At 39.9% G+C, this 288,358-nt stretch overlaps 3 protein-coding genes, 3 long non-coding RNA genes and 3 pseudogenes across 13 annotated transcripts; 4 read left to right on the forward strand and 5 right to left on the reverse strand.

The window, feature by feature from the left end:
* Positions 1-88,939: 88,939 nt before the first annotated feature.
* LOC130679011 (uncharacterized) lies at positions 88,940-96,295 on the reverse strand. The gene is made up of 4 exons (XR_008992010.1): positions 94,847-96,295; positions 94,652-94,739; positions 94,470-94,550; positions 88,940-91,062 (listed from the first exon to the last, which is right to left on the reverse strand). It is a non-coding gene; the product is annotated as an uncharacterized LOC130679011 (long non-coding RNA).
* Positions 96,296-98,901: 2,606 nt separating this feature from the next.
* Positions 98,902-115,794, reverse strand: LOC130678997 (uncharacterized). Of its 4 annotated transcripts, XR_008991978.1 has the most exons (6): positions 115,570-115,794; positions 114,877-115,006; positions 114,621-114,698; positions 113,536-113,613; positions 113,183-113,229; positions 98,902-101,759 (listed from the first exon to the last, which is right to left on the reverse strand). It is a non-coding gene; the product is annotated as an uncharacterized LOC130678997 (long non-coding RNA). The 4 variants fall into 4 exon arrangements; XR_008991979.1 differs by lacking the exon at positions 114,621-114,698 and having other exon boundaries at positions 115,570-115,790; XR_008991980.1 differs by lacking the exon at positions 113,536-113,613 and having other exon boundaries at positions 115,570-115,790.
* A 189-nt stretch (positions 115,795-115,983) lies between these two features.
* Positions 115,984-180,927, forward strand: LOC130678994 (metallothionein-1A-like). 3 transcript variants are annotated; one of them, XM_057486596.1, is made up of 4 exons: positions 115,984-116,155; positions 132,835-132,954; positions 158,161-158,260; positions 178,937-180,927. In XM_057486596.1, exon 4 carries the CDS (start codon positions 179,106-179,108, stop codon positions 179,289-179,291), a length of 186 nt encoding a protein of 61 aa, XP_057342579.1. In that variant the 5' UTR covers positions 115,984-116,155; positions 132,835-132,954; positions 158,161-158,260; positions 178,937-179,105; the 3' UTR covers positions 179,292-180,927. The 3 variants fall into 3 exon arrangements, with proteins under 3 accessions (XP_057342579.1, XP_057342580.1, XP_057342578.1); XM_057486597.1 differs by lacking the exon at positions 132,835-132,954; XM_057486595.1 differs by lacking the exons at positions 132,835-132,954; positions 158,161-158,260.
* On the reverse strand, positions 149,833-160,654 carry LOC130679253 (uncharacterized protein C12orf50 homolog; annotated as a pseudogene).
* On the reverse strand, positions 158,889-194,165 carry LOC130679254 (centrosomal protein of 290 kDa-like; annotated as a pseudogene).
* LOC130678986 (non-histone chromosomal protein HMG-14-like) lies at positions 168,404-169,203 on the forward strand (annotated as a pseudogene).
* A 388-nt stretch (positions 194,166-194,553) lies between the features above and the next one.
* On the forward strand, positions 194,554-204,727 carry LOC130678991 (dual specificity tyrosine-phosphorylation-regulated kinase 2-like). 3 transcript variants are annotated; one of them, XM_057486584.1, is made up of 3 exons: positions 194,554-194,999; positions 195,490-195,638; positions 202,050-204,727. In XM_057486584.1, exons 1-3 carry the CDS (start codon positions 194,951-194,953, stop codon positions 202,221-202,223), a joined length of 372 nt encoding a protein of 123 aa, XP_057342567.1. In that variant the 5' UTR covers positions 194,554-194,950; the 3' UTR covers positions 202,224-204,727. The 3 variants fall into 3 exon arrangements, with proteins under 3 accessions (XP_057342567.1, XP_057342570.1, XP_057342568.1); XM_057486587.1 differs by lacking the exon at positions 202,050-204,727 and adding an exon at positions 196,849-199,241; XM_057486585.1 differs by having other exon boundaries at positions 194,556-194,999; positions 202,119-204,727.
* A 168-nt stretch (positions 204,728-204,895) lies between these two features.
* On the forward strand, positions 204,896-206,369 carry LOC130679015 (uncharacterized). Its single transcript, XR_008992014.1, has 2 exons — positions 204,896-205,371; positions 205,428-206,369. It is a non-coding gene; the product is annotated as an uncharacterized LOC130679015 (long non-coding RNA).
* A 43,318-nt stretch (positions 206,370-249,687) lies between these two features.
* On the reverse strand, positions 249,688-257,461 carry LOC130678978 (putative nuclear envelope pore membrane protein POM 121B). Its single transcript, XM_057486570.1, has 3 exons — positions 256,992-257,461; positions 252,051-252,377; positions 249,688-250,295 (listed from the first exon to the last, which is right to left on the reverse strand). Exons 1-3 carry the CDS (start codon positions 257,344-257,346, stop codon positions 250,078-250,080), a joined length of 900 nt encoding a protein of 299 aa, XP_057342553.1. The 5' UTR covers positions 257,347-257,461; the 3' UTR covers positions 249,688-250,077.
* Between the last annotated feature and the right edge of the window lie 30,897 nt (positions 257,462-288,358).

Genomic DNA, 288,358 nt, shown 5'->3' on the forward strand with positions numbered 1-288,358 from the left:
TGTCTAAGTGTGTAAATGAAAATTATTTTTTACCTCCAGATGATATTAATAACAATTGATTTAAAGACAAGCGCTTGTAAAAATTGGGCATTCTTAAACTTCCAGAAAATTCTAATAAAAGATATTAAACATTAATGCTAAACTGAATGCCTTAAACTGAAACAGACATGTCCTTATGGTTATCAGCTACCTAAGTTTACCTAAAGACATTTAGGTTGATGTTATCTGTTAAATCTTTAAAAAAAAATTGTAGAAACTTTGTGGAAGAATTAATATGGTCATGCTATGTAAAATTAAAGCAAATGAGTCTCGATATCAGGTACACAGCAAATTAGAATTTTGTTTTCAGGTAAAAGGACAAAGTTTTCTTAAACTGTTAGTCTGCTCCTAATGTTGGAAAATTGCAAAAAGTTTTCTAATTGTTTTATCAAAGTAGTTTCTCATGCTTAAAGTCTCAATGAATTGTCTGAGTAAGAAAACTAGATCTTAATATTAAAAGAACTAAAAGCTAAACTTTGCTAACACCTGTGTAACCTTCTGCATTTTACCTTTGAAGTATTTTGTTGTCATTCTGGTTAAATGGATAGGTATTGCTTCATGGCAACCTATAATCTTATTTAAGCAAGTGCCAAAGAAACTTTCTTCTGACAACTTCCCAAAATCAAATTCAAAAAGGTTGTTTTTACCTCTAGTTTACTCTGATATTTTCCAGAGGGGCCCTGGAATATGTCAGAGAAATTTTTTCTCCTCATCGGGGAAAATATTTCACTAGTTTCCCTGATTTATCTGATGTATATTTACCTGGAAAGCACTGTCAAAGGGAACGATGCTAAACTTTGTCACTGAATGTTTTGTGTTACAGAAATATCCAAATTTCCTTATATCAACTGTTTGACAGTAAGCTCTCATCAGATCTTTAAACATTGTCATTTGTAAGTCTGTTGTCATTTGTAGTCACTATTTGATTATTCCTAAATTAGTAAAGAACTAGATTTCAGCAGAACAAGTATTGGTTACATAAGATTAAGTAAACTAAAGAAAATGATTTTGTGGCTTTTTGTCTTCAACTAATTCCAAACCTCTAGTAAAATGGAACGACCTCCTTACAGGGCAATGGAAAGGGCCCGATGTTTTAAAAACCTGTGGGAGAGGATATTGTATTTTTCCACAGGACTCAGATAGGCCCGTGTGGGTACCAGACAGACTGATCAGACAAGTCTCAACCACCACCTCCTCCCCCACACAACTTCCCGAGACGAAGTGAAAGTCCCCGCCCAAGAAAAAGCCTTGAAGAACTTCTAGTAACAGCGTTTACGGAACCTCACTCTGCAAGATTCCTGAGAAGCTGGCCGGTCATGACCAATTCTTCCCCCTCAGCGGCGATTAGCAAGATAAACTCGAAAGAATGACCCTCCGACATGGGACCAGATAAAGAAGCTGACGGAGGAAGCCGAAGCTGTAGTTCGCCTTCAGGGTTTGCCTATTACGAGTAAAACTCTTTTTATCGCTATGCTTGGGTCCCTCCCATTTTGACCACATTCCTGAATGGTAAAAGTTTCTTTCAGTCAGAACTGTGGCGAGCTATTGCAGTATCAGTTCAGCCAGCCTGCATAGACCTTCTAGTACAACTACTTTTCAGATACAAGTCTGTTTACATACACCTTATGCCTTTCTTTTATCTCAAAATTATGTCTCTGAATATTACACAACATGTTGATAAAATTGTGATTAATTGTACTCATTGTACCCTTTCTAATTGCATTTCTGCTAAGAATAATGCTAAGACTATATCGATAGTTCGCCATTCTTCCTATTTAATGGTTCCTGTAACTTTAAATTCTTCGTGGTTTGATGATTATGGCTTAAAAGCCCTGAGAGATACTAGTGCCCTTCGGCTCCACGGTCGGCGTTTTGTGGTTTGTCTAGTTCTTGGAATTGTTACCTTCATAACTCTACTTCCCTTTCCCTTTCGACTGTAGCACTCGTACAAGAAACATACTGCCACATTTACTGATCAGCTTTCCAAGAATGTATCCTTGGCTTTAGCCACCCAAGAAATTACTGACCAAAAATTAGAATCCAAAGTTAATGCTTTAGAGGAAGCTATACTAACTATTAGAAGAGAGTGAATGACATTAAAAGTACGATTAGCTCTTTGATGTCATGCTGATTATCATTGGATATGTGTCACACCTCTACAAGTAAATAAATCTATTCACTCTTGGGAAAAAGTCAGAAATCATACTATGGGAATTTAGAACCACTCAGATTTAAGTTTTGACCTCTCCAAATTACATCAAGAAATTCATGATATTAGTCCAGCAGAAAAAGACTTTCCCTCCTCCAGTGTTCCCAGTACTTTTTTTTTTTTCCTACAGTGGTGATTTATTCCAGTTTGATTACAAAATACTACTATCATCTGCTATAGCATTCTAATCAGGAATTTCTTACATAAGTTTTTTTTTGTTTTTTTGAGAGGGCATCTCTCATATTTATTGATCATATGGTTGTTAACAGTTAACAACAATAAAATTCTGTACAGGGGACTCGATGCACAATCATTAATCCACCCCAAGCCTAATTCTCATCAGTCTCTGATCTTCTGAAGCACAATGTACAAGTTCTTACATGGTGAACAAGTTCTTACATAGTGAATAAGTTCTTACATGGTGAACAGTACAAGGGCAGTCATCACAGAAACTTTTGGTTTTGATCACGCATTATGAACTATAAACAATCAGGTCAAATATGAATATTCGTTTGATTTTTATACTTGATTTGTATGTGAATCCCACATTTCTCCCTTATTATTATTATTATTATTATTATTATTATTATTTTTAATAAAATCCTGAAGTGGTAGGTAGATGCAAGATAAAGGTAGAAAACATAGTTTAGTGCTGTAAGAAAGCAAATTTAGATGATCAGGTGTGTGACTATAGACTAAGTATTAATCCAAGCTAGACAAGGGCAACAAAACATCCACGGATGCAGAAGATTTCTCTCAAAACGGGGGTTGAGGTTCTAAGCCTCACCTCTGTTGATCCCCAATTTCTCACCTGATGGCCCCCCTGCGACTGTGCCTGTCTTAGGTTGTTCCTCCCTTGAGGAATCTTACCCGTCTCTGGCTAACCAGTCATCTTCCGGGGCCATACAGGGAAATGTAAAGTTGGTAAGTGAGAGAGAAGCAATATTGTTTGAAAAGGTTGGCTTTTTACTTCTTTGCAGATTTATGCCCTGTGGGTTTTATGCCCAGCATTTGTCTTGAGGTATCTTTACCACTTGGAAGAATTATGATACTCGGTAAATTCGATATGAGGCACGAATTCTATTTAAGGGTTGTAATTAAGAAGGAAGAAGAAGAGCTATAGAAGTAGCAGGTGGAAGAAAACATGGGAAGATTGGTTATTTCTTTGACATATCTTCTTGTAGAGTAACTTCAGCATGTATAGGTTTTAAACTACTAATTAAATTGCGCACCCACATGAACATAAGGAATACAGTTACATAACCATAGCAGACCTACAATTACCAGCCATCTCCAGTGAAACCAAGAAAACCAGTTAGGCACCCTAAGCATTTGTGAAAACTTATCTATGATATGATGGATATTGTCTAACTGAATTTGAATAGTATGAGAAAAATCAGACAATTTAAAACAACACATTCCTGGGAACTGTTCACATCCCATATGTTCTTTTAACGGTAGATAGTCTGTAGTCTCAAGATTTTGGAGCACTGCAACTTGCACTTCTCCTAATTCTTGGTTGAGTTCCAACAGTATAGATCCAGTCAAATTTGTTATTTTACTGTGTGCACAGGCCAGCTTAGATATCTCCTTCTTCATTCCAATGGCAATTCCAGGAACCAGTGGGATGAATGCAGCTACAACTGCAACAGCACCAAGATATTTGTTGATGTTTTTTGATGATCATCTTCTGGAATGACTCTTCCAGAGTATGTTGATGTTGGAACTTCTTCTTCATATCATATCTTAGTTCATTTTATGAGTAGCCAAATTAGACTTTGATCCTCTGTATAAACACAAACAGACCCTTTGCCCACACTTTGATATGCCCTTTATACCATTGTGAAGAACTTATTGGAGGTCACCACACAGGAACTGCTTTTTTTTTTTATCATTAATCTACAATTACATGAAGAATATTATGTTTACTAGGCTCTCGCCTATACCAGGTCCCCCCTATAAACCCCTTTACAGTCACTGTCCATCAGCATAGCAGAATGCTGTAGAATCACTACTTGTCTTCTCTGTGCTGTACAGCCCTCCCCTTTCTCCCCCCCCACCATGCATGCTAATCTTAATACCCCCCTTCTTCTTCTTCCACCCCCCTTATCCCTCCCTACCCACCCATCCTCCCCAGTCCCTTTCCCTTTGGTACCTGTTAGTCCATTCTTGGGTTCTGTGATTCTGCTGCTGTTTTGTTCCTTCAGTTTTTCCTTTGTTCTTATACTCCACAGATGAGTGAAATCATTTGGTATTTCTCTTTCTCTGCTTGGCTTATTTCACTGAGCATGATACCCTCTAGCTCCATCCATGTTGTTACAAATGGTAGGATTTATTTTCTTCTTATGGCTGAGTAATATTCCATTGTGTATATGTACCACATCTTCTTTATCCAATCATCTACTGATGGACACTTAGGTTGCTTCCAATTCTTGGCTATTGTAAATAGTGCTGCGATAAACATAGGGGTGCATTTGTCTTTTTCAAACTTGAGTGCTGCATCCCCCAGTACTTTTTTCAATAATCTTCCTTCCTACTTTCATAAAACGAGTTTTACATCTTAATTAATATTGGAATTTGTGGAATGATAATATTCGCACTTCTTATTTCCCTTCCAGTCCTGGTCTCGCTCTTAAAAAGCAGCATCCATCAGGTGGCGATAGAGCTTCAAACTTTTAAATTAAAAAATAAAAAAGGGGGAGATGTTGGGAGCCAGTCCGAACTGCCAGTCTGATGGCACAGCCCAGACGCCACCCGGAAAGAAGGAACCACAAAGCAGACTTCTGAGAGGAACAACCCCGCTCTCTCTCCTTATTAATATGGTGGTTGGAAATGTTATTGTTCACTTACACACCTAAATTGGAAAACCAAATTTAAAATACCCTGGGAGAAATGCCAGGGGCAAGACCCCCCTTTCTCCCAGAAAGGGAGGACAGGGTGATAAGAGGGGTATGTATGCGGAGAGGACATTGGGAACAAGTATTAGGATATAATAAACAGGGATTGTTTGAGTGGGTTCCAGTTCCCTCTCCCATCCCAACTCGGCCCCGTGAGGAATTTCTGAATGACTCCTAGACCTATTGGATCCCGGGGAAAAAATAGAATAAAGGAGAGCGAGCATGTATAATAGATGGGATATTGTGTGTGAAAGAGCCTGGCATGATTGTAGAAACTCTCCCAATAGAAAAGATTATTATTGCAGATATTATTGTAAATGGTTTAAAGAAACTCTAAAAAGGACATGCCCCTGCCCTCCCCGGGAAGAGAAGTGGCCCGACTGGGCCCCTACGCCTTCTGACTCATTGGTCATTTTCCCCTCACCTCATCCCCCAGGTGCAACGCTTTCCTCCCTAGGAAACTGGGCACCTACCCAAGAGTACAGAGTTTTCAGTTCCCCCAATTACAATCAGCTTAGTCCTGCGACACTGCTTTGATGTTACACTGTTTTGATGTTTCTCTCAATATCTGCAGGTAATACTCTAGACCTAGAAAAGCAGACTTAGCTATATTTGTTAATCAGATGAATATTAACCATGGCTATTTTAGAATCAATAATAAAGAAACTGCAAGTAGGGCCTAGGCCAACCAGGTGTGAGGGAACATTTTGAGAATTAAATCATGTTTGTTCCAAAACAACCAGGGAAGCCATGCAAGCATAAATGCAAAAAAGTAATGATTATTAAGGCAGCAGTAATCTAACCTGTAAAGATTTACCTTTATGTGAACACTTTTTTTTTTTTTATTGAAGGGTAGTTGACACACAGCATTACATTAGTTTCAGGTGTACAACACAGTGATTCAACATTTATATACATGATAATTCTAGGTACCAGCTATCACCATACCAAGTTGTTACAATATTTTGACTATATTCCTTATGTTATACATTACATCCTGGTTACTTATTTATTTTACAATTGGAAGTGTGTTTATATATATATATATATATTTTTTTTCTTTGTGAGGGCATCTCTCATATTTATTGATCAAATGGTTGTTAACAACAATAAAATTCTGTATAGGGGGGTCAATACTCAATGCACAATCATTAATCCACCCCAAGCCTAATTTTCGTCAGTCTCCAATCTTCTGATGCATAACGAACAAGTTCTTACATGGAGAACAAATTCTTACATAGTGAATAAGTTACATAGTGAACATTACAAGGGCAGCCATCACAGAAGCTTTCGGTTTTGTTCATGCATTATGAACTATAAACAGTCAGTTCTAATATGAATATTCATTTGATTTTTAAACTTGATTTATATGTGGATACCACATTTCTCTCTTTATTATTATTATTTTTAATAAAATGCTGAAGTGGTAGGTAGATACAAGATAAAGGTAGAAAACAGAGTTTAGTGTTGTAAGAGAGCAAATGTAGATGATCAGGTGTGTGAACACTTTTTTTGAGAAAAATCAAATGATCTAATCTTTATGAAACTGCATGCCCAAAACATATATAACCTTAATAAACTTCAGCAATAAAGGCTCAGCTTAGCAACTCTGCTGGTGTCTGTGACCTCATCATTCAGTCGCCGACGCTGTTCCTCCTTCTGGGACTCCGGGACTCACTGGAGCTGGACTCCGGCACTTATTGACTATCTCCTTCCTTCCTTTTTCTTTGTTTTCTCTTTCTGGTATTTCTCAACCGGTCCTCTGATATAGTCTGATATAGTCATGCACTGAACTGTGTCCCTCCAAAATTCACATGTGGAAGCACTAACCCCCAATTGACTATATTTGAATATAGGGACTTTAAAGAGGTGATTAAAATTAAATGAGGTCATAAGTGTGGGGTCCTAATCCAATAGGACTAGTGTCCTTATAAGAAGAGGAAGAGACAAGAGGGATGTGTGTCCACAGTGAAAGGGTCATGTGAGGACACAGCAAGGTCAACATCTGCAAGCCAAGGAGAGAGGCCTCAGGAGAAACCAAACCCCCACCTCCTTGAGCTTGGACTTCTAGCCTCTCCAGCTGTGAGAAAATCAATTTCTGTTGTTTAAGCGCCCCAGCCTATGGCACTTGGTGAGGGCAGCCCTAGCAAACTAGTAGAGATGTTCTTATCTTTTCTGTCCAGTTTTCCATCTGTCTTTTGCTCTACTTTCTGTGTGATTTCTTTGATGTTATCTTCCAACCATTTATTGAGTTTTTCTTTTCTGCTATCATTTTAAATTTTCAAAAGTTATTTTTTGTTCTCTGCATATTTTTTGCCTTTTTGTGTGTCATATTTACTACTTTTTAATTTCATCTGAATATAATAATAAGTTTGGTTCTCCTTTGTTTTTAGTTTACTTCCCTGTGTTTAGTCTGCTATTTTGTTTGTTTATTTGGGGTTATATCTTTCATGTTAGAGGCATTTCTCACTTATTTGATGACCCTTGGTTATCTATTTAAATTTGGGAGTGGGAAACTAAGAAACGAATTTGAAGTTCCAAGGGCTTATGGGTATTTGACCATGTGTACTTTGTTGAAAGATGATCAGGTCAGTTTTATTAGGGATCCTTAGCTCTTTCTTCTTAGGCTGGTCAGATTATCTGGAGAATCCTGTCCTTATTCCCTGCTAGAAAGCAAAGGCCAGCATTGTAAGAGTTAAGGGGGGGATCCAGTCTTAGCCCCTGGCAGGCATGTCTGACTGACCTGCCGATCTTCTGTATGGTGTTCCTCCCTCAACACTGGAGTTCTTCAGTGCAGAGATTCTGCTTTACCTCTGTTTTATCCCATGGGGATAAATAAAGGGCCACTGCTCAGCTGTACGGACCTTAATATTTCTCAAACTCAACCAGCTTTTTTTTGCTAGCTTTTCTTCTCCCTTCCCTTACTTCCAGAGATCCCTACAAACTCAAATTCTTGAGACATGGGGTGTTTCTGAATCCTAAATTGTGTGGCTTATTGTCTCTGACTGCTCAAGTTCTCTCAGGACTGCCCTAAACCACTTGCCATTTGTATTCCAGATATAAGATTGTTTCTGCCTTACTTGCTGCACTGATGGACAGTGACTGCATTGGGGTGTGGGTGGGGACTTGATAATATGGGTAAATGTAGTAACCACATTGTTTTTTCATGTGAAACCTTCATAAGAGTGTATATCAATCAACCTTTAATAAAAATAAAAATAAAAATAATAGAATAAAATAAATAGATTGTTTCTGCCTTCTCTCCCATCCTCCCCATCCTTATAGGTTTATGCCTTTTAGAAAATCCCTTGTTTTAAAGGAGTTTTGGGGAGGAAGCAAAAAGTGTGTGTTTAATCCATTATCTTTCCCAAAAAGTTCCCAGTGTTACGCATTGGCTTAACTGCATTTTATTAGATGTTACTTTAGTTTAAAAATACTTAGGGTAACATATTAAGGTAAGAATTAAAGAAATCCTCTAAAAAACAGGGGAGAAGCAGAAATAGCAAGGCTGGAGAAATAATTATACAGAGCAAATTTGGGGTCCAGAGATCACATACTGAAAGCCATGTTGAGAAAGGTGAAATCAGAAGACACAGGGGGCAAAAAACCCCGTATTGTGGTGTGAAGACTGTTGTAGGACAGCACGCTGTCATAGATCTCACTGATCTCACCTACCTTTGGAAAACAGCCTTACATCTTCTTGACTTCTCCATTTTTCACTTATTCACTATTCAACCATTATTAGCCACCAGAAATATCCACTAGGGCCTAAGAATACTAAGGGTTAGTATTATGCCTGCATGGAGTATATGTATAATTAATGTTACATGATAAGTGTTACAAGTCCTTAGGCACTATGGGGCCATAGAGGAGAGATGATTATTGCCTGAAAATCAGGTGCCAGAGAAATAGGAGAAAAACCAAGAGAATGGGCATCATAAACGGAGGTAGTGGATAACACTTGACTGCCAAGAAGTGAAGTGAGTTAAGGCAAAGAGGCCAATGGCTGATAAAGAGTGTATATCAATCAACCCTGATAAAGAAGTCGGTAACTCTAGTCAGGTTCCAGTGAGGGTGAAATTCATAAGGTGATGGGTTGAGGAGCATAAGGAAACAGGAAATATTGAAAGCCTTTTCAAGTCTGACTTTGAAGGACAATACAGAGATAGAGATATGCAGGATTAAAGTTGTATTTGGTTGTTAATAAGAAAAGATGTGTTTAACTCTTCTTATGAGAAAAAGTCAAAGCAGAGGAAAGGTTGAACATACAGGGAAGTGGGGATGATTGAAGGGGCAAAATCTTGAGGAAGCAAAAAAGAATGAGATCAAGACTAAAGAACTGAATTTAAACTGAAATATTTCCTCTGGAACAAAAGAGAAGAAAGGAGGGGAGGGTGAATATTGCACAAACCACTAATTTACATCTGGTGGTGTGAAGGTCTGTTTTCTCTGTGAAGTAAGATGCAAAGTCATCCATAAGAATGAGAGGGTTGGTGCCAGTGTTTGAGGTTTGAGGAGACTAGGAGTAAGTTTAAAATATCAGAGGAAAAGGAGGACAGTGGTACAAAATGGACGAATCTTGAAAACAAGAGGAGGAGAGGAGCTACACACAAAATCTACATATTGTGTATGAATGTATTTATAGGAAATGTCTAGAATAGGTAAATCCATGGATACAGAAGTAGATCAGTGTCTTCCAGGGGTTGCAGGGAGAGAACAGGAAGTGACTACTAATGGGTATTGGATTTCTTTTAGATGGGATGAAAATGTTCTAGAATTAGTGATGGTTGTACAACTTGATTATACTAAAAATCACGGAATTGTACAGTTTGTGGATTTTATGGCATCTGCATTACATCTCAACAAAAAAACTTATCCATGACTATTGTAAAACTATTAAAATTTTCACAGCTGTTTGAGGTTGGTGTTTTATGATATATACCAAAGTGTATTTAATGCAAAGAATTCACAAGTGTTTGAAGGACAACAGTACAATGAGAGTAGATAATTTCATATTTAATGCCATTAGAAATTTATTTATACTTGTACTGTTTGCTAGGGTGCTGTTATGAAACTCTGAATGTGAACTTTCATTTGGTATGTACTCTGAATATCTTTCTCAGAGTACAATATTAACATATTTTGCATAGACAACAGTAATGAAAAATATATAAGGTAGTAATTTGTATTAACAGACTCCAGAAAACTTTAAAAGACCTAAGGTTCTAATTTGAGATACCCTTTGCTTGATCTTTGAGGTACAACCAACCTTCTCCAACCCCTTTGTTCCAGAACATACTGAAGGGTAATGGTGAGGAAGTTACACTGAAGTCTGGTCATGCATTTCTGTTCTCACCAGTTAAGTTATATACTAACCAAAAATCACCTGTGTTTATTCCTAATCTGTTTAGGCCAAGAGTGGTAGTAATCATAATTATGTATTTTAACTAAATTTTATGTAAACTGTTGAACTATGAGTGCAAAAAAAGCTAAATGTTTGGAAACACAGAGGCATGTTACTTACAATAGTACTGAATTGGCTGTGGGTGAAGCCAAAAAAATTGAGTTAAAAATTGTAAAACTTTAGACATTCTGTGCTCTAAAATCCTTTAACTTTTTTTCTACTTTAAAGAAACAGAAACTAGAAATCACAGGCAGTGGTTGTGACACCAGAGAACTGACACATCTGCAGAGAGAAGGCGTTGACTCTGTATTGGAAGACTGGCAAACATGTATGCACTCTAATTCAAAAGAAATGATTTAAGGTTCACGTGTATCATTTTTAATGACTTACCTTTTAAATGAGTTTTTCAGTTTACCAACTAGCTGCCTGGCATGGTTGTCTTAGACAAGAGGGTTTCTCCCCTGGTCATGAAGTACCAGAGAATTGGGTAAGTCAGGGACTCCTGGGCCCAGCAGCTACTTAACTAGTCCTGGTTATCTCGGACAACTAAATTAAACTTTGGGTTTTTTTCCATGTATTTTGCAATACTTTTGAGTTTAGCAAAATTGCTTTAAATTCTACTGGCTCTTGATATCAGTAAGAGTGAAGAGCTGGAAAACAAAAAGAAGGTACTTCTCCGGTCGTGTCCCTTCCCCTCCACTTTCTTTCTTTTTCTCTCTTTTCCTCTTCCCTTCCTCCTTTTCTCTTCCTCCTTCCCTCCCTGCCTCAGAGAACTTAGAAATAGGAGTACAATATACTTTTTATCTGTTAAATGAAACATTTGCTTAACCTATTTACAAATGTTTACTTCTTAGCACTTAAATAAGTGCTAATTATGATTCACAAAAAAAAGAGTTTGTTTTTAACCTGGTATTTGCTAAATATGGAAACTATCTCAGCTTAAAATTAACTCTCCAGTCAAACCTCATTCTCTTTGAATCATTTATTTTGAATAATCTTGGAAAATGCAATTGTTCAAACTAAAAAGATGAGTTTTGGCCAATTTACTTGGAGAACAAAAAGATCTTCTAGTTTTTTATGTCCTTTTTGTGTAGTGATTTAGAAGCCACATGTGTTTTCAACTATTGCTGATTCAAGTTTTTATTCATAGATTGAATATTTCAGAAACACTGTTTACTTAACTATTAGTTACAGTACTTAAGAATGCATCCTTTTGCAGGGTGTTAAGTACGTAATTTGCTCCATGTTCTGTTCATTTGATACAAATCTACAGTAAAGAAGTTAAAAAATAAATCATGACATTGGCATTTTTAGAATTATAACAGCCACTTCAAGCATAGAAGAAGAGTTATATAACTTTTTCTATACAGTGTATTTGTGTTGTCAGTATTTGGTATATTTATAGTATATTTTTGCAATGTATTTAATGGCCACACATAAAAACCCAGCTGCTACAAATAAAAGCCCTGCTTAGAAGGTGTTTATTTGAAAGAATTGTAACCTGATGTCAAAAACATGTCCTGTTTATGTGCAGTATGTCTACCATTGTGGATGTAGATTTCATTTTCTTCTAGTCTGGAGTTTAATTCTGGTTACATTCTTAGTGTTCAGTAAAGTGGAACAGTAAGAGGACAGTGTTTCCTCCCTCTGACGCACAGAGGTGTGTTCTACTAGCTCCTATTAATTACCAGCATCACGTTGTAATTGCCCAATGGACAAGGTCTTTACCTCCAGGAGATGCAGGACTTATGCCTGAGTGACCATTGGAGCCCAGTGGCCCAGGTGGTGCCTTCTCAGCCTTCAGCATGTTCGTTAAAGGGCTGGACACATGGGCCCTTGCACAGCTTCACTTCCTTCCTCACCGACTCCTCAGGCCCCCAAAATCATCTCTCTCTCTCAATTACTTGCTCCAACTCAGATTCCATTTTGGCACATAAATATCATGTTATTGTGGAAGAAGGAACACGGGCCCTGAAGTTGGAATCCTGGCTTCTATGCTAATTTCTTGAAGTTGTTTAAACTTTTCAAGCCTTGGTTTTCTCATCTAAAATGAGAATAATACCTATCCACAGGGAAGGCACTGGGCAAAAGTAAGGAAAGCATAGACTAGACTTTGGGCCAAGCTGAGTAGAAAAGGAGTAAGTATTCTTCTCTTCTTTTTATTTTTCATTCCAGTTTTTAATATTAGGAAACTGGGCCCCTGAGAGGTTTAGTGATTTGCCTGAAATCAAAAGCTGTCTTTCCAGCCATCCTTTTTTTAGAGCCGCCTCCTAGGGGGCCTGTAGCTTCCCAAAGTGAACACTCATCTTCCCCTCTACTCGCCCTGCCTTGTTGTAATGATACCACCAGCTTTTCCAGTGGCCCGAATCTAGAAACATCAGCCCCTTCAATTCTTTTCTCCTTCATCTTTCAAATGAGCCAGTCATCAAGTCTTGACATTTTGCCTCTTATATATTATTTGAATTGATTCCCTTTCTGCATCTCTACTATTTTAACAGCCCTTCAGCCTTTCAGCATTAGATTTTATCAGTAAGCCTGTCTCTTCCAGAATTATCTTTGTAAAATACAAATCTGATCATATCACTGTTTTTTTAGAGTCCACATTTCTTCACAGTTGTACTTTATCTTTCCACATCAGCCTTATCTTCTGCCACTCCATCCTTTGTACACTAGCCCCATCAAACTTTTTGCTGTCAGGTGTCAACTGCTCATGCTGCCGTACTTTTACTGAAGAGAAAAACTTCTGTGTCCACAAACTCCTGTTCATCCTTGTAGACTTAACTAACTTATGCAAAGACAATTAGACATTTAATTCTTCAGGTTCCCACAGCATTTTGTAACTACTTAAATTCTGTCATTTTTTCATACATGCTGTAGTAATTTACTCCTGACCTCTCTTCCTGTTCATTGAGCAAATGATTTATCCTCTCTATAAACCAAGGTGGTTTCACTACTTAGTGATTCTCAGCACTGGCTATACATTAGAATCACTCTGCCCAAGACCAGTTGAATCAAAATCCCTGGAGATCTTCCTTCTGTACCCAACCCCTCCTCATCAGAGATTTTTTTAAATTCCTCAAATGATCATTACATTGTGAGGAGAGTTGAGAAGGACGTATACCAAACATTGGTTCTAAGACAACTTTCAGCTGAAATACTGTTAGTCTGTGAACTTATACAGTCTTTTAAGTATGAGAGCATTCAAGTCAGTTGTTGCATATTTAAAAATCAAACCAGGAACTAAATTAGGAAAATCAAACCAGGAATTAAATGAGAAAAAAATTAGGGGAACAGAAACACTTCTCACAATAAGAGAAAAAGTAGTATAAAGTGAAGTAATATTTGTCTAAACACCTGTAACTTTAGAACTCTGATTTTCTGGTTCATCTTAATTGTTAAGACTGAATATGGACAATTTGGATAAAGTGTTCCTTTCTGTGATTTTTTTTCCTCAACTGTAAAACTGGGAGGTGAATGCTATTTATATAAAAACGTAAACAGATTTGATCCTGAATAATTGATATACTTAACAAATTTCATTTAGAAGACAATATAGAAATAGTAATATATTATTAGAAAATGTTTTTATATATACAGTTGACAAAAATTTATTATATTAGTACATACATTTTGAACCCTATCATTAGGTATTTAACATTATCACCCTGAGCTTTGGGAAAAGAACAGATAACCCAGAATTGACATCAATAATTTACCTGACACAATGACAAAATTTTGTTTCTCAAAAGTGCATTTGGTAAGAATGCAACTTGTCTGATTACAGGATTTAGTAGTAGTCTTCTAATGTAGGAAATTACGTTGTGTATATAGTTAATTTCTTGATGCAAGTTGTACCTTATTTGAACTTAAAAATTAATTTTTACAGGCTATTAGTCAGGTGTTTTACTGATGTTCATAATTCAGGGGAGCTTTAATGGGCAGGGACAAATAGTTCTGTTGTTTCTAAAACGTTACTTTTTAGTATATTTGGATATTCTACCTGTTTACATTTGGATGATTATATATTAAACTTCTGAAGCTTGGTATTAATATTCTTTGAACTCCTTTATTATTTAGTATTTCTTCTACATAGCAATGATTATATACCACTTTATTTACTAATATTTCATGGGAATTAGTCATTACAAGCAATAAGGTACAGTGCAGAGATTCGGGTTTGGACTTTACTCTGTTCAAAACAAGTGTTAGCACTGATTTTGGGAGTATCTTAGCCCAGTAGCTAAGCACCTTTTTAAATGAAGGCCATTATTGGTGTTATCCTGAGTTCATTCAGAAGATGTGAGTGAATCAATAGATGAACAAATGAGAGTGCAAAGGTCTCTTGTTTTTTCTGTGTTACTTTTTCTGTCTCTGGCATAGTATCTCACAATGAAATGGTTTGGTTTTTGAGAGTAGAAGTCGTATCCCACGTTGATGTTACTAGTGTTGTGCTGTGCTTTGACCTGGTGCTTGATCAATGCTATTTAGTTTCATTTTGGAATGAAGTTATATTATTGGAGTGTGTAAGATAGTAACTCCATTCATTTTGTTGATTCTAGATGAATTAATATTTTATCACAGTTTGTCTAGTTAAAGCTAAATGATTGCTTCACTTTAGTAATTAAATTGTGACCCAATGAAAGAATCCACTCTAATGCCATTTCTTTAACATGTCAATTAGAGACTACTGGACAAAAAGTGTTCCCTTATGTTTGATGTTGGACTTTCATTTCAAAAGACAGTTATCAAGTAGTTAAGTAGATAATAGGTGACTGCTTGCAAATTTGTTAGTAGAATTTCGAATAGGTAAAGTCTATACTCAGTCAAAAATGTTCATGAATATTAAGTTAAAAATTTTGGAACACCTTTTCTTTTCCTTTTGCTACTTTTGTAAAGATTTTCTTAGCTTATAATTTTCATAATTTGAAAGGATATGTGGGAGTTTAAGGTGAGCATAATGTCAAGGAATAATAGGTTGAAAAACATTCTTCAATATAAAGAACAGGTAATATTGCATGAAAATATTTTAAAATCTTATGCCTAAAGGATCTTCCAAGTCATTAGCACTTGTGTTTAAAGTTTGTACATCTTGCTGTTATAAGGGCATTATGGTACTTGTATCATAAGAACTCATTTGCAATGAACAGATTTTATTTACATGCATAATTTGAAATGAAAAATCATAGTTTAGAAAAAAAGTCTAGGAGTCATAGTTTAATATTCCATAGCAAAATAAGTCATTGTACATGCAAATTTACCAACCTAACACATCCTTTTGAGGTCTACTTTATTTGATATTAATTTCATTCCAGCCTTCCTGTGCTTCTTGTTTATGTGACCTATCTTTCTCCTTTTACTCTATTTTATTTATATTTTAATATTGAAAGTATGTCACCTCTGAACATACATTTTTAAACTTTTAGAAATCCATTCTATCAGTCTTTGTTTTTTAATCATAGTGTTTTGTCCTTTCACACTTAATATCATTATTGGTAATGATTTTTATGATTTTTTGTCCTCTTTATTTCTGCTTTCTGTTTAGGTTGAATATTTTTAGAATTCCTTTTTAATTTCCCTATTGGCTTTTTAGCTAAAACTTTTTTTAAGGATTTCTATAAGAATTACAATATACAGCCTTAACTCCTCAATCTACTTTAAGTTAAAATTATATGACTTCTTTATAATGTATAGTAGCTATTTAAGCATGTTGGGATATGGATATCGGTCTACCATCTTTTATGCTATAATTGTCATATGTATTACATCTACCTAGGTAACAGTGTTGCAATTTTTACTTTGAGTGATAATATTAAATCAAGAGGAAAAACTAATCTTTCATATTTATGTACATGTTTACCATTTCTAATGCTTTTCATTCCTGAGATCCACGCTTCTATCTGGTATCACTTCCCCTCAGCCTGAAGAAATTCTTGTAGCATTTCTTGTTGTGCATTTTGCTTGTGACAGTTTTGTCTTCATTATGAAAGGGTATTTTTGTTGGATATGGAATTCTGGATGGACAGTTGTAGAGACTCTGTATTCTATAAAGTTCTTTCCTAAGAGTATTGTTTTATATTAGCAGTCAGTTAAAGTTATTGAACTCACTTGTGCAAACTCTTTGTTTCCTATGGTGAACAAGAGCTGAAATCTCAGTTCTGTTTTTTTTTGCTTTGGGAAGCTGCCCTGTGTGTACGTAGTTTAGGGATCAGGAGAGACTTGAGCAGAGTTTACACACAGAATTTAGGGGCACCTCTTTTACAGCTCACTTCTTTTGGGGAACCTAAGTATAGAGTCAAGAAACAGATCCCCATATACATGGACAGTTGGCTTGCAGCAAAGGTGCAAAGGCAGTTCAGTGGAGAAAAGATAACATTTTCATCAAACGGTGCTGGAACAATCAAATACCTTTATGCCAAAACAAAAACAAAATAAACTTTGATTCATATCTCACAGCACATACAAAAATCAACTCAAAGTGGATCATAGACTAAGTGTAAAACATAAAACTATAAAATATCTAGAAGAGAACATAGGAGATAATCTTTGTGACCTTGGGTTAATTAAAGATTGCCTAGCTACAACACTAAAACATGATCTATAAAAAGAAAAAATTGACAAATTGGACTTCAACAAATTAAAAATACCTGCTTTTTACAAAAACACTGTTTGAAAGCATAAAAAGATAAGCCACACATTGGGAGAAAATATTTGCAAATCACATATCTGCTAAGGACTTTTATCCAGAGTATATAAACCCTCAGAACAGTAATAAGAGTGAACAAAATATTAAAATGAACAAAAGATTTGATTAGATACTTAACCAAAGAAGCTACACAGTTGGCAAATAAGCACATTAAAAGATGCTCAACATCATTAGGGAACTGGAAATTAAACCACAGTGAGAGACCATTACACATACATTAAAATAACTAAAATTCAAGAGATTGACCATAATCAAGTGATGGCAAGGATGTGGAACTCTCATTCACTGCTGGTAAGAATGCAAAATGGCACAAGCACTTTGGAAAATAGTTTGTTAGTTTCTTCAAAATTTAAACATTCAAATGCCATATGACCCACCCATTTCATTTCTAGGTACTTAACCAAGAGAAGTGAAAAGCATATATCCACATAAATGCTTGTACAAGTGTATGCGTAGCATCTTTCTACATAATAGTCAAAAACCTGAAATAAATGTCCCTCAGTAGGGGAATGGATAAGCAAACTGTGGTATGGGGTGATAATAAGCAGGCAACAGTCTCATCAAATGTTTTGCCATTGCGTAATGTGGACTGTCGTCCTTTTAGCTTTCACCTTTCAGTAACAGTTTTCTTGCTGCCTATTACTCAGCCACTAAGTCCATATCACATGTTTAGCACTTTTGGTACTTCCTTTACCAAAGTCTCTATCAGTCACAAAGGGCCAGGTTATGCTGTGATAATAACCCCAAATCTCAGTGGCTTAAAATAGTTTTGTCATGAGTGATATGTCCATTGTGGGTTAGCTGAGAGTTCTGTTCCCTGTTGTCACTCTGAATCCCAGAGTGACAGGCTGATGGAGAGGTCAGGATCTGAAATATTGCTGGTTGCTGTGAATGTTGACATAAAGTTGTTTGATTTATAGGAGTTAAGGTAGATTTTCAAGATGGACTGCCTTTTTATTTTCATCGGCATTCACTGACTTTTATCTCATTTTAGGCTGCATTAAAATCTTCAGTGACACCAATAACTGTAACTTTCTTTAAGCCTTAGTACAAAAAATTACACAAAATACCTCTCAATGTTTACCAAAGGTAAATCTCAAAGGTGCTTTTTGAGATGGGAAGTATGTTTCCCTGTGTGTTGGACAAGGAAACTGAGGTTCAAAAAGAGTAAGTGAATTGGCAGTTCTCACACAGCAGTGAAACTGAACCTGAACCCAGAGTTCCCATTTTAATATTTTTGTGCAAATCGGAGAAAAAATGAATATGCTGTTAATTACACATTCTTTATTTTGCCAGTCTCGTCAGCAGGCCACATTTAAGCAGTGTCTCATAGCTCCTGTTACCTGTGGCTGGAACACAATGGATCACACAGGGGCACTAGACACCGAGGATGAACTGGGACCTTTAGCCTGTCTTGCCCCAAGTCCTCAGAGTGAAGCTGTTGCCCATGAGTTCCAGGAACTCTCGCTGCAGCCCAGCCAGCACTTACCCCCTCTGAATGAAAGGAAGAAAGGTGAGTTCTTCGGCATGCGCAGTGGGAGCTTTGACTTAAAATTACTCTCTGTGAGCCCACTTATTCCTCTTTGGTAATATTTTTTCCTGTCAGTTGTATTCAGCAGTTAGTCACAGAAAGAACCTCATAGGGTCCTGACTGCTTTTTAGTAACAGGCAGAATTTCATTTTCTGTACAATTCTTTCATTATTTCCCTGGTTAAGTGCCTTTGGTAGCAACATTATATTTGGAAATGAGCTTTAGATTCAACTGTTTTAGCACAAGCAGAGGATCTCATGCTTGGATGGCATTGGAAAGTAGCTTCCTATGCCGATTTCAAGGAAAATAGATGGATTTGACTAGATTTTCCTCTCCTTTCTCATCTCCACTGTGATGCTCCTTAATGTCATAATTGGCAGAATTTGAGCTATCTTAATGATCAGTAAGAAAGCAAGAATTTATTTGAGGTTTTTTTTTAATTAATGGGTATAGGCTATGACTGTTTTCAGTCCTGGTGTACAAAATGAACGCTTTCTGTTCATTTGTTATCTATCTGTTCAGGAACTTTTCATTGAGTACAGGGGCATCTTCCAGTCTCCAGAAAACACAGTCATGTCCATGTTTAACGTAAACGAATAGACATAGATGATACACACTTATTTTTAATACTTAAAACATAAAAACTAAAACAAAAAGTTAAAATTTCACAAACACACTAAGCATACATATTAAAAGGGCAGACTTAAGAATTTCAGCTGGATTCAATATACTTTCCACAGTTGTGATGAGTCTTAAATTCACAATAATATTTTTTTAAATTTCAGCTTTAAAAGCCAAAAGAAATAAAATTTCCCTATAGAGCACTTCCTTATGCACCTTGTAACTTATTTGTCTGGGTTCTGAGTGTTTCCCAGTCCTTCTGTTATGACCTTATCTTATTCAGGAAAATGGATAGATGTACGCTACTATTCTGAGTTCTTTAATACATGTCTGTGGTGAATATTTGTTCTCCCATCAAATAAGATGTCTGATACTTGTATCTGATACTTCTTGTTAGGCATAACCCTTGTCCAGGTTGGCATAAAGTAGCATTTTGGCTAAGGCACTGTCAAAGCCTTTAGGAGGCTATGGTTGACTGGTGATGGCTTTAGAACCTTCCATCAGTTAGGACCCTAGCTTTATCTTAGACAATGGTTGAAAGACTAACAACCACATTTACTGACACTTGGCTAAATGTGATCAAATTTACACAGTGTATTTGGAGGACCAGCAATAATGGTTAAAAATTGGAAAAGGTAATTGGAATACTATACAGTTGCTCAAGAAAATGGTCATAGGTAGCAGAGGAGAGAAGTATGTAAGGGAAGTTTATATTTCATGGTGATTTACTTGATATAGCTTGCCACATTCTCTTCAAGAAATGTTCTCTTGAATAGAATGCATATGCCTGAATATAAGGTAAGCTCAAATATAAGATGTCTCCCCTTATGAACTTTAAGGGAGGAAAATGAAATGCTAAAATTTTTAATTTATTAATTTAGTTGCATGTACATAATTCAAATTTTATGAAGCAGTGTGGTAATATAGAATTGGTTTACCCACACTCAATATTTCATAAACCCATTTTGCTCAAATTCTACCCATGAATCTTTGTGGTGTTTTATTATCAGTGGAGCCCCTTTTCATCCATCTAGCACTAAAATCCTGCATGCATCTTCTTTTCTATCTCTTTATGTTTGAGTTACAGCAATTTTTGAATACCTGTGGGATCTGATACTGAAGATTTTATTTCTAAACCATAAGTTCCATTTGCAAAACAGTGGGCCTAGGGTATGTGTGTGTGTGTCTTATAGTTTACATTGATAATCTCTGTAACATAATCACTCTTATTTGATTTGTGATTAGTTATAACATTTGATGGGGCTACATTTTCTGTTGTAGAATTTAATCATATTTTACTTATTTTATCTTTGAGTAGGTAATACGTTCACATGGCTTAAAATGTAAATTGCACAGATGGGTACACTGTAAAAAGCATGTCACCCTCCTAGTCTTGTCCCTTAGCTACCTGGTTACTTCCACAGAATTAATTACTGTTGCTTGTGTCCTTTCTGAGAGAGTAATGGTATTTGACTACTTATTTATAAGCAGTTTTTGAAAGTTTTCTTTGTAACAACATGCAACACTTTTAATTTTAAGATTATAACCTGAGAATAATTACTGTGTTGATTTTTCGCTCACCTTTTTTTCCCTGATCTTATTAAGGTATTTCTGTAAACATCCTAAAATTAGCTCCAATGAAGTTGATTTTTAAACTAATGCATTTTCCTCAAGCATTAAGTTAATGAAAAAGCATCTTATAATATGAAACACTGTGTAAGGACTCAACAAGACAGTCTCCTCTTTTCTAATAAGAGAATTCAGGAAGTTAAAAACCTTACCTTATATTCAGGCATACTCTCTAATTTCAGGTTTATGATGTATTAGCCTAATTTGCATATACATTTCAAGGCATAAGTGGAATCTTTGTACAGCTAAGAAATCTCGGTTTTTGATGCAATTATGTGCGTGGAGTAGAATCCCATCAAGTGATATATAGATGGAAGAAACTCATTTTCTCACCTTAATGATTTTTTTATGTTGATTCTTCATTTTTGTAGGTCTTCTGAATACCACACTTATTACACAAAATGTAGATGATAGCCTCAAAATTAATCAATACAAAGTATTTGGATATTATGAAATAATAGGATTTAGCTATTTTCTTGATGGTTGTATCTTATTGTTACTCTTGAGCATTTGAATTTCACTTGTGAGAATTATTTTCTTTTCTGTTGAGGGAAAAATGAAGATATTTCAACTTGGGATTGGCATGTAGAACAATTGTGTCACTGAAATAGTTCATAAATAAGCTTTACAAGGAAAATGAGGTTGACATTTAAGTAATGATTCCAGGATCTTCCCTTATTTTTTATTACTATTTGTGCAATGGTAGGAGTGGCAAAATATTCCCACTACTGAAGTAAATGCAGAAAATGTTTAGTAAAGATAAGTTAGGGTTTTCCTTTACCCTCAAATGTGGCCAAAACAATTCTGTGGTTAATGGCTCCTCAAAAGTAAGGTAACCATTTAGGCAATTAACCCTTCCCAACAAGTGAGTCCTTCATAAAGGGAAGTGGATATACAGAGACACATAAATAACATAGCTTTACTAAAATGATACACACAAGGAAAACTGAGCTTTGTTTTGACATTTTATACACAAAATAGATCCATTTTCAAGTTTCAGTACAACATTCCTTCATATAGCTAACACTGGGAATAAAAGGGAAATCAGTCAAAGAGACAGTTCTTTCATTGTTTAATTAGCAAAACTCAGCTGCTCAAAGCTGAATACAGCTTTACAAAGGCCAGGAAAGGCTAAATAGGTGGAAACAACATACCTGAGAGCTGTAGCTCTTCGCCTGCACTAACACCTAGAAGGGACCGGGAGGAAGCAGCTTTTCATTCCCGGGGTCGTTTGCAGGACTGTTAGGTGTGCTGTTCGGCAAATCGAAGCTTTCAGCCGTCGCCAGCATAGCCGCAGAGAAAGCGGGTAAGCCGAGCTGGATGCCCCTTGTGTAAAAGCGGTTGGCATTTCGATGCTCTCTGGTACATCTCGGAGCATGAGTTCAGTCATGTCGAGATGGCCACAGACCCGCCGCAGGCCGGCTGCTGCAGTAGGTGGACAATGAGTATCTGCCGCCTTTCTTTTTCCATATTAAAAGGCTTTTTGAAACTGTATTTACTAAGAAATAGTGTGTTTTAGGTCTCAGCAGGAGGACAGAGTTATTTTTTATTCTTATTTTATTTAAACTTTGGTATTACTAGTTACTGCTGCTGTTCTATTTTTTGAGCTTATAGTCCCATCTTGAAAGACTTTTTTCTAAGATTATTTTTCCATCCATTAAACTTACCACAGTGAACAATTTTAGACTATCTTTTATTCTGTTCCACAACGATTACTTGCTAGAAAGAAAATTATTACTCAGAAGTGTGTTACACACAGGAGACTTCAAGGTGACTCTTTGCATTGGACTCAGTACAGGTATTAATGCATTTGTAGTCAGATGAACTTTGCCTGGCCATGGAACCGAGCCAAAGAAAACTGCTTGTCTTGTACCATAGTAAATGATGGCCTAAGTGCACAGCTGCACTTTCTTTGGGTTCTACTTTGAAAACATTTCCCCACTGCTCCTTAGCCCACCTGTTAGGCTTATTGTCAGTCTTTGGAAATGCACAACAGTGATGAGCATTTGTCTTGACAAAACCGTGTTCCCTAAAATGTGCACTAAGTGGGATGGCCTAATGGGGAGTGATAAGGGAAGGAGAGGATATTTCTGCTTTTCTCTGGATCAGACATAAAACCGTTATAGTGTCATACATGGGAAGGAAATAAGTAGTTGCTAAATAGCCAAGATATGGCTATTTACTATGGATTCTTGCTTTCCCTTCTATAACTGGAGATAAAAGAAATGAATAATTTTCTGTAAAATTATCATCAGTGGCTTTACTGTTAACATATTTAGGATTTTGGATATTTAAAGTAATTTTCAAGGATATTGATAAACATGCAGATACATTTAGATACTTTCTTTTTCTGCTCTCAGGAGTTAAGAATACTTGGATTGAGAAGAAAGGTACATACTCAAATTTAATTTTCCTTGGTCAGTTTCTAATATTTTTTTAAATTAGGCTTTAGGACTTAGACTAAACACAATTATAAAGTTGAAAAGCCAGCTTATGACACTCCTGACAACTGCAAATTAAAGTCTTGATTGATTGTGGCAGCTCTCAAACTCTCTTTGTTTGTGACAGTCCCTTCAACCCTTCAAAATGAAAAAGGAGCCATTTAAGTAGCTTAAAGTTGAGGTGCTCTCTTTCACAATGGTCTTTATAAAGTCTCCATTAAATAGCATGTTTTGTTTCACAATGTACGTAAGCACCTGTGACCCTGTCCACCTTCTTTTTTCAACTCCAGGTTTCTTACTTAGAAAGCTTTGCTGTTACTGAGGATTTGTTGTTTCAGTGCACTGCTGAACACACCCAAGCAGTGTGTGTGTGTGAGAACAGAGGAGGTGCTGGGCACTGATTCACAGTCTCCCATTTGTAGCTGGCAGTGTCAGAGCACTATCATGAGCGTGCTTGAGTTATTGCTGAGAGGGTAGATGCAGCTCACAGCTTCAAAAGTGCATCAGCAAGAGCATAGGCCCCAGATACAGCACCCCTGAAGCCACATTTTGAGTTATTTATCCTGTCTTTAAGTTGTATCCTCTTACAGAAATGCTCTTGGGAGTATCAATAATTAACATATTTATTAAAAGTGAAATTTTCTAGAATAGCAATTAGCCTTTAACGCAGCATGAGACCACATTATCTTGAACTTATAAAAATGTTTGCCCAAATATGCAAAGAAGTAAAAAGCTAACCTTTTCAAACAATAAGGCTTCTCTCTCACTTACCAACTTCACATTTCCCTGTATGGCCCCCGGAAGATGACTGGTTAGCCAGAGACGGGTAAGATTCCTCAAGGGAGGAACAACCTAAGACAGGCACAGTTACAGGGGGGCCATCAGGTAAGAAATTGGGGATCAACAGAGGTGAGGCTTAGAACCTCACCCCCCCTGTTCTGAGAGAAATCTTCTGCCCTGGTCTAGCTTGGATTAACACATAGTCTACAGGCACACACCTGATCATCTACATTTGCTCTCTTACAACACTAAACTATGTTTTCTACCTTTATCTTGTATCTACTTACCACTTCAGCATTTTATTAAAAATAATAATAATAGAGAAATGTGGTATCCACATATAAATCAAGTATAAAAACCAAATGAGTATTCATATTTGAACTGACGGTTTAGAGTTCATAATGCATGAGCAAAACCGAAAGTTTCTGTGATGACTGCCCTTGTACTGTTCACCATGTAACTTATTCATTATGTAAGAATTTGTTCTACATGTAAGAACTTGTTTGTTATGCCTCAGAAGATTGGAGACTGACGAAAATTAGGCTTGGGGTGGATTAATGATTGTGCATTGATCATTGACTCCCCTATACAGAATTTTATTGTCGTTAACAACCATTTGATCAATAAATATGAGAGATGCCCTCACAAAAAAAAAAAAGGACAGACTTCCAATGGTAAAATAAATAAGTAACCGGGATGTAATGTATAGCGTAAGGAATATAGTCAAGATATTGTAACAGCTTGGTAGGGTGATAGCTGGAACCTAGAATTATGTATATAAATGTTCTACCACTGTATTGTACACTTGAAACTAATGTAATGTAATACTGTGCGTCAACTACCCTTCAATAAAAAATAATTATTAAAAAAAAGTTTGCCTAAAATGTGTACAATATCTTTCCAGAGTTTAGTAGAGTCATAGAAGTACATTATTTCTTAAATAGGTTATTTGAGATAATTTTCATAAAACTAGAGTCCACCACATAATTTATATTAGGCACTGGACCAGTGAATGAACTGAAACTAGTTTATTAAGAAATAGTATTTCCTGTTCCTCAGAAAGCAATTAAAAATATATAATATAAATGTTTAGTTAATAAATATTACTCAACTACAACCCTCTGGCTACTTACACCTTTCAAGTGGAAAGAATAATTAGTTTGTAATTGGAATTGAATAATTAATTTATAATCAGACCCTGTCCTGGGCCAAGAGACTTCATTGAAATTAAGGGGGGGGCTCTTTTTACTTAAATCTGCTCCCTAACATCCAGAGTGACCTCTTGTAGCTAAAAAGGGGGAGAATGGAAAGATACTGGATACCTGCTGTCTAAAACAGCTTGATAAATGTACGGAATATACCAGAAAAAAATGATGCATGACTATTTTTCTTTCTTTGTATTTCAAGACATCAATAGTAAAGTACTATTGTGACAAAAACAACAAGACAAATATGTTGGAATAACAGATGTATTGTAATTTTCTCTGGTTTGTAGTTAATAGCCACCCAGACCAAATAGCGAACATGCCCTATGTTTTTCTGACTCCTTTAAATTGATCCATACTGTTAGCTACCCTCACCTGCTGCCCTCACTATTATTAACAGGAATTTAGTCTTTTGGGAGTCAGGACTCCAGTCTCCTCTGCTGACTCAGTCTGTGAGCACGGGTAAGTCTCAGAAGCTCTCTGTGTTGCGGTGCGCCCATTGCAATATCTGTATGGTAGCTTCCAGCCCATGTGTCTTTCTGGCCGCCCTCAGCATTGCGTCCTGTGTTCTTGTATCTCAGTCTCACTTTTGCCTTGTGCTGTTCATTGGGCAGCAGAAGCAGGAAGAATGGAAGATAATTCCGTCTCAGTTAACCGATGGAATTTTCCTGAGGTACGAATTAGTAATGTTGCTGTTTAAGACTTTCCTCACAGAGTATTATTAAACATATGTGCCAGCTCACTCAATTAGTAAAACTTTCCCTCTTAAAATGAAAGAGGAATTGACTCAATTTGTGCTGGCCTCAACAACAACAATAACAAAAAATATATATATATATACACCTATTTAGAATATGCGGTATCTTCCTATTCATGGCTCAAGGGTTGGCACATATGTGTTAACAGTTTTACAATAGCGTCAGACTATCAGTTAAAAGACAATATTTTACTTTTTTTAAAGCCCAAATTATTCGTATCCTTTTTTGGTTGTTGTTTATGCTGTTTTCGTTAAGATAGTGCTAATAGTTAGGTGTCTGTTTCACTGACTGGGAATTTTTATATATGACTTCTGTGTTTGCTAAAGAACTAACAAGGAAGCATAAGTCTGATCCACAGCTTGTCTTTGGTTCTTGCAGGTTAAGTTTAAAAACTGACAAATGTTAGAATTTGTCAGCAGTCTCTGCAGATTTGGGATTCAGAGCCTTGATCTTGACATAGCAGTTAAGAAGTATATTGACTGGACTTTTTGATCAAACAACCATCATGTATTATATGAAAGGAAAGTTTGCCATATCAGATACTCTCAGTCTCCTAAAGTACTGGAAATGGGAATACTTTTTATCATCAGAAAAAAATACATATTGAATGATCATTGTGTCTCTTACTATAAAATAATTCTTAGATTTTCAGCCTCTAGTACAATGTTAGCAGCTCAAAATGTAGTATATACTCATAACATTGTTGGACACATAGATCTTTGAAAGCAATTCCCTCAACTGTATACAGAAAATTAATTTAGAGATGATTCTTGCAGCTGAGAGGAAGAAGAACCTTGTCTTAAAGAAAGAGGGCTTTAGAACCTGTTCCTCTTCACAAGGTGTGTGGTGTCAGGCCACACACAAGCCCATGTGTTTCATATGTGAATAAAAATCATGTTAGTGTACCTCATAGGTTACTGGGGGGCTTAAATGAAATAAAGCATAGTACTAGCATACCCACGGCACACTGTAAGCAGGCAGTTCGTGTTAAAGGTACCCAGCATTGCATGCTGACATGGAAATGCCAGGGAGAGGCAGAATGCACAGTGCTTACAGCCCCAGCTCTGGAGCCAACCTGATCCTAGATTCAGGGTACACCATTACGAGCTATGTGAATTTAGACAAATTAGTTATGTGCCCATCTGCAAAATGGGGATCATACGAGGACCTGCTCACAGGGTTGCTATGAAGATTCATGAGTTCATATCAATCAAGTAGAGCAGTGCAGGCCAGTAATTAGCACTTCATAACTGTGTGTTGTTATAATCTATAATTTGAGAGTGCAGTGTTTCAGTTCATACTAAGTGAAAACAGGTTTTCAGGGTTACACCATGGTGTTTTATAACAGTGTTTCTTTCAGTAGTCCCAGGACTTTTTGCCTCCATTTTCCATGAGTATTTTTTTTTTTTGAGAGGGCATCTCTCATATTTATTGATCAAATGGTTGTTAACAGTTAACAACAATAAAATTCTGTACAGGGGACTCGATGCACAATCATTAATCCACCCCAAGCCTAATTCTCATCAGTCTCTGATCTTCTGAAGCACAATGAACAAGTTCTTACATGGTGAACAAGTTCTTACATAGTGAATAAGTTCTCACATGGTGAACAGTGCAAGGGCAGTCATCACAGAAACTTTCGGTTTTGATCACGCATTATGAACTACAAACAATCAGGTCAAATATGAATATTCGTTTGATTTTTATACTTGATTTATATGTGAATCCCACATTTCTCCCTTATTATTATTATTATTATTTTTGATAAAATGCTGAAGTGGTAGGTAGATGCAAGATAAAGGTAGAAAACATAGTTTAGTGCTATAAGAAAGCAAATGTAGATGATCAGGTGTGTGCCTGTAGACTATGTGTTAATCCAAGCTAGACAAGGGCAATAAAACATCCACGGATGCAGAAGATTTCTCTCAAAACAGGGGGGGTGAGGTTCTAAGCCTCACCTCTGTTGATCCCCAATTTCTCACCTGATGGCCCCCCGTGACTGTGCCTGTCTTAGGTTGTTCCTCCCTTGAGGAATCTTACCCGTCTCTGGCTAACCAGTCATCTTCCGGGGCCATACAGGGAACTGTAAAGTTGGTAAGTGAGAGAGAAGCCATATTGTTTGAAAAGGTTAGCTTTTTACTTCTTTGCAGATTTATGCCCTGTGGGTTTTATGCCCAGCATTTGTCTTGAGGTATCTTTACTACTTGGAAGAATTATGATACTTGGTAAATTCGATATGAGGCACGAATTCTATTTAAGGGTTGTAATTAGGAAGGAAGAGTATTTCTTTTTAAAGATGTAAAAATGACATGCAGTTTCTTAAAGCCTCACCCTGTACCTTCATAACATTTGAAGAGCAGCGTATCTGATGAGAGCGGAGGGGGCAAATGTAGTAGGCACTGATTTCCCATGAAGTTTGTCTCTTGTTGGTACTGCCAGTTCCCACAATCCTAGCATTCCCTGGGCATCGGTGTCTACGAGGAATGCTTTTCAAATATTAAAGCATGTGAAAAGACAAACAGGCCGAAACTCAGAGCTCCCTAGGGACTATGACCTCCAAAACAGACTCCCTTCTGACATTTTCACAGGCAGCTTGAAGAAATTCCAGCAGGGCCATTCCACTTGGTAAACTCCTAACAAACCTCTGTCATCAAGGACTGATTTATAGATTTTTCTCCTTCTTATGTACTTGTTCTAAAGAGATTAAGATAGTAGATCTGGTTGCAGAGACTCTTTTAAAGCATTTGATGTATATGGTAACTACTATACAGAAGACATTTGGTATTTTGAAGTAATAAAACAGTTATTCATTACGCGTAAGGAGATTTCTTGTTCTGAGTCTTTTAAATTCTTTTTCTTTGTCGTTTCGGTTCCAGGAAATCTGTGTCACAATCACATCTCTAAATTAATTTTTTTTCATTTTGTACCCAATTACTTTACTGAAGAAATTGATTAAATTTAGAAATGATCTTTTAAGAAATATATATTAAAATATACATATATAAATACATACGATCTATTTCACAATGACTTCTAGAATACATGAAAACAAAAATAGTTCTTGTTTTGTAGAATACTCCTCTATGAAATTTTGGTATGACGTTTAGATGGTACTTTAAGGTTACTGGGTTGGTAGAAGATCTGTAAGTTGTTTTTCAACTATCTGAATCCTCTTAAAATATTTTATTGTATATTATTATATTATCTCTTTAAAAAAAGAATGTAGTGCTAAAAATAAGTGAAGGGCAGAACCCAAGAGGTTCGGAGCCTAGACAACTTAAGGAAATGGGTAATTAGGATGTATTTGGTCTATAGTTGGCCTTAAATGCTACAACCTCACGTTTGTCACATTCTGGTTTGAGTGGCATGTATGAAATTCCAGGGGTTAACAGCATTCCACATTTGAAGGCTCAGGTTTGTCGGGAGATTTCGTGTGGTGTTTCCTTCTGTATTTCTTTTCAGTGAGTTAATCCTTTGGATGAATGTACAGAGTTTTAACTATTGAAACAATCCCACGCAATCAAAAATTTCTTATGATTTGGTATCTCATTCTCTTGTAGGATTATTTATCTTGAACACATTTAAAAATGGGACACAAGAAGTAAATTGACACATGGTCTCAACCAAGTCTCTTAAAATTAGTAGTAAAAATATAACTCATTTTATCATATTCTAGTAGCCTGTCAGAAACTGAGGATACTTTATAGGTCTCCTTAGTAAAATAAAATGGAAACGAAAGTGAAACACAGTTGGCCTTTGAGCGACACTGGTTTGAACTTCATGGGTCCACAAACACACAGATTGCTGGTCAATAAATAGATGGAAAAAAATTTGGGAGATTTGCGACATTTTGAAAAAACATTTTCTTTAGCTTACTTCATTGTAAGAATACGGTATGTAATATATATACCTACAAGATATGTGTTAATCAACTGTTTATGTTATTGGTAAGGCTTCCAGTCAAGAGTAGGCTATCAGTAGTTAAGTTTTGGGCACCAAATGTTACATGTGGATTTTTTGACAGCGGTGGGGTGGGGGGTGTCAGCGGCGCTTACCAGCCCCCCGACCCCCACCATTGTTCACGGGTCAGCTGTAATAAGTTGCTCAGTAATTGGTGACAGATAATTACTGAATGTACTAAAGAATTGTGTAGCTTTTGATTAATGTATAAAACATATATGATGAAAAAGAAATGTATAAATATGTTACTGTTTTTCTCAAGAATAACAAAGTGATATTTAACCAGACATGCTCTTAGTAAGAGAAAGTACTACATTTCTAGTGTGTTTTTCTAACATAGATTTTTCTGTCTCTCACTATTTCTGTTAGTCCCTTCATTTTTCAAAGAAATGGGTTTTGTTTAAATAACTTGCTGATAAACTAGTGAAATCTGTGGTTGCATAACTGTGTGAGTGTTTGCTTATTTGCACATAGAAGTAGAGTAGCTATTTGATTGTTGAATGCTTTCTGAACCCTCCACAGAAGCAAAGTGTTTACATCTTTAAAAATCTGAAGCTTTTATTTGGACACCCAAATACAATTTGGAGGACTTTTCAGAAAAAGGAATTTAAACTTACACCAATCAGGTCAAGTTAGGTTTGAAAAATGAAACTTAAAAAAATCCAGGAATTAGTCCTAAGCTGTGAATTTCAGAGTCCAGTGGTCTTAGTACTTTGGTTTTTTGTTTTCTTCATCTGTTACACTGAAGCTATTTAAAAATATACTCTCTCTCTCTCATTAAAATAAATGTATTCATTTCTTAAATGACCATGAGTGTCTCATGTACCCTTGAGGGTGGAATGTTACATCAACGTCAGTTGGGTCCAGTAGTTTTATAAAGTTGTTGAGGTCTTAGATATTCTTACTGGCTTTCTTTTTACTCATTCCAGCAGTTGCTCAGAGGTATGTTGAGAACCCCAACTACTATGGTGGATTTGTTTATTTCCCCTCTCAGCACTATTTTTTCTTCATGTATTTTGAGGCTCTGTTCTGTGTTCTTGGTGGATTAATCCCTTTACATTATGAAATGTCCCTCCTTTCTTGGTAATAATCCTTCTCCTAAGGTCTACATTGTATGATATTAAACAGTCCCTCCAAGATTCTTGTGTTTAGCATTGCATAATATAACTTCTCCCAACTTCTACCTTTAACCCATCTGTACCTTTATATTTAAAGTATATTTCTTGTAGATAGCATAGAGTGGATCTTTCTTTTTAATCTAATCTGACAGTCTTTCAATTGCCATGTGTAGATGTCTTTTGGTAATTATTGGTATGTCTGGTGTATTAGTTATCTGTTGGCTGTGTAAAAAACAACTTCAGACCTTAGCACCTTAACACAAGACATATTTATCATCTCACAATTTCTGCAGGCCAGGAATTCAGGCACAGCTTAGCTAGTTACCCCTGCCTCAGAGTATCTCACAAGCCTGCAACTGGGTGTCAGCCAAGGCTGATATTTCATCTGAAGGTTCAGTTGGGGAAAGATCTGCCTCTAACTTTAGTTACATTGTTCTTGGCAAAATTCAGTTCCTTGGGGGCTGGTGGACTGAGAGTCTCAGTTCCTTGCTGGCTATTGGCTGGAGGTCACCTTCTCAGTTCCTTACCACATGGGCCTTTCCAACATTGCAGCTGACTTTACCAAAGCCACTCAGAGAACAATCTGCTAGCAAGACAGAGTGATAATTTTTTGCAGCATTTCCTCATCATTGTCCTATTCTGTTGGTTTGGAAGCAAATTACTCAAGGGAAGTGGATTATACAAGGCCATAAACACCAGAAGTCAGGGATCACTGGGGGCTGTCTTAGAGGCTCCCTACCACAAATGAGTTTAAAGCCATCATTTTGTATGTTATGTTTGTTCAATCTGTGCTCTGTTCCTTTATTCTTCTTTTCTTACCTTTAGAAAAATTATTTTTCAGTATTTCATTTCATTATTTTTACAGTGTCTTATTAGCTATACTTTTTTTTCAAGTGTTCACTGATCTTTTCTAATGCAGGTTTAATATGCTACTACATATTATATATAATTATATTTTATATTTTTATCTCAGTTCCATTTTGTTTTTTTTGTATTGATCATTAATACATTATATCATATATATTTCTCATTTTTGTGTGTAGTTACAATAGTTGTACATATTTACAATAGCTGTTAATAGTTCTATTTTGTTTTCTTGTCATTTCTCGGTCTGTTTTCAATGACAAATTTTTCTCCGTTTAAAGAGACCTTTTCCTTCCTATAGCAAATAGTCTAGTAATTTTTTATTGGATGTAATATGGTGAGTGTTCCCTTGCTGAGTGACTGGGTTTTATTTTTGTTGTCTTCAAAGCGTGTTGGCTTTGGTTTGGTAAGTGTGTTGGACTTCAGTATCACCTCAAGGCCTTTTTAAAGTTTTGTTGAGAAAGATCTAGGGTAGTATTCACACCAGGGATGGTTCCTTAACCAAAAGGTTTGACTCCTTCTGGAATCTGACAAATGCCCCAGTAAATGCCCTGGGAAGGGCTTTTCATCAGGTTGCTTGGAGCTTGAACATTCTCCAACTTTGTGTGTACTTTGGGAATCATTAGCTTACACTCCTGGTCATTTCTTGCCCAGCCTTGTGAAATTTCACTCTGTGCACATGTAGCTTAGTATTCAGCAGAAGCTCAGAAAAACCCTTATGCAGATTTCTGGAGCTCTTTTTCAGTATAGGTCCCTCCTTTTCAGAAATTTGCACAACTCCCTGCTGCCTTAGCCTCCCCAGGACCTCATGCCTGAGTAGATCTGTTTGAGTTATCCCTCCTTGTACTCCCAGACTGGGAATTGCCCCCAAGCCAAACACTAGAGTAGTTGCAAGGTTCATCTCATTTGTTTCCCTCCTTTTAGGAGTCACACCATGCAGTGCCTGTTTCCCAATTGCTTTGTGTGTTTTCTCCAGTTTTCTAGTTTCTTATGTACAGCGGTTAAGTGCAGTTTCTTATGCCATCACAACTGAAAAGCAGAGTCTGGATTTGGGATTGTAACGCAAAGCCTGTGCTTTTCTACCAAAACAAGTTTCCTCTCCAAATACATGTAACTTCGCTTTCCAACTAGAGTACAGCAGCAGTGCCATTTTATGCACTCAGATCTTACTGAGCACAGCAGGTTGCTCCCAGCTTTCTGATCAGTGAATGAATGAAACCAGATTGTTGAAAGCAAAAACTGAGGCTGGTGGTTACGGTTGGTTCCTGGGGCAGGTAGCTTTCCAGCTTTTTCTGTTGCCACAGAACAGTAGGCAAGATTGTCATAAAAGATTCCATGTTAGGACCTTTTGGATCCTTTGGAGCCAGTGGCATCATTATTTAGTTGGTTCAGGAAGTCATCATTTTGGGGTGGGAGACACTCAAGGAGGAAAGGTTTTGCTGGTTGGCAGAATCCATTATTCATTAATAAAGAAATGATTGTGTATTATTTTCTGTGTGGAAATACTAAGATTAAGAAAAATTCTCCTTGCCTCTGCATTTGAATTTGATTCATCTCGGTAAGATTCAGCCTGTAAAAGAGATAACTAAAGATTATATGTTTCTTCTCACACTTGAATTAATGGGAATTTTCTTGTCAAGCATTTCTAGGTTATATTAAGTGGAAAAACATGGAATAAATTGTGGATTCATAATGAATCATAACCATCCTTTTTTTTTTTCCTAGATAATGATTTTTTATTGAAGGGTAGTTGACACACAGTATTACATTAGTTTCAGGTGTACAACACAGTGATTCAACATTTATATACATGATAATTCTAGGTACCAGCTATCACCATACCAAGTTGTTACAATATTTTGACTATATTCCTTATGCTATACATTACAGCCCAGTTACTTATTTATTTTACAATTGGAAGTGTGTTTATATATATATATATATCTATATATACACATTCTATATAGGGGGGTCAATGCTCAATGCACAATCATTAATTCACCCCAAGCCTAATTTTCATCAGTCTCCAATCTTCTGATGCATAACGAACAAGTTCTTACATGGAGAACAAATTCTTACATAGTGAATAAGTTACATGGTGAACATTACAAGGGCAGCCATCACAGAAGCTTTCGGTTTTGCTCATGCATTATGAACTATAAACAGTCAGTTCAAATATGAATATTCATTTGATTTTTAAACTTGATTTATATGTGGATACCACATTTCTCTCTTTATTATTATTATTTTTAATAAAATGCTGAAGTGGTAGGTAGATACGAGATAAAGGTAGAAAACATAGTTAAGTGTTGTAAGAGAACAAATGTAGATGATCAGGTGTGTGCCTGTAGACTATGTGTTAATCCAAGCTAGACAAGGGCAATAAAACATCCACGTATGCAGAAGATTTCTCTTAGAACAGGAGGGGGCAGGTTCTAAGCCTCACCTCTGCTGATCCCCATTTTCTCACCTGATGGCCCCCCTGCGACTGTGCCTGTCTTAGGTTGTTCCTCCCTTGAGGAATCTTACCCGTCTCTGGCTAACCAGTCATCTTCCGGGGCCATACAGGGAAATGTTAAGTTGGTAAGTGAGAGAGAAGCCTTATTGTTTGAAAAGGTTAGCTTTTTACTTCTTTGCATCTTTATGCCCTGTGGCTTCTATGCCCAGCATTTGTCTTGAGGTGTCTTTACCACTTGGAAGAATTATGATACTCGGTAAATTCGACATGTGGCACGAATTCTATTTAAGGGTTGTAATTAGGTTGGAAGAAGAAAAGCTATAGAAGTAGCAGGCGGAAGAAAACCTGGGAAGATTGATTATTTCTTTGACATATCTTCTTGTAGAGTAACTTCAGCATGGATAGTTTTTAAACTACTAATTAAATTGTGCTCACACATTGACATAATAGGAGTACAGTTATGTAACCAAAGCATACCTGTAATTACCAGCCATCTCCAGTGAAACCAAGAAAGGGGTGACTGCATTTGTTAAAGGTTAGATCTCCTTGACAAGCTTTTTGAGTGCCTGGTAATAGTGACATTTCTAAGTAAATTTGAGAATGTTTAATCCCTAAAATGCTGTCACTGGGATGAGGTACCAAGACTTCAAAGCAGACCCCAGTGATGATGATGGGCATGAGCATGGGATAATGACTCTTCATTACTTAGGGACAAAGTAGAGGGTCTTGAAAGCTATTACTGGGGACAGAAATACAATCCACAAGATACATGAGAACTTTTGAGTAACCAAGGCTTCCGGAACTATTGGGAGCGAGTGAGCACCACCCTGTAATGGCAGGCATCTTATTCATTTCCCAACCACTGCTTCTGGGTTATTTCTGTAGACAGGCAACCACTGTGGTTGGAGGAGGATTCGGAGTGAGAAAAGGGTACTTTGGAGTCTTTGAAGTCAATACTTAAAAACAAAGAAAGGTTCCTAAGAGGGAGGCCATTGTTTATTTTGCTTGGCTTATGCTTTCTGTTCAGCAAAACTTGCCAAGAGAATCTGCTATGCAGTTTCTTCAAGTCACTTGGGATTAAAGGACAGACTGGAGATAAAAACAGATCTAAATTCAGAGGCTTATCGACTTCCACTGCCTGCTATGCTACCAGTGGGCCTGGGGTGGACCTGATCTGAATATGCCAGTCAGAGGGCAGCCCTTTTGTATTTAGAGCATGCGCAGTCCCTTGTGGCCCCAGCTGTGACATGAGTAGACCTTGGAAGCAATGACATCAATGCTTAAAGTTCCATGGACTTTACAGGGCCCTAGTGTTCCAACAACACTTCTGAGGCTGTTTGGGGCCAGAGGGTCTAGTTTTCTGCCTTCTGCATCTGCATCCACACTTCTTTCCCAATCCTGGAGTACTCTAAAGAAGAACACAACTTGATGTACATTCTCACTCTAGACTTACCTTCATTTCAGACACAAAAGAGAATTTTTATACTCCACCCCACAGCTTAGCCTGGCATTTAGCTTCATTACACAACTCCACTTAATGCATTCTTCATACCCATCTTTGGCTCTAGTGGGAATCGCTTGTATCGTCCCCATGAAATACCTTCCTGTCTTTATTGCTGAATCCAGGGCTTGTCCCATTCTCTGGCTTTGATGGTTTTTCTGCTATTATTTGTTGAAATTAAGAAACAGTTAAGTCCTCTGGAAATTAAAAATTGTATCATGGCAATTCTTTTAAAGCTTTTGCTAGGAGTAACTGGTAAGCCAGTGAAGACATCCCAGTCATCATCCTCATCAAAAACAAACACCTCTAGCTTGTACACGGTGAATGATATTTTGCCTGCAGGGAGTTTACAATCCAGCATACAACTACTGACAACTATTGATTTAGCTTAAGCTTTAAATAGCAACAAATTAGTGCCAATGAGAAGTATTAAATGCTCTCACTGAGATCTTGGATATAGGAATAATGGGACGGGATTCTATCTCTGCACATAGTGTGAATGTCAACTTCAGAGTTTCTTAGGCTAAGATTGCAGCACAGACTAAATTGCCATTAGACTAAATGGCAGCAGTTAAAAACTTAATCCCTAAAAAGGAAAAATAATGTTCACTGCCAATTTAGAGAAAGGGCAAAGCCCCCTTTATTAAAATTCAAGTTCCAGGGTGTGGACTGTGGTCTAACAGTTGTAGCTCTTGTGGATCCCACTCTCCCCTTCAAGTCGGATTGAAGCCCATTAAAACCAGGTTATGATGAGCTGGTGTTTTTATTTTATTCTTTCCCATATGAACAATGTGTCCAAGCAGCCATCAGCATAATTTAAGGCAAGTTGTCTTTCCAACAAGTCCACAGCCACCTCCTCTGAGGGGGCAGGAGCTACGTGAACCCATCTCTTAGAGGTGTGGTAAGCATTACATATTTATTTGTGTTTGAATAAGATATAGGATTGAGCCGCAACTAAACACACTGTAAATGAATTGAAATCGACTCGTTGTTAGAATAGGATTTTCTCAAGATTATCAGATTTATGTTTGCTGCCTGCTGGTGCCTGAAATTACTGACTGGCTCTGAGGATCTCGCACAGGCATTTACCCCAGGGCTTCTGATCTCATTAATGAACTTTACACAGTCCTGCCTCCTTCCTCCTCCTGCAGACTTTTCGTCACTTGGCATAGAAATCAAGTGAAAGAGAAACTAACTCACAGACCAAAAAAGCATAGCAGAGACTTTTTCTTTTTTTTAAATATCAGTAAGGAGAGGGGAAATTCCTGAATCTAAATGCCAGGGTCTAAAAGAGTAGATTTTCTGAGGTCTATTTATAGTGGTTTAATCCAATCATGGGAATTTGAGACTGTACTTGTCGTAAGAGGCTGAAAAATGATAGAAAAGCAAAATACTATTTTTCCCACATGAAGACTGGAAGGCAAATCCATTTAATGTAAGAAATACATCTTCCTTTTTCCCTGAGCCAGATTAGTCACCCATCTCTCTCTTCAGTTCTTATAATGGTTTATCAATCTGAATTTTATGTGAGTAACTAGGAGCTCCCCTCCCTGACAGCTTCCAAGTGTACTCTTAAGTTTTTACCTGATAATCTATTCTGTGTTCATGAATTTCCACAAATCATTTATTTATTTTGGTGGCAGTGATGGGACCATCATACGTTTGCTGTCAGTTTTTATAAGTAAAACAAGACATGCAGAAAGTGTGAAGGGATGTATTTAAGCAGCCAGACCTATAATTGGAACAGGTCATTGTCACAAAATGACTTTACTTTTACTTGTCCCCCTTCAAGCTAACAAGCTCCCCGCCGTGAAGAAGGGTTTGTGCTGCTTCTGGGCCTCCTGTGCCCGAGGGGCAGCCTGGGGTTGGCCCCTGACAGCGTGGACAGGCACAGCTGATGGGGAGAGGGCACAGTTTGGGCACTAGGGGAAGTATTTCCATCGCTGTCAGATCCCTCGTTCGTTTCCTCTTTGCCTCCTCACAGGTGATTGAAGCTGCTTTCTGCTCTCTGCCCAGAGGGAGACAAAGGACTTGAAGTCTCAAAGGGGCTTTTCTGCAGAGGTAGCAGTTATAATCAGGAAGGAAGAGGTTTGTGAAGTGGGTCAGTTTCTTAAGGACTTATTGGTTGTCCGCCTAGCCGCTAGTCTTTCGGGGCGTTCACGGGGAAGCCCTGCTGGGAGGCTCCACAGGAGCGATGACGCACAGAGAGGTCCTGAGGGTAGAGGGGCGGCCGTGCTTACAGCGTCTGGGCCAACGCTCTCTGAACGGTGAGGTCTTTGACCAAGCCGTTGTTTGTGCAGCTCGTGGTCTTAAGGACCGAAAGACTGTAGACGTACTTCAAGGGAGCAAGTGCTGAGGAAAAATTACTACCTTGAGAAATGGATGCAAAAAGGAGCACAGGTAGGGACTTGCATTAGCAGACCTCACTGGGTGAGGGTTGAGCAAGTAAGTCGAGCCACGTGAACCTAAATGAAAGATATTAAGCACAAAGTGTGAGATACTAAAACAGAGTTGCTAATTTTCCTAACCAGCCAAAGATATTTCTCCAGCCCAGCAGTATAATTCAGGCAAGTTTATGCAAATACAAATACTCAGAGAAAGATGGAAAATTATAGCAGCAACGGCTACACCACCCAAGCCAGTACGTGCAGACACTCAAACTCATGCAGAAGCATGAGAAAGTCCTACAGGCAATATCTTTTTGGAGGCAGGGCAAGGACATGTTTCAAGGAGCAGCTGATACACAAAGACCAACGTGGTGCAGGTGTTACTGGTTCTTAGGTGACAGTACTTGTGTTACACATTTGTGATTGTTTTGTGTGTCTATTTAATAGGACTGTGGCTCAAGGATGGCAAATACATGATCTGTCTCCCTGCTCCCACTTTCAGAACCCGCTGTGAGCATCCCTTATGTGATGTGATCTCACACCACTTTCAGACTTGCACGTGGTCTCCAAGCTATTCTGTACACAGGATTCAGAGCAACCCGGGTTGGCGTGGGAGGGGAGATCTGTTTGCATCTCTCAGTGTTTCTGGTCTTCTCCATGTGCTTGCTTGCAGAGTGACAAGTAAGAAAGCTCTGTTCAGGACTGTTAAAGTAGAAACCCCTGAACTGGCCGTTAGATCCCCTGGGTTCCTGGACAAAGCTTTGCAGCACCCCAACCCTAGACAAATTACAGCTGATGACCAACTGATCAGTACGTTTTGTCCCTCAGTGTCATGCTACCTGTGCTCACAAAAATGTCACGCAAGTAGGACTGTCCTGGCAAGAGTGAGTGGATGTCACCTTGTGGTGGGTATGAGAGAAAAAGAGACTCTGTCCATAGGGAATGGGTAAGACACACAGAGATTTTTTTTAGTCTATTGCAACTCTAACTCCTGCCTCCTGGGTTTCTGCTATTCCACCTCAAAACCGGCCCTTTTTCCCTCTGGAGGATATAACTGAATCCAGTGCCAGCCCAGCCGCGACCGACTCTCCTTTCAGGACCCATGAGTTTCTTTTGGGCACTTGGTGACAGAAAAAATGGACATCACTCTTTTTATCGAGGTACCTGTGTGGGTGCTCCGTCTCAGGTTCCTTCTGTGAGGAGAGTGACAAGAGAAGGTACCCTCACATGAGCTTATGGTTGCGAATGTATGACATGCCTGTCTTCCCCAGGTGTTCAGGTGGAATTTTTACCTTATGGAAGCCTATTCCCCTTTATCTTGGGCACTTCTTTCTGATTTTTTTTTTCTTTTGCTCTCTCAACAGACCATACCATGTCTCTGAAAGCTATCTTATTTATTGACAGGCTTTAGAATATTTTTTTCCTGTATCAGATTTCAAGGTTGAAAGTTACAGTTTATTATTTGGTAGGCCTAAGATATAATGTTTTCCATTCTCCTATCAGTTCAATAAAGACCCCAACCTCTGGCTAAATTGATAGAAAACTTGGCAAACTGTGTGCCAAGAAGCTTAATTAGTTATTTTGGCTTGCTTTCTTTGTTTTTTAAGTTTCTTTGTGCCTTTGCTTTTTCAGTGTAGGAAGGGATACTAACCCTTCGATAAATTAAGCAAAGTGTTCTAAGCACAGTCCATGAAATATTTATTTGCACTCCCCTGACATCGGTCTCATTAGCCGCACCCCTGCACACTCACAACTGTAACTGAGGTCAGGATTCAATTCTGAAGTGGGAAAGAGCACTTTAGCCAGGGAACAAAGAACTGTTTCATTTGTCTAAATGTCTTCCAGGCTAACACAACAGCCATAACTACTATTTTAAAGGCACACACTATGTATCAGGCACCGTGCTTAGTGTAAGAGTATGTTTTTAATTCTTGCAACAGCTTCATGAGAATAGATATTGTTTGCCTCATCTAATAGGTAAGAAAATTAAGGCTCTAAGAAGTTAACTTGCTAAAGTTCACACAGTGAGAAAATGGCTAAGAATGCATGATCCTAGAATCCCATTTTTATAGCTATATGAATAAATTTAGCCAGCAATGGATCTTATTAATGGCTGTTCCTTTTTTCTGTCTACTTTACATAGCACTATCATATCCTCTCTTTCAAGCCTAATAATTCTGTGAGTAGATCATTGTAATCCCACTCTACAGATGAAAAAATTGAGGCCAAAATCAGCGAAAATATGAAAGTCAATCCTAGAGACATTGATGAATACACTTTAGCTAAACACTAATCTCCTAGTTCAGAAGGGGATGCTAACTGAGCAGGCTCCTCTCCATAGCTGATAAATCAAAATACTCTGAACAAAATCAAAATAAACTTAATAAGCTCCTCATCTGTGGACCCAGTGAGAAGGAAGGGAAGGTCCCGGGCTAGAGGAGAGCAAGTATTGCTGTTCTTACCAGGGCGGCGCACTCGGAAGGCTGGTGTGTGCATGCACATGTGCGCATAGATGCTCTTCTGCCAGCCCCTGGGCGCCTGAGGAGGGCTGAGGTCTTCCTTATCCCATTATGCAGGGCAAGGAAAGGCAATTTTGTTAGTGGGTTGTAGCCTGGACCAGAGAGTATGTCTTGTCATTGCAGACTCTGTTGGACAGAGGCCCATAATCCTTTTATGTGGCCAGCATGGACCTTGCCAAGAATGGACAAGCATTTAAGATACAGCCTTCACCGGTATACATGACCCTTCCCACTGCATCCTCCAAAGCCTTCTCTCACTTCACACATGGCATCATGCCTACCTTCAAACCCTGTATTGTGATAAAATTAAAGCCTCTTTTTATAACTCAGAGCCTGCAGGCTTCAGCTACTTTAGAGAATTGCCTGGTAGCCAAAGAGACATATTTGTTATGAGGTGGCCTTTGCCAGGAGTTATCCTCTGGGGACCATTACCAATCTATCAAAGAAAGAGGCCACATGAGCCCCTGGCACACATGCCCACTGTCCTCTTCCCTTTTGGGTGTTGCTGATTCAAGGCAATGTCTGCCAATCTCTAGGCCATACTTCTTCCTATGTATAACATCACAAGAACTCACTGATATAACAGGAAATATCCACACATTTGCATTTATGTCGAGGGCCAAAGGAGTCAAAGTATTGTTGGTTTGGGGCTGTGCTTAAATAATTATCCAAGTTTAATATGTCTTTCCCAGCATCTGACCCTTCCCTGTTACATGATACACTTATTTAAGAAATTGGCTGTTTGCAATGATTCTTGAAGCCAGAGGTATTGTCTGCCTCTTAAAATAATTTTTCCACTTGTTGCTGCCTGGGCTTGGGAGGAGGACCAGGCCTGGGTGTATCTGTTCACGTGTTACTGTCAGTACAGGCTGCATCAGCTTGTCCCGGGTCACAGGCCTCACTGGGGCAACCCCAGGGTAAGAGTCCTAATCCAGCCCCACAGAGAGAAAGCTGGAATTCTCAGGGAGCTGACCTCCTCCTCTTTATCCTATTGCTTGAAATGCAGCAACCAGACATTTATATCCCAGAGACAGCCTTTAACTATCACCCTCTATTTAAGAAAAACAGGTTAGGCACCCCTGAAGGGTTGACACAAATGAACAGTTGGAAAGCTAACATAGATTTTTTTCCCCTTAACACATTTTAGAGTTTAGGAAAAAACAGAAATGAAATGCCTAAAAAAAGGAGATTTCTCTCTATATTTCTAAATCATTTTTGTATCTTTAAAAAAATGTGTTTATAATCTTCAGGAGAGGAAGGAAAAGAATATACATGTCACTGCTGACTTCCTGTTTCCAAAGATAGGATCCTAATAGCTATTAATCAAACTCACTGCTTTGATATTATATAGCAAAAGACAGAGTTTTGAAAGAATGCAATTCTGAGCCCCTCCATAGCCCCCTTTTCTCATCCATTTTTATCTTTCATAGAATGTGGGGGTCTTCAGAATCCTGAACAGGAGCTTATATTTTTCTGGAGGCCAGAATAAAATTGACTTTTGCCCTATCTGTATGTAGCAAGTAAAATTTACTAAACAAAGGGATAATATACACCCTGAAGGCTGATTGCTTCATTTACTAAAGAAAGGGTTTTCATCACATTTTAAACAACTTTAACATCATTTCTGTGAAGGCAAACAATTAGTGAGCAAATTCCAAGGCAGGGGTTCAGGTACAGCAGATACTTTTTAGGGGCTGCTTGAAAGTACCAAAACTTCCTTTAAAATTCTTTGATTTCTCAATAACTTATTCTAAGCTTCCCTCCATTTATTTTAAATGGGCGAGATTTCACTGACCATCGAAAATGGGACAATCCTGGAGAAATCCCATTTAGGGTACTGCCTTGGCTAACTATGTGGGTTGGCCAGATGGCAGAGCAGAGGTGGACCAGCATTCAGTGTCTCAGTTATCTAGTCCATAAATGTTTTTTCAGCACCTCGAGGCACTCTGCCCTGTGCTGAATGAAAAATAAAAGTACATACACTGCTGGGGTTGACCTCACAGAATTTAGTCACATAGGGAATAGAGAAGTTATCAACCAGTAAGTGCTCTGATGAACGCTATGGACGGAATGGTCATGTAAATAAACTTTTTCTCCCTAAATCTGTCTTTTGTCAGTATAATTATAGGACTCAGTTACCCAGTCCAAGAGGGTAGAGGAAATGCTTTTTCCTCTGATAAACTACCATGGCTATAAGCTACCCAGGTCAAGAATCACACTCTAAGATGTTCATATTGAAGCCCTCACCCACAGTGTGACAGGGCATTCAAAAAAGGACATTTAAAAAGGTGATTAACGTTAAAGAAGGTCATTTAGGGTTGGGCCATAATCCCATAGGACAGGTGTCCTTATAAGAAGGGACACCAGAACACTCTCTCTGCACACATACACAGAGAGGAGGCAGGGGAAGATGCAGTGAGAAGGCAGCCGACTGTAAGGTAAGGGGAGAATCCTCACCGGAAACCAGCTGTGGTAGCACTTTGATGTCGGGCTTCTATCCTCTGGAACTGTGAGACAATAAATGTGTTTAAGCTCGTCAGTCTATAGTATTCTGTTACGGCAGCCCAAACAGACAGATACAATGGGAGAAGTGCAGAGTTCTTTGAATAATGTGGGAAGGTCCCCTCAGCCAGATCTGGAGAAGCCATGTCTTAGCTGAGACCAGGATGAGCAGCAGGAAACAGAGAGGGGAGATGGAGGGAGGCCGGAGGGTGCCATGTAGGCGAAGCCACAGAGCAAGGAGAGCATGGCCTGGAGATGTAGCACAGGAAAAGAAAGTTCAAGAAACTTGGAGCATAGAGGGCAAGGGTGCTGGTTCTGGAACAGATGAAGCTCCTCAGGGGAAAGAGCTTTAGAGCGGAACTTCTAGAAGTATCCGAGAGAATCTACTCTTCTTTCTCTTGACATCCTTTCTTTCCCCTTTGGGCTTCTATAATATCACATACTCTTATTTTCCTCCTACTTTACTGGTTACTTTGAATCTCCTTTGATGTCTTCTTTTCCCTTGCTCAGCCTCTAAATATTAAAACTGCACCCAGGGAACCTCTTCTCTGCTCCTATTGCATTCCTTCCAATGTGACTTCATCCAGACAGGCAGTTTTAAATAACATCTATATACCAATGATCTCCAAATCTCTATCTCCTGCCCTGACCTCTTCCCCCAAATGTACATTTTGTCTTATTTCTTTGATATCTCTTTATTTTTTCAATAGGCAACTCAGATGGATGCTATTGGCTGTAAGGAACAAGACTCCAACTCAAACGGCTTATATAGTAAGGGTATTCTTAGAGCATGACTCCTGACCTGGGTAGTTCCTAGAGATGGTTCCTGTATGGTAGGAGGAAGCATTTCTTCTACTCTCTTATATTGACTGAGTTCTGAAAATTATATGGACAAAAGACAGATTAACAGGAGAAAAAGTTTATTTACACATACAGGGCAGACGTGCTCAGGAGTGCTCATTGGTGTGTTAAAGGAGTTTAGGATTTGGGGCTTATTTATCTAACAGTAAGGGAAGAGAGAGGGAAGAAAAGACTCCTTTGGGAAGGTTGAACAGGTTTTGTTTGTGTTTTTGTTTTTTTAAAGGAAAGACAAATGAGTTTTAAGAAAACAAGTAAGTGGGACTCTCTTGTCCCCTCCTGGTGTGAGCTGGGAGCTCTGTCCTTTTACTGTATCTCTAAATAAAAGCCTGTACCTTGCTCCTAAAAAAAAAAAAAAAAAAGAAAGAAAACAAGTAAGATCAGAAAGTTTGTGATGTTTGCTTTGCTTTTACAGGTATGAGTGGCCTTTCCGTCTCCTTCAGGGCCATAAAACTGCCCTAGAGAGGGGATTTATGGTAGGCTTGCTCTTGTTTTCTCTTCTGGAAACAGACTCACTCCAAAAAGGGAATTTATGGTAGCCTGGTTTCCCAGAAATGTCTGCTTTTAGCCATATTAAGGAAAGCTCCAAGAAGCCTTCTTTCTGCATCTATTGAATTTTAAATGTGTTCAGCTTAAAATAATTCTTATGCCAAAGTGGTATATTTTGGGAGAGGCATATCCTGGTCTCTTTCAGTACTGCATTCTTTTAGTTGATGAAATTTGTACAAAGGGCTTCCAACATTCTGAACTGGGTTTTGGGTGAGATCTGGAATTGGGAGTCACTGAAGAGCCTGGTTTAGTATGGTTCTTTTTAGCTCTAACCTAGCCTGTATTAAATTCTATTCACCATATGATTCAAATTCAAGTCAAGGGATGTTTTTGATGCTTGAGAGTACCTACATAATCTTTCCCCCATAATTGTGCTGTTCCCTCCAATTCTAACCCTGAGTTTCTCATGAAATTTACCTTAGTCAATGGAATGGTAGCAAATGTGCCACAGCCAGAGACTTCTAAAGTGCTTACATGGTGGGGGTCGCTTTCTTTCCTCTCTTCAACCCCTGCAATTACCATGAGAACAAACCCAGAGCAGCCTGCTGGAGGATGAGAGGCCACGTGGCGCAGAGGCGAGCCGTCCAGCTCAGGCCATCCTAGACCAGCCGGCCTCCTGACGACTGCAGACGCCGGCACTGGCCCAGCTCAAATCAGTGGAGCCCAAAGCAGAGCTCCCCAGCCAACCTGGAGACTCCTAACATATAACAAGTGGTTATTTTGAGCCTTGCATTGGGGGTGGTTTTTATGTAAAATAGCTAACTCATAGGTGTGGAAAAGTCCTAACCTTTTTGCATGGAGAGGATGAAGGGACACCTTAAGAGAGGAGGTAACAGGAGTAGGGTTCCCCCAACTACATCTTCTAGGTCTGGCGATTTTCATTCTGGGATTTCTTGAGATGGGAAATTTTTGAACTGGGCATGCTTCCCATAAAACACGCTGTCATGCTTCTCGCTGAGTAAGATGGTCACTCTAGGTTAGTTCTGCTATTTGCCCATCCTCCTTTGATATGCAAAATCATATTGTAAACTTCTCATCTTTATGTATAGAAGGCTGTATAGAACTGTTCAGGTGGATGGCTGGGTACTAGACTGAGAAATGTGGAAGCTATAGAGGCAGCACAAGGCTGCGTACACAAGATGGGATCCTGAAATGGGAGCAAATGCAGCAATACACTCGGTATAGTCCCTGGCAATGAAGACAATGCACACCTCCTAGAGATGTTGCAGGGACTGAGATACAGCATGTAAAATCCTCAACACTGTACTCAGTGCCTAGAAAGGACTCAGTAAGTGTAGGTGATAATGACGGATTACTTCAGATAATGGTCCACAAAATACATTCTACTCAACAACAGTGTAACTCGTAACTGTTAATATGGATATTGTGAAAAAAAGTTTGAGGTCACGAAGGACATCAATATACCAAAGGCTCTGTGGGATTGTAAAGAAATCCTTTGAATTTTATTTAACCAAGCCTTTCCCAGATTCATTTGAAAAACTTGTTTTTTTTTCCCCTCCTCTTGAAACATTTATTGACATCTGTGGATCACTAGCATACCCAGAACTCCGAATGATGCTGGCTTATGAAAATAATTTTCAGTTGTGTAACTAATTAAAAAATCCCATCACCAGAAAGCATGATGAAAGTTAAATGTGGCTTCGGTGAGTATTGGACCAATGTTGCACTTGGCTCTCAGCCTCCCTTGATTCTGGGGACCGCCCAGATCATCGGCCATCTGCTGCAGAGGGGCAGCACGCAGGGTGGTAGGGCAGGATTTCAAGCTCTGCTTCAGAGCTTACTGCCCTCAGTGCTGGCCTCTTTCCTAAGGAGAAGCCACTCAGAGCTCAAAGTGGCAGCTCAGGCCCTGGAAGCAAAGCTGTGAGCTCTGCCCTGTCTTCACTAAGACCCCCCAGGCCAAACCTTGACATTTTTTCTTCAGCCAGGAGTGGCCACACATATTTTGCACTTTTGTTTGAGTTTGTTTTGTAGGAAACCACATGCAAGTATAAACCAAATTGGCCTTGGCTGGCCTCCCTATGGAAGAAGCCCCAGACAATGATGCTTTTAAAGAGGAAAGCTAGGGTTTCTCAAGAATATAGGGTTGATTCCTGAAGCAGGATGACTCAGAGACCTGGGTTTAGACAATGGCCCCTCTTAACAGTTGGCAATTTCTACTAAGGAAAAATAAAAAAATGAAGGCAGAGGTTTACAGAGCCTTAGAGAAAGTAGTTAGGAGGCTCAAAAGTCAGAGTAAACAGAAAGACCACTTCTGTGAGGGAAATGTATGTATTTTTTGTGGCATAATATTGAATTGATATAGTGTTAACATTGAGCTGATGGAAGGAAATTTAAGGGAAGGACTCACCAGTTACTTCTGTGATGAGACAGTTTGTATATCTTGCCAATAAGAACATGTTTAGTCTCATGCTTCAAGAATTGCTACATGGTACAAACACAGAATATTTACTAATTCACTCTTATGAATAAGCAATACTAAAACTCTAAAACCAAATTTAAGCATCACAAAACCAGACCCGATTCCCCAATTACAAATGACACCCTTCAGACACAGCTGACACTGACTTAGGAATACCAATTAAAATTGAACTGAAATACAAAGAAATTAAATTCAGCAGCATTTGAAAAGATGACGATAATCTGACCAAGTTTGCAAGGAATGCAAGGAATTGTTTTCTAATAGGAAGTCTATAAATAAAACATCTCAATAAGTCAAAAGAGAAAAATATCTTAGCAGATGGCACCCATTTATGTCTAAAAATATACCAAAGTGGGGCTAGAGAATAATTCTTTGATAGTCCTTAATAGAGATACTTAAGACCGAGCATTCCCTTTGGAACTGGAAATAGAGTAAGGCTGTCCAGCTGAAGCTGGGCCTTACAGGGTAATAGTCACAGGCAGTTGTTATTTTCCAGAGAACAGCAAGGTGCTTCCAAGCCTCCCTCAGACCTTCCACAGAAATCCACTAGGTACTGGTGAAACTGGTGGAGCCATCTAGAGCATGCTCAGGATAGATTCATTTGCCCAATCATTGACCTTTTAGATGTTCTAGAAAAAAATTCTCCAGACAATGGAACTAAAAATGTCCCCTCAGGGACTTGGGGACAGAGGTCTTGGGAGTGGAGGGTGCCATTAGTTGTTGCAGCCCAGACATAAAAGGGAACTGGCCATCAACAACAGAAAACATGTCCCAAATCAGCATGTAACTGATTATCAGAGGATGTGACCATCACTGTGGGATGGAGAAACCTGAGTAGGAATTTCCCAGCCCTCATCCAATCCCACACCCTCATGCTCCTTAAAAAGCCTCTCTTGCTACTGAGCAGGAAGATTTGAGCTAGCCTCCCATCTCCTTGCTTGGCTGTCTTGCAATAAAGCTCTTTCCTTTACCAAAGGTAGGGGGAGGAAGTCCTGTGTTCACATCAGGCTTTTTAGTTGCACACTGTTACTATTTTATGTTTTCTTGGAAGTTTTAGCCAGTACAATATAGGAAATAACAGTGAGACAGTTACTTTGGTGTATCACCTTGGCTAGGCTACAGTTCTGAGATGTTTGGTCCAACACTAGTTTAGATGCTTGTGGGTAAAACTGTAATATTTCCAGAATCTCTCACCTGGCCTTAGTGCATCTCTGTATCAATAGGTCTTTCCAAGGGCTTGTGAGAAGTAGTCCAACTCCATAACAATAGGCAATTACAAGGAGAAGCCAGGGCATATCTGGACTGGAGATGTTGGCTGGGGTCCCTTTTTCTACAGCCGGATCATGAGAGACACAAGTGAGCAGAAGTGGATGACTGTTGGTAAGCAATAAACAGGTTTCTCCCACTTTATTTCTCTCTTTGAGTTTGGTTTCAAAGGTATTTTGCCCCAGGATTTCCCCCCACCAGGGTTAAAATGCTGCTATGAAGATACTTTACAGATATGATTAACACTTAAGTCATCCGACTTTGAGTAAAGCAGGTCACTCCCCATAATGTAGGTGGGCCTCATACAATCACTGAAAGGCCTTAAGAGGAAAAGACAGATGACCCTCAGGGAGAAGTTCTGCCTTTGAACGCAAGACTGCAAGTTCAGTTCTTCCTTGGGTCTCCAGCCTGTTGGCCTCCCTGAAGATTTCAGATTTGCTAGCCCTACAATGGTGTCAGCCCATCCCTTAAAATAAATCTCTCTATATACAATACACACCCATGCCCTACTGATTCTATTTCTCTGGAGAACACTGATACAAATAACAGCTAATGTCTACTGAAGGCTTTTACGTGTGAGGCAATGCCTCAGGGCCACACATGTATGTAAAGTCATTGAATCCTCACAATATGCCTAAAAGTTAGTGTGATTTTTGTCCCTATTAGAAACTAATCAGATGAGAAACTCTGATGACTCAATAGGAATGTTCTAGGCTAATCAAGGGAGAAGAACCAAAATCCTCAAGTTCCCACATTTTTACTTTTAGGCAAGTCACTCCAACCAGCTCTTTCTGGGTTCGACCTCTGTGGTCTGAGACCATGCCCTGATGGTGACCCTATGCCCTGGCAGTAGCCAGTGGGATTGGACACAGGCTGGGAATCAATAGTCAGGAACTGCTGCAGGGGCTCAGCTTGTACTTGATTTGTATTCTGACAAACCTGTATTGGTTTCCTACTGTGGCTGTAACAAATTAGTACAGGCTCAGTGGGTTAAACAACACAGATTTTATCTTACAGCTCTGGAGGCCAGAGTCCTAGTATCAAGGTGTCAGCAGGGCTGCATTCCTTCGGGGGCTCCAGGGAGGACTCATTTCCTAGACTTCTCCAGCTCCCGCAGGCCACCTGTGTTCCTTGGCTTATGACCCCCTCCTCTGTCTTGAAAGTCAGCAGCATGGTGTTTTCAAATTTCTCTTTCTCTGACCTGTGTTTACATGGTTCATTGCCTTCTCTGATTCTGGCCCTTCTGTCTCCCTCTTAGAAAGACCTGTGTGAATATTTTGAGTCCACTAGGATAATCTCCCTCTGTCAAGATCTTTAATCACATCTGCAAAGTCCCTTTGCCATGGAAGTCCCTGTAACATTTACAATTTCAGGGATTAAGATGTGGACATCTTTGGGTGTATTGTTCTGATCTACATACCAAGACCCATCAAATCCTTCCTGAGTCGTAGTGTGCATGCTAACGGCACAAAGGGAGCTGACCTCTCAACTCATATTACTATCCTGGAAGATGTTAGCCTTCAGTGCTTCCGTCCCCAGTTTCCTGGTGAGGAGCCTACTGCACCATAGAAGAGGGAAATATCCTTACAACACTGCCTTCTAACCTTCCCACATACATATAAGATGTTTTACAAAACTAGAAACATACCCATATTTTTCTCATCTTTTGTGGGCAAGGCTATTTGAAATATAAAAACAAAAAATTCACAATGGACAAGATTAATAGCTTTGACTTACTTGTGCCCCAAGATTCAAGAAACAAGACAGACTAACTCAGGGAGTCACGACTTACCGAGCAAAGAACCATGAGCAGAAGCGCCATGGAAACTAGTGCTGAAGTAAGAACTTCTACACTGCAGCTGATGAATTGCCGGCAGCTCAGCATGGACAACCCTGACAGTTAAAAACTCCAGGAGGACCCCACAGTTTTGTGAGATTAACCTCCAGAAACTTGGCCAGGCTCTCACAGTAAACACGGGAGAAAAACCTCACTTGCCTCCAGCAGAGCGAGAGGAAGGGGAGGCACTTGCCTAGATGCACAGAGCCATTTTGAAACAAGTCAGCATGCTCTGTTCTTCTTCACAAGGCCTGCCCTCAGGGGAGACTCATCAACCAGAGCCTAACCTGCTGAGTGTATTTCTGGAGCTACCTGACATGGGGGGAGGGAAATACCAGCTCCAGCCCAATCTAACCATCCTGCCCACCTGAGGGGCAAAAAAGCTGAGAGGCGCTTTGGAAGGTCACAGTCCAGAGGCACAGGCTCGCTGAGAGACCGAGACCTAATCCTAGGACTCCAGAATGCTTCCCCGCCCCACCCCACCTCACAGCCACATGACCAAAGGCTTATTTACAGCAGCTCAATGTACCCAGTCTATCACGTCCAGCTACCAGGGGAAATATTACACGGCATACCACTGGCAAAAAAACACCATTGGAAGAGACAGAGCAAGCCTCAGAACCAGACATGGCAGGGATGTGGGAATTATCAGACAGGGAACTTTAAACAGCTCTGATTAATATGCTAGGAGCTCTAACGCAGACAGCATGCAAGCACAGATGGGCGAGGTAAGCAGAGAGATGGAGCTCCTGAGAAAGAACTGAGAAGAAATGCTAGAGATGGAAAACACTGTGACCGAAATGAAGGTGCCTTTGACGGGCTTGTTACTAGCCTGGATGTATTTGTGGAATCGCTGCTTGAGTTTGTCAACAGACACCTTCAAAACTGAAAAGCAAGGAGAATAAAGATGGAGAAAAACCACAACAGAATGTCCAAGGACTGTGGGACAACAACAAAAGGTGTAACACATGCATAATGGAAATACCTCAACGAGGAGAGAGGAGCAGAAACATTCAGAATAACACTGACTGACAATCACTCTGAATTAAGGGCAGACACCAAACCACACCCAAAAAGCCCACAGAACACCAAACAATATGTCCAAAACAACACCACCCAGCCCCTAGGCATATCCTTTTCCAACTACAGAAAATCAAACATGAAGAAAACACCTTGAAGGAAGCCAGAGAAAAGCACCACCTTACGTGTGAGAGGAACAAAGGTAAGAATTATATCTGTCATCTGCTCAGAAACCATTCAGGCAAGCAGAGAGTGGAGGGAAATGTTTAGTTTTAAGAGAAAGAATGTCACTTAGAATTCTGTATCCTGTGCAATTATCCTTCAAAAATAAAGGAGAAATACTTTCCCAAACAAAAATTGAGGGAATTTCTCACAAGTAGACCTGCTTTGCAATAAATGTTAAAAGTTGTCCAGAGAAGGGAAATAATAAAGGTCAGAAACTCAGATCCACCTAAAGACAGGAAGAACATCAAAGGAGGACTAAGTGAAGGTAAAACAAAAACAGTTGTTTCTCTTATTCTTAACTGATCTAACATAACTGTTCCAAATAATAATAGCAACAGTGTGTCTGATTATATATATATATACTTCTGCATACTTATATTTATAAGTGAAGCAAATGGCCACAAAGATATGCAGGACAGGAGCGAGGAATTAGGATTGTTTTGTTATTACAAGTACAATACCAGAATTGCTTTGTTATGACAGTACACTACCGGTATTACAAGTAACACTATAAAGTAATATAGTGTTACTTGAAAGTGGATTGGGATTAGTTGTAAGTATATATTACAAATTCTAAGACAACCACTGAAAAAGGTAGAAATGTAAGAACAATTGATATCCTAAGAAAGGAGAAAAAATGGAATCAAATAAAATAATTAAAACCACAAAAGGCAGAAAAAGAGTAAAAACAAAAATAGGAACAAAGAACAGGGACCAAGTAGAAAATTGTAACAAATATGGCAGATACTAGTCCAACTGTATCAATAATCACTTTGAACATCACCAATTAAATGCACCAATTAAAAGACAGAGATTGTCAGGGTGGAACAAAAAACAAGTCAGCTAAATGTTTCTATCAGAGATATAAAGACTTTAAATATAAAGTCACGTATATATTAAAAGTATGTGGATGGAGGAAAACATACCATGCGGACACTAATCAAAGGAAAGCAGGAGTAGCTGTGTTGATTTCCAAGAGCAGATTTCAAAGCAAGGAAAGTTATCAGTAATCAAGAAGGACATTACACAGTGATAAAGGAGTCAATTCTTCAAGAAACAATCATCGTTAATATGTATGTGCCTTTTAACACAAGTGTCAAACTATGTGAAGCAAATCCTGATGGAACTGCCAGGAGAGACCGATGAAGCCCCTATCACAGTTGAAGACTTCAACACCCCTCTATCAGAAATGGACAGAAAATCAGTAGGGACTTAATGGAACTCAACACCACCATCAATCGGCAGGACAGAAAGGACATCTACAGACTGCTTCATCCAACGTCTGCTGGATGCGCATTCCTCTCAAGCTCATATGGAACATTCAGGACAGATGACATTCTGGGCCATAAAATACACCCTAACAAATGTAAAAGAACACAAATCATGCAATGCCTGCTCTCAGACTACAGTGAAATTGAACTAGAAATCAGTAGCTGGAAGATCCTCTAACAACTGGAGATTAAACAATATACTTCTCAGTAACACAGGGCTTAAAAAACAGAAACAAAATGAAAAGACAAACAAGAAACCAGAAAAGTACTTGCAAAATGTATAGCAAAGGGTTAATATCTTCAATATATAGAGAGCAGTTACTCTAAGGGGAAAAAGACAAAACTTCAAAGGCAAAATGGGCAAAGGAAATAGACGCTTCACAAAATAATAGATCAAATGGCTTATATACATGTGAAAATGCTTAACCTCATAAATATAAAGGGAAGTTATGCAAAAATATCTTGAAAAATATAAACACAACTAATACTGGAAAAGATGTGGTGCAGCATTTGAGACACCCTCTGAATTGCTGGTAGGAGTGTGTATTGTACAACATTGCTGGGGTTCCACTTGGCAACATGTATCAAAAGCTTAAAAAATTGTACACATTCAATGACTCAGAAATTCCACTTACAGGAATTTATCTGAAGGAAATGACGAGTATGTGTGAAAATTGAGCCACGAAGATTTCCACATAGTCCACACATTATATATAACAAAATATTATACACATATATTATTATACATATGTGTAAAAAATAGCAAAAGAAAGGAAATAACCTAGATATCTTAAGGAAAGATTGGGTAACAATATTAAGATCAGCTATACAACGGAATGTAATGCAGTCATTTAAAAATGAGAGTTTTATCTATTCAATCTTATTTATTATCAGATTGTATACCAGATTGTTTTCTCTCACTAATAAACAAGGGCAGAGACTCTTCAACTGCTGTACCCTTAGTGAAATGTTCACTGATTGGCTTCCTGATATAAAATATGTTTTCAAATAACATAGTATGTGAAATGTCCATAATTTAAAAAGACAAAAAACATCAAGATAAAAATATTTATGGTATGATGTAAAAACAAGAAAAGATTAGAAGGAATCCATAAAAAAAATGAGACTACATAAAACCAAATAGGTTTTGCACAGTGAAGAAAATCATCAACAACATAAAAAAGCAACCTACTGAATGGGAGAAGATATTCACAGATGATTTATCTGATAAGGGGTTAACATCAAAAAGAACTCACATATATTTGGACCTGGACAGACATTTTTCCAAAGACGTACAAATGGCCAACGGACACATGAAAGGATGCTCCGCATCACTGATCATCAGGGAAATAAATGCCCAAATCAAAGCCACAGTGAGATAGCACCTCACACCTGTTAGAATGGCTGTCATCACTAAGACAAGAAATAACAAGTGTTGGTGAGGATGTGGAGAAAAGGGAACCCTCATGCACTGTTAATAGGGATGTAAAATGTTGCAGCCGCTATGGAAACAGTATGGAAATTCCTCCAAAAATTAAAAATAGGATGCCATATGATCCAGCAATCCCATTTATAGGTATTTATCCAAAGAAAATGAAAGCTTGAATTAAAAAAGACATGTGCTCCCCTATGTTAATAGTAGCATTTTTTGCAATAGCCAAGATATGGAAGCAACTGGAGTGTCCATCAATAGACAAATGGATAAAGAAGAGGTGGTACATACATATATACAATGAACTATTACTCAGCCATAAAAAAGAATGAAATCTTGCCATTTGTGACAACATGGATGGACCTAAAGGGTATTATACTAAGTGAAATAAACCAGACAAAGACAAATGGCATTTGACTTCATTTCTTTGCAGAATCTAAAAAACAAAGCAAATGAACAAATAAAACAAAACAGAAACAGACTCAGAGATACAGAGAACAAACTGATGGTTACCAGAGGGAAGATGGGGTGGGGTGGATGGGTGAAATATGTGACACTGACTAAGAGGTATGGTCTTCCAGTTATAAAATAAATAAGACATGGGGATGTAATGTACAGCATAGGGAATATGGTCAATAATATTGTAACAACTTCATATGGTGGCAGATGACAATGACTTATTGTGGTGATTATTTCATGATGTATTATACAAATGCAGAGTCACTATATTGTACATCTGAAACAAATACAGTGTATGTATGTGAACTATTCTTTGATAAAAAAATATCCTGTTTATGCAGGTTATCTCTGGATGATGAGATTGAAGGTGATTTATTTTTTCAATATACATTTTATAGTTTCCAAACCCACCATAATGACTGTCTATTCATTCTATAATTAGAAACATTTCAGTAAGGATTAAAAATGCAAAAAGAAGAATAGAAGTATGTTTTGTCAAAATTACAACTTACTCTTTCTGATCTTTTAGAACTGGCTACTCAAAGTGAGGCCTGTGGACCAATAGAACCTGAAAACTTATTTGAAGTACAGAATCTCTGCCTCACCCCACTACTCTGTCAAAATCTGAGTTTTAACAAGATACTCCGGTAACGAACACACATTCACATCTGAGAAGCCCTGTTTTAGGGCATTCTCAAGTGATCATTTTATTATTGTAGTAGGTTGGCTAATTACTATCAAGATGTAGCATTTTGAGTTCTGTACAAAGAGGTTAATAAGATTTAAAATGTCTTTCTGGCATGTCTGGCATAACTTCCATACATTTCTAGTAGATCAGATGTCAAGGATCCAGGAATACTTGGGTGAAATTTGCCTTTAGGCTGGTGTCCATCCTAGCTGGCTTACCCTCTGATTTAGCAGCTGCTCACCACTTTCTTTCACTCACCTCATTGCCTCCACTCACTGGCCCCTGCATGAGCTGCCTCATTCAGCTTCTGCTTGGCCGTGCTCATTTGCATGCTTCCATTCCAAATAACAAACTATGCTGTCACTTTTGAGATTGCCCAGAGATTTTAAAAGGTTCATTGATCATACTTGGGGTCAGGTAGACAACAGTTGCTTTCATGGAGATTTATTTATTTCAATCACTGAGCATTTCCCAGGTAACTGATTAATAGACAATCCATGAACTTAAAGACCTCTTACTGAAATGGCAGGGATGGTGGCGTTGGGGGGAGGCATCATGGAGAAATACCGTGCAGGGAGCTGATGGGGTATGTGCCCTCGAGAAGACTTGAGAGTGCAGCAGTAAAGGAGCCTGGGGAAAGCCAGAAAGAATTTGGGGAAGAGGTGACCTCCTTTTGTGACCCCACACCCCCGCCCAAATGAAGTTCCTCTTGTAGCAGTCACATCCTCCAGCTGTACACACATCACTCCTGTAATTGTCATCTTCCCTAGGAAACTGGTAGTTCAGTAACAGCATACAAAGTGGGTGCTTAAGCCACATATATTAAGTGAAGGGATATGATCTCAGTCTTATGGGGAGAGTTGGACTTGGCTGTGAGGATGGGGGATGTTCTCCCAGGCAGAGGAAGTAGAAGGCAAGAGGAATAGAACAATACAGCTTCCCCAAACCATCACTGGCGTACCTTCTCCAGCTGCTTATCAGAGGGGCAGGGAGTCCTTTCCATTTTGAAACAGGCTCATTTGGCTCTGCCATAGTTGGGGGTTATGCAGAATAAAACCTTTTGGCCAGGTAGCTGACAGATTCAAAGTCAAACCGCCAGCCACAAGCACGTCTCAGAATATGGTTCCCTCCTTGAGAGACAGCGCTGTGATCATGATGGCACCTGCCCTGGACTCCCCACGAGTGCTTTGTTTATGGCTGTCCCCTTCAAAGCAGAGTGCAAACGTGCTCTGAATGAGCAGGCAGCGTAGAGTCTGTGTACCTACAGCCCTCAACAAAGGCAGCAGAGCTGGAGAGCTGCCAAGACAGTAAGCTGCCTGCTGCACAACCAGGAAAAGGAACCGCTAGGCTTCTGTCTCTGGCACCTCCCCACCAATTTCTCGATATCCTTAGGCATCTGAACAGGCTGCTGTTGCTCTGGGGCAGAGTGACGCGCACAGTGACATTGATATTAACATCTTCCTGATGACTTCCTTCTGTTTACCACACCGTAACATGAAGGTGGAATTAATCCAGAAAATGTAAAGTATGTGTTACCAAGACAACGGACTCACCAGGTTTGGGAGATGTGTCCTATAGCTGCTGTCCTATCACACAGCCCAGCCCTTGATGCCATCCCCTCTGTTTGGGGCACTGGGTAGGTTTGGCAGGACTGTCCAGGCAGGAGAGGCCCTCCCTGTTAGTGCATACTGTGCCACCAGGGACCACACTGCAGGTGTGCAGGCCAGAGGGAAGTCTGCAGGATCTGGAATTGCTGGTTTCTGAAAGCTGCTCCCTGGTGAAGGCAGCCACTCCCCAGGGCTGCAGCGCCCTGCTTTGAGGCTCAAGGGGCTTTGCCAGGCATGAACTCTGGGTCACCCAAGAGAAATCACACCTTCAGGTTCAGTAGGGGTCATACACTCCAGCAGGAGATGTAAGAAGGACATTTGAGACATAGGGATCTGTGCTGAACCCGTGGACATTGCATGTTTGCCTCAGGCCCACAGCAACTTCATGCAAACCTCTCATGCAGGTGCATGTGTTCAGGCAAACCTGCCAGCAAAGTGTGACACGGCCAGGATGTAAAGGAGCCAAGGTAGGGAGTGTGGATAAAATGAGAGTTCCTGTGGCCAGGATTCTCACCTGGCCCTGGTTGACTAGCTCACTGCACACCTGTACTACATGGCTGTTGACTCTATAAAAAGAGCTCCACCCAGTGCTCTGGGTGAGACATGGCGGCAAGGCTGCAAGGCTGCAGGAGAGCAGAGGAGAGGCTGGAGGGGTGGCAGTGCCTAGGACAGAGGCCCAGAGGATGGCTGTGCTGGAGGACTGTGCAGAGAGGCCTGGAGGATGGCTGCGCAGGACCACTGTGCAGGCAGAGTGGCCCAGAGGACGGCTGTGAGGACAGAGGGGCCCAGAGGCAGAGACCGACTTGCTGCATGCAGACTCACTCTGAGTGAATGGGATTCTAGGGACTGACCTGCCACCTGGAAATAAAGTTGGGTATAACCCTTTCACCCCAAGAATGTTTTGCTGTCATTTTCTTTGGTCACACTGAATCCATAGCGAACTTGCCTGGGGCTGAAACCCATTGGCAAGACAGGGAGGAAGAACTTTCTCCCTTATTCTTCACCAGGGGCAGGAACAACTGAAGAGTCAGTACACAGGAATGGCCCTACTGTTGGAGCATTTGGGGAGCATGGCTCTAAAATCTCGGTCCTGACTGCAGGAGCTGATTGTAAAAGCTCTCTTTTTATAGAACTGTTTTATGTGCTCCTGAACTTCTCATGCATTTTCAGTCTCCTTTGAAGGACACAACCCATCTTGTGGGGTGCCTGGGGTCCCTCCTCTGCCCCTGTGATGCATATGGAAATGAAAGGCATGAGCCAGGGCCTCAGCTGTGATGGACCCAAACTCCCAATCTCTGCCTCCCACAGCACCGTGGGAACACATCTTCGTCCCTCACCAGAGGCCCAGAATGGGGCTGCCTCTGAAAAAGGTGTAGATGTTTGGTTTGGCAAACTCACTTTCTTCTACATCTGGGACTCACATCTCAAGTTTTTTGTGGGAACTTGGATGTAATATTTTTCTTGGCTTGGTCTAAATATAATCTTCAGAAGGCAGAAGAGGAATGCTTAGAAAGTACACACCTTGCTGGTGTCAAGGGGAAAGAGTTCTAGTTCCTATTATACATACAATTCGGCTTCTATACCACTCAGATTTCTTTATTCGGCTGCCATTGTTCTAATTCTCATCTGTGAACTACCTAAAATAATAACTCTCAGGGTCTACAGTAGTTTCCCCTTTGGCAATCCTGCCAACATATTCCTAGAAGAATCTTGTTTCCTCAGCCTTCAATGGAGGATGGTAAAGCTCTGAACAGAGCTTGATACAAAAATGACTGCAATTTTTGGAGAGGGTATCCTTTTCCTAATTTGCATAAAAGCTCCCCATGATTAATGATGTATCTGGAAGAAAGAGAACTCTGGCCCATGCTTTATATGTATTATTCCTTGTCTCTGAGCTTGTGGTTTGAGGAAGGGAGGGCCACTTTTTTCACTCACCCCCAGCCTTAATTGTTAAAATATTGTAACAAACATACTAAATGGTTTTGAAAAAAGAAAGTAAATTAGTAATGCCACAGTTATTCTTGCAAATTCTGTCATTCCTGTCCACATGTAACGTACAGATTATATCAGAATGTATTCATAATTTTCTCTGCTACCATTTTTGACTGAACATTATATTATAAGCACTCCACATTTCTATGGGTTTCTGTTTTTCATAATTATAATTTTACTAGTATATAATTTTCACTGAAGAAAAGAATGACAACAACTTTAACTTTTTCCTGTTGTTGGATTTTGACACTGCTCATAGTGTTTTGCCTTCATAGATCACACCTCTGCAAGTAGTGGTGGGTCTTCAGCTTGTTGTGTTTTTAATAAATTCCCAGGAGTGGGATAAAGTATTACCAGTTTAAGGGCCTTTGATATGTGTTGCCATACTGATTTCTTATGTAAACGTTTACATCCTGTGGATTCTTTGTGGCTGAATAATGCACAAGCCAAGTCAGGAATGATTTTCAAAGTTTATCAACTAATTGGAGCATTGGTAGTGACTGATCTAAACTGACGTCAGCTGGTAAACCTGCCTGGGCACATTGCCTGGAAACGTATTAGCCCAATTAATTCTTGCAACAACACTATCAGTTGGTTTAGTACCATGGTACAGACATGAACACTGAGGCTTAGAAGGTTAAGTTACTTGCCTAGACACACAAAGATGAAACATGACAGAGGTGAGATTCTAACCCAGTCTGGCTGGCACCCTAATTCTTAGCCAGGAGGTTGCCCAGCCCACAGGGTGTTAGGCTACAACATGAGCAGGAGGGCAAAAGGAGAGAACTTGAAATCCTGTGGGGACTGAAAATGGGTTGTTTCAGTTTCCTTTTTGCTCTTTTGTTTCCTACATTATTAAACTTTTTCATTAGCTTCTCCTGGTGTCATATTTATTTGCAACTGTTAAACATTAGAAGATTTCAGAGGGGGAATTTATTTAAAGCATAGTTATTAAAATGGCTATTTTGATTTAAGGATTTCTTCTGCTTTGCATTACTCACTTGTCTCATATCTCTTTAATCTATAGTCATTTCTAATAAAGAACATTCAGAACCTACCAGCCAAAGCACTTTAAGTGATTCTTGCCAAGTCTCATTTAAGCATATTATCTCTCTGTCAAATTATTACTCAGCCATATCCTTGTCCTTTTATCATTTATAAACTTGGCAATGTGTCCATTCAGGAACATTACAAAGTCACTTATGTATATGAGACTGTGTCTTCTTTATAGTATCCCGTATTCTCTTAACTGGAAAAGTCCCTGATTGTTTTTCCCTATAATGTGCAGTTTTTTTCAGTTGAATTTCTATGAGCTGGACTGTAGATGTTGACCTTTGAATGGGGATGGATGACAGATGTTTTGGAGAAGTTGAGAAAAAGCTGTTTCTGGTTGTAAACATCAGAGACCCTAAGGAAGAAGATTAGAAACCAGCCTACAAGATTGAATATCCTGGATGTTTCCCTCAAGAGCCTAGGGCCTGGAGAGAAAACTAGGACTGCTGAGCACCAGGGCTTAGTAGCAGGTGAGTGATGGTTGGAGTGGGCAAGTTCCCTATATTAGTGTGAGTTTCCCCAAAGCAGAGACTGAAGCAAGAAACTGAGTCAAAGTAACTTATTTGGGAGGTGATCCTAGGATGCAGGAGTGAGAGAGCAGGAAAAGCGAGGAATAGAGAACAATTTAATGTGGAGGGACATGTTCAATGTCACTAATGCAGGCTTGACTTCTGAGAAGTATATGGAATGTGTTCTACAATCTTCCACTTGAAAGACAAGTGGCTGGGGCATTTATATGACTCCAGTCCCCTGTTAGTTGAGGTTGCTCTGGTGTAATAATGCCCCCAGGCTGCACTCCGTGTGGGCCGCTTCCAGGCCAAAAGGGCTCCTCTGGTCCTGGAGAAGTAGCCGCAGGTGAGAGGGAGCTCCTGGGAACTATCGCAGCCATGGCTGAAGGCAGAGGTGAGCCAAGGCAAATAACACAGCCACCAGAGGTTTCCACTGCACAACCACAGAATGAGATTTGAGGCTCTAACTCAAAATGTATCTCCAACTTGACTTCTCCCCACCTCTACCATCATCACCCTGGCCGAGGCCACCTTCATCTCTCACCTGGACCTCCGCAGAGCCTCCCAACTGGTCTTCCTGCCTCCTCACTTGCCTTCCTACATTCTTTGCACCTCAAGCACCCCTGGAAGCACATCATACCACCCTTGTAGGCAAAATCCTCAAGGGCTTCCTATCACCCTGAGAATACACGACCAAGTTCTCACGTACCCCTGGCTCCCTCTGTAGCTTTATCCCCAGTGACTGCTTGGTCACCGGGCTCCGGCTGCAGGCGTCTGCTTCACCGGGAAAACGGTTCTGCCTCTCCCTTTGCTTCAGCCTGCTATGATCTTCCCTCTGACTTTCACTTGGCCCCCAGTCACGTTTTTTGACCCCTTATCAGTGTGGGCTTCCCTGACAACTCTTCCTAAATTATAAGTCTAAACTCTCTAACTACCTGTATCCAGACTTTTTTTCTTCATAGCACCTTTTGCCATCTAACACTAGCTTGTATATTCGTGGCTTAGTTTGTCGCTTGTCTTCCCCGCCAGAATAAAATTGCACGAAGACAGTGGTTCACCATCTATCCCCAGCATCAAGAAAAGCCCCTAGTGTATTATAGGTTCTGAATAAATGTTTGTTTAACAAGTGAATAAATGGATGATGCCAGAAGCTTGCTGCCTCCTCCTTTGAATTCTACCCCCAGTGCTCCCTTCAATGCCATCACCCCGGTGACCCAGAAGGGCATGCCTTCCATGGGTGCCCCATCACATAGATCAAGGCAGTGAGAGCACCTGGTAACCTGAGGTGGGAGGGAAGGTGGGCAGGCATGGGGGCACCGGCATGGGGCTGAGTCTCAACCAATCACCAACCTGTGGTCTCTTTGAGACCAGCCCTGCTTGACGTGTTGTGTGAGGACCAGGGCTGGGATTGGCAAATTCTGTGCTTCTTGCCTCTTTTCTAACTCTTTCCTCTCTTCCACCCCCTTAGGAAATGACAAGGGAGGAAGAACTAGACCGTCTGGGGCCGTGGGAAGGTCTGGCAGAGAGAAATACTTGACAGTGGCAGTACTTGGGAGGCATAGCTTCATCTCCTTGTAGCCAGGGACGGATTGAAATAATGCAGGCCAGGGCCAGTTACGGATGTGAGCCTGGCTTTGCAGGAATGTGCTTTGGGGAATTTTCACAGAAATCAGCATTTTTAGCGAGAGGATTTTTGTGAGGAGGCAAAGACTTTCTGCATGGCCCCTCTTTCTTCACCTGCACACCAGAAGACCTTCTGCTAACACCAGAGAAACTTGACATTTCCTCAGGTAGTGCCCCAATATCTGAACTCATCCACACATTTTGTTCTTCAAAACTTACCCGTGCCCTTTAAGACTCTGTTGATGTTTTAATGGGAAAAGGCCAGCATCCTGTTCTCCTACTCAAGTAACAGTTTGATGGCATTCTAGAAACAACACCTGCAGCTTCCTTTTCTAGGTCAAAGAAGTAATTCTAAATATGGACCTTGAGGCTAGCAGGAGGAGAGGACAGGCCACTAGAGAGGAGAATTTGTGGCAGGCGAGACTTCATGGTGTGGGCAGTTTTCTTCTTTGAGGACAGGCTCTAGAACCTGACTTCCAAAGTCCAAATCCTAGTTTTGCCGTGTGGTTAGTTTTGGATCAGTGGGGATTTGTTAACCTCCTCATGCCTCAATTTTATATTCCGCAGAGTGGCGATAATAGCCAGACCATCCTCGTAGAGTTGGTGTCATGTTAAATCATAATAACTGGACCTTTCTCATAGGGTTGGCATGAGTATCAAGTGAGGTAATGCATACGCAGGTGCTTACAAAAATGCTTAGGAAACTAGGTTTCGGAGAAGGTGGCAATGATGATTCTGTAGGACTTACAAAGAGAATTCAGAAAAGCCAACGATTCTTACTCCTGGCTTTCTGCCTTTGTAAAAGTGGCTTACCTAGTTTCCCTGTCTACAACACTTCCTCAAAACACTGTTTTGGGTATGGAATTGCAAAAATCCTTCACTTTCTGAAACATCCTGTGACATATTGTTGACCAGAGAATGAAGTCAAGGACACTCAAAGATCTCTCTGATCTGTCCTCAGCTATGCACTATGATTCTTGTGGTTACAGGTGAAAAACCATGTAAACTGGGTAAACGAATAGGGAATGTGCTGTCTTCTCTATCTGAAAAGTCAAATGAGAGATTTCTTTAGACATGACAGGATCCACCGTGTGTAAATGAGGTGACCTTTCTCTAGGGCAGGCACTCTCCTCAGAGGGACCATTAGAAAGTTCAAGTTTTCATCCTCCTTTACAGCTACCACTCTCATGGAAAGAGACTCTTAAAATTCCAAGAAATTCTTAGAATTTAGTCTTGGGACATTGGATAACTTATGTCATGTACCTATTTTGAAGCAATTACTACATCCAGGGAAATGGAAGGTAATGATGGGTCAAGTGATGATCACAGACTCTGCAGAGCGGGTTGGTCTGCAGATTTTAAGAGTACATGGGTTTCCCCAAAAGGAAGAGTTTCCATAATGCAGAGAAGGGATTGAGTAAGAAAAAGTAACAGATGTCTGCCACAACCTACTCTTCCTGAATTCCCTACCGTTCTTCGAACACATGCTGCAAATTTCCACTTCCTGCCCTTATACATGATGTTTTCTTTGTGCCTGTCTCACACCTCCACCTATCAAAAGTTCAAAGTGTATTTTAAATTATACTTCCTTTATGCAGCCTACTCCCTGACAATCATAATTTATTACCTTTCTTATAGTTCTTACCATCATCCAACGTGTATTATATAATGTATTGTGTACATGCCTTTCTTTTGTTACTGGAATGTAAGCTCCTTAAAGGAGAAAATTGTGCCATGTACCATGTTGCACACATGTAACATGAGTGTCCTCTGTCATATGAGAGCCTTGTGTCAGCTGTAAAGATTAGCTGTTGTTTTCATCATTATTTTCTTGTACTATATTGTCTACTTTGTAATTTCCTAATAAATGTTTGATTTACTAAAGTACCTAAGTGTAATAAGAAGTGATTTTCAGCAGTCTCAGAATTGTCTATATTCACTCTCTTTTCAAACCCAAGATTAACATTATTCAGGTGCAGAATTATGCCGCCTTTCAAGATGCTTCAGGCATCGGGGCCAAGCAGAGTTATGATTTTATTTTGTGTCTGCTTTTAGATTAAATTCTTTGGCATTGCTTCAGTTTTATCCCTTAGCAGCCTTCTACACGTTAATACTCCCTCTTTATCTGATGGTTCTTAATCAAATGCAAAGCTTTGAGTTTTTAAAGAGCCTTCCCTAGGGCCAGTGAGCATACCTCACTTGCCTTTGGATGGTCAGATAGCCTGTAATAACAATGCATGTCACTAGCAGGCACTGGCCCATGCTACCAAGGCCTGCGACCTTGATCTGACCCTGTGACATTGGCTTTCCTCAGAACCTGCAGCCCATTCACCAACCTAGCAAATGAGTGTTGCTGGGCACAGGAAGGTTGATGCCTGGCAAAACCTGAAGTGATTACCATTCTTCCTCTGTCTTCCCTTCCCCCATTTGTACATACCCTTCCTTTCCTGAGAGATGCCCATAGTCTACACCCTCTTGCTGTTCAGGACTACATTTAGGGAAGGCCGTCCACATCTATTTTCTCCCCTGTGCTTCCTCCTCCTCTGTTCATAACAGTTCTACTTGGTGAGGACTCTTTCTTTGGGGCCAATAATGTTTTATTAGATTAGTTGAAGTTATTGGTCATGATCAATGAGTTATGGTTGTTGGTGACTTGATACGTCAATCCTTCCAGATGGCACATTGAATTCACACCCCGAAAGGGACTGTGCAGAAAAAACCTTCAGCTCAAAGAAAAGACAAAAAAAATGAGATGGATCTCAGGCAACAAAGCAGCTGTGTTAAAGGCCTGGGGATGGACCAGAGTTGGAGCAGGGCCAGATAAGCATGCAGTTAGCAGCCTTAGTTAAATGAGCATCCCCTAAGAGGGAGCAAGAAACAAGAGTGAGTGTGAGACCAGAGCAGAATATACCCACTGATACTAATGCCAGAAACTCACTGAAAACACTCGTTACTCAGTCCTCCTGGTAAGCTAATGGTGCTGCTTCTATTTATATTTTAAGAGGTGGGAGTCTGGGGTCCAGTGACAAAATCCACTGGCGGGAGCAATACTTTGGGCCAATTTTTTTGCTACACTTAAACCATGTGCTTATGTGCTTTATATCTATTAACCCATTTAATCCACCTCTTAATCCTTCAGGAAAGTTGCTGACAGAAATCATCCTATTTTGCAGGTGAGGAGACTGAGACTCAGAGGTTGGCTTACATTTCCCAAGTTTCCCAGTTAGCATACTGTATTAATATTCAAATCAAGGTCTATTCCAAAGTCCTTGTTCTTCACCACCACTGTCCTCCTATCCAATCCTGTCAAAATTGGCAACTTAAGCCTTTTCTTTAACTTCTCATACACAGATCCATCCACAACTGACTTCTCATCTACAATGTGCAATCCCTGTTTTGAAGCATTTTTGAGCATCTACAAGGTACAATCACTATGAATTACCAAGAATACCAAGATATGTAGCAAGTGCTCTGGGAGCAGTAAAGATGGAGCAATGAGCTATGCCTAGAGTTTGATGAATTTGAGTTGGTTGTTGAAAGATGAGTAGAACTTTGGCAAAGAACAGGAGGAAAAATGCTTTAGAAGGAATCATATTGTTTCCCTTTTGGGCTCCGAGTACATGCCCAGTCCTAGAAAGCGAGCACAGAGTTTGCCAGATGACCCTGATCTTGTTTGTGTTCCTCCTGTTCTATGTCCCTGGAAGAGGATGTGAGCTCCTTGAAGAGGGTGGGAGAAGGATGAGCAGGTCTGGGGTGACATGACACAGCAAGGAACAGTACAGGAAGCCTAGAAACTGCAGAGGAAGAATAAGAAACAGGAATGCTGGTTTGGCTTTTTCATAACCAGAGCTTAGGGAACAGAGAGGCAGAGGCATAGATTGTGAGGATGGTAATTTAAGTCAAAACGATATGGATGGTTAAACTGAAGCAAAGACCTTTAGGCTGAGGTTTCAGGGAGACTGTCCTGGTTAATTTGTCCTAATGAGAAAAAATTCATTGGTTTGCATAAAGTGATATTAGTCAGTGGTACCTAAAATAACAAAACAAAAACTCTAAATATTAAACCATAGGAGAACTATTAGGTAATATTTGGTGTATCAATGCAATTGAGTCTCGTAAAGCCATTTAGAGCAACTGTGTAAGAACACAGAAACTGCTTACGTTAATATAGAACAATACAAGATTATATTCACACTCCCAGTGTCTAGGAACTGTAAGTTAATATACCAAAATGAAAGTGGTTGTGTTGGTTGGTATTATTTTTACTTTTCACATTTTAAAAGGGAAAGGTTATCTCAAGGGGATTTTTCTAAGGTTATGTGATAACATTGAGAGTAATGGCCACTAACATTTATTGAACACAGTCTATGTTCCAGACCCTGTTCTATTTCATGGATCATCTCATTTAATCCTCATACCAGCCCTGTCAGGTGAGTGTGGTTATTTGCTTATTTGATGAAGGACGTTGAAGGCTCTTGCCCAAGATCTTACAGTCAGATCTGAGACAGAAACCCAGATAGTTAGACTTCAGAATTCATGCTATTTGCCATCATGCTGTGCTGCCTCAGTTTAACAAGGTCATTTTGACTTGAACAGCCTTTCTAGCTTCAAGGAGACCAATGTCATTCTGAATCTTCTTGGGGAAAAATATTTTGAGCAGTCCATTAAGAAGGCACATGTATTTAGGGCCAGTGGGCATAATGCAATCCTGCACATAAGAAAAGCTGGATTCTCTGTTCAGTTTAACCATGGAACAGCCCAGCTAATGTGGGAAATTTCCTCAAGTCCCTGACTCCAAGAATTATTTAATTTCTCTGTATAGTGCTATAGCTCCTGTTATACACAAACCCTACGTATCTAATAACTCTTAACAGAATCTTCTCTGTCAGCAGAGGTAAAGCAATCAATTACTGGGCATAGATTTATAAGTGAACAGGGCATTCACTTTAAAGAGTCCCTGGAGGAGCTCTGTTAACATAGTCCCCCAAAACTGTCTAAGCTATGCCATGCCAAGTTCTGGCTGTGTGTGCAGTGAAGTAGGTTACTAGGTGCTGTACAATGTAGAATTTGTGATAAACACAGAATTGTACATTTTGTAACAAGAATGCAGCACACTTTCATAGAAGTTTTTAATTGGTCTTTGTTGGGGGTTGAATTGTGTCCCCCGAAAAATTCATATGTCGAATTCCTAACCTCCACTGTCTCTGAATGTAACCACATTTGGAAAAAGGATCCTTGCAAATGGCATTAGTTAAGATGAAGTCAGCCTGGAGCAGGGTGGGCCCCTGATCCCCTATGACTGGTGTCCTTCTCAAAGGGGGAAATACAGAGACATGCCCAGGTGGAGAACACCATATGAGGATGAAGACGGGGTCAGGGTGATGCAGCAGATCCAAAGAGTGCCAAGACAGTGCCCAGAAACTAGGAGGGAGGCTCCAAAACTGGGAGACAATAGTTTTTTGTTGTTTAAGCTACTCAGTTTGCGATGCTGTTATGGCAGCCCTAGTAACTAACATCGTCTCTACCCAAGTAGTCTCTTAAGAGACTAAATGATTATTCTCCCCCATAATACAAATAACAGTCAACACTTAACAAGTTCGAAAAAAGATCAAGCATCTTATATGCATGAACTCAATTCTCACAGCTCTTAAGGGTAGGGATTTTATTATTCCCTCTGTTTTGTAGATAGAAACTAAGGCACAGAAACCAGGGTACCCCAGCTAAAAAGCGCTGGGGCCAGGATTTCAAATTGAGTGTTGTTTCCACAATGCCATGAAAGGGAGACAAAGGCATGGGAGAGCTGCAGAGCAGCAGAAATGAAATGACAAGGACACAATTATTGAAAAGGAACTGGAATTTCTGGGCAGACTGAGACATGGGGATAGAAGCAGAGGGCAGGAAAATGAAACTTTCGGGGGTACATTTCCAAAAATGTATTTCATGGAAACCTGTCAGCCTGACATGCTGCATGAAGAAATGGTTCCAGGGTTACCCAACTGGGAGAAAGGCTGCTTACTCTATTTCCTACTCAGAGATTCATGGCATCCCTCAGCATTTTAAATACTCTGACAAATTTTGCAGAAAAGAACTCTATTTCACTTGGTTTAACCCAGCACTATTCAAACTTATTTAATTATGGAATCTTTTTGCTGCTGTTTATCTCTAATGTTACAGAACAAGTTCTGTGGGCCAGAGAGAGCAGCTGGAGCAAAGAGGCCTATAGATGAGTCTACATAGCAGTTAACATCCTTATGTTAGTTAAGTTCTTTGTCCAATCCCATCACCTCTTTTTCTCTTTCATAGCAAGACTCTCAAATATTACTAATTTTTTAAGTTAAATACTGGGCATACAAATAGTATATGGAGAATAATATAAAAAACACTCATGTTAACATCACCCAGCTTAAGAAATGTAGCAGTATGCATACAGTTGGGACCTCCTGTGTAACTTTCCCATGAAATTCTCTTCTTTATAACCTCACCTGCTCTCTAGAGGTAGCTACCACTACTATCCTGAATTTCTTAAATATTATTCACATGCACAGCTTTATGCTTTTATTACATATGTATGCATTCTTAAACAGTATGACGTGGTTTAACATGTCTTTAAACTTGGTATCATTGTATATACCTTCCTGCAACTTGCGTTTTTCTTCAGCATTATGTGTGTGAACTTTTTCCATGTTAATATATTACCTCTAGTTCATTCACTTTTACTATAACATGGTGTTCCATTGTAAGAATATGCCGATATATATTTGTGCATCCTCTTATTTTTTTCCCATTTTACTATTACAAATAATCCTGCAATAAATAGTCTCATGCCTGAAGTGAGAAAAGTATGAGAAGCTTTCTTTAGCACATATGTAGAAGAGTTGGGTTGTTGTGTATATGCATGTTTGGTTTTACAAAATATGTATTGCTAAGTTGGTATCTAGAGTAGTTATGCTGAGTTCAATTCCTACTCACTGTGTATGAGAGTTCCAGTGGCTCCACATTAACTCTTGTTTTCAGACTACATCATCCATGCCAAATTAATGGTTAGAAATATTTAATTATAGTTTTAATTTGCACTTGGCCATTTACTAATGCGATCACTGGTTTTATTACACGCTGATTGGCCATTCAGGTTACCTCCTCGGTGAATTGCCTCTTCCTTTGCATATTAATTTTCATTTATTTTTTTCTACTGATTTGTTTATCTTTTTCTCAGACTTTGTAAGTTCTTTATTAGTTCTCAATACTAATCTTTACTCAACTTTTTGCTTTGTAAATATCTTCCCGAAGACTAGGGATTTACTTTTCACTTTTTGGAGGTTTCTTTGCATATTAGTTATAAATTATAATATAAGCAAAGTTATCTACATTTTCATTATGATTTGAACTTTCTGTGTTTGTTTAATAAATCTTTCTCAACACTCAAGTTGCAGAGATACTCTCCTCTTTTCTTCTAAAAGTTCTAAAGTTTTGCTTCTTATATTTATATCTTTAATAAACTTGGAGTCGATTTTTGTATATGATGTGAGGTAACGATCCATTTTACCCCATTAGATAGCATATGGTCATAGCACCATTTGTTGAATAGTCTATCATTTCCCCCATAGATAATCTTTGCTGCTACCTCTGTCATGATATGTTAGTATTATACAAGTCCCTTTTGGATCATAATACTTTATCATTATTCTGTTTATATCTACACCAAGAGCATACTGAATTAGTTACTATCTGTAGCTTTATAATAAGTTGACTTCTGGTATGGTAGGCTAGTTGCACTGATGGGTATAATTAATGGGCTCCTTGAATCCATGCCATTTGCAATACAACTTTACAGCTCATTGGATCAAGAAGTTAAGTCTATTTCTCCACCCTTGGATCCCGACTGGCCTGCTACTTGTTTTGGCCAATAAAATGTGGTAAATGTAACAGTGTGCCAGTTCCAAACCTAGGCTTCCAGAGACCCTCCATGCTTTCACTCCCTCTTTTGGAATTCTGCCTTATGATGATAATAAGCTCACTCAGGTGCTGAAGGATGAGAGGACACATGATGCAGGGTAGAGTCAATCTAAGCTGAGACCATCTTAGACCAATCAGTGCCAGCAGCTCGCCAGCTGCCCTTGTGAGAGAACCCAGCCAAAATAGCCTCACGTGGCTTAGAGCACCAAAACTGCCTGGCCATCTCATGAACTAATGGGCCAAAATAAATGTTTACTGTTTTATAATAAACTAAATCACTGAGGTTTTGTAGTCATAGTTTCCACAACATAATTGTGCTAAAAGGTAACTGACATACAGGGCAAGTATTATATCTTGTTCTGTTATTTAAAACCATCTTAGTTTGATCATAGCCTTATGTGCTTCCTCATATAGATTTTAAAATTGGTTTGTTAAATTCTATGACTTGTTCCTCTATACATAACTCAAGCTTTGGACAGCGTCCTTTGCAGCATGGAGCCCCTTCCAGGACTTCACTTCATATTATCCCCAAAGGTGAAGCTAACTAGACCATTTGCTGCTCCTTTTCTGGTAAGTTGTTAATTTATTTGTATTTGCTTTCATATTATAATATCATTATCATAAGATGCTCGTTCTGTTGCCAGGGCAACCAAATGTTGTACGTGAACTTTTAGCTTTAACTAAAACCTTAACTCCTTTGGCGACAATCCTTATGTTTTCTTGGCTCCCTTCACTCCTGAGGTTGAAAGAATGGAAAATATTCTGCAATTCTACTTTATGTTTTACATCTGTTTCTACCTCTACACTTGTTAGCATGTACATCATGCTCTAAATTTAATACCTTAGCTGATTTCTTCCATTTGTTCTTGATAGCTCCTCTCAGTCTGTTTAATGACGACCTACCATGTGCCTGGCTCTGGGTTTCTAGAAGTGAATGAGACAGATTTGGCCTGTACCCTTCCAGAGTTTATCAGGCTTGGGAGACAGGGATATACTAGGTCAGCACACAGATAATTTACCAGTATGGTAAGTGCCATGAAAAACAAGTATGGGCTGACAGGTAAGGGCCTGATCTAATTTGGAACAGTGATGATTCCTGTGGGGAATACAGTTCAGGCTGGAACTGAGAAATAAGTTGAAATTAGCCAGAGCTGGGGAGGGGCACATCAGCCGGGCGTATAATGTATGATGAAGCCTTGAGGTCTGAGGAAGGATGAGAGTTGGAAAGGAGGCCAGTGTAGCTAAAGATTAGAATTAAGAGCAAGAGGAGCTTGAGATGCATCTGGGGAAGTGGGCAGGGGCAAAACTCACAGGGGGCCTTAGAGGGTATCTGCACCCAATTGAGAAATTGTGTTAAAAGGGTCTGAAATGGTGAAGTCATCCAACAGAAGCTCATTTCTCCCCAAAGCTTGTAGCCATGTACAAAATAAGAAGTTTTAGAGATACTCTGTGTGTGCACTGGTACTCAGGGTAGGGATCCCAGGCCATTTCAGGCCTCGGTCCAGACCACATCCTGCTGAGATGGGGGAGATGCTCGCGCTCTGTCACGGGTCTCTCTGGTGCTGTACCCGCCTCAGGGAGATCAGAAGTCAAGCCAAGAGGCGTGGTTCTACACTCTCACTACCCGACGGCTTCAGTCTGTATATAACAGGTCTGTCTGGATCATCCTCCCTGGGACTTCAGTTGCTGTAATGTCACTGGACCCCACGCATGTCAGGTGGATCACCTGGTGGAAGAGTAGATACGTCTTTACATGGAGATGACATAATCGAGGATAAGGCCTGGGAAAAGTTGAACTGTTCCCAGCTCCTTTATTTGCTTCTTGACACTTTTTGGTATCTTCATTCTTATTTTTTTCTATCAGGTTCTCCAATTTTTCCTTAATTCTAGGTCCTCGAACAGCAAGCATACTTTCAGGAAATAGAGTATGTTTAGGAAGGCATTTCAATATTGCCTTCCTACAATTGTCCACAGAGTGGACAGACTCAGGGGTTTTTAGAACCCAGTTTTTAAAGCTGAGATCCATGATAAGGTTCCATGACTTCCCCACTCACATGATATACAGACTTCCACGAGTGGGTGTGTTTAGTGGACATTTGTGGTTTTAGCTTGCCGGCATCATTCCCTCCTCTCTCGGTAATATCAGGACTCCCTTGAGGGCCTTGATCACCCCTGAATAGTGCTCTGTTTTGGTGGCACTACCAGTCAATAAGCTTCATTTCCTGTAGCCATTGAGGGGCTAATCTAGGCCAAAGAATTCCTCAGAAAATCTTGCTTATGGCAGGGGGAAAATCACTGAGAGCCACGAGAAATCATGCTCACTAGGAATTAGTTCCTGCTCTCTGGATCCCAGAGTAACTCTGTTTCCTCTTCCATTCCATTTCCTGCCACTAAATCCCTCTTTTCCTTAAATGGGCCAAAGTCGGCTTCTGTTGTGCAATGGGAGACCACAGGGATGTGGTCTGGACCGAGGCCTGAAGCGGCCTGGGATCCCTACCCTGAGGACCAGTGCACACACAGAGTATCTCTAAAACTGCTTATTTTGTACATGGCTACAGACTTTGGGGAGAAATGAGCTTCTGTTGGATGACTTCACCATTTCAGACCCTTTTGACTTCAATTCCTCAACTGGGTGCAGATACCCAATCTTTATTATATGTCAACTGTTCAGTACAAATTGTATGATTCCTTATTACCATTTTTAAATGAAAGGCTTTGAAAAAGGAAAGACATAGACAAGTGGAGCCACTTTGGGATCCAAAACACTAAAAGCAGAGACAGTTCCAAACTACACCCAACTTTTATACCTATCCCATCCCTTTTTACCAGCAGAAAACTATTTTGGCTATATGCAAGGAACATCTAGGTTGACTGTTTTGATTACCACTATTTAATCACACACATGTGCACACACATACTCTACTGAGCTCCGCTTCCATCTGTGCTTCCTCATCATTTCACATGGAGTGAGTTCAGGAAACTGTCTAGTTTGCTTCCCACAGGAACTGAACCGTCAGCAACAGTGGTGCCATCATCGCTTGGTGTTGGTCCCTTGAAGAAAGTGCTTCTGGAAAGTCATAGTAGGCACAGTAGAAATCCAGTTTTCATCAGTGAGAGCTGTGTTCGAATAAGGACTTAGAACCAGGGTAAAGCAAATGCCCACTTTTAACAGAACTCACACTGGCCTCCAGTGGGAAGGGGTCATGGCAGAGCCGTGTTCAACCACTATCATTTTACATTGGTGGGAGCCGAGGCCCACTGACGTTCACACGAGCACCATGGCAGCAGTCATTCAGGTTCCCTTGCTGTTCTCTTACAAGTTACCTGATTCTGCTTCTAAGGGGGGACTCTGAGCCTTTCACGGCTTTTAATGCTACTCTGTGGGTTACAGATAACTGATAGCAGTGCATAGATTCTGGTCTATGGATACCCAAATATATTCTGACTGGATGGAATTAAAGTGGCTTCTCCTCTCACTCACTGCCCCATTAGAAAAAGTCAGTTTCTATTTGTAAACTCATTTCCACATTCCTGTATGTCATATAAATTTGTGCTTCCTTTATTTCTCCTGTGAAACAATTTAACATTAATCTGTTAGATAAAATCTTTAGAATGTGTTCATTTTATATCTGTATGAGAGTCATGATTTTATCTTTTTTTAAAAAATATTTTAACAATGTTATTAGCTCCATTTTACAGATGGAGAAATTGAGGCTCAGAGTGAAACGACTTGCCCAGGACCACTAATGATCAAGTGACCTAGCCAGGGTTAAATCCCTGCACTTTCTGATTCCATAGCTTATGTGCTTTCTTCTAATTATGCACCTGTTCTGTGCCAGGCATGTGCAACTGCATGAGGGGATATTGTTTTAAGTCATTCAGCTATTAATAGCCTCTTCTATGCTGGCACTATGGGGTCATAAAATGTTCATGATATAATCTCTGCTTGCCAGATGATAATCAAGGTACACAAAAAAAGAAGAAAAATGCATGATGCAGGAAGGAGAGTAAGGGAGTGGTAAGAGTACAATGGAATTAATCTTGAAAGCTTTTAGGATATGACATTTTCTCAATCTGCACTAAATGGAAGGTCCACAGAGGAGGCTGAAAATCAAAGCAACAACTTGTAAATTTATGTCCTGAAACTTAAGTACTGTCGCTTAAGAAGTAAGCAAGAGAACAGGATTATACAACTGCTTGCAGATTTCTTACCTAACAAGGTAAAAAAAAAAGAAGGTGGCAAATAAAACAAAGCACCTATTCTAATCTCTAGCCATTTGTATAACTAACTATTTTGCATGAACTTTCCAGTGGCCCAGATCTGACTGGGTTGTGCTTACAGGTCATTGTCGTTGGCTCCTCTGTTTGTAGGGAGCTCTAAACTCCTTTAGATCATACATCTTGGGTGTGGCCCCTACTCCCTTTTCACCTCTTCTGGTATCCAACAGCATTCCTCTCTCCTGGCCTCTCTCTCGTACACACACACCTCTCACAACCTAGGTTTCTGGTGCCCGGAAGTGTCTGCCATTCCTCACCCACCAGGCTCTGCAGCTTAGCCTTTGTCGAAACTTTGTACATCACCCTTTCCACCCCACCCAGCCACATCACCCTTTCCACCCCACCCAGCCTTGGCAAGCACCTAGTCATCACTCAACATTCAATTTCAGAGTCACCTTCTTTACAAAATACTACTGGTCCTCATTTGTGAAAATCAGTTTTCCCCTAGACGCGTGTCATCGCCAGCATGTATTTACTAAACCTCTGGTTGTACCTATTTGTTCACACATTTGCACCCAGGGACAGTGCCTGGCCTGCTTCCGTCTCTCTTCTCCCGTTTCCCACAGTACCCGATGCATAGTTGGTGCTTCGTAATTGGCTACGTATGCATCAATCCAGTGATTCACCAACATGATAGGCAAGGCGAGGGCGTATGGAAGGGATCACAGACAGCAGTGCATTGCGGCGGGGGCGGAGTGCAGGTAGTGCGGGAAGCGCCAGTGGAAACCGTACTCACCGCGAGTTGAGTACCTGTTCCAACAGGCCCCACTGCTTTCTGGGGATCGAGGCGGGGAAGGAAAACTTCCGCAAGACAGAGGGATGGTTTCTACTTTGTTTTGTTTTTGCGGTGCTTTCATAATTTTGGTAAAGATATTTTTAAGCCACAGAGCGGGGCGGTTCAGTTTTCATTACCCGACTTGGCATTTTCCTTCTGTCCGCAAAGCTGCTCAGAGGCCCTTATCGCAGCGCCGTAACCACAACCCCTGCTGGGCCTGATGCTAAATCAACACTGTCACATCAAAACAAAGACACGCAGGTGTGCTGCACATGCAGGCGGGAGGGCTTTTGTTCAAAGGCAAGAGTTAGCAAACCAGAGGGGGGATGAACCCTATCCTGACAGGCCACACACCCCGGTTCCCACAAGCCTGGGGCTGGGGGAGGGGGGGGGTCGTCGAAGGCCTCTGGGGGCTGCAGGTTCTTTGGAAATCAGGTCCACCTGTGAGAAGGCTGCAGAAATGGGGTTTTGTGCTTACATGAAAAGCTCCTCCTGTCAGGCACTGCTTAAAGCTCCATGGGGCTGCTTAGGAGAGGTCCACACAAGTGTGGCTGATGTACACGACTTCCCAAGTGTCCTTAGCTGCAGTGCCTGGTGGGGACTGGAGACCAGCAAAGGTCTGTTCAGGACAGGAACTTCCATAAAATCTTGTTTCAGAGGAAAAGGAGGACCTTACAACCTCTGTCTACAGCCTTCCATCCAACAGAGCAGATTCAACTCTTCCCCAAGACCAAAACTCCTGTTCCTTCATTCCTGGAGCTGCCACCTGGGTGCCCCTGAGCCAGGTGCCTATAAGATGATGAGTGATAATAATCATCAGTAAGAGGAACCAGCCTGAATGCATGCTGGCCTGCCCTAAGTCCTTCATAGGTGTGCTAGTATTTAATCCCCACCTCAGCCCTAGGAGGTAGATATCACCAGCAGTGTCCTCTCCGCCTTGAGAGTAAGGGAACGGAGGGTCAAAGGGATCAATTAAATTGCTGGAGGTTATGCAGCTAGCAGGTCCATGGCGGAGCCAGGTTTCAGTTTCAGGCAGTTGGTTCCGAGTGTGTGTTCTCAGACTTTGACGGTATTGCCTCAGGTCTGGGCCACGGATTTGATGGCTCCCAACCTCAGCTGGACATTAGAATCACCAATGCCAGCACTCAACTCCAAATACACTGATGTGTGTGCTTTGGGGCAGCCTGAGTATTTTAACAGTGTTCGTGTGTGTGCCCACTGTAACTAGCGTTAGGCACTTAGAGTACAGCTGGCGTTAAGTAGGAATTCCCACCACGCTCTCCAAAGTATCAGGGAGGAACGGAACTGGGAAGTGCAGCCACCAACCGTCTGGCTGGGCGTGGTGCAATGACTACCGCTTGGGGAAGAACACCAGAAAGAAGGCAGAGGTGAGAAAAAGCGGGGCTAGAAAGACAAGGAAACCAGTAGACACCTATCTCCCCATAGTGGGAAAAGGAGTGGGCAGAGAGGACGTGCCAAGGCAGAAGCCTCGGGGGAGACCACCTTCACGCCTGCACAGACTGTTCCTGGAACTTAGCAGTACTACAAAGAATTGGAGTTCCGGGAAACGTGTTTTAAGAGAGAAACTTGCCCTGTAAATCACACCTGTTGGAGCTACCAAGGAGGTATTTAGTGAGCAGTACAATAATCTGTTGGAGCCAGGGGCTGGGGCTTGGGGTGGAAATGCTGGGAAGCGCCGGTCTCCCTGCCTGCCCTTCAGTGGCCGGTCTGGAATCAGCCTGTGTTAGTTTCAGGTACAGGCGCTCCTCCCATTGAAGGCGTGTTTCAGAATTATGAAAATCATTTCTATGAAAGACAAAATGTTTTAAAGTAGAGAAAATACATTGCTCATTATTTTATCACCTAACAATTATTATTTAGAATATCCTGTTATGTTGTTGTTTTTCCTGGACATAATTTTTTCCACACAATATTATTCATAATATCTATGTAATATATAGAGTCTGTTTTTGCACTTAAAATAACATAAGGCTGTTTATTTCTTACATCAGTTTCTTTATTTCCTTCATAATTATTTTAACAGTGACTAATTATTGCTGGGTTTCTGAAGATTGAAGAATCTTTGAAACCATTCTATGGGGGAAAAAAGTTTGAATGAACATCCACTGTTGATAACAATTGTTTCTATTTTTACTTAAATATGTAAAGCCTAAAACCAGGTGTGAACTTCTTTATTAGTGCAAACTACCAGGACATTAAAACAATTTTACATGTTAGAAACAAAATTATAAAACCAATAATATTCAAAATAATAGTATTAATTAAAACAAATAATATTCAAAATAATGGTATTAATTAAACGTGACAAACACTGTTCTGTGAGTTTAATTGTGGCTCACAGCTATGGTGCAAGCATGTGGCCTTCCTGGTGCCTGTAGGGCAGGTACCGTGCATGCCCTTAGTTCTCCCACTTCTCTCTCTTCTGAACTCTTAGGACCACATGCACACAACCTGCAGACACCATGGACCTTCACTTGGCATGTTTGCTTCCTTTATATCAGCTCTATTTTTCTCCTGTTCTCTCTAGCTCATGACCATTCAAGCAGTATCATTTGGGCCAATGTACACATAAACTCAGATTCCAAATTGAGCCCTAAAATTTAATCCAAATGGATCTTTCAAACTACCTAGAATATGGCTATATTGATTTTAAGATTATGATTGAAAGGTAAACATAAATGTAAAACTGCTTCATAGAGAATTTCCAAATCTAGAGGATTCCTCATGAGACTCCTGCCAGTCTGAGAAACATTGGTTTATTGACTGCCTCTCTTGTACAGCAGGTGACTCACTCACTGTAAAAACGTACAATTCCCATTGCACAGATGAGTAACTGAGGTTTGTAGAGGTTATGAAACTTGCTGGAGGACATGAAGCTGTCAGATGGAGGAGCTATAATTCTAATCTCCGCCTCTGCCATCCACAGTCCATTTCGGGGGCAGAGTCTCACACTGCCTTCCACAATCTTTACAAAGTATTCTTTTCCGATCTGGGGTTTAGCATGTTTACAGTGACATGGGCCAGGGCTAGAGATAAATGAATGTTTCTTTCCTTTAGAGAAAATGTAGCATCTGTCATTTGTAGTATGTTTATTTAGGTATAAAACTAACCTGACAAGGATGGATCCTTTAAGATATTTCTGTAGATTTGACAGCAGCTTTGGTGGCTGGCAGTAGTTTGCCAGTTATTAAATGGCTCTGAATATATGAAGATTTGTAATTTCCTTTTGAAAGGGCTTTGCCAAAGACACTGAGCCACGTGGCATAATCTTCAAACACACATTGGCATATACAGGAGCTCTGTTTGTGCAGATGGATTCTTGGAACCAATCAGACTAGCTTGGTATTTCATCTTTTGGCCCAATACTAGAAACTGGCACAAATAACACTACCCTTGCCATGCACCCAAGTTCAGAATGGTAAGTCAGTCACCCTGTAATTATGGTGGGGGAGCCAGCTTTGCTCCCTCAGTGAGCAGACTGACAGATCTGCTTGGACTGGAGGCCTTTGGGCTCTCTGGGAACCTGGCTGACTTCCTTGTGCCCAGGCAGGCACTGCCCTGGATCGCAGGGTAGAGGTGAGTTCCCGCTGTGCAGGTCCGCTGGGACCAAACTGGTCACTAAACCTGTTTGTCTTCTCCGCAAGGTCCATAGCTGTCAAAAGTGCAACAAAGCAAAGGGCTGCGGACAGCAGAAAGGCGAAGCTCTGCCATCAGGCTGTGCAGGCCAAAAGGCCGCGGGGGCTGAGGCAGAAAGCCTGATCCCAGGTGGCTATCAACTTAAAATTTGAGGATAATCTCAGACAGAAGAGATTGGGCCAGGTTATTCTAGCAGCAGAGTTGGGTGGGCAAAATAAGACATCCAGAAAGGCCATTTTATACTAGGGGAAAGTTACCTTGTCCCTTGTCCAGCCTTGGTTCAAAGAACACAGAAAAAGATTGTATTTACATGTTAATAAGGGGATGGACGGGTGGGTGAAGGAGGAGGCAAAGTCCTCAGTCCTGCTGTGAAAATGTGCCTGTCAGTCACATTAGAATTTAAACGTCCTTACCTTGTAGCATTAAGCTTGATCCATGCTTCATCAATACATTCTCAGAGTTGTGACCAGAGGTGTGAAAGGCTCCCCCATGGATATGTTCCCACCCGATTTCTGAATGACTTAATTGGGCCCTGCATGTCTCACTCATATGCCTTTCCCACATTTAATGAGATGGTTCATTTTCTGAGCTCAGGTTGGTATTTTGCCTTCCTGGCTGCCTCACCTTTGCTGCTGTGGTCTTCTCTGCTGGGAACCCTCTGCCTCTGGCTCCTCACATGCCTGGTGCCTCTGCAGTGCCCAGGCCTTGGTTCAGACTCCCCCTTCACAGAGGCCTTCCTCACTGCCCTCCACTCCTAGCCACTCTCTGTCCCATATCTCTGTTGACTGCTTCACACACACTAGAATTATTCCATGTGTTTGTTTCCTCGTTTGCTCTCCAGACCCCCACCACCCTGTACGGGTTTGTCCTGTTCTCTGTTGTATCTCCCATGCTTAGGCCAACATCGTGCACACTGTGGGTGCGTGTGGAGTATTTCCTCTTATGGAATGGGCCCTTGTGTAGCACTCATCAAGTGCCAGACACCATCCTAAGAGCTTTACAAATATTAACTCACTGAATCCTCACAAGCCTAGCAGGGAGGTCCCAGGCTTATTTCTATTTTATAGGTGCCCACTTAGGATCTGAACTTGACAGTCTGATTCCAAGTTCTCTGTGCACTAGACAACTGCCTTATGGGGCATTTCTAGCATTTTTGCTTCTGTCATTACCATTACCTGAAGACTCAGACTCATTATAAGCTCTAAGTTCAATAAACACAAATATTACAATCCTAAAAACAGGTCTGGAATGTATATAGATGCCATACAAGGTTAAGAGTCATTAGGGTTAGGATGTCACTATCTTTAGGACATATTTGGACACAGCCTTATTTCTTGGGATCTAACCGTCCAGAGACAGCTGTGTAGCCTCTGGTAGAGGGATGGGAAGTTAAATCCCGAAGTGGTACTGGTACCATAAAAGGCAAATATTTTTCTCTTCAAGCTGCCACAGCCACTGAAAGATGGATCAAATGGCTGGAGGATGCAGGGAGCCTCAGCAATGTTTAAGAACCTTGGTGGGTTTTATAATTTTCTGTGTTTTTAAATGTATTATTACTCCTAGAGGTCTACCTCATAATTTTGGTTGATTGATTTATTTAAATTAATATATCTTAAATCAATATAATAAATGTGTGTACACTTATTTTTAAAAGTCAATACGCTTCATTTCATGCACCCTTGGGAAGTCCTTGAGAATTTTAGAAACATAGAAGGCTGCATCATTTTTATAAAGAATTTCATATTTATCGTCTCATTTTATTTCAAAACACCATGGAAGTAGGCAAAGCTGGAATAATGCTATTTTCTCCAGCCTAGCAGACCCCCAGATCAAAGGTCTGGACTCCAGTTTTCTTCCTGCTTCTGTGGCTGCTCTCAGACCCCCTTTGTTGGTTCTTCATCATCTTCAACCTTGGAAGGTTGGCGCAGCCCAGAACTCAGCCTTTGGGCATCTGCTTCCCTCACAGCCATCTCCCTGGTGGCCTCCCTCATTCGCTGACTGTAAATTCTGTGCTTATGATAATGTTGCTCCAAAGTATGTTGCCAGATCTGTTCATCTCTTTAGCTCAGGACTGTTAGCCTCTTTGACATCTCCACTTGGTCACCTGAGTATTTCAGACTTAAATGTCTCAAACTGGGCTTCCGAAGTTGCCCCAGTTGTCCCCTCCTTAGTAAAGGACGACCCGCTCTGTGCCTCTGGAGCCTGGCCACAGACCTGCAGAGCCCAACGCCACTCCCCCTCCCCCTCCCCATCGGAGCTGTCACAGATCCTCTTGTTCTACCATTAAAATACAGTATATCCAGAATCTGGCCTTATCTTTACATTCCGCTGTTGAGGCCCGGGGCCAGACCATGTCACCTTCTTCCCCACGGACTGCCTCATCCTAACCAGGATCCCAACTATTCTCAACACAGCAGCTAGAGTGGTTCTATTGCTGTCACATTATCACCCTCCTCTGCTCATACAGCTTCAAGGACTGTCCCTGTCACTTAAAGTCCACAGTCCCTCAGTGACCTACCCGGGTCCCCGTGCTCTGGCCCCCTGCCTCTCGGATGGACCCCCTGCTCCTTCCATCTCTCTCCTAGCCACACAGCCTTCCTGCCAGCCCTTCCACATCCTTCCACCTCAAGTCCTCTGCATATGCTCCTCTCTCTGCTTAGAGTGCCCTCCCTAGAGGGTTCCATGGCTTTCTTCCTCCTTTCTAGTGACATTTCCTAGCCACCCTCTTTACTGCAGTAATGCAGCCCCAGCTCTTCCTACCCTCCTTCCGTTGCCTTATTTTCCTTCTTAACACTTAAATCATGATCCAGCATTCTGTATGTGTTACATAAGCTTATTTCCTACCTGGTCTAAGCATAGCAGTAACAGCCCTGATCCCACAGAGTGGGTGTGAGATTCAATGAGGTGGTGCCCAACACAATGAATGCCCAGCAAGTGTTAATGAGCTTATGCTTTGTGCCCAGAGCACCAAGGGCAGCATCTTAACACAGTGGATGCCCAGTACATTGCTTTTTAACAAATCAGTGACTTGATTCGAAGAGTTAGCATCTCCATTCTTGTCTTTGTTCTGGAGCATAAGCTCCAGTGAGGAGTAGCCGGGCACTAACATGACACCCGGGTCCAGCTCCCAACGGTTAGAGCTCCTCACCTCAGTCTTCTTTTATAACAGCGATCTGAGTGAATCTGACTTCAATAAAGGGTTTTATTGAATAGGATGGGTTTCCCCCCAAGAGGAAGCCATTACATAGGAGCACAACCTTTAAAGTTTACTCCGTAATAATGCCCTCTGAAGCATTTGTGCAATTAGATGTGTTTCATTAATTGTGTTTTCTCAGCAGAGCAATTTGAAAGAACATGCTCCCTTCTCTCTCACTGTCGTGTTCTCATCGGCCTTTTCACAAATTGATCTGAATAAAAGCAGCTTCCCCTAAGCAGTGAGTTAAAATAAACCACTGTTCACATGATTACTACTTCATTGTGCTTTTGTGCACATTCCTCGGTGCTTTTTAATTATATATAACTACCAGGAAACAGGGAGTAAAATCTATTTAATCTAATGTGAAGCCTGCTAAATAGGTAACATTTCCAGTTTCTGTTTTTTCATTCAAGGTATGACTCTAACTCAGGGAGCCCAGGATCAAGAATGTAGACCCAAATCTTGCAGAAAATGCAGACTACATGATTCAATGTTATTTGTTTCACATAACTTTGTTAAAATTGTCATGCAACTTGGCAACTCAAGTAGTGACAATCTGGGATGCAATTATTTCAAATGCCAATTTTTTTCTCCTTATAAAATAATTGCCATGAAATGCAAACAAGAGTTAAATTTAATGGTGGCATATGGTTAAGATTAGAGTTACATGTAGGGTTTCATGATAGAGTTAGAGTAAGGCTTAGGTTAAGGGTTACAGTTAGGAGTGGGTGAAGGTGAGTGTGAGTTAGTGGCCAGGGTTATGGTTAGAGTTAGGGTTAGGGTTTAATATTAGGGTTAGGGCTAGATTTAGGTTTAGGGTTACAGTTAGTTGTGGGTGAAGATGAGAGTGAGGGTGAGAATGTAGGGGTATGGGTAGAATTAGGGCTAGCGTTAGGTGTAGGATTCACTTTTGCTTTTGACTAACAGTGAGGTATGGGTAAGAGAAGGGTTAGGGGCTAGGATTAGTTAGGGTTAGGTGTATGGTGAGGATATGGCTAAGTTTAGATTTAGGATTCATTTAATGTAAGGGTTATGGCTAGATTTAGGTTTAGGGATGGTTGAAGGTGAGAGTGATGTGGTGGGGGTTGGGGAAAGGTTACAGGTATGGTCAGTGTAGAGTTAGGTTTAGGTTAAAGCTACTGTTGGGGTGACAGACAGCTTTAAGGTCATGGTGAGGGTTAGGGATAGAGTAAAGTTTAGGGTTCCGGTTCTCTGTGACTAAGGGAGAGAGTGAAGGTTAGGAGGAAAAGGGTTAGCGTTACTGTTAGGATAAACATTAGCTGGAGGGTGAGATTATGGTTACTCTTAGAGCTAGGTTTAGTGTTCAGTGTTAGGGTTAGGGTATGGATTAGGCTTAGGGTTGAAGTTAGGTATGGGTAAAGGTGAGGGTAAGGGGTTAGGGTAGGTGGCAAGGGTTAGGGTTAGGGTTAGAAGAAGAAGCACTGTCAGAAAACAAAAGCAATGCAATTCACCATGCTTCTAGCCCAGTCCTGCAGGAACAGAGATTCATTCCACAGGAATCATTTCCTCGATACCAGTGACTCTCAAGGAAATCATGTGCATAAAGGTCAGACTAACAAGAAAGCTATGCACCTAAAGAGCAGATCTTTGGAAATAAATGTTGATTCTGCTGCAGTCCTTTAGCATATGCAACTGGGGCTTGAACAAGACATGGTTGTTTCTTTGGATTCCTACAGTTCTGGGTCAGGGGTTCGGGTGAGAGTCCACAGTTATTGTTCAGGGTTAGGGTTCAGATTCACATTCAGGGGTTAAGGTTAGGGTTCAGGTGGTCAGTTCAGGGTAAGAGGTCAGTGTTACTGTTGGGGATTGTGTTGAAGTGTACGTGTTTCAGTTTGGGTTCAGGGCTTCAGGATCCATTTCAGGGGCTCAGTTCTGGGTTAGGGTTTGGGTTTGGGTTCAGGGCTTTGGTTTATCAGTTTCTAGGTCTCAGGTTTGGGGCACAGATTAGGATTCAATTCAGGATTTGGTTTAGGGTAAGGCTTAGGGTGAAGTTATAGTTTCGCTTTGAGTTAGGGTGAGGGGTTAGGATTAATTGTAGGGTTAAATTTATCTATAGCCTAAGAGTGAGGTGTGGGTGAGGGAAGGGTTAGTTTTTTAGGGTTAGAGTTAGGCTTTGGTGGAGGGTTAGGTATAGTTTGAGAATACTGTTACATTTAAAGTTAGGGTTAGTTTGTATTGTTAGAGTTAGGGCTCTGTTGAGGGTTAGGGTTACATTTTGTGTGGGGGATGATGTGGTTAGTGTTAGGGTTAGTTTTAGGATGATGTTATGATTAGGGAAAGACTTAGGGATTGGGTTTAGGGTTTGGGTTAGCAATAGAGTTAGGTTAAGTGTTATAGTTCCGTGTGAGTGAGTGTGAGGGTTTAGTGCTGGGACTAGGTTTAGTTTTAGAGTTAGAGTTAGGTGTAGGCTGTGGATATGCTTATGGTTAGACTTAGGTTTAGGGTCAGTATTAAGTTTGGGGTTAGGTTAAGGTTTAGGATTACAGTTAGGCATGGGTGAATGTGAGGCTGAATATGAGTGTTTAGTATTAGTGGCCAGAGTTAGGATTAGGATTAGGTTTAGGGTTAACTGTAGGGTGAGGATATGGTTATGGTTAGTTATGTTTCAGGTTCAGTGTTACGCTAAGGGTTAGGTTTAGGTTTCAGGTCACAGTAAGGTTGCAGGTGAGGTGAGGGTGAGTGTCCAGGGTTTTAATGTTATAGTTAGGTTTAGGATTAAGTGTAGGATGGGTTTATGGCTACAGTTAGACTTAGAGTAAGGGCTTAGTGTTAGGGTTAGAGCTCAGTTCAGGTTTAGGATGATGGTTAGCTGTGGATGAAGGTTAGGGTGAGGTTGAGAGGTTAGGGGTAAGGGTAGGGTTAGGGATAGGTTTAGGATGAGCTATGGTTAGCGTTAGAGTTAGGATTAGGCTTTATACTAAGGGTTAGCATTGGACATAGGTTTCAGTTTCTAGATCCAACTGAGTGTGGGTGGGGGTGAGGGGTTAGCCTTAGGGTCAGCATTAGGGTTAAGGTTAGCTTTAGGTGTAGGGTGAGGATATGGTTGCAGTTAGCATGCAGCTTAGGATTCAGAATTAGGTTAGGGTCAGCTTTAGGATTTGGCTTACAGTTAGGTGTGTGTGAAAGTGACGGTGAGGGTGAAGGGTGAGTGTTAGTGGCTAAAGTTAGGGTTTGGGTTAGGTTTAGGTGTAGTGTAAGGTGAGGATATCTTGATGGTAAAAGGGTTAGGGTTTAATGTTAGCATTAAGACTACAGATACGTTTACTATTATGGTTAGGTGTGGGTGAAGATATGGGTGAGCGTGAGGGTTTAGGGGTATGTGTAGTGTTAGGGTTAATGTTAGGTGAAGAGTTAGGGTAAGGATGAAGGTTTGATTTGGGTTAGAGTTAGGATTTGAATTAAGGGTGAGGGTCAGCATTAGTGCTGGTTTAGAATTATGGTTAAGTGTGGGTGAAGGTGAGGGTGAGGATGAGGATTTAGATTTAGTGGCCAGGGTTAGGTTTAGGATTAAGTTTTGGGTGAGGATATGGTTATGGATAGAGTTATGCTTTGCATTCAGTGTTTGGGTTTGGGTTAGATTTAGATTTAGGGTTATGATAAGCTGTGGGTTTATGTTTGGTGGCCATGGTTAGGATTAGGTTTAGATGTAGGGTTAAGTGTAGGGTTACAATATAATTATGGATATAGTTAGGCTTTGGGTTAAGTGTTAGGGTTTGAGTTAGGTTTAGGTTTAGGGTTACAGTAAGGTATGGGTGAATGTTAGGGTGAGCTTGAGCTGCAAAGGTGAGTGTACAGGGTTAGGGATAGGGTTAGGTGTAGGGTGAGGATTAGTTATTACAGGTTATAGTAGGACTTAAGGTATTGTTTAATGTTAGGGTCAAGGCCGTATTTAGGATTAGGGTTATGGTTATGGGGAGTGGTGAAGATGAGAGTGATGGTGAGGGTGGGGGATTACAGGTATGGTTAGTGTCTGTTAAGTGTAGGGTGAGAACATGGTTGTGGTTAGAGTTAGGTTTGGGGCTTAATGTTAGGTTAAGGGTTCAGTTTAGGTTTCGGATTATGGTTACGTGTAGGTGAAGGTGAGGGAAGGGTAAGGAATTGGCAGTAGGGCTAGGGGTAATGTTAGGTTTCCTCTTGGGTGTAGTGGAATGATATGGTTACCATTAGAGTTAAGGTTCGGGTTTAGGATTCGGGTTATGGTGAAAGTTAGGTTTATGATTAGGTTTAGGGTTAAGTGTAGGGTGCGTTTATGATTACAGTCAGAAAACAAAAACAGTGCAATTCAACATGCTTCTAGCCCAGTCCTTCAGGAGCAGAGCTTCATTCTACAGGAATCATTTCCTCAGTGTCCCTCAAGGAAATCATGTGCATAACGGTCAGACTAACAAGAAAGCCACATGCCTAAAGTGCAGATCGTTGGAAATAAATGTTGATTGTGCTGCAGTCCTTTAGCATATGCAACTGGGGCTTGAACAAAACAGGGTTATTTCTTTGGATTCCTATAGGACCGGTCAGGGATTCGGGTGGGAGTCAGTAGTTAATATTCAGGGTTCAGGGTTTGGGTTCAGATTCACATTCAGGGGTTCTGGTTTGGGTTCAGGGTAATGGGTCAGAGTTAGGTTTTGGGTTCATGTTCAAATGTAAGGGTTTAGGTTCAGGTTCAGGGTTTCAGGATCCACTTCAGGGGCTTGGTTCAGGGTAAAGAGTCAGGATTAGGGTTTGTGTTTGGCTTCAGGGCTTTGGGTTTTCAGTTTCAGGGTGTCTGGTTTGGGGCCTGGATTAGGATTACATTCACGATTAGGTTTAGGGTAAGGTTTAGGATGAAGTTATAGTTTTGGTTTGAGTTAGGGTGAGGGGTTAGGGTTATGTGTAGGGTTAAGTTTGTCGTCAGCCTAAGAGTGAGGTGTGGATGAGAGAAGGGTTAGGATTTAGGGTTAGAATTAGGTGTACATTGAGGGTTAGGTGTAGTTTGAGGATATGTTTACATTGAAGGTTAGTGTTAGTGTTTATTGTTACGGTTAGGGCTAGAGTTAGGTTTAGGATTACGGTTGTGTGTGGGTAATTATGAGGGTGAGGATGAGGAGGTAAGGGTATGTGTCGTTAGGGTTAGGGTTCGGTGTAGGGTTTGGTGTAGGATGAAGTTATGGTTAGGCATAGAGTTAGGATTTGGGTATAAGGTAAGGGTTAGCAATAGAGTTAGGTTAATGGTTATGGTTCTGTGTGAGTGAGGGTGAGGGTTTAGTCTTAGAGCTAGAGTTGGGGTAGGATTAGGTTTAGGATTAAGTGTAGCATGAGGATATGGCTATGGTTACAGTTAGGTTTCAGGTTCAGTTTTAGGGTTGGGGTTAGGTTTAGGTTTCAGGTTATGGTAAGGTGTGGGTGAAGGTGAGGGTGAGGGGTGAGGGTGAATGACTATTTTTAGGGTTATGGTTAGGTTTAGGGTAGGTTTATGGTTACAGTCATATTTAGGGTAAGTATAGGTGAAGATGAGAGTAATGGTGAAGGTGGAGGGTACGGGTAGGTTTAGGATTTGTTTTGAGGTATAGTTTGAGAACATGGTTATGATAAGAGTTAGGTTTTGGGTTTAAGGTTAGGATAAGTTTTTTATTTAGATTTAGGGTTATGGTTATATGTGGGTGAAGGTGGGGGTAAGGTTGAGGAATTAGGAGTAGGGGTAGTGGTAGGTTTAGTTTTTGTTCTGAGTGTAAGGCAAGGATATGGTTACCGTTAGAGTTCGGGCTAGGTTTTAGGTTTAGGGTTATGGTGAGTGTTAGGGTTAGGGTTGGGGTTAAAAGAAGAACCACAATCACAAGTTGTCTTGCCAATGGGTTTCAGCCCCGGGCATGTTTGCTATGGATTCAATGTGACCAAAGAAATTGACAGCAAAACGCTCTTTGGGTTGAAAGGGTTATACCCAACTTTGTTTCCAGGTGGCAGGTCAGTCACTAAAATCCTGTTCACGCAGAGCGAGTCTGCATGCAGCAAGCCGGTCTCTGGGCACCTCTGTCTACACAGCTGTCCCGCACAGCCATCCTCCAGGCCTCTCTGCACAGTCATCCTGCACAGCCATCCTCTGGGCCTCTGTCCTCAGTGCTGCCACCACTCCAGCCTCTGCTCTGCTCCCCTGCAGCCTTGCAGCCCTGCCACTGTGTCATGCCCAGAGCACTGGGCAGAGCTCTTTTCATAGAGTCAACAGCCATGTATTGCCCACATGTGTGCAGTGAGCCAGTCAGCCACGGCCAGGTGAGAATCCTGGCCACAGGAAGTCTCATTTTATCCACACAAGTGAAAAAAGAGCTCAATTTACCAGGTTTCTAGCCCAATCCTGTAGGAATAGAGATTCGTTGACAAGAACCATTTCCTTTCTGTGGATACCAGTGTCCCTCAAGGAAATCATGAGCATAAAGGTCAGGCTAACAAGAAAGCCATGCACCAAAAGAGCAGATCTAAGGAATGAAATGATGATTCTGCTTCATTGCTTTATCATAGTCAACCGGGCTTGAACAGGACATGGTTGTTCCTTTGGATTCCTAAACGTCTGGGTCAGGGGTCCAGGTGAGATTCAACAGTTTAGGTTCAGGGTTCAGGGTTAGGGCTTGGATTAGTGTTCAGTGGTTCAGGATCGGGTTCAGGGGCTCAATTCAGGGTAAGGGGTCATGGTTAGGGTTGTGGTTCAGGTTCAGATGACTTTGGGTTCGGTTTTAGGATTTTGGGGCTTCAGGATCAGGATTTCTGGTTTGGGCCCCAGGTTATGGGTGACCTTTAAGGTTAGAGTTATGGTTAAGGTTAGCATTATGTTTAGGGTAACAATATTTAGCTATTGAATGTCAGTTACAATTAGAGTCAGGTTTAGGGTTCAGTGTTACAGTTAGGATTAGAGTTAGGGTTCTGGTTACAGTTAGGTGTGGGTAAGCACTTAATGTGATTTAATTATGGTTACCTATCAGGAAAAGTGAGCTCATACTGCAAAAATAACTGTAAGAGTAAGAAATAACTACAAAATCCCAGCAGTGTGAAATAATTAAAAGCTATTTATTGCTCAAGGTGCATGTCTCTCATGGAGTAATCACTGACTCAAACTTGCCACTTGCTCTGACAGAGGAACGAGAAGTCTGGAGAGTCCTGCCCCAGCAGTTAAATGCTCCAGACTGAAGGCAGCACTATCACCTGTGCGCCTACCTCACTGGCCAGAATGAGTTACACAGCCACACTTAGCCACCCAGGGGCCAGGAAGTGCCACCCATCACACGCCTGGAAGGCAGGAACAAGCATTTTTGGCAAACAGCACTTAGGACACCCACTGTTTCTGTTGCTGTTATGCTTCCGAAGTGAAAGCATTTGGTGCTTGCAGTTTGAGGGGCCTTAACCTCTTTGGTTTCTGACTGTCACTGCTGGTTAAGGAGAACTGCAGGCTTCTGAGAAGGGCTTCAAGTGGGGGTGTCTTGGAGTACAGCTGGCTAAGCAGAAGGCTCTATTTAGCTATTGAATGTCAGTCTGAGCCACTGAACCATTTGCAATAGAAATGACTTATAAATGTCCTCCATTAAAAATAAAAAGACCAGTTCTAACACTTTAAACATGTTAGCTCAAAGACAACACTGGAAATACTGTCCATACCTGCAGTTGATGTCCACCTCCTCTATTCAAAACTCTGCATGGTTTCTCAACACCTAGTAGTTCTTGGAAATAAATGTATTTAGACATACCCAGGCGTATATGTATTTATTTGCTTTGACTTCCTCCTGGACCATCTGGATGCAAAAAAAAGGAAGACTTACAGTTACCTCTTGATTATCAATGCTAGCAGTTGGTAATCTTGAACAATGGTTATTTATTTGCCTTTGACTGGGCTTCTTCTTCTGTTCTGTGGCCCAAATTTCTGCCTCTCAGCCTGTGATCCTTCTGGGGTTCCTTCTCCAAAGGAAGGGTCATCCATTTAATTGCCCTATGCTCTCTATTTAGTGGTCCCTCAGATTGTCTGGGCTCCTGTTTGGGAGTGGGCATGCTGGTTGGTGAGGGCTAGGTTTTTGGCTCCTTTTTCAGCTCTAAATACCTAGATAATTTATTCTGGGTTCTCCCATTGCCATAGCATTGATGGAAAAAAGAGCAGTTCAGATTTCAGAAGTCAAGACTGGCTTGAAGAACAGGAGAGCAAAGGGAACTCTTTTTCTATAAGAATATTACTGGAAAGGACAAGTCCTACAGCTATTGTCACACCCAGCCCCAACCTGCCCCATAACACACACCTACATGCCTTTCCTTTACACTAGCCCCCACCAGCATACACCGACTTCATAGGCAGAGGTAGATGTGTTCAGATTATGGGCCTACCATCCATTGTAGCTGTATACATGGCTGTTCTAAACTTAATTCACGGGCAAAGTTAAGGTTCAATAACACATAATGTAAAGGGCTATTGTGACAATTAGATAGTACATGTTGTTTCTTGGCACAGTTCCTGGCACATTAAATCTCTAAATTATTTGCAATTGTTACTAATTAACACCCAGATTAGGTTTTATCGCATCTAGGAACTCTAATACAATTCAAATTCTTCTATACAATATATTGGTTTTCAACTATGTATTAATTAGATTAAGCTAAAACCCTATAAGAAATGGACCCAAAATACTTTAGCTTAAATGTAGTCAAGGTTTATTTCTCCTACTGCCGTCCAGGGAATAAGTTCCAGGCTGGGGACTGGGGGAGGCGGCAGAGAGTTGTCTTTGTTCTGTACAGTCACATAGAAACTCAGGATGATGTCACTCTCTTGTCCTCAACATGTGTCTTTCCAACATTACTCTGGTCTTTGTCTCTGCCATTTTCTCTATGGCAAGGGAGAAACATGGAGGAGCATGTGTGGGATGTTGTGTGACACAGGCACCCCATGCCTCTCAGAGTCCACTGGAGAGAAATTAACCACAGGGCCACAGGTTGCTGCAAGGGGGACTGGGAGATGTGCCATAGCTGGGCCCAAATGCCCCCTGCCACGAGGTGATCAGCCATCTGTCTCAGACTCTGACCCTTTGAGATGTGCTAGGAACATACTTTCAATTAAACTATTGGCTCCTTGAATTAGATACTTTGTTTTAGCCTTAACTCACAAAGTTATGTTCAGTGGTAGACATAAAATAGCTCTCCTAACGTGCTTTTTAAATTGACAGCACTCCGATTCATTTAGGAGTACTATACTTTGGCTAAATTTCCCAGATTCTGTCTCCATTGAATCTGAATGTAACTTCGTAGTTACTTCCGAGGAAAACAAAATCAAGTTTTAATAGGTTTGCTTAGGGATTTCATGTCTTGGACAATTCATTCTTTGTAACAATTCAAATGAAGACATTGATGACAAAAACACTAAGAATTTTCTAGTGATGTGTGGATTCCATTAGCACCTCCCATTACTAAAGTGGTTCATTATAATTATTTACTGATACATTATGGAGTCCATTAGGTTCTCAGTGTTACATTTCAATCTTTTTAAACTACAGATTAATAAATGTTTTTTTCTTGAAGATAAACAGCATTTATGAAAAAAGTAGAGTGGATAAATCATAATTTTGTAGGACTTTCAGGTTAAAACTCTGGTGTCACCCTTTTTTAAGAAACCTCTGATTTTAATCTAAAAGTCTAATAAAAACACACGTTTGGATTGGTAGGACAGTTTTCTTACCTCAGTTATGATTTTTAAAAAAGCATGCAAAAAGGAACCAAGAAAAGGGTAAGAGATACATTACTAGATAGGGTATAAATAACGATAAGAGCACAGCAAAATATTTTAAATTTCCCCTCCTCCAGGCACTCGTGCCAGTTATTGTCCTTTAGCCCCCAATCTACCTTTTCCTCTGATATTTGGTGATGTCAACCAAACTTGGCTCTTCAAAGGCCTTTGTTGCTTTGCCAGCTGCTTCTGGTCCTCCTCTGCTAATTGCATGTGCTAGACACAGACTAGAAGGTGGGAGGAGGGAGAAGCGACTTCCTTCTCTGCATTTGTTTCCCGCTCTTGTCGGGTCAGCCTTGCAAAGTGTCTTGTTCCCAGAGTCACCTTTCATTCCAGTAGCAGCAGCTGAAGCCGGGCTGCTGCTGTTCTAAGGCTCAGAGTCAGCTTGTCACACCCTGCAGGGGGTCAGCAGCAGCCAGCTGATACCCTTTCCTCAGCGATCTGTGTCCCAGGGTCAGGCAGCCCCTTCTCCAGGCTCAGAGAGACCAGCCTCAGCCAAACAGCTGCCCCTACTAAGATGCCTGATTTGGGCCCCATGGGCCCCACCTCTGAGCTTCTGATTCTAAACTGTAGTAATTCCAGCACCTTCCCTCTGTTCCTCCAGGCCTGGGAGAGGTAGGTGCTTCCTACTGCTGCAACTCCTATGATAGTCTTCTCTTTTTGCCTTTTTGCTTTTTCAATATCCAGCTAACAAGTTTTTATACTTTCTCTGTGAAAATGTCTCATGCAGTTTCCGTCTCCTGACTGAATCAATGTCTGAATGATACAATGCTTGAAGCTCCTTCTCTCAACAAGCAAGACCACCAGAATGCTGAATATTTGAATCACATCATCTTAACTGTCTGTAGATTTGGATTTTTTAAGGTTCAGTTTCATGATCTACTCTTTTACTAAAAGTAACACTTAAAAGAAACAGCTAAATGCGATTTGCTTCTGCAGTTGGTGTTTGGATGTGGGCTAGCGAATGGCTAGATTTTTGAGATAAGCTATGCCTCTACTTCTATTAGCTTGAGAATGAATAAACTTTTCAGATGAGCTATGCCACTGATTCTATTAGCTTGGAGCCAAATGTTTCTCTGCCTCTTTTTGCCCTAGCTGTATGGAGGGAAAATAGAACTTGCCATCAAATGTCCCTTACCACACCTTCAGATGGGTGCTCCAAAGATTGTAGTAACAGAATGGTTCCTTAGATGCAAACTTTTCTGAAGTGCTGACATTTTAAAGTGTTTGTTTAGTGGACATGTTTCTAAAACACCAAACTTAGTTCCTGTGCTGCATTAGAAGACGCTTTTTTCCTTTGGGATCATTAGTAGGTGGAGAGATGTTTCCCTATAAGCAAAAGAGCCCATGCTAATTATAATGAGGGAGCTGATGAGGTGATAGCAACAGCTAAGGTTAACAGTTACTGAGCCTCACTACATGCCAGGTTGTCTTCTAGGCCCTTTTACAATTATCTCATTTAATCCTACAACAGCCCTATAAGAGAGGTACCGTGATTATCTCCTCTTTATTGATGAGGAGATGTGGGAACAGAAAGAATTACTGTCCAAGATTCCACAGCAAATAGTGACAGAGCCAGAATTAAAGGCTGTCTGATTCCAGCACCCACCCTCTACTTCACTGTTTTTGTAGGTTTTGTGTTTTTACTTCTATTCTTATTTATGAAACAAATTCAGGACCAGCCATGTGAAGGCCACTGTGCTCAGAACTGTGGGTGTTATCAAAATGAGCCAGACATGGCTTTGCCTTCAAGAAATCTACAATCCAGTAAGACGAGGAGATTAAAAGAAGTATGCAGTACAAAGCAGTATGCAAACGCAAGTTGTGTCCTCAGGAGCACCCCAGAGAGGGAATACCACCTAAGGTCAAGGAGTCTCCACGGGGAAGTCTATGGTGACCAGGACACTGAAAGAGTGGGGGCCTGGGGAGAAGGTGGTCAGGAGGACAGGGGTAGACAGAGCACCCTGGGGAGAGCAGAAGGTAGAGCCGTGCAGGGGGGCGGGCTGGGTGGCTAGGAAACCAAGCTGACTCTCCCGAGAGTTTGCTGTTCGCTTTCATATTCTCTGCCACGTGCGAGAGCACTGAAGTTGTTAAGGCGACGTTAAATGGGTGAGACATTAAAACCTAAAGCATCTGAGATCATTAAGAACCCCTGTTAGGTCTAAGTACTTCAATCTTCACAACCCTAGGAAGCAGGTTTTTACAAGGGGAAAAATGAGGCACAGAGAGGTTCAGTTAGTTGCCCAGTGTCACTCGGTTAGCAAGTGGCTAAACTGGGATTTGAACCCAGACTGTCTGGCTCTAACTCTGATGGTCTTGATCAGAGCTTTTTTTTAAAAAAAGTAAGTTAATTCTCTCTGAAGTTTTCACTGAATGGAAATAACACTCAGGAGGCCTCTCTTTGGGTCCTTTGCCCCATGGGGCTTCTAGTTACATGGGACTGATGCTTCCCAGGGCGGGCTTGTCTGTATCCCCAGAGACTGTACGGCTTTGAACATGGGAAAGCGTCTCACCCATCAGCACGTACTCAGTGTCTGCTGAGCGCTTAGCCTGTGGTACGCTCTGAGTGTCTTTACTGGATAGCTGTGTAATCTCTAGAATGAGATAAATATCTTAAATGTTGCACTTAGCTCTCTATTGTAATAACAAAACAAGTTTCTTCTAATACCATTTTGGACTTCAGGAAACTTTTCACCTAAGTTGGGTCAGTCCTTCAAGATCCCAAGAAATAAAGCTGTCAGTGACTCTTTTCTTCTTGTTCCTGGCCTGACAATATTCTGATTCTGGTAAAACAAACAAACAAACAAATACATGCAAAGTATGTATTTTCTGGATGCCAAGAATAACTGATGGGAACAAGGCAAGTGCAAACAAAAGGAGATTTACTTACTATCAGAAAAAAAAATCAATGCCAGCCACAACCTCTCTGTTGAGGGTGACAGAATCTGGTGGAATAATGGAGGCTGTTTAATCTTTTCTGACCTGCTCTGATTTGTTTCTCATTCCTGAGAATTTCCCTGGAAGAGAATTAGAACACTCTTTATAAAACCAAACTGAACAGCAATTAATCTTTTCTTTATGATTCTGAAGCTAATTTAGTACATTGTACAACATAGCAACCATTATTGTGAACATTATCTGGTTTCACAAAAACTGTTCTGATTATTTGAACTTCCAAGGTATTTAGATTTTAGATAAATAAGAGTTTATTATGTTTGGATTCTGTGCAGAGTTTTGTGAGATAAATTTTTCCCTAAATTTTAGGGTAATAAGAAATAATACAGAAAATGGTCATTTATAAGCATGATTTAGACTTGGAAGGAGATTTAGACATGATCTAGGCTCAAGATCCTTTATTTTTTAGGCTCACCCATGAGAAAGGGCTTATCAAAGTCTCAGGCCTCCCTGCTCAGTGATCTTTCTCTCTCTTCATGTATTTGACTGAAAAAGCAAGACCTTGATCTGCTTGGCTCTGACACTGGCCCATCCTAAATGAGATGCATTCCCACCTGAGGGGACTAACGACCTAGAGGAGGCCAATTCTGACTCTAATTTCCTTACCTCTCCCATCTGTCTCCTCAACTTCGAACTGAAAAAGTGGAAAAGTATGTTGGTGTCAGACACAATAGTACTTATATTCAAATCAAGAACTGCAAAGTCATTTGCATTTTTGCTTTGCCCATATGCTGTGGTAAAAATGTGAGATTTTACAGCTAATTTTGCATCTGTACAGAGATTCTAAATCTAAATCCAATTTTCCTTCATTGAATGAAGTAAGCAATATTTTTAAGTAAAGTTAATTTAATGCCTCTGAATAGAAAACTAATTAAGAGCACCTTTAGCCACACTGAAGTAGACACTGGAGGCTCATAAAATACCCTCTTGGTTACCCATGCTTGGCACTACCTAGAGATGAGAAGGCCTCCTTGCAAAGTCCTCTGGGCACTTGTGCAAATCTCTCCCCTTTACTGGTGTCCAGGCCGAGCTGCCTTGCACATAGTCCTGTGCAGTGGTCAATAAAGCCCCAGGAAGGCCCCAGGGGGCTGCAAATGCTACCTAGCAGCAATATTTGTTATTTTCTAATTTACAGCCCTGCACTCAGCCATATCAAATGCAAGAGCAGCTAAAAGTTCATCCTTGTCTCCTTAATTCCAGCAAAGGTGGGGATTAAAGTTTAAACAGATGACTTTTTTTTTTTTATAACTGCACTTGCAAGCTTGGAGCTCATAATACTCTTCCTCTGAGCGTTATTTTACCTACAGCCTGCTGATCTGCTATTATATGAACTGTAAACTCTACTCAAAAGAGAGGCGATTTAAGGATACTGACCCCACCTAACCTGCCAGGTGAGTCAACCAGCTGTTTCTGATGCGCTGGAGACAAACTGTTCATACCTTCTTAGTGTGCAGAGGAACTGAGGCAGTTTGACAGGGAGTTTCTTAATTTAACAGGGATTGCACAATCCCACTGGCTTTCTGCCAGTCCACTCATCCCTCTTAAGGACCTTAGTGTGGTTTTCCTCTCCAGCCTCTAATTTTTCTCCATGGTCATCTGAGAGGGTCAATAGTTGGTGAGTACAGGGAAAATGTGGCCAAAACAGGAAGTACCCCAACTTTGCTATTGTTAGAGACATGCAGAGAAAATGATCAATGAAGAGGAAACTGCATTTGGATAAAGCAAGAGATGTTATGTGGAAAGACAGGTTTAAGGCCCAGAAGGGAAACACTGGTAAAATCATGTTCTATTAATTACGGTTCTTTGGCTGCAAGTTGCAGAAAGTGTTCAACAAGGCAAAATTAAAAGAAAAGAAAATTCTATTTTTTAACAAGTTGAATGGATACTGAAGTATATGATCCACGTCCAAAAAGAATTGCTTGAGAGGGTTACCCCTAACAGAATCAAGTGCTCCCTTGGTCTGGATTTCTCATGGTTTTGTTTGTTTGTTGCAATATGTTGTAAAGGTCCTACACTGGATAGAGCATTGCCCTGGACCCACAGGCCAGGGCCAGAGTGCTGTAAGCATTCATGTTTTATAAATGGCTGCTGACAGCCATCTCTGGCCCTAGGGTAGACCCCAAAGAAGCTGGGAAGCCATACTAAAAAGTATCTAAGACATGTCTTCCTTTGTTGTTTGAACAATGAATATTCACAGTATTTTTCTGGAAGAGTTTGCAAATTGGGCAGCAGGGATAAAAGAAAGGGCCCAAGAGTCCATTTCAGGGATAAAGCATTGCTCTTTCCCAACCTGGACCCTGGCCTTTACTGTGCCTCAGTTTCCTTCTCTGTAAAATATGTACCCTACTTGCCTTATGAGAGCATTGTGAGGATGAAAGGGCCTGATGGATATGAAGTGCAACTTCTAGTGCACCCAGAGGGGGCCAAGCCTTGTTACAGCACATTCTGCAAGGCATGCTGGTGAACCCGGCTGTCCAGTCTGCATGCTGGAATTTTGACTTCACTTGGCAGCAGGGTAAACCTATCTAGGAAAGGCCTGAAGGGATTATCTACCTTGGGAGTTTATAAAGAAAATACATTTTTATTAATTCAGAACAGCTGGAAGTAAGCTGTGAAGTGAGGACCACAGCTTACTGAAGAGCTCCTTCAGGATGCCCACAGGGGTAACCACTGACCTGTGCAGTGTGTTCCTTTGGATTCCTTCTCACTGAGGCAGTGACAAGAATGTCTTTGATTTCATCCAGTGGGTGTAGTTTTCATCATCATCTAATTCCCTGATGTGCTCTTCCTGTCCCCACAGCAGTTTTTCAGTGCCCTCTTCTCATGGTAAGGCTTCCTATAACAGCTGCAGAGAATTCTCCATTTCTTCATTCGAGTGTTCAGAGTTGTTTTAGTCTGTTCAGGCTGTTATAACAAAAATACCATATACTGGGTGGCTTATAAACATTTATCTCTCTCGGATTTGGGTCTGGAAAGTCTAGATGTGGCTACTGGTAGATTTGGTGTCTGGAGAAGGCTGATTCCTGTCCCAGACAGCTGTCTCTTTGCCGTGCCCTCACATGGTTAAAGGGGCCAGGGGGTGTCTCAGGTCTCTTTGGTAAGGGCTCTAATCCCATTCCCGAGGGACCTGCCCTCATAACCCGAGCATATTCTAAAGGCCCCACCTAAATACCATCACATTAGGGATTAAGTTTTCAACATAGGAATTTGGAGGAAATGCAAATATTCAGTATAGCAAAAATGTAGCCTTATGTTAGAATCTTTACCAATTTTTTTGTTCTTCCAGCTGCTTCTGTTCTTAATTGCATCAGACTTAGGAGGTTCCTGTTTCTGTGTTGCTTGGAATGTTTGTTGCTGGTAACTGGTTGTTCTCGGTATGAATTCTCTGTCTGGGTGCTCTCCAGCTCTCTGTCTTCCTCTAAACTCAGCCAGCTCTGATTTATATGTCTGGGAATCCCTGCTGAGCTGTGGAGGTGACTGGGGTTGGGGCAGGGCTGGAGTAGTTTGCTTTTGGAAAGAGTGCAGTTTGCCCTGACCTCAAGCTCAAAAGAGAGTCAAATTCTGGCTGCCATTCAATGTCAAGATTTGGGCAGAGGAGCAGGGTTAGGATTCTTATCACACATGAGTATGATTCTGACTAGAATTCATCAGTTACTGGCTGACTCTGAGGCTAGGAAGAGGGTTTTGAAGCTCAGAAATGCAAACCTGAACTTTTGCCAGGGCCTCAGTGGCATCTCCCAGGTGCAAGGATTCACACTCTGCCCTTTTGGGCATAGGCAGAGTCACTTCGAGACAGAGCAGAACAGTAAAGAAAGCCTTTCCCTGACAATCCCTCCTGGCTTTGGTGTCCGATTATTCCAGACCCAGTGGTGTTTAAACACACCACCGCCTTTGAAAAAGTTCAGTGCCTTATAGAATAACTGACATAGCAGTTCCTCTGGACATGGTGGCACTCATGAGGAAGAAACAGCATCCATGGGCTGGAAGAAATAGAATTTTGGCAAAATTTTAATGGCTTCCTGCTTTATGACCTTTCAGCACTTCCCAAGGTAAATTCCATTCTTTACTTCCCCACACCACTCCTGCAAACCCAATATTACCATTTGACGTGGAGCTTTGAGTCAGGCCAAAAGGAGCAATGGACAGAGAGAGATGCTCACAGGGGAAATGGTGACACAGGCAACCCCATGAGGACCCACTCTGTTGTCAGGGCTCTTATATTAGTGTGGGGAAGATAACACTACACCCTAAAGGACAAGCATTAATGCAACTCTTCTGCTTTTCACCAAGTATTTATCCTTCCTTTTCAATCCCCACAGCTTGCCACTCTGCATTCGGGAATGCTGAATGTCGGAAGAAAATAACCAAAATGTAAAACTTTTGAGGGAGCAGTTTGGGTGCATTGTTTTCTTGATTTGTTTCCCAGGACTTTCAGGTGAGAGTTGATGCTTCTTTTTAGTCTTAGTTGGATGAGGTCTAGCTAATTAAGAACTGACACAAGAGTGGGCATAGGAGAGAGGCCAGAAACACATCTTAGTCAGGATAGACTGGGTTTTGCTATGGTAACACATCTCAGGAGTTTACTATGATAAAGGTATATTTTTTGCCTTTATGTGTCCATATGGGTCATAAGCTATATATCCATATGGTTCAGCTGAGCTCTTGTCCATGTGGCTTTCATCCTGGGACCTGGGAACGTGGAGGAGGATCTATCTAGAAACATTGATGGTGTTGTTACAAACCTGGAAAAGTATGATGAGCCACCACTCACTGGCTCTTAACCCACCTGCTCGTAAGTGATACATGTCTTACCTGCTTGCATTTCATTGACCAACATAAGTTACAAGGCTACATCTGAGTTCACAGGATATGTTCTGTTCTCCTGCAGAGGGGTTCCATAAGAGGGGCTCTTAAATATTTGTCAGGATTGGGATTCTACAATCTACCACACCCAAGTATATAAAATATTTAGTGTATGATTAAGATGCATTTCAAGTATTTGAAGGAATGGATAAAACCACAGGTCATCCTGGCAAAATCAGTTAATTATGTGGAAAAACAAAATAAAACTAGATTGTTATGTCATACCCCAAAAGAAGAATGGATTAGTGCTAAAGAATTAGAAGAAATATAGATTTATAATATTGGATATTGAAGGCTTCTTTATGTACAACCCAAAGGTAGAAACTATAGAGGCCAAGGCTGGTAGAGCTGGCTATTTGAAAATCCGTTGGTAAGTAAAAACGGTCATAAGCAGAACTAGAAGCTAGTAGCAAATGGGATAAAAGTATTTGCAATTTCAGTAGCAAAGAATCAATATTATTACTGGGAGAAAAGTTTTGATTCATCAGAAAGATAGAGGTGTGCTCTGGTTATTCCAAATGGCTGGAACCATGAGGGGGCACTCCACCACGTCTGGCCCTCCCTTTCCTATCACCCCAGATGCACCGGTCTTTCCAGAGTGTCACGGAAATAATAATCTTTGCCAATGAGACGGCAAAAGGGCTCCTGGAGCCTCCAATTCTCTGTCACAGAAAATATTTTAACACAGCCCGTTGGAAACATTGTCCCCACTTCTATAATACGATCTAGAGAAGAAATTCTAACTCAGAAAGAAGAGTGGGGCCTTTACCAGAATGCTTCCCTCTTTTTCTCTCCTCCCTTCAGAAGTGACTCTTTCACCATTGAAGACCAGAGGCCTTTTGTAGGTCTGGGAAAGCAGGGTGGATGAAAGGGAAGGGTAATTAGGGCCCTGGGGTTCTCAGATTCTTCCTAGTTTACCTCCTTCTGCCAAAGAAGTTTTGTACTTCTCCCAACACACCAATTATTGATAAATGATCCCTAAGCAACTCTTGCCTACTATCTCATGAAGAGCTCTTAAGAGCAGTCAGACTTCAGCCTGGGAGATTTCCAAGAACATATCTTACTCCATTCCAGGTGCTATTAGATTTGTGGGTAAATCCATCCCTCCTGGGCAGAAGTCATAATAAGCAAATGGCTCCTGTATTAGCATTAGTATCATCCAGCAGATGGCAAGGCCTTTCAGCCTCACAGGAGGACAATGGCCTCTGGCAGTAATATAGCCAGATGCTACCTTTTCCAGTGAAATGTCTGGAATCTTTAAAAGGACTCAAAATTCCTCCTAGTGGCCTCAATAATTTCTCCCATTCATCTCCTAAATTCTTCTCTCCCTGACTGCCCTAGCCCACATGGATTCTAGATCCTAATTTCTCTTCAGCTAACACATTTCTCTTCTATGTTCTGCAATTTTCTGGTTAAATGTCTGCATACATATTTTGAGTTAATTCTCTTGTTTTGTGAACTTTAGCCAGTCTACCTGTTGTTATTCCTTCTGACTTGTACAAATCTTGAAACGGGAGGTGGCTTTGTTTCCTATCCTTTTCTGTGTCTAGTACAGTGCTAGCACCTAATAAGACAATAAATAATTGCTGGATGAATTTGTTGCTAAGTGTTTCCCATTAGAATAAACATTTCTTTGGTTCAAGCTGGACTGTAGCACTAATGAACCAGTGATTTCTGATTGTTGAGGCCTAGGTACCCTCTTCTAGGGTATTCTGTTGGGTCCTTCTGATAGGATTTATTGTCAATGTCCACAGTGAGAGAGTTCACTTCCATGTTGGCTGCACCAGCACATGGCTGTATGTCTTAGAAGAGCATTCTCAGAATGGCCTTGGTGCCCTTAAACGCAGGAGAGCCGTGAGTTGCTGGGCAAGGGTCTGATGTCCTTGGAGTCTTTGAAACAGCACTCATATTGAGCAGAAGAGAGCCATCAGAATAAAAGTAATCAGGTTCAGTGCTTTAGGCTTTCTGTGCCTCCGTTTCCTCATCTATAAAATAGGGAAAATAATCTGTCATCATAGGGTTGTTATGAGAGCTACATGAGAGGTAAAGTACTTAGCACCTGCTACATAGTCAGCACTGGGTAATCTTTAGCTATTCTTGGCATTATATGGCATCCTGACCTCACCAGTGTGTCCTGCTGTGTCCCCAGGGGTGTACAGCCATAGCCCAAGTCCAAAAAGTGGAGTTTAATAGGTGGCTGTTTTTTGAATCAGATCTCCCTTCAACTGTGCAGTCAAAGGGGGACCATATTTTGGGCTTCTTTCTCTCTTTTTGATTAAGATCCTTTGTCCCATGCCAGGTCCAGACTGTATCCTACTGATATCCCAAGGGACATTCCATGTAGTCAGGGTGGTGACACCATTATTTCAGCCTCCACCCTGCAGAGATGGGGTTGGTGTCTACAAGTTTCTTTCAGAGTAGGCCAAAGACTTTTAGAATCTGCTCACATCTCACCTCCCTCTCCATTGCTGCCATCATCTCCCTCTAGACCATGGCAATCTCTGCCAAACAGCCCCTCTGTTTCTATTGTTGCTTCGCACAGTGCATTCCCCCCAATAGCAGTAAATCAACTCCTACCCCTACTCCCTGGTTAAAACTCTCTAGAGATTTCCAGTTGCACCCAGAATAAAATCCAGTCTTTACTTTGGTTTCCAAAGTCCTATGTGCATAGGCCCCACCTGAGCCTCTGACCCATGACACCCTCTGTCCAGGCTCCAGGCTCACAGACCTTCAATCCATTGCTTCAAATGCAAAGCACATTTTCCTGCCTTTGAGCGCTTCTTTACCAAGTTCCCCTCTGCCTGGAATGTTCTCTCTGCATCCTCACATGGCTGCCTCCATTCTTATATTTCCATACTGTCAAGCCTTCCCTGACCATGTTAGTTCAGCACCACTACCCTCCTCCACACTCTAGAGACCCTTGTAATGTTTTATAGTCTTCATAGTAATTAATGCTATCAGTATTATTTGTTTGTGGCTTATTGTCTTTCTTCTTCCTTAGAGGGAAAACTTCACGGCAATCGGGCTTTGTCTGTCCCTGTGCTCAACACTGTATATCCACTTCCAGGGACATAGTAGGTGCTCATCCATTGTAGAATGGATGGATTCCCCAGAGGATGGCATCTGTTTAACAAACCTTTCTTATGCTATCATTGACAGCACAAATTCGATGGCTTATCATGCTACAAAACTTCCTCCTTAGCAGGGAAGAAAAAGGAGGTGAATGTGGCAGAAAAGCCTATCTTTACCACAGCTAGAAGCTGATATTTCTCTTTATTGTCTTATGGCATCAGCCTGCAGAAAAGATGTTTCATAGAGCAGGATGCTGTCTGATCTATCTGAGAGATGGAACGTGTGATCTATCTGAGAGATGCCTGAGGTACGAAGATGGCTGGTTCCTTTTCCAATGTGTCACGTTTTCTTTCGGCTCATGCTCCTACCCAGACACCTGGATAAGTTCTACACAGGACAGCCTGGTCCTTGGCAAAACTCCCCAACTTGTAAGTGAGCTGACTGCAACACTTTAAACAGAGATTTTCTTTTTTAATAAAATATTTCACAGATAAATTTGTATCACCTAAAATTCCATAATTCCACACCACCCCAAATAAGGGATCTGATTGGTACAGTGAGAAACATATGGAAAATGGATCCAAAGAGCCTGAATATGAATGAGGTCACCCCCAAACAAGCTGGGTGAGCAGGAAAATTCATTTTAATTCTCAAATGCCTCAGTGTGGCAACCATGGAAACACACTGCTCAGATATCCTGTTGCAGGACCATGATTGACATATGTGCTGCCCCCCCTCCCATCCCCAGGTGCAGGGTCCACCCCAGCCAAGCTTCCTGCAGGTTCTTCCCAGCCAGTAACCTAGGGCCGAGAGAGGTCAAGGCAGACCCACTGGGGGCACAAGACTCCTTCTGCAGGCATCTTTGGTTTGAGGGCCCCTCCCCACCAAGTCTGACTCTGCTTTCCTTGGAACAGTGCTGCCTCCTTAGATGCTTCTTACTTGATCCCCTGCCCTCCCTTCTCCTTTTCTCTCACAGGCCTCAGACCTGCAACAAGTCGGGAGGCTGTCCCTGCCTATGCCTGTTATTCCCTCAGTAAGTCACTTGCATGTCTAACCTGTCTTGGAATCTGGCAGAACCATCCAATACTCTCAGTTTTCTTGTTTGTAAGACATGGTCCACAGTCTAGGAGAGTATTGCCAAACTCTCTGATTTACTCCCATTTAGATGGAATGGATGACATCTGACCCCAAATCTCCATAAAACTGCCCTGTTTTTAGGATTAAAAATGAGGTGTGCAAAACTGCTAAGCATGGTATCTGGTCTATAGCTGGGACTCAGTGAGAGATAGATGAGTCTGAATAGATGTCTTCTACTTTCAGGCCAGTTTCTATATGAGAAGAAACTTCTCTGCCTTGAACTGCTCCATTACTCCAGACAGACCAAATGTGTGTGTGCTCAGAGCACAGGCAGCAGAGGCACTGTATTTTTTCCTTTCAAATTATTTGATATCATAGGAGAAAAAATGGACTCTTTTTTAACTTATTTTATGGCTTAGCATTATTTATTAAAAATTACCTAAGCAGGGGCAGAGCCAAGATGGCGGTGTGAGTACAGCAGTGGAAATCTCCTCCCAAAACCACATATATTTTTGAAAATACAACAAATACAACTATTCCTAAAAGAGAGACCAGAAGACACAGGACAGCAGCCAGACTACATCCATACCTGCGAAAACCCAGGGCCTCGCGAAGGAAGTAAGATACAAGCCACGGCCTGGCAGGACCCGAGCGCCCCTCACCCAGCTCCCAGTGGGAGGAGAGGAGTCAGAGAAGGGAGGGAGAGGGAACCCAGGACTGCTAAATAGACAGCCCCAGCCATCTGCACCAGAGCACAGACACAGTGCATGCGTGGGGTGCTGGAAACTAGGGAAACAGGACAGTAAGACCTGTGAGCAGGACCCGCAGCTGGCACCCTGGGACAAAGAAAAGTGAGTGCTTTTTGAAAGTCTTAAAGGGAAAGGGACCCCACAGCTGGACGGAAGTGTCCCGGGACACTTAGCCCAGCAGCTGAGAATCCCGGGGAACTCCGGGTGCCCTAACCTCCTAGGCAGCAGCACACCTCGGAGGCCCCTCACAAAACAGCCTCCTGCCATTTCCCCTCCAACGCGCCTCTGCCATATTGGAGCAGCAGCCTGAGGCAGGCCATGCCCACAGCAACTGCAGAGCTAAATGCCATAGTGGCCGGGCAAGAAGCAGAAGCCCCATCTGCGTGCAGCTGCCCAGCACAAGCTGCTAGAGGTCACTGTTCTCCCAGGAGAGAAAGGCCACAAACCAACAAGAAGGGAAATTCTCCAGCCGACACTTGCGACAGCTCCACAAACTATCTCTATCACCATAAAAAGGCAGAATTTGAGGCAGACAAAAATCACAGTCAACCCCTGAGAAGGAGATAGACCTAAGCAGTCTTCCTGAAAAATAATTCAAAATAAAGATCATAACCATGCTGATAGAGCTTCAGAGAAATGTATAAGAGCTAAGGGATGACGTCCAGAGGGAGATTACAGAACTGAAACAATCTCTGGAAGGATTTATAAGTAGAATGGATAAGATGCAAGAGGCCATTGACGGAATAGAAAACAGAGAACAGGAACGCTTAGAAGCTGACGCAGAGAGAGATAAAAGGATCTCCAGGAATGAAACAATATTAAGAGAACTGTGTGACCAATCCAAAAGGAACAATATCTGCATTACAGGGGTACCAGAAGAAGAGAGAGAAAACGGGATAGAAAGTGTCTTTGAAGAAATAATTGCAGAAAACTTCCCCAAACTAGGGGAGGAAATAGTCGCTCAGACCACGGAAGTACACAGAACTCCCAACAGAAGGAAAACAAGGAGGACAATACCAAGACACATAATAATTAAAATGGCAAAGCTCAAGGACAAGGACAGAGGTTTAAAGGCAGCTAGAGAGAGGAAAAAGGTCACCTACAAAGGAAAACCCATTGGGCTATCATCAGACTTCTCAACAGAAACATTACAGGCCACAAGAGAATGCCATGATATATTTAATGCAATGAAACAGAAGGGCCTTGAACCAAGAATACTGTATCCAGCACGATTATCATTTAAATATGAAGGAGGGATTACACAATTCTCAGACAAGCAAAAGTTGAGGGAATATGTCTCCCTTAAACCACCTCTACAGGGTATTTTAGAGGGAGTTCTACATGGAGCACTCCTAAGACTAAACAGATGTCACCAGAGAAAATAAAATCACAGCAAAGAAAGCAGACCAACCAAATACCAACTAAAGGCAAAAAATAAAATCAACTACCCACAAAAGCAGTTAAAGGAAACACAAAAGAGCACAGAATAAAACAACCAACATATAAAGAATGGAGGAGGGGGAATAAGAAGGGAGAGAAATAAAGAATCACCAGACAGTGTTTATAACAGCTCAATAAGTGAGTTACGTTAGACAGTAAGATACCAAAGAAGCTAACCTTGACCTTTGGTAACCATGAATCTAAAGCCTGCAATGGCAGTAAGTACATATCTTTCAATAGTCACCATAAATATAAATGGACTGAATGCACCAATCAAAAGACACTTAGAAATAGAATGGATAAAAAAGCAAGGACCATCTATATGCTGCTTACAAGAAACTCACCTCAAACCCAAAGATATGCACAGACTAAAACTCAAGGGATGGGAAAAGATATTTCATGCAAACAACAGGGTGAAGAAAGCAGGTGTTGCAGTACTAGTATCAGACAAAATAGACTTCAAAACAAAGAAAGTAACAAGAGATAAAGAAGGACATTACATAATGATAAAGGGCTCAGCCCAACAAGAGGATATAACCATTATAAATATATATGCACCCAACACAGGAACACCAGCATATGTGAAACAAATACTAACAGAACTAAAGGAGGAAATAGAATGCAATGCATTCATTTTAGGAGACTTCAACACGCCACTCACCCCAAAGGATAGATCAACTGGACAGAAAATAAGTAAGGACATGGAGGCACTGAACAACACAGTAGAACAGATGGACCTAATAGACATCTATAGAACTCTACATCCAAAAGCAACAGGATACACATTCTTCTCAAGTGCACATGGAACATTCTCCAGAATAGACGACATACTAGGCCACAAAAAGAACCTCAATAAATTCCAAAAGACTGAAATTCTACCAACCAACTTTTCAGACCACAAAGGTATAAAACTAGAAATAAATTCTACAAAGAAAACAAAAAGGCTCACAAACACATGGAGGCTTAACAACATGCTCCTAAATAATCAATGGATCAATGAACAAATTAAAATAGAGATCAAGGAATATATGGAAACAAATGACAACAACACAAAGCCCCAACTTCTGTGGGGCGCAGCAAAAGCAGTCTTAAGAGGAAAGTATATAGCAATCCAGGCACACTGAAAGAAGGAAGAACACTTCCAAATGAATAGTCTAACATCACAATTATCGAAAGTGGAAAAAGAAGAACAAATGAGGCCTAACGTCAGCAGAAGGAGGGACATAATAAAGATCAGAGAAGAAATAAACAAAATTGAGAAGAATAAAACAATAGAAAAAAATCAATGAAACCAAGAGCTGGTTCTTTGAGAAAATAAACAAAATAGATAAGCCTCTAACCATACTTACTAAGAGAAAAAGAGAATCAACACACATCAACAGAATCAGAAATGAGAATGGAAAAATCATGACAGACTCCACAGAAATACAAAGAATTATTAAAGACTACTATGAAAACCTATATGCTAACAAGCTGGAAAACCTAGAAGAAATGGACAACTTCCTAGAAAAATACAACCTTCCAAGACTGACCAAGGAAGAAACACAAAAGTTAAACAAACCAATTATGAGCAAAGAAATTGAAACAGTAATCAAAAAACTACACAAGAACAAAACCCCCGGGCCAGATGGATTCACCTCGGGATTTTATCAGACATACAGAAAAGACATAATACCCATTCTCCTTAAAGTTTTCCAAAAAATAGAAGAGGAGGGAATACTCCCAAACTCATTCTATAAAGCCAACATCACCCCAATACCAAAACCAGGCAAAGACACCACCAAAAAAGAAAACTACAGACCAATATCCCTGATGAACGTAGATGCAAAAATACTTAATATTTAATACTTAATAAAAATACTTAATACTTAATCTACTTAATCAACAAAATATTAGCAAACCGAATTTAAAAATACATCAAGAGGATCATACACCATGACCAAGTGGGATTCATCCCAGGGATGCAAGTGTGGTTCAACATTCGAAAATCCATCAACATCACCCACCACATCAACAAAAAGGACAAAAACCACGTGATCATCTCCATAGATGCTGAAAAAGCATTCGACAAAATTCAACATCCATTCATGATAAAAACTCTCAGCAAAACGGGTATGGAGGGCAAGTACCTGAACATAATAAAGGCCATATATGATAAACCCACAGCTAACATCATACTGAACAGCGAGAAGCTGAAAACTTTTCCTCTGAGATCGGGAACAAGACAGGGATGCCCACTCTCCCCACTGTTATTTAACATAGTACTGGAGGTCCTAGCCATGGCAATTAGACAAAACAAAGAAATACAAGGAATCCAGATTGGTAAAGAAGAAGTTAAACTGTCACTATTTGCAGATGACATGATATTGTACATAAAAAACCCTGAAGACTCCACTCCAAAACTACTAGAACTGATATCGGAATACAGCAAAGTTGCACGATACAAAATTAATAAAAAGAAATCTGTGGCTTTCCTATACACTAACAATGAACCAATAGAAAGAGAAATCAGGAAAACAGTTCCAGTCACAACTGTATCAAAAAGAATAAAATACCTAGGAATCAACCTAACTAAAGAAGTGAAAGACATATACCCTGAAAACTATAAGACACTCTTAAGAGAAATTAAAGAGGACACTAACAAATGGAAACTCATTCCATGCTCTTAGCTAGGAAGAATTAATATCGTCAAAGTGGCCACCCGGCCAAAGCAATATACAGATTTGATGCAATCCCTATCAAATTACCAGCAATATTCTTCAACGGACTGAAACAAATAGTTCAAAAATTCATATGGAAACACCAAAGACCCCAAATAGCCAAAGCAATCCTGAGAAAGAAGAATAAAATGGGGGGGAATCTCACTCCCCATCTTCAAGCTCTACTACAAAGCCATAATAATCAAGACAATTTGGTACTGGCACAAGAACAGAGCTACAGACCAGTGGAATAGATTAGAGACTCCAGACATTAACTCAAACACATATGGTCAGTTAATATTCAATGAAGGAGCCATGGACATACAATGGGGAAATGACAGTCTCTTCAACAGATGATGCTGGCAAAACTGGACAGCTACATGTAAGAGAATGAAACTGGATCACTGTCTAACCCCACACACAAAAGTGAATTCAAAATGGATCAAAGACCTGAATGTAAGTCATGAAACCATAAAACTCTTAGAAAAAAACATAGGCAAAAATCTCTTGGACATAAACATTAGCGACTTTTTCACGAACATATCTCCCTGGGCAAGGAAAACATAAGCAAAAATGAACAAGTGGGACTATATGAAGCTGTAAACCTTCTGTACAGCAAAGGACACCATCAATAGAACAAAAAAGGTACCCTACAGTATGGGAGAATTTATTCATAAATGACAGATCCGATAAAGGGTTGACATCCAAAATATATAAAGAGCTCACGCACCTCAACAAACAAAAAGCAAACAATCCAATTAAAAAATGGGCAGAGGAGCTGAACAGACAGTTCTCCAAAGAAGAAATTTCAGATGGCCAACAGACACAGGAAAAGATGCTCCACATCGCTAGTTATCAGAGAAATGCAAATTAAAACCACAATGAGATATCACCTCACACCAGTAAGGATGGCTACCATCGAAAAGACAAACAACAACAAATGTTGGTGAGGTTGTAGAGAAAGGGGAACCCTCCTACACTGCTGGTGGAAATGTAAATTAGTTCAGCCATTGTGGAAAGCAGTATGGAGGTTCCTCAAAATGCTCAAAATAGACTTACCATTTGACCCAGGAATTCCACTTCTAGGAATTTACCCTAAGAATGCAGCACTCCAGTTTGAAAAAGACAGATGCACCCCTATGTTTATCGCTGCACTATTTACAATAGCCAAGATATGGAAGCAACCTAAGTGTCCATCAGTAGATGAATGGATAAAGAAGATGTGGTACATATTCACAATGGAATATTATTCAGCCATAAGAAAAGAAATCTTACAATTTGTAACAACATGGATGGAGCTAGAGGGTATTATGTTTAGTGAAATAAGCCAAGCGGAGAAAGAGAAATACCAAATGATTTCACTCATCTCTGGAGTATAAGAAAAAAGAAAAACTGAAGGAACAAAACAGCAGCAGAATCACAGAACCCAAGAATGGACCAATAGTTACAAAAGGGAAAGGGACTGGGGAGGATGGGTGGGAAGGGAGGGATAAGGGTGGGGAAAAAGAAAGGGGACATCACGATTAGCATGTATAGTGTGTGTGGGGGCACGGAGAGGGCTGCGCAACACAGGGAAGACAAGTAGTGATTTTACAGCATCTTACTACACTGATGGACAGTGACTGTGAAGGGGTATGTGGGGGGAACTTGGTGAAGGGGGGAGCCTAGTAAACATAATGTCCTTCATGTAATTGTAGATTAATGATACCAAAATAAATAAATAAATGAATGAATGAATAAATAAACAAATATCAAAATAAAAAAAGAATGCAGCACTCCAGTTTGAAAAAGACAGGTGCACCCCTATTTTTATCGCAGCACTATTTACAATAGCCAAGAAATGGAAGCAACCTAAATGTCCATCAGTAGATGAATGGATAAAGAAGATGTGGTACATATACACAATGGAATATTACTCAGCCATAAGAAAAAAACAGGTCCTACCATTTGCAACATCATGGTTGGAGCTAGAGGGAATTATGCTCAGTGAAATAAGCCAGGCGGAGAAAGACAAGCACCAAATGATTTCACTCATATGTGGAGTTTAAGAACAAAGAAAAACTGAAGGAACAAAACAGCAGAAGAATCACAGAACCCAAGAATGGACTAATGGTTACAAAAGGGAAAGGGACTGGGGAGGATGTGTGGGAAGGGAGGGATAAGGGCAGGGAAAAAGAAAGGGGGCCTTACGATTAGCATGTATAATGTGGGGGGTGCTTAGGGAGGGCTGTACAACACAGAGAAGACAAGGAGTCTAGAGCATCTTACTATGCTGATGGACAGTAACTGTAATGGGGTTTGTTGGGGGGGACTTGGTGAAGGGGGGAGTCTAGTAACCATAATGTTCTTCATGTAATTGTAGATTAATGGTAATAAAATGAATTTTAAAAATTTATATTATAATCAGCATCAGATGTTTAAAATGATTAGCTCAAGGACCTGTTTTTAAAACTTAGGTTATTTAAGCTTTAGTTAGCAGGTTGACAACCTCTTAAGGTTTTCCTGAGGCCCCCAGAGCTATGAACTGACCATCAATCACTCAGGCTGTGTTATAGCCACTGAACTACAGGCACCAGGCTAAGAACACAGGTGATGAACTATCTAGGTTAACGGAAATGTTCTTTGTAGTGTTCAGTATGGTAGCCGTGATTTATATGTGGCTAAAGAGAACTTGAAATGCGGCTGGTGCAACTAAACAATGGAATTTTTAATTGTAATTGTAATGAATTTAAAAGTAAATAGGCACAAGTGGTTAGTGTTACCATACTGGACAGCCCAGACTAAGATTATCATTAAAATCCTGTGGCAGATTAATCCATTTTACTTCATATACCTGTTATTTGTAGTCATGGTCAGAAACATCAAATCTGTTGCTCATCTAACCTTTCTCACACTCACTTCTTCCCTCTACATTTCTTTTACTCCTCTACATTAACTAAAACTTCACTTTCCCCTCCTTCTCAAAGCTTTCCACTGTGCTCTCGAAAATCCTCTTCCATGGAAAAATTGTTATATCCTCAGCCCTTTTGCTGAATCATCCTCTCCATCTCCTTGCCTTAGCTGCAATTTGGCTCCTTTCGTCTACTGATAGCTTTGGAATCCTTTCAATTGGCAGATGTTTGTTCTTTTGCATCCCACAGACCTCAGGGTCAACAGAAGGTACTGATTTACCACAACCTGAAACTTCGAGGCTATCATTCCTTCACTACCCTGCAAAAATTCCAGCTGCTGTGAATCTCACATGATATTCACATCAGATCAATCCCTCCCTACTCCTGGTAGCACAAACTACCAACTTCCCAGTCATTACCTCTCAAAATTAATTGAATTCACTAAAACCTCCCACAGCCATGCCCACACCAGGCAGGTCCTTGTTCCAGCAGAAACATACTCTCAATTATTTCTGGAATATCAACATTCTAACCTCACAGGGCCCTATGATCCCTTACTCCTCTCTAATCTCTCCCTACCTCTCCAATCTTGATTTTCTTGCCTGTTTGGTAAAGATTTCATAATCATCGATACACTACTTTCTTACCAATATCTCCAACTCCCTGGCTAACAGAATCGATCCAACTTCATAATTCATTTAGTAAATACTTATTGATAGTAGTTGGTATTTTCCTACAAGAGCAGGATACACAGTAGAGAATCAAAAATATCATCTAAGTTCATAGAATTAATGAAATAATCAGGATTTGAACTAAACTTGTCTGACTCCAGATCTCCTAATTTCTAGCTCATTTCCCAAGATATTTGAAGTTTTACCCGACTTCTTAAAATTTGACCATACATCTACCAACTCTTATTTTATGTTTTAGATGACCTTCTCTACAGCCTCTCAATTTCCAGTCACTAAACCTACAAACATAAAAGCTCTGTACATATCCATTATTCCTCCCTTCCTATTACAAAGGAAGGTCCTTTCTCCTTCCAAAGGCTAATCCACTTGTATTAGTTTGCTTCCCACAATCTCAAGAATCTCAGTGTTTTCAGTTCCTTACCACTGCATTCACACTTTGGCTCTTGGCATGCTCAACAGCTACTTGTTCTTACTTGTGTTACCACACCCTTCTGTCACTAGTCCTCAAGTTTCCGCATGCCTCCACTTAGCCTCAGTTACTAGTATTCCTTCTGTCTACTTCTCTAGACTGTAAACTCCATGAGATTATTGAATGTTTTTATTTTGTTCACAATTGGATGCTCAATCCTTAGAATTTAAGGTATATGAAGGCATGTAATACATGCTGCACAAATAATTATGAGCACAGTATCATGCTTGTGACTTCTCTAGCCAATAATAGAATTTTAAAGTATTAATTCAAAATCATACAAGTAACAATACATCCTAAGGAATACAAAAGAACATACCTCTAGTTCATTTTCCAGTTTCATTACTTTAGTTTTTAATTGGTTTTCTATTAAAAAGAAAAGACAAATATTTCAATTGCTCAGATCTATCTTAAAAAAAGCTTTTAAATAAACATCAACAAGATAATAAAATTATTCTTTTCGTAAATCCCATCATGATTATAGTAATATGGCAACATAAGAGAGAATAACTATTTTATACTTGGGACATGGAAATAGGAGCTCTAGAAATATCTTTCAAAATAAATTGAGGCTATACATTTCAGAGATAAACCTAATTTTCTATTTCTTAATGAATAAATGGAACACACTATTAAACATCACAATAGACTTCTTTTTCCCAAGGTACCCACCAAATTTTGCTTGCTCTTCTCCAGCCTTTTCAACTTCTTCTAAAGCTAGCTCTACCTCTTGAGCTTTCATCTAAACAACTAAAAAAAGGGTTGTATCAATATGCCTTTATACTAGAAGGTAAACAATGAAAATAGGTATTTTTTTCATTTGCTATCCCAATACTTACCGACTGCAAAGCATGGCACACATGAAGACTTCTAGTAAATATTTGTTGAATTAACAGACAATTTTCTTAAGGATATAATTTCTAGATTCCTAACAGTTTGAAACATCTTTGATTCCTCTTTATGCCTCAAATCTTATATTTAGTATTGCAACTTTCCCACTTTTTTCTGTTCTGTCACTTACAGTCTATAATTTTATGTCTAACCTCCTTCATAACATTGTATTGCAATAGCTTCAAGTCCCTTCAGTTTGTCCTGTTAACACACCTAGTTTTACCTACTTAAGGTATATTTTTGTTATATATCAACTATTGCTCAGAAAACTTCAGTGGCTCCTTATTGCTGACACCCTGAGATACACCTTTAAAGCCCTTGAAAGGCTATTCCAAATTATACCCAACTTCTGTTTTCTCCACAATCTGCTATAAACTTTATGCACCTGTCTCCTCAAAAGCAAAGAGTAAGCATATTTTCTATTCCCAGTTTTCATTTATGATAACCTCCAGCTCTACAATCTCCTTAACATTTTACCACTGCCTTCTACTTACCTAGAGCTACTCATCAATCTTTGCCCTTTATTAGGTCTTCTCACACCTAACCTCTTCCCTTTCTAACAAATCTATATAGTTAGTCATCTGTATTTTTCATCTCCACCTCAAGATTACCATTAACATAACTAACATAGGACCTCTTTATGTTATTTTTAAACATAAGGCCATTCTGTTTCCCCTACACATTCTTTAAAGAACTTTAGAGCAGAAACTAGCAATGTTCTGCACACTACAACTCATGATCCATGTGTGAATATATCTTATTTTTGAGTGGTGCTTTAGACATTACAGAGTACTTTAAAAGAGATTATTATTCATGAAACTTCCTCTAATAGTCAAAGCTATTGTTAAAACCTACTGCATACAAACCTTCATTACTGACTGAGTAATTCTGAAAACGTGTATCACATTTTCTTGACTTTCATTTTTTAGCTCATTTACTTCCACCTAAGTAAACAGAAAAGCAACCATTTTACATTTTATAAATAACACCTAGGCAAAATATAAAAACTCTTACAGCTGTATCATTCAGTGATTTCAGCGAGCTGTATCATTCAGTGATTTCAGCGACAAGATTAATCATAGTTGTATGTATATATCTATGCATTATTTATTAATTAAGTACCTTAGATAAGGAAATGAATAAATTATCTGCCAATTCTTCTTGACAAGAAAGGTCATCTGGGTCAACTTTCATGATTTCTTTCCAGTTTATATTAGGGACCATCTTGAATTATTTCACTGTGCTTTACCTTCTGTAACAAAACAGGCAGGTATTAGCATTTTCAAGGTAAAAACATTACTGTTTTTACAGCAATCTGCAGTTTTTACATATTACATCTATGGTGTTAGCGAAGAGCTATGGCTCCTTAACCGCATAACAGTAAGTGGGTAAATAATCCTCATTAAAATTACAGCAATTAGCACAAACCATCAGATACTGTACTGGCTAAATAAACAACGACGGATTCTTTTCTAAAACTAATCTAGGTCAGAACTAAGGTTGAGTCCCCTCATCCACGTCCCCATACCGACGCGTGCGAACATCTAAGGGTGCCAAGCCCGGGGATCCTTGGAAGGCTGAAAATGAGCCCTCATTCGGAGAAACTGGAACTAAGGGTAAAATTTTAAACGACGGTAATTACCGATTGAAATGAGGGCAGTTGGGCCGGGGAAATCACAGGTGAAGCTAGAAGGCAGACGGGCTGCAGACCAAAGACTAAGGCGTCGGGAAGCTGGACTGTCGCACCGGGCCCTGAGGCTTAAGGAACCTGCATGGGAAGGAACTCGCTGCTCCCGCTCACCAACATCCACCTACCTACACCAAGTCTGGCAACCAGCAGCGGTGTCTCATCTACTGCAACCCCCGAGCCCGGCTCCGCCGCCCAGCCTGACCGCTCCCTAGCGCGGTGACAACAGAACCCTAGATCCCGCCACCTGGTCCAGAGCAAAAGATACCGGCGGCGGCTGCTAGGCCTCCCCATTTACCACCCCGCCAAGGCCGGGAAAAGGCCCCGGATGCAAGTTGAGCCTGCAGTTCACGACAGTGGATAATGCTTTACGTTTAGACAACCCTGCGGGGTCCCTGTACTCTGTGGCAAAGACTGTAGAAGGCGCGGATGAGGACTCCAAATCCCAGAGTGCACTTCTCCCTGGAGGCTTGTGCATGCTGGGAGCTGAAGTCTCTGGAATGAAGAGGGAGGCCGTCCCGGCGTGCAGTGCGGCGGGCTGCGCCCGTACTGGGGCGCTGGGGGAAGGAGCTGGAGGCGGGAGGCGCAGGGCTCAGGCGCGTCTCCGCTGGTGACCTGAGTGCGGTAGACGATGACTGCGACTCCCAAGGCGCCGCCCGCCGGATCGCTCTTCCTGAGGTTTCCCTAAGCCGTCTCCTAGGATACAACTCCCAGGTGAGGTGGGACTGCTGGTCAGCGGCGGCGGTGGAGTTGAGGGGAGCGGTCCCGGCTTCGAGAAGCTCGGACCGTGTGGGCGGAAGGACTCGGTCCCGGTGTAGAGGTGGGAAAAGCCCGTCTTCTCCTTAGACGTTTGTAAGTGGTACTGCAGGGGGTCCCCTCTGTAAGGGGGCGGGGGAAGTTTTAGCTTTTTTTTGCTGTCAGAATCCTCTTCATAAGTGGAGTGGGGGCCGCGCAGCCAAGATCGTGGTTTGGGGTAAATGAAGCATTGAGTAGAGGGCATCTCGTTCTCCGATACCGCCTGCCTTTCTTGTAGCACCATTGTCTTCGTGAACTGGAGGACTTTAAGGTTGAGGAGCTAGGATAGAGCGAAGGCTCTAGAGAGAAGAGTTTAGAATTTGTCCCAGCTAACTGCTGGGAGTGGAGAGAGACGAAGGGGCCTCAATTGTCACCAGTCCTGTGCTGTAACTTGCTTGGTTACTAAGTGTGTCCTTACATGAAAGTGCCTGCTCAGGTGTTTGCAGCTCTTCCTGTGCAAGTGTTGTTCATCCCTCTGTTCTCAGCCGTTCTGGAGTATAATATGCCACTAGGTAACTTCCTTAAGCTGTAGATTTGAAATCTAAATAACATTTTCCACTGTTTGGACAAGCGCCTCTCATCTTTACCCTTTTTTTTTTTTATAGCATTTAAAAATATAATTGACAGTAGACATTCCTTTTGAAAATAAAAAGAAATAGTAGATATCTCCAGACCACGTGTTTGGGTAAAACAAGAGATAGCTCAGTAGAAAATAAAAACAGTACTGATTTTGTGAGGTATATTTTAAAGACATTCATCAGATTTGAAACTATGGTGATTTTTTCTAATCCTTTACTGAGAGATTATATCCAAGTACCGTTCATTATTATTTTTTACCGTGCTGTACATTACATCCCCAGGACTAGTCTTGTCTTTCTCTGACTTACTTTACTTAGCATAATCCCCTCAAGGCCCATCCATGTTGTTGCAAATGGCACAATTTCATTCTTTTTTAAGGTTGAATAATATTTCATTGTGTATATACACACATTTTCTTTATACATTCATCTGTTGACGGATACTGAGGCTATTTCCATTTCTTGTCTGTTATAAATAATTCTGCAGTGAATATGGGGTACAGATATCTCAAGGTAGTGATTTCGTTTCTTTCAGATTATGACCAGAAGTGGAATTGCTGGGTAATGTGGTAGCTACGGTTTTAATTTTTTGAGACATCTCCATACTGTTTTCCAGAGTGGCTGCACCAGTTTACATTCCTACCATCAGTGTCTGAGGGGTACCCTTTCTCCACATCCTTACCAACACTTGTTATTTCTTATCTTTTTGATAATAGCCGTTCTGACAGGTATGAGGTAAATATGTCATTATGGTTTTGATTTGCATTTCCCTGTGATTAGTGACTTTGAGCATCTTTTCAGGTGCATGTTAGCCATCTGTATGTCTTTTGAAAAATGTTCAGATCCTTGGCTCATTTTTAAATTAGATTGTTTTTTGTTACTGAGTTGTGTGAGTACTTTATATATTTTGGGTAATAACCCCTTGTCAGAAAGATGATTTGCAAATACATTCTCCCATTCTGTAGGTTGCTTTTTCATTTTCTTGGTGGTTTTCTTTGCTGTGCAAAGCTTTTCAGTTTGCTATAGTCCCACTGGTTTATTTTTGCTTTTGTAGCCTTTGCTTTTGGTTTCAAACCCAAAAAATCATAGTCAAGACAAATGTCAAGGAGCTTACCCCTGTATTTACTTGTAGGAGTTTATGGTTTCAAGTTTTATGTTCAGGTCTTTAATCCATTTTGAGTAGATTTTTATGAGTACTGTAAGATAAAGTCCCAGTTTCATTCCTTTGCGTGTGGCCCTCCAGTTTTCCATTGATCAGAAAGACTAGCCTTTCTTCATAATATATTCTGGTCTTTTATTTCCAGGCTTTCTATTCTGTTCCACCCGTGTGTGTGTGTGTGTGTGTGTGTGTGTGTGTGTGTGTGTGTTTATGCCAATACCATACTGTTTTGATTACTACACTGAAATTATCCCATTAAATCTTCATAACAATCCATTGTAAAAGGTGGTTATATTGTCCTCATTTTCCAAATAAGTTAAGAAACTGAGGATTGGAGTGGGTTTATGCTGTGCTCAAACTTAAATGGTGTAATTGAACAGAGATCTTTCTGGCTGGAAGACATGTTCTTAACAGTTATGCTGTCTCCTAGGCATGCTGGGAACCCTATTTGTAAAGTGCTTCTTCAGTCTTGCTATCTATAGTAAATATATTCTTATTATATAACTTTGTTTACTCAATAATTTGAATTACATATTCCTTATTTAGCAGGGGAAGGTAGGGATAAAATGTCATGTACTATGTTTAAAACTGCTTATTTATTTTCATAGTTGGAGGGCCACACGCAAAGGAATGAAACTGGGACTTTATCTTACAGTACTCATAAAAATCTACTCAAAATGGATTAAAGACCTGAACATAAAACTTGAAACCATACTGTTTTGGAATCTGTTGCAGCACCTTGTTTTTCCATTCATTATAGCTATTATTTTCCATTTATTCATTTACTAGTTTTGTTTTGTCACTATTGGTCTTTTCTACACTTGCTCCCCTCACACTTATATTCCCAGCAACTCAGGTTACCTGGTCAAATGGTAAATTTTATTCTCATTTCTGAAGTGAAAACAGGTTCAGAGAAACCAAGTAATTTCCTAATAGTTAATGAAGGTAAGATTGTAACCCATATGTCATTACAGTCATGACTAAATGCAAAATCTTGCTTAAATTTACTTCTTTTGCTCATTCTAATATTTTTAAGCTTGTATATCACACTACACACTGGAGATAAGCAGGATACAAGTTATCTATGGTACAAGTCCTAATGCACTGTAGTATATTTGTAGCTAACTGAATAAAATTTACCTCAAGTTCAGTCACTCACTATATAATTTTGCAGAAAATTGCTTAAACTTGCCATTATTTTTTCATCAAATTTTCTGCATGAGTCAGTTTTTACCAAGAGAAAGGATTTATGTGACAATTTTATAAATGGCCTCACTACTGGAACACTTGTCTGAACTTGCATTCTTCTCTGCGGTTTTATGAGCAGTTTTATCTGACTAAAATTACTTCACAGGAAAGTCTTGACTTTTATAATTGCTTCATCTGTTTTCTGTACCAGTCAACCTATATTCCATTCACTTTTTTGCTGCCTTATCAAGAAAGTGAATGATAACCTACTTCTTCAGCATCTAATACAAAACATGGCCATGAGAAATTTAAAATCCACTATTTGTAGTAAATGTTTCATTTTGCTGTGTTCTCAGGGAGAGAAATCAGTGTGCAGCAAGCTGTGGACATTGAAAGACTTGAAAGATGAGTTGTCCTTGTGAATGCAGACTTTGCAGATGCTGCAGGCCAAAGTTTTACAAACTTTAATAAAGTATATTAGGTTTTTATTAAAATAGTTAAAATCATGAAATTATTGAACTGAGAGGACTTAACTTTCCAAGCTAAATATCCCAGATCCATGTAGTTTTTCTACAGGTTAATTTTTCCACAATTGTACTGTTGGATTATTAGAAAAAGTGGGCACTCAGTACAATTCTGTTGAGGAATTATATTAAGTTCTGGATCTCTGTAATATAGCTCATGAGTGATTTTCAATTGCAGTTGGATTTTTTGCACATATTTAGTGACGTTTCACTTTTTTAAGCAAACATAATCAGTCATCCCATCTATTCAGAATATGTGTTTCCTATAGGGAAAATGCAAGTTCCTGTGGGCAGGATCCTCACTGGACCCTAATCTACTTGCCCACTGCACACATACAATGCCCACAGGCATGTGCTTGCACATGTGTTGGCAATGAGCCTTTATAAGAGCTCCACCCAGTGCTGTGTTGGGCTGGCAGAGACAGAAGCTCAGGGGAATTGCAAACTTGCCACTTGCAAATGTGATTCTAGCACTCGACCTGGCACTGTGAGAATAAAGCTTGGTATTAACCCTTTTACATCCAACATTCTGTTGTCGTCGCTCTGTCTCAGTGAATCCAGAGTGAACTTGCCCAGAGTTGAAATCCCCGTCTGGCACAATAGTTGTGAATATGCTTGTATGCCTAGAAAAAGAGCTGGAAGTTTCCAGTTTTAGTCTATTCATGTGGCTATAAAGTACCCTAGATTAGGTAGTTTATAAACAATGGGAATCTATTTCTCACAGTTCTGGAGGCTAGGAAGTTCAAGATCAAGGAAAGCATCCATAGTATCTGTGTCTGGTGACAGCCCCGTTCCAGGTTCACAAAAGGTATCTTTTTGTTGTATCTTCACAAGGCAGGAGCAAGGGATCTCTCTCATGCCTCTTTTATAAGGACACTCATCCCATTGGTGAGGGTGGTGCTCTCATGACGTAATCATCTACCAAAGGCACCACCTCCAAATACTATCACATTGCATATTAGAATTTAACGTGAATTTTGGGAGGATACAAACATCCAGTCTATCATTCCTGCAACTAACATTTAACAATGATGTGCTACATTGTACAGTAATAGCCCCTGTGAATGTGCTTCCCTCTCTCTATGCCTTTATGTAACCCTCTCCCCTTTGCTGGCCTCTGCCCTTACAAGTGGCTCTTTTGGACATAACTTAGGATGACTCCAAAACTGAGCTCTTGACATGCATAAGAACTAGCTCCCTCTCCCTTTCTCTCATAAAATACTTGGAAACTCTTGAAAAATTTGTTACCTTGACTCTTGAGACCTCTTACACATTGATTCTAGGTTTGCCTTGCTTGATGGATAGTAAAAAATACGCATTAAGCAGAGACTTGAAAGGGGTTTGTGCATTAAGACTTGCCCTCCTGAGATCATCATTTAAGAAGTTCAGGTTAATCTACAGAGTATGACCTTAAGTAGCAGAGACTAGCTTTCCAAGCTGAGCAGAACTATATATATATATATATATATCATTTATAAAGTATCATTGTATACAATTTTATAAAGGTTTCACATAAACAAGATTGTGGTTTCAGCATTGACCCATATTATCAAGTCCTCACCGGCCCCCCAACCGATTGCAGTCACTGTCTGTCAGTGTAGTGAGATGATATAGAGTCACTAATTGATTCTCCCTGCTGTACTGCTTTCCCTGTGATCTACCTATATTGTAAGTGTTAATTATAGTGCCCCTTAATCCTTTTCTTCCTCCCTTCTCACCCAACCTTCCCAACCCCTTCCCTTTGGTAACCGCTAGTCCCTTCTTGCAGTTTGTGAGTCAGCTGCCATTTTGTTCCTTCAGTTTTGCTTTGTTATTATATGCCACAAATGAATGAAATCATTTTGTACTTGTCTTTCTCTGCCTGGCTTATTTCATTGAGCATAATACCCTCTAGCTCCATCCATGTTGTTGCAAATGGTAGGATTATTTTCTTTTTATGGCTGAATAATATTCCATTGTGTATATGTACCACCTCTTCCTTATCCATTCATCAACTGATGGACACTTAGGTTGCTTCCATACCTTGGCTATTGTAAATAATACAGCAATAAACATAGAGGTGCATATGTCTTCTTGAATCAGGGATTTTGTTTTCTTCAGGTATATTCCTAGGAGTGGAATGACTGGATCAAATGGTATTCCTATTTTTATTTTTTTGAGGAACCCCCATACTGCTTTCCACAATAATTGAACTAATTTACGTTCACATCAGCAGTGTAGGAGGGTTCCCCTTTCTGTGCATCCTCGCCAACATTTGTTGTTTCTTGTCTGTTGGGTGTTGGCCATCCTAACTCGTATGAGGTGATATCTCATTAAGGTTTTAATTTGCATTTCCCTGGTGATTAGCGGTGTAGAGCATCTTTTCTTTTCATGTGCCTGTTGGCCATCAGAATTTATTCCTTGGAGAAGGGTCTGTTCAGATCCTGTGCCCATTTTTTAATAGGGTTATTTTTTTTTTTTTAGGTGTTGAGGCGTCTGAGTTCTTTATATATTTTGGATGTTAACCCCTTATCAGATAAGTAGTTTACGAATAGAGTCTCACATATTGTAGGATGCCTTTTTTTTCTGCTGATGGTGACCTTTGCTGTACAGAAGCTTTTTAGTATGATGTAGTCCCATTTGTTCATTTTTTTATTTTGTTTCCCTTGCTGGAGGAGATGTATTCAGAAAAAAGTTGTCCATGTTAATATTCAAGAGATTTTTGCCTATGCTTTCTTCTAAGAGTTTTATGGTTTCATGACTTACATTCAGGTCTTTGATCCATTTCAAGTTTACTTTGTGTATGGAGTTAGACAGTAATCCAATGACATTCTCTTTTTTTGTTGTTTTTATTTTGGTATCATTAATATACAATTACTTGAGCAACATTTTGTCCAGTTTCATTCTCTTACATACTGCTGTCTAACTTTGCTAAAGAGGCTGTCTTTTCTCCATTGTATATTCATGGCTCCTTTATTGGATATTAATTGACCATATATGTGTAGATTTATATCTGGGCTCTCTATTGTATTCCACTGATCTATGGGTCTGTTTGTGCCAGTACCAAATTGTTTGGATTGTTGTGGCTTTGTAGTAGACCTTGCAGTCAGGGATCATAACCCCTTGCTTTATTCTTCCTTCTCAGGATTGCTTTGGCTATTCGGGGTCTTTTGTGGTTCCGTATGAATTTTAGAACTATTTGTTCTAGTTCATTGAAGAATGCTGTTGGTATTTTGATAGGGATTGCATTGAATCTGCAGATTGCTTTAGGCATGATAGCTATTTTGACAAGATTAATTCTTCTATCCCTGAGCCCAGGATGTATTTCCATTCGTTGGTGTCTTCTTTAATTTTTCTCGAGAATGTCTTATAGTTTTCAGGGTATATGTCTTTCACCTCCTTGGTTAGGTTTCTTCCCATTATTTTATTCTTTTGGATATAATTGTAAATGGAGTTGTTTTCCTGATTTCTCTTTCTGCTCATACATTGTTAGTATATAGGAATACAAATGATTTCTGTGTATTAATTTTGCATCCTGAAGCTTTGGTAAATTCAGTTTTTCTTGTAGTTTTTCAGTGGGTTCTTTAGGTTTTTCTATGTACAATATCATGCCATCTGCAAACGGTAACAGTTTTACTTATTCCTTACCAGTTTGGATGCCTTTTATTTCTTTGTGTTGTCTGATTGCAATGGCTAGGACCTCCAGTACTATGTTGAATAAGAGTGGCGAGAGTGGGCATCCTTCTCTTTTTCCCCATCTTAGAGGAAAAGCTTTCAGCTTTTCACTGTTAAGGATGATATTAGCTGTGGTTTGTCATATATGGCCTTTATTATGTTGGCATACTTGCCCTCTATACCCATTTTGTTAAGAATTTTTATCATGAATTGATGTTGAATTTTGTCAAATGCTTTTTCAGCATCTGTTGAGATGATTGTGTGATTTTTGTCCTTTTTGTTGATGTGGTGTATGATGTTGATTGATTTTTGAATATTATATCATCCTATCATCCCTGGAATAAATCCCACTTGGTCATGATGAATGACCTTATTTATTTATTTATTTTGTTATCATTAATCTATAATTACATGAAGAATATTATGTTTACTAGACTCTCCCCTTCACCACGTCCCCCCCAGAAGCCCCATTACAGTCACTGTCCATCAGCATAGTAAGATGCTATAGAATTACTATGTCTTCTCTGTGTTGCACATCCCTTCCTATGCCCCCCCCCACATTACACATGCTAATCGTAAGGCCCCCTATCTTTTTCCACCCTTATCCCTCCCTTCCCACCCATCCTCCCCAGTCCCTTTCCCTTTGGTAACTGTTAGTCCATTCTTGGGTTCTGTGATTCTTCTGCTGTTTTGTTCCTTCAGTTTTTCTTTGTTTTTATACTCCACATATGAGTGCAATCATTTGGTACTTGTCTTTCTCCACCTGGCTTATTTCGCTGAGCATAATATCCTCTAGCTCCATCCATGTTGTTGCAAATGGTAGGATTTATTTTCTTCTTATGGCTGAATACTATTCCATTCTGTATATGTACCACATCTTCTTTATCCATTCATCTACTGATGGACACTTAGGTTGCTTCCATTTCTTGGCTATTGTAAATAGTGTTGCGATAAACATAGGGGTGCATCTGTCTTTCAAACTGGGCTGCTGCACTCTTAGGGTAAATTTCTAGAAGTGGAATTCCTGGGTCAAATGGTATGTCTATTTTGAGCATTTTGAGGAACCTCCATACTGAATTCCACAATGGTTGAACTAATTTACATTCCCACCAGCAGTGTAGGAGGGTTCCCCTTTCTCTACAACAATTGTCTGTCTTTTCGATGGTAGCCATCCTTATTGGTGTGAGGTGATATCTCATTGTGGTTTTAATTTGCATTTCTCTGATGACAAGCAATGTGGAGCATCTTTTCATGTGTCTTTTGGCCATCTGAATTTCTTCTTTGGAGAAGTGTCTGTTCAGCTCCTCTGACCATTTTTTAATTGGCTTATTTGCTTTTTGTTAAGGTGCATGGGGTCTTTATATATTTTGGATGTCAACCCTTTATCGGATCTGTCATTTATGAATATATTCTCCCATACCGTAGGGTACCTTTTTGTTCTATTGATGGTGTCCTTTGCTGTACAGAAGCTTTTCAGCTTGATATACTCCCACTTGTTCATTTTTGCTTTTTTTTCCCTTGCCTGGAGAGATATGTTCATGAAGAAGTCGCTCATGTTTATGTCCGAGAGATTTTTGCCTATGTTTTTTTCTAAGAGTTTTAGGTTTTATGACTTACATTCAGGTCTTTGATCCATTTCGAATTTACTTTTGTGTAAGGGGTTAGACAGTGATCCAGTTTCATTCTCTTACATGTAGCTGTCCAGTTTTGCCCACACCATCTGTTGAAGAGACTGTCATTTCCCCATTGTATATCCATGGCTTCTTTACCATGTATTAATTGGCCATATATGTTTGGGTTAATGTCTGGAGTCTCTATTCTGTTCCACTGGTCTGTGGGTCTGTTCTTGTGCCAGTACCAAACTGTCTTGATTACTGTGGCTTTATAGTAGAGCTTGAAGTTGGGGAGCGAGTTCCCCCCACTTTATTCTTCCTTCTCAGGATTGCTTTGGCTATTTGGGGTCTTTGGTGTTCCCATATGAATTTTTGAACTATTTGTTCCAGTTCATTGAAGAATGCTGTTGGTAATTTGATAGAGATTGCATCGAATCTGTATATTGCTTTGGGCACAATGGCCATTTTGACTATATTAATTCTTCCTAGCCAAGATGATGGGATGAGTTTCCATTTGTTAGTGTCCTCTTTAATTTCTCTTAAGAGTGTCTTACAGTTTTCAGGCTATATAAGGTCTTTCACTTCATTGGTTAGGTTTATTCCTAAGTATTTTATTCTTTTTGATGCAGTTGTGAATGGAATTATTTTCCTGATTTCTCTTTCTATTAGTTCATTGTTAGCGTATAGGAAAGCCACAGATTTCTGTGTGTTAATTTTGTATCCTGCAACTTTGCTGAATTCAGATATTAGATCTAGCAGTTTTGGAGTGGATTATTTAGGGTTTTTCATGTACAATACCATATTATCTGCAAATAGTGACAGTTTAACTTCTTCCTTGCCAATCTGGATGCCTTTTATTTCTTTGTGTTGTCAGATTGCCATGGCTAGGACCTCCAGTACTATGTTGAATAGAAGTGGGGAGAGTGGGCATCCTTGTCTTGTTCCTGATCTTAAAGGAAAAGCTTTCAGCCTCTCGCTGTTCAGTATGATGTTGGCTGTGGGTCTGTCATATATGGCCTTTATTATAATGTTGAGGTACTTGCCCTCTATACCCATTTTGTTGAGAGTTTTTATCATGAATGGATGTTGAATTATGTCAAATGCCTTTTCCGCATGTATGGAGATGATCATGTAGTTTTTGTCCTTCTTTTTGTTGATATGGTAGATGATGTTGATGGATTTTCGAATGTTGTTCCATCCTTGCATCCCTGGAATAAATCCTACTTGATCATGATGGATGTTCTTTTTGATGTATTTTTGAATTTGGTTTTCTAATAATTTGTTGAGTGTTTTTGCATCTATGTTCATCAGGGATATTGGTCTGTAATTTTCTTTTTTTGTGGTGTCTTTGCCTGGTTTTGGTATTAGAGTGATGCTGGCCTCATAGAATAAGTTTGGAAGTATTCCCTCCTCTTCTATTTTTTGGAAAACTTTAAGGAGAATGGGTATTAGGTCTTCAGTGAATGTTTCATAAAATTCAGCAGTGAAGCCATCTGGACCAGGGATTTTGTTCTTAGGTAGTTTTTTGATAACCAGTTCAATTTTGTTACTGGTAATTGGTCTGTTCAGATTTTCTGTTTCTTCCCTGGTCAGCCTTGGAAGGTTGTGTTTTTCTAGAAAGTTGTCCATTTCTTCTAGGTTATCCAGTTTGTTAGCATATAATTTTTAATAGTATTCTCTAATAATTCTTTGTATTTCTATGGTGTCCAGAGTGATTTCTCCTTTGTCATTTCTGATTCTGTTTATGTGTGTAGACCCTCTATTTTTCTTGATAAGTCTGGCTAGGTGTTTTTCTTCTCAAGACATTCTTTTTTCTATTTCTTCCCATGTTCATTTTCTTAAGGTATTCTTATTTCTGTTTCTTCCCATGCAGTCCAGGATTCCAATATATTTTGCGTAGTGATGCTGACAGTACTACTGTCATCTGTTCCTAACCCTGCAGAGAATGCATTTAGTGTCCCATTAAGAAAAATGTTTCCTGCACGGTTTTTTGGGGTTTTTTTTCTTTTTTAGTAAATTACACATAACATAGTTTCCCATCTTAAGCATTTTTAAATGTACAGTTCAGTTGGATTAAATACATTCATATTGCTGTGCATCCAGCACTCCATAACACTTTAATCTTGAAAAATTAAAACGCCACACCCATTAAATAATAACTTCTCATTCTCCACTTCCTCCAACCCCTGTTAACAGCTATTCTACTTTCTGTCTATAATTTTAACTTCTCTAGGGACCTCGTAAGTGGAATCATACAGTATTTGTCTTTTCGTGACTGACTCATTTCATTTAGCATAATGTCCTCAAGGTTTATCCATTTTGTAGTATACCGCAGAGTTTTCTTCCTTTCTAAAGCTGAATAACATTCCATTATATCTACAGACCACATTTTGATCATCCATTCATCAATCTGTATTATTCCAGGGACACTATTGTATAAAAATTTATATTTTGCTATCATATTTTAGCTACTGTTAAACATGCTATGAACATGGGTGTACAACTGTTTCTTGGAGATCCTGTTTTCAATTCTTTTGGGTATATACCCAGAAGTGAAATTGCTGAACATATAGGATTCCATTTTCCATACATAAATTCCACTTCTAATTTTTTGAGAAACCACCATACAGTTTTCCATAGCAGCTGTAGCATTTTACATTTCCACTAAGAGTACACAAGGGCTCCAATTTCTCCACATCCTATAAACACTTGCTGGGGTTTGGGTTTTTTTTTTTTTTAGTAGCCATTCTAATGGGTATGCAGTGGTATCTTATTGTAGTTTTGATTTTCATTTCCCTAATGATTGGTCATGTTGAGTATCTTCTCATGTGCTTATTTCCATTTGTGTATCTTCCTTGGAGAAATGACTACTCAAGTCCTTTACTTTGAATTGGGCTGTTTTAGAAGTCCTCCATATAATCTTGATATTAATTCCTTATCAGACATATGATCTTCAAATATTTTCTCTCATTCTGTTGGGTTTCTTTTTTACACTGTGCATAGTGCCTTTTGATGCACAAAATTTTCATTTTCATGAAGTCAAATTTATCTGTTTTTTCTTTTGTTGCCTGTGCCTCTGGTGCCATGTCCGAGAAATCATTGCCAAATCCAATGTCATGAAGCTTTTCTCCGATTTTTCCTTCTATGGGTTATATTATTTGAGGTCTTACATTTAGGTCTTTGATCAAATTTGAATTAATTTTGTACATTGTGTTAGGAAAAGATCCCTTCTTTTGCATGTGGATATCCAGTTTTCCTGGCACCACTTGTTGGAAAAACTGTCATTCCCCATCGAGTGATCTTGGCACCCAAAAATCATCTGACCACATATGCAAGGGCTTACTTTTGGGGTCTCTGTTCCATTCCACTGGCCTATCTGCTTGTCATTATGCCAATACCACACTATTCTGATTTCAGTTAGTGTGAGTCCTTCAGTTTTGTCTCTCAAGATTGTCTTGGCTCTTCAATGGTCCCTTGTATTCCATATGAATTACACTCTCTCAAAATCCTAATGACAGAAAAAAAGTCATTGGGATTTTGAGAGTGGGTTGACTGTTAGATTGCTTTGGGTAGTACTGACATCTTAGCAATATCACATCTTCCAATCCATGAATGTGAGATGTGTCTTCATGTCTTTATGTCTTCAATTTCTTTCAGCAGTGTTTTGTACTTTTCATTGTAGAAGTCTTTCACTTCTTTGGTTATTTTAGTCTCTTTGCTGCTGCTGTAATGAACTGCTTTTGTAATTTCCTTTTTAGGTTTTTCATTGGTAATGTATAGACATACAACTGATTTTTGTATGTTGGCTGTTATCCTACTACTTTTTTTAATTTTTAATTTTGGTATCATTAATGTACAATTACTTGAACATTAGTTTACTAGACTCCCCCTATTATCAACTCCCCCTCACATACCCCATTACAGTTATTGTCCATCAGCATAGTAAGATGCTATGGAATCACTACTTGTCTTCTCTGTATATACTGCCTTTTCCCATGTCCTCCCCCACTATATCATGTGTGCTAATCATAATGCCCGTTTTTCTCCTTTCTCATTTCTGTTTCTGTTTATGCATGTAGACTCTTTTTTCTTGATAAGTCTGGCTAGGGGCTCATCTATTTTGTTTATTTTCTTGAAGAACCAGCTCTTACTTTCATTAATTCTTTCTATTGTTTTATTCTCCTTGATTTTATTTATTTATACTCTAATCTTTATTATGTCCCTCCTTCTACTGACTTTGGGGCTCATTTGTTCTTCTTTTTTTAGTTTCATTAATTGTGAGTTTAGATTGCTTAAATGTATGGTATTGTCCTTCTTTCCTGAGGTAGGCCTATATTGCAATATACTTTCCTATTAGCACGTCCTTCGCTGCGTCCCACAGATTTTGTGGTGTTGAATTATTGTTGTCATTTGTCTCCATATGTTGCTTGATCTCTGTTTTTATTTGGTCAGTGATCCATTGGTTTTTTTAGGAGCATGTTGTGAAGCCTCCATGTGTTTGTGTGATTTTTCATTTTCTTTGTGTAATTTTTTTCTAGTTTCATACCTTTGTGATTTGAGAAACTGGTTGGTACAATTTCAATGTTTTTGAATTCACTGAGGATCTTTTTGTGTCCTAGTATATGATCTATTCTTGAAAATGTTCCATGTGCACTTGAGAAGAATGTGTATTCTGCTACTTTTGGATGTAGAGTTCTGTAGATGTCTGTTAGGTCCATCTGTTCTAATGTGTTGTTCAGTGCCTCTGTGTCCTTACTTATTTTCTGTCTGGTTGATCTGTCCTTCAGAGTTAGTGAGTGTTGAAGTCTCTAGAATGAATGCATTGCATTCTATTTGCCCTTTTAATTCTTTTAGTATTTGTTTCACATATGTAGGTGCTCCTGTGTTGGGAGCATAGACATTTACAATGGTTATATCTTCTTGTTGGACTGACCCCTTTATCATTATGTAATGTCCTTTGTCTCTTGTGACTTTCTTTGTTTTGAAGTCTATTTTGTCTGATACAAGAACTGCAAGTCCTTCTTTTTTCTCTCTATTAGTTGCATGAAATATCTTTTTCCATCCCTTCACTTTTAATCTGTATATGTCTTTGGGTTTAAAGTGAGTCTCTCGTAGGCAGCATATAGATAGGTCTTGTTTTTTAATCCATTCAGTGACTCTATGTCTTTTGATTGGTGCATTCAGTCCATTTACATTTAGAGTAATTATTGATAGATATGTACTTATTGCCATTGCAGACTTCAGATTCGTGGTTACCAAAGGTTCAAGGTTAACTTCCTTACTATCTAAGAATCTAACTTAACTCACTTAGTATGCTATTACAAACACAATCTAAAGCTTCTTTTCTTTTTCTCCTCCTTTTTTTTCCTCCTCCATTCTTAATATATTAAGTATCTTATTCTGTGCTGTTTGTCTGTCCCTTGTTTGATTTTGTGTATAGTTAATTTAATTTTCCATTTGCTTAGTATTTAGCTGTTCTACTTTCTTTACTGTGTTTTTATTACCTCTGGTGACAGCTATTAAACCATAGGAGCACTTCCATCTGCAGCATTCCCTCCAAAATAAGACTGTAGAGTTGGTTTGTGGGAGGTAAGTTCTCTCAGCTTTTGCTTATCTGGAAATTGTTTAATCCCTTCTTCAAATTTAAATGATAATCTTGCCAGATAAAGTAATCTTGGTTCCAGGTCCTTCTGCTTCATTACATTAAATACATCATGTCACTCCCTTCTGGCCTGTAATGATTCTGTTGAGAAATCTGATGTTAGCCTGATGGGCTTTCCTTTCTATGTGATCTTATTTCTCCCTCTGGCTGCTTTTAATAGTCTGTCCTTATCCTTGACCTTCACCATGTTAATTACTATATGTCTTGGTGTTGTCTTCCTTGGGTTTCTTGTGTTGGGAGATCTGTGCACCTCCATGGCCTGACAGACTATGTCCTTCCCCAGATTGGGGAAGTTTTCAGCAATTACCTCCTCAAAGACGCTTTCTATCCATATCTGTCTCTCTTCTTCTTCTGGTATCCCTGTAATGCGAATATTGTTCCATTTGGATTGGTCACACAGATCTCTCGATATTCTTTCATTCTTAGAGATCCTTTTCTCTCTCTGTGCCTCAGCTTCTTTGTATTCCTGTTCTCTAGTTTCTATTTCATTTATTATCTCCTCCACCAAATCCAATCTGCTTTTAATACCCTCCATTGTGCTCTTGAATGATTGGATCTCTGACCAGAATTCATTCCTGAGTTCTTGAATATTTTTCCATACCTCCATTAGCATGTTAATCATTTTTATTTTGAACTCCCTTTCAGGAAGTGTCATGAGGTCCATGTCATTTAAATCTTTCTCGAGAGTTGTATTAATAATTTTACTCTGGACCAGGTTCCTTTGGTGTTTCATATTTGGATATGGCGCCCTCTAGTGTCCAGAAGCTCTACTCTCTGGAGCTGCTCAGCCCCTGAAGCAATGTTGGGGGTCGCAGGGGAGTGGTATTGCTGCCTGCGGGGAGGAAAGAGCTGTTTCCTGCTTCCAGGCTACTATGCCTGTCTCCACTGCCTGAACTAGTGGGCCGAGCACACAGGTATAAGCTTTTTCCGAGAGCAGCCAGATCTGGATCCCTGCTTTCCACAAGCAGCTGGAATCTCAAGTCTCTCCAGGAATTCTGCCTGTCTTACCTTTACAACCCCGTAATCATGAGAGTATCATGAACGCACCATGAAATGTAGGTTTGTGCTCCCAGAGCAGATCTCTGGAGTTAGGTGTTCAGCAGTCCCAGGCCTCCAGTCCCTCCCCCACTCCATTTCTCTTCCTCCCACCGGTGAGCTGGGGTGGCGGAATGGCTTGGACCCCACCAGGCCACAGCTTTGGTAAGTTACCCTGTTCCGTGAGGTCCGCTCTTTTCTCCAGGTGTGTGCAGTCTGGCGCAGTCCTCTTTCCTGTTGCTCTCTCAGGGTTTGTTGTATTAATTATATTTTCATATTATATGCGGTTTTAGGAGGAAGCCTCTGTCTTACCTCTCATGCCACCATCTTTAATGATGACCTTAAATTTTAAAAAATATTTTCCCCACAAATCATATTAACTCAGACCTTCCCAAAACCATTTCAATCACTAACACCTCTTTCTTTAAGCAGACAGATTTCATCCACATCATCTACATAAATCTTGGTCTGGCTTGACTACAAAAGCTTTCACAATTCCTGCTTCTGTGTCATAGGACTTTGAATAATCTCTACTTTCTGTGTTCAATTTTTTTTTCTGATGCATAATATTGTATACCATCTGTGGGTATTATTTTCAGTAAACACAGGGCAAACATAGCCAGATGGACAGCATGTAGCTTAACCTTTTAAGCAGGCTTACTTTAACATTTTTTTTGTCCCCTTTGTTTTTCTTTAATTATTTTATTACTTCCAGGTATAAATCTTTACCTTTTGATTTGAATCTCACAAAAAAATCAAATGCTGAGAATCACTGCATCTACTAGGCAGGAATTAAATCTCAGGAGATGGAACTGTGCTCCAAGGGAATGTAATAGCCTCTGGTTTAATGTCCCCAGTATCTTCCTGAAAAGAAATCAGTTCAGTCTAATTAGGGAGCTTTGTTGTTCAATGACTTCTTTATGAAAAAGCCTTTTTGAGATCACCTAGGACATTTGCCCACATCCTTCAAAGTGTTAACTCAGTACCTCCAGAGTCCCTGTTACAGACAGAATGCTGCATTCTCCCAAATTGTGTTAAAGCATGAACCCCCAATGTGTTGGTATTTGAGATGGAGCCTTTAGGAGGTTATTAGAGTTATATGAGATCATAAAGGTGGGTCCTCATGGTGTGATTAATGCCCTTATAAGAAGAGACACAAAAGAACTTGCTATTTTTCTCTCATAGGGAAGAAAGGCCATGTGGGCACACAAAGAGAAGGCAGTCACCTGTAAACCAGCAATGGAGGACTCAACAGGAACCAAATTGGCCAGCACCTTGATTTTGCATTTTTCAGCCTCCAGAAGTGTGAGAAATAACTTTCTTCTTTAGACTACCCAGTCTTCTATTTTTGTTACGGCAGTCTGAAATGACTATTAGAGTCTCCCAAACAGTCATAAGTCTATGTAAGGATTTTCCAAAATTGAAACCAACCCAGTAACCATTAGTTCTTCTTGCTTTGAGTAGTCCAAAAATAAGACTACATTACTAGATATTTTAGCAACTCCAACCTAAGTCTTCTTTTCTTTTTCCTTTTGTTATTTAGGCCCTGGAACCCTTATATAATTATAAGCCAGTTCTACTCTGTCAGTTTCAAAAGTTTTTTCTGTGAATTTAGGAGCTATTATATTATCAATGCGGTTGAGTACATTTCATGAATCCAAGCCATCTGGCCCCAGTTGATTACAGTAGGTGTCCTTGAAGCAACATCATAAAAAATGATTGCATACCTAACCATGTACAGGTAAAATGGGATTTGACTTTCCTGTGCCATACAATCGAAAAAGAAAAGACTTTTTTAAGATCTGTGACAACCAAATATTATAGAGCAGCCTCCTTAATTTTCTGGACCCATATTTGTATCTTTTACTAAATTCTATAGTCCTCATAACAAAGAAAAGTGGTTCTCACCCAGGGGTGATTTTTCCGAGGAGAACCATTGGCCACATCTGGAGACATCTTCGATTGTCACAACTTGGGGGTGGTATTTGGGGAGCAGGGGGAGGTGCTACTGGTATTCAGTGGTTAGAGGCTTGGGATGTTGCTAGACATCCTTTAGGGACTAAGATAGCCTCCCAGAGCAAATAGTTATTCAAATTACCAGTGCTGCTCAGCTTGAGAACCTAGGATGCCCACCAACCCAGCTCTTAAACGTCTCCAGCCCTTTGTTTGTGGAGTTGAGTTGAATCTCTCTTCCCCATTACAATAGTCAAATAAAATTTTCGTTGCCTGGTTAACTTTGCCAGGTGCAATTTTTCTTTACCAGCACCAAGCACCCCAATTCCTTAGGCTCTCGATATTTGCTGTTCCCTCCCTCTGGAATGTGTTGACCCCAAGGTTCATCTTCATGAGCTACTCCCTCACTTCCTTCAGACCTTTGTTCAAAACACCTCCCTATCAGTGAGCTCTCCTCCCTTACTGGAATAGCAAGTTCTATCCCCCAGTCTTCTCTCCACCTTAACTTTGTTCATCCTTCTCCATAGGATTCATCATCAAGACTTACTACATACTCATTGTCTGTCTCTCCCCAGTACAATATAAGCCCACAAAGGCAGGATTTTTTTTCCTGGTTTGTTGACTGCTATGTCCCTGACATTTTGGCACAGGTATTGAGGAAGTACTAAAGTAAATATTTGTTGTATGAAAGAACAACAATGAATTGAGCATCAGTGGCTATCTGATGCCTTTCTGTGTCATTGGAGGCCAAACCTTAAGTCTTAACTTTAATAATTCAGTTATCTAAAATCTGGTGATCCTAACTTAAACAGGCTGAGCAACTTCATTGGTATAATCTATGAAATAAGTCTGTGAATGCATTTCAAATGGGATTTTACTAAGACATTGACAGATACAAGGTAAAATTGGAAAAGCAATAATTAAAAAGTAGGTTCGATTAGAAGAAACACACACCTCATAGATTTATCAATTCCCTTTGCTTCCTCTTAATTTCTGATTCAGCGACTATAGTGAGGAATCTACTAAATGGAATGTTGTAAGACATAGCAATGAATAAAATGCACTTCCTATTATAAAAGATTATGCTGTAATAAGAAATAAGACAATTTTGAAAGGGTATTTAGGAAGAAAGCTAACTAATGAGAGTAATTGAACATCTGAAGCAAAATGAGGGTATATTTTAAAAGAGAAACTTGTGAACTGCTGGCTAACTGGAATATTTAGGAGAAGATACAATATTGGGGGTTAGGATCTTTACTGTGCCCTGGACTACACCCCACTCCTCAGCCCATTCCAAGCTCTATAGCACTATACTTCAGCATTCTGTCACCTAACTTAAGAAATGCTGAAAGGTTATTCTTCCTTAGCTTAGGTCTCTCCAATGTTCAGAATAAAAATAATAAAAGCTAATATATAGAAAGTGCTTACTTACCATGTACCAGGTATTATTTAAAATACATGAATCATCTTATTTACTCCTCTCAACTATATGAGGTTTTATTGTTAATATCCCCACTTACCTGCCAAAAGTCATGCACTACTAAAAGGCAGAATCATGACAATTACAAAAATCAGATGAAGACATTGAATAAATTACCATATAAAAACTGTGTAGGTACTAGATAAGAGAATCAGCGGTAGTTAGTATAAGAAATGTTTAATTACCCTATTTTCCACCACAAGACCCTAAAATACTTGTCTGCATCATTAATATCTACTCATAGTGAGCCCGTGGGCTCCCAACACTCTCAGGAAAGTATCATTTATGACTCCCTCCTTTCACAATCTGTAGTGATCTCATTCAAATTCTGTGGCCAGTTTGAAGCACTTTGTGGGAACCCTGTTGTCAATGGTAGAGCATCTTTTATTTTAAAAAATAAATTCCAATTGCCAATCTTGCATTTGCACATTGCAAAGCATGAAAATGAAAATGTGAACTCTCAAAGACCATTTTAAAACAAAAAAGAGGGAAATTAATGTTAACCTGAATAGAGGTTAAGAATATAGAGAGTCTATATCATGATTGTCAGTGGCAGCCATTGTATTCCACCATATGAAAGAACATCATCTGTTTGACCCTATTCTTGAGTATTGAGGTTATTCAAATATTTGGCCATTAAAAACACTGATAGTAAAAGATGAAAAAAAAGAATATAGATTCTAGAATCAGAAAGACAGGTTCAAAATAGAGCTTGACACTTACGGCCTTTGACTTAAGCAAGTTACTAAACTATTTGGAAGTAGCGCACTCTTCTCATTTCTGAAGTGGAAGGTAAAATTAGTGCATATTTGAAAGACTGTTATGAGAGTTAAATTCAATAATATATGTAATTTATTCAGTATATCCTACAATGGAATAAGCACTGTATAAAAGCTTTCTATTACTGTCAGCATTATTGCTATTATTCTTTGCAGAATCACAAACAAGTAACACATCAATAAAAATGTAGCTGTTGGTACAGAGATAGATTATTAATTATAGTATTATGGAATTTATTATAATTTTCACCTTTAGAAAATTCTAAAGCTTATTAATTATAATATGCTCTAATTTGTTTTTCTTCTTGAAAAGTCATTTGTTTCTTTTCCTGATAGACTTCAAGCTCATTGAAGACAGAGATTGTGTCCTTCACTTCAACATATCTTTATTTCTTTTTTTCAATTTTTTTTTACTTTGGTATCATTAATCTACAATTACATGAAAGACATTATGTGTACTAGGCTCCCCCCTTCACCGAGTCTCTCCCACATACCCCTTCACAGTCACTGTCCATCAGCGTAGTAAGATGCTGTAAAATCACTACTTGTCTTCTCTGTGTTGCACAGCCCTCCCCGTGCCCCCCCCCACACTATACATGCTAATCATAATGCCCCCTTTCTTTTTCCCCTGCCCTTATCCCTCCCTTCCCACCCTTCCTCCTCAGTCCCTTTCCCTTTGGTAACTGTTAGTCCATTCTTGGGTTCTGTGATTCTGCTACTGTTTTGTTCCTTCAGTTTTCCTTTTTTCTTATACTCCACATATGAGTGAAATCATTTGGTACTTGTCTTTCTCCACCTGGCTTATTTCACTGAGCATAATGCCCTCTAGCTCCATCCGTGGGCATCTGTCTTGTTCCCGATCTCAGAGGAAAAGCTTTCAGCCTCTTGCTGTTCAGTATGATGTTAGCTGTGGGTTTATCATATATGGCCTTTATTATGTTCAGGTACTTGCCCTCTATGCCCATTTTGTTGAGAGTTTTTATCATGAATGGATGTTGAATTTTCTCAAATGCTTTTTCAGCATCTATGGAGATGATCATGTGGTTTTTGTCCTTCTTTTTGTTGATGTGGTGGATGATGTTGATGGATTTTCGAATGTTGTACCATCCTTGCATCCCTGGGATGAATCCCACTTTGTCATGGTGTATGATCCTCTTGATGTATTTTTGAATTCGGTTTGCTAATATTTTGTTGAGTATTTTTGCATCTATGTTCATCAGGGATATTGGTATGTAGTTTTCTTTTTTGGTGGGGTCTTTGCCTGGTTTTGGTATTAGGGTGATGTTGACTTTATAGAATGAGTTTGGGAGTATCCCCTCCTCTTCTATTTCTTGGAAAACTTTAAGGAGAATGGGTATTATGTCTTCCCTGTATGTCTGATAAAATTCCGAGGTAAATCCATCTGGTCCGGGGGTTTTGTTCTTGGGTAGTTTTTTGATTACTGCTTCAATTTCCTTGCTGGTAATTGACCTGTTTAGATTTTCTTTTTGGGTCAGTTGTGGAAGGTTGTATTTTTCTAGGAAGTTGTCCATTTCTCCTAGGTTTTCCCAGCTTGTTAGCATATAGGCTTTCATAGTATTCTCTAATAATTCTTTGTATTTCTGTGGGGTCTGTCATGATTTTTCCTTTCTTGTTTCTGATTCTGTTGATGTGTGTTGATTCTCTTTTCCTCTTAATAAGTCTGGCTAGAGGCTTATCTATTTTGTTTATTTTCTTGAAGAAACAGCTCTTGGTTTCATTGATTTTTGCTATTGTTTTATTCTTCTCAATTTTATTTATTTCTTCTCTGATCTTTATTATGTCCCTCCTTCTGCTGACCTTAGGCCTCATTTGTTCTTCTTTTTCCACTTTCGATAATTGTGACATTAGACTATTCATTTGGGATTGTTCTTCCTTTTTTAAATATGCCTGGATTGCTATATACTTTCCTCGTAAGACTGCTTTCGCTGCGTCCCACAGTAGTCGGGGCTTTGTGTTGTTGCTGTCATTTGTTTCCATATATTGCTGGATCTCCATTTTAATTTGGTCTTGATCCATTGATTATTTAGGAGCATGTTGTTAAGCTTCCATGTGTTTGTGAGCCTTTTTGCTTTCTTTGTACAATTTATTTCTAGTTTTACAGCTTTGTGGTCTGAAAAGTTGGTTGGTAGGATTTCAGTCTTTTTGAATTTACTGAGGCTCTTTTTGTGGCCTAGCATGTGGTCTATTCTGGAGAATGTTCCATGTGCACTTGAGAAGAATGTGTATCCTGTTGCTTTTGGATGTAGAGTTCTATAGATGTCTGTTAGGTCCATCTGTTCTAGTGTGTTGTTCAGTGCCTCTGTGTCCTTACTTATTTTCTGTCTGGTCGATGTGTCCTTTGGAGTGAGTGGCATGTTGAAGTCTCCCAAAATGAATGCATTGCATTCTATTTCCTCCTTTAATTCTGTTAGTATTTGTTTCACATATGTTGGTGCTCCTGTGCTGGGGGCATATATATTTATAATGGTTATATCCTCTTGTTGGACTGAGCCCTTTATCGTTATGTAATGTCCTTCTTTATCTCTTGTTACTTTCTTTGTTTTGAAGTCTATTTTGTCTGATACGAGTATTGCAACTCCTGCTTTTTTCTCCCTGTATTTTGCATGAAATACCTTTTTCCATTACTTGACTTTTAATCTGTGCATGTCTTTGGGTTTGAGGTGAGTCTCTTGTAAGCAGCATATAGATGGTTCTTGCTTTTTTATCCATTCTATGTCTTTTTTATCCATTCTCTGTGTCTTTTGATTGGTGCATTCAGTCCATTTACATTTAGGGTGATTATTGAATGCTACGTACTTATTGCCATTGCAGGCTTTAAGTTTGTGGTTACCAAAGGTCAAGGTTAGCTTCTTTACTATCTTACTGTCTAACTTAACTCGCTTATTGAGCTATTATAAACACTGTTTGATGATTCTTTATTTCTCTCCATTCTTATTCCTCCTCCTCCATTCTTCATATGTTGGGTGTTTTGTTCTGTGCTCTTTTTAGGAGTGTTCCCATCTAGAGCAGTCCCTCTAAGATACCCTGTAGAGGTGGTTTGTGGGAGGCAAATTCCCTCAACTTTTGCTTGTCCGGGAATTGTTTAATCCCTCCTTCATATTTAAATGATAATTGTGCTGGATACAGTATCCTTGGTTCAAGGCCCTTCTGTTTCATTGCATTAAATATATCATGCCATTCTCTTCTGGCCTGTACGGTTTCTGTTGAGAAGTCTGATGATAGCCTGATGGGTTTTCCTTTGTAGGTCACCTTTTTTTTCTCTCTGGCTGCCTTTACTACTCTGTCCTTATCTTTGATCTTTGCCATTTTAATTATTATGTGTCTTGGTGTTGCCCTCCTTGGGTCCCTTGTCATGGGAGTTCTGTGCATTTCTGTGGTCTGAGCGACTATTTCCTCCCCCAGTTTGGGGAAGTTTTCAGCAATTATTTCTTCAAAGACACCTTCTATCCCTTTTTTTCTCTTTTCTTCTTCTGGTACTCCTATGGTGCGAATATTGTTCGTTTTGGATTGGTCACACAGTTCTCTTAATATTCTTTCATTCCTGGAGATCCTTTTATCTCTCTCTGCATCAGGTTCTCTGCGTTCCTGTTCTCTGATTTCTAGCCCATTAATGGTCTCTTGCATCTCATCCATTCTGCTTTGAAGTCCTTCCAGAGATTGTTTTATTTCTGTATTCTCCCTCCTTAGTTCTTGCATAGTTCTCTGCAAGTCCATCAGCATGGTTATGACTTTTGTTTTGAATTCTTTTTCAGGAAGATTGGGTAAATCTACCTCCCCAGATTCCTTCTCAGGAGAGGATGTGGAAGGTGTCTGGGTTAGCCTGGTCTGGATCAAATTTTTTTGCCTTTTCATGTTGATAGATGCAGTGGTATGCTATTGACTTGCCTGCCATGTGGGAGAGCCAAGACCTTTTCCACTTGCTCCTGGCCTTTCTTTACTGGGACAATGGCGACCCCTAGTGGCTTGTGTTGGGCAGTTGCATGTAGTCTGGGTCTGTTTCTTGCCCAGCTGCTATGGAGGAAGCTCCCTTGCTGTGGGTGTGGCAGCCTCAGGCTGCTGCTCTGCTATGGTGGGGTGCCGGAGGGAGAATGGACAGGGGGTGCTGTTTATCATTGTGAGGGGTCTCAGAACTGCTGCCCAGGGGTTTAGGGCACCCAGAGTTCCCTGGGATTCCCAGGTGTTGGGCTAAGTGTCCCGGGATGCTTCTGTCCAGCAGTGGAGTCCCTATCCCTTTAAGACTTTCAAAAAGTACTTGCTTTTCTTTGTCCCAGGGGCGCAGGCTGCGGGGACCCGCTCACAGGTCTTACTGTCCTGTTTCCCTAGTATCCAGCACCCCACCCTCAGGTACGGATGGCTGGGGCTGGCTATGTAGCAGACCTGGGCTCCCTCTCCCTCCCTGCTCCGACTCCTCCCGCCGGGAGCTGGGGTGAGGGGCGCTCGGGTCCCACCGGGCCGGGGCTTGTATCTTACCCCCTTCGCCAAGTGCCGGGTTCTCGCAGGTGTGGATGTAGTCTGGCTGTTGTCCTGTATCTTCTGGTCTCTCTTTTAGGGATAGTTGTATTTGTTGTATTTTCAAAAACATATATGTTTCTGGGAGGAGATTCCCACTGTCCTACTCATGCCGCCATCTTGGCTCTGCCCCCCATATCTTTATTTCTTATCTGCTATGTGTCAGGCATCATTTTATGGTCAAAGAAATAAAAAATAAACTAAAAAGAAAAAATCCTTACATTCCTGAGGCTTTTACTTAGGGTAAAAACTGGTAATAAATAAACAAAAACATAGAACATAAATAATATACAATTAGAGAGATATCCCCAATATCTTGAATAGGAGCTAGTTCATAATAGGTACTCAATTTAAGTTAAATTCAATTTGATTACATGAAATTATGTTATTATGAATATGCAGATGTACTGGAGAACTCTTTCAGGCTCAGGAGAGCCAATTCCATGCATTTGTTTCCAGTTCTGTGTTCAGTGATTTTGCTTTGGTAGCTTTAAATCTGCTATGCTGGGAGTTTTTACACAGAATTAAGCAATGCTACAAACTGCAGCTATTTTTTCCTGGAAACCATTTGTTACACATTTATCAACACACACTAGATAAAGGCTTATAAAGTGTGGAATCTGAATTTTATGCACTTCTGAAAAAAATTACCCTTAATATATCACATTAATATGTTAACATATGTTAATATAATAGCACATTAATGTTTATAAATTCCAGAAATTCAAATTCACAAATTATGTAATGCAATGCTAGTCTGAAGATTATTAAATATATATATACTTACATAAATAGAATTATTTTCTCCCAATAATTGTAACTATCCCTTGACTATTCAGGCCTATAGAGTAAGTGAGACAGAGACCGTGGATGTAGTCAGAGTAGGGTGAGGGCCTCCAGAGGGGGCAGTGCGGGATATTTGCAGTCAGAGCAATGTAACTACATGCAAAGAAACCCCTCTGCTAAAACTCTATGTTAAATATTGAGCTCTAGAATCATTCTTCAGTGAAATCAGTTAATGTTCCCCAGATAAAGAAGAGTAGCACATGTTTTATTATGCTAACCATTTATAATCATGGGTAAGGTTCACTTTAGCATACTAAAAGGCCCAGGCCTATGTGCTGTCTTTCCTCCTTCAGATCTGATGGAGTGATTTTGTAAACTGGGCAACTAATTTAGCAAGTAAGTCCAGGCATAAACAACACAGTAAAAGGCAGGAAGGATTCCACCTTGAAGATAAGATTGCATTTTAATACCCAAGAAGTTAAGACGTTAGAGATTCCTAACTTACTTCTTAGCAAACAATCCCTTAGCCCACCTTGTGGGGCTGAGCAGGTGGCCTTATTTCATATGCTCCCAGACCACGATGCTGATATGTCAGAGAGAAATCATTAGAGGAAGTTGCTCGTGTTAAGTTCATTCTAAATATTCAGGGACCACTTAACAAGTCCACACCCCTAAGTTCTTTTCATGTTCTCGAAAAATCCTCAACTGCCTATAAAACCCCCTAGACAATGCACCACTACGGACTCTCCAGTCCCCTCCTGGCGTAAGCTGGGAGCTCTGTCCTTTCACTGTATCTCTAAATTAAAGCCTGTACCTTGCTCTCCTACCTTGACTGTTTGTGAAGCTCATTCTTCGGCTCTGCAAACAAGAACCCCGGCATCATAAGCATAATTTGGATAGGCCAGAAAATCGACCAACTAAATAATGTTTTCTGTTTAATTTTAAATATACCTTTTCAATGACACAATTTGGATTTTGAATATGAATTTATTTGATATTAACCAATCTTGTATGCTTTAAACATAATAACCCACTAGCTATGGAGGGAAAAGAGAAGTTCTGGGTGTCAGGAGGAAGGATATTTGAAGTTATTTCCCTGTGGAAAAATCTCATGCAAATAATTTGGTAGACTCTAAGTAGAGCTATGATGTCCTGGGCTAGAAATTTCCTAGGGCTGCATGCCTGGGGAATATAAATTATTAAATCATGATTTTTTTTAAAAATGAAAAAGCTTTTAAATTCTGCTCTATCATGTGGTTTATTATTTAATTTTCAGTGATATAATGCATCAAATTTACTTTGTTCTTATATTTTATTCCTATTAAAATATTGGAAATAGATTTGTTTCTGAACCAAAAGTGTGAGAAAGGGAAACATTTGTGTATCCTTAGTCAGCAGGAGATCTCATAGAAAAGGAGCAAGTAAGTCTGAGCATTATCAGTCTGTTCTCAAAAACAACTTTAAACTGTATTTCTAGCCTATGCCCCGGTTGAAACATCCAGATCTTATTATATTTAGTTGCTATCATGCAAATTAAATAGCATGTTAAGTCTTAAGAGAATGATCACATTATTTCTGTTACATTGATCAGCAAGTGGTGATAATATTTTTCAATGATTTCAATTTTAAATTATTTTCAATTATCAATGATATTTTTCAAAAATAATACGTATCATTTATCAAAAAACCACTCCTGTCCCAGACAGAACTTTTGGAAATTCATATATAATCTTGAATGCCTATCACAACCCTATCAGGAATCTATTATTACAAATGAGGAAATTTATGCACCGAGAGAATAAGCATTTCCTCCTAGGTAACATGACTGGCGAATGACAAAAACAGAAGCCTAAAAAATACCCTCTGGCTCCAAAGCTCATATGAGTTTATTGAACTTACTGGCAATTACCTACTCTTCATGATAATCCCCCTTAATTTGTTCAATGGCACCTTTTCCATGGGTGAAAGAGAATAAACATCAAGTTGGCAATAGGGGCAATTATCTCCACAAACACTACAATCCAAAACCAACTCAAAGCAGATTGAATTGGAACTAAAGGTTATCCCAGTCTTACTGTGGATGATCTGTTTTGATTAGTTTACAAATGGTACAAATTGTCCTTTTGAATTTACGCCAGGAGCAAAGTAGAAGTTTGGCTTTTAGTTTTGCCAGGCTGTAGACTCCAATTTGTGACAAAGACATTGTTAAGTAAAAAGAGACTGTCTAGCTAGAACTTTCATTTCCAACTCAAATGGCAGCCTCTGGTAAGAGGAGCCAAAAATCATTTTCAAAGGAAAGGCTGTCTCTAATGCTGGGGAGGAAGACATTTCCTCTGTCCCTCGAGGTTCTTTCTTCTAGCTGGTCCAAGAATCAAACTGACATGAGACATGAATAGGAGAAAAAAAAAACAACTTTCATAAAGTTCAATTATTTATCTATCCATGGGGAAGCCATACACTTGGGTTGCAAAGATAGTGAAAGAGAATGAGGTATTTATGTCATCCTGAACCAAGGAGAAGGCAGTTGGGGTCTGAGACTGGGCCCATCAAGGAATGGGGAATCAATTCAGAGGACTATGAAAAAGTAAATGTTTGGTAAACAAAATACCTCTTGGGCCACCCAGAACCAATGAGGCCCAGAGAGAAATTTTAACAGACTCTGTCACGTTCCTTCCTATCACTCCTAGTTTACATTATAATATAGCTCTCTGGTGATGGTTCTTCTGGAGGAGTTCCTCCCTCCAACTTCTTGTTCTGTTATTGGGAGTGGAGGGGGATGCCCAAAGGATTTTCCTGAGTCTTTTGGGCCTTGACAGTTTTTCAGCTCAAAATAATCTTCATGTCACAATGGCACATCATGGCGTGGCATGCCCTTGGTCCCTACACTAATAAACTTAACTTAAAGGTAGCATAGACATATCCTAAGATTAGAGTTGAAAACAAGCAATTTAGGTCCCTCAAGTAAAGCTAAGAAAAGAGAATTTAGGTAAAAATGTACAATAGTTGTGAAATAAGTTATGTACAATCCAGAAATAATGAGTTCAGTGAGAAATACCATGAAACACACAGCGCCATAGTGATAAGCACCAGAGGCCTAGTGTCTAATTTCCTGCAAACATGCCATTGTTAATTTGGGAAGCATATTTAGGAGGTCCGATGTGACTTTAGGAGTGGAATATGCTTGCCTTTCTCTCTTCCTGCCTTCCTCCATTTACCCAAACATTAACAAGCAGAGCAGTTACTTCAGGCTTATCAAACTTCATTCAGTGGCACATTTCTAAATATGCTGTGAATTACGATTACACTCAACACACAGTTTCTGTACATTTTAAAGCTTTGTGACATTTAGCTGTTTGATTCATCTGAAATTTTTGTGCGAGACTAGGGATCCATAGTCTTCTTTGTTTTTTCTGTCTGGATACTTAATTTCTCAAAACATTTAATAGCCTCTCCTTTCTCCACCAATCTGCAGTACCACCACTGCCATACATCAGGGACAGAGTAGTAATGCTTAAATGAGTCATGTCATGTGCTATAGTGCCTGCTAGATTGTAGCAACTATTATTTTTATTGTGCATAATAAAGGTAGTTGGGGTAGGCAGGAAAATGTCTCTACAAAGATGCTCACATCCTGATCCCTGGAACCTGTGAGTCATATGGCAAAAAGGAATTAAGGTTGTGTAGTTACAGGAGGAAAGAATGTTCCCAGCATGGGGTGAATAAACCAGTGAAACCAGTGAAGCCAAAATCAGTTGAGGGAAAACCTAAAGTGGGGGAAACCCATTTATTGCTAACAAGAAGCCTGGTTCACGCCTCTCCTTCAGCTACTCCTGCTCACCCGTTTCTCTCCATCCAGGGGCACACTCGCCACTCGCTGCTCATAAACACCTACTGATATGGAAATGGCTAAGGAGAGAACAGTTTCTCTCCACCCCTTGTAAACACTTATTGATATGGAGATGGACTAAGGTCAGATGAGAGATTCTGGAAATACAGCAATTTTACCCTCATCCCACCCCTCCAGAATTCTTGCCATACAGTCTACTAAGTTCCCATCTTCCATAACAGCCCCTAAAAAGCTGAAAAACTGGAGAAAAAAGAGTGAGACAACTGGAGCACTGTAACTAGACCAATAACATACAATAAAAACAGAAATAAATCATGATAATCTTTAAACCGGAGGATTCAGCTAGGTTCAAAGTCCTGTGCAGATTAAGTCCATGGCTCCCCCATTCCACAGGAGGAGACCTGCAGCTGAACTAGTAGGGAGCTCTGAGCAGGACAGCAAGCAGCAGCTGTGGCCAGGGGGTGGGTCCAAGCTGCAAGGACTGTAGAAGAAAATAACCTTAAGGGCAATAAGATAAATGTCTTAATGACACCAGAATAGGCAAGTATTGTCCATCAGGTAGGATGCATGCTGGAGAGTGGTCCTGTGATAGGACAGTGGCAGGGATGGGATTTCGTCCTGGTCCAGTATACCAGACTTTCACCCTGGGAGAGTTACAGATGGGTCAATATATAGGGCTCCTGGAGGTAAATGTAGTGGCCATAAAGATAAGACAAAACTTCTCCATAAAATGCTCTCACCTCCCAGCATTTTTAGGTACACTACTGTGATCTTTAGGGGCCACTCTGCTGTTACTCCAAGACCACACCAGTGACCAACTTCCAGGCCTTGTTCTCAAGGTGCCAGAATGGCCAGCCATCGCTGGTCCATGTCTCAGAATGTCCAAGGCCACATCCACTCAACAAAGTTTCCAGGGCTTAGTGCAGTTGGGACTGGCAGCAGGATGTTGCTCTGCTGACCATATCCTGGCTTCAATAACTCCTCTTTGGTTTGTACATACAGTTGTATAGGAGAGGCAGCAATGTGTGTTAGCATATCCACAGGGCTCAAGGCTCTTTTTAGGGCTTCTCATTCAAACACCATATTACTGTCCATAAGCAAACTGACCAGCTCTTTCTTGTTTCCAGCTGACTGTCTTTGAACTCAACACATAACTCTTTTCTAAGTCTCCAGCCTGCTGGCCTCCTCCATCAGACTTTGAGAGTGGCTCTAAGGATGAGTCTTCTGAATTGGTTGTGGGGTTTCTGGAATTGACTGTCTAATCCGATTAGATTTAATGACTATTTCTAGTAGTAAATAAAGCATTGATAGTCCACAGCAATAGAAATACACAAAATATCGCCATTAGGGTCTCATAATTAAACACTTAGAAGAATCAATGATCTAGTTGACCGTGTATTTAATACCTTTGAGCATTTTTGTCAAGCTAACAAATATAATGAGATTGGTTGGTTGTTCCTAAGGTCACTGAACATAGTGAGGAAAGAAATGGATGAGGGCAAGGATTTGAATTCCTAGCTCACACATCACATAAATGACCTGAAAGCTTCTGTGCCTGTCCTATAGTAAGGCCTGTATCTCCTGTAGGTAAGAACTGAGGTTGCTGAAAAACAAAACCAGAATCTCATCGTGTGAGTGACTAAATTACATTACAAATCTAAATGCCAGGCTCACAAGTTATTTACTGTTGAAGGGAGGGCATTGATTGGGAAGGAACACCCTCTTAAAGTTAGACTGGGGATGCGGGGAAAGCTACTCATGAAGCGTGGGAATGTTTGAGCTCCTAAATTCTGATGAATCTGTTTTGCCAGAAGAATTAACATCTCCACCCCGAGTAGAAGCAGTCCCTCCACCCCTGTCTCAAATTAATCCTGAAGCAGTTTCCATGCAAGACAACAGCTGATTCCCCTCAGGACTGACCCCCTCCACTGCTTTTTGCTATTACTGTAGATATAGACCTACAAGTAGACTCAAGTCCCAGCTGACCACTAAAGGTGAGGTACAAAGTATGACCCATGAGGAGGTACACTACATTCCAAAAAACTATTTGAATTTTCTAATTTGTACAGACAAAAGTCCTGGAATGTGTGTAACTAGGTATTAAAGATGTGGGATAGTAGCAAAAGGAACATAAAGTTGGATCAGACCAAAGTTGTTGATAGGGGCCCACTTAGCAGACATTCTACATTTTAATGTTGCAGCTATCAAAGTGATAAAGAGCTTTAACAGTTTGGTTGGTTGGCCTAAATATGGACTAGTTTGTTGACCATACTGCTCACTAACCAAAGTGTACAAGCTAGTAATGCCAGACATGCCTTGGTTTACTGCAGATGAAGGGATTCAAAGGCTTAGGGAGACTGGAGTGTTAGAATTAAGATCTACTCACAACCATAAAAGTGTCCCTACAAAATTCATATGTTGCAGTCCTAACCCCCAGTACCTCAGAATGGGATGTTACATGGAGATTGGATCCGTACAAAGCAATCAAATTAAGATGAGGTCCTAAGGGTGGGGCCTGATCCAATATGACTTGTGTCCTTATAAGAGAGGAAATTTTAACACAAAAGTTCACATAGAGGGAAGATGATATGAAGAGATGATCACATGAGGCAATCACACAAGAAGACCGTGATCCAGAAGCTGAAAAGAGCGGTCTAGCGCAGATTTCCCCTCCCAGCCCTCGGAAGGAACTGACCTGGCTCACACCTTGCTTTTAGACTTCTAGCCTCCAGAACTCTGTGACAATAGATTTCTGTTTGAGCCACTCAGTTTGTGGTGCTTTGTTTTGGCAGCCTTAGCAAACTAATATACTAAATGTCCAAGAAGTTCTATTTCTGTTCTTATTTTTATTACTGCTACATTTTGGAAAGAGTAAAATATCAGTTAAATTCTTTGAAATCTTTTATCTGTGTCAGAAGAGCAACTGCCCACCATTGCCATCATAAACTTAAGTTTAAATGTACTACTTTTATGTTCAGGAGTCAGCAGGCCTACCTTCTTGCTGGCTTACTACATTTTTTTTATTTTCCACTTATCTTTGTCATCCTTTATCTTTACTTATTTTGTGTTTTGTTTTCTTCTTCCTTCTTGGCTACTAGTTTACACCATTTCAACCAATAGACTTTTCCCTTAACTGTAATAGGAATAGGATTGGTCATTGCCATTGTCTACTTGGTCCTAGACAAAGTATATCACAATAAAATTTTCATTTATTCAGGAGCAATATGTGTTCACATTCAAAAGAATGACATTAAAGCCTTCCTTCAGATTTTTCTCATTCCTCATTGATTCTTCAGCATTTTGCATGTAATAAAGATACACCCCGAGTCAGTACTTCAAGAAAGATATCTTTATTTGCCTTCTTAGAACCCTTTCTTCTTCATCACAAGGTGAAGTTTTAGAAGGACACAGGTCTGTTAGTTAAATGGAATTACAGGATGTTCCCTATCAGCCTCCATCTAGACAGCTTTTCAGCTCAGCTCTTTTCTTACATCTTTCTCAAATCTATCTCACCAAGATATTTTTCTGACACAGTTTTCATTTCTGTCTGTGTAAACAAAATGATCATACCCCCATGTATTTGAAAGTGGGTAGACAGGGCACCATCAGAAGCCAGAAATCATGGCCTATTACTTCACAAGCTGGAATCACATCTTATAAAATATTTTAAAATAAAATATTTCTACAAATATTGACCGCTCCCCACATACACTGAAAAAGAGGCTACCGGTAAACTCAAGATGCATGCAAATATAAATACAGGTGTCTCAAAGTCTTAATGAAATTACGGGCTTTAATAAATTCAGAAGTGTAAATGCTACAAACTTAGAAAAACATCATTTGAAAGGTTAATTACTTGTATTATTCTCACACTTGTTTTTAAGTTTGAAGAATACATTTTTAAATTCTTGTTTCAGTCACCCTGTAGACAAAATTTCAAAAATTAAATGAAAATCTATTACACAATTCTAAGCAAGTACAAAAGAAATGAAAAGTTTTCAAATGATGTCTCTTTTGTATTTGTAAGCATTTATACTTGTGGAGTTATTAAAGTCTTAAAACCACACTAAGACTTTGGGGACACTGTTATTAATTCACTTTTTCTCTATAATAAGTCCTTTACTCCAATATGACTGTATAATTTTTGCTTTCATGGTAGAAAAATGTTTATTTTTCAGTTTTGAATAGGGCATAGCTCAGCAGACAGATTTTGTAGTTGCCCATTAAAAGACATTGTTCGGCAACTTCCCTGCATAATAAACCAATCTTAGTCTCTTTCTACAATACATCAAAGTGAATTTCTATTGGAATTCCTCTAACATACTCATCCTAATCTGTAACTGTGGGACTTCATTGAATTTGTTTACATTTTATCTATTATTGTTGCTGAGGGCCTGGATTAAAAATCTACTATAAAGAAAATGTGAAGTCTCTTCCAAAAAGAATATTGCAAAACAGAAATCAAAGACATAATTTTACTACTCAATCTGTGCAATATCAGTTTACAATTAAAGAATGATTTTAATTGTCAAAATTTTAAATTTTATTAAATGTTTGTGGCAAGGCATTGAATAAATTCCAGACCTATATAAATACACAGGCAGCTGTTTGTAATTTGCATTTTGAAAAAGCACAATGTACTTCCTGCGTCTTATTTCAGAATTTGCATTTTATTATCTTTGCCTATCCACTATATAGTATGGAGTACTTGAACATCTTATTTGTATTTTCATTTTGATTGTAAATCAGATGATGTCTGACACTTTTCTCTTTTCTCATTTTTCCCTTCTCTCAACCTCCAGGTTTATTTGCTCCCATTTCTTCTTGCCTCTAGTAACAAAACACATGAAATACTTCAATTATTTTCTTCTTCAGCATTCTTCAGTGTAACCAACATTTTATATGTCTTTGGCCATTACATTACCATAAATCTAAAGGCAAACCAAAAACTAAGCTTGTTGTTTTTATTCATAAATTTTCAAAATGCCATTCAGCTATTTGCACGTCTTTCTGAAGCTTGCTGTGTTTTGAATTTGGATGGAGGGATGGAAAGGAAAGCAAAAAATACTGTGTATAATACTGCACCATGGGGCACCCAGAATAAACGGAATGGATGTTCCATCCAATGGAGACAGATGCCTCCAGTCACACCAGCTGTGTCCCTATCAGAAAGGACATGTGACGTCAAGGAAAGGCTGCCAATGACAGTGACACCTCTACACACCTTCAGCTCCTTTCCTAGATTCCCACAGACACATTTTGCTCTCCTAGTGCGTTATTCTCAGAGCATCCAACAACATCTTCCCCATTTCTACTCCTGTGGCCTTGGCTCCCAGATTTTCCTTAGAGGAACAGACCAGTGGTAGCTTGTGCTTTCTGCCTCCTTTCTCCAGCAGTCCAGCTGTCCACTGGGAAGTGTTGACATCTCTCTGACCTAGCAGGAAGTACAAGGGAGGAAACTCAAGCCAATGTTTCTCTAGTCTGGTGATGACCCCAGTTGGAAAGGATAAGAGTTCAGACATTCTAAATTTCCCAGTCTAAAGCACAGGTAAACAAGGAAACTAACTTTATTTTGTTATAACTCTATTTAATCTGTCTTAACTCTTAGTCCCCCCATTCTGCCTGATGTAGAAAACTTATCTAGTCCTTTGTACATAAACTTAGTCCACGTCAGTGATTTCTTAGTTACTTCAGGTTTATATTTCAGTCACACTGAGATTTAAAATTTTCTCTCAGGGTTTTTCTCCCTTTCTCACCTCCTTGCTGCTCCCCTCATTTCTAGGGTTGGGACAGAGGAGAATGGTTGCTGCTGTGGGATAGCTTACAAGAGAGTATCATCTCGACAATCTTGGGTGTCAACAAGGTCTGGGTCATGTGCTAGTGAATCAAGGCCCAGATGACGTAGTCTAGGGTCTCTCAAACTATAATATGCTTTCTAATCATGTGAGAGTCTGGCTAAAATGCAGATTTTGATGCAGCAGATCTTAGATGGAGATTCTACATTTCTAGCAAGCTTCCAGGGGATGTCATTGCTGGTGGCCCTCAGACCATACTTCAAGTAACAAGGGTTTGACCAATGGATGATGGCTTGGTTTCCAATCAACTCCTTGGCAGAGCAATCTATTGAGATCCCAGCTGAGTTCTCCCCTGTAATAGGCTCCAACCGCAAAGGCATCATTCTGATGCCATTCCTGTTGTCCCAGTCAGGAGACTTTGCATAGACCCACTGTTCCTCTCTCCCAGGAACTCACTTGCACTTGAAATTCACAAGAATATATAATGCAAGCAAGCTTGGAACTTGGAAATCTTAAGAAGCTTCTCATGTTCAACACAGCCTGCTCTCCCCTCCAACCCACCACCATCTGGTATTGAGAAACTCTCTCTAAAACTTCTCCCTAGACTGCATCTGGGAAGTGCAACGCAGTTCCTCTTTATGCTCAGATTCTTATAAACTTAAGAGGAATTCTATTATTGACCTTCCTGCCAGCCACCTGGCAGAGCTGGAGGTGGTAAGAGACGAGGAGGAGATGAGTACTGAATAAGCGGCCCCACAGTGATCTGTTCTCCTGCTGCCTTTCCATTCCCTCCTCTGTAATTTCCAGGTTGAAAGAAAAGAGCAGCTTTGTCAGCTGACATCCCTCGTTACATTCCCTTTCTTGTGCCATACATGGACGGTACATGTTTCATGCTCTGAAGTGACAACACCTTCCCCCAAATCCTTCTATAATTCATGTTCAACTATCTGGGATGGGACAGGAGCTGTCACTGGGACCTGGGGGTGAGGTGTACATCCTTTGATTCTCCAAAACCATCCCACCCACAAGGAAACCATGGAAGAAAAAGATGTGGCTTGGCAATTTGCAGTTTCATCCAGGATTTTTGTCAACTTTTCACCTCCTTCCTCCCTAAACTAAGTGCAACCACATGTGAAAACCCACACAAAATTAAGAGAAAATATACTCGGTCAAATAGTGCTACAAGCAGAGTTCTCTTGCAGAACAACAGAATTTGGGAACAGATGGGAAAAATGAAAAACAATTAACTCCAGTACATAAATATATATACAAGTTTGCATATTGCATCACAGTTAAAGTTCAAAGAGCTTAGAGAAATAATGCTTTAGAAGATTTCAGCAGTTTATCTTGGGAAGAGGATAGTCTCTAGTCTGGATGTGTTCTGGCTCATTTTGGGAAGCTCTTACAAGAGCTTATGTATTTCAGATGATTCTGAAAGTTCTGGGCTATCGATTTAGGTAGGGACTCCCTATCAAGGGCTTTTTCTGAAAGGTTCATTTCTCTGAGAAGTAACTGAAACCATTTTATCCTGTGTGGCTTCCCAAAGCCATTGAGCCAGCTCCCGGATAAGGTAGAAGAAGCTTTTAAGCCAGAGAACCACCTGAGGTCAGATCTGCTACAAGCCTCTACCCTGAGGTTCTTCCCAGGGTCCCCACGCCTTCCTGGAGATCAGAGCACAACAAGGGGGAGACCACAGTCGCTCTGAACCTCCTGGCCTAGAAACTTCATCTCTGATGCCCTTTCAGTGTGTACCAGCCCATATTTGTCTATGGTGGACACAGTAAGGCTGTAATATTTTGGGTCAGCATATGGTTTTATATCTTTGCTTTGCAGTTCAACAAAGAATGCATCTTAACGTATTATAAAATTGCTGCAACTGCTATACTTATAGCCTAGGAGAGAAGTACATTAAAAGATTTCTGATAACACATAAAAATGAACAAAGACGAACACAACAATACAAAGTAAGATGGCTAGTAGAGAGAATATCTAAACAAGTACTTGTTTATATGCATTGTGAAAATTTTCTAAATTTTCTAAAATAAGTTGTTTGAGCTTAAAAACTTGTCATTCATTTTCAGAATTATATGATGCATTAAAATCACTAGTAAATATTTACCTGTATTTATCTTTTCAGTTTTTGAATATGTTTTTGAAAAAGGAATTCTTTTCTGCCAGGCTGAACCATTATATGATGTTGACATATATTTATCTGAGAAAAAAGGAGACTGGAATTGAATATTTTATAACTTTAAAATCATAGTGCAGGAATATTTTAAAGTTACTCTTTCAAAGCTAAGGCATCAGGGACATGAGTTTATTAAAAGACCATTTAAGTTCTCAATGAACATGGTTACACATCTCTTAATTAACTGTCTTGTTCCTCATATCAGGCTCTCTCCTATGAGGCTAAGCTAGACGAGAATATGATATCTCGGTGTAATGGAAAGATTACATTGCTTTTCTTTGCCATGATTTTACAATTTTTAAAAAGCTTTTTTAAAAACTGGGAGGAAGGAAGCAGAGAAGGAAGAAAAGGAGAAAGGAAGGAAGGACAACCTGGAAGGTACAGGCAAAGTCCCTTTCCTTCCACGAAGTGACTCCATGATGGCAATAATCGCTCTGCCACAGTGAACTCTCTGCCCCGGGAAACCAAAGCATTTATATATTGACTTGGTCTTTAAATGTCTACTTTCCTCTGATGGCTCTGTATTTGAACAGTTAACTAACAGTGATATATTTGTGTTTTCAAGTATTACCACACAGCTGTGATTCTCAAATAATGGTCCACAATAATCCTACGAATTTATTTTGATTTTTCCGTGTTGACATTTGCACAAATGGTGCAAAAGCAATAGCGAGTGTAAGTGCAGCCACCTTCACACAAATCTAGATAATGGCACCAGGCAGTTCTGCTGGCCATTGTATTCTTCACAGGTGTCTGCTCACAGTAAAATAACAATAAAATTGATTTTTTAAAATTAGTAAATAAAATGAAAAGTCTGCTTTACCTATTGGTATCCTTATTTTTATATGTAAATCCATACATCATTCTATTCTAAAACAAGGAGAAGAAAAACAATTTACATAAAACTAACTTCTATTTAAATTATAAAAGAAAAGACCTAAAAGAAGCAGAGTTTTTACTTATATTTCAGAAAGTACACAACATTCAGAACTGCCCTGAGTAGACTGTGAACACAGGAAAATACAAGCATGATATCACAGGGAGCTGAGTGGACTTTGCAACCCAACTTTAAAAGAGCAAAATTCATGTGAGACAGGAAGAAAAAGAGATTTGGTTCTCTCCTCCCTTGAGGCCTGTACTGCCTGACACATACTGTGATTTTGCCTGTTACGTGATGCAATGATTTAGAAGCAATCTGTGTATGGTGGAAGAGATGAGACGTTGTCAAAAATAATTGCCATTAACCCCCAAACTAACCCTTTCCAAAAGTAGTCATGAGGTTCTCAAGAAAAGCTGAAGCACTAGCATGAAGTGATCATTGAACAATGTAGTTAGTGGAACAAGACAAGGTCAACCATTTGAAAACAATCGTTAAGGGTGAAGTAAAGCTATCCAGGGGGAACAGAGTGCTGTGCTCTGAGACAAAACTCTAGGGAGGTTCACAACAAATGATGTCACCCAACATGTTTTCTTCCATATCCTTTAAATCGTGTATTTCTACACATGGAAGAAATCCCTTCACTAGTTTTCTAAGATGTTATGGTGGTGATGGCCTCGAAAAAGAAGAGAAGGTGGGTAACAGTGAAGGTCAGTTGGACCATCCAGAAATTCCATGGTGATGCAAACTATAGACATGAGTAAATTATGTAAGTAATGAACCTCACCAGGACAGCGGTTGGGTTTGGGTTCCTTGTTAACATTGCCTTTAATGTAGGAACTATTCATGGGCCCGCTGTAAGAAGGTGCATTCAACGAGACAGGTTTGACAGCATCTCTCTGAGCATGGATATAGGATGCATTTTCAGCATTTCTGTTTTTATAATTGCGATGGTCCCTCATTTTATTTTGGGAAATTGGTGCCTGTACCACTGTAAAAGAAAGGGGGAAGGGAGTGAAAGAAAAAAAACAAGCTGATTTCAAACCCATAATTAACACATTGCATTTTTAAGTGCTTAACAGCATAATGGGAGACAATATAAGCTAAAAAGACTAAGTTTATTGAAGTTGGTTTGACATCTAAAATAACATCGCACAGTCATGATTAGTTTTTCAGGTAGAAAATACCATTTCATATTTAATCTCTTTTCAAATTATCAAAATACCAAATATAAAAGAAACTTTACCTCTCTACATTCCTGGGCCAGGAGAGTTCTTTGGTTCATCATAAATCCATTTCCTTTTTTTCACACCTTTAAAATCAGGCTTCCTCACTGGCTGGACATCATACACTTAAAGAAGACACAAAATTTTTACAGTTTTTTAAGAGATGCTTTCATCTGAAAACTACTGGAGGTGATAATTACATGTCTGTGCATTGACATGTCAAGCAAGAGAAAAAAAATAATGCATCACCCTAACACTTTTTTTTGGTAGAACAAAGGGTGATTTATTTTAAGTACAAAAAAAAACTATCTTGGAAATTGATTGATGAGAAAACTTCCAATAAGTAGTATTCCTTAGAGGAAAAAATACTTTTCTCCAAAGGAAAGAATGGATTCTTTTAAAAGAACATACAATTACATTCCCAATGTTGTTTTTGAGTAGTTTTAGAATTGTTATTTTGAACACTACTTAAGAAATTGACTTAAGGCAAAATACCTCTAGTGAATTTTACCTTATTGTTTTGAGATCTTAAGAATTTGGGTGTATGGGTAGTTTGGTGAAACAAAACTGAAGAGTCAGATTCTGTATGTGTTAAGATCACTATATCATTCATATTTTACTTGCATTATTTACATCAAAAAGTATATGTACATGCTCAATTTTCCATGAATTTCTAAGGTACAGTTTTACAGAGAATCTTAAACAATGGTAGAGAGGGGCATTCTTTGTTATCTCTTTGTGTGGAGATCATGAACATTCCCAAGTAACTACTGTGCCGAGGAAATGAACATCAAGTTCTCAGTGTGGTGACATTAGCTCACTGCAGTGGACTCATCAATCTGTCTTTGCCCTAGTTCTCTACTTCAGCGTATGTGTTAAACCTTCAGTGATGCGGGGGTTCACTGCCTCTTCTCCAAATATCATACTCCACCCTTACTCTCAAGCTCCCACTCCTAGGATTTGGAAACTATATTTTTAACAAGTAAGCTGGACTTCTTGGAGTAAACCATCATGGGCCTTCCCTTCGGTTCCTAACTGGGATCCAAGAATATTACAGGGGTTCAATAAAATGAAAGAGGGGAAAGAAGGAAAAGAGAGAGGAAATGAAGGAAGATTCATTATTCTTAATTATGTCAAGAGAAGTGGCTCAGAGTACTGAATGGCAAGGAGAAGCCAAATCCAGAAAAATAATCCAGAACATAATAAAAACCTGCCAATATAACCCACTGTGGGTTACATTTAAAGTGCTATACTAATGAATCTTCTGAAAAACTGGCATATTATTAATGTTAACACCTAAAGTAAACTAGTGGGAAAGAATGTAATTTACTAGGATGTATGTCATAATTCATTGTCAGAGTTAGTAGAAGAATATTGGGTTTTTAATTCTTAATCCTGAATAATTTCCAAACCTTCCTTTTTTCTTTCTTTTTAAAAATTCTATTTAAAATAAGCAAAACAAATCCGTGGTAAGACAAATATATACATATACATATATATCTAAGGCCAAAAATTATAGAGCTAATGTCTCACTTGAAGAGGGATCCACTCTGCACTTCACACTGACATTCTCAGTAGCATTTAACAGATGCGTTGTAGGTACTAATTGGGTAGTTAGGGAACACTCTGGATCAGGATTGTCCTTGTTATCTTTCAAAGCAAATTAAGAAAATAAAATGTCAATATTAGTAGAAGTGTTTCAGTTGGAATTTCACTTTCAAACATATGATGGATGCACCTCTTTAAAAAATATGTATGTATATTAATTTTTACCATGTATCCATGAAATTCCCTAATTACCACATTTAGTCCCTAAAGCTTGTCATTAACAAAACATTAAAAATTCAGAAATACAGCCATTATCTTCAATATGTAAATTATATATTTCTGGCAATATTTTTAATCCCTCCAAAGTGTTAAAAGATGATCAATTTAACGTCAAATGGTCTGATTTAAATTAAAGTTCCAGAAATATTTAAAATGTAATGACTTTCACATATTCTATGCTTACAGCTGGGCTATCCAACAGAGCTTTCTACAATGATGGAAATATTCTAAACCTGTGCTCTCTGAAGTGATTGCCACTAGTCACATGTGGATGCTGACACTTGGAATTTGGCTAGTGCAAACTGAAGAGCTGAACTTTTCAATTTTACTTCATTTCGATTAGCTTAAATTTACACAGCCACATGTGGATTGTGGCTATCATTATTGGTGTAGTAAGAGTTTTTGTTTGTATTTTTCCTTTTAATGGTTTGGGCAGACTTTCCCATCTCTGAATGAGAAAGAGGAAGAGAGATTTACAAGTAATTTTCCATAAGAATAATTTGGACACAAGTGCCTTAATCTATTATTGAGGACATTTATTTAACAGTGGAGAAAATAGTAGGTGAAATTGGTTAATATTTGAATGGAGAGTATGTGAAGCCATCCTGCCATTCAATTACAGGACTGGTATACTTTTAGTCTGTGACTAGCTGCCCAGCAGAGAGGTACCAGCTCGGATTTTGTAAGCATAGTAAGAGCAGTATAGAACTATAGAAGATGTATTTTATTATTATATCTCTTGATTAGTAATAAACCAAAGCTAGTAATAATTATAAATGGGGATGTCATGAGATTAATACTCTTCACAGTATTAAAAAAAAAGCTTTCTAAGAAAATTCAATCATACTGAGTATTTGAAGCTGAAAAAGAAACTAAAGTTAGGACTTGGTATTACCATTTGAGAGAACTAAGAACTGCAGAGCTAGCAAGACTCGTATGGAGTCCAACAGTCCAGTATTTCAGATAAGGACATGAGCTAAAAAAAAGTCCCATTGTCAAACAATTAGGGACAGATTCAGGGAACCTTAGGGCTCTTAACTCCTATTTAGTGCATTTAGTAGCAATATATTTTTATTTATTACCTTGTCTCTTGTATTGGTTTCTAAAGCAGTCTAACTTTATGAATAACTTGTCTATTCAAATTACAAATGGATTAAAATTATAGAATGATTAATTACCTTTAGTATCTGAGCGTTTTGACATGGTGATTTCTTTCTTTTCAGGTAAAGCTTTATTTTTGTCTACTCCAAGCACTATGATCCTCTGTCGGACGTGGCAGTCACCTCCTAGGACAACACCTTACTGTCAGTGGCAGTGATGGCAGTAAGTTGTACAAAACCATCTTTCAACACAGATTATCCACACCTACAATATCCCTTTTGCCCACTTTTGTCAAACACTTCTCAGTGATACCATCCCCATCTCTATTCATATCATATATGTTTAGATTAGTACATGTGCAAATTTGAATATGAATATTCAATATGTACACTTGCATACAGATAATATGCAAGAAAATTCATAGTCAGCACATTTTCCTTTAATGTATAACAATCTTTATTTCTACTTCTTCCACCCTTTAGAGATACAGTAAATATAATTTATCTTCCATATAATATCTTCAGAAATATGAAAGTCATTTTTTATGTTCCTTAAAGGTCTTGTTTTTCAGAATAAAAATCTATAGTTGCTTTAAATATTACTTATACACTAAATTTTCAGATCCTTCACCATACAACTTACCCTTCCTAACATAAAATATGTTTCAAGTAGCCTTCTTTAAAAGTGACACTGAATATGGACTACACTATGCAGAAATCAGTGGAACTGCTCTAATAATAGTTCACGTTTATGGAGCATTTTTCTATTTGTCAGAGACTCTGTTGAGTACTTTAAATGACTTACCACATTTCATTATCTTCCTATACTACTCCTAATAATTCAGTGTGAATTTACCTTAGCTATTTGGTAGCTGACAGATGTTACTGACTCATTTGAAACTCTGTGGCCAACAAAAAATACTTTTTTCTTCACCATCTCTATCATGTCAGCTCTTTCCCAATTTTAAGAAAACCCGCCATGAATATCTTGAAACTAAATAAAATGTAAGACTTTATGTTCATCCTTGTGTGAGTTTACCTTGTTAAATTTGACTCATTGTTCCAGCATATTAACTTCCAGTCATCTCTAAATTTTAAGTACATGTCCCTATTCATCCATTCAGTTGTTTAAACATAAAATCATTTTTTCTACAAATATGTATGGTGTGTACATCATGTACCAGATAGTCTACTGCAGGGATTCACTTACAGCAATTGATTATATACAGTTCTTGGCCCCAAGGAGCTTACTCAAAGCCAGCAAAAAATGTCAAAAAGATTTTGAAGAAACTAAGTTAGTTATGAGAGAGAAAATTCAAACTCACTTTTTAATATGATGATATATTCAGAATCAGCCAGTAATAAATTAACTCACTTCCATTTTCAAAAGCAGCAAGGTCAGTCCTTGGTTTTCCATCCAATGATGCTTTCATCTCCCCTTGCTTTTCACATAGGCTAAATTTTTTTGGAACTGTAAGACCATCCCCTAGAAGTTTTTTAAGAAAGAAAAAATCATCCCGGAAACGACTACATGCTTACATAAGTTTGTGATAGAATTCATGATGATAGTAAAATCCTAAAAGTTAATGCAAGTGTTGTTTGCATGGTGATATGATGAAAAAAGTCGATTTATAAATACATAAATTTTAGGCGAATGTTTTAATTATCAGGAAAGCAGCAAGCAAATTGATTTGCATGTGTGGATAATTTATCAAATGGCAATTTAAAAATTCAAGCCTTCTAACACTATAGTTTGTACATAATACATTTAGTCTATTTGATTTGCTTTTCATATAATGAATTGTGATACTTCTTTTGTTTTTATTTATATACCATGAAAAGAAAATGAGTAAAACTATTTGTGTCTACTACTGACTAAAAAATGCTAATTGAACTGTGGTAATTAAATAAGTCTCACCATTTTTCTTATATATCTCTAGATAATTTTCTTATAAAATAAACTATTAAAATGAGAATAAAAGAGAAATGAAATTCTAATACCACATGTTATTCTGGATTGGGTTCTAAACCAGAAAACTACATCTATTACACAGGAAGAATTGCTTCCAAAGAAATATGTAATCATAAAAGCAAATTATTTACAGAATTACTGCATGGAATGTAGTGTCACCATGTGTTTATGAAGGCTCCTCATTCTGTGGCATCTCTGGGAAAGCGTAATTATATTAATAGCAGCTTTTCATGTTAAAGTTAAGGTCATCTGAGAAAAGCACTTCATTCTCACTCTCAATTCTGATGTCTTGTCATTTAACTCTACTGTACATCTTACTAAATAATTCACAGCCTATTGGACTGAGTATCCTTCACAAATCACCTTGAAGCGCTGCCTTGTCATCCCTTACCTTCTTGCAATTCACTGCCATTTTCCAAAGGCTTTTCTAATTCTTTTTCTGCGGTAGAGGTTAGGCTTTTTGATGATGAAATATCTGGAGAAGTATAAAATCTGTAGAATTCACCTAATCTCCCATAAGAAAAGTGATGGTTAGCATATCTGTCACATCAAATATTAGAAAAATCCACAAATGTTTGATTTCTTACCAGATTTATAACATATCTCCTTTATTGCTCTTTGTTCTTCAATTTCTTCAGGGGTCATTGTCCGTAAACTAGATGCATCTATAGGATATATTTTTTAATTAAATTGTTCCAAAGCCAAATAATCTGAAAATTTATAAACCATAATGAAAAATCCCAAATATTGTTTTCATGGATGGATTACTAGTTTTTTTTTTAATCTTTAAGATCAGTAATTTGCATACTGGCAAATGTTTCTAATTGCTGTTTTTCATGTATTAGAATCAGTTGAGAGAAATGAAATGCCTAATCACACATTATGCGTGTGAGATGAGAAGCAGGAGGGATAGACTCACGCTGAGATCATGTTCTTTGGAGGAGGATGTGGGTTTGGGGGATGCGGAGCTACAGCAGTAACATAAAGGAATGAGTAGTTCTGTGTATTACTGAGCACAGAGGCTGTGGTGGTCTGGAGCCCACAGGATGTGTTCAACGGCAGGAAGGAAGAGTCTACTTTTCTGCATGTTTCTCTGCATGTTTCTCTGGCACCACAGTTTTCTGATGATATGGGAAGAATAGGATGCACTAGGCTGCAGAAGACCTGGGTTCTAATGCTGTTTATAATTTGGCAAGGTTTCCTTGGGATAATACAGACGGTAGCCTTTATAAACTATAAAATACTCCATGCATATCTAGAACTTCCAGGATTAAATATGAGACAGATGTAAGCATATATCAGACAGAAGGATATGTCAATATTTAGTTACATATAAATAAAAGATACATAAATCACTTTTATCAATGTTCAGTTATATATAAATAAAAGAGGTTATTAGTATCCCTGTAAACAACTGTACATATTTAAACATGAGATCTGTCTCCCAGCTATTATACAAAAACCTTCCAGTCCAAAAGAGCATAAGCATGTGTAGACATAGAATAAATTAGAACATAATGATTTTAATATACTTAATAAAATTGAAATCATTTTCACACCCAAATCTGCCTTATATATCATGAACCTCTAACAGTTAAACAAACGTATGAAATATTGTGAGGTCTTTTAATGTGCATTGTAAATCTGAGAAAAGGCTTACTAACCATTTTGTTCATCATCCTCCTCTTCTTCCTCAGTTTTTATAACTAAAGGATGGTGAATGGGTAGTGAAATATTCCTCTGAGGTTTCAGGGGTTCCTAACTCTGGGTTGGGGGTGGAATTCCTTGCTGAGTTTCTTACTGTAGTCTAATACCTACGAAGAAAATGCAACATTTCAGGCTTTTCAAGATACATATTATGCACATGTTCAATGATCAACCATCGTTCTCCTGATTAGCTACATAATTTGTTTTAAAAAATGTGTCTCCTTATTTCTGGAAAGGTTATTAAACAAACTTACAAAAAATGTCAACAATTTGCTAGTTCGTAGGCTTTAGATGGTAATTATAACCATAATTTAGTATACCAAATTTTTTATATAAATGCAAAGTGATATTACTGTATTCTTACATTAGATCTGTGAGATAAAAATAACTAGTTGCATTACAACAAATTTAAAAAGACAAATTTACATAAGGCATAGCTTATAATGGTAGAATATGTATGTCCAAAAAAGGAAAAATAATTCAATAGTTCTCATTTTCTGTGGCTTGGGGGATGATTTCTTGAAAGTAAGAAGAATGATATTTTCAAATTCTTCTATTAGCTCCACTGCAGATTGGCCAAAGTCCTAGATTATACTTAAATGTTCTACAACCTTCAAAACCAACCTGCAAATAACAGAAAAAGCTAGAGAACAGTTGTGTCTTCTGTTATTGCTAACTCAGCTCCCATTGTTTTCTAAACCAGTAGTTAACAAATCTGGCTAATTATCAGAACCAACTAAAGAAATTATTCAAAACATCTTTCAGGTCTCTGCTTCTGAACTACTGATTCAGCAGGTCTACATTAAAGCCTGGAAATCTGATACTATTTTTTTAAATGCTTTAAGTAATTATGAAATCAGCCAGGTTTAGAAACCACTGCCCCAAATCAATGATCATCTTAGCAGGGTCCTGGGTTATAGGAAGCCTTTGGTGGATATGCCATCTCAGTAATTTGAAATAAATCAACCCTATTCCAGATTCTCAATTTCCACACATTTTTCCTTTAAAATTGGTTTGCTTGAGAACAGACCTGAGTTCGCAAAAGCCTTTCCTCCAATATACAAAGAAAAAGTCCTACCCTTCACACATGTCAAAATTTACTATAGTACATTGACCAAAAAAGAAATCTTCCTTTACTGCTTAATCAAACTTCCATGAACTTGTAGGGCTTTCTCCAGTATCTTGATTTATATGACATTTCTACCAGTAGAAAATCATGATGTGGTAGGCAGAACAATGGCCCCCAAACACGTCTATGTCCTAATCCCTGGAACCTGTTTCTATACTAGGTTCTGTGGGAAAGAGAAATTAAGGATGCAGATGTATTTAAGGATGCAGCTATCTTAAAATTGGCAGGTTATCCTGGATAATTCAGGTAGGCCCAATCAAAAGGGTCCTTAAAAGTGGATAAGAAAAACAGAGGAAGAAAACCAGGAAAAGAGATGTAACAATTGAAGCTAGGTCAGAGTGATGCAGTGTCAGAAGGAGTTTACTACTCATTGCTGACCCCAAAGGTAGAGGAAGGGGGCGTGAACCAAGAATACAGATGTTCTCTACAAACTGGAGAAGGCAAGGAAACAGACTCCCTCACAGAGTCTCCAGAAGGAATATAGCCCTTAATTTTAATCCAGACAAATCTGCACCAAATTTCTAAGCTATAGAACTACAAGACAATAAACTTGAGGTGTTGAATCCACTTGCTAAGTGATAATTTATTACAGCAGTGACAGAAAATGAATTCACATGGTATTAGAAATAGTGGTATTCATGTTGGAATGTTCTGAATTCAAATACACTGTCGTAGTTAAGAATTTTTGTTGAAAAATTTGCTTCTTCTATTTCTGAACTATTGTTAAAGAATGTATTACTCTTGAAGGAAAGTCTCATACATCAATGATACGAGAGCACTAATAAGAAACTCTGAAGGGAAGACATGGTTTTAAACAAACCTTTTTAGCCATTCTCAGTGTTTTCCAATAATTATCATCAGTTGCAAAGAAAAGCTGCACTAAATATTTGAAGCAATAAATGTGAGTCACATTTTTTAAAAGCTTTATTGAGATACAATTTGCGTACAATTCACTCATTCAAGTGTTCAGTTGAAAAGTTTTAGTACATTCATAGAAACCCAAACCCATCAGCAGTTAGTCTTCATATCTTCCCAGTGTCCCCAGCCCTACACAAGCACTAATATACTTAGTTTCTATGGATTTGCCTATTCTGGATATTTCATGTAAGTGGAATCATATACAGTATATGGTCTTTTGTACATGATTTTTTCCACTTACCATAGTATTTTCAAGCTATATCCATGCTGTCATCTATAATAATACTTCATCCCATTTTATAGTCAAATATACCACAATTTATCTGTTCATCACAGGGTGATACTTGGTTGTTTCCACTTTATGGGCTGCTATAATGTAGATACAAACATCTGTGTTCAAGCTTCTGTGTGGATGTATGTTTTGCATCTCTGAGGTATACACCCAGGAGTGGAATAGCTTGGACATATGGTGACTCTATGTAGCCTTTTGAGGAACTGCCAGGCTGTTTTCCAAAGAAGCTGTATCATCCTACCTGCAATGTATGAAGATTCCAGTTTCTCCACGCCCTTATCAACACTTGTTATCCTTTTGATTAAATCATCCCAGGGCATATGAAATGGTGTCTCATTGTGGTTTTAACTTACATTTATATAATATTAATGACAATGAGCATCATTTTATGAGTTTACTGACCATTTATATATATTTGAGAAATGTCAATTCAGATTCTTGCCCATTTTTAAATGGAATTGTCTTTATATTACTTCTATCACAGTGGTTCTCAGAGATGATTTTGCCACTGCCACAGTAGGACATATTTGGCAATGGCTAAATGTAGTTTTGTCTGGGAAGATGCTAATGGCATCTTGTAGGTGGAGGCCAAAGATCCTTCTAAACATCCTGCAATACGTACGACAAAGAAATATCCAGCCCCAAATGTCAATAGTGCCAACACAAAGAAACCTGTTCCATCAGGTTCTCTGTGAATTATTTTGCCCTTTAATCCCCTTCTTCCTTCCAACACGCCCTCCCCAACCCTTTCCCTTTGGTAATGACTAGGCCCTTCTCAGTGTCTGTGAGTCTACTGTGATTTTGTTCCTTTTGTTTTGCTTTGCAGTTATTTGGTATTTGTCTTTCTCTACATGGCTTATTTCACTGAGCATAATATCCTCCAGCTCCATCCATGTTGTTGCAAATGGTAGGATTTGTTTCTTTCTTATGGCTGAATAGTATTCCATTGTGTATATGTACCACCTCTTCTTTATTCATTCATCTACTGATGGACACTTAGGTTGCTTCCATATCTTGGCTATTGCAAATAGTGCACCGATAAACATAGGGGTGCATATGTCTTTTCAGATCAGGGAACTTGTTTTCTTTGGGTACATTCTGAGGAGTGGAATTACTGGGTTAAATGGTATTTCTATTTTTAGTTCTTTGAGGAACCTCCATATTGATTTCCACAACAGTTGAACCCATTTACATTCATACCAACAGTGTAGGAGGGTTCCCCTTTCTCCACATCCTAATCAGAATTTGTTGTTTCTTGTCTGTTGGATGTTGGCCATCCTAACTGGTGTCAGGCAATATCTCATTGTGGTTTTAACTTGCATTTCCCTGATAATTAGCAGTGTGGAACATCTTTTCATATGCCTGTTGGCCATCTGAATTTCTTCTTTGGAGAAGTGTCTGTTCATATTCTCTGCCCATTTTTTAATGGGGTTATTTGTTTCTTGGTTGTTGAGGCACTTGAGTTCTTTATATATTTTGGATGCTAACCCCTTATGGGGTAGATCATTTATGAATATATTCTCCCATATTGTAGAAGCCTTTTTGTTCTGCTGATGGTGCCCTTTGCTGTACAGAAGCATTTTAGTTTGATGTAGTGCTATCTGTTCATTTTTGCTTTTGTTTCCCTTGCCTGAGGAGAATTGTTCAGGAAAAAGCTGCCCATGTTTATATTCAAGAGACTTTTGCCTATGTTTTCTTCTATGAGTTTTATGGTTTCATGACTTAATTCAGGTCTTTGATCCATTTCGAGTTTACTTTTGTGTATGGAGTTAGTCAATAATCCAGTTTCATTCTCTTAACATGTAGCTGTCCAGTTTTGCCAATGCCATTTGTTAAAGAGGCTGTCATTTCCCCATTGTATATCTATGGCTCTTTTATCATATATTAATGGACCATATGGGTGAGTTTATATCTGGGCTCTCTATTCTGTTCCATTGATCTATGGGTCTGTTCTTGTGCCAGTACCAAATTGTCTTGATTACTGTGGCTTTGTAGTAGAGCTTGAAGTTCGGGAGCATAATCCCCCCAGCTTTATTCTTCCTTCTCAGGATCGCTTTGGCTCTTCAGGGCCTTTTGTGGTTCCATATGAACTTTAGAACTATTTGTTCTAGTTCATTGAAGAATGCTGTTGGTTTTTTGATAGGGTATTGCATTGAATCTGTACATTGCTTTAGGCGGAAAGGCCATTTTGACAATATTAATTCTTCCTACCCATAAGCATGGGCTATATTTCCATTTAATGTTGTCTTCTTTAATTTTTCTCATGAGCATCTTGTTTTCAGGGTATAGGTCTTTCATCTCCTTGGTTAGGTTTATTCCTAGGTATTTTATGCTTTTTGATGAAATTATAAGTGGAGTTATTTTCTTGATTTTTCTTTCTGCTAGTTCATCATTAGTACATAGGAATGCAACAGATTTCCGTGTAGTGATTTTGTATCCTGCAACGAATTCAGTTACTAGTTCTAGTAGGTTTTTGGTGGATTCTTTAGAGTTTTCTATGTACAACATCATATTGTCTGCAAATAGTGACAGTTTAACTTCTTCCTTACCAAATTCAATGCCTTTTATCTCTTTGTGTCTTCTGATTGCTGTGGCTAGGACCTCCAGTAGTATGTTGAATAAAAGTGATGAGAGTGGGTATCCTTGTTTTGTTCCCAATCTTAGAGGAAAAGGTTAAAGCTTTTAGCCATTAAATATGCTGGCTGTGGGTTTGTTGTATATGGCCTTTATCATGTTGAGGTATGTACCCCCATATCTATTTTGTTAAGAGTTATCATGAATCAATATTGAATTTTTTAAATGACTTTTCAGCATCTATTGACATGATATGTGATTTTTGACCTTTTTTTAATGTGATGTATGATATTGATTGATTTTTGAATATTGCACCATCCTTGCATCCCTGGAATAAATCTCACTTGGTCATGATGGATGATCTTTTTGATGTATTTTTGAATTCAGTTTGCTAATGTTTTGTTGAGGATTTTTGCATCTATGTTCTTCAGGGATATTGGTCTGTAATTTTCTTTTTTTGTGGTATCTTTGCCTGGTTTTGGTATTAGAGTGATGTTGGCCTCATAGAATGAGTTTGGAAGTAGTCCCTCCTCTTCTACTTTGTGGAATACTTTAAGAAGGGTTTGATAAAATTCAGCTGTGAAGCCATCTGGTTCTGGAATTTTGTTCTTAGGTAGTTTTTGATTACCAATTTGATTTCATTGCTTTTAATTGGTAGGTTCTCTGTTTTTTTATTTCACTTATTTTTCTTCAAATATTGAGTGTAGATCTTTTATTAGGGTTGTATCACCACATAAGAAAATATCTTTTCATTCTGTGGCTTATCTTTTTATCCTTTTAATGGTGTTTGGTGAATGGAAATATTTATTTTAATATATCCAAATTTACTCATTCTTTCTTTAATAATTTTTTATGTCCTTATTACCTTCTGAAACCTTTAAAAATTAGGCTTAATATACCTAGAATTGGTTTTTAGATACAGTATAAGAGTAGTCCATTTTTCCCTCCTTAACTGAAATGGCCATCCTTTACTCGTTGCTCAACCATGCTACCTGTTACAAATCAAGTATTCATCTCTGCAAGGATATTTTTCAGCTTTTCATTGTGTCCCACCTGTCAGTTTGTTTAGTCATTGTCCTAAAGCCTATCACTTTTTAGGCTTTCATATCTTATTGAACAAGTCCTATCATTTTATTGTTTTTGAAGCAGTCTTGACTATTCTTGGTTCTGCATTTCCATACAAATTTTAGGACCTGTTTGAATTTTTATTGAGATTATTTTTCTTATAATTATTTACATAGATGATGAGTATCAAACCACTATGGCAATTCAAATGTCATTGGAATGAAATTTTTATTGTTAAATGTCAGTAATGAAAAAAGTCAAGTACATCCTTTGCAACTATTTAAATTTATGATGAGTTTAGTTAGTGAAAAATATTTTATGGAATAGTTCATTTACTAACTAAAAAACATTAAAAATGTACCTTTAATCTTGGCACATCTTTATTTGCTTGTTCAAGCTGAAGTTTTAGTTCAATATTTTCCGATGACAGCTTCAGGTTTTCTTTTTGAAGGTCCTGTTCTCTTTGACCATGATCTTCTGACTCCATTTCTGAAGTCTTCAGGAAAATGAAGTTAGGAATATTTTTAAGGCTTAATAAATAAAAATGGCATAAGGCATACTGGATAAGTAAACACTATGCTAAAAAAGGGAACATTTTTCCTTAGAAAAATATGAGAAAATTGGAGAGCTCTAGAGAAATTCAAACCAAAATAAATAAGTTAGAATATAAAACTTGCAGGGAGATACGGTAATGGGGTTTGTTTAAATTAAAAAGAAAACAATGTCAAGCCGGTTCTCCCACCGCCCGCGCGGCGGGCCGCAGCAGCTCGGGCGGCGGGAGGAGCGGCAGCGGCCAGGCGGCCCAGCTTCGCGAAGGCTCTTGGCGCGCCGCGGCCCGCAGGCACCCGGCACGCGCCCGCCGCGCCTCCACGATGCCCAAGAGGACGGTCAGCTCCGCCGAGGGCGCGGCGAAGGAGGAGCCCAAGACGAGGTCGGCCAGCTTGTCAGCTAAACCTGCTCCTGCAAAAAGTGGAAACGAAGCCAAAAAAGGCGGCAGGAAAGGATAAATCTTCAGACAAGAAAGTGCAAACAAAAGGGAAAAGGGGAGCAAAGGGAAAGCAGGCCGAAGTGGCTGACCAGGAAGCTAAAGAAGATTTACCCGCAGAAAACGGAGAAACTAAAAATGAGAGTCCAGCCTCTGATGAAGCAGGAGAGAAAGGAGCCAAGTCAGATTACTATCATATGCCATGTCTTATCAGTGGTCCCTGTCTCCCTTCTTGTACAATCCAGAGGAATATTTTTATCAACTATTTTGTAAATGGCAAGTTTTTTAGTAGCTCTAGAAACATTTTTAAGAAGGAGGGGATCCCACCTCATCCCATTTTTTAAGTGTAAATGCTTTTTTTTAAGAGGTGAAATTTGCTGGTTGTTTATTTTTTGGTACAACCAGAAAATAGTGGGGTATTGAATATGGGAGGCTTTGATTGTCTTGGGTGTCAGCTTAACATTCCATAATGGGGGTAGTTTTTATATTCTGTAATATAAACATAAACTAAATGGCAATTTGGAGTCAGTTGTGCATTTAATATATCTTGAACATTTTAAATTACTTCTACTCCTGTGTTATCTCTGGTAGGTTTCCTAAAGAAAACCACTCCTTGATCTTGGCTCTCCTGTGAGAATTGTGTGCACTGTGTAACATCTTTGGTCTTGGCAGTCCAGTTTTCCTAGTAACCTTGTTAATGTGCTGTGAAAGATTAAAAATCTGCATACGTAGTGCATATGATAAGAAGTTGTGAATTAGTGAAACTGATGTAACAGCATATCAATATTTGAAGATACGGTACTTGATATCCTATTAAGGAAAACTTGCCTCCAAAGTTTAAGCTGGAAAGTCACTGGAATAACTGTTGAGTGAAAAATCACAATTACATGATTTTCTAGATATTTGGTATGTACATTAAGAATTGTGTTCAAATTTAGATGTCTGTGTACTGACCCTCAAATAAAACCTCAATTCTAAAAGAAAAAAAAAAAAAAACAATGTCAAGTAGGACTTAACAATGTCCACACAAATAATGCTTCCGTATGTACTCATAATGACTAAACTGATTTATAGTGGCTTTTCCAGTCCAAAAATAAAGTATGACTTATCTATTAGGATTTTATTATGCCTCATTCCCACATTCCACCCACAAATTCATATGTTGAAGTCCTAACCACCAGTACCTCCAATGTGACTTTATTTGGAAATAGAGCCTTTTTAAAGATTTTAAACCAAATTAAAATAAGATGATTACGGTGGGTCCTAATCCAGTATGCCTGGTATTCTTACGCAAGAGAAAAACTTGGACATGGAGGCAGCTTGGAGGGGAGACAATGTGAAGAGAAAGGGAGAAGGTGCCCATCTACACGCCAAGGAGAAGGCTTTAGAACCTTCCTTCAGAGGTTAAAGAAATAATCCCGTCCAGTACCTTGATTCTGGACTTTTGGCTTTCAGAACTGTGAGAATATATTTCTGTTGTTTAAACCACTGTATCTATGGCGCTTTGTTATGATGACCTAGTAAACTAATACACAAGCCTGCAACAATCACTGCCTCAATCCCTTCCTCCAGAAAGCTTTTCCTCCTTCCTTGAATGAAAATAATCACTCCCGCTTCTGAAATCCAGTAACATTCAGATTATTATTTATGTTCAATTTTATTTCTCATTTTAAACTATAGGTTATTTGAAAGGGAAATCTGTGCTTGATTACTTTTTCTGTAAAGTGGGTAGAAGACACCTACCTCATAAGATTGTTATGAACAACAGATGAAGTAATTTAGTGAAAGCACACAGCACAGATTAAGTTTTTTCTCCCCCGTCCCTTTCTCTCTCTACTGGCTTGGGTAGTAACTCCAGACATTATAGTTTTAAAAATACAAAATCAAACAAATACATCTTTTTATACATGCTCTACAACATCTTTTTAATTAGCAGTAGGTTAAATATTGTACATTCTGATATAGGTAAAAAAATTAAAGAAATTAGAAAATAGGACATTAAGAAATAAAGATATTCTGGGCTATTTGATTCTGACTCAAGGGAATGTAACAGAACACTGTTAGAAGCACTGTACGCATCCACCCAATTTCTATGTGTTTGAGGGAATGTGTGTGCATATGCACACACCCAGTAGCAAGAAAAGGATGTGCTGGTATCTGTAAACCGCAGGAATATGTCCCTACTTATTCTGTCAAATCACCTCAAAATACATTCCGATTCTTCTACAATTAGGTTAATGCTGAGCAAACTATGCCACCTGTAAGGTCCTCAGTTTTTGCATCTTACAAATGAAGCCACAAGAAGGAACAGTTTTTAAGATCTCTTCAGACATGGAAATCTGTAATTTCCTGTCTCTGAGCTCTTCTGTCTTTCCCACATCTCTTCTGTACATGGTAGCTACCTAATTTAACAAAAAAATGGTAAATACCTGAGTACTACTGATGGATCGACATAAATTATATTAAATATCACTTACAGAAGAGCGTAATTGTGATGAGCTCACATAAGGGTATTTTTTTTAACACAGTTCTCCTCCCACAAATATGGGTGCCATTATTATGTAAGTAAATATGGATCATCCGTCCCCCCTTAGTCTCATCAAACAAAACGAAGTATTAGTTGAGATTGTCCAAATTTCTGGAAAATGAATTCTAATAAAACTACCTATGAAGTAATAAGAATAAAATTCTTAAATAATGAATTTTATGAGAATTTTACATAAGTGGAATCCTGGTACATAAGTGGAATCCTGTTAAAAGGTAGAAATTAAATTCTTAGTGGATGGGTGTTAACAATAACACACGGTGAAAGTCTCAAATTTTCAATTACTGATTATCAAGTGAAAAACACTATGAACCGGGATAAATAAATGAAATAAGAATTAAGTCACTTTCATCCACCTTCTCTTAACTTTTAAATGTTTGATTTTAGTTGATGTTTTTAGGACTTAGGTGACTGGAATGTGTAAGTAGAAAGGATAAATAAAAAAGAAGATAACTACTATTTTATTTGAATTGGGGAAAACTTGTCTTCTTCTGTCCTGCAAGGTAAACAGACCAAAAATAGTGTATTGATGGAATGTCCATGAGGAACTGTTAAGTCAGACCTGCAGTTAAATTCTGGCTATGCGTCTTCTTGATCACTAGAGATTTTACTTACTCTCCAAGCTTCCCACGTAAATCAGGGTACTGTGAAAATTAGACTTAGGTACATATTCTAACACAGCATAGATAGCAACCCATGCAAGCTCCTTTTTCTCAATATAAATAAGATATCCATTACAAGGCAAAAAGATGAACAGTTTATTTTAGAATGTCCCACAGTATCACAACATGTTTTCACTGAAATTTTATCTGTAGTGAGATTTTATAGATGAGGTAGGAATTTCTCTAGCAAAACCAACACCTCTAACGTGCCCTATTTTTGTTATTGTTATCTAATCTAGTACTTTTTAGGTGAGTACCAAGGGTAAAACACTACTAAAATGAATAAGGAAATGTATAAGCATAAATTTTGTAGGAACTAGTCAAATATGAGGGCTTAATAAAAGATGAAGTTTCAATAGTTCATACTTTTTACAAATTCTGCACAGTTTATCTCCATTTGCACCATACGTATATACTACTGGCTGTAAGAAGACTCTGCTAACAAAGAAGCAAAGGACTGCCGTGCACTCACACTGCTTCGCTGGACTGGCGTGTGAGCTTCAGAATCTGCCTGTGCCTCCCGCTCAGCCCACCAGTCACCGCAGCAGCAAGTGTGGCTTGTTGTAGAATCACGGTGATCCTGCCCAGGAGGTCATTCTCGATCCCCGTGGCAGTTGTGACTCACACCTTCAGCTGTGTCCCCTTCCCTTTCTCTTTCTTGCCTAGCTCTTTCTCCTCCTTGTCCTTATGTTCCTGTTATTTTTACAAGTCTTGATTATTTTCTCAATTTCAGGATTTGGTTCATTTTCAAATTTGGAGTTAAAATCTGCCCCAGTATCACTTGTTGACCTAAATGGACTTGATTTTTTGTTTGGTCTTGCCTCAGATTTATCTAACTCAGTGGGACCTACACTATCTTCTGCTTTGTGTTTTTCCTCATTACTGTGACAACGGAGACTATTTCTAGATGTCTGATGATATAAGTTGTCATTGGCATCTATTCCCTTCCCATATTTTAATTCTGAACACACTTATGGGTTTTGTTTGTTTCCATGTAAAGTGTTCTTTTTGTGAAAAACATTATGCCTGTATTTATAATACTGGTAGCAAGGGTACAAAGAGTTGTGTTACATAACAGATTCTGCTTGAAGCAGAGGAAAGAAATATGAAAAGATAAAAGGAAAAAGACAAAACTATACACGCTCAATGTTTTAAAGTAAGACATACCAAACAATTCTACATAATGATTCTTTATAAAGAAAAACTAGAAACATGTCACGTTTGAATGGGAACAATGCTCTATTTTCTTTTTTTATCTAATTTTATGTTCTTACCACAGCAAAACTTATGATAACTACACTTAAAATCTTCAGAAATCATTTGTAATGAAGTTTTATGCAAAAGCAAAACAATCAAGTTTACTATTCACTGTTGTTATGTAAGAAGAATTAAAGAAGTCAACATATATTACTACCTGGTAAAAATAAAAGTTGAGTTTACTGCATTAACATTAATGAAAGGGATCAAATGTTTGTGACCAGATAAAGGCAGAAGTTGATTTTACTTCTGAGCTTAAAAATGAAAAAAAAAAAAAAAAAAAAAAGATGTACACTTACTGAAGGCCTAGAATATGCATCCTTTGAAAACTGTTTTTCTAAAGCATGGAGTTTTTCTTCTATGACAGAATCTCGAGGAAGAGCTTGGTGAGTCCTAGAAAATAAACAACCACAGACTCTTTACTAGTCAAACTTCAAATTTCACTGTTTTTACTATATTAAAATATAGGAAAGAAAGAAAACACAATGTATTTATTAACACTCTATTTTAAATTTTCTAAAACTTACAAACTTTATAAAAATAGGACATGACTATTTATATTATAAAATGACCCTCTACAGAGGATTCACTGCAGGACTCTCTTGAATTAGGAGTAAACAAGTAAATTTTGGTTTACATTAACATTTTGAAAAAACATGCATCTAATCTATTTGTATGGAATTGTGTAAGATCTGAATTAAACATCAGTGTTTTTAAAACATGTAATAATTCCATATAATCCATGTGCTTCTCAAGCTTCTCAGAAAGTTCAAGTTCTTAGTGGTGACATAATCTGTCACTTCAAGTCTGTGGTCATCTGTGTGACCTACAAGGCCCTGCACATCACTATTCAACCTAATTATGCCAGAGTCTACCTTTATTGAGGCAATTAAATTCACTCTTACCCACACATGAAAGATTCACCCTTGCCTCTACATCTCTGCTAGGGGTTCTCTTTCTGGAAATGTCCTTCTTCCCTTTAACATCTAGATCTGATTCTTAAAGTTTAAAAATTTACACTTGAACTGAGAGAGAAGATAAGTTCAATCTCTTCTATTAAGTCTTCTCCAAATACTTCAACCCATATAGACTCACATTAGAAAAAAAGAGCAAGTAAACCTCTAAAATCATTAGGACTGCAAACTAAAGAATTTTGATCCTTGTGAAAATTGCAAAGCGTTCAGTTTTGTTTTCAATATATGTTTAGATCAAGAAAAATCAGGAAGGGAAGGAGCCACTACTGGGATCAGATAGCAACTATGAATAGATATCAAAAGAAAGACAAATTCTTCAATCACTTCTTTCTTCATCAAGGAAAATTCTGAAGGATTTAAGGAACAAGGACTTAGAAGGAAAAGAGACGGAATGTAGTTTAGAAGCTCATGAGTGTTCCTTTAAAGGAATTCAACTACATATTCTCACATTACATTAACACTGACACAAATATAGACTTTAATTGAGAAGCACTAATGGTAATTTTTGAAGATTAATATAAAGGAAAAAAGTGTGATAAATTTTAAATAGTAAATATCTTCATGTCCAACATTATATGTAGGTACCAGACTTTGACAGTAATCATTAACATGATCCCAAACTTCATAAGCACACAGAAGAGGAAGTAACATTATAAAAAAGTAATCTAAATTCATCTTGGAAGAAATGAGTGAAACAAAATTATAAATAGTTTTAATTATTGTTACTAGTTCTGATTTTATTTTGCATTGCATGACAGTGATTATAAGAAAAGACATAGCTTGTAAAGAGACAGAAAAACAACACAAAATCTCAGAGGCTCTGCTAAAGTAACATGGTGGGGAGGAGAGGTGGTTCTGGTTCTAGGTACAGTGGAGTGAACACTTCCAATCCTGTATCTCACAAATGCATGGAGCAGCTATTTGAGGACTGTGAAGAGTAAATATTTTAGACTAGGAAAGAATACCAGAATGTGAAGTATGAGCAAACAGGTGGCGAATGTCCTCTGGTATTTTTTGGCCTGAACACAGACAGCACTGCTGGAAATCTGAAAGTGAGTGTTAGCACCAAGGGAGAGAGCTCCAAGGAATCCATAAAGTTGAGTAAGGAGAAGTGGCACTTACAATACAAAGTGCAAAAATCCCTTCTTTTTTCCTCTCTGATTGGTAGAGCTGTGATCGTTAGGAGGCAGAGCAAAAGTAGCCGCCGCTCCCCCCACTGCCCCCACATCCCCTTTCTGCCCTCTGCTGCTTGCTTGGCTGCAGGGCTGTGTGCAATTGCTGAAGTGCACGGGATAGGGTAACTAAAGCTCCGATTTGATTCGAAGTACCAAAAGCCGAAGCCCTAGGGAAACGAAGCATCAGGGAGACGGCAAAAAGGGAGAAGCTCAAGAAAGGAACCTTACGGAGTTGGTTACAAACCTCTGGACTCACCCTTGGGCTGAGCATGTATGGATCTGATCCTAATCAGAGTACCAAAGACTCTTGAGAACTGAGCCAACACACAGAGGGCGGCTCTCGTGCCGCCGGCTGTCACCGGGAAGGAGCACAGCCAGATCCAAAGAGCGCTGTCAAGGTTTTGAAAACAGAACTGATGTTGGAACCACAGATCTCAGATAGCAAGTTAGAACTTGAGACCTGAACCTGTCCGGACCACCCCTCTGCTAAAACAAAGATATCTACATTTCCCACAGCATTTAACCAAGACCCCTCTCGTGACATAATATTCAAAAGTTCAAGAATACAATCCAAAATTGTATACAAAAACCCAGGAACATCTCAACTCCCACGGCAAAAGACAAGCAACAGACCACAAACTTAACACGATTATGCGATTATGTCAGTTTCTATGGGTCAACCAGTTCCTTCATTATAATGGATAGCGTATTTCCGTGTAATAGCTTACCTCATATACGATACATCGTTTTCTAAGTCAAAATTTCTCTTTTTAATTCTTCCAACTCTTTTTCTGACTCCAAAGCTCGCACTCCCATAACTTGGTCAACAGTAATACCAGTTGTTTTTAGTTTCTTCTGTAAAGTAAGTTTCTCTTTATCAGCTCTGTGAGACAGAATCATGAAAATACACCATTCATTGTTTGGCATATTCAATTTATTAAACTGCTGCTTACTCACAACAAGACCAATATGCAAAAAATTGGGTCCTTCTGTATTTGCTATGAGCTAACATATTTCAAAATTTTACAAAACTCCATTTATAAGTTGTTAAGATATATTTAAAACACATTTTAAAGAAAAAAATGAATCATAGATAATATATAATTAAAGCTAAGAAATTTCTCATACTATCAAGTATAATAAAACAATTTAACTTCCAAGTCAATTAAAGACTTTATACATAGGCTTACATTAAATAAACTCACTTAGCAAAAAGATCCTTCAAAGTATTCAACTGCTTTGTTAGAGTACAGACTTCCCCCTCTTTCTCTTTTAACTTGTTTCAAATTCCCTCTATTTTGGCTTGCCATTTTTTACCTTCTTCCCACCTAATTAATTCTTCTCTAGCACTCTGTAAACAATAACAAAGGAGGGAGAAAATTACCAATATTATTTTCATTTTAAATCTATCAACTATAATTTACTAGACAATGGTAAACCAACACTTCCTAGAGAATATGTAAATATATTCATTTTGCTATGGAACTTAGCTTAAGGATTCTGTATTTTATAACTTGATAGAAGAAATTCTGGGGAACAGATCACACTAACATTAATGCCCTTAGGAATCTCTAAATAAAGGTTCTAATACAGGCGATCATGACTAAAGTAAGCTTCAGACAAAGAATAGGTATGTATAGATAAACCAGTTTTGTCACCATATAGCATCACAGCCCCTTCAAATCTCAATGAGCATTACTTCTCTTATTCAACAGATATTTGTTTAGTACTAACCATATGTCAGGTACTACTCTAGGCACCAGGAACAGAAGCAATGAATAAACCAGACAGAAACCCCTATCTACATGGATATTACAGTCTAGTTTTTGTTGGTTGGATGAGCAGAAGGAAGTAAAATATAGACAAAAAACAAGAAAATTAATTTTGGTATGTTTGCTGGTGGTAAGTGCTAAACAAACAAAGCAGAGAAGGGAATTAGTAGGTGTAGTGGTCCCAGTTCATTGTAATTGAGATGAAGTCACCAAGAAAAATCCATATAACGCAGAACAGTCCCATGTGCTGAACCTTCAAATGTTCTCCTGGACATTCATGTAACTAAAAAGTCTGTTCAGTTATCTGAGCAAATAACTTATCTTCATTCCACAAACCAATTTTTTAATGGCTTACTATATACTGCATTTTCAAGGAATGAAACAGCCTTATAGAAGGAAAGACTGTCGAGATCATTTTGCTAAAAACCATACCAACCACTGCGTACCATTTTGGAGATGAAATTACAACTGGCAATGGCATTGTGACACACTAGCTGCCAGCAGCGTGCATTCGTGTCAGTCTGCACTGCAGCTCTGAATTCACATGATCATGCATAAAGGTACATGCACATGCCTACTTCATTGTGTTTTCTAGTGTAGTATGCCACAGCATTTTCATGCAGAAATAAGAAAAAACATATGAGTATATTTATTATTTTTACAAGTTATTTTCCTTTTATTTTTCTCTTATTTCATTAAGGTTATTTCAAACAATATTTTTGAAATTATGCATGTAATGTTTATATTAACCATGAATTTCATGGGGAATAGGAAAGAGGATATTATGAAACACTGTATTTACTCTAAATAAGGCAATGTCGGGGCTGAAAGGGTTAAAAGCCAGAGCTTAAAGTCATTTGCCCAACTAAAATAACTTGCCCTATCAAAACTATCTTCTCCAATTCTGGCCAACTTTTTGACCTTATTTATTTAGTTCAGCTAACAAGTAGCCTTTAAAAATATATAAAAACTTAAGTGTTTGAAAGTTATTAACTTCTTTTTTCCCAAAATATACAAAAGGAATTTTATGAACTTCCAGAAATTTAACTATTAATTGGGGTCATAAGGTATGTAAGTAAATATTCTGTGGCATGGAATGCTTTGCAGGGGGTGGGCAATTCTGTCTCATCTGACATTGCCGTCTGCAGAAAGACTGATGGAAGCAAGGCTGAAATAATTTTAAAATGAACAATAAGAAATAACAGGCAAATGTCAAAGATCTGTTATAGACTGGGGAAGAGAAAGGGAGAAGGGGAATGGAGAGAAGTTCTCTTCTCATATTTTCTGTACCAATAGCCTCCTCCATAGAGATATTAAAATGTTATTGTATTTAAAATTTTTCATTCATTCGAAAAATACTGAACATCTACTACATGCCAGGCACTAAGGATACAAAAATAAACAAAACAGGTAAGTTTCCTGCCGTCAAAGATTTTGTCCAAAAGATGAATACGTAAATAAGTAAATGTTAGTATGTGAGACAGTAATCAAGACTATGGAAAAAGTATAGAAGCATAAGAAAAAGGAATGCAGGGCCTGGGGGTGGGTTTTTTTAAATCTCATGTAGACAGGCTACAAATATTGTTTACAGAGAAAAAAGTTGGTGAAATTTCAATATGAAAGCATCTTTGAGTATAGAAACATTCATAAATTAGAAATGCCCAGCACCTTAAAAACTGCATATTCTTACTAGATTCCTATATACAGAATTTAATTTTAGTATTGTTCTTTGTGTTCTTTTTTCTAATTAGTAATAATACTGTACAGTGATATGGATTTGATGGCCTACAAAAGACTTTCACATTATTTCATTCGACTGTCAAAATGATTTTGAGAAGTTGGCAATGCAAATGGTATTATTTTTATTTTAAGGAGAAATACACTGAAGTACAGAAGTCAGGAGTCCAGGCAAGGCCACAACGCTATTGAGGTATTCTGATAGCCATCGGGTTAGGAATTGCTGTCCGACAATGAGGCCTATGTCCGACTAGGGAGGCAGTGAAGAAAGCAATCGGGATGAGTAAGGACACCTCGGCTCGAAATGGACCCCAACTACTCCCACCCCACTGGTGGCTCCTGCACCTGTGCTGGCTCCTGCAAATGCAAAGAGTGCAAATGCACCTCCTGCAAGAAGAGCTGCTGTTCCTGCTGTCCTGCGGGTTGTGCCAACTGTGCCCAGGGCGGCATCTGCAACGGGGTGTCAGACAAGTGCAGCTGCTGTGCCTGACGCGGGGGAGAGCCTGCTCCCCATGAGAACAGAGCAGCGTGAATCAGCCTGTATTGTAAGAATATTTTAGTGCACACCAACCTGTTTTCTACATTACAGTTTGTATGAAATAGTGAATCATAATAAATGTTGTTGACTATAAAAAAAAAAAAAGAGTAAGGACATTGTGATCTTGCAATTTTCACCAGCAAAGTCTGTGACAGCAATGTGTTGGGGTTCTACTTAAATAAATGTGAGCATTTTAATCAAAATTATACTGACCTTGATCAATTTTCATAGGGAAAGGATATTTTGAATATAGTCTATTATGACATTTTAATCCCTTTATCTGTTTATTCTTCATTGCCATTAAAGATAGTTAATTTTCTTTTCTATTTCATGTTTATTTTAGATATTAAATATTTTATGGGTAAATTTTAGGATCAATTCTTTTCTTAACCATAGATCCTCCACTGCAATTTTCTTCAGGGGCAAACATTACTATTAACACCAATATTTTCCAGGTCACTTTTGGTATTCACTACAAGATAAATATTTTGTTTATTATTTACAACAAATTTAATTGTATGAAGTTTAGCTAATTTTAGGGTTTTGGGGAGCTGATTATTTTTATCAGCAATATCTTTTAGAAACAGTTTGTTTATATGAAAATTTTTTTCTCACATTATAGAATCAATCAATGAGTGGGTTGATTATTATTATTGCAAAATCTGTATATATTCCAAATCATTTTGTTACCCTGAAATAACAGACCAGTTTATTGAAGGATAAAAAGGACACATTTTTAAAAAAAAGGACACATTTGGGTCAAGGTAGAAGACTAAAAATGCCCAGCTTTCTTTCTCAAAGATTGAAAGCACCAATCTATGTGAACAATTACGTTGGGGAGAAGTTCGATATGTAAGGTATGAAGGTTTGGAGGTGCTGTGATGTCAGGGAGAGGACACGGACATACTGTAGTATCTCTGAATGACAGTTGTGTTATAGGTACCTCCTCAAGTAGGCTGAATTCCTAAAGGACAGAAATTTATCTTAGACTTCTCTACATTATCCAGTACCAGGTATAGTATGTAGTAGGTCCTCAAAAATTATCTGCTTATCAATTACACGTTTAACTTAGTCTTTCACTACCTTAAACATATTAATCAATATGTTTCCTCACATACCTTTTCTTTTATAGGTTTTAGTTCTACTTTATCCACCTTTCTTTCCAGTAGACTTTCTAGATTTTTAATTTTCTTTTGGAGTTCTTCAATTAGACTTTGTTTATTATCTATCACAGGTTTGCCCTGAAATATAATATGTATTTTTATACCTTAAGTAAAAAAAAAAAATTAAACAAAATACACAATAAATATGCCAGTTATAGAAGCTTGCTGAGGCTACAGCTAAACCATACTTCCTAAATGACACTATTGATATATAAATATAGCATGATAGCTGCTTCTGCGTTTTAAAGATGCTACTCTGAAGCTACAAATATAATAGAGGTCAAAAAAGAATGAGCTACCTTAATCAAAGTGACTTAAAAGCTAATTTCAGCAAATACTATAAATAAAATTAAGAAATGGAATAAACTACCACCTATGTATTTTCAATCAGACATGATCACAATTAAACACAAAAGTACCTGTAATCCACTGGTCAGTCTCTTAATTTGCCTTTTCAGTTCATCATTCTCTTGATCAATTCCATCTTTCTCTGTAAGCATTTTATTATAGACTTTTTGTTTTTTTGTCAGTTCATTGGTTAAGTCATTCAAATTATCAGTGAATTTTCTCTGTTTTTACTTGCTTTAAGGGCTTCTTTCAATTTTAAAAGATTTTCACTTAAGTCTTCAATTTGTGACTAATGAAAGATAAATATTTAATTTATGAATCTTCAAATATCAAGGATAAAAGCAATATAATACAGAACATATACCATTAATACTTTCAATCCAAGAATGTTTCAATCTAATTTTTTTAAGAACACAAGGAAAAAACTGCACATGTTATATATATTTTTCCATCTTCATTTCAAATGAACCAAGTCTACTTGAAGTAAACAAAACAAGAAACAGGCTAAAGCAATTCATCTTCAACAAATAATCAGAAACAAAATTTTACCAAATTAGCAAATGTTTCATTATGCCTGATTTAATTTTTAGTAAAGAAACAAGTACATTTCGGTGTACAAGGCAATGTTTTACACACTACAAAGCATAAGAGTGGCATTAAACAAAATGTCTGACTTGAAGTAGTTTCTAACCTACTTTTCAAAGACAAGAACTTGCAATGCTGAACAGTATACATAAGCCACTAGAAAGGAGTTGCTAGTTGTCCTATACAGTAAAGTGAAGGGAATGATAGCACTTAAAATATATGTTGTTGCATAAATTATTACCGGCCTAAAGCATTACTAATAACACTCAAGGGAAATTAGTAGTATTATAATGTAGTTAGAAGAAAAACATAAATTGTCCTGGAGAAGTCAGAAAAAAACTTCAAGAAAAAGGACCTGAGAAATATGAAGAATTCAACAGAAGACATTTCAGGCAAAGAGAAAGGTGTTAGAGACATCAACAAAGGGCTATTTGTATTAACATATTATTAAGTAAATAGAGTTTTCCTGTCAACTATGCTCATAAGCTTGATGGGTACAATGCAAGACTTAAAAAAATCTAAGTAAAACCCAGTCTCTAGACAGTTTAATGGTGCTGAAAGGCATGTACAAAGAAAATAAGAGCAAATGAAAATTATAAATAAAATAAAACATATAGAAAGCAAATTTTTTATTTCCTGCATAATATATGAAACTTTGTGTAAACAAATTTGAAAATCATTATGAAATACACGTTTTATAAAAAAACATTTTAATCGCCAAATCTAATGATCAGGTTAGAAAATTATAAAATGCATTGCCAAAAAGTAAAGAACTTCCAAAAAAAAAGGCTTTAGAGTCACCAATATGTCAAGAGCTACATGATTTCCATAAACTATTTTGGGGTGGGGGGAAAGGAAAGCTAATTAACATTATGGGCAAGCAAAAATTAGAAAATTCTGATAAGACTAAAGAAATAAAAAACTACACATCTATCTCACTTTTTAACATATAAGTAAAAATCCTATATATGTTTCTTAAATTTAATTCTATTAGGAAGAGTAGCTTATCATGGCCTATCCTTTGCTAATCTTCAAGGTGATAATCAGTGCCTAAATTCAATAAAGATAGCTATTGTTCAAAAGTGTGTGAATATGTGTGTATCTCTCTACCAATAATTCATCAGAATATTCATTATCAGAATTATTACATATCAAAGGGGATTCTCTGCATGGTAATTGTCAGAAATTTTGTTATAGTAATGCCTGTGCTCACCTTTAGCTCTTTAGTATGTCAATCAACAATTTGTTGAACATTAAGATTTGCCTCTTTCTGAGAAGTTGCAAAAATAATACGTTCCTCAGCTGCCACTGTCATTTCTGCCCGGAGTTCCAAAAGTGCTCGACTAAGTGCCTAAAAATTACAACATACATACATTAAAAAAAAAAAGTTGGTATTTTATATGAGCAATATGTAATACAAAAAAACAACTCATGCTTTATTACTTTTAACTATTTTCCTAAAATACCATGTGCTTAATCAGGTGTAACTTACAAACCACCCAACCCTTTCAAATGAATCTCCTTTACTAATTGCACTCAATTCTTTCCAAATTGAATGTGACAGTTCAAGATCTTGATAATAGTAACTCAGCATCAAATCAAACAATTTGCAATTCAGAAAACAGGTATGTTTTATTTACAAATATCCAAGTTTAACTATTTATCAGAATTTCTCAGTATAATTGAATTTAAGTAGACAATGAAAGTTATAGGATTGGAAAAGGCTTAAAATTTGCCAATAAACATGAGCCAGCACAGAGAAAATAGAAGCACTTCTTAAAACAATTGTGTATATTAACACTGAGAGAAATTTAAAAAACTAATAAATCAGAAATGCCACTGACAAACTCCTCATCAAACTATCTCTGTGACTTGCTTCTTAAATCTTTCCTTCCCACTGTCCTATCTCCCTCTTAATACCCCAAATTGCTCAAAATTGTTCAATTATTCAGATTGTTCAAAATAGCCGTAGTATCGTAAGACCTCAGTAGAAAAGAGGGGAAAGATAGAGTTAAGATTTTCCCTTATTTCCTACAGACAACCCACAAATCAGACTGATGACAACACAAAAAGGTAAATTGGACTACACATTTAAAATCACCACCAATAGGGCTATTTAAACTAATTATCTTGAGACCTCGCTTGACAGCATGAAGTAAGACTCATACTTTTCATTAAAGCAGACAGATACACTATCATCTGTTTCATGTCTTCTCTTAAGAGCCATCTCCCACACGTTATTTCCAAAATGTTGTTAGTTTTCTAATGTTACTTACTTTTTGCTGTTTCTCTTTCAAGGCTAACTCTTGAGTCGATCTACCAGATTTCGCATTGTGGTTGTTGGAGCTCTGGGATTTGCTTCTTTTTGAGCCTGAAGTTCAGATTTTAAACTCTGTGACTCCTTTTGTGACTGGGACAGAAGACACCTTAAGTCCTCTACTGCTCCTTTCACTTTTTTCACTTCCTCTGCACGGTTTTCTTGGAGCCTAATAGAAGAAAACATTTGGATCTGATAGACTGGTTCCTCCAATTAACACTTTGACTGATATAAATTTTATGAAGAGCAAATGCTTGGTCCTAAATATTCTTCCAAACTAAGTCTTGATCCAAATCCAAAAGAACAATTCATTATTCACTTAGCTTTCTTAAACTTACATAAAATAACTTTTTTTCCCTCTAGTTTCTGTCTCCTATTTTTTGGCAATAATTGCATCAAGTAATTTTGTGACTCTAGACAAACAACACAGAGAATGAACAAAACATAGCACTTTAACTACTGCCTCCAGCAAGACGTGACTTCCTCTACATCATGGTTTCTCAACCCCAAAACTATTGTCATTTTTGACTGGATAATTCTTTGTGGGGAGGGCTGTCCTGTGCACTGACAGGTTTAGCAGCCTCCCTTGCTTCTACCCATGTGCCAGCAGCACCCCCTAGTGGTGACCATCAAAAATGTTTCCAGACATTGCCAGAGGTCCCCAGGGGAGGAGTGCAAAACTCCCTCTTGAGAACTACCACCCCATAGGGCCGTGATGCAGACAAAACGTAAACTCCCGCAGAAGTCACATGAATTACTAGTTTGCTTATGGTCCCAAAGTCATTAGAATTTTATCTATAAGTAATAGATGTCTCTATACATATGGAAATGGATATATTATCAGCTTTAGTTAGTAAGTCTGATACATTGAATTATATCCAGTTCACTGTGTATATAGACACTACATTAATAAGGTTATCAATATGGAGATTCTGAGACTTGTTGCTTACAGTGAAAACGTGTCACTTTAATCATCCAATTGGAAAATATAAGGTTTTACTAAATAAAACACAGATCTATAATTTCCAAAGACACATTACAATATGCATACCAATGTGCACACAGAGAATAAAAGTATGATTTTAGGCTAAAATGATCTGGTGAAGTATAAAACAACTACTCAAGTATTTCATGTGGCAATAATTATACATAGCAGGCAATTTCAAAAGATGATTTTTTTTACCTCCAGGAATTAAATTCAAAAGCACAAGCAACTTCTATACTCCAAAACATGACAGAAACTTACGGTACCAAAAGTAACATCTCAGGTATACAGTTAAACAGAATGGGGAAAACTAGATTAAAAAGATAGTATGTTACTGCTAATCCCCTTTTCTTTTAGAAAGTAATTTCTTAGAAGGGGCAGCTTCTTAATAAAGCAAAAATAGTGTTAATTTTGTCTGAGGCATCTTGGGTAAATAATTAAAGGTTCTAATAAGAGCTTCAGAGCTGGAATGGAATTATACAGTCAAGTAGTACCACTTTCTCATTTTTTCAGATAAGAAATAAAAGCTCAGAGAGAGAGTTCTACAAAGACTACATAATACATAACTATAAGCCTACTTTAGGTTTACAATCTGCATTCTGATAAATTCAATGTTGAGAATCTCTAATACAAAGAATGGCTGCTGTGATTTTTACTGGCACATGGTTAATAAAAAAATAGTTGATTTTTCATTCAACAAGTATTTGTTGAACCTCTGTTGTGTGTCAGAACTGTTAAAAGTTGTAGACTATAGTTTTACATTTATATGTTGCCTTATAATTTGCAAAGTATTTTTTCATATACAGTATCATTTGACCTTCATATAACCCCTCTGAAAGACCCAGGGTATGTACCATCATTTCCATTTTACAGATGATGAAGCAAAAGTTTAAATATGTTAAAAACAAAATTCTAGACAAGAATGTAGGTTGATTTTTTAGTTAGATTGACTAGGTTTAAATCATGGCTTACAACCCTGCCCTTAGGCATTTTACTGAGCCTTTCTGTGGCCTAGTTACCTATGTGAAAAATGGGGAGAATAAAATCTATTTAAGCAGTCCTGAGGATAAAATGAAATAATATACATCAACTTTTTAGATCAGTGCACAACACAGCAAATGTATGCATTTATCCTCATTATATCATTATTACCATTTGTCTATTTTTATATTTCTAATACTTACCATAATTTGATATTTTCAAATCTCTGACTTTTAATTCAGTGATTTCTTTTTGTCTCTCTAAATCTTGAAATACTTTTTTTAGTTTGATCAAATTGAGGAGAGAGAGTCATCTTGTTCTGCTACCATCTGTTCCATCTCAGCCAGGCGAATAAAATGCTTGTTAGTAGGAACTGGAGTAGGAGACTGTTTTATTAAATCCTGTAAAATATGAGTAAGTTAGCCACGAGCATATAAAATTCAATGCCATACATACTCCATCATTTTGATTTGGTTCCCTCAAATGATCAAAATATAGTATCTAATCTAAAATTTACTGATTTAATGGGCAATGAAGGCTTAAAGAAGACAGGACACAGAGATCTCATTCTTTGTATTCCCAAAGTACCTCAATGTAGTGGAGGATCAACAAGTGTTGACTGAATTAATGAGTTAAAACTCCACGATGCTAATGTTTGCATGTCTGGAGATGAAAGATAGGCCATTTCACACATAAAGAAGGCAAGGATTTAAAGAGGCAAATGTAACCTGAATTTAGAACAGAAAAAGCAGTTAGATGTAGGTAAACATATAATGAGCAGAATTTGAAAAGGTAGAATGGGGTCAGATCTTGGAAGCCTCTGAGTACATGGCTAAGGTACATGATTTTGTAGGCAGCAGTGAGCTAATAAAGGTTGTAGATATAGGGAAAAGAATGACAAGAGTTGTGTTTTGTAGATTATTCCAGCAACAAAAGGTAGGTGGCTTCTACTACAAAAACAAAAAACAAAATACCCAAGAGTGTTAAATTTTCTATTATATGGTCTCAAAAATCAATAAAGAATTGAATAAAGTTATTAGATCTTACCTGAGCTGTTTGTTTGAATTTACTGAGTGAACTATCAGCCTGTAGTTCTAGTTTATGATGAAGAATATGAAGGTCTTCCTCGTGCTTCTTAACAATTTCTCTTTGCTCCTGTTTTACAGCAAATGAAAACTGTTACCTTAAATTAAGATTTAAATATAGTCACATTCTGAAGATCTTAAATATTTTATTATCTTTAATCTTCCAAGATTCCTATGATTGGAAAGGAACAATTATCTGCCTGTATACATTTACACCAGTATGCATTTCCTCTAGCACATGTTCAAGTTGACAACCTTGATCATGATTTACTTTTAATACTAGAATAATACCAATCGTCTTTTAACTTATTTCTAAAAAATGTTTTAAATGTTTTTTCCCCTTCCCCCCACAAAGTTCTAGCAAATCTGATTTACACTGATGACTAGTGTGATAGATTTCCTTCTTATCTTTGCCTGTCTTTACCTATAAACTCAATTTGATATTTTTCAAAATTATATGGTCTCACCAAGACGGCTTTCCTGGTTTAGTCAGTCCATAAGAGAAAGATACACATACACAAACTGCCAGTTTTACTGACAGATTTCTAATCCAATCACATGAAAGTAACAATTCCTAGATAGAATGATTTGAAAGTAAGAAATGAACTACCACTTCAAGGCAGAATAATATTTGACATTTGACTAAAATACATAATAAATGAAATAGCATAACATAATACCTCTCTGGCTTTTTCCAGAAGATGTTGATACTTCTTTAACACTTCTTTCTTTTGATTTAACCTTGCTTGCATGTTTGCAATGGTCTGATGAGCAATTTTCAATGTATACTGTGATTTTGGTTCTACTTCCTTTATGCCTAGTTTGGCTATAAGCTTTTCTCGTTCTGCAGTGGCTGGTAATCGAAGCCTCAGTTCACTGATGACTTTGTCTCTTGATAGAATATTTTGCTCTGCTAACCATAAAGCAGATTCTTTTTCTTTCAGTTTCTGCAAAGATAAATCATAAGAAATGATTTAAGTATATTTTCTTCTTTCAAAAAAGTTTCATCTGAATTTTAGAGTAGTTATAAACCAAAAAAAAAGGAGTTTCACTTCATTAAATATTATTTGGCTATTGTAAGTATGATGTAAAAAATAAGGTTAAATTGATTAAACTCGGGTGACAGTTCAGTTACTGCATGTGTACTTCATTTATTTATAATATTATCACACATTAGAAACTTCATTGTTATGATGAAAATGAAATTGAATTAAGGTAATTTATTTAGATCTTGTAGTTTTAAAACTAGAAATGTCTGATAGTGCTGGATTTAGAAAAGAAATATAATAAATCATTCATTTTATTTTGGTCCATTGACTTTTATTTTGGTCCACAACACTAGAAGAACAATCCATCCATAAAGGTAAGCTGAGTATAAAAATTCAAATGTTAGGTCCAAGACAATGAATCATTACTATAAAATCTGAAGTTTATTAAAACAAAACAGAAAAAATGCTCACTGTTCAAAGGATTAAGACAAATATTTTAAGTAACTCGGGCAACTCATATAAATGACTAATACTCCAATTACTGAAGAAAATCTAAGTTTCCTCAATTAATTACAAATGTACAATTTTACTTGCAAAGTTACTTTTAAATGTATTTACAATTAATATGTTTAGATGTAAACTAAAATGAAAATATTTCGTTTATATTATTTTCTCTTTAATACAGATTTGATCACCTATTAACCAAATTTAAGACCTCTATTAAACTAAGAAGTAATTTCTAGCTCTCCTTCTAATGCTTGAGCCACCCATAAAATGAATGAACTGAAAACTGATTCAGAGTATACAACATACACTTCAAAATAAAATAGAAATATATAAGGATAAAACATACATCATAAAACTACAAATAAATGCTTTTTGTTTCCTTTCAAGGTCACTTCTACTGATCAGAATGCCCAAAAGTGACAAGTAGTAATTAAATGGGTTGTAAATTCAAATTAGCTATACATGCTTTTCTTCATTGGCTATGAGAAACATTATCGGAGAGTGGAAAAGGAGAATGGAATTACCAACAGATTCATCATTCTACACTTCACCCTTGTTAAAAAATATTTGGAAAATTCCACAAACATACCCAATAATACACTGATCAAAGTGCAAATTGTTCTAATTACCTCTTCTAGTGATTTACAAGTGGCCCGTGTTTCTAGGATTACTCGAACATTCTCCTTAATTTTTCTTAGAGCAATCTCAAGTTGATTTGGAAGGGGTAAACTAGGGTCTGGCATTGATCCTGTAGCCTCTTCAAACTATTAAGATACAACATTAAAAAAACGCAGTTGCAGCATTTAGAAGAACAATATTAATTTGTACAACTAGTATGACAAAACATGGTTAAACACCACTTATATTGGAAATATAAAAAACATTAATTAAAATTCTATCTGACTTCTAAAAAAGTACATGCTACTGAATTAATACCTTTTGTGCTGCACTTAATATTTCATTTTGCTGACGGTCAAAAATGTCTAGTTGATGTTCCAGCACAACTTCTCTTTGATCCCAGGCCATTTGCCTTTCTTCATGAAACTGAAAAGAGAAGGTTCTTTTTTTGTTCATATACACAGACACTCACCTAGCATATAACAGGAACTTTTACATACATTTCTTATTTTTAATCACAGAACAAACCCTTTGAGGTCACTATCATTCTTCTCCTTTTAGGAAGAAAAGGGAAGAAAACTCAGAGAGGGGAAGTAATTTGCCTACGATCGCAGAAGTAGGCACATGTGGGGTCAGACTGTCAGTCCATCCATGTGCCCATCCAGAACATATTTAATGACATGTACCATGTGCCAAGCATTATTCTAGGCAATAAAAACAAAGCAATGAACAAAACCAAATCCCTTTGACCATGGAACGTATATACTAGTGTGGGGTAAACAGTAAATAAATGACTAAGTATGTAGTTTGTCAGAGGGTGATGAGTGCTATAGAGAAAAATGAAGCTAGATAATCCCCACCTGGAGAATCCTGGTGGTAGGATTTACCTGTATGTAGTATACAAGTAAGCAATACACTTGGTGGCTAATGAAGGTCTGTCTCTGTGGTAAGTAAGGCATTTGAGCTAAGACCCGAAGGCAGTGCGAGCATAAATACAGGTATTTCAGTATTAGCTATTTGCCTCCTTAACTCTCGGAGAAGGAATAACAAAATTTCTAAGACAAGCAATCGTGCTGAGTGAATTTCATCTGCCTCCAAAGCCCATGGACTTCATGCTGCACCGAGCTGCCATCTCCTGCTCCATCAGCGAGAGCCAGTAGTAACTTGTAACAGGAAGAAGGCAAATAACCAATAATGAAATAAAAATTAACTTACCAAATAAATTGGGCATTATTCCTTTTAAGTTTAATACTACTATTACAACATAGCTATGCAATTTTAGAAAGCTTTGGAAAATAGGAAACAATATTTCAAACACAATAATAATGGGAAATATATTCACTAAGAGGAATAACATAGTTATCTTTAACTATGATGTTCTTATCTTTAAAATCTTAGCAACAAAACACCAAAATAAATATTAAATGAAACCTTGTTCTGCTGTACAAAATTTTTTGATATTACAAAATCTAAGCACTTCTACTAAAACTATCGCTTAGAAGAATCTCATTTTATTTTTATAAATAGGCATACAAACCATCAATACTCCTAATTTCAGGAGTCTAAATTAATAAATTATAATTGGAATTTTTATTTCTTCCTCTAGACTGCTGATTGTATGGTCATATTCAGAAATTATATTATTCAAATATTTTATTTCTTCTTTATCCTTGATTAATTCTCGATTTAGTTTAAGCTCTTGAAGATGAAGTTCTTCTATTTTCATATGCCAATTGATTACCTAAAAATGTATAAATTACATATACAAATGTAAATACTACATATATAATATATATCTGTATTGATTAAAATGATTTAAATTGAAATTAATGGATATCCTATAATAAAGAAATAAAACTCCTTAATTGAGCCACATGGCAGTTTATTTAGAAATTTCATAGACTTTTCTAAGATATGTGGTGGCTTAGCCTAAAACATCCTTATGTTGGAATGGAGATGACTAAAATTCACTTTCATTTATTTATTTACTTTCATCTATTTATTGGGTACTTATGTAAATATGTAACTTTTCCGCTTAACTCTGACCAAATGAGGGCAAAATTAAATTATACTGAAAAATAACTGTGGGCCTATTACTTATAAGTAATTTTGAACAGATTATGAAGGGTAATCTTATTATGAAGGGTGGAATTCAACTGATAAATATTATGTTTATGAATAATTATAATTAGTATTTAATAAATATACACGGTATTTAAAATTTTTTGATATTACAAAATCTAAGCACTTCTACTAAAACTATCACTTAGAAGAATCTCATTTTATTTTTATAAATAGACATACAAATCATCAATACTCCTAATTTCAGGAATCTAAATTAATAAATTATAATTGGAATTTTTATTGTATGTTAAGTATTTTTCATATAGGCACGTTAAGAACTTAAAATTATTACATAACTTTTGGAAATATTGAACTAAAACAATGTACCTTCTGGGCTCCCCTGGCATCCTTTAATGTGCTTATTAACTCTTCCAGCCCCTTTAATTTTAATTCCATTTCCATGGCTTTGTTCTCCATATTTCTATGTTCTTGCTGAGAATTTTTCATTTCTTGCATTATCTTAAGTTTGTCATTTTGTAACTGAATCATTGTTTTAGAGAACTTCTCCTCTTGTGCCAAGGGTAAGGCTCCACTGAACTGTCGTCGTAGAGACTGAATTGTTTGGGACAGATGTTTTGTTGTTTCTCCCCTCGGAACGGGCATAACAGAGAGCCTGTTCTTTCTCATCGTTTCTGCTCTAAGCGCAAATTATAGGCCTCCACCTTCTGCAGTTTGGATGTGATTGACTCCAACTTACCAAGCGCAGTAGCTTCGCTCACTTGAAGAGAGACAATGTGTTGGTGCAACTTGGCAATCAGCAACTTTTCATCACTGTGCCTAATATAAACAAATATTTGTGGTAAGTTTCAAGTTTTTCCAGTGCAACTTATCATGGATTTAGAAAATCACAACTTACTAAATAAAATTTAAAAGTGTGGTACTTGAAAGACTACAAAAATCTAGCCTTGCTTTAATATGAATGATCAAAAATTTATAAAAGAATCAGAATCAAACATTCTAAATCCAAATCTGGCATCTAATTAATTAACAGTTGCAATATCACTGTTTTTTTTTTTAACTCCCATATGTAAAAAAGAATTCTGGTATTAGACTGGTGTGGACATTTTTTTAATCCTAAATAAATGTATAATGTGAGAATGTGTGAAAAGCTACATATAAATACAAGAGAAAATACTGTTATGAGAGATTTGGTATTTCCCCTCCCCGACTTCAACTTTGATGAGCAGCCAGCACAATGCATTTTGTGGGCATTTAAATGCTTTTTCTGTGTTATGAAATTTCATGGCATTTCAAATTAAAGAGTACTTAATGGTATTTCAAATTAAAAAGTTTTTCAAATCAGGTTATACAATCAGTAATAACAGGAGCTTCTATTTGATATATCCTCTGACTGAAGGTATGAAATCACTCCAATATCTAATGTAAATTTAGGAAAAAGGAACAAATCTGAGTAGAAGAGCCAACCCTGTACACACCTGGTAGTCTGACAGTTGCATTCTGATGGACTCTACTTCCTTTTCCCTGGATTGTTGTTGTGCATCAAAATGTTGACTTGCCTTTTGGCAATATCAGAAATCTCAGTCTACAAAGTGATAAGATATTTCCTGAATGATTAAGTTACATTCTCTAAGTAAATACCAGAATTTCAAATTTCTAGACCTTTGGAAAAGCCATTAGTTTCCAATATCTGTTCTCTATATGAAATACCAAAGTCAAGTTTTCTAAACTGTTTTCATGAAACATAATTCTATGAGAGGTTAACAAGTGGTCTGAAAAAAAAACTCCATTTCCAACATCCTTCCCCCTTGAAAATCATGATTCATAGTATCATATTAAATGTTGAGAAGGTCTAAAGTAAAACATTATCTCAAACTGGACATGTACCGCATCTTCTAATGTATATGGTCAAAGAACACCCCCACACTTTTTTTCATAAGACACTTATTATCATAGTTTGGCATAGCTAGAATAAGATATTAAGTGGGTTTATAACTTAAGAAGTTAATAAAGAAATTTAAAATTCCTAGATTCTCTATGTAGATGTATGTTTTTATTTCTTATTTTAATTTACAAGTTATCAAAAATGTGAAGAAGAAAGATTATACACTTAAACTAGAATTCCAAAAAAAGGGGAGAGCTTGATGGTAAGTTATCAAATTTCTTATATGACTACTGTGATAAGTTTACGCAGGGAAAGTAAAATGCATTTTACTTCTGAGCTGGAATAATTTTAGTTCAGTGTGACAGATAAGTCAGATTTCCTCATATTGATTAAAAACTCATCACCAGTTATCAAAAAACTACCCAAGAGCAAAACCCCTGGGCCATATGGATTTACCGTGGAATTTTATCAGACATATAGAGAAGACATAATACCCATTCTCCTTAAAGTTTTCCAAAAAACAGAAAAGGAGGGAATACCTCCAAACTCATTCTGTGAAGCCAGCATCACACTAATACCAACACCAGGCAAAGACCCCACCAAAAAAGAAAATTACAGACCAATATCCCTCATGAACATAGATGCAAAAATACTCAACAAAATATTAGCAAACTGAATTCAAAAATACATGAAGAGGATCATACACCATGACCAAGTGGGACTCAACTTAGGGATGAAAGGATGGTACAACATTTGAAAATCCATCAACATCATCCACCACATCAACAAAAAGGACAAAAACCACATGAACATCTCCATAGACGCTGAAAAAGCATTCGACAAAATTCAACATCCATTCATGATAAAAACTCTCAACAAAATGGCTATACAGGGCAAGTACCTCAACATAATAAAGGCCATACATGACAAACCCGCAGCCAGCAGCTTCCCCAGCAGCAGTCCACACGCACCTCTGCCTCCCCTTGTCCTAGCGACTGGAGAGCGGTCACTTGGTGTCAGTAAATCGGGGTGGGTGTGCGTGGTGGAGGTGGAGGTGGAAGTGGGAAGGCAGTTCCCTCCTTCGCCTACACTCGGGGTCACCGGGCTACATTGCGGCCCTCTACTGGACTTGACTTACCGAGGTGATTCTTGCACAACTAAGTTATTGAGATGATAAATTGGGGGTGGATGAGCCACTGGGACCAGGGAGGAGGGTGGTATTGTTTGTGAGCAGCCATTAGGTTCGAAAAGCTGCAATAATTTGTGTTTGGGGGCGCCCATGGAAGACGAGGGGTCTTGCAGTGATTTCGCTAGGAGAGGAGCGGTAGGTTTACACGGTAGGGAAAAAGAGGGGTCCTGCAGGGGCTGGAGGCTGGGGAGGAAAAGGTCGTTAGTAGGGGAGCCAAGGTGGGCGATGCAGATGCCGGGTGGGGGGTGAGTGGGGGAGGCAGAGGGCGAGCAGAGGCTGCAGTTTTCCGGGGAGTGGAGGGGTGGCCATGCAGATGATTGGGCCGCGGGGAGGGACTTCTGTGGGAGACCTGGTGCGGGCGGGGTGTACACTCGAGTGTGTGGCTGGGCGGGGGAGGCGGGATCTGGGGGCGGGGCCTGCACCCGCGGTGGCCCGGAGTGGAGGCGGGGTTGTCCTCCCGGGACTCGCCCTGCGCGCGCGCGCGCGCGCGGGAGAGAAAGCCAGTGTGCGCGGGCGCCCGGGCGCCCGCGATCACGGGAGGAGGCTCCGAGCGTGTGGGTCCTGGCGGCGCAGCCCGCTCCTCCGCGCCCTATGTGAGGGAATCAGGGAGGCCAGCGGCGCGCAGGGAAGGGCGATGCATGTGCTCGGGCCGGGGGTTGCTGCAGCCGCCCGAGGAAGAGGAGGACGGCGGCGGCGGCGAGGAGGAGAGCGCGGGGCTCGCGGCGGCGAGCCCGGGCCGAGGGGATACAGCGGACTGTGTGTGTCTGGCTGTAGCGGACGCGAGGCGGCGAGGAGGCGCGGGAGACCCGCGAAAGGGACGACGAGGCGGCGGCGGCGGAGACTGCAGCCCTGAAATGCATTTTCTCCTCCAGCGGCCATGTTAACCAGGAAACCTTCGGCCGCCGCTCCCGCCGCCTACCCGACGGGTAAGGAGGGCCGGGGCCCCCGCGCCGCGCTTTCGCCCCCGGGCCACCCTCGAGGCGCGGACGGCGCGCCCTCGCCTCGGTTCTGCTCATCGTTGCACGCGGGCCGGGAGGCTTCTCCGAGTGGAGCCCTCCGAGCCTGCCGGGCCTCCTCCCGCCCGGGCTTGGCTGGGCCGTCGCGCTCTGCAGTCCAGTCCTTTTCCCGGCCTGCAACGTGGGGCTCCGAGCTCCGGCCCAGCGCGGCTCCCCCGCGGGGTCGCGAACTCTCGCTTGGGCCCTACTGAACTTTGCAGCTGCCCGAGCCCCGCCCGTGGGTGCGCGCTGGGGATCCCCGTCCCAGGCGCCGCGTCGGCCCCCCGGACGGCGGTTTCTAGAGTCGGGGATCTGTCGTAGGGAGAGCGGGGTTTGCTGCCCAGAGGGGCGGGGCGGGGCGACGGGGCCTGGGTGACGCCCCCCTGACCCTCTTTTGTCTCCTCCCGCGCGTGGTTCCCAGGCCAAGGAGGGGACAGCGCCATTCATCAGCTTCAGTCTTCCCCCGGGGCTCGGCGCGGGGCCCCTCGGACCGGAGTGGGGACCGGCCCGCCCTCCCCCATCGCCCTGCCGCCTCTCCGGGCCAGCAACGCTGCCGCCGCAGCCCACACGGTGAGACCAAGCCCGAGGGAGGCCCGGGGGACGGGGTGCGGGAGGGCCCGGGCATAAACACTGGACTTGAGCGGTTCTGACGCCGGGAGAGGAGAGGTCCAAGAGCGAGTGTCTCCACGCCCCTGGCCGGTGGCCACTCCTGGATGCCGTCCTCCGTCTTTTGGGCGAGGAGGCCGAAGCTGCAGCCACAAAGGAAGATCCGTGGCGTGGGTCCCCCACTCCCGCTGCGGAGCCCGCCCACCCCTGCCCTCCTTTTCCTCTGAACTTCCTCCCTGCTGGTTTCCTTCTCTTTTCCCTCCTTTTTCGTCCTTGCTTCCCAGAGCTCCTTTCCCTGTCCGGATAAACATCCCTCGCCCGTCCACCACATTGGGTAGTGGGTATTTATAGAAACAGATCTGTGTTAGGGGACTGCCAGGCCGTCCTGCCTTTCTCTCCCGCTCTCCCTCTCTTAAGTTCTTACTGATTAAGTGGTCAGGGGCCAAGGAGGTAGCACATTTCCACGTTCTGTGCTGGGATCCGAGGCAGCTTTCTGGCAATGCGCTGGGCCTTGCGAACTCCATGAGAGACCCCAGGGCTGGCGGGCTCCCAGGAGCCCAGCGCTAATGAGCGCTGAAGCCTCCAGCTTTGACCAGACACACGTGCCCTGCAAGCTGTTTGTCCTCTGCGGGGCTGGCTACCATCAGTTCCTCTGGAGTGATGAGCTCAGAGACAAGGTTGCTGGCGGCCCTTTTGTTTCTTAGCTCGGGGTCTGTGTTGGCCTTCAAGGCTTTCGCCTGTGGTATTCAGAGCCTGGGAAGGAAGCTGGGCTTTCATCTGCCTAGAACATGTGGCCAGTGGCTTCTGGCAGCGACTCACGAGCTGTGAACTCAACAGAAACTTGCGTGACCCTAAGTTCTGAGTGGCAATGATCACATTCAGTCTACTCCCCTATGCCCCAGCATCTGACAGGCGTCGGTATTGAACTTTATTCACCAAATATTCTGCTACAAACAGGTAAGAAGCCTGACTCTTAAGGGGCTTCTTCTTTAACCCGCAAGGCACTCCTTTTCACATCTCCCCATTTGCTCTGCTTTGTCCAAACTTTGCCCAACATATGGTCAATGCAGGTTGGAAAATCATCATTATCTTTAAAGCCCTAATTATCCATAGGACCCATGCTGTGTGTGTCATCCATTTGACCCTCATGACCCTTATTATCCCCACTTCACAGAGGAAGAAACTGAGGCACAGAGAGGTTAAAGGAAGGTGCTCAAGATAACCACACTGGGGTCAGCTTTCGGATTAAAGCCTATATTTTCCTGAGTCCTGAGCCAGCCTCCCAAGGTAACAAACTTAAATGGGATTCTTGGCTTCTGGACTCAAAGGAGTCTTTCACAGGTTAATATGAATTGTGAATCTCAAAGATGGATCATTTCCTGAGATCATTTGACCCTTCCTTTTTTTATTTCTGGGCATACATGCTAGCATCTGACAGCAGTTTGGGAACGGCTGCTAGGAGGTAATTAAACAGAGCAAGTGATAATATCCTTAATTAATCCAATTCACTCCCTTTCATTTGTACTTATTTCCTTATATTGGCAATAGCTCCAACAGGTCTTCAACAGTCAAATCGCTGGTTATTCCCTCTGACTCTGGAAAGAGCATGAACACCAAAAGGGGCATTTTTCGAAGAGAATCTCATTTTGGGTTACTGCTTTGCACCACTCTGTGATGTGATGCTGCCTGTCACAGCAAAGGGCTGGCATGATTTTTGAACCAGAGTTAAGGCCATTACACACACACACACACACGTCTGATGAATCCTTATTCTATGAAAGTCCTTATTCTATGAAAATGATATCATCAACAACAAAACAATAAAAATAATAGCTGTTGACAGTAAGTGTCAACTATGTGCCAGGTACTGTGTAAACACTGTCCATGCATAATCTCATTTAGTCCTCACAATAACCTTATGAGATAGGTCATATATAATCCCCATTTTACAGGTAAGAGAAACTACCATGTTGGAATCATTACCTCCATTTGTAAATTTTTGAGCAAGTTGATGAAAGTATCACACCCACTGGATAAGCAGAGATCTGCCTTATTGAAAGTCCTTATTCTATGAAAATGATATCAACAACAAAACAATAAAAATAATAGCTGTTGACAGTAAGTGTCAACTATGTGCCAGGTACTGTGTAAACACTGTCCATGCATAATCTCATTTAGTCCTCACAATAACCTTATGAGGTAGGTCATATATAATCCCCATTTTACAGGTAAGAGAAACTGACATTCAGGACAGTTTAATGAAAGGCAATGCTCCCATTTCACAGATATGAAGATCGCGATTCAAGAAGGTTCAATAATTTGCACACCTGAGAAGTGGCAGATCCAGAGTTTGGACTCAGGTCTGTGACTCTGAAGCCATGGTCTTTACTTTGCTCTGTGTTCCCCATTCCTCAGGACTGCAGAACATTAAGAGCAGTCTGATTTTTTTACCTTGACTGCTGAACATCTGGGGTTGATTCTGTTGGGGGCTGTGAGGGCACTGCCAGCCTAAAATCTCCCAAGAAGATGGGCAGGATGCCTGGGTAGTTTTTACCTGGAGGCAACTCTTATCCATAGATAAACAGATTCCCTCCTGGAGATCAAAGGTGTCTGGAACAGCTGATTCATCAACACCTTTGAAATCTGGTGCCAATTTCACAGAGGCAAATTAATTTCTTTAGCTTCTTAGCTGCCGACAGCTTCAACACTCCTAGTGGTTCCAACTGGAAAGTGTTCCCCCTCTTTCTCTGCACCACAGATTCCTAGAGCTGTCTGCATCTTTGGCGACTTATCCATGTAGGGAAGGGTAGTCAAGCTCAACTCAGAAGCTCAACTCATAAGTCCAAGTGGTTAGGTGGTGGTGGTGGTAAGGGCTGAGAATTTTTGTTTCTCTGGAAAGAAGACCGAGTTGAGCTAGTTTCCGGGTTATTGGTGGAGATTTTTGCCACTTAAATGTATATTGTGCAAGGCTAATAACTGAATCCAAACTCAGCATGTTTCATCGTGTTATTTATTTATTTTCTGGATCTATGGCTGTCTTTTTATTGAAAGTATTACAAAAGCATTACACCATGTGTTAAAGGAATGGGATTTGTGGAAAAGCATGAAGTGGTGTCTTGTTAAGCCTGGGGGCATGTTGTCTTGGTACTTTTTCGGCACCTTTTTAGGGACATTGAGAAACAAAGTCCCCAAGAAAGGCAATTTTTACCTAGGGAGCATTCCATCGTATTAGGAATTCCAAAGCACATTTCAAGGGGAAGAAATGGAAGCTTGTGGAGGTATTTGGAGGCATTCCTGATTCATGGGGACTTTTGCTTTTCTGAAAGGTGGGATCTAGGATTGGGTGCAAGGCACCTTTCTATACATCATCTCACTGGTTTCAGAAACAGCCTACCATGTTGGAATCATTACCTCCATTTGTAAAACAAGGAAACTGAAATTCAGAATTTTTGAGCAAGTTGATGAAAGTATCACACCCACTGGATAAGCAGAGATCTGCCTTATTGAAAGTCCTTATTCTATGAAAATGATATCATCAACAACAAAACAATAAAAATAATAGCTGTTGACAGTAAGTGTCAACTATGTGCCAGGTACTGTGTAAACACTGTCCGTGCATAATCTCATTTAGTCCTCACAATAACCTTATGAGGTAGGTCATATATAATCCCCATTTTACAGGTAAGAGAAACTGACATTCAGAACAGTTGCATAATTGACTCAGGGCTCCTCGTTTGGAAATACCAGAGACAGGGCTTGAATACATACATCCCTGTGGAATACCAGTGCTGCAAAGACTCGAACTGACTGACTCCTGCTCAACTCAAATCGTGCCAAATCACAGTTCAACGCAGAACTGGGGGGTCATCTCATGGAATTCCCATCTGACAGAGGATCGGCTGGGACTTAAGGAGACCCCCTCATGTCTCTATTCATTTCTCAAAGGGAAGATGTGGCCATTTAAAGGAGAAAGATCTGGACTTGGCTCTCTTCCTTTTACCAGCCAAGACTGCTCACTCTTCCCCAAGTCTGTTGCCCCTTACTGAGGGGCTGACTCAGAACCCCAACCCTTAGCACAGAGAGGCAGCCACAGCTGGGCCCTGGCCCAGGCCAGCCTTTGTGCCCCACCCTTCATGCCTGTCTTGGGAACAGTCACCATCAGCAGACCCCCCACCATTGCGGGGAGGGTTTATTGAGCTATTGCTGGCCTGGCTTGCCCTTATCATTCATGCCTTGCATCCAAGCCCTGGCCCCAGATCTGGCAAGAGAGGTCTGGTTTCCAGTTTGAATGTAGTCTCATGCTGGTTAGCCCCACTTTCTGGGGAAGCCATTGACAGTGGCCAGTGAAGACCATTTCCTGGGCATTTCTTATTTCCTTTGTGTTTTTTTTCTCTTCTCTGTCCTCACTGCCTTCCTTGTATTTGTAAAAATGCAGATTCCTAGGCCCCACTCTGAGAGGGTCTGATTCAGCGAATGTGGGTTATCTGTATTTGGAAGAGCCCCTGGGAGATCCCAATGCAGATGGTCCAGGAACTGAACTTTGGAAGGTTTTGACCTACACGACAAGGTCCAAACTCCTTCGTATGTATCTTTGTCTGCTTGGGCTGCCAAAGCTGGGTGGCTTAAATAACAGCATCTGTTTTCTCCTAGTTGGGAGTTCAAGACCAGGGTTCAGTTGATTCTGTTTTTGGTGAGATCTCTTCCTGACTTGCTTGCAGATGGTATGTTTTCACGGGGTCCTTTCCTTGGTGTATGTGCAAGAAGAGATAGAGAGATAGAGATAGAAATGGAATAGAGAGAGAGAGGGAGATAACCTCCTAAATAAATGAAATAACCTCCTAAATAAATGGCCTTTGAAGCTCTAGAAACTTTCTCCCTAAATGCATCTTTGAAATATACGTCCTCCAGAGTTGTGTTGTAGAATTCAAATATAATCATGCTATTTTTTCTATGAAAACAATAACAAAAAAACCCTTTGTTTATTTCTCTGTAGACTACTACTACTGTTACTACAATTTTCACCACTATATTTCCTTTTCCTATGTATAAACTGTAATTACCACTACTAACTATTGCTACTACTACTATTATTTCTAACTAACATTTATTGAACATGTATTATGTGCCAGACATAAATGTATACTGCTTAAAAACATGGACTTTGGATTAGACAGATCTTTGTTTTAATCATACTCTACCCACTTACTTGAAAATCATTTTATCTCAGTTTCCTCTATGGTAAAATATGGATAGTAATATCTAAAGTATAACAGTATTTTCTAAAAACTGGGATAATCCATGCAAAGCACAACAGTTGTATATAGTAAATACTTGCTAGATAGTTATTACAGTGTCTTTCAGTTAAAGCTCGATTCTGCATTTTATCCTCACTTGACAAGTAGAGAAATTAGAGTTCAGATATTAAATATCAGAGATGATAAGCCCAAATTCACACAGCTGGGTCCAGCTAGAAAACACAGCCACAGTCTCTACCATCTCTGTGTGCCATATCCCTTAGTGTGCATTTGACATTGTGGGGACCAATGGCAGGCTGCCCCAAGATTTGCCACTGTGACACGAAGATTTTTTTAGCTGCAAGCCATCAAGGCCCAAAATCGGGTGTGGTTTTGACACCACTCCCCATCCCTCCCCCCTCAAAAAAAATACTGCATGAAGAGCCTCAGGAGATGGGCAAAGCCGGAGGCAAGGGGAAACAGCAGCAGCAAAGGAAAGAGGAGCAGATTCATTACATATTCAGGGATAATGAGGGGTCTGCTGTGAGGAGAGACAAGAATAAGTTCATGAGGTCCAGGAAGAGGATTGGAGGAAAAGGTTAGAAGGTAAACCTGGGAAGCCCCATACAGCTAGTTTTTTTAATGTTGCTGGGGAGGAGGAAATTTCCTCTACCCCTTCAAGGTTCTTCTAGCTGGTCTAAGAATCAAACTGACACATGAGACAGACTAACAGTAGAAAAAACAAAGCTTAATTACGTATAGACATGGGTTCCAAAGACAGTGAGGGAGAAGGAGATTACTTCATCCTGGACCAGGGGGTAGGCTTGACACTTCAAAGGAAAAGGGAAGCAACTCACAGGAATATGAAAAGATTAAATGTTTGATAAACAAAATACTTGATGGGCCACACAGAACCAATGGGGTGCAAAGAGGAATTCTAACAGACTCAGCCACATCCCTCCATCTCTACCACACCTCGTTAACGTTATAGCAAAGCCGTCTACAGTGATAGCTCCTGGAGCTGTTCCTCCATCTACATTTGATATACATCAATTTTTTTTCCTACAAAATGATACAGATTAAGATGAAGCCTTCTTGGGTTCACCTTCTCTCCCACTTTCTGGTGCACTTCTGTTTATAGGAGCACGCTAGATGCGGAGAGTTACATATGGCCGGCTGTTTGCTGACACTCTCGCTCTCCTTCTCCCAGCTTAGAGCCGCCGAGGAAGTGCCTGTCAGGCAGTGGCTCCGTGTCCAAACTCCTCGTCTCTCTAGGAGCAGCCTTGTGACTGTTTCTCCTCGGTGGAATGATTGAAGTCACTTCTTACCAAAGCTCTTAAGAAGCAGATGTGCTCACTCTACATCTCTTTTCCCTTCTGTGGGCAAGGTCCTAAAAGATGTTCATTTTTTTTTGGATGTCAGACTTTAAAAATTGCAGGGGTCTGAATCACTGAATCACTTCATGAAGGAATATATGATGGCAAGAAAATGTGCACTGGACTGTCATATGAGCAAGAAATAAAAATTATTGGGTTAAGCCACTGAAATTTTAGAATTTTTTTGTTAATCTAGTCATTCAAATTAATTACCTAATTAATATTTTGTTTTCATAGATATGTTGCTTGAATTTAATTAATCCTTTGTTATACCTGTGTTTCCCAAATTATGCTAATTAATCCAATATTTAGTCTTTTCTATTTTGCCCCAATTACCTTAATTAATTCAAATATTTTAAAGTTTACTTTCTAATTAATACAATTTTTGTTTTTATAGCTATAAAAAAATTAATAAAATTTTGCATTTGTATCTTTTTAAAGAAAGTATATCTGAAATATATAATGTCAGTATTGACCTATGAATTATTTTTTTCACAGAGGAGTAGGTTTTGAAATTTTCCATGTTGATAACAGGTATGATATATATATATATATATATGTATAAAAATATGTATAAAGATAAATATATACATATGTATATATGTATAAAATAAAGGTCACTTATAAAATGTATAAAAATAGATTATTTCTCTTAACTTATATAGAATTCTATTTTATGAATATTAGTCATGGTATTTATTCATTTCTAATGAATATTTAGGTGGCTTTCTTTTTCCTTTGTGTTATGCTGTCATAAATTCTATTATGCTTTCCAATACACATGAATAGCTTTCTACAGTTTCCTTGAGCATAAATGCAAGAACCATTCCAGGATATATGCCTATATTTAGAATTCCATTTTAATGTTTTATTGCCATATTGCAATATCCAAAATGCTTGTTCCAGTTTATTTCTCCAGCAATGTATAGTGTTCCCATTTCCCTGCATCCTTGCTAACATCACCATTCTTGATAATTTCATGGTGATTCTTGTTCGAATTTTCATTTTTCAAATAGCTGAGTATTTTGTTAGTCTATTTGGTTTTCCTCTTACGATTATTATCTGTTCATATTCTTTGTCCATTTTCTGTGGGCTTATTCTTCATTTTCTAGTAGATTTTTGAAGGTTTCAAAAATATTCTGTGTATGAATTTGGTTACCTCTGTCTTTTGTGTCTCTTACTTCAATGTTGATTATGTGTTTTTATTGACTATACACTTTTAATTTTGATGTAAAATTTATCAAATGTGTTTTTATCATTTTTCTTTTTGATTTTTATAAAAGAAAATCTTCCTTACCACCAGTATTATGAATTTATTTCTATATTTTCTTCTAATGTGTAAAATTCTATATTTTACATATATATCTTAATCTAGCTGGGCCTTGTTAAGGTAGAGATCTATATTTTTTCCATGTAGAACACCAACAATTGAATAAGTCTTCATTTTGTCTCTGATTTGTAATGCTGTCCCCACCACTGTCTAGCTGTGTGACTTGGTCAAGTTAATGTGTCTGTAAAATGGTAATAATAATACTTTCCTCATAGGGTTATTGTGAGTTATAAATTATGTGTGTATTTATGTGTGCATATGGTTACTACTATGTATAAGTCATTATTGCATTATGTCATATTGATGATCCTATTCTTTGGAAGTAAGCATTTACTTAAAAGTAAGCATTTACTTAAAAATCATTAGATGAAGAGCATATAATTTTAGGGGCAGTGTATATTTTCATGATCTATCAGCCCAAGAGTTCGTCCCTTCAAGAGCCAGCACTTTAATCTTGCCCTGCTCATTTGACATAAAGGAAGCACAGTTTGACAGAGAAAATATATATAAACTACATAAAAATCTGTTGTGTACAGAAACACTGTAAGCATGATAATTTCTTTAAAGAAATATTTTTCTTTAGCATAAATGAAAATAGCAGTTGACACAATGTCAAAATGCCCAGCCCTTCAATTTCAGAAGCACTAAGAGAAGCCAGCAATTAATTCTGAATTTGACCCAGTGGTGGAAATTACAGATGGAGAAGACACCATTCAGAAAAATTGGGCTCATTTGACTCTTCCTTTTTTAAGAATAAAGATGTGAACCTAGGTCTATCTGCCTTCAAAAATGAGCTCTAACTATACACTTGTATAGGAAGAAAGGAAGATCCCCACTTGTGTATAGAATGTGAAAATTACACGAGATGATGCATCAGAAGGATTTAGGTTTGAGTCCTGCCTGTGTGGCTAACAGACCTGTGACCTTGCCTACTTTGCTTCTCACTAAATTGGGAACAACAACAATGACCTTCTAAGGTTGTTGGGAAAATTAAGATAATAGTTGTGATGCTCTTGACATGTCCAGTGCCTATCAATGTTAGTTTTTATCTTCTTTCCTGAGAAATCATGTAGCCTGTATGATTAGCAATTAGATTAAACTATCTCCAGCTTCTTTGTGCAAATCATTTCTACAGGAAAATTGGGCTTATTTGATTCTACCATTTTTAAGAATAAAAAATTGCAGCAAAATAAAGGATGACTGAGACTTGGAGACAGAAATAGCAGCCTAATTCTGAGCACATATAAAAACACATGTGCATGTGCGCACACACATCTGCTGTCCTAGATATTGTCCCTCGACTCAGTCCTAGGTTCTGTTTCTTTATTAGATCTCATTCCCAGATTACTGAAATGTCAGGCCTGGAATGATTCAAACTTTAGCCAGTATCAAAAATTCTAGAATGACAAGACAATGTCATGGTATTATGTTATGATGTTATATTTATGGCATAACTTAATTATAGGTACTAGCAAACAGGTGTGGAAAGTATTTGAAGAGAAGTTTCCCTGTCATACATATGAAAATACAATTTTAAAACTCCTCTTTAGTCAAGAATAAACTTGGGATGGTTGCCCTGACTCAGGTCACAGGGAGCCTCAGTTATACCTCAAGATCCAGTGTGATCCAAGAGACAGTATTTAGAGTATAAAGCCAGCAGGATAGTCTAAATATGGGATGATGACTGTCAGCCCGATTTGTATTCTCGGAGAACACAGTGCACATCATTTCAGAATTACAAACTTGTGAAATGGAACGTTTTAAAGAATTACAAACTTGTAATAAATAATACAAACTTGTAATAAAAAAGCAGAATACCTGCTAACTGCTTCAGGAATCGTAAACCACAATCTGAGGTAAATTGCCCAAGCAGCAATAATGAGATTTTTTATGGATGCTGAAGCAAAAAAACTTCTGAGCCTGTGTTTGCACTCAGTGATATGTATATTTTTGGGGACATTTCTGATGAGTTAGATCACATTTGCATGTCAGAGTTGCAGTTTTTGCATACAGCACAGGTGAGTTCACAGCTGATTTTTTAGACATTTATTGCAAGTATTATGTCACTTTATAACCACAGCTCTTTCAGCTGAAATCCAGTTTATACATATTCAGTGTACATTTCTCTTTTTCATTTAGGAGTCCCCCGAATTGGAATTGGAACTCTGTGTGTGTATGTGTGTGAGTAATTTTTAGCTAAATACAAAGAGAATGTCTTTCAATATATTTCATGTGACTAGGTACACTAAAGGCGCAGGAAAGGGTTACCTAGTGGAGGCTTGAGGCCAGGTAATGATGTGCTGCCAGGAAGCGTCAGTGTTTCAGTTTACGTGGTAATTCCATTTTCAGGTGGGGCACCAAAATGGGGATTGCTTTCCTAGTAAAAGGCTTGGATTATAGTTTCACTCATCAATAATGTGAGTACTGAATAATAAGAAATTGGTGATTTTGCCAGGAGTTGGGAGAAAATAAGCACCATTAGAAATGCAATGGACTGTTTTTAATGAGCAAGTTGAGCAAGTACATCATTACAGGTGGAAAACAAGGACCCTGATCTTCATAAGGTGGAAACATCATGAAACACAAGAGGAATCAGAAGGATGGGGATGATGCACAAAGAGAGAGGATACAGGCAGCATCTGCGTCCCAACAGAGACTGAGCTTTCCTCTGTGACACGCGCTCCACTGTGTACCATTCAGGGTAGTCTGTGTATTAAGTAGCCATTTAGTAAATATATATATTTAGTTAAGTATACATTTCTTGTCTCATAGCATGGATTCAGTCATTCTCAACTAATGTGTATTTCCACAAAAAACCCAAGGAGCAAGTCCCTTTGCCCAGACCAGGAACGAGCCTCATGTTAGGATATGCTCTATATTGCACGTTAATAACCAGATATGTGCCCCTAGCCACGTCCAGCATGCATTTTCTGGTAGCGTCAAGCAGTGTCTTCTGCATATTTGAAGGCTAAGTAAGAAAATGAACTACTGCTTTGCTATACCAAGGGTGAAATGTACCACAATCATGCTACTCTGTGTTACATAAGGAAAACCCTGGAGTCACTCTTGAGTCTGGTCCCTCCTTCATTCCTACCACAGGACAGTCTATCAAGCTCCATACGCTCCGCCTCAAAAGCGTGACCCAAATTGACCACTTCTTGCTAATTCTGCTGCCACCATCCCTGACCAGATGATCCTACAGCAGGCCCCCGAGTGGTCTCTTGAATTCTGCTATTGCCCCTATATTCTTTTTTCTTTATTGAGTCAAATTTTATTTTTCATTAAAACTTTAAAAATAAATTGTATATATATAAAGGATGCAACATGATGTTTTGATATAAATATAGTGAAATAATTACTACTCAAACTAATTAATTTATCCGTCTCAGACTTTGCCAGTGTGTATGTGTGTGTGTGTGTGTGTGTGTGTGTGTGTGTGTGTGTGTGTTGGTAAGAGCCCCTGCAATGGACTCTCTTAGCAAATGTCCAGTATACATTTTTTGTTTTTTCCCCACACAGCAACTGAAGTGATATTTTTAAAAATAACAATCATATTGTGTCACTTCTCTCAAAGTCTTCCAGCGGCTTTCCATTATAATTTCAGTGCACCTCGAACTCTTTGCTAGGGGCCCAGAAGGCTCTTGGTGTTCTGGCCCTGCCCCCCTCTCGTCAGCCCTTCTCCCTCCCTCCCTGACTCACTGCTGTGCAGCCACAGGGTCCTGCCCCTGTCTTGTGACATGGCATTCCCACTCCCTTCTTCAGATCTTTGTACTAGGGGTCTCCTCTGCCCTCACTGTACCCCTCCAAGACCTTCTTTACTTGACTGCCTTCACCTCAGTATTCTTGTCTCAGTGGAAATCTCACCTCCTCTGAAAATGGTTTTCCCACTTGCCACGTTGTAGCAGCCACAGACAGACAGCACACACACTCCCCTACCCCACTCCCTGGGTTTGTTGCCTGCATAGGAGTGGTTACTGTGAAAAGCTATTCTATGCGGTACATGCATTTGCGCACATACGTGATTGGTATCTATCATGCCTCTCCCTCCTCAACAGAATATGAGCTTTGTGATGGCAGAGACTTTGTCTTCTTTACTACATTCCAGCACTGAAAACACATATGGGCACATAGTTTGATGTATGTGGCAGATAACCAGTAGCCTGAAAATACTTGAGTCATGTGTAGATCATATTTTATAAAGAGAGGAAATTTTAACTTCCTACAGATTCTTTCCTGGGGGGGGCAGAGTATTTGTATGGAAGACATACTTTTATAAGTCATTGCTGTGGCCAGTGAGGCCTTGAGGACATCCTTAAGCAATAAAAATAGTTGCTAAGTTGCTATACATGAAGCAAAGAAGGATTCACTTTATTCCTCAAAGAAAGGAGAAGGAAATGAAGACAGAGAAGGCCTGAGAGAGAAGTGAGAAGACTGAAGGCTAAACGGTCCACAGCACTGCTCATCTTTCTGTGGTCTGCATATATCCATTTGGATTTGTGAAATGCTTGCTAGAAATGGTTTCAATGCAGAGAGCAGGGCAGAGGTCTATTTGACATCTGCATCAACACAACGGGCCAAGACTTGGAAGTAGGAGTCGCCATGAGAAAATAAGTCTCTGAAAAGATAATGAAATCTAGAGAGAAGGTTCAGACTTTGCCAGGTCACAGAATTGGAATGAATCTAAATATACACTACTTCAAGCTCCCAGAGGCAAAGGGCCTCAAGTCCTACCTAAACTTCATTTACATTTCACATATGGTAATGCTAACACAAGGTCCACTACGTGCTTCCAATGGCCGATCATGAATTCTGCCACAATGTGAGCTTGCAGGCAGGTGTCTGTTTTCACAATGACACAGCCTGCTGCCACTCCTTAATGGGAGACCAGTGTCCTCTCATACTTATGAGCCAGTCATATATGTCTTTTGAGATGGTTAAAGTATGTGTTGGAGCACCCCTTCCCCCCCTCCCACAAACTGCCTTTTTTAATGCATGTTTAGAAACTGATATCTTTGGGTATTTCCAGAGTTAACAGTTTTGAAATATGTGTAATAAAAACTGTGAATGTTTAGGAAAGCGGTTATTAGCTATAAGTTTAAAAAAGTATGTTTCAAAAGCCCTACTTGGTTCTGAAGGCCAGCGAATACATGCACATGCATATTGAAGTCTATGGAACATATTATATATATTTGATGGGTATTTCTGAGATTTTTTTTTCTGAGAATTTTTAAATTCATAAGACATAAAAAAGTCCAAGATCAAGGTGTCAGAGGTTTGGTTTCTTCTGAGGCCTCTCTCCCTGGACTTCTCACATGGGCTTTCCTCTCTGTGGGTCTGCGTCCAAATTCTCCCTTCATATAAGGACATCAGTCATATTGGATTAGGGCCCACCCTAGGGACCACATTTTAACTAAATTGTCTCTTTAAAGTCCTTTTCTGTAAGTACATTTACATTCTGAGGTACTGGGGGTCAGGGCTTCAATGTATGCATTTGGGTGGGGGGATACAGTTCAGCTCAGAACAGGTATGCAGGAGCTTCTCTTTAACCAAATGTTTCACCTTTTCACATGACTGAACTTGTTAAAACTGTCAATAAATCACCAAAAATATTTGGCTTGAGTTCAAAGTATCCTTCTGTCTGCCCAGTTGGCTGTGAAAAACCAGAATTATGGCCAGGCAACAGACAGATGGCTTCCTGAATTGAACTGACTCAAATCAAAAACACCAAAAACATATTCATTGTACAGTTTTGCTGTTTAGTTGTACTGCAGCTCTCCACTAAAAAGTGCACAATGTAATAACATACATATTGCCTATGTCAGCCATAATGAATAAACTTGACAGATTAAGTTTCAAATGTACATAAGGTCTTCATTTAGGAATTTTTATTTCTCTTTAAGGGAAACATGAATTTTGAGGTCATTCCTATGTTGTGGAAAGCATCATTATTTTACTAAATAACAGATTCAGAGCATTCAATGTTTTTGCCTTCACGAATGCTGTGAAATCCTGACACCCTGAGTGTAACTCCGGGGAAAGGATATCCTGGGGCAAAATACCTCTAAAACCGAAATCAGTCAGAGGGAGAAATAAAGTTTAAAACCCGTTTATTGCTTACAAACTGCAGTCTGGGGCTCTCTCTCTCTCCTACTCCAGCAGAAGCAAGCAAGCCCTCCCCCTCACCTCTCAGGTTCAGAGAAGCCCTTGGTTGCCCAGGTAATCACCCATTGATATGGAGATGAACTATTTTGCACCCCTGAGGAATGCCTGTTGATATGCAGACTGCACTAAAGCCAGGCTAGATATTCTGGAAATATTACAACTTTACCCACACTGAGTGATACCTATTTCTACTGATGTGCACAGCTGCAATGGTGAGAAAATAGAAAAAAAATTCCCACTGTTCAAGAGATTTTGAATATTTCAAGAGCACTCCCTTCTGGTTGGAATTCCCATGCCAGGATTTACTTTGTAATGTTAAGCTGATAAAAGATGAATTTGTCATTATGATATGGAAATTAATTTGCCATGACTGAATTGTTCCTACCACTTGAGGGTTTCTCAAAAGAGAATAATGGGGACTCTCTTGTCCCCTCCTGGCGTGAGCTGGGAGCTCTGTCCTTTCACTTTTATCTCTAAATAAAAGCCTGTACCTCGCTCTCCTAAAAAAAAAAAAAAAAAAAAAGAGAGAATACTGAAAACCAGAATCTAATCATTAAGTGCCAGCTTCAAGTATCTTTTCAATGGGAATTTTATTCGTAGGCACAACAAATTGGACAATCAATGAATAATAGGAGCTACTTATCTCTTATTAGAGGCTGAGAACTTTGTATCCTGTGCACTGAGGAGGATTCATGTCAATATGATTTCCATGAGTTTTGAGGTTTCTTAGACAGTGTTCCTTAGAAGTATGGTTGGCTCACAAACCATACATATAAGGTGAGATAGTCTTCCTTTACCAGAAATCTCTATGACATATGGGTCTTCCCTAAGGTACTTTATATACCTCGTGTCTTCAAGTGTGGTTACTAGGTATATATGCCTTACTTGGCCTTTTTAGCTTGAGCTCAGAGAGGCAGGGACTTTTCCTTATTCACCAGTCGGTCAAACCCTGGGCATTACAATATCCCCCCAGAGCACTTGTGTGCTCTTCCTGTGTGGCTGTTAGCCTACTGTTTTATGATTTCCCCTACATAAATACTCATCTATTCTACTATCCTGCAAACTCCTGAGGGCAAACTTGCTCACCCTTGCGTAGTGCCTACTCCTGGGACCACAGCTATCATTGGCTGAGCACTTACTGCTAAATACTTTCTCCTCAGCAGCTGGAAGATACATTATTCTTTTCAATGTACAGATAAGGAAAGGAAAGTTTAGGAAGGGTTACAACTTTGCCCAAGGCTATACAGCTAGTACTTTGTTTCTGAAGAGCAGTACTGGTTTTGAACAGCATATTTCTAGAATTACATGCCCTAGGGACTACCTTTGTTGACTTGTCTTTGAGAATCATAGAAACTTTTAGAAGTTACTGGTTCTAAGTAATTCTGTTTTGCCACTATTGCCAACAAAATAGCTGGTTTGCCAGTTAATTACGTCAAGATTTTATTTTATCAGATGGCAAGAAGAAGAATATGAAAAGGAAACTGATGGATAACTGGGATTTTTGTTGTTGTTGTTCTTTTCTTTCATATCAAGCAAAGCACTAGTCCTGTAGTACCAGATATATAGGATTTTTATAGAAATTTCTGGAAAGAGGGAGACTACAAAACTCCAGGACATGATGATCTCCAAGTGGTGCAAAACAGTAAATCCAGTCAAGTGCTGCTCTCAGTCCTTCCCTTCTTTGAGATGGTGCTGGCCTCTCGGATTAAGGACAGGGGTGTGGTGGGGCAACTCTGCATGGAAGCAACCATTCCCCCCATCCCCCATCCCCATGCACAGCATGTCACCCAGATTTTCAGCAAAAGATCACAGAGCTTTTAACTCCCACACCCATGGACACTTGGAGAAATCTAAGTAAATAAAGAGTAAGTTAAAAGTAATACTGTCTTGTGCTTCAAAAACATCCACAAATTGTTCTGGAAGAAAAAAGAAAAACAGAGCCACTGAAGTTGGGAAAGATCTGGGGACAGACAGATTTCCATCAGTCTACAGGCCTTGCCCCACTGAAATAGGCTTGGCCAAAAGGAGGACTTTGAGGCCAGGGGAATGGAGTGGAGACACGTACATGCTTCCCTGTGCCTCTAACAGGGAAATCAGGGCGTGCTGAGGACTGCAGCCCATAGGAAATAGACTGTTTCCTCAGGAAACAGCAACTGGCTCTCTTTACTATGAAATGATAATTGCCAGAGGTTCAAATGTTGCCTTATTTTAGGAAGAGAAAGTATAAAGAAAATGTCTTTTTTTTTTGCCAAGCCAAAAGCACATTGTACTTAACAGTGTTCTTTTTGTGCTCTGTGCATCCTGTATTTCACTGTTCTCACTCTTTAGCTTCAGCTTAACAGAAACTCAGAACTTCTAAATTTCTATCTGCAGTGCTGATCATTCCCCTAAGATCCAGATTCCTATATTTAACAGACTACCTGACTTGTCCATCAAGATCTCTCACCAGTAGCATAAACTCAGGTCCAACAGAGAATCCCTCATTAGCTACCCAAACCAGCTCTTCCTCCTGACTTGCGCACTCATGGTAACTTTTCCACCAGTATGAGTCAGGCCGACAACCGAGGCCTCATCTTTTACTCATCTCTCTTTTTCACCCTGACATCCCATCAGTTCCCAAGACTCTTTGTTCTGCTTCCACCAGGGCTCCATTTTTTTTGAGCTGAGTGACCTTGGGTGAGTCATTTAACCCCTTTGGGCCTCAGATTCCTACTCTCTAAACAGAGGATACTACTAATTACCCCCTTGGATTAACTCCTTCTTGTGAGGAGTCAGTGATGCATGGATAGTATGCAGTGCTTTGCTTAGTCTTTAGAACAAAGGAAGAATTCAATAATTTTCTTTTCTCTTTTCACAATCCTCTGCTAAATCTGACCCTGCTGTTTCTTAGCTATATCAATTTAGTGTTTCCTATGAGTCTGCCTTCGTTTTCTTTCTCCATATTCAGATCGGTCCTAATTCTATGGATGAATATAGCCCAATATCATCTTTCATTATTTCATATTACCTGAGGATGTAGCCCAAGCCACTTTGCCTGGTAATAAAGACACCAGTATGCCCTTTGGATTTTCTTTCTTTTGACTCTACTTCATGACTCTCATAAATCAGTCAAATGGAATTTCATGCTCTTTTAAAAGTCTTTGTTGCAGCTATCTCCTTTCCCTGGTAGTTCCTTTCTTGCATCTCTGTGTATTTGAATTTTACTCAATTAATTTTCTGTGCTTTTAGTGTATTTTTAGTGTATATCTTGCTAAATAATGAGCTCTTTAAGAATAGAGACTATCTTTTGCTCATCTTTATATTCTTAATGTTGGTAGTATTCCTGACATGGAGTAATATATACATGAATGTTTGCTGAGTAAATGGATAAAAAGAATGGACAAACTTCTTTGTATTCCCAAAACGCTTGAAAGAATTAATTTTGGTCATTTGTATTTCCACTGACACCACTCCCAAAATTACTGCCAGAAAAAAAAATTGGTGTCTTCTTACTAGAAATGAAAACTAGGAAATTATTCAGTATATTTATTTGATGGTTTGATTTTCATCCAAAATGTTTTCTTTCCTGGGTTTAATAAAATAAGTGCAAATCTGAAGCTTTGGCTATGAGCCACAGTTGATTTTGAAATTATTCATAAAATTTTGTATATTCTAAGAACTGATGAAATAAATGTGGCTGAAGTGCTGTGAGTACTAGGACGAGGAGAGAGGGGAGGTGAGAGTAGTTGTGAGGTTGTGTGAGATTGCAGCAGGGAGACCAGTGAAAAGACTATTGCAGTAGAACAGGAGAGAGAGAAATGACTAAGGTGGTGGGTACAGAGATAGAGAGAAAGAGAATTCAATATGCATTTTGGAAGAAAAAATCAATGGATTTGCTAATATCTGCAGGGAGTAATAAAAAAGAGGAATCATGATGTCTAGATTTCTAGTTTGAGAGATTAGAGGTCCTATAACAAAAAATAAGCACCAGAGATGATGGTGTTATAATGAAAAACAAGACATAATACAGATAAAACAGATGAAATATTTTTAAAATTTCATGGGAATAAATTTGAAAATTAAGGTAAAATTTAAAATAGTTTAGAAAAATATAAATTATCAAAAGAGACTGAAGAGAAACAGTAGGCTAATAACCATTAAATAAATGCATTATCTTTCTGAGGTAAGTCTGATATCTTACTCCAACCCAATACTTCAGTCTGTTTTATAGGCTACTTTTGTCAAATCTCCAATGAATATATCATTTATACCTTGTAAAAATCATTCTAGACATAGTAAAAGAGGAGAAATACTAATTTATGAGGCTGGTATTATCCTGAAACAAAATCAGGTAAGTACTGGGTAAGAAAAGATTGTTATGGTCCTGCCTCGCATATAAACATAGCAAACATCCTGAAGAAAATAGAAGGAAATTGAATTGAGTGCATTAAAAAATCATTGTGAACAAATACAGTTTATCCACATAAGTTTGGATGGTTAATACATTGATATGTCTTTTAATGTAATTTCCAATTAAGTAAATTAAAGGAGAAAAACCATATAGATCACTTCAATAGATGCAGAAAAAGCATTTAATAAAGTTCAATACCTAAAATGCTATAAACAAAACAGGGTGCTGCCTCCACTCTTGTCCCAGCCTCCACTGTATTTTCAACCTGTAGCTAAGGTGTTTTGTGTAGAAGCCATTAAAATTACAGTAGTCCCCCCTTATCTACTGGGGATACATTCCAAGACCCCCACTGGATGTCTGAAACCATGGATAGTATTGAACCCTACATACACTATATATTTTTTCTATACTTACATACCTATGATAAAGTTCAATTTATAAATTAGGCACAGTAAGAGATTAACAGTATCACTAATTATAAAATGGAACAGATATAATAATGTACTGTAATAAAGTTATGTGAATGGTCTTTCAAAATATCATTGTGTACTGTACTCACCTCTCTTCTTGTTATGATGTGAGATGATGAAATGCCTATGTGAAGAGATGAAGTGGGGGAAGGACACAGGCATTGTGACATAGAGTTAGGCTACTGCTGACCATCTGATCTCTGTTTCCGTACTGCTGTTGACTGTGGGTAACTGAAACAACAGAAAGTGAAACCAGAGATCAGGGAGGACTACTTTATATCATTTCCTTGCTTTGAACCTTTCAATTTCTTATCACATTTAGCAGAAATCCTCAAGATTCTTGCTATCACCTAAGAGGCCCTGCAGGTGGTGGCCTCTGGCGAACTTTCCAGCCTCACCTGACTATATTAATATGCTCTCACCTCAGGCCATTAGCACTTCCATTTCCCTTGCCTAGAAGGCAAGTTTTTATGATCGATCTCTGAATGATTTGTCCCTCCTTCATTCAGGCATCTGCTCAAATATCTCTTCAAATACACCTTTCAGTCTTATATAAAATAAGTTACATCTTTCATTTTACATAAAATAACTATTCCCTCTCTGACTCCCAAATCCTTTGACTTACGCAGCTTTGTTTTTGCAGGGAGGTGAGGGGATAACATTTATCACTATTTGATATTCTACTATATGTTTTGTTGTTCTTTCTTTTATAGCCTCCATGAAGATGAGAACCTTCCGCCACCCTACTCCTGGAGTATCTTTTTTCCCTGCCTAATGTACTTAAAACAAGTATAGTACTTAAAACAGTATGGTAAGGTAGAAAGACATGTTCATTAAATTGAATGAAAGATGCATGAATGAACTGCTCTTAGAATTATTTGTTGTGAAGATTGAGTAAGATAATATATGGTACATGTTCAAAGAAAGTTCCTTTATAAAAAGATTAAATGAGACTGTAGTGAATTTTAAAACATTGCCCAGGGCCAGCCCTATATTTATATTATATATGCACATACTGGCATCCATACCATGTAAGACTTATTAAATTTTCAAGACTTTACAAAATAGGACATTATTTTTAGATTTTTCTCTAACCCATTACAATGAAGTAAAATGTTAAGTCTTATGAACTTGTTATTTTGAAAGAAAATGTTTTCTTATGGCAAAGAGGATAATATCAGGATAAAAGCAAGCCATCAGACGGGGGCGGAAGATGGCGGCGTGAGTAGAGCAGCGGAAATCTCCTCCCAAAACAACATATATCTATGAAAATATAACAAAGACAACCCTTCCTAGAAATAAAGACCAGAGGACACAGGACAATATCCAGACCACATCCACACCTGAGAGAACCCAGCGCCTCGCGAAGGGGGTAAGATACAAGCCCCGGCCCCGCGGGAGCCGAGCGCCCCTCCCCCCAGCTCCCGGCGGGAGAAGAGCAGGCAGAGCGGGAGGGAGACGGAGCCCAGGGCTGCCGAACACCCAGCCCCAGCCATCCGGGCCAGAGTGTAGGGCCCTCGATACTGGGAAAACAGGGCAGTAAGAACAGTGAGCAGGCACTGGAGGCTGAGCGACAGAGGACATAAGAAAAGCGCGCGACCATTTTTTTTTTTTTTTGCTTTTTTGTTGCTTTGTTTTGGCGAGCGCTGTTTGGAAGTCTTAAAGGGACAGGGAACCCAATATTAGGGAAACAGGGCAGAAAGACCGGTGAGCAGAGGCCTGAGGCTGGCACCAGAGAATAAAGAAAAACGAACGACCACCTTTTTTTTTTTTAAATAAAAATTTTTTTTTTTTTTTTAATTAAAAAAAATTTTTTTTTCTTGTTTTTTTTTCTGTGGTCGTTGTTTTGTTTTGGCGGGTGCTTTTTGGAAGTCTTAAAGGGGCAGGGCAGGCCACTTAATCCAGAGGTAGGGAATCCGGGACCTCTGGGCACCCTAACCCCTGGGCTGCAGGGAGCAGGGAGGCCCCTTACGGAGATAAATAGCCTCCCAGCAGCTCCTGCTCCAACGCGACTCCACCACTTTGGAGTAGCTGCCCGAGCCAGGCCACGCCCACAGCAACAGCGGAGATTAACTCCATAGCAGCCGGGCAGGAAGCAGAAACCCTGTCTGCGCGCAGCTGCGCAGCACAAGCCACTAGAGGCCGCTGTTCTCCCAGGAGAGGAGGGCCACAAACCAACAAGAAGGGAAGTCCTTCCAGCCGTCACTCGTCCCAGTTCTGCAGACTATTCCTATCACCATGAAAAGGCAAAGCTACAGGCAGACAAAGATCACAGAGACAACACCAGAGAAGGAGACAGACCTAACCAGTCTTCCTGACAAAGAATTCAAAATAAGAATCATAAACATGCTGACAGAGATGCAGAGAAATACGCAAGAAAAATGGGATGAAGTCCGGAAAGAGATCACAGATGCCAGAAAGGAGATCGCAGAAATGAAACAAACTCTGGAAGGGTTTATAAGCAGAATGGATAGAATGCAAGAGGCCATTGATGGAATTGAAATCAGAGAACAGGAACGCATGGAAGCTGACATAGAGAGAGACAAAAGGATCTCCAGGAATGAAACAATATTAAGAGAACTGTGTGACCAATCTAAAAGGAGCAATATCCGTATTATAGGGGTCCCAGAAGAAGAAGAGAGAGGCAAAGAGATGGAAAGTATCTTAGAAGAAATAATTGCTGAAAACTTCCCCACACTGGGGGAGGAAGTAATCAAACAGACCACGGAAATACACAGAACCCCCAACAGAAAGGATCCAAGAAGGGCAACACCAAGACACATAATAATTAAAATGGCAAAGATCAAGGACAAGGAAAGAGTGTTAAAGGCAGCTAGAGAGAAAAAGGTCACCTATAAAGGGAAACCCATCAGGCTAACGTCAGATTTCTCAACAGAAACCCTACAGGCCAGAAGAGAATGGCATGATGTATTTAATACAATGAAACAGAAGGGCCTTGAACCAAGGATACTGTATCCAGCACGACTATCATTCAAATATGACGGTGGGATTAAACAATTCCCAGACAAACAAAAGCTGAGGGAATTTGCTTTCCACAAACCACCTCTACAGAACATCTTACAGGGACTGCTCTAGATGGGAGCACTCCTAGAAAGAGCATAGCACAAAACACCCAACATATGAAGAATCGAGGAGGAGGAACAAGAAGGGAGAGAAGAAAAGAATCTCCAGACAGTGTATATAACAGCTCAATAAGCGAGCTAAGTTAGGCAGTAAGATACTAAAGAGGCTAACCTTGAACCTTTGGTAACCACGAATTTAAAGCCTGCAATGGCAATAAGTACATATCTTTCAATAGTCACCCTAAATGTTAATGGGTTGAATGCACCAATCAAAAGACACAGAGTAACAGAATGGATAAAAAAGCAAGACCCATCTATATGCTGCTTACAAGAAACTCACCTCAAACCCAAAGACATGTACAGACTAAAAGTCAAGGGATGGAAAAACATACTTCAAGCAAACAACAGTGAGAAGAAAGCAGGGGTTGCAGTACTAATATCAGACAAAATAGACTTCAAAACAAAGAAAGTAACAAGAGATAAAGAAGGACACTACATAATGATAAAGGGCTCAGTCAAACAAGAGGATATAACCATTCTAAATATATATGCACCCAACACAGGAGCACCAGCATATGTGAAACAAATACTAACAGAACTAAAGGGGGATATAGACTGCAATGCATTCATTCTAGGAGACTTCAACACACCACTCACCCCAAAGGATAGATCCACTGGGCAGAAAATAAGTAAGGACACGGAAGCACTGAACAACACAGTAGAGCAGATGGACCTAATAGACATCTATAGAACTCTACATCCAAAAGCAGCGGGATATACATTCTTCTCAAGTGCACATGGAACATTCTCCAGAATAGACCACATACTAGGCCACAAAAAGAGCCTCAGAAAATTCCAAAAGATTGAAATCCTACCAACCAACTTTTCAGACCACAAAGGCATAAAACTAGAAATAAACTGTACAAAGAAAGCAAAGAGGCTCACGAACACATGGAGGCTTAACAACACGCTCCTAAATAATCAATGGATCAATGACCAAATCAAAATGGAGATCCAGCAATATATGGAAACAAATGACAACAACAACACTAAGCCCCAACTTCTGTGGGACACAGCAAAAGCAGTCTTAAGAGGAAAGTATATAGCAATCCAAGCATATTTAAAAAAGGAAGAGCAATCCCAAATGAATGGTCTAATGTCACAATTATCGAAATTGGAAAAAGAAGAACAGATGAGGCCTAAGGTCAGCAGAAGGAGGGACATAATAAAGATCAGAGAAGAAATAAATAAAATTGAGAAGAATAAAACAATTGCAAAAATCAATGAAACCAAGAGCTGGTTCTTCGAGAAAATAAACAAAATAGATAAGCCTCTAGCCAGACTTATTAAGAAGAAAAGAGAGTCAACACAAATCAACAGTATCAGAAACGAGAAAGGAAAAATCACGACGGACCCCACGGAAATGCAAAGAATTATTGGAGAATACTATGAAAACCTATATGCTAACAAGCTGGGAAACCTAGGAGAAATGGACAACTTCCTAGAAAAATATAACCTTCCAAGATTGACCCAGGAAGAAACAGAAAATCTAAACAGACCAATTACCAGCAATGAAATTGAAGAGGTAATCAAAAAACTACCAAAGAACAAAACCCCCGGGCCAGATGGATTTACCTCGGAATTTTATCAGACATACAGGGAAGACATAATACCCATTCTCCTTAAAGTCTTCCAAAAAATAGAGGAGGAGGGGATACTCCCAAACTCATTCTATGAAGCTAACATCACCCTAATACCAAAACCAGGCAAAGACCCCACCAAAAAAGAAAACTACAGACCAATATCCCTGATGAACGTAGATGCAAAAATACTCAACAAAATATTAGCAAACCGAATTCAAAAATACATCAAAAGGATCATACACCATGACCAAGTGGGATTCATTCCAGGGATGCAAGGATGGTACAACATTCGAAAGTCCATCAACATCATCCACCACATCAACAAAAAGAAAGACAAAAACCACATGATCATCTCAATAGATGCTGAAAAAGCATTTGACAAAGTTCAACATCCATTCATGTTAAAAACTCTCAGCAAAATGGGAATAGAGGGCAAGTACCTCAACATAATAAAGGCCATCTATGATAAACCCACAGCCAACATTATATTGAACAGCGAGAAGCTGAAAGCATTTCCTCTGAGATCGGGAACTAGACAGGGATGCCCACTCTCTCCACTGTTATTTAACATAGTACTGGAGGTCCTAGCCACGGCAATCAGACAAAATAAAGAAATACAAGGAATCCAGATTGGTAAAGAAGAAGTTAAACTGTCACTATTTGCAGATGACATGATACTGTACATAAAAAACCCTAAAGACTCCACCCCAAAACTACTAGAACTGATATCGGAATACAGCAAAGTTGCAGGATACAAAATCAACACACAGAAATCTGTGGCTTTCCTATATACTAACAATGAACCAACAGAGAGAGAAATCAGGAAAACAACTCCATTCACAATTGCATCAAAAAAAATAAAATACCTAGGAATAAACCTAACCAAAGAAGTGAAAGACTTATACTCTGAAAACTACAAGTCACTCTTAAGAGAAATTAAAGGGGACACTAACAGATGGAAACTCATCCCATGCTCGTGGCTAGGAAGAATTAATATCGTTAAAATGGCCATCCTGCCCAAAGCAATATACAGATTTGATGCAATCCCTATGAAACTACCAGCAACATTCTTCAATGAACTGGAACAAATAATTCAAAAATTCATATGGAAACACCAAAGACCCCGAATAGCCAAAGCAATCCTGAGAAAGAAGAATAAAGTAGGGGGGATCTCACTCCCCAACTTCAAGCTCTACTATAAAGCCATAGTAATCAAGACAATTTGGTACTGGCACAAGAGCAGAGCCACAGACCAATGGAACAGACTAGAGAATCCAGACATTAACCCAGACATATATGGTCAATTAATATTTGATAAAGGAGCCATGGACATACAATGGCGAAATGACAGTCTCTTCAACAGGTGGTGCTGGCAAAACTGGACAGCTACATGTAGGAGAATGAAACTGGACCATTGTCTAACCCCATATACAAAAGTAAACTCAAAATGGATCAAAGACCTGAATGTAAGCCATGAAACCATTAAACTCCTGGAAGAAAACATAGGCGAAAACCTCTTAGACATAAACATGAGTGACCTCTTCTTGAACATATCTCCCCGGGCAAGGAAAACAACAGCAAAAATGAGTAAGTGGGACTATATTAAGCTGAAAAGCTTCTGTACAGCAAAAGACACCATCAATAGAACAAGAAGGATCCCTACAGTATGGGAGAATATATTTGAAAATGACACATCCGATAAAGGCTTGACGTCCAGAATATATAAGGAGCTCTCACGCCTCAACAAACAAAAAACAAATAACCCAATTAAAAAATGGGCAGAGGAACTGAACAGACAGTTCTCCAAAAAAGAAATACAGATGGCCAACAGACACATGAAAAGATGCTCCACATCGCTAATTATCAGAGAAATGCAAATTAAAACTACAATGAGGTATCACCTCACACCAGTAAGGATGGCTGCCATCCAAAAGACAAACAACAACAAATGTTGGCGAGGCTGTGGAGAAAGGGGAACCCTCCTACACTGCTGGTGGGAATGTAAGTTAGTTCAACCATTGTGGAAAGCAGTATGGAGGTACATCAAAATGCTCAAAACAGACTTACCATTTGACCCAGGAATTCCACTCCTAGGAATTTACCCTAAGAATGCAGCAATCAAGTTTGAGAAAGACAGATGCACCCCTATGTTTATTGCAGCACTATTTACAATAGCCAAGAATTGGAAGCAACCTAAATGTCCATCAATAGATGAATGGATAAAGAAGATGTGGTACATATACACAATGGAATACTACTCAGCTATAAGAAAAGGGCAAATCCAATCATTTGCAGCAACATGGATGGAGCTGGAGGGTATTATGCTCAGTGAAACAAGCCAAGCGGAGAAAGAGAAATACCAAATGATTTCACTTATCTGTGGAATATAAGAACAAAGGAAAAACTGAAGGAACAAAACAGCAGCAGAATCACAGAACTCAAGAATGGACTAACAGGTACCAAAGGGAAAGGGACTGGGGAGGATGGGTGGGTAGGGAGGGATAAGGGTGGGAGAAGTAGGGGGTTATTAAGATTAACATGCATGCGGGGGTAGGAGAAAAGGGAGGGCTGTACAACACAGAGAAGGCAAGTAGTGATTCTACAACTTTTTGCTATGCTGATGGACAGTGACTGTAAAGGGGTTTATAGGGGAGACCTGGTATAGGGGAGAGCCTAGTAAACATAATATTCGTCATGTAAGTGTAGATTAGTGATAGCAAAAAAAAAAAAAAAAAAAAAAAAGGGCAGTTCCTGTGTGGTAACCTCCAACGAGTTCTACACAAGGGTATAAAGGGCATATAAAAGTGTAGGCAAAGGGTCTGTTTGTGTTTATACAGAGGATCAAAGCCTAATTGGGCTACCCCGAAAATGAACTAAGATACGATATGAAAAAGAACTTCCAACATCTGCACCCTCTGGAAGACTCATGCCAGAAGATGATCATCAAAAAACCCCAACAAAGATCCACGCACTGCTACAGCTGTAGATGCACTCATCCCACCAGTTCCTGGACCTGCCATGGGAATGAGGAAGGAGATATCTAAGCTGGCCTGTGCATACAGTAAAACAACAAAATTGGACTGGATCTATACTGTTGGAACTCAACCAAGAATTTGGAGAAGTGCAAATTGTAGCGCTCCAAAGTCTTACAACTACAAACTATTTATTGTTAAAAGAACATATGGCATGTGAACAGTCCCCAGGAATGGGTTGTTTTAATTTGTCTGATTTCTCTCAGACTGTTCAAGTTCATTTGGACAATATCCACCATATCATAGATAAGTTTTCACAAATGCCTAAGGTGCCTAACTGGTTTTCTTGGTTTCACTGCAGATGGCTGGTAATTACAGATATGCTTTGGTTATGTAACTATACTCCTATTATGTTAATGTGTGTGTGCAATTTAAGTAGTAGCTTAAAACCTATACATGCTGAAGTTACTCTACAAGAAGATATATCAAAGAAATAATCAATCTTCCCATGTTTTCTTCCGCCTGCTACTTCTATAGCTTTTCTTCTTCCTTCCTAATTACAACCCTTAAATAGAATTCGTGCCTCATATCAAATTTACCGAGTATCATAATTCTTCCAAGTGGTAAAGATACCTCAAGACAAATGCTGGGCATAGAAGCCACAGGGCATTAATATGCAAAGAAGTAAAAAGCTAACCTTTTCAAACAATAAGGCTTCTCTCTCACTTACCAACTTCACATTTCCCTGTATGGCCCCGGAAGATGACTGGTTAGCCAGAGACGGGTAAGATTCCTCAAGGGAGGAACAACCTAAGACAGGCACAGTCGCAGGGGGGCCATCAGGTGAGAAATTGGGGATCAACAGAGGTGAGGCTTAGAACCTCACCCCCCCGTTCTGAGAGAAATCTTCTGCATACGTGGATGTTTTATTGCCCTGGTCTAGCTTGGATTAACACATAGTCTACAGGCACACACCTGATCATCTACATTTGCTCTCTTACAACACTAAACTATGTTTTCTACCTTTATCTTGTATCTACCTACCACTTCAGCATTTTATTAAAAATAATAATAATAAAGAGAGAAATGTGGTATCCACATATAAATCAAGTATAAAAACCAAATGAGTATTCATATTTGAACTGACTGTTTATAGTTCATAATGCATGAGCAAAACCGAAAGTTTATGTGATGACTGCCCTTGTACTGTTCACTATGTAACTTATTCATTATGTAAGAATTTGTTCTACATGTAAAAACTTGTTTGTTATGCTTCAGAAGATTGGAGACTGACAAAAATTAGGCTTGGGGTGGAATAATGATTGTGCATTGAGCATTGACTCCCCTATACAGAATTTTATTGTCGTTAACAACCATTTGATCAATAAATATGAGAGATGCCCTCACAAAAAAAAAAAAAAAAAAAAAAAAAGGACAGACTTCCAATGGTAAAATAAATTAGTAACCGGGATGTAATGTATAGCATAAGGAATATAGTCAAGATATTGTAACAGCCTGGTAGGGTGATAGCTGGAACCTAGAATTATGTATATAAATGTTCTACCACTGTGTTGTACACTTGAAACTCATGTAATGTAATACTGTGTGTCAACTACCCTTCAATAAAAAATAATTATTAAAAAAAAAAAAAAAAAAAAGCAAGCCATCAGTGTACTAACTAATTATATTGGTATTTTCTTAAACAACTGAAAAATCATGGCCTTGAGTTTTTAAATTATTCTAGATGTAAGAAATCTCAGGAGACCTTTTTCCTTATTTTTGTACCATAATTTATTATAAGGTATTTTACTAGGCCTGTGAGGCTATCAACATGTGAGTTTTAAACCCTTGAGAAATGTATAAACTGAGAGGGAAGATATGTCATTATTATGTAGAGTAGAAAATCATATGTACCCCAAGTGGTTAGAGATGAAATGCCTTGGGAGTTCAGACTGGGTGGACACATTTCCTGGTGGGAGGGTGGAGTGGGGGTGTCATTGCAGTCATTTGGAAAAGGTAAGTTGTTTAGTCAGCTGGAGTTAATATAAGGCAAATAACTAACTGGGGTGTCAGGACAGGAATCACTATTCCGATTTCTTTAAGTGAACCAGTGTACAGTTGGAATAAGAATCACCGTGTCCAACCTCTCTGAAATGTTTGGCAAAGCAGGTCAAATAAAGAGACACTTCAAGTGTGGGCTGACCCAGGAAGGCCAGCTAGACCCAGGCATGGAGCACCCGGAGGAACTACACCAAACCAAAGGTTATAGGTGAAAGTCCAGAGAAGGTTAACGGCTTAATGTCTTCATAGCACACAAGACAGAAGTCTAAGAATTTTAACTGTAATTCAGGTATGATCACAGTGAGTGGTACTGCAAGGGAATGTGCTCTGGCTACAGACTTTATTATTATTAATAAGTATTGCATTTGATTACAAAACTTTTCAAAGGGCATTAAAGAAGTTGGCAACAGAGCCAAAATTAGAAAGAACTCTTGGTTCTTAGTCCTATGTTTAGACATATTTAGTCATAAGGTTTTTTTTACAAACTGTGATACTCATGAAGTTGAATTGTTTTCCAAATTTTAAAACAAACCATCTTGGATGGATAGACTCAGACCATAATAATAACAGCTACCATGTCCTCAATACCTACTTTGTTCCAGGCACTATTTAGCACTACACAAATATTATTTTTAACCCTTCTAACAGTGCAAAGTAGGCATTCCAGTCCACGTTTTTCTTGGATGAGAAAGTGGAGGATTAACGCTTTTGTCTAATTAATCACATGCTTTGTGAACCAGAATTTGTGCCCCAGTAGATATGCTACCAAGCATATGCTATCAAGTTGGTCAATACAATTACTGAGATCCAACTATGCTGAAAGCGCTTGAAGTCACACATACACTGGCAAACCTTTTGCTGCATTGCAGGTGCCACAGCTCTTTGGCTTAGCACCTTACCTAACAGGTCTGTAAGCTGTATAAGGTGAGAGGCTGTGCTGTCTACCTGGGCCTACCCACACTTGGATTTGGCTTCCAAAACAGTCTTCTCCACCTGTTATGCTAAGCAAGGAAAGAGCAGTGCTATTGCATGTTATGCTCAACCAGACCTACAGGCGATGCCCAGTGGTATTCACAGTAAGAACTAACATTAATTGTTGGCCGTATGTCAGTATTGCTCCAAGGGATTTTGCATTTAATCTTTATAAGAACTTTGTGGAGTAGGTATTAATATTCCCTCCCTTTACACGTGAGGACACTGAAGTACAGAGACATCTAGTTACCATACATCTGGTAAGTAGAGTGGCATTTAAATCAATAGCCCAGTTCTAGAGACTGGGCTATGAATCCCTCTGCTCTACTCTTAAAAGAAGTCTAGGTGAAGGCAGTGAGGCTGCTCAAGGATAAATCATTTTTAAGGGGGCCAGATAGACCCTGATGCTCTGATGCCTGATACAAGCAGAAGTTTTACGTCCCTTGCTTCCCTTTCCTGTATTGTCTTCAAATTTAAAAATAATGCAAATAACACATTTCCTTGTAAATATACATCATTACAAAGGTACCTAAAGAGATGATGTTCTTTCTACCTCCCCTGTGCCTCATTGTCTACTGTCCACCTTACCCAGAGGTGGGGCTCCATTCAGAACTTCCTCTAGAAATACACGTATGTCCTTAATCAGTTATGCACTTTGATTTCTCCCTTGGTGTGCGTGCATGAACGTCAGTGCATTCATACCAAGTGCGTACAATGGGACTTGCTTTCTGCGAGAGCCCCAGCCTACCTTGGGGCTCTTTCCCTGTAGGTATATTTTCACCTTCCTCATTCCTTGTGACTACTCTGCATATGCAAATAAAGATGTACCATAATTTACTGAGCTATATATATAGCTTGGTTAATATGTTTTTATATTCATTAAATAAAATATTAAAAGTTTATATATCAAATATATTGAAATATATATTTACTTCTATGTTTTAATGTATTTATTCATTTAACATATTCTACATATATTATTTTTAGATTATATACATTTTTTGTTATTTCGGAGGATGCTGAGATAAATATACTTGTATAATTTGTGTGTGTGTGTGTGTGTGTGTGTGTGTGTGTGTGTGTATGAATTGTTCTTTTGAATACTTAGGAGTAGAACTGCTGGGTCTAAGAAAACAATTGCGTGTTTTCATTGAAACCACTAATTGCCCACCACGTAAGCAGTAGCAATTTAATGTAACCCAATCTTGCCTAAATGCCTATTTCTCCATCTCTCAGCACTTGATTTTAACTATTTTAAAATTTTGCTTGTTTGATGGCCAATAATAAATATTTTTGCATGATTTTTTTTTACCAAGCTGCCTATCTTTTCATATGTTATTTATTGGTTGTTTCTTTATCTTCTTTCCATCTTTTCATTGTATCTTTTGCCCATTTTTCTGTTGGTTTGTTTATTCTTATTCATAGAGCCATTTATATTTTCTAGATAGTAAATGTGTATTTATTAATACATTGCTAATATTTCTCCCCATCAGTTGCTGGTCTTTTTTTTTTTCTGCTGAATTGAGGTATAGATGACAACTAAAATCGTGCAATATTTAAAGTGTATTTTAATTTTGTATATCTATAAACACATACTTTTCCATCCAGTATTTTTTAGGGTTAAATCCATCAATGTTTTAAGATGTTGGGTCCTTTGTTGCTTAGAAGAATCTTCAGTGTGCAAAATTATTTTTAAAAATTCCAACATGTTCTTCCAATATTTTTTATAATTCAGTTTCTTCTCCCATTTGCAGACAGATTTTTAAAAAATGAGGTCAAGAGCAGTCTCCCATAGCCTTATACAAATGTAAGAAACCAACGCAAGCATCATTTCTAACCTCAGCATTTAGGAGTTCGTGGTGGTGTTGAGGATCTCAATTTACCTGCATAGGGAGGGTCCCTCTTCTGCCGCAGGCACAGAGTTTAGCTATTCTAAGCTCACCAAGTATGTGGATTAGTTTTTCTCATGTTATTTGAGCATTACAGTGTGCCATGACTGAAATACTTTCCAGTAGAAATTGTTCTCTTTTGATCTGGGAGTCGTGGGAAGGATCATGTCTCAGGACAGCTATCATGGTTAAAATCTGATGGGTTCATGGAAATGACTTGACTAATGATTTCAAGGAGAAAATGGACCCACATATGGAGGCTGGTGGGGGAATTCCACAGACTTCCGGTTAGCACCGGAAGAAATCTGGTTCAATGTCTATAATTCTATGTGTCTGTATGTGTTTAATGACAAATGAGGAAACTGAGGTGCAAAAGCATCATTTGTCTAAGATCACCCAGCCAGAAGGACAATGATAAAACTGATGAACAGAAAACCTTGCTAGGCTTAGCAACAAACTGCGGCTTGCTGTGCCGACCTTTCAGCATTTCTAACATTTGGGAAAAATTTCAATCTTTGAGGTTGTTGAGAATCCCATCCCAAAATATGAAAGAATAAATATAACCCTGTAAATACTCCCTCTAACTCATTTGTGAAAGGAAAGTCCTCATTTTCCCCACACCCTGGAGGACCTCAGAGCTGTGAGGTTTTAGCTTACATTCAGATTGTATTGCTTTTTTCCCCTCATTTTCAAAATACTTTATCCTGCATGATCTCATTTGATTCTCACTTGAATTTGCCTCAATAAAGTTAAAACTAGCAAACGTCCTGCTGGCTTTTGGGTATCACCAGAACATATGATCACCACATACTACATTGTTTTTTCACCATCCCACCTTAGACTTCTAATAACGAGTAATTTTCTTTCTTAGGGCAGGTTGTTGGTTTGCTCAGTAAAACACTAAGGCAGTGCCTGGCACCCTGTAGGAAATCAAACCAAAAAAAAATGCCCTTTTATAAATGTGTGTATTTCTTTATTTATGAGAATAGGTTATATTTTTACAAAAGGATATACTGAAAAGTCACAAAGAACCCTGTCACCACTCCCACAGGGATACATAAGCACCTAGCAGCTGATTTAGAAATATAGAGTGTGTCTGGCTGTTTTCTTTCTAGTTCCATGATCCAGGTATCAGTCAGGGTCTCTGTACCTGGCAGCCCTATTCTGGCTTTTGGGAGCTAATCAAAGGTGTGCTTAATAAAGTGCTTTCCACACTTGAAAATAAGGAAATTCACAACCCACAATAAGAACCATACTTTTAAGTAACACATGCATTCCAAGAAATGATTCTTATCCTTGCTATATGAGCTATACCCTAATGTTCCCGTTGTGTTTCTGTTTGTAGCAGCCCACTAAACAAGCACATATATATTTTATCTCCCCAACTCAATTCAATTTAAGAATATTTCTTATTTTTCTTGTTGTAAAAGTTATAGAGACTTTTGGTTAAATGTGGGACTAAATACTTAGTTTGCAGGAGTTTCTTGGTAGCCTTGCTCTCCCAACCCCTATCATGATAAAGAAATTTAAATAAAAGGGCAAAATCACAAGGACTGAGAGGAGAAAATAGCAACATGCTTTTAAAAGCCCGGCAGTAGATGGGCAAGTGATAACAGACTTAGCTGAAGCCATTCCTTGGGAAAAGCACAGAAGCCCAATGTCTCCTGCTACAGAATCTCAATGACACCAAAAACGGAGATCCGGGTGGCCACCAAAACCAGGGCTAAAACCTGGGCCCCCTTCACAAGGAGGGGAGTCAGCAGTGCATTTGTCCAGAGCGTGTGCCTTTCCATCCAGGAATTTTCTACCTGGGGTGAGGGAGGTGGAGTAGACTCTTACACCCAGAGATGGCCACGGAACCTCTGCTTTCCACGCCACCTCTCCTTCCTGCCTGTCCCACAGCTGTTTCCCAGGGAGGAGAGTCCCTCTGGGGGATCTGGAGGGCTGTCTCCTCAGCTTTGCGCCTTTCTGCATGCATTTCGCTACAGCCTCCTCTGCCAAGCTTCATTGGCAGCGCCTTCCCCCACTTTCGGTCCCTCTGAAATGGGTAGAGAGCTTTTGTTAGCTAATGGCTTTTCTTGTTTGCTTTGTGTGTTTTAAGCCTTTGTTATTATTATCATCAGTAGTTTTCATTTAATGAGGGTTTAGAAAAGAGATCAGGTAAGAGCATGTGCTCATGCTGAACAGGAATTCGCAGATAAATTTTTGTTGGTTAATATCTGTACATCCAAATGAATATACAGGCAAGTTGCAAAGCACAAAGATAACCCACCTCCTAATCTTGGAATTAGGACATCGATAAATCTGATGACGCACCTCCTCAACTGCACCTCCCTCCTTTTTCCCAGAGGGTGCCGCTGTCCTGGGTTGTGTGTTTACTGCGCATCTGCTCTCTTTGACAGCTTTATCACACCGTGTATACTTGCTTGCTAGTTAGGATTTTTTTTAAGTATCATTGATATACAATCTTATGTTGGTTTCAAATATACAGCACAGTGGTTCAACTTTCACCCATATTATCAAGTCCTCACCCTCTCCAGTGCAGTCACTGTCCATTAATGTAGTAAAATGTTACAGAATCATTAACTACATTCTCTGTGCTGTACTACTGACCCTGTGACCAACCGATATTGTGGTTGAGAATTATTGTGCCCCTTAAACCCTTTTGCCCTACCCAACCCCTCCCCCTTTGTAAATACTAGTCCCTTCTCAGTGTCTATGAGTCTACTACTATTTTGTTCCTTCTCTTTTTCTTTGTTTTTATACTCCACAAATGAAGAAAATCATTTGGTATTTGTCTTTCTCGGCCTGGCTTATTTCACTGAGCCTAATACCCTCTGATCCATTCATGTTGTTGCAAATGGCAGGATTTCTTTTCTTTTAATGGCTGAATAATATTCCATTGTGTATATGCACCACATCTTCTTTATCCATTGATCTACTAATAGACACTTAGGTTGCTTCCATATCTTGGCTATTGCAAATAGGTCTGCAATAAACATGGGAATCCACATGTCTTTTCAAACAGGGATCTTGTTTTCTTCACATGAGTTCCTAGGAGTGGAATTCCTGGGTCAAATGTTATTTCTAGTTTCAGTTTTTTGAGGAACCTCCATATAGCTTTCCACAATGGTTGCACCAATTTACATTCCCATAACAGTGTAAGAGGGCTTGTTAGGAGGTTTTATAAACATCGAATCATATATAATCTTTCGTGACTTGTCTTTATTTAGCATTTTTTTCTAAAATAATCTCTGTTGATGTGATGATACCTCTTTTATTTTTGCTGCTGTTGTAGTGTGGATATGCTGCCATTTATTTAGTTATTTCCCCGACAGTGGGTCATCCCCAATATTTCTTTTTTCTTTTTTCTTTCTTTTTAAATTTATGAATAGTGTTTTTGTGAACAGTCTTCTGCATGCTATCTGATACAGATATGCCAGAACTCCTCTGGTTTAGGAATTGTTGTAGGATATGCATGTGTTCAGCCTTACATGATAATGCCACATTGTTTTCCACAAATTTGTTTGCCAATTTACACTTCTGAAAACAAGTTCTCATTTTTGCACATTCTTGATAAATCTTTGCATTGTCAGACTTTAAATTTTTTCCTATTCTCCAAGTATAAAATGGTTTTCCACAGATTGTAACTGTACAGCTATATGCATTTTCACAAAATGAACACATGGATCAAGAAATAAGCACCCAGTGATGCCCTCCTTCCGCAGTGATCCTTTCAATTTACTCCATCCCTAAAGAACCCCTATCCCAACTTCTAACAGCATAGGTTAGTTTACACATGCACATTTTGTGTGTGTGTCTGGCTGCTTGCCTCAGTGTTATGTTGAGGTCCATGCATATTGTGCATGTGGTATTAATTTTGCATCCCCAGCAGGCTCACTCTGACTCCAACCCTTCCTCTCTTTTTGATCTATGACTCAACACATTTGGGATGCAGAGGTTTAGAACTGCTGCCCTAAGCAGCTTAGAGATCTGAGTTCTATTGTCCTGCTCTAAACACATAATGGGAGATGAGCCATAGAGCAAAGAGATAGAAGTCAGATAGCCAGTGGACTAGAGGAAGAAGGAACAGGGCAGGTCAGTCCAGGACAGCATCTGCCAGTGGTCCAGGAGCATCTGCATCCCGGGCCACGTTGGTGGTCAGCGGCTCTAAGGAGACTTAAATAAGCAGGCCTCTTCCACTAGGTAGGGTGCTGAGGACTGAATAGTAAACAAAGCTTTCCCTCAGGAAGCTCAGAATAAGGGAAAGAGGATGGACTTAGAAACAAACAACTAATCTGCAATATACAGTGATTTATAAACTGGAAGTATAGCACCTGGAAGGAGTTTCTTCTCTGCTTGGGAAGGAGGGATTCAGAAAGGATATGTCCTAGGAAGATCCCTGTGCCTTAGTTTTAAAGGATAAGCAATAGTTTACTATTTGAACAGAAGCATAAAAACAGAAGAGTTTCCAGACGAGGGAACAATGTGCAAAGAAATGAGGTCTGGTAGAGCATTGTTCAATTATGGGTGTGAAAGCCTCTCACTAAATAGGCAGCAGAGTAGGTATGAGGACACTGAATGTGGAAGACTCGGAAGAATTTTCATTGTGAAGATCCTTGTGTGCATGGCCCAGATTTGGGATTTACCAACTAACCCATTAAAGTGTTTTGTGTAGGAAATTACACTGGATTGGTGTTTTGGAGGGAGTGAGGAGGACTGATTGGTGAGTAGAAGACTGGACAGAGGGTAATCCCAGCCCCATCTGTAGAAATTTCCTTGCTTACTCCATTCTTGCTCTGTTCTATTGCCCACCTGCTTCAGCCTCTTTGACTAAGTGTCCTTCCCACCGGATGCTTTTACTTAGGACTTGACAACAAAAGGGGTTTCTATGGCGACCAAAGGAATGCAGATAAAGGGAAGATACTGAATTCTGTTGAAGGGCTTCATGGGCAGGTCAGGCCTAGGATGTGGGTTGCACTGCTGAAGAGGAAGGGGTGAAGTCCTTAGGAGGCAAGGAGTTGAAGAAACTCTTTATTTAAGGATGAGTCAGCACCATGGGCACGGAATTCAACAGCAGGAATGGCCGGATTGAGTTGAAGAGGAAATATTGTAAGTTGGGTATGAGAGCCCTTGATGACTATGAGAAATTGACCAGTAGGGAAATGACAACGATGTGAATAGGTAATCGGTGTCCTTACCTATTAGCACGAGCCTGAAGGCAGATGCTTTCTGGGCAAGGGGGAGAAAAGTCATCCGGAGGTGACACTAGACTGCTAGGAGAATGCCGACATTGCTCTGAGTCCCACGGCCGTGCTGTGCACAAGGAAGGGCTGCCTCCATGGAAGACAGTACAAAGAAAGCAGTTTCATGGTGGGAAAGCCACATCCCATTAAGGTGAGGAAAGGAAAGAAATAAGAGGAAATATTTTTTAAAAACAACTATTCTTTGTTTTTTTTTTTACTGTGATGTTTAATTTGAAGTGTCAACTTGGAGGGTGTATTTAAATGAGATTAACGCTTAAACTGATGAACTTTGAGTAAGCAGATTGCCCTCCGTGATGGGAGTAGGCCTCACTGAGTCCACCAGAGGCCTGGATGGAAAAGAGCAGCCTCCTCAAGCAGGAACGCGCTCGCCCGCGGGCCGCCTTGGGACGTCAGAGGCCCCGGCGGCTCTGCTCAGTCTCCGGGCTGCCCGCCCGCACTGCGGATTCCGGACTCACCGATCTCCATGATCTCACGAGCCAGTTCATCACAATAAACGTTTTTACACATACACACATGCTGTTGGTCTCTTTCTCTGGAAAACCCTGACTGATACATTCCTTCCAGACTTTTTTCATACAGTATTTCATATCACCTCAATCTAATCCATTCATCTTTCAGATTTTTCTTGTATGGTATTTTTCATAATCCTCAAGAGACGGAGGCTTCAGAAGAGGTTGTTTACAAAGCAGCAGAGTTTCTAGAGGGCAAAAGGCAAGAAACAGGCAAATATTTTAGAGGGAAGACAACCATGGGAGGCCAATTAAGTCTTTGGAGTTAGCGACACGGCATGGTGACTAGGAAGTCTGTACGATGAGAAGCCCCACGATTTTAAACTAAATTACTCCTCTCTACACTAGGAATTGCAGACCCAGGAGAACATGGAAAAACTCCAAAGGGTGTGACTGTAGTTGCAGCGGGCAGCCTTCTGGCGCCCTTGAGGAAAGAGCTCCTGTCTGCCTCTAGCAGCCGGAGGGCTGAGACCTCTCCCGCCAGCCCTGGGTCTGTGCTGCAGGAGGGTCTAGGTCTAACAAGCCCCCTCAGAAACCTTTGATTTCTCCTCCCCTTCTCTGAACAGCAAGTCCAGGTGTGCTCATCTCTGGGGCACCGAGGGAGAGGACGCCCTCCCTCTTGCTTTCCTGACCAGGACGCCCAGCGGTTTGCATCCTTGCGTCGGCTCTCAGGCGGAGGAAGCCGCCTTCCGCTGTCCGTACCTTACAGCTACAAGCAACACGTGATCCTTTTCTCGGTTTGCTTGGCTGCGGCTGGAAATCCCTCTTCCATCAGAACTCATCTACCTGGGAAACCTGGTTCACGACAATCATTTTCAGCCACACTGATGATTAAATGGCTTGTCTTTGAGGTTCCATAAAGGATTCTGCTGATCCCCGAATTTCTCCTGTTTGTACCACAGTGTCTGAAATTTCCACCATTAATGACCACTTTTCAGTGACAGCAAGAAAAACTCCTTCCTGGTTTTTATTCCCCAAGCCTATACTATCAGAAGAAAGGAGAGCTGTGAATTAGAGATGATGTTTGATTATACTTAATTATCTTATTTCTTCCTAGGGCCTATTCTGAAAAGGAAGAAATTCATTATTTGCTTTATTCGCTCTGTTTTCCTTTTGTTAAAAAAGTTTAGTAATGCTTAGTAGTAAAGATGATGTTTTATCTAGGTGTTTCCGGTATTAGTCGTCTATTATTCACATGCTTATAACAATACATTTCCCAGTAGTAATTCTCATTCTATGCAAGAGCGTGCTAGCACCAGCAACATCGTATAAAACCTTCTCCATACCGGGATAATGCAGTTCATACCTGCCAATGGGCCTTACAAATAAAGAATCTTTTAAGTGTCATGTGAACATCTTCTCATGTGACGTGCTGTCTGTTGCTTGTCTCATCCGCAGTATCATCTCAGTGCCCGGTCTGCTGGACAATCATTTTTAGGGATAAGAGACTTTGAGTCAGTATTAAAATGCAAAATGAATAATCAACTCATCGTCAAATACCACAAGTAAGAAGTTTTATCAGATTCAGTCTGGAAGCTGGAAGCAGTCGGGAGCCTGAGGGCCTGGGATCCAAGGAGGGCCCACTCTGCTGAGGAGTGAGATGGAAGGAGTGGAAGGGGATGGGAAAGACTGGTGGTTTTTCCAGAGAGGAAGTAGGAAGACCTCTGGGGAGCCGCGGTAGCATGAACACCTGGACCCCTGTGGGTTTCTGCTAGGTAAGAGGGTCAGAATGCTGGAAGGGATGGAGCCAGGCCCTGAACCGGGGAAAACGAGAGTGGCCGTCTTCCCTGTTCCGCCGGGGACCAGAAGCTTCCTCAACGCAGCCTGAGTGCCCTGCAAGCAGCAGCAGCGGCTGTCCTCAAACCGAGAACCTGGCTCTGCGAGTCCTGTTGCTAGGTGGGGAGGGAGGACGACGGCAGGAAGAGGCAGTCTGGGCTCTGCAGGGAAACATGGAAACGTGCACTCTTTTTAAAAGGTTTGAGTTGAAAGATTCTGAGACAGAGTAGAATAGAAATTGAGAAGCAAAAGTAAAGTGGTAGGAAGGAAGGAGACACGCAAGAATGCTAATGGTTTAGGGGTGTTGTGAATGGTGTATGAGAGGGAGAGAGAGAACTAGAGATAAAGCTGGAAAAAGAGCTAGAACTAGAGCTAGACAGAGAGAGAGAGGAGAGAGAGAGCTCATGTCCACAGGTTTAAGGAGCAGAAACTTCTCAGGTGAATGTACAGAATGAAGGTCCTAGAAACAATGCGTTTATCTGAATGGAAGACCAGAATTGACACGATGGTCATGTGCCTGAATGTAAACACTGCCCAGTGTTCCTTGATGTATCAGCCTGAGAAAATAAACACTGATCTATTTGATGTTCTCTATTTCTGACTCATCTTGTTCTGTGATTAGAGATCTTTTCATAGAAAAACAATATTGTGGCTGAGAGTACATCTCAGAAATATTTTCCTAATTTCATATAATTTCTAAGTGATTTCCCCCAGTTTATACACATAAAAAATAAAGGTATGGGAAGAAGCTACTTCGTCTGTTGCCTGTAATGGTGATTGAACTGTTCTGGAACCTCTTGCTTAGTGCGTGTATTTCTTTGGTTCATGTTCCCCCCGTCCCCTGCTCCTTTCAGCACTAATAAAAAGCTCAGATTAGTTTGGAATGTATTGTATCCCTCTTAATTTGGAGCCATGAACACTAATTACAGCTATTATACTGCATGTGTCTTACCCTCATACCTGATGGTACCATGACCTCTCATAGAACCTTCTTTTGAGGAAAGCTCCAGACTTAGGGAGGCGAAGCACAGAATCAGCTGGATTAAACATGCACAGAAGGACTGAACCAAAAGGAGACTCTGGAAGGTTTTATCCCAGAAACAGATTAACCCCCTACCCCCACCCCACAAAAAACAGGGTAGATGTACCCCTGAAAAGTTGGCCTTAACCAATTTGATGTAGTCAGGAAATATCTTAGAATCCCAGAGCACCCAGAAATCAGAGGTAGAAATGACTTGGGGTTAAAAAGTTAGAAAGAACTTGGGAGGTGATTTGGCCACAGCTCCCTGTCTTTATGAAGATAATGTATTAATATTTACACTGGGTAGATGAGAAGACTGAGGTCTGAGGCCACCCAGCAAGTTAATGGCCACGGGAGAATTAAATCCTATGTCCCCATCTTTGGGACATGTTATCCAGAGTTAATAAAAAATTAAAAAGAAAAATTTTCTAATGATACTTTAGAAAAGCAGAGCCAAAACCCCAATGTATTAAATGAGAGTCCAGAAGGAAGATTCAGGGAAAGAACATCTATTCTTATCAAAGGAATAACTTAGGAATTTATGGCTCTATGACTAGCCCACGAGATCTTGAAGAAGGAAGAGTTTTCTTCAATGAAGGAGTGGGAAAAAGAAGAAATATTTTTGTTAAACATTAAAACTTTTAATGACTTGCACTCATATTTTTCTTCTCTATTATTTCACGTAACCACAAATACCTTCACAGAAGCACAGTGCAGTTATTAACAGATCAATGTGGCACTTTTTTCTCCATTACAACCACATTGCTGCTGAAAGTTCCCCTCTGCTGTTGAGAGAAAGCATGTTTCCCTCTTTCCAATAGCACAAATATATTTCACATTCATATTCTGCTATTATATATTTCAAAATGATCACTGACACTCAACAGGAGGAAAGAGTTATGGACAAAATGACAAATTCTCTTTCCTGTTATACTGTGATGGAAAGATGAAATTTCTTCTTTGCTTAACATAAATTTTAATTATTAATCAAAAGTAGATAGGATAATTTTTTCTTTGTTTCATATTTCACTTTTCGTTTTGGAAACTTGGGAACTAAAATATGCTTTGGAGTGAATTTTCATAGGACTCATCATGGACAAGACAAGTTAATGTACAAAATTATCTTTACAACTCAAAAGATTGGAATTGACCAAATATCGTAAGATTAAGAAGATAGGATATGATCTCCTGGGCAAAGAGGCAAAGAGAATCAAATAGAGTTATAGGATTTGAAGCAACTGCAAAGATTATATTTTTGCCCTTCTATTCAATTATAAATAGATCTCAGACTTTTTATTTAAATGCAGGATAAATACATGCCACTCAGAAAATTTTCTTGAATTTCCAGTTGGAAATGAAGAACCTAAGCAATTTTTAAGCAACTGAAGGAAATAACAGTGTTTTATCAGTGGAAACTTTTGTGGACTAGTAGAATATCTCCATGAATAAGTTTTATTTGCTGTCTGTTCAAGATGTCTTTGAAACAAGATGATGAGCTAGGTCAAAAATTTTCTTCTCTTCAGATTACTCTAATTATTTTTCGATAATAATTGAATTGATAGAAGTGGTGCTTCATGAGATAGAACATGAAAGAAAGCCAGAATCTGATTCTTGGTAAAATCTCAGACATCAGTTAATATAGCTGCATTATTACATTATTTACATTTCAATTCACAAAACATTTCTTTGAATCTTTATATCATTGAATTCAAGGCATTTTTCTTCTTGATGGTCTCCTTTTGCTAAGGTAGGATGTCTATCACTCTACCCATGAGAGAAATAGAAAAACTGAGGTACAGAGAGGTTAGATGATTTGTTAGAACTGATTCTAGATTATAATGTTCTATTCTTACAAACACAAAATGTCTTTCCATTAAGGAGTGTTTTTCAAACTGATCTCAAAAAAGAAAGGGTAATAATGTGACATAGTGGAGGTGCTTGGAGACACTATGGTGGTAATCGTTTTGTAATATATGCGTGTATCAAATCAACACCAACTCTTCAGCTTACACAAATACTGTACGTCAATTTTATCCCAATAAAGCTGGGGATAAATAATTTGCTCATATATAATATATATATATGTATATTTTTTAGCTTGTTTAACTTTGAAAGAATACTTCTAAAGAAAATCTTACTAATTTAAAATACTATATATGTGGTGATTAGAATAGGGAATACTGACACATTATTCAATTAAGTAATGAAAAATCTGAAAAATTCATAAAATATAAGTATTATTTATATATGGCAAACATTTGAAAAATAAATGCTTTGAAACTCTAAAGTCTCAGTTCCCTTTAAAATTGATTTAATAAAATCATGCTACTGCTGTTAAAAATAAATTTTGTTGAACAAAATAGCAGTAGATTCATAGACATTAAGAAGTGACTGGTGGTTAGCATTGGGGAGGGGTTGGGGTGGGTAGGGAGGGAGGGTGAGGGGGATAAGGGGGCACAAAAATTCTCAATCATAATATAAGTTGGTTACAGGGATAGTAGTACTGGAGAATATAGCCAATGATCCTGCATCCTTCTATAGTAACTGCATTAGTGGGGGTACTTAATGATGTGGGTAACTGTTGAACTACTGTATTATATACTTGAAACCAATATATGATCATGTATCAACTATAACTTGAATTAAAAAGAAAGTCCACCAAAACAAAAATTGCCCATGTCTTTAGTCAGCTACAAAATTAGACCCTCACTAGGTAGATGTAACTGCAAAAGGATTATCTTTGAGTCATTTGGGATTTAGACCACGTGAAAGAAGTAGAACTTTAGTTGGGCTATAAAAATCCTCATTTGACTGACTGCCTTGTATTGAGTATGAAAACAGACAGAAATGGCTCTTAATTTTGAAAGTTGTGCAATCATAGTGTACATTCCACAGCTACATTGTGCAATTGTCACAAACTTCTGTTTTTTAAGAAAAAATGAAAACAGAAAACCACTTTGCAGTTGACCTTTGTAAATAGTCAGATATCCACTCGACCCACAAGAACATAACAAAAATTGGGGATAATATACTTCAAAGGGATATACCTCCTTTTAGACAGGGCAGGTGAGCTGAGGGAGAGAAAAATTAGGAAAAGTTGCTATAGGAAGAGATCATTAAGATTTTCTTCCCTCTCGAATTTTGGTTAAGTGCCAGTTTACATGCTTAGTAAAAACTTTAATATCCAGTTATATACTGTTAATATGAATTTTATTGGTTTTATAGTTTTCTTTTTTTAATTTGTTAATGAGTTTTAATTTATACCTCTACAAGATTTCTAAGCCTTTATAACAGTTTACAGTATTACAATATACTAATAAAGTCATCATTTTTGTCTACATGGGAATTCTTGGAAGCTTTTTCTTGAAAAGGGCCCATTCTTTAATCAAGTGAGGAAAAAAACCTGCTCTAGCTCAATTATGCTTGTCTCTATATAAAATAATAAATATCTGGATTAAAAAACATATGAAATGTCATAATTATACTTTAGAATAAATGACTTTTAAAAAACTCTTATTTATGTTGTCTCATGTTAAAATAAATCACATCTGAAAAAGTAGGACATTCTATCCAAGTAGGAAGATCACAAATTTTAAAGAGTCCTACGAGAATTTCAAAATGAGTTGCAGGATAAATTCTTAATTCTTTTAAAGTTTCATGAAATTTACAAAATTATCCCTTATCTTACTATCTGCCAGGGTCTGTATAAGTATGCATGTGATTTCCATAATTTGTTAGTAGAGATTTATGATCCTTAGTACACTTAAGTGCTAAAACAACACACATATTTTTTAAAGTAATGAAATTAGATCTAAAGATGGATGCACATGAGTTTTGTTCAAATTTCATAAATTGAATTAAGACTAGAGGGATGTTTTTGACCACATAAATTTATTTAAAAATCAATATGCATATTGTTGCCAAAAGAAAATATTTTTAGCAATGTACAAACTCTCACAGATGAGGTTGTAACTTCTATTTAAAAATAAGTGATATTATAAACAGTGTTATTGTATGCATGTGTATTATATGTGTAACACAAATGTACTGTGTGCATGTGTAAAACAAATATATATATGCATGTGCATACTTGTAATGAAATTATGTGTGCATATGTGTGTATTTAATGAAGACACAGAAAAATACCTTATAATTTTAAAGCCTGACCTATAAACTAATACATATTACTATATAAATTGTGAGCTCAGTACTCTTATAGTAACCTCTGAACCTTCCAAACAGTACACAACTCTTTCAAGAGAAACCATTCTATTATAAAGACCAGTGTTTTTAAAGTGCTGCAGTTTTAAAACCACATTCTATAGCATAATTTAATAGATTTCTAATCAGTCATATTTATTACCATAAACAACTAAAGGAATTTCTATCATTACTCCTTTTAAAGCACAGAACAAAAAGGCATAGGAAGGTTTTGCCATCTATAGGAGGTGACCAAAAACAGAGCCATTATGTCTAAATTAATTACACTCATATTAAAAAAATACAGTGGACCCCATAAATAGTTGTTAGGGGTTTTGAGGCTTAAACTTTTATAGATATGTGAAAATCTAAACTATATTGTGTCATGTGAGAATATAATAATAATATATGTCCAAATTGAAAAGCAAAGCAAAACCAAGCCAAGAAAAACAAAACAGAACAAGAGAACTTCGAAAGAAATGAAGTAACACAGCATAAATCTGTTTTAGAAGTATTGCATATACAACATGGTTCCAAGGTGTCTAATTCTGAGAGTCAAATATTTGATTAAACTTAAGCTACACAGTATTTTCAGAAGGTTTATTAATCTGAATAGAGCAGTTAGCTGAATATTTCACAAGGCCTTTATTTATGCTTTAAAATGCCGTGCTGCAGATGAACACTGCCTCACCGTTCCCACATAGATTCTGAAAACTCATCCCATGGTCTGGGAAATATCGGTATAGGACACACTCAGATGTCATGATCATTTTCTTGGACTTAGAAGAAGACATATGGTAATATAAAATATTTTCTCAGTTCAATCATAAAACTAATTTGCTTTAGATTCATATTATTCAGCTAGTTCTTCAAATATGTTATTTGACATTTTTCTATCACAAAAGTTTATTTTTTTCTGCTCTTGGATTTCATTGGCTTCAATTGTTTTTTTATTTTTGTTTCAAAGTTGATTCTTCAGTGTTACTGACCACAGATTATTAGTAGGAATATTATTGGGCAAAATACTTACCTAATGGGTATACAGGGTTTTTTATTTCCTAGAAAAAAAAGTTGAAAAATTTCTAGAAATAATTTTCTCCTAGAGAATTAATCTTCATCTATTACTTGTGGTATATATAACACTGGTAGTCTCCAGTTACTTTATTTCCACCCAAAGATGATGATGGCCTGTTAGAAAGTATATATATATTTTTTATACTTCAGACTCTAGAATTTTTGGAAACATGCATTTATCTCTGAAGATATGCTCCTGTATAAAATAGCATTAAAATTCAAGTGACCTTGCTAAATTGCTGGCAGAATGCAGGAATATTCATCTTTTTACTTATATAATTGAGAAATGCTGCAACCAATGGTATAATTCCATGCTGATGAAGCATTGGTAAATTATTATTCTTAATCACAACAATGTCCTGTAAAGCACTAGCTAAGTGAATGGGATCAATAATCATTTCAAGTGAACAATAGCATTTGAAATTAAGACCCTGCATAGGATTAAAGTCATTCTGAAGACAATTTAGGGTGTTTTGTAGAAAATATATGTTATAAATTAATGTCATTGGTAGCAATAAGATAAAAATTAAGAATGACGAACTGACATGAATTCATAACAGCTTAAGTACCACAAATTGTTATTTCAATTATAATCTCATTAGCAATGAATAATTTATATAATAATTATAATATAGTGGGCACTGATGTGCATTATAAAACTATTTTGGGGTAATATACTTTAGTAATAAAATAGAATGAAATAACAACTGATATAGAATCTCTAAGTCAGTGTTTATAGTATGAAACTTGGACAAAAATGCAGATGCTAAATAAGGTACTAACCCAGAATTGCTGAATCAGAGTACCTGGGGGAAGAGCCTGGAAATCTGTATTTTAAAGGCATACTCCAGATTCTTATGCACAATAGGTTTTGAGATCCGCTACTCTATATAGTAGGTAAGCAGTTCACATAAAGTAACTGAAAAATAAATCTGGTGAGTACAAGATTTCAAACAACTGCTGCCTGGTGGGCGCAGTCCTTCCTTCAGAAGTCCTCACTAAATGCAGAGGACCCCCAGCTCCTGAAGCTCCTAGAAGAGTAAAGTGTTGGCTTCACGTCTGTGTCTTGCAACAGGATAGGACTGTATTGGCATATGGGGCTTTGCATATGCGGGTTGGAGGATACAAAGACAATGAGAAGTCTAGTAAGTTTAAATTATAGATTTAGTATGACTTTTTTTACCATCCAAGGGAAGAGAGAGAAATGGAATGAATCCCTCCCCTCACAGTGGACCACTTTTAGGCACATCCCAGGAACCTTGAACATCCACTTTCATGTTCCAATCTCCTTAGTGGGAATCTCTATCCAATTTGATCTCTATCCAATTGTTTCCTCCTATTTACAAGGGATTTCATTTCCCCACCAAACACATACTCACACTAATTCTCCGCTGATAATTCTTTGTCTTCTTTACCACTCCATCTCAATTCAGGCTGCACTAGGACAGTCTGGCTTTAATGCATCAGGAAAGAGAAAAGATGGGAAAAAAAAGAAAAAGGGTTTTACTTAGACTTGTGTGCCTCAAATCTTGACCCTGAAGGAAACAGAAAAGGACGTAACAATAAGCAAGAGACTTAGAAGACCTTGAGATGGATCAGGTAAAGCTTCTCACTGCAGAGGCTAAAGTTTCCTGGGTTGGAAGAAGAGTCAGAGGAAAAGGTAGATGTTGCTGAAAGCAGAGAATGGCGTCCCAAACTACCCCCACCTCTCCTAACCCTACGGCAGGAAGTCCCAGGCTCAGGGAGAAGCTTGAACTCCCAGGTTTGTTTGTCAAGTTAATGAGCGTGAAGGCCCCTAGACCTCTTTTTGAGGTGAGCCCTAGGTAGGATGGAAAGACCCTCAAGAAGAAATGGCTGGAAGTATACCTAGGAGAAAAGGCTAAATCATATAAAGAAGCTGCCAAATGTTTCTTGTGCTGATAAGTGAGTTAATTCCTCCTTTTCTTAACAAGCAATTGCAGAATTCCTATTTTTGTGTGCAAAATAATTGCTTATTTTGTGTGCAACTCTCTTCTTTGGAAGAAATAGTGATTCCAAGAATTCCTAATTCAGTTGTGGGTCCAATTCATACACACTTGGAGTAATGAGAAACAATACAAAGAAAACACCATTATACAAGTTCAAAATGCAATCTCACAAACGACATATATAAAGCTCTTAATTCTTTAGGTCATTATCTATAAAGTTGAATTTCAATTCATTTGGGAAAGAAAACAAATCTGTTGTTTAATTCTTGGAGGAAACAGCAATGATCTCTAAGCATGCAAACTGTCATGTAACCAAAATTCAAGGGAAAAGAGAAGAAAATCTTAATGATCTCTTTCTATAGCAACTTTTCTTAATTTTTCTCTCCCTCTGTTCACCTGCCCTGTCTAAAAAGAGGTATATCTTTTGTAGTATATTATCCCCAATTTTTGTTATGTTCTTATGGGTCAAGTGAATATCTATTTACAAAAATGAACTACAAAGTGGTTTTCTGTTTTCATTTTCTTTTCTTAAAAAACAGATGTTTGTGACAATTGCACAATGTAGTTGTGGAACGTACACGACCATTGCACAACTTTCAAAATTAAGGGTTTTTGTCTGTTTTCATACTTGGCACAAGGCAGTCAGTCAAATGAGGAATTTTATAGCCCAACTAAAATTCTACTTCTTTCATGTGGTCTAAATCCCAAATAACTCAAAAATATTCCTTTTTCAGTTACATCTACCTAGTGAGGGTCTAATTTTGTAGCTGACTAAAGATATGGGCAATTTTTCTTGGTGGACTTTCATTTGAATTGAAGTCATAGTTGATATATAATCTTTTATCGGTTTTAAGTGTACAACACAGTGGTTCAGCAGTTAGCCACATTATTAAATCCTCACCACTGCTAGTGAGGTTACTATCTGTCAACATAGGAAGATGTTACAGAATCAGTAACCAAAGTTTTCATGCTGTACTACCATTCTTGTGATCAGCTGATATTATGACTGACAATTTTTGTGCCCTTTTATCCCCATCGCTTTCTCACCCCATTCCCTCCCCCATGGTAACCACCAGTCACTTCTCAGTGTCTGCGTCTACTGCCATTCTGTTCATTTTGTTTTATTTTCATATTCCACAAATTAGTGAAATCATATGGTAGTTGTCTTTCTCCACCTGGCTTATTTCATTTAGCAAAGTACCCTCTTGGTCCATTCAGATCGTTGCAAGTGGCAGGATTTCCTTTTGATGGCTGAATAATATTCCATTGTGTATATGTACCACTTCTTTATCCATTCATCTATTGACAGACACTTATGTTGCTTCCATATCTTGGCTATTGTAAATAATGTGGCAATAAACATAGGGATGCATATATCTGGGGTTTTTTTGGTATCATTAATCTACATTTACAGAAAGAACATTATGTTTACTAGGTTCCCCCCTTCACCAAGTCCCCCCCACATACCTCTTCACAGTCACTGTCCATCTGTGTAGTAAGATGCTGTAAAATCACTACTTGTCTTCTCTGTGTTGCGCAGCCCTCCCCATGTCCCCCACGCACTATACATGCTAATCATAATGCCCTCTTTCTTTTTCCCCGCCCTTATCCCTCCCTTCCCACCCATCGTCCCCAGTCCCTTTCCCTTTGGCAACTATTAGTCCATTTTTGGGTTTTGTGATTCTGCTGCTGTTTTGTTCCTTCAGTTTTCCTTTGTTCTTATACTCCACATATGAGTGAAATCATTTGGTACTTGTCTTTCTCCGCTTGGCTTATTTCTCTGAGCATAATACCCTCTAGCTCCATCCATGTTGTTGCGAATGGTAGGATCTGTTTTTTTCTTATGGCTGCGTAATATTCCATTGTGTAGCATATATCTTTTTGAATCAGGAGTTTTTGTTTTCTTTGGGTAAATTCCTAGAAGTGAAATTACTGGATTGTATGGTATTCTGTTTTTAGTTTTTTTGAGGCACCTCCATATTGCTTTTCACAGTTTGCACCAATTTACATTCCCACCAACAGTGTAGGAGGGTTCCCTTTTCTCCCTGTCCTTGCCAATAAGTCATTTCTAGGACATGGGCAATTTTATGGAAGTGGTTCATAACTGATTAGTTGTAAATACAGTCTTGAAGGAATGGTTCTATTTGTGCTCTCTTGGTTAGAATTCATAGGCTCTATCTTTAAAGAGCTTAGAGTCTATTGAGATCAAATCTGCATACTCAAAATACTTCATGAGAAATTACATATTAATTTTTTCATAAATGCTAAGTGAAATTGCAGAGTAAATAAGAGCTGAAGGAACAGAGAATAAGAGTGCTTTGAATGAGGTGGTTTTAGAATATTTTCTCTGAGCATTTTGTCAAAATAACTTTTACTATTTCTCCTGTCTATATGCTCTAGAAATATTTGAGTTGTGTTGCGGAGAATATATGGTCCCTTTTGAAAGGCTTCCTTCTCTGGAACAACATTGCTTACTTAAGATTGACTATAAAGATGGGAAAACCAAGTCTGATCCAAAGTTAAGTAACACACTGCTGCATTTTTGTAAAGTGACTTGAGTGGTTGAGCCTACTTTTTTCAGGCCAGGTAATGCCTTCTGAGTATGAAATGTCTCCAAGCTGACATTTTTCCTTGGAATTATCTCCCTGTGGAGACAATCCAGGGCTATGTATGTCCTGTTCCTAAATTCTTATTGTATCAGCTTGCTTTCCAAGCTAGATGAAAATAGGTGAAGATGATATGATTGTGATTATCTTTTTCTGAGGGCTATAAACCCTGTTTAATGCTAATAAATCATCCAGTGGGTTCATTTTCTTGGAATATGATATGATGGTTGAGAGTTTGTGTCTCAGTTCTGACCCTAAACAAGTTACTTTGACATTCTGAACTTTGATTACCCTTACTTGGAAAAGTAAGAGTATCTACCTCTATGTATGTTATTGTATGGATGAAATAAGTCATATAAAGCACTTAGCAAAGTTCTTGGTATACAGTTAGTGCTCAAAAATGTTATTATAATTGTTAACAGAAGAATACCAGGACTGCTCACCCTGGGCTTTCTTGCTTCTAATCGTCTTGCTATTCCTCCTGCACTTGGTATCCTAACTCTTGCTCCTAGTTCACTTAGTATTCTAAGCATTCAAAGATCTATTCAAGTTTCATTGTGAATTTTTTTTTTATCTGCTGTGGCGTGATTTTGTCTTTGACGTCCTCTGATTGCATTTTCAAAGTCAAGTGTTAATGCAAAGACTCTGGAGTCATACTACTTGGGTTTGAATCTTGGCTCTCCACATAGTAGCTGAATGACCTTGGCTAATTTAATGAACTCTTCTGTGTCAATTATTATGCCCATTTGGCTTATTTATCTAATATATATTTACCTGGAAAACACTGTCAAAGAAGATAATGCTAAACCTTATAACTAAATGTTTTATGTTACAAAAGTATCCAAATTTTCTTATGTCAACTGTCCTATAGTAAGCTCTTATCAAATCTTTAAACATCGTCATTTATAAGTTTGCTGTCATTTATAGTCACTAATTATTTCTAAATTAGTAAAGAAATAGATTTTAGCAGAACAGGTATTGGTTACATAAGATTAAGTAAACTAAAGAAAATGATTTTGTGGCTTTTTGTCTTCAATTAATTCCAAACCTTTAGCAAAATAAAAACACCTGCTTACAGGGCAATAGAAAGAGCCTGATATTTTAATAACCTGTGGGAAAGGATATGCTTGTATTTTTAAACAGGACCCAGATACACCCGTGTGGGTACCAGACAAACTCATCAGACAAGTCTCAACCACCACCTCCTCCCCCACACAACTTCCTGAGACGAAGTGAAAGTCCCCGCCCAAGAAAAACCTTGAAGAACTTCTAGCACAGCATTTATAGAACCTCGCTCTGCAAGATTCCTGAAAAGCTCGCCAGTCGCGACCAAGTTTTCCCCCGCACCAGCAGCGATTAGCAAGATCAACTCAAGGAAGTGACCCTCTGACCTGAGACCAAATAAAGAAGCTGACGGAGAAAGCTGAAGCTGTAGATAGCCTTCAGGGTTTGCCTATTACTCGTAAAACTCTGTTTATTGCTATGCATCGGTCCCACCCACATTAACTATATCACTAAATGAAAAATCTTTCCTACAGTCTGAATTATGGCGAGTTGTAGCTTCTGTCAGACCAGTAACACTGCATAGACCCACAAAAAAAAGCTGTTTATCAATTTCAAGCCTGTTTGTTAACTTTATATGCCTTTTTGCTATTTCAAAATTATATATCTATAAATATTAGCAAAATTATAGATAAATTCATTATAAATTGTAATAACTGTACTCTTTCTACTTGTATTTTTGTAAAAACTAATGCAAAAGTCATTTTTATTGTGCACCATCCCCCATATTTGATAATTTCTGTTGCTTTAAATTCTATGTAGTTTAATGATTATGGGCTTCAAGCACTTCGTGGTACCAGCACTCTCTTACTTTGGGAAAGCGTTTTGTGGCAACTTTCATTCTTGGTATTGCTGCACTCATTACCTTAGCAACTTCCCTTTCTTTTTCAGCTGCAGCCCTAGTACAAGAGACCCATACTGCCGCTTACTGATTAGTTGTCTAAAAATGTATCATTGGCTTTAGCCACTCAAAAGATTATTGACCAAAAATTAAAGTCTAAAGTTAATGCCCTTAAAGAGACCCTATTTACGGTCCTACTGTTTTTATGCTTGTACATCAGCCTTCTTATGTTATTCTTCCTGTAGTTTTAAAAGAGCCCTAGTATAATGATCCAGAAATACAAGTTCTTCAGTTTATTAATCATGCCTTAAGCCATCCAAAGCAGTTTGTAGCTGCCTTAATTATTAGGAATCACTGCATTAATTACACTCATCAGCTCATTTGCATTATCCACTACTGCTTTAGTACAAGAAATCCACATACCCAACCACGTAGACACTTTAAGCAAAAATGTTTCAGTAGCTTTATATTTACAAGAGCAGATTAATTTAAAAATTGAGGCATGAATTAATGTTTTAGAAAAAACCCTGCTGTATGTAGAAAATCAAGTCCAAAATTTAAAAACCCGCTTGATCACCAAATGTTACAGTCAGTATAATAAATCTGCATGACTCCCTACTTGTATAATTCCACCAAAACTTCTTGGGACAGTGTGAAAAATCATTAATTAGGCATTTGTGATAATTCTAATACTTCTTTAAATATGGCCAATTTACACAAAAAGATAAGAGCTATTAGTGAAACTCATGTATCCTCAGCCACAGCTCCTAAAGTTGCTAATTCTTTCCTGGCTACCCTGTGACCGTATACTATCCATACTGCTTGGTTTCCCTTTTTTATAAATTTCAGAATGTCAGCATTAATTATACTCTCCCTTCTACTCCTTTTCCCAGTCTTCATCCAACTGCTGAGCAAAAGAATATGAATAACCCATTTGAAATTGAAGATGCTTCAATTAGCTGCAAAAAATAAAAAAAGGGGTAGATGGTGCAGGCCATGCTGCTCATGCTGTTTGACAAGGTCCAGGCACGAGGAGGAATCCTGGAAACAGGAAACCTCATAGCTGGCCCCTGCTAATTCCTGCACTTATTTTTGCAGTTATGATGTTGGTGATTGGGCTCATATATGGGAAATCTTATGTACTTAACATTTATTCATCTTTAGTAAATAACATAACCCAAAATATTGACCAAAGCAGCAATTCCGGAAATGAAAGCAGTGTTATGGGACCAACTGTTCCAGGCATACTGCCACAAATAAGTGAGGCAGAACAGCCCAGGCCTCTCTTAAAACTAGATGCAGTTTGTCCTCCCCTTTGTAACAATTCAAACATGACTAACTGGGATTTCTTTAGAATATTGGCAGAGAAGGAGTTACAGGAACCTAGGCCATGGAAAAACCCATTCTCCCAAGAAACTTATATGAAACAGCAAAGTAATAAAGATTAATAGTCCCCACTGCCCAGGGCCCCACTTATGTTGCTTATAATATTAGAAGACACCTCTGATAACCCCCTCATAGAAAGAATTTATGAGCAAAATAAAATTTATATTGACAAATATCCCATATATAAAAGTTTATGATAAATTTATAAAATATTACTATATTAATAGTAAGGTAGTAAGTGCAGATTTAGAGTTATTATATAAAGGATAAAGAGGACTGCAAGGCCCTGGTGCCTGTAGATGCAGGAGGAAAGGTGTAAACATCTGAAATTGTGGAATGAATATTATAAAAGAATAAGGTGTTTTTATTGTATTCATATGAATGTTAAGGAATGGGTGATAGGAGTACCATCCCTAGATTTTAGATGTAAGTTTCAACCCACATGTGTAGGATAGGATTTAATTAATAATATAGCTACACTTAATAACCAAAAGACATATAGCTTGCATTTTATATAACCTGCTTAAACTTTATATAGCCTTAGACACATACCTTAGACACATATCTAAAAGTCTATATAATCTTACATGCTTAAAGTAAAAATCATAGCCTACATGCTTAACCCACATGCTGTCTTACGCCATTTGCTGTTTAGCACCTAGCATGTAGCTTACATGAATTAACTAGGGGAAAGTTAAAAATTAAATGTTAAATGGCTACTATTAGAAGAAATAATGATATTTAATTAAGGGTAATAAGCTGAAATTACGTAAACTGACAGAAAAAGGATTGTATTATTCATAATTTTAAAAAATGTTCAACATTATGTAAACCGTAAAAAGATACAAAAATAAAGACCCTGCTGCTTGATGTCAGGAGATGTTACAACTTTAATTGGGTGTTTTGTCTCCTCATTGATCTCACTCGCTGACGCTGTCCTTTCCTTCGTGACCCACACGTCAGCTGGAGCTGGACTCCGGCACCGAGCCCATTCCAAATCTGATGTGCAAACACAGACGTGTTCTGAGGCATGCTGGCCACGTGGAAGGCAAAGGGTGTGCTCTGGCCAGCTGCACCCAGAGAGTTCTTAATCAAGCCACTCCAGAAAGGGGTCATGCCACCAGTGCTCCCACTCTGTCCTCCCCAAAGCCGAACGCCCCAGTGGTGGAGCTGCTGTGGGGGGCAGCCACGCTCATCCCAAAGCCCCCACTGTGAGAAGGGCCCACTGACACAACAGACGTGAAGGGCGATGAGGTAGTGCTGCCAAACACTGAATTACTGGTCCCACTGCTGGTGGTCTGTGTCACAGCTCCAAAGTCTGAGGTGATGGCTGCAAAAAAGGAGGAAACATGGATCATTGTCTAACCCCATACAAAAAAGTAAATTTGAAATGGATCAGACACCTGAATGTAAGTCATGAAACCATAAAACTCTTAGACAAAAACAGGCAAAAACCTCTTGGACATAAACATGAGTGACTTCTTCATGAACGTACCTCCCCAGGGAAGGGAAACAAAAGCAAAAATGAACAAATGGTACTATATCAACCTTAAAAGCTTCTGTACAGTAAAGAACACCATCAACAGAAGAAAAAGACATCCTACAGTACAGGAGAATTTATTCATAAATGACAGATCTGATAAAGGGTTGACATCCAAAATATATAAAGAGCTAACACACCTCAACAAACAAAAAGCAAATAATGCAATTAAAACGTGGGGAGAGGAGCTGAACAGACAGTTCTCCAAAGAAGAAATTCGGATGGCTGATAGACACATGAAAAGATGGGCCACATTGTTTGTCATCAGAGAAATGTAAATTAAAACCACAATGAGATATCAGCTCACACCAGTAAGGTTCGCCACCATCCAAAAGACAAACAACAACAAATGTTGGTGAGGTTGTGGAGAAAGGAGAACGCTCCTACACTGTTGGTGGGAATGTAAATTCATTCAACCATTGTGGAAAGCAATATGGAGGTTTTTCAAAAAGCTGAAAATAGAAACACCATAAGACCCAGGAATACCACTCCTAGGAATTTACTCTAAGAATGCAGCAACCCAGTTTGAAAAAGACAGATGCATCCCTATGTTTACCACAGCACTATTTACAACAGCCAAGAAATGGAAACAACCTAAGTGTCCATCAGTAGATGAATAGATAAAAAAGATGTGATACATATGCACAATGGAATATAATTCAGCCATAAAAAGAAAACAAGTCCTACCATTTGCAACAATATGGATGGAGCTAGACGGTATTATGCTCAGTGAAATCAGCCAGGCAGAGAAAGACAAGTACCAAATGATTTCACTTATCTCGGGAGTATAAGAACAAAGGAAAAAATGAAGGAATAAAACAGGAGCAGAATCACAGAACCCAAGAATGGACTAACAGTTACCAACAGGAAAGGGACTAAGGAGGATGGATGGGAAGGGAGGGATGAGGGCAGGGAAAAAGAAACGGGGCACTACGATTAGCACACATAATGTGGGGGGGCACGGGGAGGGCTCGGCTACACAGAGAAGACAAGCAGTGATTCTACAGCATCTTACTACGCTCATGGACAGTGATGTTAATGGGGTTTGTGCGGGATACTTGGTGAAGGGGAGCCAAGTAAACATACTGTTTTTCAGGTAATTGTAGATAGATACCAAAAAAAAAGTTTTTTTAAAGGCCATGAATGATCTTACTTCTGCCTGTCTCTTAATGTCATTTTATCCCACTTTCCTGTTTAAACCTCTAGCCACACATGGCTCTTCTCTGCTCATGAAAATATAACATTGTCTCTGCCTTCGGGCCTTTGCTCCTGTGCCTACAACGGAGTTAGCCACAGCCAATGTCCCTGCTCCCAACTCTGGAACTGCAGCCATGACCTCAGTTTGCTATTGTCTCAGAAAGGCTGCCACTGACTAATTAAATAGCTCCTCCAGTCATGAGTTACACTGCTACCTGATGCTGTTTATGAATAACTTCTGTGATAACATCTAAATCTTCACCACAGAGTACAGCTTCGAAAGCAGAGACTGTGTCAGCACTTAAGACAGTGCCTGGCACTGCAGGCCAAGCCCATTCCGAATCTCACCTGCAAACCCAGACGTGTTCTGAGGTGTGCTGGCCACGTGGAAGGGAGTGGGTGTGCTCTGGCCAGCTGCACCCAGGGAGCTCGGTTTTAAGGCTCCCCAGAAAGGGTTCTTGAGACCAGTTCTACCACTCCGTTCTGACCCAAATACGAATGATCCAGTGGTGGAGCTCCTGTGGGGCGGAACCATGCCGACCACAAAACCCCCACTGCCAGCGGGACCTGCTGACACCCTGGACATGACGGGCGATAAGGTAGTACTGCCAAACACTGAGCTACTGGTCCCGCTGCTGGTGGTCAGGGTCATAGCAGCAAAGGCCGAGGTGATGGCTGCAAAAAAGGAGGAGACATGGATCATTGTCTAACCCAATACACAAAAGTAAATTCGAAATGGATCAAACACCTGAATGTAAGCCATGAAACCAGAAAACTCTTAGACAAAGACAGGCAAAAATCTCTTGGACATAAACATGAGTGACTTCTTCATGAACGTATCTCCCCATTGCAAGGGAAACAAAAGCAAAAATGAACAAATGGGACTATATCAAGCTTAAAAGCTTCTGTAAAGTAAAGAACACCATCAACAGAACAAAAAGACATCCTACAGTATGGGAGAATATATTCATAAAAGACAGATCTGATTAAGGGTTGACATCCAAAATATACAATGAGCTAACACAGCTCAACAAACAAAAAGCAAATATTCCAATTAAAAAATGGGCACGGGACCCCCCCTGTTCTGAGAGAAATCTTCTGCATATGTGGATGTTTTATTGCTCTTGTCTAGATTGGATTAACACATAGTCTACAGGCACACCTGATCATCTACATTTGCTCTCTTACAACACTAAACTATGTTTTCTACCTTTACCTTGCATCTACCTACCACTTCAGCATTTTATTAAAAATAAATATAATAAAGAGAGAAATGTGGTATCCACATATAAATCAAGTATAAAAATCAAACGAATATTCATATTTGAACTGATTGTTTATAGTTCATAATGCATGAGCAAAACCGAAAGTTCCTGTGATGACTGCCCTTGTACTGTTCACCATGTAACTTATTCACTATGTAAGAATTTGTTCTTCATGTAAGAACTTGTTTGTTATGCTTCAGAAGATTGGAGACTGATGAAAATTAGGCTTGGGTTGGATTAATGATTGTGCATTGAACATTGACTCCCCTATACAGAATTTTATTGTTGTTAACAACCATTTGATCAATAAATATGAGAGATGCCCACTCAAAAAAAAAAATGTACTCACTTCCAATTGTAAAATAAATAAGTAACTGGGATGTAATGTATAGCATAAGGAATATAGACAAAATATTGTAACAACTTTGTATGGTGATAGTTGCCAGCTAGAATTATCATGTATATAAATGTTGAATCACTGTGTTGTACACCTGAAACTAATGTAATACTGTGTCAACTACCCGTCAATAAAAAATACTTATCTACAAAAAAAAAAAAAAAACGGGCACGGGAGCTAAACAGACAGTTCTCCAAAGAAGAAGTTCAGATGGCCAGTAGACACATGAAATCATGCATCATATCGCTTGTCATCAGAGAAATGCCAATTAAGACCACAGTGAGATATGAGCTCACACCAGGAAGGATCACCGCCATACAAAACACAAACAACAACAAATGTTGGCGAGGTTGTGGAGAAAGGGAACCCTCCTACACTGTTGGTGGGAATGTAAATTCGTTCAATCATTGTGAAAAGCAATATGGAGGTTCCTCAAAAAGGTCAAAATAGAAATACGATTTGACCCAGGAATTCCACACCAAGGAATTTACCCTAAGAATACAGTTGCCCAGTTTGAAAAAAGACAGATGCACCCCTATATTTATTGCATCACTATTCAAAACAGCCAAGAAATGGAAACAAACTAAGTGTCCATCAGTAGACAAATGGATAAAACAGATTTGGTACATATACACAATGGAATATAATTCAGCTATAAGAAAACAAATCCTACCATTTGCAACAACATGGATGGAGCTCAAGGGACTTATGATCAGTGAAATAAACGAGGCGGAGAAAGACAAGTACCAAATGATTTCACTCATCTCGGGAGTATAAGAGCAAAGGAAAAACTGAAGGAACAAAACAGCAGCAAAAACACAGAAAACAAGAATGGACTAACAGTTACCAAAGGGAAAGGGACTGAGGAGGATGAGTGGGAAGGGAGGGATAAGGGCAGGGAAAACGAAAGGGGGCATTATGATTAGCATGTATAATGCGGGGGGGCATGGGGAGGGCTAAGCTACACAGAGAAGACAAGCAGTGATTCTACAGCATGTTACTATGCTGATGGACAGTGACTCTAACGGGGTTTGTGCGGGGTAGTTGGTGAAGAGGGGAGCCAAATAAACATAATGTTCTTAAGGTAATTGTACATAGATACAAAAAAAAAAAAAAAACATTTTAAAAGGACATGAATGATCTTCCTTTCTGCCTGTCTTTTAATGTCATTTTATTCCACTTCCCTTTATAACCTCTCGCCACACCTGGCTCTTCTCTACTCATGAAAACATAAGCTCATCTCTGCCTTCGGGCTTTTGCTCCTGTGCCAGTAACGTACTCACCCCGAGCCGCTGTCCGTTGTCCCAACTCCAGAAACGCGGCCATGGCCTCAGTTTGCTATTGTCTCAGAAAGGCTGCCACTGTCTACCTAAATAGCTCCTCCAGTTTATGAGTTACACTGCTGCCTGACACTGTTCACAGATAACTTCTGTGGTAACATCTAAATCTTCACCACAGCATACGGCTCCGAAAGCAGAGACTGTATCAGCACTTAAGACAGTGCCTGGCACTGCAGCCCAAGCCCATTCCGAATCTCACCTGCAAACCCAGACGTGTTCTGAGGTGGGCTGGCCACGTGGAAGGGAGTGGGTGTGCTCTGGCCAGCTGCACCCAGGGAGTTCGGATTCAAGGCTCCCCAGAAAGGGTTCTTGAGACCAGTTCTCCCACTCCGTCCTAACCCAAAGCTGAATGTCCCAGTGGTGGAGCTGCTGTCGCGGGGCCGCCATGCTCATCCTAAAGCCCCCACTGCCAGCGGGACCTGCTCACACCCTGGACCTGGAGGGCACTGAGATGGTGCTGCCAAACCCTGTTGTACTGGTCCCGCTGCTGGTGGTCAGGGTCATAGCTGCAAAGGCCGAGGTGATGGCTGCAAAAAAAGAGGAAACATGGATCATTGTCTAACCCCATACAAAAAAGTAAATTTGAAATGGATCAGACACCTGAATGTAAGTCATGAAACCATAAAACTCTTAGACAAAAACAGGCAAAAATCTCTTGGACATAAACATGAGTGACATCTTCATGAACCTATCTCCCCAGGCAAGGGAAACAAAAGCAAAAATGAACAAATGGTACTATATCAAGCTTAAAAGCTTCTGAACAGTAAAGAACACCAACAACATAAGAAAAGGACATCCTACAGTATGGGAGAATATATTCATAAATGACAGATCTGATAAAGAGTTGACATCCAAAATATATAAAGAGCTAACACAGCTCAACAAACAAAAAGCAAATAATGCAATTAAAACGTGGGGAGGGGAGCTGAACAGACAGTTCTCCAAAGAAGAAAATTCGATGGCCAATAGACAAATGAAGAGATGCGCCACATCACTTGTCATCAGAGAAATGAAAATTAAAACCACAATGAGATATCACCTCACAACAGGAAGGATCACCGCCATCCAAAAGACAAACAACAACAAATGTTGGAGAGGTTGTGGTGAAAGGGGAACCTTACTACACTGTTGGTGGGAATGTAAATTCGTTCAACCATTGTGAAAAGCATAATGGAGGTTCCTCAAAAAGCTCAAAATAGAAATACCATTTGAACAAGGAATTCCACTCCTAGGAATTTACTCTAAGAATACAGCACCCCTATATTTTGAAAAAGACAGATGCACCCCTATGTTTATCACAGCACTATTTACAACAGCCAAGAAATGGAAACAACCTAAGTGTCCATCAGTAGATGAATGGATAAAAAAGATGTGATACATATGCACACTGGAATATTATTCAGCCATAATAAGAAAACAAGACCTACCATTTGCAACAACATGGATGGAACTACAGGGTATTGTGCTCAGTGAAATAAGCCAGGTGGAGAAATACAAGTACCAAATGATTTCACTCATCTGAGGAGTATAAGAACAAAGGAAAAACTGAAGGAACAAAACAGCAGCAGAATCACAGAATCCAAGAATGGACTAACAGTTACAAAAGGAAAGGAACTGAGGAGGATGGATGGGAACAGAGGGATAAGGGCAGAGAAAAAGAAAGGGGGCATTATGCTTAGCATGTATAACATGGGGGGCACGGGGAGGGCTAGGCTACACACAGAAGATAAGTAGTGATTCTACAGCATGTTACTACGCTGATGGACAGTGACTCTGATGGAGTTTGTGTGGGTTACTTGGTGAAGGGGGAAGCCAAATAAACATAATGTTCTTAAGGTAATTGTAGATTGATAACAATTAAAAAAGTGTTTTTTAAAGGCTGTGAATGATCTTCCTTTCTGCCTGTCTCTTAATGTCATTTTATCTCACTTTCCTTTTTAAACCTGTAGCCACACCTGGCTCTTGCCTGCTCATGGAAACATAAGCTCATCTCTGCCTTTGGGCCTTTGCTCCTGTGCCTACAAGGTTCTCACCCCAGCCACTGTCCCTGCTCCCAACTCTGGAACAGTGGCCATGGACTCAGCATTCTACTGTCTCTAAAAGGCTGCCGCTGTCTACCTAAATAGCTCCTTCAGTCTTGAGTTACACTGCTACCTGGTGCTGTTTATGGATAACTTCTGTGATAACATCTAAATCTTCAACACACAGTACAGCTCCAAAAGCAGAGACTGTGTCAGCACTTAAAACAGCGATTGGCACAGCAGACCGAGCCCATTCCAAATCTCACCTGCAATCCCAGACGTGTCCTGAGGTGTGCTGGCCACGTGGATGGGAGTGGGTGTGCTCTGGCCAGCTGCACCCAGGGAGTTCTGATTCAAGGCGCCCCAGAAAGGGTTCTTGAGACCAGTTCTCCGACTCCATCCTGACCCAAATCCGAATGACCCAGTGGTGGAGTTGCTGTCGGGGGCAGCCATGCTGATCACAAAACCCCCACTGCCAGCGGGACCTGCTGACACCCTGGACGTGATGGGTGATAAAGAAGTACTGCCGACCACTGACCTACTGCTCCCACTGCTGGTGGTCAGAGTCATAGCTGCAAAGGCCGAGGTGATGGCTGCAAAAAAGAAGGAAACATGGATCATTGTCTAACCCCATACACAAAAGTAAATTTGAAATGGATCAAAGACCTGAATGTAATCCATGAAACCAGAAAACTCTTAGACAAAGACAGGCAAAAATCTCTTGGACATAAACATGAGCAACTTCTTCATGAACGTACCTCACCAGGCAAGGGGAAAAAAAAAGGAAAAAGGAACAAATGGGACTATTTCAAGTTTAAAAGCTTCTGTAAAGTAAAGAACACCATCAAAAGAATAAAAGGACATCCTACAGAATGGAAGAATATATTCATAAATGACAGATCTGATTAAGGTTCGACATAGAAAATATATAATGAGCTAACACAGCACAACAAAAAGAAAATAATCCAATGAAAAAATGGGCATGGGAGTTAAACAGTTTTCCAAAGAAGAAATTCAGATGGCCAGTAGACACATGAAATCATGTGTAATATCGCCTGTCAACAGAGAAATGCCAATTAAGACCACAATGAGATATCAGCTCACACCAGGAAGCATCGCCGCCATACAAAACATAAAACGACAACAAATATTGGCGAGGTTGTGGAGAAAGGGGAACCCTCCTACCCTGTTGGTGGGAATGTAAATTCGTTCAACCATTGTGAAAAGCAATATGGAGGTTCCTCAAAAAGGTCAAAATAGAAATACGATTTGACCAAGGAATTCCACACCAAGGAATTTACCCTAAGAATACAGTTGCCCAGTTTGAAAAAAGACAGATGCACCCCTATAGTTATCGCATCACTATTCAAAACAGCCAAGAAATGGAAACAAACTAAGTGTCCATCAGTAGACAAATGGATAAAACAGATTTGGTACATATACACAATGGAATATAATTCAGCCATAAGAAGAAAATGAATCTTACCATTTGAAACAACATGGTTGGAGCTAGGGGGGATTATGCTCAGGGAAATAAACGAGGCGGAGAAAGACAAGTACCAAGTGATTTCACTCATCTCGGGAGTATAAGAGCAAAGGAAAAACTGAAGGAACAAAACAGCAGCAGAATCACAGAACCCGAGAATGGTCTAACAGTTACCAAAGAGAAAGGGACTGAGGAGGATGGGTGGGAAGGGAGGGTAAGGGCAGGGAAAAAGAAAGGGGGCATTATGATTAGCATGTATAATGTGCGGGCGCACGGGGAGGGCTAGGCTACACACAGAAGATAAGCAATGATTCTATAGCATGTTACTATGCCGATGGGCAGTGACTCTAATGGGGACTGGGCAGGGTACATGGAGAAGGGCGGGGCCAAATAAACATAATGTTCTTACGGTAATTGTAGATTGATACCAAAAAACAAAAACAGCCATTTTAAAAATCCGTGAATGATCTCCCTTTCTGCCTGTTTCTTAATGTCATATTATCCCATCTCCTTATTTAAAACCTCTAGCCACACTGGCTCTTCTCTGCTCATGAAAATACAACTTGGTCTCTTCTTCGCGCCTATGTTCCTGTGCCTGCAAAGTCTTCAACCCCAGCTGAGGTCCCTCGTACAGACTCTGAAATTGCGGCCATGGCCTCAGTTTCCTATTGTCGCAGAAAGGCTACCGCTGAATACCTAAATAGCTCCTCCGGTTATGAGTTACACTGCTACCTGACACTATTCACAGATAACTTTTGTGATAACATCTAAATCTTCAGCACAGCATACGGCTCCGAAAGCGGAGACTGTGTCAGCACTAAAGAAGGCACCTGGCACTGCAGACCGAGCCCATTGCAAATCTCACCTGCAAACCCAGGAGTGTTCTGAGGCGTGCTGGCCACATGGAAAGCAGTTGGTGTGCTCTGGCCAGCTGCACCCAGGGAGCTCGGTTTTAAGGCTCCCCAAAAGGGGTTCTTGGGACCAGTTCTCCCACTCCGCCCTGACCCAAAGCCAAGTGCCCCGGTGGTAGGGCTGCTGTGGGGGGCAGGCACGCTTGTCCCAAAGCTCCCACTGCCAGTGGGGCCTGCTGACACCATAGATGTGAAGGGCGCTGAGATGGTGCTGCCAAACCCGGATGTACTGGTCCCACAGCTGGTGTGCTGGGTCACAGCTCCAAAGCCGGAGGTGATGGCTGCAAAAAAGGAGCAAACATGGATCATTGTCTAACCCCATAAATGAAAGTATATTCAAAACTGATCGAACCCCCGAATGTAAGCCAAGAAACCATAAACCTCTTAGAGAAAGACAGGCGAAAATATCTTGGACATAAACAAGAGCGACTTCTTCGTGAACATATCTCTCCAGGGAAAGAAAGGAAAAATGAACAAATGGGACTATGTCAAGCTAAAGAGCTTCTGTACAGGTAAGGGCACCATCAACAGAAGAAAAGGGCATCCTACAGCATGGGAGAATATATTCATAAATGACAGATCCAATAAAGGGTTGACATCCAAAATATATCAAGAGCTAACACACCTCAACAAACACAGTGCAAATATTCCAATAAAAATGTGGGCAGGGGAGATGAACAGGGAGTTCTCCAAAGAAGAAATTCAGGTGGCCAACAGATACATGAAAAGATGCACCACACCACTTGTCATCAGAGAAATGAAAATTAAAACCACAGTGAGATATCACCTCACACCAGTAAGGATCGCCACCATCGAAAAGACAAACCACAACAAATGTTGGCAAGGTTGTGGAGAGAGGGGAACCCTCCTACACTGTTGGTGGGAATGTAAATTCGTTCAAGCATTGTGGAAAGCAGTATGGAGGTTCCTCAAAAAGCTCAAAACAGAAATACCATTTGATCCAGGAATAGCGCTCCTAGGAATTTACCCTGAGAATACAGCAGCCTAATTTTGAAAAAGACACATGTACCCCTATGTTTATCGCAGCACTACTTACAACAGCCAAGAAATGGAAACAACCTACGTGTCCAACAGTAGATGAATGTATGCAAATGGAATATAATTCAGCCATAAGAAGAAAATGAATCCTACCATTTGCAACAACATGGTTGGAGCTAGGGGGGGTATGCTCAGTGAAATAAACGAGGCGGAGAAAGACAAGTACCAAATAATTTCACTCATCTCGGGAGTATAAGAGCAAAGGAAAAACTGAAGGAACAAAACAGCAGCAGAATCACAGAACCCATGAATGGACTACCAGTCACCAAAGAGAAAGGGACTGAGGAAGACGGGTGGGAAGGGAGGGTAAAGGCAGGGAAAAAGAAAGGGGGCATTATGATAAGCATGTATAATGTGGGGCGGCACGGGGATGGCTAGGCTACACACAGAAGACAAGCAGTGATTCTACAGCATGTTACTAAGCTGATGGACAGTGACCCTAATGGGTTTTGTGCGGGGTACTTGGTGAAGAGGGAAGCCAAATAAATACAATGTTCTTAAGGTAATTGTAGATAGATACCAAGAAAAAAAAACATTTTAAAAGGCTGTGAATGATCTTCCTTTCTGCCTGTCTCTTCATGTCAGTTTATCCCACTTTCCTTTATAACCTCTAGCCACACCTGGCTCTTCTCTGCTCACGAAAACATAAGCTCATCTCTGCCTTTGGGCCTTTGCTCCTGTGCCTGTAAAGTCCTCACCGCCCGCCGCTGCCCCTGCTCCCAAACCTGGAACTGCGGCCATGGCCTCAGTTTGCTATTGTCCCAGAAAGGCTGCCGCTGAATACCTAAATAGCTCTTCCGGTGATGAGTTACACTGCTACCTGAAGCTGTTCACAGATAACTTTGGTGATAACGTCTAAATCTTCACCACAGCATACGGCTCCGAAAGCGGAGACTGTGTCAGCACTTAAGACAGCGCCTGGCACTGCAGACCGAACCCATTCCAAAACTCACCTCCAAACCCAGGAGTGTTCTGAGGCGTGCTGGCCACATGGAAAGCAGTTGGTGTGCTCTGGCCAGCTGCACCCAGGGAGCTCGGTTTTAAGGCTCCCCAAAAGGGGTTCTTGGGACCAGTTCTCCCACTCCGCCCTGACCCAAAGCCAAGTGCCCCGGTGGTAGGGCTGCTGTGGGGGGCAGGCACGCCTGTCCCAAGTCCGCCACTGCCAGTGGGGCCTGCTGACACCATAGATGTGAAGGGCGCTGAGATGGTGCTGCCAAACCCGGATGTACTGGTCCCACAGCTGGTGTGCTGGGTCACAGCTCCAAAGCCGGAGGTGATGGCTGCAAAAAAGGAGCAAACATGGATCATTGTCTAACCCCATACACAAAAGTATGTTCAAAACTGATCGAACCCCCGAATGTAAGCCAAGAAACCATAAACCTCTTAGAGAAAGACAGGCGAAAATATCTTGGTCATAAACAAGAGCGACTTCTTCGTGAACATATCTCTTCAGGGAAAGAAAGGAAAAATGAACAAATGGGACTATGTTAAGCTTAAGAGCTTCTGTACAGGTAAGGGCACCATCAACAGAAGAAAAGGGCATCCTACAGCATGGGAGAATATATTCATAAATGACAGATCCAATAAAGGGTTGACATCCAAAATATATCAAGAGCTAACACACCTCAACAAACACAGTGCAAATATTCCAATAAAAATGTGGGCAGGGGAGCTGAACAGGGAGTTCTCCAAAGAAGAAATTCAGGTGGCCAACAGATACATGAAAAGATGCACCACACCACTTGTCATCAGAGAAATGAAAATTAAAACCACAGTGAGATATCACCTCACACCAGTAAGGATCGCCACCATCGAAAAGACAAACCACAACAAATGTTGGCAAGGTTGTGGAGAGAGGGGAACCCTCCTACACTGTTGGTGGGAATGTAAATTCGTTCAAGCATTGTGGAAAGCAATGTGGAGGTTCCTCAAAAAGCTCAAAACAGAAATACCATTTGACCCAGGAATAGCGCTCCTAGGAATTTACCCTGAGAATACAGCAGCCTAATTTTGAAAAAGACACATGTACCCCTATGTTTATCGCAGCACTACTTACAACAGCCAAGAAATGGAAACAACCTACGTGTCCAACAGTAGATGAATGTATGCAAATGGAATATAATTCAGCCATAAGAAGAAAATGAATCCTACCATTTGCAACAACATGGTTGGAGCTAGGGGGGGTATGCTCAGTGAAATAAACGAGGCGGAGAAAGACAAGTACCAAATGATTTCACTCATCTCGGGAGTATAAGAGCAAAGGAAAAACTGAAGGAACAAAACAGCAGCAGAATCACAGAACCCATGAATGGACTACCAGTCACCAAAGAGAAAGGGACTGAGGAAGACGGGTGGGAAGGGAGGGTAAAGGCAGGGAAAAAGAAAGGGGGCATTATGATAAGCATGTATAATGTGGGGCGGCACGGGGATGGCTAGGCTACACACAGAAGACAAGCAGTGATTCTACAGCATGTTACTAAGCTGATGGACAGTGACCCTAATGGGTTTTGTGCGGGGTACTTGGTGAAGAGGGAAGCCAAATAAATACAATGTTCTTAAGGTAATTGTAGATAGATACCAAGAAAAAAAAACATTTTAAAAGGCTGTGAATGATCTTCCTTTCTGCCTGTCTCTTCATGTCAGTTTATCCCACTTTCCTTTATAACCTCTAGCCACACCTGGCTCTTCTCTGCTCACGAAAACATAAGCTCATCTCTGCCTTTGGGCCTTTGCTCCTGTGCCTGTAAAGTCCTCACCGCCCGCCGCTGCCCCTGCTCCCAAACCTGGAACTGCGGCCATGGCCTCAGTTTGCTATTGTCCCAGAAAGGCTGCAGCTGAATACCTAAATAGCTCCTCCGGTTATGAGTTACACTGTTACCTGAATCTGTTCACAGATAACTTTTGTGATAACGTCTAAATCTTCACCAAAGCATACGGCTCCGAAAGCGGAGACTGTGTCAGCACTTAAGACAGCGCCTGGCACTGCAGACCGAACCCATTCCAAAACTCACCTCCAAACCCAGGAGTGTTCTGAGGCATGCTGGCCACATGGAAAGCAGTTGGTGTGCTCTGGCCAGCTGCACCCAGGGAGCTCGGTTTTAAGGCTCCCCAAAAGGGGTTCTTGGGACCAGTTCTCCCACTCCGCCCTGACCCAAAGCCAAGTGCCCCGGTGGTAGGGCTGCTGTGGGGGGCAGGCACGCCTGTCCCAAGTCCGCCACTGCCAGTGGGGCCTGCTGACACCATAGATGTGAAGGGCGCTGAGATGGTGCTGCCAAACCCGGATGTACTGGTCCCACAGCTGGTGTGCTGGGTCACAGCTCCAAAGCCGGAGGTGATGGCTGCAAAAAAGGAGCAAACATGGATCATTGTCTAACCCCATAAATGAAAGTATATTCAAAACTGATCGAACCCCCGAATGTAAGCCAAGAAACCATAAACCTCTTAGAGAAAGACAGGCGAAAATATCTTGGACATAAACAAGAGCGACTTCTTCGTGAACATATCTCTCCAGGGAAAGAAAAGAAAAATGAACAAATGGGACTATGTCAAGCTTAAGAGCTTCTGTACAGGTAAGGGCACCATCAACAGAAGAAAAGGGCATCCTACAGCATGGGAGAATATATTCATAAATGACAGATCCAATAAAGGGTTGACATCCAAAATATATCAAGAGCTAACACACGTCAACAAACACAGTGCAAATATTCCAATAAAAATGTGGGCAGGGGAGATGAACAGGGAGTTCTCCAAAGAAGAAATTCAGGTGGCCAACAGATACATGAAAAGATGCACCACACCACTTGTCATCAGAGAAATGAAAATTAAAACCACAGTGAGATATCACCTCACACCAGTAAGGATCGCCACCATCGAAAAGACAAACCACAACAAATGTTGGCAAGGTTGTGGAGAGAGGGGAACCCTCCTACACTGTTGGTGGGAATGTAAATTCGTTCAAGCATTGTGGAAAGCAATATGAAGGTTCCTCAAAAAGCTCAAAACAGAAATACCATTTGACCCAGGAATAGCGCTCCTAGGAATTTACCCTGAGAATACAGCAGCCTAATTTTGAAAAAGACACATGTACCCCTAAGTTTATCGCAGCACTACTTACAACAGCCAAGAAATGGAAAGAACCTACGTGTCCAAAAGTAGATGAATGTATGCAAATGGAATATAATTCAGCTATAAGAAGAAAATGAATCCTACCATTTGCAACAACATGGTTGGAGCTAGGGGGGGTATGCTCAGTGAAATAAACGAGGCGGAGAAAGACAAGTACCAAATGATTTCACTCATCTCGGGAGTATAAGAGCAAAGGAAAAACTGAAGGAACAAAACAGCAGCAGAATCACAGAACCCAAGAATGGACTACCAGTCACCAAAGAGAAAGGGACTGAGGAAGACGGGTGGGAAGGGAGGGTAAAGGCAGGGAAAAAGAAAGGGGGCATTATGACTAGCATGTATAATGTGGGGCGGCACGGGGATGGCTAGGCTACACACAGAAGACAAGCAGTGATTCTACAGCATGTTACTAAGCTGATGGACAGTGACCCTAATGGGGTTTGTGCGGGGTACTTGGTGAAGAGGGAAGCCAAATAAATACAATGCTCTTAAGGTAATTGTAGATAGATACCAAGAAAAAAAAACATTTTGAAAGGCTGTGAATGATCTTCCTTTCTGCCTGTCTCTTCATGTAAGTTTATCCCACTTTCCTTTATAACCTCTAGCCACACCTGGCTCTTCTCTGCTCACGAAAACATAAGCTCATCTCTGCCTTTGGGCCTTTGCTCCTGTGCCTGTAAAGTCCTCACCGCCCGCCGCTGCCCCTGCTCCCAAACCTGGAACTGCGGCCATGGCCTCAGTTTGCTATTGTCCCAGAAAGGCTGCCGCTGAATACCTAAATAGCTCCTCCGGTGATGAGTTACACTGCTACCTGAAGCTGTTCACAGATAACTTTGGTGATAACGTCTAAATCTTCACCAAAGCATACGGCTCCGAAAGCGGAGACTGTGTCAGCACTTAAGACAGCGCCTGGCACTGCAGACCGAACCCATTGCAAAACTCACCTGCAAACCCAGGAGTGTTCTGAGGCGTGCTGGCCACATGGAAAGCAGTTGGTGTGCTCTGGCCAGCTGCACCCAGGGAGCTCGGTTTTAAGGCTCCCCAAAAGGGGTTCTTGGGACCAGTTCTCCCACTCCGCCCTGACCTAAAGCCAAGTGCCGCGGTGGTAGGGCTGCTGTGGGTGGCAGGCACGCCTGTCCCAAATCCCCCACTGCCAGTGGGGCCTGCTGACACCATAGATGTGAAGGGCGCTGAGATGGTGCTGCCAAACCCGGATGTACTGGTCCCACAGCTGGTGTGCTGGGTCACAGCTCCAAAGCCGGTGGTGATGGCTGCAAAAAAGGAGCAAACATGGATCATTGTCTAACCCCATACACAAAAGTATATTCAAAACTGATCGAACCCCCGAATGTAAGCCAAGAAACCATAAACCTCTTAGAGAAAGACAGGCGAAAATATCTTGGACATAAACAAGAGCGACTTCTTCGTGAACATATCTCTCCAGGGAAAGAAAGGAAAAATGAACAAATAGGACTATGTCAAGCTTAAGAGCTTCTGTACAGGTAAGGGCACCATCAACAGAAGAAAAGGGCATCCTACAGCATGGGAGAATATATTCATAAATGACAGATCCAATAAAGGGTTGACATCCAAAATATATCAAGAGCTAACACACCTCAACAAACAAAGTGCAAATATTCCAATAAAAATGTGGGCAGGGGAGCTGAACAGGGAGTTCTCCAAAGAAGAAATTCAGGTGGCCAACAGATACATGAAAAGATGCACCACACCACTTGTCATCAGAGAAATGAAAATTAAAACCACAGTGAGATATCACCTCACACCAGTAAGGATCGCCACCATCGAAAAGACAAACCACAACAAATGTTGGCAAGGTTGTGGAGAGAGGGGAACCCTCCTACACTGTTGGTGGGAATGTAAATTCGTTCAAGCATTGTGGAAAGCAATATGGAGGTTCCTCAAAAAGCTCAAAACAGAAATACCATTTGACCCAGGAATAGCGCTCCTAGGAATTTACCCTGAGAATACAGCAGCCTAATTTTGAAAAAGACACATGTACCCCTAAGTTTATCGCAGCACTACTTACAACAGCCAAGAAATGGAAAGAACCTACGTGTCCAAAAGTAGATGAATGTATGCAAATGGAATATAATTCAGCCATAAGAAGAAAATGAATCCTACCATTTGCAACAACATGGTTGGAGCTAGGGGGGGTATGCTCAGTGAAATAAACGAGGCGGAGAAAGACAAGTACCAAATGATTTCACTCATCTCGGGAGTATAAGAGCAAAGGAAAAACTGAAGGAACAAAACAGCAGCAGAATCACAGAACCCAAGAATGGACTACCAGTCACCAAAGAGAAAGGGACTGAGGAAGACGGGTGGGAAGGGAGGGTAAAGGCAGGGAAAAAGAAAGGGGGCATTATGACTAGCATGTATAATGTGGGGCGGCACGGGGATGGCTAGGCTACACACAGAAGACAAGCAGTGATTCTACAGCATGTTACTAAGCTGATGGACAGTGACCCTAATGGGGTTTGTGCGGGGTACTTGGTGAAGAGGGAAGCCAAATAAATACAATGCTCTTAAGGTAATTGTAGATAGATACCAAGAAAAAAAAACATTTTGAAAGGCTGTGAATGATCTTCCTTTCTGCCTGTCTCTTCATGTCAGTTTATCCCACTTTCCTTTATAACCTCTAGCCACACCTGGCTCTTCTCTGCTCACGAAAACATAAGCTCATCTCTGCCTTTGGGCCTTTGCTCCTGTGCCTGTAAAGTCCTCACCGCCCGCCGCTGCCCCTGCTCCCAAACCTGGAACTGCGGCCATGGCCTCAGTTTGCTATTGTCCCAGAAAGGCTGCCGCTGAATACCTAAATAGCTCCTCCGGTGATGAGTTACACTGCTACCTGAAGCTGTTCACAGATAACTTTGGTGATAACGTCTAAATCTTCACCAAAGCATACGGCTCCGAAAGCGGAGACTGTGTCAGCACTTAAGACAGCGCCTGGCACTGCAGACCGAACCCATTGCAAAACTCACCTGCAAACCCAGGAGTGTTCTGAGGCGTGCTGGCCACATGGAAAGCAGTTGGTGTGCTCTGGCCAGCTGCACCCAGGGAGCTCGGTTTTAAGGCTCCCCAAAAGGGGTTCTTGGGACCAGTTCTCCCACTCCGCCCTGACCCAAAGCCAAGTGCCGCGGTGGTAGGGCTGCTGTGGGTGGCAGGCACGCCTGTCCCAAATCCCCCACTGCCAGTGGGGCCTGCTGACACCATAGATGTGAAGGGCGCTGAGATGGTGCTGCCAAACCCGGATGTACTGGTCCCACAGCTGGTGTGCTGGGTCACAGCTCCAAAGCCGGTGGTGATGGCTGCAAAAAAGGAGCAAACATGGATCATTGTCTAACCCCATACACAAAAGTATATTCAAAACTGATCGAACCCCCGAATGTAAGCCAAGAAACCATAAACCTCTTAGAGAAAGACAGGCGAAAATATCTTGGACATAAACAAGAGCGACTTCTTCGTGAACATATCTCTCCAGGGAAAGAAAGGAAAAATGAACAAATAGGACTATGTCAAGCTTAAGAGCTTCTGTACAGGTAAGGGCACCATCAACAGAAGAAAAGGGCATCCTACAGCATGGGAGAATATATTCATAAATGACAGATCCAATAAAGGGTTGACATCCAAAATATATCAAGAGCTAACACACCTCAACAAACAAAGTGCAAATATTCCAATAAAAATGTGGGCAGGGGAGCTGAACAGGGAGTTCTCCAAAGAAGAAATTCAGGTGGCCAACAGATACATGAAAAGATGCACCACACCACTTGTCATCAGAGAAATGAAAATTAAAACCACAGTGAGATATCACCTCACACCAGTAAGGATCGCCACCATCGAAAAGACAAACCACAACAAATGTTGGCAAGGTTGTGGAGAGAGGGGAACCCTCCTACACTGTTGGTGGGAATGTAAATTCGTTCAAGCATTGTGGAAAGCAATATGGAGGTTCCTCAAAAAGCTCAAAACAGAAATACCATTTGACCCAGGAATAGCGCTCCTAGGAATTTACCCTGAGAATACAGCAGCCTAATTTTGAAAAAGACACATGTACCCCTAAGTTTATCGCAGCACTACTTACAACAGCCAAGAAATGGAAAGAACCTACGTGTCCAAAAGTAGATGAATGTATGCAAATGGAATATAATTCAGCCATAAGAAGAAAATGAATCCTACCATTTGCAACAACATGGTTGGAGCTAGGGGGGGTATGCTCAGTGAAATAAACGAGGCGGAGAAAGACAAGTACCAAATGATTTCACTCATCTCGGGAGTATAAGAGCAAAGGAAAAACTGAAGGAACAAAACAGCAGCAGAATCACAGAACCCAAGAATGGACTACCAGTCACCAAAGAGAAAGGGACTGAGGAAGACGGGTGGGAAGGGAGGGTAAAGGCAGGGAAAAAGAAAGGGGGCATTATGACTAGCATGTATAATGTGGGGCGGCACGGGGATGGCTAGGCTACACACAGAAGACAAGCAGTGATTCTACAGCATGTTACTAAGCTGATGGACAGTGACCCTAATGGGGTTTGTGCGGGGTACTTGGTGAAGAGGGAAGCCAAATAAATACAATGCTCTTAAGGTAATTGTAGATAGATACCAAGAAAAAAAAACATTTTGAAAGGCTGTGAATGATCTTCCTTTCTGCCTGTCTCTTCATGTCAGTTTATCCCACTTTCCTTTATAACCTCTAGCCACACCTGGCTCTTCTCTGCTCACGAAAACATAAGCTCATCTCTGCCTTTGGGCCTTTGCTCCTGTGCCTGTAAAGTCCTCACCGCCCGCCGCTGCCCCTGCTCCCAAACCTGGAACTGCGGCCATGGCCTCAGTTTGCTATTGTCCCAGAAAGGCTGCCGCTGAATACCTAAATAGCTCCTCCGGTGATGAGTTACACTGCTACCTGAAGCTGTTCACAGATAACTTTGGTGATAACGTCTAAATCTTCACCAAAGCATACGGCTCCGAAAGCGGAGACTGTGTCAGCACTTAAGACAGCGCCTGGCACTGCAGACCGAACCCATTCCAAAACTCACCTCCAAACCCAGGAGTGTTCTGAGGCGTGCTGGCCACATGGAAAGCAGTTGGTGTGCTCTGGCCAGCTGCACCCAGGGAGCTCGGTTTTAAGGCTCCCCAAAAGGGGTTCTTGGGACCAGTTCTCCCACTCCGCCCTGACCCAAAGCCAAGTGCCACGGTGGTAGGGCTGCTGTGGGGGGCAGGCACGCCTGTCCCAAGTCCGCCACTGCCAGTGGGGCCTGCTGACACCATAGATGTGAAGGGCGCTGAGATGGTGCTGCCAAACCCGGATGTAATGGTCCCACAGCTGGTGGGCTGAGTCACAGCTCCAAAGCCGGAGGTGATGGCTGCAAAAAAGGAGCAAACATGGATCATTGTCTAACCCCATACACAAAAGTATGTTCAAAACTGATCGAACCCCCGAATGTAAGCCAAGAAACCATAAACCTCTTAGAGAAAGACAGGCGAAAATATCTTGGTCATAAACAAGAGCGACTTCTTCGTGAACATATCTCTTCAGGGAAAGAAAGGAAAAATGAACAAATGGGACTATGTTAAGCTTAAGAGCTTCTGTACAGGTAAGGGCACCATCAACAGAAGAAAAGGGCATCCTACAGCATGGGAGAATATATTCATAAATGACAGATCCAATAAAGGGTTGACATCCAAAATATATCAAGAGCTAACACACCTCAACAAACACAGTGCAAATATTCCAATAAAAATGTGGGCAGGGGAGCTGAACAGGGAGTTCTCCAAAGAAGAAATTCAGGTGGCCAACAGATACATGAAAAGATGCACCACACCACTTGTCATCAGAGAAATGAAAATTAAAACCACAGTGAGATATCACCTCACACCAGTAAGGATCGCCACCATCGAAAAGACAAACCACAACAAATGTTGGCAAGGTTGTGGAGAGAGGGGAACCCTCCTACACTGTTGGTGGGAATGTAAATTCGTTCAAGCATTGTGGAAAGCAATGTGGAGGTTCCTCAAAAAGCTCAAAACAGAAATACCATTTGACCCAGGAATAGCGCTCCTAGGAATTTACCCTGAGAATACAGCAGCCTAATTTTGAAAAAGACACATGTACCCCTATGTTTATCGCAGCACTACTTACAACAGCCAAGAAATGGAAACAACCTACGTGTCCAACAGTAGATGAATGTATGCAAATGGAATATAATTCAGCCATAAGAAGAAAATGAATCCTACCATTTGCAACAACATGGTTGGAGCTAGGGGGGGTATGCTCAGTGAAATAAACGAGGCGGAGAAAGACAAGTACCAAATAATTTCACTCATCTCGGGAGTATAAGAGCAAAGGAAAAACTGAAGGAACAAAACAGCAGCAGAATCACAGAACCCATGAATGGACTACCAGTCACCAAAGAGAAAGGGACTGAGGAAGACGGGTGGGAAGGGAGGGTAAAGGCAGGGAAAAAGAAAGGGGGCATTATGATAAGCATGTATAATGTGGGGCGGCACGGGGATGGCTAGGCTACACACAGAAGACAAGCAGTGATTCTACAGCATGTTACTAAGCTGATGGACAGTGACCCTAATGGGGTTTGTGCGGGGTACTTGGTGAAGAGGGAAGCCAAATAAATACAATGTTCTTAAGGTAATTGTAGATAGATACCAAGAAAAAAAAACATTTTGAAAGGCTGTGAATGATCTTCCTTTCTGCCTGTCTCTTCATGTCAGTTTATCCCACTTTCCTTTATAACCTCTAGCCACACCTGGCTCTTCTCTGCTCACGAAAACATAAGCTCATCTCTGCCTTTGGGCCTTTGCTCCTGTGCCTGTAAAGTCCTCACCGCCCGCCGCTGCCCCTGCTCCCAAACCTGGAACTGCGGCCATGGCCTCAGTTTGCTATTGTCCCAGAAAGGCTGCCGCTGAATACCTAAATAGCTCCTACGGTTATGAGTTACACTGCTACATGAAGCTGTTCACAGATAACTTTTGTGATAACGTCTAAATCTTCACCAAAGCATACGGCTCCGAAAGCGGAGACTGTGTCAGCACTTAAGACAGCGCCTGGCACTGCAGACCGAACCCATTGCAAAACACACCTGCAAACCCAGGAGTGTTCTGAGGCGTGCTGGCCACATGGAAAGCAGTTGGTGTGCTCTGGCCAGCTGCACCCAGGGAGCTCGGTTTTAAGGCTCCCCAAAAGGGGTTCTTGGGACCAGTTCTCCCACTCCGCCCTGACCCAAAGCCAAGTGCCGCGGTGGTAGGGCTGCTGTGGGTGGCAGGCACGCCTGTCCCAAATCCCCCACTGCCAGTGGGGCCTGCTGACACCATAGATGTGAAGGGCGCTGAGATGGTGCTGCCAAACCCGGATGTACTGGTCCCACAGCTGGTGTGCTGGGTCACAGCTCCAAAGCCGGTGGTGATGGCTGCAAAAAAGGAGCAAACATGGATCATTGTCTAACCCCATACACAAAAGTATATTCAAAACTGATCGAACCCCCGAATGTAAGCCAAGAAACCATAAACCTCTTAGAGAAAGACAGGCGAAAATATCTTGGACATAAACAAGAGCGACTTCTTCGTGAACATATCTCTCCAGGGAAAGAAAGGAAAAATGAACAAATAGGACTATGTCAAGCTTAAGAGCTTCTGTACAGGTAAGGGCACCATCAACAGAAGAAAAGGGCATCCTACAGCATGGGAGAATATATTCATAAATGACAGATCCAATAAAGGGTTGACATCCAAAATATATCAAGAGCTAACACACCTCAACAAACAAAGTGCAAATATTCCAATAAAAATGTGGGCAGGGGAGCTGAACAGGGAGTTCTCCAAAGAAGAAATTCAGGTGGCCAACAGATACATGAAAAGATGCACCACACCACTTGTCATCAGAGAAATGAAAATTAAAACCACAGTGAGATATCACCTCACACCAGTAAGGATCGCCACCATCGAAAAGACAAACCACAACAAATGTTGGCAAGGTTGTGGAGAGAGGGGAACCCTCCTACACTGTTGGTGGGAATGTAAATTCGTTCAAGCATTGTGGAAAGCAATATGGAGGTTCCTCAAAAAGCTCAAAACAGAAATACCATTTGACCCAGGAATAGCGCTCCTAGGAATTTACCCTGAGAATACAGCAGCCTAATTTTGAAAAAGACACATGTACCCCTAAGTTTATCGCAGCACTACTTACAACAGCCAAGAAATGGAAAGAACCTACGTGTCCAAAAGTAGATGAATGTATGCAAATGGAATATAATTCAGCCATAAGAAGAAAATGAATCCTACCATTTGCAACAACATGGTTGGAGCTAGGGGGGGTATGCTCAGTGAAATAAACGAGGCGGAGAAAGACAAGTACCAAATGATTTCACTCATCTCGGGAGTATAAGAGCAAAGGAAAAACTGAAGGAACAAAACAGCAGCAGAATCACAGAACCCAAGAATGGACTACCAGTCACCAAAGAGAAAGGGACTGAGGAAGACGGGTGGGAAGGGAGGGTAAAGGCAGGGAAAAAGAAAGGGGGCATTATGACTAGCATGTATAATGTGGGGCGGCACGGGGATGGCTAGGCTACACACAGAAGACAAGCAGTGATTCTACAGCATGTTACTAAGCTGATGGACAGTGACCCTAATGGGGTTTGTGCGGGGTACTTGGTGAAGAGGGAAGCCAAATAAATACAATGCTCTTAAGGTAATTGTAGATAGATACCAAGAAAAAAAAACATTTTGAAAGGCTGTGAATGATCTTCCTTTCTGCCTGTCTCTTCATGTCAGTTTATCCCACTTTCCTTTATAACCTCTAGCCACACCTGGCTCTTCTCTGCTCACGAAAACATAAGCTCATCTCTGCCTTTGGGCCTTTGCTCCTGTGCCTGTAAAGTCCTCACCGCCCGCCGCTGCCCCTGCTCCCAAACCTGGAACTGCGGCCATGGCCTCAGTTTGCTATTGTCCCAGAAAGGCTGCCGCTGAATACCTAAATAGCTCCTCCGGTGATGAGTTACACTGCTACCTGAAGCTGTTCACAGATAACTTTGGTGATAACGTCTAAATCTTCACCAAAGCATACGGCTCCGAAAGCGGAGACTGTGTCAGCACTTAAGACAGCGCCTGGCACTGCAGACCGAACCCATTCCAAAACTCACCTCCAAACCCAGGAGTGTTCTGAGGCGTGCTGGCCACATGGAAAGCAGTTGGTGTGCTCTGGCCAGCTGCACCCAGGGAGCTCGGTTTTAAGGCTCCCCAAAAGGGGTTCTTGGGACCAGTTCTCCCACTCCGCCCTGACCCAAAGCCAAGTGCCCCGGTGGTAGGGCTGCTGTGGGGGGCAGGCACGCCTGTCCCAAGTCCGCCACTGCCAGTGGGGCCTGCTGACACCATAGATGTGAAGGGCGCTGAGATGGTGCTGCCAAACCCGGATGTAATGGTCCCACAGCTGGTGGGCTGGGTCACAGCTCCAAAGCCGGTGGTGATGGCTGCAAAAAAGGAGCAAACATGGATCATTGTCTAACCCCATACACAAAAGTATGTTCAAAACTGATCGAACCCCCGAATGTAAGCCAAGAAACCATAAACCTCTTAGAGAAAGACAGGCGAAAATATCTTGGTCATAAACAAGAGCGACTTCTTCGTGAACATATCTCTTCAGGGAAAGAAAGGAAAAATGAACAAATGGGACTATGTTAAGCTTAAGAGCTTCTGTACAGGTAAGGGCACCATCAACAGAAGAAAAGGGCATCCTACAGCATGGGAGAATATAAAGGGTTGACATCCAAAATATATCAAGAGCTAACACACCTCAACAAACACAGTGCAAATATTCCAATAAAAATGTGGGCAGGGGAGCTGAACAGGGAGTTCTCCAAAGAAGAAATTCAGGTGGCCAACAGATACATGAAAAGATGCACCACACCACTTGTCATCAGAGAAATGAAAATTAAAACCACAGTGAGATATCACCTCACACCAGTAAGGATCGCCACCATCGAAAAGACAAACCACAACAAATGTTGGCAAGGTTGTGGAGAGAGGGGAACCCTCCTACACTGTTGGTGGGAATGTAAATTCGTTCAAGCATTGTGGAAAGCAATGTGGAGGTTCCTCAAAAAGCTCAAAACAGAAATACCATTTGACCCAGGAATAGCGCTCCTAGGAATTTACCCTGAGAATACAGCAGCCTAATTTTGAAAAAGACACATGTACCCCTATGTTTATCGCAGCACTACTTACAACAGCCAAGAAATGGAAACAACCTACGTGTCCAACAGTAGATGAATGTATGCAAATGGAATATAATTCAGCCATAAGAAGAAAATGAATCCTACCATTTGCAACAACATGGTTGGAGCTAGGGGGGGTATGCTCAGTGAAATAAACGAGGCGGAGAAAGACAAGTACCAAATGATTTCACTCATCTCGGGAGTATAAGAGCAAAGGAAAAACTGAAGGAACAAAACAGCAGCAGAATCACAGAACCCATGAATGGACTACCAGTCACCAAAGAGAAAGGGACTGAGGAAGACGGGTGGGAAGGGAGGGTAAAGGCAGGGAAAAAGAAAGGGGGCATTATGATAAGCATGTATAATGTGGGGCGGCACGGGGATGGCTAGGCTACACACAGAAGACAAGCAGTGATTCTACAGCATGTTACTAAGCTGATGGACAGTGACCCTAATGGGTTTTGTGCGGGGTACTTGGTGAAGAGGGAAGCCAAATAAATACAATGTTCTTAAGGTAATTGTAGATAGATACCAAGAAAAAAAAACATTTTAAAAGGCTGTGAATGATCTTCCTTTCTGCCTGTCTCTTCATGTCAGTTTATCCCACTTTCCTTTATAACCTCTAGCCACACCTGGCTCTTCTCTGCTCACGAAAACATAAGCTCATCTCTGCCTTTGGGCCTTTGCTCCTGTGCCTGTAAAGTCCTCACCGCCCGCCGCTGCCCCTGCTCCCAAACCTGGAACTGCGGCCATGGCCTCAGTTTGCTATTGTCCCAGAAAGGCTGCAGCTGAATACCTAAATAGCTCCTCCGGTTATGAGTTACACTGTTACCTGAATCTGTTCACAGATAACTTTTGTGATAACGTCTAAATCTTCACCAAAGCATACGGCTCCGAAAGCGGAGACTGTGTCAGCACTTAAGACAGCGCCTGGCACTGCAGACCGAACCCATTCCAAAACTCACCTCCAAACCCAGGAGTGTTCTGAGGCATGCTGGCCACATGGAAAGCAGTTGGTGTGCTCTGGCCAGCTGCACCCAGGGAGCTCGGTTTTAAGGCTCCCCAAAAGGGGTTCTTGGGACCAGTTCTCCCACTCCGCCCTGACCCAAAGCCAAGTGCCCCGGTGGTAGGGCTGCTGTGGGGGGCAGGCACGCCTGTCCCAAGTCCGCCACTGCCAGTGGGGCCTGCTGACACCATAGATGTGAAGGGCGCTGAGATGGTGCTGCCAAACCCGGATGTAATGGTCCCACAGCTGGTGGGCTGGGTCACAGCTCCAAAGCCGGTGGTGATGGCTGCAAAAAAGGAGCAAACATGGATCATTGTCTAACCCCATACACAAAAGTATATTCAAAACTGATCGAACCCCCGAATGTAAGCCAAGAAACCATAAACCTCTTAGAGAAAGACAGGCGAAAATATCTTGGACATAAACAAGAGCGACTTCTTCGTGAACATATCTCTCCAGGGAAAGAAAAGAAAAATGAACAAATGGGACTATGTCAAGCTTAAGAGCTTCTGTACAGGTAAGGGCACCATCAACAGAAGAAAAGGGCATCCTACAGCATGGGAGAATATATTCATAAATGACAGATCCAATAAAGGGTTGACATCCAAAATATATCAAGAGCTAACACACCTCAACAAACAAAGTGCAAATATTCCAATAAAAATGTGGGCAGGGGAGCTGAACAGGGAGTTCTCCAAAGAAGAAATTCAGGTGGCCAACAGATACATGAAAAGATGCACCACACCACTTGTCATCAGAGAAATGAAAATTAAAACCACAGTGAGATATCACCTCACACCAGTAAGGATCGCCACCATCGAAAAGACAAACCACAACAAATGTTGGCAAGGTTGTGGAGAGAGGGGAACCCTCCTACACTGTTGGTGGGAATGTAAATTCGTTCAAGCATTGTGGAAAGCAATATGGAGGTTCCTCAAAAAGCTCAAAACAGAAATACCATTTGACCCAGGAATAGCGCTCCTAGGAATTTACCCTGAGAATACAGCAGCCTAATTTTGAAAAAGACACATGTACCCCTATGTTTATCGCAGCACTACTTACAACAGCCAAGAAATGGAAACAACCTACGTGTCCAACAGTAGATGAATGTATGCAAATGGAATATAATTCAGTCATAAGAAGAAAATGAATCCTACCATTTGCAACAACATGGTTGGAGCTAGGGGGGGTATGCTCAGTGAAATAAACGAGGCGGAGAAAGACAAGTACCAAATGATTTCACTCATCTCGGGAGTATAAGAGCAAAGGAAAAACTGAAGGAACAAAACAGCAGCAGAATCACAGAACCCAAGAATGGACTACCAGTCACCAAAGAGAAAGGGACTGAGGAAGACAGGTGGGAAGGGTGGGTAAGGGCAGGGAAAAAGAAAGGGGGCATTATGATTAGCATGTATAATGTGGGGCGGCACGGGGATGGCTAGGCTACACACAGAAGACAAGCAGTGATTCTACAGCATGTTACTAAGCTGATGGACAGTGACCCTAATGGGGTTTGTGCGGGGTACTTGGTGAAGAGGGAAGCCAAATAAATACAATGTTCTTAAGGTAATTGTAGATAGATACCAAGAAAAAAAAACATTTTAAAAGGCTGTGAATGATCTTCCTTTCTGCCTGTCTCTTCATGTCAGTTTATCCCACTTTCCTTTATAACCTCTAGCCACACCTGGCTCTTCTCTGCTCACGAAAACATAAGCTCATCTCTGCCTTTGGGCCTTTGCTCCTGTGCCTGTAAAGTCCTCACCGCCCGCCGCTGCCCCTGCTCCCAAACCTGGAACTGCGGCCATGGCCTCAGTTTGCTATTGTCCCAGAAAGGCTGCCGCTGAATTCCTAAATAGCTCCTCCGGTGATGAGTTACACTGCTACCTGAAGCTGTTCACAGATAACTTTTGTGATAACGTCTAAATCTTCACCACAGCATACGGCTCCGAAAGCGGAGACTGTGTCAGCACTTAAGACAGCGCCTGGCACTGCAGACCGAACCCATTGCAAAACACACCTGCAAACCCAGGAGTGTTCTGAGGCGTGCTGGCCACATGGAAAGCAGTTGGTGTGCTCTGGCCAGCTGCACCCAGGGAGCTCGGTTTTAAGGCTCCCCAAAAGGGGTTCTTGGGACCAGTTCTCCCACTCCGCCCTGACCCAAAGCCAAGTGCCGCGGTGGTAGGGCTGCTGTGGGTGGCAGGCACGCCTGTCCCAAATCCCCCACTGCCAGTGGGGCCTGCTGACACCATAGATGTGAAGGGCGCTGAGATGGTGCTGCCAAACCCGGATGTACTGGTCCCACAGCTGGTGGGCTGAGTCACAGCTCCAAAGCCGGAGGTGATGGCTGCAAAAAAGGAGCAAACATGGATCATTGTCTAACCCCATACACAAAAGTATGTTCAAAACTGATCGAACCCCCGAATGTAAGCCAAGAAACCATAAACCTCTTAGAGAAAGACAGGCGAAAATATCTTGGTCATAAACAAGAGCGACTTCTTCGTGAACATATCTCTTCAGGGAAAGAAAGGAAAAATGAACAAATGGGACTATGTTAAGCTTAAGAGCTTCTGTACAGGTAAGGGCACCATCAACAGAAGAAAAGGGCATCCTACAGCATGGGAGAATATATTCATAAATGACAGATCCAATAAAGGGTTGACATCCAAAATATATCAAGAGCTAACACACCTCAACAAACACAGTGCAAATATTCCAATAAAAATGTGGGCAGGGGAGCTGAACAGGGAGTTCTCCAAAGAAGAAATTCAGGTGGCCAACAGATACATGAAAAGATGCACCACACCACTTGTCATCAGAGAAATGAAAATTAAAACCACAGTGAGATATCACCTCACACCAGTAAGGATCGCCACCATCGAAAAGACAAACCACAACAAATGTTGGCAAGGTTGTGGAGAGAGGGGAACCCTCCTACACTGTTGGTGGGAATGTAAATTCGTTCAAGCATTGTGGAAAGCAATGTGGAGGTTCCTCAAAAAGCTCAAAACAGAAATACCATTTGACCCAGGAATAGCGCTCCTAGGAATTTACCCTGAGAATACAGCAGCCTAATTTTGAAAAAGACACATGTACCCCTATGTTTATCGCAGCACTACTTACAACAGCCAAGAAATGGAAAGAACCTACGTGTCCAAAAGTAGATGAATGTATGCAAATGGAATATAATTCAGCCATAAGAAGAAAATGAATCCTACCATTTGCAACAACATGGTTGGAGCTAGGGGGGGTATGCTCAGTGAAATAAACGAGGCGGAGAAAGACAAGTACCAAATGATTTCACTCATCTCGGGAGTATAAGAGCAAAGGAAAAACTGAAGGAACAAAACAGCAGCAGAATCACAGAACCCATGAATGGACTACCAGTCACCAAAGAGAAAGGGACTGAGGAAGACGGGTGGGAAGGGAGGGTAAAGGCAGGGAAAAAGAAAGGGGGCATTATGATAAGCATGTATAATGTGGGGCGGCACGGGGATGGCTAGGCTACACACAGAAGACAAGCAGTGATTCTACAGCATGTTACTAAGCTGATGGACAGTGACCCTAATGGGTTTTGTGCGGGGTACTTGGTGAAGAGGGAAGCCAAATAAATACAATGTTCTTAAGGTAATTGTAGATAGATACCAAGAAAAAAAAACATTTTAAAAGGCTGTGAATGATCTTCCTTTCTGCCTGTCTCTTCATGTCAGTTTATCCCACTTTCCTTTATAACCTCTAGCCACACCTGGCTCTTCTCTGCTCACGAAAACATAAGCTCATCTCTGCCTTTGGGCCTTTGCTCCTGTGCCTGTAAAGTCCTCACCGCCCGCCGCTGCCCCTGCTCCCAAACCTGGAACTGCGGCCATGGCCTCAGTTTGCTATTGTCCCAGAAAGGCTGCAGCTGAATACCTAAATAGCTCCTCCGGTTATGAGTTACACTGTTACCTGAATCTGTTCACAGATAACTTTTGTGATAACGTCTAAATCTTCACCAAAGCATACGGCTCCGAAAGCGGAGACTGTGTCAGCACTTAAGACAGCGCCTGGCACTGCAGACCGAACCCATTCCAAAACTCACCTCCAAACCCAGGAGTGTTCTGAGGCATGCTGGCCACATGGAAAGCAGTTGGTGTGCTCTGGCCAGCTGCACCCAGGGAGCTCGGTTTTAAGGCTCCCCAAAAGGGGTTCTTGGGACCAGTTCTCCCACTCCGCCCTGACCCAAAGCCAAGTGCCCCGGTGGTAGGGCTGCTGTGGGGGGCAGGCACGCCTGTCCCAAGTCCGCCACTGCCAGTGGGGCCTGCTGACACCATAGATGTGAAGGGCGCTGAGATGGTGCTGCCAAACCCGGATGTACTGGTCCAACAGCTGGTGGGCTGAGTCACAGCTCCAAAGCCGGAGGTGATGGCTGCAAAAAAGGAGCAAACTTGGATCATTGTCTAACCCCATACACAAAAGTATGTTCAAAACTGATCGAACCCCCGAATGTAAGCCAAGAAACCATAAACCTCTTAGAGAAAGACAGGCGAAAATATCTTGGTCATAAACAAGAGCGACTTCTTCGTGAACATATCTCTTCAGGGAAAGAAAGGAAAAATGAACAAATGGGACTATGTTAAGCTTAAGAGCTTCTGTACAGGTAAGGGCACCATCAACAGAAGAAAAGGGCATCCTACAGCATGGGAGAATATATTCATAAATGACAGATCCAATAAAGGGTTGACATCCAAAATATATCAAGAGCTAACACACCTCAACAAACACAGTGCAAATATTCCAATAAAAATGTGGGCAGGGGAGCTGAACAGGGAGTTCTCCAAAGAAGAAATTCAGGTGGCCAACAGATACATGAAAAGATGCACCACACCACTTGTCATCAGAGAAATGAAAATTAAAACCACAGTGAGATATCACCTCACACCAGTAAGGATCGCCACCATCGAAAAGACAAACCACAACAAATGTTGGCAAGGTTGTGGAGAGAGGGGAAACCTCCTACACTGTTGGTGGGAATGTAAATTCGTTCAAGCATTGTGGAAAGCAATGTGGAGGTTCCTCAAAAAGCTCAAAACAGAAATACCATTTGACCCAGGAATAGCGCTCCTAGGAATTTACCCTGAGAATACAGCAGCCTAATTTTGAAAAAGACACATGTACCCCTATGTTTATCGCAGCACTACTTACAACAGCCAAGAAATGGAAACAACCTACGTGTCCAACAGTAGATGAATGTATGCAAATGGAATATAATTCAGCCATAAGAAGAAAATGAATCCTACCATTTGCAACAACATGGTTGGAGCTAGGGGGGGTATGCTCAGTGAAATAAACGAGGCGGAGAAAGACAAGTACCAAATGATTTCACTCATCTCGGGAGTATAAGAGCAAAGGAAAAACTGAAGGAACAAAACAGCAGCAGAATCACAGAACCCATGAATGGACTACCAGTCACCAAAGAGAAAGGGACTGAGGAAGACGGGTGGGAAGGGAGGGTAAAGGCAGGGAAAAAGAAAGGGGGCATTATGATAAGCATGTATAATGTGGGGCGGCACGGGGATGGCTAGGCTACACACAGAAGACAAGCAGTGATTCTACAGCATGTTACTAAGCTGATGGACAGTGACCCTAATGGGGTTTGTGCGGGGTACTTGGTGAAGAGGGAAGCCAAATAAATACAATGTTCTTAAGGTAATTGTAGATAGATACCAAGAAAAAAAAACATTTTAAAAGGCTGTGAATGATCTTCCTTTCTGCCTGTCTCTTCATGTCAGTTTATCCCACTTTCCTTTATAACCTCTAGCCACACCTGGCTCTTCTCTGCTCACGAAAACATAAGCTCATCTCTGCCTTTGGGCCTTTGCTCCTGTGCCTGTAAAGTCCTCACCGCCCGCCGCTGCCCCTGCTCCCAAACCTGGAACTGCGGCCATGGCCTCAGTTTGCTATTGTCCCAGAAAGGCTGCAGCTGAATACCTAAATAGCTCCTCCGGTTATGAGTTACACTGTTACCTGAATCTGTTCACAGATAACTTTTGTGATAACGTCTAAATCTTCACCAAAGCATACGGCTCCGAAAGCGGAGACTGTGTCAGCACTTAAGACAGCGCCTGGCACTGCAGACCGAACCCATTCCAAAACTCACCTCCAAACCCAGGAGTGTTCTGAGGCATGCTGGCCACATGGAAAGCAGTTGGTGTGCTCTGGCCAGCTGCACCCAGGGAGCTCGGTTTTAAGGCTCCCCAAAAGGGGTTCTTGGGACCAGTTCTCCCACTCCGCCCTGACCCAAAGCCAAGTGCCCCGGTGGTAGGGCTGCTGTGGGGGGCAGGCACGCCTGTCCCAAGTCCGCCACTGCCAGTGGGGCCTGCTGACACCATAGATGTGAAGGGCGCTGAGATGGTGCTGCCAAACCCGGATGTACTGGTCCAACAGCTGGTGGGCTGAGTCACAGCTCCAAAGCCGGAGGTGATGGCTGCAAAAAAGGAGCAAACTTGGATCATTGTCTAACCCCATACACAAAAGTATGTTCAAAACTGATCGAACCCCCGAATGTAAGCCAAGAAACCATAAACCTCTTAGAGAAAGACAGGCGAAAATATCTTGGTCATAAACAAGAGCGACTTCTTCGTGAACATATCTCTTCAGGGAAAGAAAGGAAAAATGAACAAATGGGACTATGTTAAGCTTAAGAGCTTCTGTACAGGTAAGGGCACCATCAACAGAAGAAAAGGGCATCCTACAGCATGGGAGAATATATTCATAAATGACAGATCCAATAAAGGGTTGACATCCAAAATATATCAAGAGCTAACACACCTCAACAAACACAGTGCAAATATTCCAATAAAAATGTGGGCAGGGGAGCTGAACAGGGAGTTCTCCAAAGAAGAAATTCAGGTGGCCAACAGATACATGAAAAGATGCACCACACCACTTGTCATCAGAGAAATGAAAATTAAAACCACAGTGAGATATCACCTCACACCAGTAAGGATCGCCACCATCGAAAAGACAAACCACAACAAATGTTGGCAAGGTTGTGGAGAGAGGGGAAACCTCCTACACTGTTGGTGGGAATGTAAATTCGTTCAAGCATTGTGGAAAGCAATGTGGAGGTTCCTCAAAAAGCTCAAAACAGAAATACCATTTGACCCAGGAATAGCGCTCCTAGGAATTTACCCTGAGAATACAGCAGCCTAATTTTGAAAAAGACACATGTACCCCTATGTTTATCGCAGCACTACTTACAACAGCCAAGAAATGGAAACAACCTACGTGTCCAACAGTAGATGAATGTATGCAAATGGAATATAATTCAGCCATAAGAAGAAAATGAATCCTACCATTTGCAACAACATGGTTGGAGCTAGGGGGGGTATGCTCAGTGAAATAAACGAGGCGGAGAAAGACAAGTACCAAATGATTTCACTCATCTCGGGAGTATAAGAGCAAAGGAAAAACTGAAGGAACAAAACAGCAGCAGAATCACAGAACCCATGAATGGACTACCAGTCACCAAAGAGAAAGGGACTGAGGAAGACGGGTGGGAAGGGAGGGTAAAGGCAGGGAAAAAGAAAGGGGGCATTATGATAAGCATGTATAATGTGGGGCGGCACGGGGATGGCTAGGCTACACACAGAAGACAAGCAGTGATTCTACAGCATGTTACTAAGCTGATGGACAGTGACCCTAATGGGGTTTGTGCGGGGTACTTGGTGAAGAGGGAAGCCAAATAAATACAATGTTCTTAAGGTAATTGTAGATAGATACCAAGAAAAAAAAACATTTTAAAAGGCTGTGAATGATCTTCCTTTCTGCCTGTCTCTTCATGTCAGTTTATCCCACTTTCCTTTATAACCTCTAGCCACACCTGGCTCTTCTCTGCTCACGAAAACATAAGCTCATCTCTGCCTTTGGGCCTTTGCTCCTGTGCCTGTAAAGTCCTCACCGCCCGCCGCTGCCCCTGCTCCCAAACCTGGAACTGCGGCCATGGCCTCAGTTTGCTATTGTCCCAGAAAGGCTGCAGCTGAATACCTAAATAGCTCCTCCGGTTATGAGTTACACTGTTACCTGAATCTGTTCACAGATAACTTTTGTGATAACGTCTAAATCTTCACCAAAGCATACGGCTCCGAAAGCGGAGACTGTGTCAGCACTCAAGACAGCGCCTGGCACTGCAGACCGAACCCATTCCAAAACTCACCTCCAAACCCAGGAGTGTTCTGAGGCATGCTGGCCACATGGAAAGCAGTTGGTGTGCTCTGGCCAGCTGCACCCAGGGAGCTCGGTTTTAAGGCTCCCCAAAAGGGGTTCTTGGGACCAGTTCTCCCACTCCGCCCTGACCCAAAGCCAAGTGCCCCGGTGGTAGGGCTGCTGTGGGGGGCAGGCACGCCTGTCCCAAGTTCGCCACTGCCAGTGGGGCCTACTGACACCATAGATGTGAAGGGCGCTGAGATGGTGCTGCCAATCCCGGATGTAATGGTCCCACAGCTGGTGGGCTGGGTCACAGCTCCAAAGCCGGAGGTGATGGCTGCAAAAAAGGAGCAAACATGGATCATTGTCTAACCCCATACACAAAAGTATATTCAAAACTGATCGAACCCCCGAATGTAAGCCAAGAAACCATAAACCTCTTAGAGAAAGACAGGCGAAAATATCTTGGACATAAACAAGAGCGACTTCTTCGTGAACATATCTCTCCAGGGAAAGAAAAGAAAAATGAACAAATGGGACTATGTCAAGCTTAAGAGCTTCTGTACAGGTAAGGGCACCATCAACAGAAGAAAAGGGCATCCTACAGCATGGGAGAATATATTCATAAATGACAGATCCAATAAAGGGTTGACATCCAAAATATATCAAGAGCTAACACACCTCAACAAACACAGTGCAAATATTCCAATAAAAATGTGGGCAGGGGAGCTGAACAGGGAGTTCTCCAAAGAAGAAATTCAGGTGGCCAACAGATACATGAAAAGATGCACCACACCACTTGTCATCAGAGAAATGAAAATTAAAACCACAGTGAGATATCACCTCACACCAGTAAGGATCGCCACCATCGAAAAGACAAACCACAACAAATGTTGGCAAGGTTGTGGAGAGAGGGGAACCCTCCTACACTGTTGGTGGGAATGTAAATTCGTTCAAGCATTGTGGAAAGCAATGTGGAGGTTCCTCAAAAAGCTCAAAACAGAAATACCATTTGACCCAGGAATAGCGCTCCTAGGAATTTACCCTGAGAATACAGCAGCCTAATTTTGAAAAAGACACATGTACCCCTAAGTTTATCGCAGCACTACTTACAACAGCCAAGAAATGGAAAGAACCTACGTGTCCAAAAGTAGATGAATGTATGCAAATGGAATATAATTCAGCCATAAGAAGAAAATGAATCCTACCATTTGCAACAACATGGTTGGAGCTAGGGGGGGTATGCTCAGTGAAATAAACGAGGCGGAGAAAGACAAGTACCAAATGATTTCACTCATCTCGGGAGTATAAGAGCAAAGGAAAAACTGAAGGAACAAAACAGCAGCAGAATCACAGAACCCAAGAATGGACTACCAGTCACCAAAGAGAAAGGGACTGAGGAAGACAGGTGGGAAGGGTGGGTAAGGGCAGGGAAAAAGAAAGGGGGCATTATGATTAGCATGTATAATGTGGGGCGGCACGGGGATGGCTAGGCTACACACAGAAGACAAGCAGTGATTCTACAGCATGTTACTAAGCTGATGGACAGTGACCCTAATGGGGTTTGTGCGGGGTACTTGGTGAAGAGGGAAGCCAAATAAATACAATGTTCTTAAGGTAATTGTAGATAGATACCAAGAAAAAAAAACATTTTAAAAGGCTGTGAATGATCTTCCTTTCTGCCTGTCTCTTCATGTCAGTTTATCCCACTTTCCTTTATAACCTCTAGCCACACCTGGCTCTTCTCTGCTCACGAAAACATAAGCTCATCTCTGCCTTTGGGCCTTTGCTCCTGTGCCTGTAAAGTCCTCACCGCCCGCCGCTGCCCCTGCTCCCAAACCTGGAACTGCGGCCATGGCCTCAGTTTGCTACTGTCCCAGAAAGGCTGTCGCTGAATACCTAAATAGCTCCTACGGTTATGAGTTACACTGCTACCTGAAGCTGTTCACAGATAACTTTGGTGATAACGTCTAAATCTTCACCAAAGCATACGGCTCCGAAAGCGGAGACTGTGTCAGCACTCAAGACAGCGCCTGGCACTGCAGACCGAACCCATTCCAAAACTCACCTGCAAACCCAGGAGTGTTCTGAGGCGTGCTGGCCACATGGAAAGCAGTTGGTGTGCTCTGGCCAGCTGCACCCAGGGAGCTCGGTTTTAAGGCTCCCCAAAAGGGGTTCTTGGGACCAGTTCTCCCACTCCGCCCTGACCCAAAGCCAAGTGCCGCGGTGGTAGGGCTGCTGTGGGTGGCAGGCACGCCTGTCCCAAATCCCCCACTGCCAGTGGGGCCTGCTGACACCATAGATGTGAAGGGCGCTGAGATGGTGCTGCCAAACCCGGATGTACTGGTCCCACAGCTGGTGTGCTGGGTCACAGCTCCAAAGCCGGTGGTGATGGCTGCAAAAAAGGAGCAAACATGGATCATTGTCTAACCCCATACACAAAAGTATATTCAAAACTGATCGAACCCCCGAATGTAAGCCAAGAAACCATAAACCTCTTAGAGAAAGACAGGCGAAAATATCTTGGACATAAACAAGAGCGACTTCTTCGTGAACATATCTCTCCAGGGAAAGAAAGGAAAAATGAACAAATAGGACTATGTCAAGCTTAAGAGCTTCTGTACAGGTAAGGGCACCATCAACAGAAGAAAAGGGCATCCTACAGCATGGGAGAATATATTCATAAATGACAGATCCAATAAAGGGTTGACATCCAAAATATATCAAGAGCTAACACACCTCAACAAACAAAGTGCAAATATTCCAATAAAAATGTGGGCAGGGGAGCTGAACAGGGAGTTCTCCAAAGAAGAAATTCAGGTGGCCAACAGATACATGAAAAGATGCACCACACCACTTGTCATCAGAGAAATGAAAATTAAAACCACAGTGAGATATCACCTCACACCAGTAAGGATCGCCACCATCGAAAAGACAAACCACAACAAATGTTGGCAAGGTTGTGGAGAGAGGGGAACCCTCCTACACTGTTGGTGGGAATGTAAATTCGTTCAAGCATTGTGGAAAGCAATATGGAGGTTCCTCAAAAAGCTCAAAACAGAAATACCATTTGACCCAGGAATAGCGCTCCTAGGAATTTACCCTGAGAATACAGCAGCCTAATTTTGAAAAAGACACATGTACCCCTAAGTTTATCGCAGCACTACTTACAACAGCCAAGAAATGGAAAGAACCTACGTGTCCAAAAGTAGATGAATGTATGCAAATGGAATATAATTCAGCCATAAGAAGAAAATGAATCCTACCATTTGCAACAACATGGTTGGAGCTAGGGGGGGTATGCTCAGTGAAATAAACGAGGCGGAGAAAGACAAGTACCAAATGATTTCACTCATCTCGGGAGTATAAGAGCAAAGGAAAAACTGAAGGAACAAAACAGCAGCAGAATCACAGAACCCAAGAATGGACTACCAGTCACCAAAGAGAAAGGGACTGAGGAAGACGGGTGGGAAGGGAGGGTAAAGGCAGGGAAAAAGAAAGGGGGCATTATGACTAGCATGTATAATGTGGGGCGGCACGGGGATGGCTAGGCTACACACAGAAGACAAGCAGTGATTCTACAGCATGTTACTAAGCTGATGGACAGTGACCCTAATGGGGTTTGTGCGGGGTACTTGGTGAAGAGGGAAGCCAAATAAATACAATGCTCTTAAGGTAATTGTAGATAGATACCAAGAAAAAAAAACATTTTGAAAGGCTGTGAATGATCTTCCTTTCTGCCTGTCTCTTCATGTCAGTTTATCCCACTTTCCTTTATAACCTCTAGCCACACCTGGCTCTTCTCTGCTCACGAAAACATAAGCTCATCTCTGCCTTTGGGCCTTTGCTCCTGTGCCTGTAAAGTCCTCACCGCCCGCCGCTGCCCCTGCTCCCAAACCTGGAACTGCGGCCATGGCCTCAGTTTGCTATTGTCCCAGAAAGGCTGCCGCTGAATACCTAAATAGCTCCTCCGGTGATGAGTTACACTGCTACCTGAAGCTGTTCACAGATAACTTTGGTGATAACGTCTAAATCTTCACCAAAGCATACGGCTCCGAAAGCGGAGACTGTGTCAGCACTTAAGACAGCGCCTGGCACTGCAGACCGAACCCATTCCAAAACTCACCTGCAAACCCAGGAGTGTTCTGAGGCGTGCTGGCCACATGGAAAGCAGTTGGTGTGCTCTGGCCAGCTGCACCCAGGGAGCTCGGTTTTAAGGCTCCCCAAAAGGGGTTCTTGGGACCAGTTCTCCCACTCCGCCCTGACCCAAAGCCAAGTGCCCCGGTGGTAGGGCTGCTGTGGGGGGCAGGCACGCCTGTCCCAAGTCCGCCACTGCCAGTGGGGCCTGCTGACACCATAGATGTGAAGGGCGCTGAGATGGTGCTGCCAAACCCGGATGTAATGGTCCCACAGCTGGTGGGCTGAGTCACAGCTCCAAAGCCGGAGGTGATGGCTGCAAAAAAGGAGCAAACATGGATCATTGTCTAACCCCATACACAAAAGTATGTTCAAAACTGATCGAACCCCCGAATGTAAGCCAAGAAACCATAAACCTCTTAGAGAAAGACAGGCGAAAATATCTTGGTCATAAACAAGAGCGACTTCTTCGTGAACATAT

The sequence above is a fragment of the Manis pentadactyla genome, chromosome 10 (assembly GCF_030020395.1).
Source record: "Manis pentadactyla isolate mManPen7 chromosome 10, mManPen7.hap1, whole genome shotgun sequence".
Classification (NCBI taxonomy): domain Eukaryota; kingdom Metazoa; phylum Chordata; class Mammalia; order Pholidota; family Manidae; genus Manis; species Manis pentadactyla.

Coding starts and splice junctions, on each gene's coding strand:
- LOC130678994 (XM_057486596.1), top strand. CDS start 179,106: ATGGACCCCAACTACTCCCACCCCACTGGTGGCTCCTGCACCTGTGCT.
- LOC130678991 (XM_057486584.1), top strand. CDS start 194,951: ATGTTAACCAGGAAACCTTCGGCCGCCGCTCCCGCCGCCTACCCGACG. Junction 195,000..195,489: donor TCCCGCCGCCTACCCGACGG/GTAAGGAGGGCC, acceptor CGTGGTTCCCAG/GCCAAGGAGGGGACAGCGCC. Junction 195,639..202,049: donor CTGCCGCCGCAGCCCACACG/GTGAGACCAAGC, acceptor TTCTGTTTATAG/GAGCACGCTAGATGCGGAGA.
- LOC130678978 (XM_057486570.1), bottom strand. CDS start 257,346: ATGATCCATGTTTCCTTCTTTTTTGCAGCCATCACCTCGGCCTTTGCA. Junction 252,378..256,991: donor GGACACGTCTGGGATTGCAG/GTGAGATTTGGA, acceptor CCTTTTTTGCAG/CCATCACCTCGGCCTTTGCT. Junction 250,296..252,050: donor GAACACGTCTGGGTTTGCAG/GTGAGATTCGGA, acceptor CCTTTTTTGCAG/CCATCACCTCAGACTTTGGA.